Raw genomic sequence first — 288,358 nt, forward strand, 5'->3', positions numbered from 1 at the left:
CCAAGATTATTGCACTAATATAGCGACGTGCATGCACGTGTGTGTGTGTGTGTGTGTGTGTGTGTGTGTGTGTGTGTGGCTGTGTGTGTGCGTGTGTGTGTGTGTGGCTGTGTGTGTGTGTGGCTGTGGCTGCTTGTACTAGTCCGGACTGATGCCGATTTATAGTGCTAGCTCACTGAGATACCATGCCGCAGTTTAACATGGATACTTCACTCAGACATAGTATACTGACTCCAAGCCAATCAGTCCTTTTGTCAAGTTAGTGTCAGTGCCAGGCAGGGTAAAAAGTACAACCTTTTAAAGTCTTCTGGTTTGACGCAACCAGGGGATTGAACCACTGACCTTCCACTCTCTGGGTAGATGCTCTATCCACATGACCACAATTAGGTCTGTGAACCAAGGACGAGGATAAGTTCCAGTACGAGTTTTGAGCCTCACATAGAAGGAATTGCTTAATTGTGAAATCTTTTCTTGTTGACATTACATGATGTCACTGAGGTTTATCCACAAAAACCTGCGTCTGTGGAGCACATGGCTTTGCTATGACAAGTCACTGAAAAAATTAAACAGTTAGTTGACCTTTGGTATAGGGACAAACTGGAGGAAGGTGCAATGAACAAGTACGTAAAGATTCGGGGTAGAATAGGTCTTCAGCTACCCATGCTTGCCGTAAAAGGCGACTATGCTTGTAGTAAGAGGCGACTAATGGGATTGGGTGGTCATGCTCGGTGACTTGGGTTGAAGCATGTCATCGATCCACTAGCGTAGATCGATGTTGATAATATCAATCACTGGATTTTGTGGTCCATCCTCGATTATTTACAGACCGCCGTCAAAAAGCTGGAATATTGCTGAGTGCGGCGTTAAACAACAAATCAAACAACTAACTAGTTCCAGAAAAAAGGGCTTTTGGCCACAATCCCTCCATGAGGATATGAGTACAACACAAGGGAAGGATGCCTGTGCTGCTGTATTGGGCAGCAGAGTTTAACTGTGGCAGGGAACGCTTTGAAGACGACCTCCATCCTGGAAGGCCTGTCACATCATCAATGCCAGAAATGATTCAGAGAATCCATGATAAAATGACGACTGAATGACTCAGTATCATATTCTAATTCAGTAGGTTTTTCCCTGGTGAGAGTACATTTCATTATCACAGAAACTTTGACAATGAAGAAAGTATCTGCTCATTTGGTCCCAAAGCTTCTGACATTTGATAAATAAACGCACCATGTGCAATATGTCTGATATTAATCTAGCTCTGTCTGAAGCTGAGCCAGAAAGGTTCTTGCAGTGGTTTGTGACTATGTGACTATTTCTTCCAAATTCCAAACCAACAATCTTCAAGTACTTGATCACTTCACATTCCTTCTTTGTGAGGCTTAGAACATTTGCCCTTGTAGCATATAGGGGGTGAGTGGGTTTGGGAATCCACGTGGTCCCGGATCTGCCCTTGATGCAACTTTCTGAGCTACGTGACCAGTGAATCAAGCCTTTGTTGTGAACGGTTTGAGAATGAACTTATATGACATGTTGAACTTTCTTTATTCAAGTAAATGGTTTCAATATTAACTAAACAAACAATGTACTGTTAGATACTGTGTGGCAAACACCGTTCGGTCTGGATTAACAAATGGTAAAAACCCTAGTTATGAGGCTGTCGAAAAATAAACCAAACAAAAAGGTCTGGAATAACAGTCAAAAGAAACCGTTTTGGCTTTTAACCATTTGCCCTTTTGACTATTTTACACCTTGGCCGTTTTGACTTGCTCTAATATACATGACTATTTCTGAAAGCAGTCACATCCTCGTTCAGTTGTCATGCATGCTCAGCCGTCTTCATTAGCTGTTGCCCATGTTACACACGTACTATCTCCGTCCACACGTTATAAACCCCCGTGAAGATCCGGGTTAGAATAGGTCTTCAGCAACCCAAGATTGTGGTAAGAGGCGACAAACGGGATCGGTGGTCAGGCTCGTCGACTTGGTTGATGCATGTCATCGTATCCACAGGAACTCGTTATTGGTCAGTAAATAAAAATATATACCCCCTATATGTAAGTAGAAGATTTACATATAGGGGGTATATATTTTTATTTACTGACCAATAACTAGTTCCTGTGATCGTAGCCCAATTGCGTGGATCGATGCTCATGATGTCAATCACTGGATTGTGTGGTCCAGGCTTGACTATATACAGACCGCCGTCATATAGCTGGAATATTGCTGTGTGCGGCATTAAACAACAATCAAATAAACAAACAATGAAAAAAACCCTCAAGAAACTGCTACGACAGTGTGTTTGTCGGTGCAGCGATGGCGTACGGCAAACCACGGATTCTAACCCTATTCATGTGACGTAAGACGCTGCAGTGATTGTGATAAAGAATCAAAACATAACAAGGGTTAGACACTCGATAATACAACTTATGCATATACAGGTGCAATATTATATTTTCCATACCAAAATCGTCCCATTTATATTTGAGAGCTCTTTTCGTCTCGGCTGGTAGCTCCCTGTCTGGGATGAAAATATAGCTGTCGTGTGTCCCTCGATATCTGCCATTATCACAGGATTCCTTCCTCATGACGCAGCGTTTCTCCTTCCGCCCGTGTCTCGAGGGGGAGTAAAACAAACGCTTGTCCCTCATGACGTCATAGTCTAGCTTCTCGAACCCCTCTGCTGGGTAAATATCCCCGTTTGTGATCATCACAAGTTTGTCTTTGAAATGTTGGTGCACAAACTCAAATATACCCACGTAAACCCTGGCATTTGGTATTCTGTCGAATTTCAACTTCGGCTGTGTTCCAAGTCTTGATTGGATGTATTCTGGCATACCGTCTTGGTCGTAAAACAGGTGTACCTCGAACACACACGGGTGTCGAAGGGTGTGAATCAAACTCTCCACGTAATCGGCCATCCGTGATTCAACCCTCTCGGGTGTCGGGTCTCGGAAATATGTCTTCTTGTACTTGGGGTCCGTCATCAGAGGGAATGTTGTGAACACTATCAGGTGACTCTTGTTGTACGGCTTGTCCACACCTCGGGCTGACCATGTAATGGTGAGTGTCGAGATATGTTTGATGACATATAACGCGTAGGTTATTACCAATAACCCGAATGCGACTCGGAAGTATTTGAAAGTCGACATCTTGTATAAGCAATGTTATAACTCCCCACAGACGAAGGCGCTGTTATTGGGTTCGAATCCCACATTCAAACCTTTTTTAATCCCCGGCGTGTCACCTACATCAGAATGAAAGAATATATTTATAAAAACTTAATATGAAAAATCCCAAGTATATATTATTCTCGTTAGTGTGCCGAATATGTTAAACCTTATTATGAAATTTGCAGCTTTTTGAAAACATTAAAATTATGTTAATTGCTGCAGTTTATTGATTGTTTAGGTTATGTAAGAAATATATTTATATTTTAATACAACAAAGTACAAACAGGTACAGACCTGTTCCTGTTCTGCCCGCCGTGATATTGCTGGGATATTGCTAAAAGCGTCGTAAACACTAACTCACTCACTGTACCTGTTTTCCTTGGTTTACCAAGGCGGTAGACGCTGACGAGCTGCGCCCCCGCTCCCCAACTGACACACTGTCATATAACTGAATATTGTTCAAAGAGGCGTAAAAACTCACGACCTCATTTTGTTTGTGACCGTGGATGTGTTGTCCGATGTCCAGCTGGGGGAACTAGAAGGAATTAAACACGTCCAGGGACACATACACCCAGCCGCCATCACAACTCTTCACAACTTCGTCGTCGTCGTGAGGCAAGTGTTGAATGTGATGCTTTGTGCTTCTTGTAAATAAACTCCTTTAGTCTCCTCTTCCTAGACTTGCTCCAAGGCTGTACTGAAAAAAATACATGTACATGGATGTGTAGTAATTCTATCCTCCTAACAGACCAAACGTATGCTTGTACTGCATCTCCGTTTTAAGTCTGACGCATGTTTAACTTCTATCAGTCGGAAACCAAAAAAACTGCAATTAAATTTGACATGAACATGCATTCTACATTGAGAGTATGTATCCAAGGCAACATGTATCTCAAGAGAGAACGTGGTTTGGACCAATTGGCAGTCCTGGGAAGTTTAAAAAACCCAAACCCCATCCTCGATTATCCAGTGCGTTACATTTCCATCATGGTCAATACCCTGGTCCCACTAATCACCATAGCCTCGTTTAGAAAGTGACCTTGTCTCCCTGGTATTTGGTGAAATTGTAGTTAACACACAATTTCAAACAAAGATGGCTTTGAGTGAGTGAGTGAGTGAGTGAGTTGTTTTACGCCGCTTTTAGCAATATTCAAGCAATATTACGGCGGGGGACACCACACATGGGATTCACACGTTGTACCCATGTAGGGAATCGAACCCGGGTCTTCGGCGTGACGAGCGAACGCTTTAACCACTAGGCTACCCAGCCCCCACAGTTCAGTGAAACCCCGTGCGGCGCTAAACAACAAACTCAAAGAACCTTAACCTGAAAACCCCACCTTCGTGGCGACAACTGCCGGGATATTCAAAAGGGCAGGACGCTGTACTACTACTACTACTACTACTACTACTACTACTACTACTACTACTAATACAGTTCTCAGGAAGCAGTAAGATCCATAACCAAAAATAGAAACCAGTTGTAACCATGCTGGTAAATAAACGTTAGGTCTAGTTAGCTCACCTTGCACTCCTCCAACTGATTCTCCCTGGTAATTGTAAGAAAGAACCCAGGAATTATTGTCGAAACAAAATCTTAGGCTATGAATTGCGAGCTTGGGTGATTTCGTTACACCGTTTAGAGCTGTAACGGCCTCTGTGCTGAACTACCGTTTTATTGCGTCTATATATAGACGCGATTTCCTATAGACAACCCATACTTTTACAAAGCCGCCGTTATTGTCCTAGCCAGTCGTAGTGTACAGCGTTGTGAGGCTAGGACATTGTAACGTGTGTATATAGGTTTGCTGAACAAAGTGCTTCTTTCAGTGTTCCAGGGGTAACAGCCAGCGCTGTTATGTTCTGGTAGGAAGGCTCTTTATGTTGTCGCCCATACTTTTGTATTGACTGAAATGACCTCTCCTTTTAGGCATAGTCCACACCACTTAATAGAATCACGAAATATCACGATGATTATTTGAAAGAACATAGCTGCATGTGATCTAATTCTTATAAAAGTTGCATGCAATTCCGGCGACAAGAATTATGACTTAGGTGAACTACTCAAACAACACACTCCAGGCAGATCTACCCGATTTGCAGAACACCTGCTGTATCAACCAAAGGTCAAGACTCAAGGATATGGGCATCGGACTTTTGCCTTTTCTGCAGCTACGACTAAAACAATCTTCCGCTTGACCTCGGCACCTCTACATCCTTCACTTCTTTCAGGACCAATCTGAAAACGCACATGTTTCAGAAGGCATATCTTGTCTGAACTGTTTTATCTGGCCGCTGCTTGGAGATTGGAGTAATACGTAATATAATATGTACTATGAACCCCTGATATAACTGGAATACTGTGCAATGCTGCGTTAAACCCGACTCATTCACTCACCCATCCTGGGTAGATGCGATGTACACCTTTTTAGTCAGGTGAACTTAAACAAGGCAACAAGAAGACATCTTCCCGAGGCAAGAGAGTTACCTGACTATAAAAGTCCAGTTTCCACCCTTGCCGACCTAGGCTGGAATTCCTGGGCTGGACCATAGCGCCATCAGTGACTATTACGAGTTATGTCCCTTCTATGCCTCTCCTATGGACCAATCAGATTCCACCTTTCGTATCACTTGCATTTGCTTTAAACAAAATGGCGGCGCCCAGTCAAGACGATGGGATCGATAATCAAGATCTATATTGTGATAAAACGGATCTTACATCACGAACTGCATCAAATCACGTGAGCACCATGATTAAAAACATGAAAAAAATTGGAAAATATCCGTTGACGCCGAGTTGGCGGTGCACATGCTTTGCAAATCCTGACCGAACTCTGCATAACAGTTTACGAACAGGATTTCAATTTCATTGTGCGAATTTGATTGGACTATACAAGACTCGTTAGTCCAGCCAAAATCTAACTCCATAATACCAGCCTTGCTAACGACAACAATATATAAAGTAAGGCATTATATATATCTATCTATATATATCTATATATATATCTATCTATATATATATATCTATATATATATCTATATATATATATATATATATATATATATATATATATATATATATATATATATATATATATATATATATATATATATATATATATATATAGATCCCATTCCTAAGTATATTGGTAGATTTACGTAAATTATTGTAACTGGAATGTCAATACCATGCCCCGGCCCTGTTTGAGTCACAAGAACTGCAGTCGGATCCATTAGCTGTCGTAGATCTTCCCAAACCAAGAGATGCAGAAACGAAGACCAAAGTAACGCTAGTTCTGAAAGATGGTCAGCTGCTTTAATGTATCTAAACAGAGCGGCAAATAACAATGTTCAATTCCTTTAAGAAAAAGAAAAAATTATCATTCCGAAAACAAATCTTATCAATACGAAATTGAAAAAATCTCACTAGATTTTATGCACCTTACGTGTCTGAAAGAGTGAGTGATTGGGTGAGTGAGTTGGATTTAATCTCGCTTTTAACATTATTCCAGTTATATCACGGCGTATCAGCTTAATGTGGGAGTAAAGCCCGAAGTGATGCAGGTCTAAGACGTTTACCACTTCGGTGAAACCCACGAGCTCGGGTATGGTGCTGACAAACCTAGAAACATAATCGGGCCGAACCGGGATTCGAATCCAAAATCATAGGTTTCTGGAATGTTCAAGGGACGCAACTCTACACAGCCAATTGCGGCGCCTTAGACGACCTGGGCGACGGCGGCCACATAATACAGCCGGTGTCTGTCTCTCTCTTTATCTCCGTCCCCCCCCCCCCCCCCCCCCCCCCCCCCTCTCTCTCTCTCTCTCTTTCTCCCCCCCTCTCTCTCTCTTCTCTCTCTGTGTGTCTGTCTCTCTACGTACGTAGTTAATACAGTACCTCGGTATCATTAGCAAATTGGTCATTCCCGAGCTCTAACTTGTTCAAAGTTTGACAATTCTGTCTCCCTAACACAACTAATCAGTTAAGTGTTCAGTATATTGCAGACGAGGGTTGCCTGCTGACTCCAGCAAACAGATGACGTCGTTCCGCACGTACACGTTCGCTTGGTCGACTTTCAAGGTTAACGTCTTAACGATTGGAGAAAGCACACACGATCAATTCAACATAGCTAATTTAGGTGCTGTTTTTTTCTGAATCTTGAAAACTCAGCAGATAATAGGTAAATTATTCATTGCAATTATTTGAACCTGGAGAGGTCCTTGCATGACACGGCTAAATAACACCGATCCAGATTCTAATTTTCAATTTCACGTCTGAACGCTACCGTTTCTGTTCCCACAATGAAGCCTAAATTTCAACTCATTTGCATATTGAGAGGGCCCAATTGGAACATTAATTTTCACGGTGTCAAGATCATAGTGATCATATATTCATTTCCCTCCTGTATCCGTTGTTGTAGTCCCTATATCTAATTCCAAGGGTGGCACTTGTACACTTATGGTGTACTCTGTATTTTACATTGTTGTACAGAAGGACAGAAGGTGAGACCTTAATAAGTCTCTCTCTCTCTCTGTCTCTGTCTCTCTCTTCGCTTTGTCACTCTCTCTCTCACCCTCTCTCTCTTTCTCTGTCTGTCTCTCTACGTACATAGTTAATACCTCGGTATCATTTGCAAATTGGTCATTCCCGAGCTCTAACTTGTTCAAAGGTTGACAATTCTGTCTCCACAACACAACAACAGTCATGTGTTCAGTGTATTGATGCTGTCCTTTTGTATTGAGAGATGTTCATGGAAGCTTGGAATGTTTTGTGAGATTTTACGTACCCTTCAGATGGACGATATTGGAATTATTCAGATGAGTTAGTGAGTTAGTTTTTTTGGCCAGGCTGGACAGCAGAGTCAGCCTATTTAGTTTGCTGTTTGTAAATATCTACCGCATACGAGCACAGACATGGTACTGACAGACCACGGTTCAGGGCGAAGCTTGGATTCGGACCCACGACCAAGGGGCGTTCCCTATCAACTGGTCTTTATTTATCATCCCGTACGACCACTCTTTGTGGCTGACTTTACCATTCATGGTCTGTACCTGTATTTCATAAACAGTTTCATTTAACTTGAACCTTTTTCGCCAACATAGGGTGTCGGGTGTACGAAAAGTCATGTTAAGTCTATCCCTGCTCATATGTCAGAACATATAATGTTTCTTCACAAGGTCTATATATGTTTTCAGTTGGAAGAGACCTTTGACTGAAGCTTTGCAATGTTCTCTACAGTCTCTCGATTTGCTGGGATCGGGAGTCTACGTGCTAGGAGACAGCAAACTAATTCAATTTCCTGCTTGATGAGTTAGTTTGCTGTCTCCTAGCGCCTGTGGCGGTACGCATCGTCTGTCTCTGTGGTAGACATTGTCCGTCCCTGTGGTAGACATTGACCGTCTTTGGAAGTATACATTGTCCGTCTCTGTGGTAGACATTGTCCGTCTCTGGAGGTATAAATTGTCCATCTCTGGAGGTATACATTGTCCGTCTCTGGAGGTATATATTGTCCGTCTCTGTGGTAGACATTGTCCGTCTCTGGAGGTAGACATTGTCCGTCTCTGGAGGTATACATTGTCCGTCTCTGGAGGTATACATTGTCCATCTCCGTGGTATACATTGTCCGTCTCTGGAGGTATACATTGTCCGTCTCTGGAGGTATTCATTGTCCGTCTCTGGAGGTATACATTGTCCATCTCTGGAGGTATACATTGTCCGTCTCTGGAGGTATATATTGTCCATCTCTGGAGGTATACATTGTCCGTCTCTGGAGGTATACATTGTCCGTCCCTGGAGGTATACATTGTCCGTCCCTGGAGGTATACATTGTCCGTCTCTGGAGGTATACATTGTCCATCTCTGGAGGTATACATTGTCCATCTCTGGAGGTATACATTGTCCATCTCTGGAGGTATACATTGTCCATCTCTGGAGGTATACATTGTCCGTCTGTAGGGGTATACATTGTCCATCTCTGGAGGTAGACATTGTCCCTTTCTGGAGGTATACATTGTCCGTCTCTGTGGTAGACATTGTCCGTCTCTGTGGTAGACATTGTCCGTCTCTGGAGGTATACATTGTCCGTCTCTGTGGTAGACATTGTCTGTCTCTGTGGTAGACATTGTCCGTCTCTGGAGGTATACATTTTCCATCTCTGGAGGTATACATTGTCCGTCTGTAGGGGTATACATTGTCCGTCTATGTGGTAGACATTGTCCCTTTCTGGAGGTATACATTGTCCGTCTCTGGGGGTATACATTGTCCGTCTCTGTGGTAGACATTGTCCGTCTCTGGGGGTATACATTGTCGGTCTCTGTGGTAGACATTGTCCGTCTCTGTGGTAGACTTTGTCCGTCTCTGTGGTAGACATTGTCCGTCTCTGTGGTAGACATTGTCCGTCTCTGTGGTAGACATTGTCCGTCTCTGGAGGTAGACATTGTCCGTCTCTGTGGTAGACATTGTCCGTCTCTGGAGGTATACATTGTCCATCTCTGGAGGTATACATTGTCCGTCTGTAGGGGTATACATTGTCGGTCTCTGTGGTAGACATTGTCCGTCTCTGTGGTAGACATTGTCCGTCTCTGTGGTACACATTGTCCGTCTCTGTGGTAGACTTTGTCCGTCTCTGTGGTAGACATTGTCCGTCTCTGTGGTAGACATTGTCCGTCTCTGGAGGTATACATTGTCCGTCTCTGGGGGTATACATTGTCCGTCTCTGGAGGTATACATTGTCCATCTCTGGAGGTATACATTGTCCGTCTGTAGGGGTATACATTGTCCATCTCTGGAGGTAGACATTGCCCGTCTCTGGAGGTATACATTGTCCGTCTCTTGGGGTATACACTGTCCGTCTCTGTGGTAGACATTGCCCGTCTCTTGGGTAGACATTGTCCATCTCTGGGGGTAAACATTGTCCGTCTCTGAGGTAGACATTGTCCGTCTCTGGGGGTATACATTGTCCGTCTCTGTCGTAGACATTGTCCGTCTCTGGAGGTATACATTGTCCGTCTCTGGAGGTATACATTGTCCGTCTCCGTGGTATGCATTGTCCGTCTCTGGGGGTATACATTGTCCGTCTCTGTGGTAGACATTGCCCATCTCTGGGGGTATACATTGTCCGTCTCTGGGGGTATACATTGTCCGTCTCTGGGGGTATACATTGTCCGTCTCTGTGGTAGACATTGCCCGTCTCTGGAGGTATACATTGTCCGTCTCTTGGGGTATACACTGTCCGTCTCTGTGGTAGACATTGCCCGTCTCTTGGGTAGACATTGTCCATCTCTGGGGGTAAACATTGTCCGTCTCTGTGGTAGACATTGTCCGTCTCTGGGGGTATACATTGTCCGTCTCTGTGGTAGACATTGTCCGTCTCTGTGGTAGACATTGACCGTCTTTGGAAGTATACATTGTCCGTCTCTGTTGTAGACATTGTCCGTCTCTGTGGTAGACATTGACCGTCTTTGGAAGTATACATTGTCCGTCTCTGTTGTAGACATTGTCCGTCTCTGTGGTATACATTGTCCATCTCTGGAGGTATACATTGTCCGTCTCTGTGGTATACATTGTCCGTCTCTGGAGGTATACATTGTCCGTCTCTGGAGGTATACATTGTCCATCTCTGGAGGTATACATTGTCCATCTCTGGAGGTATACATTGTCCGTCTCTGGAGGTATACATTGTCCATCTTTGGAGGTATTCATTGTCCGTCCCTGGAGGTATACATTGTCCGTCTCTGGAGGTATATATTGTCCATCTCTGGAGGTATACATTGTCCGTCTCTGGAGGTATACATTGTCCATCTTTGGAGGTATTCATTGTCCGTCCCTGGAGGTATACATTGTCCATCTCTGGAGGTATACATTGTCCGTCTCTGGAGGTATATATTGTCCATCTCTGGAGGTATACATTGTCCGTCTCTGGAGGTATACATTGTCCATCTCTGGAGGTATACATTGTCCATCTCGTGAGGGATACATTGTCCGTCTGTAGGGGTATACATTGTCCCTCTCTGTGGTAGACATTGTCCATCTCTGGAGGTATACATTGTCCGTCTGTAGGGGTAAACATTGTCCGTCTCTGTGGTAGACATTGTCCGTCTCTGTGGTAGACATTGTCCGTCTCTGGAGGTATACATTGTCCGTCTCTGTGGTAGACATTGTCCGTCTCTGTGGTAGACATTGTCCGTCTCTGGAGGTATACATTGTCCATCTCTGGAGGTATACATTGTCCGTCTGTAGGGGTATACATTGTCCGTCTATGTGGTAGACATTGTCCCTTTCTGGAGGTATACATTGTCCGTCTCTGGGGGTATACATTGTCCGTCTCTGTGGTAGACATTGTCCGTCTCTGGGGGTATACATTGTCGGTCTCTGTGGTAGACATTGTCCGTCTCTGTGGTAGACATTGTCCGTCTCTGTGGTAGACATTGTCCGTCTCTGTGGTACACATTGTCCGTCTCTGTGGTAGACTTTGTCCGTCTCTGTGGTAGACATTGTCCGTCTCTGTGGTAGACATTGTCCGTCTCTGTGGTACACATTGTCCGTCTCTGTGGTAGACTTTGTCCGTCTCTGTGGTAGACATTGTCCGTCTCTGTGGTAGACATTGTCCGTCTCTGGAGGTATACATTGTCCGTCTCTGGGGGTATACATTGTCCGTCTGTAGGGGTATACATTGTCCGTCTCTGTGGTAGACATTGTCCGTCTCTGGAGGTATACATTGTCAATCTCTGGAGGTATACATTGTCCGTCTGTAGGGGTATACATTGTCCGTCTATGTGGTAGACATTGTCCCTCTCTGGAGGTATACATTGTCCGTCTCTGGGGGTATACATTGTCCGTCTCTGTGGTAGACATTGTCCGTCTCTGGGGGTATACATTGTCGGTCTCTGTGGTAGACATTGTCCGTCTCTGTGGTAGACATTGTCCGTCTCTGTGGTAGACATTGTCCGTCTCTGTGGTACACATTGTCCGTCTCTGTGGTAGACTTTGTCCGTCTCTGTGGTAGACATTGTCTGTCTCTGTGGTAAACATTGTCCGTCTCTGAAGGTAAACAATGTCCGTCTCTGAAGGTAAACATTGTCCATCTCTGGAGGTAGACCTTTCTCACCACTGGGATAAACACCGTCCGTCACTGGGATATCCACGTCCAGACCTAAGATGTATGATAAAAAAAAAACTCATTCAAGAACATTTGATTTTAGATATTAATGAGTCAAATTTATTCTTTAAATAACAATATCAGTACATTAACATCACGAAAACATATTTCGAACTGGTTAGTCAAATAAAACGCATTGCCACTATATGGCAGTCCCATTACACCCATTGACTGGGTTTAAAGGTATCATGCACGTGTTCTTTCCCGTTCTTCTGGTGGAGGCAGCAGATTCTCTCACATACATACTATCCTTACAGTTTGGAACGCAGCGCCTGAACGCAACTCTAAATTTAGAGGATAATAACCCATATATGATAGGGTTGCCAGCGCTGTTAACATACATCATGATCCTCGCAAAAGACAGTATATTCTGATAAGTTTCAAAGCCCATGTCCTGTAGGACGTTTGGAGGCACAAATATCACAAGGATGATCACGAGTCGCATCGGCAACAAACATAGAAAAAACAAGGCCATAATGGCGATAAGCATGTTGACGACTTGTTTCCGAGAGTTGATGGTTTTGCTGTTGGTGTAGTCTCCGGGGTAGTTGTCTGCCGTCAGGTGGCAAAGCTTGCAGATGATGCCGGCGTACATGAAGACCAGCATGCACAACGGAAGCGCAAACAGGAACACAAACACGAACAGGATGTACGTTCTCTGCCACACGCCGGACGTCATGGTGCGACACACTTGGACCGTCGAGCCGTCCACGTTGAAGGTCGCGTCCTCGATGAAGGTGATGAAGACGAAGGGCAGGGACATGACGTAGGAGACGAGCCAAATGACGGTGATGACGATGCAGGCGCTCGCCAGGTGGCACCCTCTGTGCTCCTTCAGGGGGTGACAGATGGCGAGGTAGCGTTCGAAGCCGATGGTGAGGAGGGTGAGGCCGGAGGAGTGGAGGGAGGCGTGTTCCAGAAAGGGGACGATCTTGCCTGGAACAGAACAAGAAACATTTACACGTCAGTGTTTGCTTGTTTGTTTTTTAACGCCGCACTCAGCAATATTGCAGCTTTCTGACGGCGGCCTATAAATAATCGAATACAGATCAGACAAAGCAGTGGTTGATGTTTTGAGCAACTACCCACGTCATTACTTGTTTGATAGGCATTACTTAGAAGATGACGGGTGACAAGGTAGACACAATTTTATGGATAACAACTTCTTTAATACTGTAAAAAGCAACGTTTCGGCTTTGATCCTTGTACCGTTGTCAGGACTGTAAGTAATGCCTATGAAACAAGTTATCCGTCGTTTACATGGAGACGTGGCAATCAACACCATCAACAGTCCTGCTTGACAACGGTATTAGGATCCATACCGAAACGTCGCTTGTGTCTACCTTGTAACCCACGTCATTAGTTGAATCACTGAGCCTGACCAAAAGATCCACTTTGTCGCGTCTTACGACCAGCATTGGGTGAGTGAGTGAGTGAGTGGGTGAGTGAGTGAGTGAGTGAGGGAATGAGTGAGTGAGTGTTACACATGAGTCAGCAATATATAAGCTGAAGGCATGACATTTTCATGATAACAACGTCTCTATTGATTTTAAACGTCACTTTCTTGTGACAAGGCGAATACTGAGGAAGGGGCAAGAAGATTCAATGAAACATTACAAAACATTAAAAAGATCTTATCATTAAAATGCGTTTCCTTGGTGTTCATTCGGCAATATTCCCGCAATATCACTGCGGTGGACACCAGAAATGGGCTTCACACATCGTACCCATGTGTGGATCGAACCCGGGCCTTCGTCGTGACGAGCGAACGCTTTAACCACTAGGCCACACCCGAGTTGAATGTAGACGAACCATATGGTTGTCTGGATATCAGCGTCATCCAATGGCGTCTATACTTAGTTTGACAAAATCAACCATTTGTTGGTCTGGTCTTGGTTCGACTATCCCCGGCCGCGTCATACTAAAAGACGTTAAAAGATGGTACTTGTTGTTACCCTGTCTGGCGCTCGACATTAAGGGGCTAAAACAAGGACTGGATGGCTCGGAGTCAGTATACTGTGTCTGAGTGGGGTATTCATGTTAACTGCGGCATTGTATCTCAGTGAGCTAGCACTATAAATCGGCATCAGTCCGGACTAGTACAAGCAGCCACACACACACACGTACATGCACGTCGCTATATAAGTGCAATAATCTTGGACGCAACGTTAAACCACATTTCACCTCACCTCACCTTGGTTCGACTATCTAATATAATTAGTATAACATGACCTTGGGTGAAATCTAAACAATTAATGCAGCGTGGATAATTTTGAACAGTTCAGCAGGTTTACTTTAGGAACTAATTAATTATATTTACATCAGTGATTAGAAAGTATAGACAGATAATTAAAACAAGCATTGTTGGTTAACATCAGATTCCGTGGTCAACCGCATATTGTGTGATCCATAGTTGTTCGTTCCAAGGTAGGAGGTGTAGCCTACTGGTTCAAGTGTTCGCACGTTCGATTCCCCACATGGGATCATGTGTTTACCTTTGTCTCTGCAGTAATATAGTTGTAATATCGCATAAAAACGGCGTAAAACTAAACTCACTCCTAACCAGGTGCCCTCTCATATGCATCTACTCAAATATTCCCATTTTGACCCTAAACATAAATACAATAATTTAAAGCGGAGGCAATATAGAAAAACCCTATTGATAAAAATACGGTAGGAAAACAGAAGCGAGGCTTCCAGTGATAAAATAAGTTACTAGTTTAGATATGAAATTGGCTAACATAATTGGCACCTTCTCTTGATTAAGCAGGTGAAATCAAGAACCACAATAAAACTCGCGATTTAGCCCAAGTCAGTGCTATGATTTAGCCCTGTTGTGTCTTCAAACATAGAACAGATAACCATATAGTCTGTCTCCCCGATCCTAGAGAAAAGAAAAGGAATCCAACTCAAGTCTAGAATGATTTGGCAAGTCAGATCGTGTTAGCCTGAAGTTAAGCATTGTTCTAGTCTCAATTTGAAATCTATTTTGTATTTTGTTGATATTTTATGTTAAATAAGATAGATTTATTTCTGGGACTAAATGTATCAATAACGGAATGATACACTATACTGACGCGTCTCAAATACATTTAAAAAGATTCAGTATTGGTAAAACAACCAAAGAACGTTTTTATTGTTATGAAAACTGTTTAAACGCAATCGTAGTTAAATATGGAAGGGAGATTTTACGAACGATTCGATGCCCGTCAAACTGTCAAACGCGATATGTCATCGCCGTGTTAGTGGGTTGATGCACCTATCAAGACAATTTATGTCTTCTCTGTGTGAAAATAGCACTCGATCAATATCTCAGTCCGACAGCAGACGAAGAATTACGTTTGGTGCCACAGAGGGTGATCGTGTTTCGAAGAGAATGGTGTCAAGATAATGTCAAATCCAACGTGACTCTACAGGGCAATGCAGTTAGCACACGTGCTGCGTTCTTGCAGCACATTCAAATTCTGTATTTGAAACCTGATATTCTTGGATATTTGGGCAATGCTTTAAAACAAAACGTAATTCATAGCATAGATCACAAACCGTTGATTTCCCTTATGGCTTGAAAACTCCTAATTGGAAGTGTGTCAAAACATCAATAACCAATTCTATGCGATAACGCGACAATGTCTCTTCTAGGATTCCATAGAATATATCCTGAAAAATATAATAATGGATCACTAGAATCCCCCGTGTACCTGTGTTCTTGGATGAAGTTTCTACGGCATTTAAAGAATTGATTTTAATCAGTTTTGAGTTTACGGAAGTATAAGCTTAAAAATCGGTGTGCACACGCGTTGCGGAGTGATGCAAAGAGTGTGCACCGGTTTTTCCGTTGATAACTCCATCACGCCAGCACATATTGAAGTCAGTTCTTAAAAATAGATACATCATTGCCTGCTTGATGATAGCGCTTAGTGGAGCTGATTGTTGTATAGCGACTCCTTTAAACAAATCCCTTGTGCGTAATTTCTTTAAAAAAACCGGCTGCTTTGAACTTTCCGTTATGTGAGTATAATGTGGCAGGGAAGCCCGAAGTGACGCAGGTCTTAGACCTTTACCATTTAGATGAAACCCACAAATACGGGTATTGTGCTGACAAACCTACAGACGTAATTAGGGCCAATCTGGGATTCAACCCCACGATCACAAGTCACACTCTACAGGGCGAATTCCCGTGCCTTAAACAATTGGGCCACCCGTGACTTCTCCTCCCATCTTGTTGGAGGAATTCAATGTTTAACAACCATTTCGACAAGTCAAAAGGGCCGCTCATACCCCCATCAAACACGATTAGAGGTGTCAATGTGTAGGATAAAACACGCCAGTATGTTTGAATGAGATTTGAAAGGATGTGGGATTTCAAACCCCGGATGAGGCCTCCGAACTTTCATTTATCAAATCCCAGCGATTATATATATTTTATCCCGGATATATTTTGTAACATCCCCGTATATGAGATTTCACCCATTGGAGAACATTAGGAGGATGTTACTGAAGCTGTGTGCCTTACAATGAATCCGATGTTATACCTGTTTAATCATATGAATTGCGGCAAAGCACAGTATTTACTAACTGTCCGGGATATTAAGCTATCATGATCTAGCATAGGTGAAGTATAGCATGCTGAGGTGACTGGGCTGGTCTAACGGCGCGTGGGGAACTTACACATTGCAACAGAGCCACCCTTGATACAAATCTAGCGCTAACCTTTCCTGTTCATAATTAAGCCGCTCTCTCCCAACAGAATAACTTTCCTGGGGTAATGGAGTATCTGACACGTGAATCGATTAAGGGATATAGTGATGAGGTTGATTATGCTATCAGATTCCTTCGGATGCCAGGATAAACAGGCGATAGACTCGCTACAGGCAACACTCGATATTATCTTTTCTCATTGTGATAAATGAATCTAATCTACTCCATGTACAGGGTAATACCTCGACAGGTTAAATACCCACGGAGTAACTAGAATGATTCATGGCCTCATTGCGTTGTTTCTTGTGTTTGTCACATGGAAGTGGACTAGAATTTGGCATATGAGAGAGAGAGAGAGAGAGAGAGAGAGAGAGAGAGAGAGAGAGACTTGTTAAGGTCTCATGTCTGTACAGCAATGTAAAATACAGAGTACACCTGCACGTACAAGAGCAACCCATGAAGTACACATAGGGACTACAACAACGGAAACACGAGGGAAGTGAATATATGATCACTATGATCTTGAAACCGTGAAAATAAATGGTCCCTTTGTGCCCTCTCAATATGCAAATGAGTTGAAATTTAGGCTTCATTGTGGGTACAGAAACGGTAGCGTTCAGACGTGAAATTGAAAATTAGAATCTGGATCGGTGTTATGTAGCCGTATCATGCGATGACTTATCCAGGTTCAAATAATTGCAATGAATAATTTACCTATTATCTGCTGAGTTTTCAAGATTAAAAAAAACAGCACCTAAATTAACTGTAATGATTCGATCTTGTGTGCTTTCTCCAATCAAAGATGTTAACCTTGAAAGTCGACCAAGAGTAGAGTACGTGCGGAACGACGTCATCTGTTTGCTGAAGTCAGCAGGCAACCCTCGTCTGCCGCATAAGGAGATAAGGGGAAGGGAGTTTCCCAATTTGGGAGCCTGGGTTTCAGGAGAACAACATCGAGTCTTGTTTTTCCAAGGCAGAGATGAAGGAGATGGCACGTGTCCTTCCCGCGAGAGTGTGAGTGGATGTGGGGAGGAAACGTACCACTGCACAACAAGATGCATAGCAGTTCATGGACATTCACAAAGTGGAGACCGCACCGTGGTGTAGTGGACAGATCATCCCGCAGAGAGGAAGATTCGTGGTTCAAACCCCTGACCGCGTCATTCCAAAATACGATCAAACACGTTCATAGATTGCACTTGTTGTTACCCTGCCTGGCGAATAAAGGGAATAACACAGGTACTGGTCGGCTTCGGAGTCAGTATTGTGTATCTTAGTGGCATCCGTATCACCTGCGGCATTGCATCTTAGATAACTGAATGAAAAAAACAATTCCATCTGATCTAGCAGATAATCGAGACTGCATATATTTAAATTGTATACTAATAATTTCAAAATGCCTACCGATGGGATATTTTCCAAGTCCAGTTAGAATCTTGTTTAAAGCAGCTTTTTCATGATTACCTGTAAAAGTCGAGTCTGGGCCAAGAAAACCAGCGACTAAAAGTCTGAACAACGTCCCAAGGCACCTAATCATTGTCCGGTTTTAATAGAATTATATTGATCACATGGTCTTCCCATGATGCATGGTTGCTGTAGATCGGAGTCTCTTGGTGGCATGACCTTCTTTGCTGATGATGGCACAAGTTTAGCAGACTATTGCTTATGTTCTTCAGAATTGTTTGATTGAGAGAATGACTTTCACGTTGATTCGCGCTGTGAATCTGACCACTTGCCTATCGTGTTAAATCACATAAATAATGCAGTACAGTCTATAATTATGTATAAATGGAAAGAGAAAATGAACAACGAATTTATGAAACTGTTGCAATCAGCATATTCAGCGTATAGTTTAGAAGCCTTCAGAGACGACTTATTGTGATTGTGGATACTGCTGTCGACAGGCTAACTTCATGTTTAAATCAGTGTCCCGACAAGTATCAGTGTGGTATGCGGAGAATAGACAGTTTTGACTCTATAAACCAATCAGTGGAACGGGTAGGACGAGCAGTGTTAATACTTTAAACAGCTTAAATATTTCAACTAAGATCGTTTTCGATCTACTGGCCAAATGGTTTTTTTGGACAGAATTCCCACGTTTAAGAATTCTTATCGTCATTTGTGTCGCCTTAAGAAGGAAATGTAGGAAGAAGATATGGTAAATACATTATCGCAGAACTGAAGTAGTTCCAAATCATTCTGGAATCAAATTAAACAGCTCGCTAAACGTAAAACCCTTTGCACAAATTCTATATCAGCTGCAGAATGGGTGTTGTATTTTGAGTCGGTTTTGAATACCGATGATTACGATATTGACGAGCATCACATTGGAGAGGCGGATCAGTATTTACAAGATCATGACGAGGACAATTGCTATGTGTGTATGGACGATGATGTCAATAGTATTATTAACTGTAAATATCTAACATTGAAGAAGCTATTCTGATAATCTGAGAGGGGGAAAACGCCAATACCGATCCAGCCACACCAGAGATAATTAAGTGTTGTACAGCAGGACGTTTTCTCGATGTGTTATTTAATTTAATTCTGAATGGTGGAAATGTTTCTGTGGAATGGGCGAAGGGATTACCTTTGCCATTAAACAAGAAAGGCCAGTGTTTAGAACAAAAGTATCTGGCTAAGAGTAATGGTAGAGTCTATTTATTTTAGAATTCAGAGAAGCATTTGACTCTGGAAATTGAACATTGTTTTGGTATACCATATTGGAGAAAGGCATTCATTGCAAAATATTTCATGTTTTATTGAACATGTATTCTGAGCTAACAAATGATGTAAACCTCTCAAATAATTCATTTCCTCATTACTTTGTTACTCTTAGTGGCGTAAACCAGGGCTCTGTTATTAGTCCTTTATTATTCTCACACTTGTCGTAGAGTTGGAAGCAATGTTACATGAATCTAATGTTATATGGTATTGTTGTAGGTGAAGAATTACTAGATATATTGGTATTGCTATATGCAGATGACATTTGCCTGTTTGATGACACTGTTATTGGTTTACAAAGAAAAGTCAATGTTCTCAAAGGATATAGTATTAAATTGGGATTACATGTTAATTTAGATAAGACAGAAAGTTTTTCGGAATGGCGGTACACGTAGGAGCACTGAAGAAAATATGTATGTAAATGAACATGTAAAAATATCTACGCATTATAATTATTCTGGGCTGCTGTTGTCAAATATGTTGTGTTGGTCTAAAGGAAGAAATATTCATAAATCTAAAACACGTTTAGTTCCTGTTAGACAGTTACTGTACAAGTTCAAGAATATTTCATCATCTGTTATATTTAAAATATTTGATACCCCGATTTAACCAATATTACACTTGTGAGTGAGTGGGTTGGGTTTTAACGCCACTTTTAACAATATTCCAATTATATCGCGGCGTGTCAGCTTAATGTGGGAGGAAAGCCCGAAGTGATGCAGGTCTCAGACGTTTACCACTTCGGTGAAACCCACGAGCACGGGTATGGTGCTAAAAAACCTAGAAACATAATCGGGGCGAACCGGGATTCGAACCCACAATCATAGGTTTCTGGCGTGCCAAAGGAACGCAACTCTGCACAGCGAATCACGGCGCCTTAGACGACTGGGTCACCCGTGCCCCCTATTACACGTGTGAAGTGTGGGGACATTCTAAATTTGAAAATGTCGAGCGTTTCAAAAAACGTTTTTAAGTAACGTTTTTGACAATTACAAGAGACGTACTAGTATTACACATTGGCTGAAATTGTTGCCAATAGCTAACAACTGGCACCCAAAGCAATGTTATCTTTCATGTCGATCTTTAGATCACTGCAATTAGGTAACGTGGGTTTCAAATGTACTAAGATTCCTGTTCACTATTGAAGATATTGTCTTGTATGGACGACACAAGAAGATGTCCTTGTTTTAGCCCCTTAATGCCGAGCGCCAGACAGGGTAACAACAAGTACCATATTTTAACGTATGTTGGTATGACGCGGCCGGGGATCGAACCCTGGACCTTCCGCTCTCCGGGCGGACACTCTACCACTAGACCACGGAGGCGGTCTATGATTTTATAAAGAATATCATTAACTTCTAGCTTTTGTGTAATATATATATATATATACATTCACGGTTCGTTCATATGGACAACTTCTATTTATAAAGGTGAAGGTAAAGTGGGGTTTAACGTCGCGTCCAAGATTATTGCACTTAGATAGCGACGTGCATGCACGTGTGTGTGTGTGTGTGTGTGTGTGTGTGTGAGAGAGAGAGAGAGAGAGTGTGTGTGTGTGTGTGTGTGTGTGTGTGAGAGAGAGAGAGAGAGAGAGAGAGAGAGAGAGAGAGAGAGAGAGAGAGAGTGTGTGTGTGTGTGTGTGTGTGTGTGTGTGTGTGTGTGTGTGTGTGCTTGTACTAGTCCGGACTAATGCCGATTTTATAGTGCTGCGATACCATGCCGCAGTTTAACATGACACATTATACTCAGACACATTATACAGACTCCGAGCCGTCAGTCCTTGTTTCAGCCCCTCGATGCCGAGCGCCAGACAGGGTAACAACAACTACCATCTTTTAACGTCTGTTGGTATGACGCGGCCGGGGATCGTACCCCGGACCTTCCGCTCTCCGGGTGAACGCTCTACCACTTAACCATGGAGGCGGTCTCTATTTATTAAGAATTGGGGAGCTTCCACTAATGATACATGATGGATGACGAGCTGGTGTTGAATCGAATTGTGTATCCTCGGAATATTTAAAGATGAGTACCAGTTTATATTAGTCCGCCATATTTCACTGCCTTAAGATAAAATATATATACCCAAATTATTATTAGAATACCACTAACGTGAGTAAATTCAATAAGTTATTATTTTGTAATAAGAATATTCTATTGAACTGTAGAAACTGTTTAATGACATATTGTGAGAGAAGCTCTTGTATTAAGAAATGTCCGTATGTAAAATCAACATACCCATCTATTACCGAAAAATGAATCTTGCTGAAATTATGTACATCCATGGCTATAGGCTTTTTCCCGAATAAAGATTTATAATGGCGCATATCGCGACGGGGAACATCAAATGAGGACGACATAACGTCCGTCATCACAAGCCTGCATCTCGACTATTGGTTGATGAAGCACGAAATGAAGCGTTTCAATTAACGCCATCTGTGGCATTTATGCAATTATTTGCCTGACAAAACCTTTCTATAGTTGTATAGATATGTGTGATAAAATAAAGTAGCGATGTTCAGATGTAGGCCAATAGCGATGTTCAGGGGTAGGCATATGGTAATGTATAGGTGTAGGCATATAGTGATGTACAGGTGTAGTTGGCCTATAATGATGTACAGGTGTAGGCATATGGTGATGTACAGGTGTAGTAGGCCTATAGTGATGTACAGGTGTAGGCCTAAAGCGATGTACAGATGTAGGCCAATACCGATGTACAGGTGTAGGTCTATAGCGATGTACAGATGTAGGCCAATACCGATGTACAGGTGTAGGCATATAGTGATGTACAGGTGTAGGCCAATACCGATGTACAGGTGTAGGCTAATGCCGATGTACAGGTGTAGGCATATAGTGATGTACAGGTGTAGGCATAGAGTGATGTACAGGTGTAGGATTACAGCGATGTACAGGTGTAGGCATATAGTGATGTACAGGTGTAGGCATAGAGTGATGTACAGGTGTAGGATTACAGCGATGTACAGGTGTAGGCATATAGTGATGTACAGGTGTAGGCCAATACCGATGTACAGGTGTAGGCATATAGTGATGTACAGGTGTAGTCCAATACCGATGTACAGGTGTAGGCCAATACCGATGAACAGGTGTAGGCATATAGTGATGTACAGGTGTAGGCATATAGTGATGTACAGGTGTAGGCCAATACCGATGTACAGGTATAGGCATTTAGTGATGTACAGGTGTAGGCGTATAGTGATGTACAAGTGTAGGCATATAGTGATGTACAGGTGTAGGCATAGAGTGATGTACAGGTGTAGGCCAATACCGATGTACAGGTGTAGGCATATAATGGTGTCCAGGTGTAGGCGTATATTGATGTACAGGTGTAGGCATATAGTGATGTACAGGTGTAGGCATATAGTGATGTACATGTGTAGGCATATAGTGATGTACAGGTGTAGGCATATAGTGATGTACAGGTGTAGGCATATAGTGATGTACAGGTGTAGGCCAATACCGATGTACAGGTGTAGGCATATAGTGATGTACAGGTGTAGGCGTATAGTGGTGTACAGGTGTAGGCATATAGTGATGTACAGGTGTAGGCATATAGTGATGTACAGGTGTAGGCCAATACCGATGTACAGGTGTAGGCATATAGTGATGAACAGGTGTAGGCGTATAGTAATGTACAGGTGTAGGCATATAGTGATGTACAGGTGTAGGCCAATACCGATGTACAGGTGTAGGCCTAAAGCGATGTACAGATGTAGGCATATAGTGATGTACAGGTGTAGGCCAATACCGATGTACAGGTGTAGGCCTAAAGCGATGTACAGATGTAGGCATATAGTGATGTACAGGTGTAGGCATATAATGATGTCCAGGTGTAGGCGTATAGTGATGTACAGGTGTAGGCATATAGTGATGTACAGATGTAGGCGTATGGTGATGTACAGGTGTTGGCCTTTAGCGATGAACAGATGTAGGCATATAGTGACGTACAGGTGTAGGCATATAGTGATGTACAGGTGTTGGCCTTTAGCGATGTACATGTTTCGGCATATAGCAAAGTACAGATGTAGGCTTATGGTGATGTACAGATGTGGACATACAGCAATGTACAGATGTGGACATACAGCAATGTACAGATGTAGACATATAGCAATGTACAGATGTAGACATACAGCAATGTACAGATGTAGACTGATGGTGATGTACAGATGTGCACATACAGCAATGTACAGATGCAGACATATAGCAATGTACAGATGTGGACATACAGCAATGTACAGATGTAGACATATAGCGATGTACAGATGAAGACATATAGCAATGTACAGATGTAGGCTTATGGTGATGTACAGGTGTGCACATACATCAATGTACAGATGTAGACATATAGCGATGTACAGATGAAGACATATAGCGATGTACAGATGAAGACATATAGCAATGTACAGATGCAGACATACAGCAATGTACAGATGTAGACATATAGCGATGTACAGATGAAGACATATAGCAATGTACAGATGTAGGGTTATTGGGATGTACAGATGTAGACATATAGCGATGTACAGATACAGCAATGTACAGATGTAGGGTTGTTGTGATGTACAGATGTAGCAATGTACAGATGTAGGGTTGTTGCGATGTACAGATGTAGGGTTGTTGTGATGTACAGATGTAGCAATGTACAGATGCAGGGTTGTTGTGATGTACAGATGTAGGGTTGTTGTGATGTACAGATGTAGGGTTGTTGTGATGTACAGATGTAGGGTTGTTGTGATGTACAGATGTAGGGTTGTTGTGATGTACAGATGTAGCAATGTACAGATGCAGGGTTGTTGTGATGTACAGATGTAGGGTTGTTGTGATGTACAGATGTAGGGTTGTTGTGATGTACAGATGTAGCAATGTACAGATGCAGGGTTGTTGTGATGTACAGATGTAGCAATGTACAGATGCAGGGTTGTTGTGATGTACAGATGCAGGGTTGTTGTGATGTACAGATGTAGCAATGTACAGATGCAGGGTTGTTGTGATGTACAGATGTAGGGTTGTTGTGATGTACAGATGTAGGGTTGTTGTGATGTACAGATGCAGGGTTGTTGTGATGTACAGATGTAGCAATGTACAGATGCAGGGTTGTTGTGATGTACAGATGTAGGGTTGTTGTGATGTACAGATGTAGGGTTGTTGTGATGTACAAATATAGCAATGTACAGATGCAGGGTTGTTGTGATGTACAGATGTAGCAATGTACAGATGTAGGGTTGTTGTGATGTACAGATGTAGCAATGTACAGATGCAGGGTTGTTGTGATGTACAGATGTAGCAATGTACAGATGCAGGGTTGTTGTGATGTACAGATGTAGGGTTGTTGTGATGTACAGATGTAGGTTTGTTGTGATGTACAAATATAGCAATGTACAGATGCAGGGTTGTTGTGATGTACAGATGTAGCAATGTACAGATGTAGGGTTGTTGTGATGTACAGATGTAGGGTTGTTGTGATGTACAGATGCAGGGTTGTTGTGATGTACAAATATAGCAATGTACAGATGCAGGGTTGTTGTGATGTACAGATGTAGGGTTGTTGTGATGTACAGATGTAGCAATGTACAGATGCAGGGTTGTTGTGATGTACAGATGTAGCAATGTACAGATGCAGGGTTGTTGTGATGTACAGATGCAGGGTTGTTGTGATGTACAGATGCAGGGTTGTTGTGATGTACAGATGTAGCAATGTACAGATGCAGGGTTGTTGTGATGTACAGATGTAGCAATGTACAGATGCAGGGTTGTTGTGATGTACAGATGCAGGGTTGTTGTGATGTACAGATGCAGGGTTGTTGTGATGTACAGATGCAGGGTTGTTGTGATGTACAGATGCAGGGTTGTTGTGATGTACAGATGCAGGGTTGTTGTGATGTACAAATATAGCAATGTACAGATGCAGGGTTGTTGTGATGTACAGATGTAGCAATGTACAGATGCAGGGTTGTTGTGATGTACAGATGTAGCAATGTACAGATGCAGGGTTGTTGTGATGTACAGATGCAGGGTTGTTGTGATGTACAGATGTAGGGTTGTTGTGATGTACAGATGCAGGGTTGTTGTGATGTACAGATGTAGGGTTGTTGTGATGTACAGATGTAGCAATGTACAGATGCAGGGTTGTTGTGATGTACAGATGTAGCAATGTACAGATGCAGGGTTGTTGTGATGTACAGATGTAGGGTTGTTGTGATGTACAGATGCAGGGTTGTTGTGATGTACAGATGCAGGGTTGTTGTGATGTACAGATGTAGCAATGTACAGATGTAGGGTTGTTGTGATGTACAGATGTAGCAATGTACAGATGCAGGGTTGTTGTGATGTACAGATGTAGCAATGTACAGATGCAGGGTTGTTGTGATGTACAGATGTAGCAATGTACAGATGCAGGGTTGTTGTGATGTACAGATGTAGGGTTGTTGTGATGTACAGATGCAGGGTTGTTGTGATGTACAGATGTAGGGTTGTTGTGATGTACAAATATAGCAATGTACAGATGCAGACATATAGCGATGTACAGATGCAGGGTTGTTGTGATGTAGACATATAGCGATGTACAGATGTAGGGTTGTTGTGATGTACAGATATAGCAATGTACAGATGCAGAGTTGTTGGGATGTGTACATGTAACGAGGTACTGTGAGGTGTGGGCTTGAGGTATGATGCAGCCCTGAGGTCAAGTAAGGAATGGTGTTTTCCATCTGAGGTATAGTTTGTGTTTACAGTACTTATTAGGTGCTTGTTTTACAATACATCCATTTCAGAAGCCCTTTGCAGATATATATATATGTATATGGTCTCTACCAACTGTTATACAAACGTTGCTTTCTAAATGCACACGTTGCGGTGCAAAGTTACGTCCCTTACAAAGCGAGGATCCGCTCATCGCATGTTCTGTTCCCAGATTCACCCTGATTATGATCCTCGGCCTGTCATCATATCTTTTCTCGGTGGTGTCACGACAGTGGTCAACGTCTACGACCTGCGTCATGTGGCTTCCTCCAACATTAGGTTGAAGCGCCGTGCTTTAACTAAAAGCTTTCCAAATGGCGTTTAACCCTAATTGACTCGCTCGCCGTCTGAAAGGCTGTATGTGCGTGCCCACTACAAATCGCTTCTGTCTACAAAATTGCCATATTTTGACCACTAATCGCATTGCTGCACGTCGGTTACATTTCTATTTTCAGACAATGCGACAATGTCCCTTTTTGGAGACCATATAAACGTTATCATGAGAAAATGTAAAGCGCGACCTATAGAAAGCGAGGCCATTGTACTGTCACACAAGGCCATACATCACCCTGCTCGTCTATTACCAAACGCCATCTTTCCCAATTATCATTTTCATAACCGGATGTTCTCGAGGTTTACTTTACTGTCTGGTGCTTTCAGTGCTGAATGTACGTCCATTCAGGTCCAGCCTACTCTGACGTTGCCCGGTCTTCCGACTCCGAGTTAATTAACTTATAAGAAGACTGGCACCAGCCTGGGTTAATATCTTTATATTGGACAATGACGAATATTGAGCTTCCGCCCCCTCCTCCCATACGTGATTCTTTCAATAAGGGGACCTGACAGAAATTATATTTGTCCAATTTCTTGACCTCAATTGTCAAACGCTGCCACGATAAGGACAATTGAATAAACCAACACCAAGAAAGGTCCCCGATAGCCAAAGGGTAGATGTAGATGGCTTAACTGTTGCAGAGTTGTGATTGGAAACGCATATATTTGATGGTCTACTTTAGGGATGTCAATTTGGTCTCCGTTATCAAATAACACCCAGCCTTTATGGCCTGTTAGTCTGGTGTAGCGGTTATCTCCCTTGCTGTCGGTTCCGGCCTGAGCTGTGCCAGTAGGAGCTCTCCTCTTGTATAGACAGGTCGAATACAAGGATTATTTTAAAGAACTCCTTATCAAAATATGTTTTATAAATAATTATTTACTGTTTGCAATTGACAACGTTATATAATTTATTAAAAATAACTTGAATTTAGTGTTTTTTCTTCCCACATATATAGACGTGCATTGTTATTAAGCTTAGGTGTGAATCATATGCAAGCACGCCAACAAGAATATTATAGCTATCTTCAATGATATTGAGTCAGTGAAAATCCCGAAGGCACTCTAAAAATGAAAATAGCATTAACAGGGATATTGTAGTCAAACATGTAGAATTTTGAATCACATTTGACATTCCATTAGCAAAGCCATAACATTAAATGTCCAATGTCATCTTTAGCAGACTCATGCTGTCTGAAATACGTCAAAGAATGTGCATTAAGCAATTATAATAAATAACATCCCTTGTCAACCAAACATGTAATCTCGTTTGTTTTTTTTTTTAGGTGTCAGTGAATTCTGTTAAATACAATCTTTGCTTTCGGGCGGAAAATTAAATGGTCGCTCCCTTCTACTAATGCATATCGTACGCCCCGAATGTGCAATATTACATAATTACATAGTATCTTCAACAAAACGTGTTTTTTTTATGAATTTGTAATATGAGATACGCAAGCCGGATTCAAACCATACGCAGCAGTTCAACCAGAAAAGGAGGGTGTGTGCACGGATTTTATCAATATCCCAGTTACCCCCGCAGGAAACACCGACATCGGGCTCAACAAATTGTACCCATATCGAACCATGCACAGGCTTTTACCATCAGAGTGGCCCAGTCGTCTTAGGCGCCGGAATTCGTTGTGCAGAGTTGCGTCCCTTGGGCACGCCAGAAACCTATGTTTGTGGGTTCGAATCCAGGTTCACCCCGATTATGTTTCTAGGTTTGTCAGCACCATACCTGTGGTAAACGTCGCAGACCTGCATCACTCCGGGCTTTCATCCCACATTAAGCTGACACGCCTTGATACGTGGAATACTGTTAAAAGCGGCGTTAAACCCAACTCACTCACGCTCACTTAATCTACAGGGGCACTTACTACAGGGGGCACGTGTGGCCCAGTCGTCTAAAGGCGCCTCGATTCGCTGTGCATTTGCGTCCCTTGGTCACGCCAGGAACCTATGATTATGGGTTTGAATCCAGGTTCGCCCCGATTATGTTTCTAGGTTTGTCAGCACCATACCCGTGCTCGTGGGTTTCACCGAAGTGGAAAACGTCTGAGACCTGCATCACTTCGGGCTTTCCTCCCACATTATGCTGACACGCAGCGATATAACTGGAATACTGTTAAAAGCGGCGTTAAACCCAACTCACTCACTCACTCCATGTACTACAATCGTGCATTTAGTTGTTAGAGTGGTGGGAAATGGGAGGAGGAATTCGGCCTCCCTACCCATATCTGTTTTATTTAAGTGACGAGAAACATAAAATTAATTTCATGTGGCCAAACTGGATTCATATTTTGTTACCCGATAATAATACAGTCCCATTCTGCCATGAACTCTATAATTCACCTGGACTAACAAGTACTATGGACGGTCTTTATTGATTATTTCCAATATGTCTATTGATGCATGATTTACATGTTGAGGTTATTATACCTGTGCTATTGTTGCGGTCTCACTCAAAACACCATTAGTTTGCCTATGGAAATCCATTAGCCCAGAATTTACTCGACTGACTTCGCTGATGTTTCAATAACATGACGCAGTGATTCACCACTCCCTACTGTATTAACCATATCTCGTTTATCTATTTGAGGGAGGTAACGTTTTGGAGACGTATGGAGACAACTACAAATCTATTTGAGATTGATGGACAATAGATCCTCGTTCTGGCCGACTCGACTGTGATGGGGATCACGTGGTTACATTGTGTGAGTTAACTGAGGGTCAGCGACATGTTTGGCTTTGTGAGGGCAAAGGTTACGGCTGGACTTGCTCTAAATAAATGCGAAAAAACACTTTCCATAGTCGTAAAAAACCCTGTACGATTCCGACTATATCAAGACCATGTGGTTATGAATCACTATCAAATAGTGATGATACCAGGTGTTCGCGAAAAGGTGAGCACCCGTCACCCGTCACAAACACATGCGATGACAAGTCAATTGTTCACCTGAAAAAACACGGAAACATGTGGTACAAGTCAAAATAGGGAGTTACATCGGACAGCATGCTAAACACATGGTCATGATATAGCCGGAATCGTACAATCGACTCTGCTGGTGTTGTCGCTTGTATTTATTAAACGTAAACTTAAACTGGCCTCGGCTAGAAGTTTACGCACACACGGTGCTTTATTGGTGTAGAAGCCAGAGCCAAAATTTCAGTTTTCCCGGAACCCAACCCCCCCAACCCTCACACACACAAACCCCGACCCCTCCAAACACACACACACGCGCGCACGCACGCACGCACGCACGCATGCACTGCTGAAATAGTGCTGACTGTGACGTAAAACAAAATTCAGTCACTCACTCACTCAAGATCCGACGGAGAGTATGACAAAACCCTATTCATGTTGAACGAACTGTCCCTGCAATACTTTATGTAAGCAACGCTTGTCCCAAATTTTAGAACACAATCAACCAAATTTGACACAGATAAAACTAAAAGTAACTTACACATAACTTCTCCAAGCATCCATCGGTCCTTGCCGTAGAACTCCAACATGGCGGACGGCTGACACACGAGGAGCACGAGCAGATCCGCCACACTTAGACTCATCAGGAAGTAGTTCATCCGGGTCCTCATGGACTTGAGCCTCACTATGACCTGTATAACCAGGGTGTTCCCTATAATTCCCGTGAGAAACACGACGGTGTTGATTATTGTGAAATACAGGATGAGATACAGAGGCATTTCCATCTTCATGGATTCCAGGTCGGATCCCGATGGAGTAATGTTGTTAAAAACACTCAGGTTGCCGTCTATGATGTTGTACAGAGAAGAAGACGTCGTCATGTTGAGACAGCAATCCGTTTTGTCCACAATGCTGATAACACGGGTTATGTCCCCTTCCTGACCCCCAACACCCTCGATGCGCATGTCCGACGAGGTCATTTTAAAAAGGCGTTTAGGCAAAGCACACTTCAATGAGGTTACAAGTATATCTCTACTCCCATCTGTCCGAAAACTGAAAGAAGAAGAATAGTGAACATCAGTACGGTAAATCCAATAAATATCGACTAAAAAAAGAAAAGTGAAAGTACAAAAATGCCACATACCACGAGAATCACTCAATCCATAAGAAGGGCGCACGTCATTAAACTCCGCAGGGATAGAGAGCTTCCTATCTTGACTGTAGCTGACTCCTCCTGCACCAGACGTCACATGAGTTTGATTTAGCAGCCTTGGAATTGGACAGGGATCCTGGGAGCGCTTGGTCCTATAAACAGGATATATATTCATTAACTGTTGGTGTCGTAGTCACAGATGATAGTCCGCGGTCGCTGGGGACTACGGAAGTAGGGCAACTCTACACAGCTGTGATAGACTGTTCATTATTCTTCATGTATACGATAGTACAGCACAGCGTTAGTAATGTTGATGTCGTGTAAATTAAACATGCTAATTATTCCGAACATTTATGCATGGAATTATAGCCAGTGTGGATATGCAAATTAAACACAATGACCATAATGAAACAAAGTGAAAATGTTAAACTAAGCATCGTCTCGATGGTTGGAGATGTTTTATGATTCTCCTGTCAGCTGTAAATATTCCACAAGCTATACCTGTATCATATACGTCCCGTAATGGAGACATATAACGCCTGGGATGGCGTTCATGTACATTAACCATGTGTGATCAAGGTAAACGCGGCCATGTGTCGGATTTAAGAACGAATACGACAGGCGTGGAGAAATAAAGGCGATCTTGTAACGAAAACAGAATCGGGAATGACGTTAAATGTTCTGAACGATTCCCATTACTGACATTAAGTTGATTCAGTTGAGCATTCGTTAAACACGATCTATCACTTTTGATATCAAGGTTCGAGCCACAGCTATACACTGGAGTATTGCATTTAAAGAACCTCAGAACGTCATGGGATGTGTCACTGCCTCGTGTTTCAGAAACATTAAACTATTGAGAGAGTCAGTTGGGTTTAACGCCGCTTTGAACAGTATTCCAGTTATATCACGGGCTGTAATCTTGATTTGGGAGGAACGCCCGAAGTGATGCAGGTCTCGGACGTTTACCACTTTGTGGTAGCCCACAGCAAAGTGCTGACAAAATTAGAAACCTTATCGGGGTGGATCGGGATATATACGCGATCCGAACCCACAATCATAAATTTCTGGCATGCCAAAGGCGAATGGCGGCGCCTTGAACAGCTAGGCCACCCTAACCCCCTCTTTTTATGAATTGTCAGTTAGTTAAAACAGTAACATCGATTCCGACAAATACTTAATTTGTTGTGGCCTAATTTCTCTCTGGTCTATGGTTATTTCGATCTAACGTGTTCCAAACGTTGATGTACAATAAACTGTTCAAAATGATTTTGGATTTAGGCAGTGGTATGTTCAATTGATTTTAACACGACAAAATAACTGAACGCTATATTTTACAATTCAAATTTTACCTGATCATTAATCATTGATTAAAAAACAACACTGTTTCTGTAAGATGTATGGAGTGGAGTGTCTTTGTACACGGTCTGATTGTGAAGGCCATCTGTTAGCGTATGTTTACAGTTCTCCCCGACAACATGAAACTTTACTCTTTCTGTACTCTTTGAAATTAAAAATCAACATTCAGGGTGCACGAGATGTGAGTACTTAATAGTTCATCTATTATCCTGGAACGTCTTCTTGCTGTATGGAGCTTTAACCATATGCATGTGTTGTGTCGAGCTGTCGCCACAGGCCTCCTTATGCGAATACCTTTATGTGAAAAGATATTGGCGAGTTGTCGGAAGCATTCGATGCCAGGAAATGTACTTTTAACCAGCGATGCGTCTCTGAAAAGACCTTAATCGACAGCGCAAATAAATTTATAAATGCTATCGGCACATTTCCGCAGCACTCACCTAAAGAGGCGCGAGACAGATCCGGGATAGAATAGGTCGTCAGCAACCTATTCTTGCTGTAAAAGGCGACTATGCTTGTCGTAAGGGGCGACTAACGGGATCGGGTGGTCAGGCTCGCTGACTTGGTTGATGCAGGTCATCGTATGTGGATCGATGCTCATGATGTAAATCACTGGATTGTGTGGTCCAGACTGGATTATTTACAGACCGCGTCATATAGCTGGAATATTCCTGAGTGCGGCGTTAAACAACAAACAAACAAACAAAAGTTGTGAGACAGACATTATGACACTCTGAAATTATACAACGTAATAAAACAAAGGATTTCATATGCTTCCATGACAACCGGCCAGTCTCTGTGGTCGAGTGGAAGGAGCATCTTCCGGAGTTCGGAAGGCCGGGAAAAAAACTTTAAAACTTGTAACCCTGCTTGTCGTTCAGGTTTAAGATGATGGCCGGCTCGGAGTCAGTATACTCTGTTCGAGAAGGCAATTCATGTTAAAACTTCGGCATGGGAGATCAGTTGGCCACCGTTATGAAGCCGGCACTAGTCCGGACAAGTGCAAGCAGATATTGCTGTGTACACGAGACGAAGACAAGGCACCCGCTGCACGTGACTTGACCGTAGTATTGGGACTGAACAAGACATCTTGTACACGTGACATAGCCGTGATGCTTACATTAAGAGGCGGATAAGAATTAAGCCAGATTGAGGAACAAGTTCTTGGGAAACAACATTTTGAACTGACTAAGTTTGAATTATCCTGATAAAAATCCACGTATCAAATTTCAAAGATTTGTTCGCTATTTTCAACCACGCGATCGATCTTCCGTTTTTGTAGAATGTAGCCCGCACTCATATACTTCTTTGGAAGTTAGCTGTGCCTCAGTTGTTGAGATGACATCCATTACTAACCACGGAGATGCTAGAGACACGGGTGTGATGTAGGGCCCATTACTGCTGATTAGATGCAATTATCTGTAGTTGCAGAAAGGAAACATTCCTGAATGGTCAGGTGACACTGACGTGTGTCAGTGTTGAGAGCGCCCCCTGGGGAGAGAAGCAGGTCGAGTAATCCTTTTGAAGGGCTTCCGGTACGGCAGTAATGCTACAGCACAAATATAGCAAGGTAGATGAGCATATCCTTTTCAGATGAAACATTTTTAGATTTAAGTTTTGTCTCTGCCATGAAATTCGTTTATCATCAAAGTGTATTGGCTTAATTTGTATCTAAATTCATACCTTAGTTTAGGAAAGTGTTTGAAGCTGATCTTTTAGATAAGTCAAGTCGTATATGCTCGTATATGCATGTAGATGCTGGGAAAGGCTATCAAATGACTAAATCATTGGCTTAGTTTGCGGGCTGCCGGGCAATTGGTACAGATTTGTATCTCCCTGCGAATGCATGGCTTGGTTGATCTAATCCGGAGTTGTAGCGTTCTCCGAGGCTAGGCAAACCCACATGGGATCTCTGTTCACAAACAAAGTACCATATTTCGATTTTATCCGCCATGTGGTATTGAACCTTTCAGAACTTGATTTCATCTGTTAGTACATCACACTTGTCCTTGATCGGCCTCCATATGCATGAGGCGTAAGGCGATGGGCAGGTCAAAGGAACAAAGACCAACAACGCTAAGCTGAGCAATTATTGGTGGTGTGTTGTATGAGTGAGTGGGTGATTGTGTTTGGGGATATGGTGCTCGGGGGATGGCACTGGTGACTGACACAGGCCGATGGTGGCTGCACAATATCTTGCTTACAAATTCATCGCGGCCTTGAGGTGGACATGCTTTGTCAACACCTTCCATGCTCGAATCATTGCTCCTTCATGGAGGTGAAGCTGGATACACAACCCTGCTGATTGGCTCGCTGACAAGATCGTGTGCTCGGAGAGTGGAACGTCGGTGGTCCGTCATGGAGGTGAAGCTGGATACACAACTCTACTGATTGGCTCGCTGACAAGATCGTGTGCTCGGAGAGTGGAACGTCGGTGGTCCGTCATGGAGGTGAAGCTGGATACACAACTCTGCTGATTGGCTCGCTGACAAGATCGTGTGCTGGGAGAGTGGAACGTCGGTGGTCCGTCATGGAGGTGAAGCTGGATACACAACTCTGCTGATTGGCTCGCTGACAAGATCGTGTGCTGGGAGAGTGGAACGTTTGTGGTCCGTCATGGAGGTGAAGCTGGACACACAACTCTGCTGATTGGCTCGCTGACAAGATCGTGTGCTGGGAGAGTGGAACGTCGGTGGTCCGTCATGGAGGTGAAGCTGGACACACAACTCTGCTGATTGGCTCGCTGACAAGATCGTGTGCTGGGAGAGTGGAACGTCGGTGGTCCGTCATGGAGGTGAAGCTGGACACACAACTCTGCTGATTGGCTCGCTGACAAGATCGTGTGCTGGGAGAGTGGAACGTCGGTGGTCCGTCATGGAGGTGAAGCTGGACACACAACTCTGCTGATTGGCTCGCCGACAAGATCGTGTGCTGGGAGAGTGGAACGTCGGTAGACTGCCATACCAAAAGACATTAAAAGGTGGTGCTTGTTTTCACCCTGCCTGGCGCTCGGCATTAAGGGGCTAAAATAAGGACTGATCAGCGGAATACCACGTTTGAAGTATAAAACCGCCATTAGTCTGGACTAGTACAAGAAGACACACACACACACACACACACACACACACACACACACACACACACACACACACACACACACACACACACACACACACACACACACACACACACACACTAACACACACTAACACACACACTAACACACACACACACACTAACACTAACACACTAACACTAACACACTAACACAAACTAACACATATGCGTGCGCAGTATGTTAGTGCAATGATCTTAAACACGACTTTAAACCCAATTTTGTCTCGCTGACCACATGACAATGCTGGTGGTAAAGCTGACTACGTGACAGTGCTGGAGGTATAGCCGTCCACGTGACTCTGAACAAGATAACCACATGAGCACCATGTAGCCGGTCCCATGACTATGATGATTGAATAGCCAATCATAGACGCGTCATCGTGGTATAACTGATCACAGGAACGATATGGAGGTATAGCTTGTTTCTGCTATTTAATATGAGTGAGTACAAAGTGACATTTTCGTATAAATTCAGCTGTATTCCATGACTGACATATATCAAAGACCAACTCCCAAGATAGCTAGATTCCATTAGATGCAAGTATAAAGTATCGGCTGTCGTCTCAAGGACTCTACTCATCTCCACCAGTTTATCATAGTATGATCAAGGTCGACTTTAACTCGGCTATTCTAACGTAATCCTGTCTGTTGTGCCTTGACAAATGTACCTATATCTGAGCCGGTACCTCCCACCTAGATGTTCTCTAGACCCTCGAAGATCCGGATAGGGAATTGGTCTTTAGCAACCAAGTCTTGCTGTAAAAGGCGGCTATGCTTGTCGTAAGAGGCGACTAACGGGATCGGGTGGTCAGGCTCGCTGACTTGGTTGATGCATGTCATCGTATCCCAATTGCGTGGCTCGATGCTCATGATGTGAATCACTGGATTGTCTGGTCCAGACTCGATTATTTACAGACCGCCGTCATATAGCTGAAATATTGCTGAGTGTGGCGTTAACAAAAAAACACCCCAAAACAAACAAACAAACAAACGTTCTGCAGGAGTCGCCGATACATGAAATACACAGCAATACCCCAGCTCCAGGTTCGTAGTGCTCTCAACAACGAAGCTTTCATATCTCCAGCGGGTGTATTCTTCCATAACGCCAGTATGATCTTTACAAAGTCGGTGACCAGGAAATATATCTATGTTAATCCTGCGCGTCATGGAATACCAAAATAACAAGCAAGCTGATTCCATGGACTTTCAGCCTCAACTACCATCGCGGAACATCTCGTTAAGACGGTACCATTATTCGACAGAAGCCACAGGGCTTACTGCAGGCAATCTCTTCCGACCTAGTACCGATGACTCTGGAAGTAGTCTGGGGTCAGTGTATACATTGACCACCTCAAACACGACACATTATGTAGGACCTTGTTCTAGAGAGGACCTGTCGTCCTTGAAGAAGCCTTATCTAAACATAACGGCCAATTCCATCTGTTGACGAGGAGGGTAACAGTGTATTGATAGTCATGCTAAGCGATTTCTCATTAAGCCAAACATGTTTAAGAACTCGGACAAGAGGTTTCTGTCTAATCAGGTGGACGTGCGATGCAGAGAATCTCATCGTGTGTCTTTTGATTTCAAATTTTATCAAAACCGGTCGACAGAGGTTCGAACTCCAAGACTCTACGATAACAAGTTGCAAGGAATCATCTTATCTACATTCTATACAAATGATTCCACCCTGAGTAGGCGGGGTGGGGGGCAGTCGTCTAAGGCGCCGCGTTCCGCTGTGCTGAGTATGATTGTGGGTTCGAATCCCGGTTCGACCCGATTATGTTTCTAGATTTGTAAGCACCATACCCGTGCTTGTGGGTTTCACCGAAGTGGTAAACATCTGAAACCTGCATCACTTCGGGCTTTCCTCCCACATTAAGCTCCCACGGCGCGATATAACTGGAATACTGTTAAAAGCTGCGTTTAACCCAACTCACTCACTCACTCCAGTTTGAGGGACACTCTTTCGTTGTATTTTTAATGTCTCGGAGTGTCTGAAATAGAATAGAACGACTAAATGAAGTGTTTTACAAGTTTCGATTACGTATATCGTTCTTGGGTGCAAAAAAAGACGTCAGTCGTTCGTTTCAAAGAGGCGTAACTCGTAATTCTCGGTCCTTTTTTCCATCTGCGGTTTGTCTGAGATCTGGAAGCTAGCATTATACCGGCGGGAATTAGTTTGGATCGGCAATAGAATGCGATCATAATTACGAAAATATAGCAACAGCGTCTCAAGTTCAAAGTTTTAACTTAATAATCTACACTCATGTATGTAAATGTACATGAGAAGGGAAGGAGTTCGTGCACTTTGAAAGCCTGGAATGATACGATCAATCTTTTCCGGAATTGTACCATTCCAAGCTTCACTATACACCATGCTGACTTCAGCAAGGCTCCTTAATACTGACGAAAACAGAACCGTCCTCATTTACGATGATCGAACTTGACCACCAGAGTCCATAATTTACATACAAAGTTCTATTTTTTCCTTGGCTGGGGAGGCTGAACATTAGTTTGTCAAGGTGATGATCGATCCCGGTATCTAGCACTATGTTTATCGGGGTATATGTAAATGAGTATCTTTACTATAATATGAATACAGTCAGTATTAGGGGTGTAACCATTGATGATAGATGGCAATGGTTAAATAGACCCCAAATCCACCCCAGTTGGAATCTTTCTTTGTCCTTTGTTTGTTGTTTAACGCCGCATTCAGCAATACTCCAGCTGTATGACGGCGGTCTGTAAATTATTCAGTCTAGACCAGACAATCCAGTGATTGACATCATGAGCATCGATCCACGGAATTGGGATATGATGACCTGCATCAACCAAGTCAGTGAACCTGACCACCCGATCCCGTTAGTCGCCAGTTGGAATCTTGTTTTGTGGGCTTGCATTTTGAGATACTTGAAAAAATCACCGTGATAAATCATTCACATATCATATGCATACGTACATGCTATTTAAAAAGTCAGACTTATCCGAAGTTGTCCCTCTTTATAAAACAATGAATAAATGAATGAAATTTACCATTGCCTCAGGTCTTATAACTAAGCTTTAAAGTTTCTTTGTTGTCATGAAACACAGAGGGCTACAATATACTCTTCTCGGCCTTATTCTATTATTTCCAGCCCAGATAAAAATCCAGCTTGTGTTCAATATGAGTGACAACCGCGATCATTTAGCAGAGTCGGTTGTAAGCTTATGTTGATTGTTAGCTTAGCATAGCATAAACTGTTTCCAGTATGTGGGGGAATGGATGGCCCAGGCGTCGAAGGCGGCGCAATTCGCTGTGCAGAATTCCTTCCCTTCGGCGTACAAGGATCTGAAGATCGTTGGTTCGAATAAAATATTCACCTTCATTATGATGCATGGTTTTTCAACCTCAAGACCTTTATTACTTTGGTACAGCGGGCGTCTTAAAACTGAAAAAAGGTGTTCAAAACGGTGTTAAAGCCACAACACGCACTTTGCCGCATCGGGCGACATGTTTGGTTGAGGACGCTGTGAAGTGAGCTTTCATTAATCTCATGATAGTCTGTGCTGTATGGTGGTACTGAATGTAAATATACTATAAATGACATCTGGATATTCTACATGCAACCCTATATTACATATAAGTGGATAAAATATTGCATTAGATAAGTTGATTGAAGATGATCTGTTAATCCGTATAGTATGTGGCTGTTATTGATTGCCTTGTCCTTATCTATGATTCATGCATTAGATAAGTTGATTAAAGATGATCTGTTAATCCGTATAGTATCTGGATGTTATTGATTGCCTTGTGCTTATCTATATCAAACAGAACCCGCCAACGTAAATACATCTGTATTTGAGGATTACTGCCATTCTGGTGCAGACAGGGCGATTACTATAAACGTCTTGTTCTTTAGAATATTATTCTTAAATGTAACAAGCATGAAATACTCATATCCCCCGCCAATATGACATGTCCCGTTGTGTGCAAGGCAAGAGATATTGTACGGTTTTCAAGATCTGCTCGGGAAACGAGCACTGCCGCCATTTTCAGTCTAAGTCGTTGCTGTGGAAACACGAAAAATATTTTTTTCAAAACTCCCAAACTATCCAAAGGCGCCAGTTTACCACTAGATCTATCTATGCGCCAAGTTTGGTTAATATATCTCTCATGGTTTTTGAGTTCTGCTCCGGAAACGAAACGTGAAGAACCGACGGACAGAAGGAAGGACGGACGGACGGACAACACCCATTCCTATATCCCCCTTCCACTTGGTGGCTGGGATAATTAATACACCTCTTGCCGTGTCAGTGTAACGAGGACCTTGAAAGGTTTAATTCTTAAGTACATGCAAAAGCATGCTGGTGAGTGAGTGAGTGAGTTGGGTTTAACGCCGCTTTTAACAGTATTCCAGTCATATCACGGCGTGTCAGCTCAATGTGGGAGGAAAGCCCGAAGTGATGCAGGTCTCAGACGTTTACCACTTCGGTGAAACCCACGAGCACGGGTATTGTGCTGACAAACCTAGAAACATAATCGGGGCGAACCGGGATTCGAACCCACAATCATAGGTTTCTGGCGTGCCTAAGGGACGCAACTCTGCACAGCGAATCGCGGCGCCTTAGACGACTGGGCCACCCGTGCCCCCCACTATGATGATAACAGACAGAGGATGATAATCGGTTAGAATCTGGGATTCGAACCTACGATCACCTACGTTCCTGGAATTACCGAGTGACTCCAAATCGGAGCTCTCTGGTCCCCCTGTTCTGAAGAGTCCATTGCAGTAGGTTTCAATAGTTTCAAGATTCCAAAGGCTCTGAGGCACACAGACACACATGTCGATCGTGGACTACAACACAATTACTCTGTCTATTCATAGCACTGTGGTAATAGGGTAAGCTGCCTGTATCTACAGGGTAATCCTTCGTTAAGGAGACAGACTGACGGATGCCACGACTACCGCTGAATTATTGCTGGTTTGTGACTTCTTAAACGCGAACAATTACACCATGTGGGACTTAATCGTGTCTCGAAACATCAATGCAAGCGAAATGGTCGTGTTCATATTTGTCAGACCTATCAATTTATCTCACACGATTTATTTTCTGATTGGATTTTATTTTATACTGTGCAGTGGAGTGTGGTTTTACGCATATTACAAAGGAGGAATCAAACAAGTTTACTTTGATCACAATCCCCGATTGGATTTTAGGTTAGATTGTGTCCCCGGGGACCTGTGTTCAACAAGCATGTAAAGTTTGTTGTTTCAGATGAGAGACGTGGAATGTTAGATTATTTGCATACGCAGTGGAGACAAAAAGTGTCACAGACTCACAGTTGTGCTGGCTCAGGGGGTATAAATTGAGGTTATTTTGTAATTTCAGAATTGTATATGATGTAGAATGTTACATCCCCAGATGACACAGGAGAGCATCAGCAAGTTTTAGATGTGGTGTAGCCCCTATTCGTGTTGAAACGGGGCGTTATGACGGGACTGATTTAAATGAGAGCCTGTAAAAAATGTTGTTGAGAATGAATATCATATCTTATTTAACTGTCCGTTATTTGCTAGAGAAAGATCTTGGTTGCTCAACATTATCCAACCCCGATGTTTGCCTTCTTACTGCCCAAACCTGCAATTTTATACTTTTAAGGCGAAAATCTTATTTATATAGCCACTAATAACTGTACATTTATATTTAACTGAATGTATATGTTACAAATATCTTAATTGTTTATACTTGTATTAAATAGTCTCTCGTGACTCGATTTGGAAGTAGCTCAAAGTTTGCATTTGTACTGTATACTCAATGTATTTTTATTGAGGTGAGACTATAATACACAGTATGTCTGTCTGTCTGTGTTTGTCGCATGAGGCAACTAAATGGTTCGGGTGGCTGTTTCGGGTGTTGATCATTCCAAGAACCACAAGTGTGTCTGGTCGGAATTCGGTTATGTACAGGCCGCCATGAGGTAGCTTGAATACTGATGAATGGGAGCCGTAATTCAATTTATTTGAATATTCACCGCCTCCCGGATAATCTCAGGGTCCCCCAAGGAGTGTCTAATGGGGGAAGTGTTATGTGGCTTCCTACTCTGCACGAAATACCATTGATGGAGACGTTTGAAGAACCCCCACTCCATCCCCTCAACTCGATTGGGTTTGACCCGCCTAGAGCTGAGCAGGCAGTTATGAGTAGAATAGGCGTAAGCAGAATTAAATGTGCTGTGAAATTAGATAGATTAAGTAACCACTGTTTCTTTTCTTTCCAGCTTATTCTGACCAGTTAAGACAAAAGCCACCTCGCTTCGTCTTCTCATATTTATCTTCAGTGCACTCGGAATATAGTTACGGCACCACAATCAGAACAATTACGAAGAAACTACACCAAACACTCTTAAGTTATGATTTTGCAAGCCCCATAAAGCTTGTTTTTGAAAACAGCGTAAGTCGCTGAGTTTCTTTCCTCATGTTATGAGCATGACAGTTACTGTTAACCCATGCTGCTTGTGTGGGGTAGAGAGCTGATGAATGGTAGTATTGTACTAACTGCGTATTATGCTTCTGCTATTGCGGCTACAAGTTCTGAATGCTGAAGAAGCACCTCCTTCATGGACAGTGGACTACTTACTCCTGTAGGTTAACGGCTACAAGTTCTGAATGCTGAAGAAGCACCTCCTTCATGGACAGTGGACTTCTTACTCCTGTAGGTTAACGGCTACAAGTTCTGATTGATGAAGAAGCACCTCGTTCAAGGACAGTGGACTACTTACTCCTGTAGCTAAACGGCTACAAGATCTGAATGCTGAAGAAGCACCTCCTTCATGGTCAGTGGACTACTTACTCCTGTAGGTTAACGGCTACAAGTCAGCGGTTCCTAATTGTTAAAGAAGCATCTACTCATGCTTTGACAGTGGTCAGCTTAAGTTTTATGTTCGATTTTGTAATGCTGTTGTGTTCGTCTTTTATCAGTGAAAACAAGACGGTGTGAAGGAGAAACTTTCCACCTAATCATGGCCTCCATTGTCTCTGGCTTAAGAGTTCAGAACATTTTCACGTTCCATTCTGAAGCGTCACTATGCAGATGAAGATTTAACATCAGTGAATCATCTACTTGAAACATATTATTCTTTCCTGCAAAAACTACTTTATGGCATACTTTAATTATTATCGTTTGATGTGTCGTTTTTTTCAAACATGTTAGAAAAGGTCGGAAAAACACATGGACAAGTCAACTGAGAACGTTTCATTCGTACATTTTAGTTAAACATTCCGTGAAAACACACAGAGAAAAAACACTAAGTTTCTTGTATGCACTCCTTAGTTTTTTTAATTGATATTTTCACGTAGGCTGTCAACGACATTTAACATTTGGTGAAATAAGAAAATACCAAAACGGAAAACGAATGTTTGTGTACATATATATATATAACACAGTATGTTATTATTCTCATTAGTTTTCATATATATTTTCTTAATTTCAGTCTTCTGATGTTGCGTCAAACGAAAATATTAATTTCAATCAGGTATCTATTTTTAAATTCTAAATATCTGTACTCCATTAATAATCCATACAAAGATAAATAGTAAGATAATAGTCCCGAGGCAGTAATGTTTCTGCCGAAAGGGCGAGTTGATCCATATCCTCAAGCTTGTTTTATTTTATTGGCAAGGTCCTATAATATTACAAAGCATGGATAATTATTCTTGCTTGTAGACAAATATTTCCTTTAAGTATCAATATACTTTATTAAAACTGTTCTCCTAAAGCAATCAACTCTCGTTACACTGGTGAACTTTAGACGTTCTGTTTAAAGCTGAAACTTGAAGTGTTATGCAAACATGAAAATATTTTACAATGGTTGGGTCTTTGAAATAACCTGCTACAGTGTTTTACGTGGGTTAAGAAGCTAACAAGAACGCCTTCGTGTATCCATTTATGCTCCCATAAAGTCAAGAAATAATAACATAATAGACGTGTTAGTACAACTGCAGCAATATTACTTCCATATGTGATTAAATCCTGCAACAAAATGTCAACTAATAATTAAATCCTGTTGCCATAGCAGCGTTGTTGATATGCCTTGCTCTTTAAGCATCGGAATGGTTAAAAAACAGACTTGGCATCAGCACTAAATGTGATAAGACACGTATCCAATATTTTCTATTATGCAAGTCAGATAGCCACCTGTTTACTGCACTTCCAACTTCAGATGAAAAGATATTGCAAATTTGAAAACATTTGTTGAGAAGAACGTGTCATCCCTGCATTCTGGGATTCGAACCTACGATCACCTACGTTCCTGGAATTACCGAGTGACTCCAAATCGGAGCCCACTGGTCCCCCTGTTCTGAAGAGTCCATTGCAGTAGGTTTCAATAGTTTCAAGATTCCAAAGGCTCTGAGGCACACAGACACACATGTCGATCGTGGACTACAACACAATTACTCTGTCTATTCATAGCACTGTGGTAATAGGGTAAGCTGCCTGTATCTACAGGGTAATCCTTCGTTAAGGAGACAGACTGACGGATGCCACGACTACCGCTGAATTATTGCTGGTTTGTGACTTCTTAAACGCGAACAATGACACCATGTGGGACTTAATCGTGTCTCGAAACATCAATGCAAGCGAAATGGTCGTGTTCATATTTGTCAGACCTATCAATTTATCTCACACGATTTATTTTCTGATTGGATTTTATTTTATACTGTGCAGTGGAGTGTGGTTTTACGCATATTACAAAGGAGGAATCAAACAAGTTTACTTTGATCACAATCCCCGATTGGATTTTAGGTTAGATTGTGTCCCCGGGGACCTGTGTTCAACAAGCATGTAAAGTTTGTTGTTTCAGATGAGAGACGTGGAATGTTAGATTATTTGCATACGCAGTGGAGACAAAAAGTGTCACAGACTCACAGTTGTGCTGGCTCAGGGGGTATAAATTGAGGTTATTTTGTAATTTCAGAATTGTATATGATGCAGAATGTTACATCCCCAGGTGACACAGGAGAGCATCAGCAAGTTTTAGATGTGGTGTAGCCCCTATTCGTGTTGAAACGGGGCGTTATGACGGGACTGATTTAAATGAAAGTCTGTAAAAAAATGTTGTTGAGGATGAATATCATATCTTATTTAACTGTCCGTTATTTGCTAGAGAAAGATCTTGGTTGCTCAACATTATCCAACCCCGATGTTTGCCTTCTTACTGCCCAAACCTGCAATTTTATACTTTTAAGGCGAAAATCTTATTTATATAGCCACTAATAACTGTACATTTATATTTAACTGAATGTATATGTTACAAATATCTTAATTGTTTATACTTGTATTTAATAGTCTCTCGTGACTCGATTTGGAAGTAGCTCAAAGTTTGCATTTGTACTGTATACTCAATGTATTTTTATTGAGGTGAGACTATAATACACAGTAAGTCTGTCTGTCTGTGTTTGTCGCATGAGGCAACTAAATGGTTCGGGTGGCTGTTTCGGGTGTTGATCATTCCTAGAACCACAAGTGTGTCTGGTCGGAAGTCGGTTATGTACAGGCCGCCATGAGGTAGCTGGAATACTGATGAATGGGAGCCGTAATTCAATTTATTTGAATATTCACCGCCTCCCGGATAATCTCAGGGTCCCCCAAGGAGTGTCTAATGGGGGAAGTGTTGTGTGGCTTCCTACTCTGCACGAAATACCATTGATGGAGACGTTTGAAGAACCCCCACTCCATCCCCTCAACTCGATTGGGTTTGACCCGCCTAGAGCTGAGCAGGCAGTTATGAGTAGAATAGGCGTAAGCAGAATTAAATGTGCTGTGAAATTAGATAGATTAAGTAACCACTGTTTCTTTTCTTTCCAGCTTATTCTGACCAGTTAAGACAAAAGCCACCTCGCTTCGGCTTCTCATATTTATCTTCAGTGCACTCGGAAATATAGTTACGGCACCGCAATCAGAACAATTACGAAGAAACTACACCAAACACTCTTAAGTTATGATTTTGCAAGCCCCATAAAGCTTGTTTTTGAAAACAGCGTTAGTCGCTGAGTTTCTTTCCTCATGTTATGAGCATGACAGTTACTGTTTACCCATGCTGCTTGTGGGGGGTAGAGAGCTGGTATGGGTTGTGATGAATGGTAGTATTGTACTAACTGCGTATTATGCTTCTGCTATTGCGGCTACAAGTTCTGAATGCTGAAGAAGCACCTCCTTCATGGACAGTGGACTTCTTACTCCTGTAGGTTAACGGCTACAAGTTCTGATTGATGAAGAAGCACCTCGTTCATGGACAGTGGACTTCTTACTCCTGTAGGTTAACGACTACAAGTTCTGAATGCTGAAGAAGCACCTCCTTCATGGACAGTGGACTTCTTACTCCTGTAGGTTAACGGCTACAAGTTCTGAATGCTGAAGAAGCACCTCCTTCATGGACAGTGGACTTCTTACTCCTGTAGATTAACGGTTACAAGTTCTGATTGATGAAGAAGCACCTCCTTCATGGACAGTGGACTCCTTACTCCTGTAGGTCAGTCAGCGGCTCCTAATTGTTAAAGAAGCATCTTCTCATGCATTGACAGTGATCAGTTACGTTTGTTCGATTTAAAATGCTGTTTGTGTTCGTCTTTTATCAGTGAAAATAATACGGCGTGAAGGATAAACTTTCCACCTAATCATGGCCTCCATTGTCTCTGGCTTAAGAGTCCAGAACATTTTCACGTTCCATTCGGAAGCGCCACTATGCAGATGAAGATTTAACATCCATGAATCACCCACTTGAACCATATTATTCTTTCCTGCAAAAACTACTTCATGGCATATTTAAATTATTATCGTTAGATGTGTCGTTTTTTTCAATATATATATGACAGTATGTTATTATTCTCATTAGTTTTCATATATATTTTCTTAATGTCAGTCTTCTGATGTTGCGTCAAACGAAAATATTAATTTCAATCAGGTATCTATTTTTAAATTCTAAATATCTGTACTCCATTAATAATCCATACAAAGATAAATAGTAAGATAATAGTCCCGAGGCAGTAATGTTTCTGCCGAAAGGGCGAGTTGATCCATATCCTCAAGCTTGTTTTTTGTTATTGGCAAGGTCCTATAATATTACAAAGCATGGATAATTATTCTTGCTTGTAGACAAATATTTCCTTTAAGTATCAGTATACTTTATTAAAACTGTTCTCCTAAAGCAATCAACTCTCGTTACACTGGTGAACTTTAGACGTTCTGTTTAAAGCTGAAACTTGAAGTGTTATGCAAACATGAAAATATTTTACAATTATTGGGTCTTTGAAATAACCTGCTACAGTGTTTTACGTGGGTTAAGAAGCTAACAAGAACGCCTTCGTGTATCCATTTATGCTCCCATAAAGTCAAGAAATAATAACATAATAGACGTGTTAGTACAACTGCAGCAATATTATTTCCATATGTGATTAAATCCTGCAACAAAATGTCAACTTATAATTAAATCCTGTTGCCATAGCAGCGTTGTTGATATGCCTTGCTCTTTAAGCATCGGAATGGTTAAAAAACAGATTTGGAATCAGCACTAAATGTGATAAGACACGTATCCAATATTTTCTATTATGCAAGTCAGATAGCCACCTGTTTACTGCACTTCCATCTTCAGATGAAAAGATATTGCAAATTTGAAAACATTTGTTGAGAAGAACGTGTCATCCCTGCATTCGTTTTTTGTTAATGCTCTGTTTATTTACCGGAGTTTTACAATGTTATGGTTTTCTTAATGCCTTGTGATCATTTTCGGCTTATCGTCACAGATTAAGTGCTAGAAGTAGATTTATGATTGCTGAATGCCCATTATCCATAGTATCAATATCACGGGAGACGTCGGCCATCACATCCACACTATCTATACAGATAATGATAAAAATTTGGAAAACTATAAATATTGTTATGAATGATAGATAAAAAGCTTTTTATTGAAACATAAAACCTGTATATAACTTCCATTACCATATCATACGTATTTCCCATGCGCTACTTTGCAACATGAATCCTTTCTTTTGGAAGGGAAATGATATTCAAACAATAACTTTGTGACTTACTGGCTTATCTTTAGTTGCCATTGCAGCTCGAGTGAGTGAGTGAGATGTTTTTTACTCTGATTTGAGCAGTATTTCAGTTATACCACGACGTGCCAGCATAATATAGAACGATAGCCTGACATAGGTTGTGGACGTTCACTGACGTGGGCACAGCCCAGGATCGTTGATGGCATGGCCCTGACAGACCAATGATCAGAATCGGGATAAATCTGTTATTGGAACACACCGGATCAGTTTTTTGTGATGAAGTGAGTGAGTGAGTATGGTTTTACGCAGCTTTTAGCAATATTCCAGCAGTATCACGGCGGAGGACACCAGATATGGGCTTTACACATTGTACCCATGTCGGGAATCGAACCCGGGTTTGCGGTGTGACGAGCGAACGCTTTAACCACTAGGCTACCCAGCTGCCCTTCTTGTGATTGTAGACGGGTCAAACGATGGTCATTCACGTTAATAAAAATCGTCAAAACCAGAGAACAATTAGTCTTGATTATCTGCAGAAGCAGATTCCAAGGCAAAATATTGATGAGTCTTATATGAATGGATCATTGACACAAGTGTTGACGAAAAGGGTAGTAAAGCGACAAAACCCTTTCCATATCAAATGGAAATTTCTGCATAAAGCTGTCGATTGTACAATTCCGACTATTTCATGAGCAAGTATTTCTGAATCACTTTCAACAAGTAATGATACCAGGTGTTCGCGAAAAGGTGAGCGTATCCTGCCCCACGGGTGGCACCCGTCACAAACACATGCAAGGCAAGTCAATTCTTCACCAGAAAAAAAACATTGGAACATATACACAAGTCAAAAATAGGGAATTGCATCGGACATCATTTTTGTCACTGATGTCATGTCTGCCAAAGAAGGTTTTGAAAGCTTTACTGAGGTCTTGAATGTTGTAACCTTGATGAAACAACTTCTGAGCAGGAGTCGTATGACGCTCTTTGAAATCTTGGTAGAAAGAGCATGCTCGGTTGTTTCTATAAAAATGCGAAATGTAAACACCAAAGGCTGGAGCTGCTGGAATATTGCTCCATATAAAGGGAAAGTTGACTATTGGAAAGGTCATCCTCTTGTCATACAGTCTTGTGGAGAGGCGGTCGGGTAGCTTAGTGGTTGAAGCGTTCACTCGTCACGCCGAAGAACCGGGTTCGATTCCCGACATGGGTATATTGTGTGAATCCCATTTCTGGTGTCCCCCGCCATGATATTGCTGGAATATTGCTAAAGGCGGCGTGAAACCACACTCACTCAGTCTTGTAGAGAGTCCTGTAGTAAAAGGTCAGACGCTTAACGCATATGCACTGATGCATGAAGTATATCTTTATAAAAACACACACACAAAAACGAGAATATGTATTTTTACACCTGTTGTCCTTTTAAATACGAAGTGACTCTAATAGAAAAATTGATAAATGCAATTATTCACTCCGACGCGTTGTTAAACAAATTGACTCAACGCTACTGAAACGTCTGTCAGAAACAATTTGCTGCAATTAAATATAGTGATTGACCTAATCTTTTTAGGGGCAGTGTGTCTGGCTCGCTTGCTGCCTTCATTCGGTGTAATATAGTTTAATTCCCTGTAGACAGGAGTCGGGTTGTGTGATTGGAAGGGACAGGGCGGGGACTGTGGTATCATGCCATTTACAGTGGTTGTTACCCTGTCTGAGTAATGTCCTGTCTCTCTACTAAACACACACCCACTGTTACATACAGTAGTTACCTAAATCACTGTATTATAGTAAGATCTGAGAGTGTCGGTAACAGGCAACGTCAGCCTGACACCAGCAGAGTCTCAGTACAGTCACAGAAAACCACACAAAACGACAGAAATAGTCTGATGCTAGTGGACACCCTACAGGGCCCAGGTAATCTTCACATAGAGATATGGCAGAGATCCTGTAGACCCTAGCAGAGGCACAACTGAGGCCCATTTGACATTCTGTAGAGATGAGGTGAAATGGGGTTTAGTGAGTGAGTGAGTACGGTTTTACGCCGCTTTTAGCAATATTCCAGCAATATCACGGCGGGGGACACCAGAAATGGGCTTCACACATTGTACCCATGTCGGGATTCGAACACGGGTCTTCGGCGCGACGAGCAAACGCTTTAACCTCTAGGCTACCTGACCGCCCCGAAACGGGGTTTAACGCCGCGTTCAAGAACATCACATGGACGCAGAGGGCAATTTGAAATATATGCATGCACACATGTACTAGCGGTTACACGAATCGATAACTTGACGTTATAAGTGTAACCATATTTACAATGTGGATTTAAGTGATTGTTCAAAACTTCAAATATTTTAAGTACTCCATGCGTAATGAGAAAATCTCCATATCAAATTTCTATCCATCACTAAATACGAGTTAAAATACCTTGACGTTAAACTTTACGTGTGTAGAAAACACCCACAGACAGGTATCATTGAAAGTTAAAAAGAAAATTCTTTTGCAATAAAATCTGTAACAAATATGACTTTAAAACTTTCATGATAAAAGAAGTTTCAAACTTCAGGATATTCGAAATGTCACAAAGTTGCCACTTATTCTGTTGTCTTCTTGTACAGAGCTAATGGATGTGAGGACATCGAATATTGCATAACATAAGAAAACACTAGTTCAGTGTGTTTTTTGCTCTGTTCGAGCTTATGTGATTACTGTAGCTGAATACGCAAGCCATTATGTTCATGCATATCAGTTTTCTATTTCCCGCGTATGCCCTCTGGGCAGACACTGTCAGCAACACACCTATTAGCAACGTTAACCTCGAGCACATTAGTCAAAAGAACATACGTTCTAATTTATTTCTTAATAGTTCTGAATTTGATAGCAATATCCTGATAAGATCCTAGATTCTTTGACCCCATATGAGCCTATAATTACATACAAAGTTTTACATTTGAAACGCATCCTGCCGTTATAAGCACAGAGCTCGAGGAACCGAAATAATGAACTCGTTAAATAATATTGATCAGAGTGCCGCCAGCTCTCCACATGAGGTATGTATCCCCGCGAGTCCCCAAGCACTGATGACTCCACATACCACAGCAACTGCTCACACAGAGCACATAAATGTGCAGTCATTAGTTTCTCCTTCATGGATTTATATTCCCCTGCAGGACGCAAAACGATAGTTTAGGCAACATCAACAAATTATTTTCGCAACTGTCACTCGGTTTCGACTATGTCCCAGACGTGTATGGACTTGAGAATAGGTAAAAAATAACTCTTCTATCAAACTCGCCTTCTTCGGGGTCGTTTTCGCCCTTTTAATGACGTTTCCTCAAGCACTGCTAATATTCTCACAGGCAAAGAATGATTATTTTCTTTGAGGTTAAATACTCGCTCTTGGAGATGCCGCTTCACTGAAAAGGATGACACCTGGGTATTGCACTGTTCCCAAGGGAATTCACATTCCGAGAGGGGATGCGGGAGACAGAGCGTAAAACTGTTTCTTTTTGTGATTCAATGTTGTTCTGGAGCATATGATTCATTTAACATTCGTAATAGTTGTATTTCTTCAGCAGGGCAAGCTTTGTCTTGGAGCCTGTTGTTGTGGTCACATGACAGAGATGGCGGAAAAGAACTTAGGAGTCTGTAAAGCAATCACCGCTGATAGAGAGACCCATGTGGTCTCTGCCTGATGTCGTCCCTTGCTGACACAATGAGGGACATTAACGTACATTTAGAATGTCTTAGGGCTATGAAACTGCTTTGAATACAATGAATGCATTTTCAATAATCATTTCGTGGTACTTTGAGATTAAGACTAGATTAAGCGAAATGAAACAAAAAAGCAAAACACAAAACCTATCAGCAGCACCTGCCCACCTGTGAATTTTGTACTTCATACAGAGCCTAGTGTTATTAACTAATCACATATTCGATGGCTGGCAAAGGGACCCGTGGGGTCTATACGGTTGATACATTCGAGACTCCCTTAGATTCTGAGTCTTCGGAAATAACGAAGACAGATATTGCAAAATACGGCTATGACTATAATCCCCCAACAGTAGCAGGAATACCGATATTCGGATAAAGCGAACTCGATAGGTTCCTCTGAGTTTGTGATATCCGGTTTGAATCTTATCTCAGTATGGCCACACGACACAAGACATCTGACGAATGTAAGGATCTCATCTACAATATAAGGCGATTCTTATATAATTATCCTGCTAAAATACAACTCATAATACAACTACAAAAATACAACACTTTAACATGGCCGCTTACGTTTATGTGTCCGTATATTTCACAATACAAATTCGCAAAAAGCCTTACATTTTGTTTTTAAAAAGTTAACATGTTTTATACAAATGGGGACAACGCGATAGCTGTAAAAAAGTAATTCGATTTATTTCAAGAGGGAAGTACTAAGTTGTTCATTCCACCTTGAAATCGTAAACTGCGCTCCGTCTAAATGGACGACCATTTCCTTAATGACGCTATATCCAGCCTCTTCTGTTGGCCTTTTTCATCTTGGTAATGTGTCAACGTGATGTATGTAAATTGTCTGCAGCCAAAAAAGTTGCGTGATGAAATGCAGCGTAACAAGACCGACCTGTCAGAGGTGCAGTTGGTTTCAGGGAAATAGATACGTCTGTGAAATATTGGACGCATTAAACATGGCCGAAATCATCCTTTTGACAAATAACCAATAAATCTTAAAATCCATTTTCCGTTCTGTTTGACCATCTTCCTTGAAGTCACGTGTAGCAATGATTCATCAGCAGACGCACGTACATAGTTCTCTGTGTAAAATGATGATGCTATTTTGGACACATTTCAACATTAAAGAAGTATGTTTACGTCCAACACAACACCTGATTGACACCGTATGGATTATCTCCCCTGTAGCGACAGTTATCGTCGTCCTTGGAAAGTTTTCAAGGTGGTAATGGTTGCTGCTAGGTGTCACGTTCAGACGGCTTGAACAACTAAACAGATGAATGACTCTTCTGGGCTGATCGTGTTTGTTCAAGGTCGAAGGAATGTGTGTTTTGTTGCTGTCAATGTTTTTTCAAAGATGGCGGATGTTCTGATGCAATAAGAGCCACGATAATGTGACCAAAAAATCTTTTGATTTATTTTACAATCGTTGAACGATGGTTAAATTTAATTACAATGCTAAATCTCCGGGGCATGAAGTTAATCACAAATCCATATCTTATGAACCCTTACCGTTAAGCAATTACCATAACTACCACTAAGTCTATAAACGTCGTTTATATCAAATCCTCCACTTGTGTAATTTAGATTAAATTTTTAAGTAAGAAATACAAATAAAATTGGTTCATGTGCACAGATTCGGAACCGTAAAGGGCTTTTACAAACGATTATCCCAACAAGTAAGCAATAATTCAAATTTTGTCGAATGACATTTTAAATGAAAAATAGAACATAATTATAAACAGCCACATTTAAAGAAAGAGATTGGGAGAACATTTCCCTGCTGAGTCAAGGTTATCCAGAGTGTTGACTGGAGATGTCGCCCGCCCATCTTCTTTTGGAAGGGCAGTAAAGTTTCTTTTCCTTCATTTCTTCCAAAAAATGCGTTTGTTCCAATTTATACCCCAAAAATATTTCCATATTTGTTTTGTTATAAAATGTGCCTCCTGACACGAACAAGAAAATCGCAATTGCTTTATGACTGACAAACTGAGCAATGGATCTTAAAAGGAACTACTTGCCCTTGAGGGTACATGGAGGAAGGAATTCATCTGTCTCTGTCACAGTACTAGAGTTGATTGTTCCCGAGTAAGCGCGACATATCTCTGGCTGCCAGGACAAGCGTGTTGTAAAACGTTTCTGAATGAGTAATGGCAATGGACAGTCTAACAAAGGCGATATCGGTTTGTCATTGGTTGTAAATGTTTAACAATTAGCAATTTCGAAATATGCAGATGTGTCGGACTCCGTGGTGAGGTCAGCACAGACTTTTCTCGAATAAATCTGATGTTCCACGAGTACAGTCTTGCCCTACCCAGCAGGGAGTATGACGTGATGCTTGGTACAAGTGACATTATTGACATACCGACGTTCCCACTTCCCCTTTTTTATGAATTCAGAATATCTTTGTCACAAACACCCTGCAATTCTATCCAAGTAAAGAACTGCACACACATACCCTCATCTACCCAGACACATAAACACCCTCTACCTCTACCATGGTAAAGAACCACACACACCCTCATCTACCCAAACACATAAACACCCTCTACCTCTACCATGGTAAAGAACCACACACACCCTCATCTGTCCAAACACATAAACACCCTCTACCTCTACCATGGTAAAGAACAACACACACCCTCATCTACCCAAACACATAAACACCCTCTACCTCTACCATGGTAAAGAGCCACACACACCCTCCTCCCTCACCTACCCAAACCCAAACAGACGCACGCGCGCACGCACACATACAAGAACGTGCATATACACTCACACACACACACATTTCCGACTCTCCTTTCAGAGCGAATCAATCGCCTTACTTAGTCTGACACCACTTTCTGAACCATAGTACAAGCCGATGGAACTGATCACAATGTTACACCACGAATACAATGTTAATTGCAGACATTGGTCACGGCCATACACTGAAGCCACGAGAATAGATTAGCATAGATACTGTATGATCTACAGTGATGTCGTAATCAACTCACTTCAACCAAAGTTGCTGGAACTACTAACTGGTATGAGGACACACCCCCTTTTTATAAACATTATATGCTACACACACAATACGAGGTGTCAGGCGCTCTACCGAGATATGTAAACATGTGGGTCCGAATTCATTGGCCTCCATAACCTTGACCTCATACAGTCCGGAAGGGACTGTCACTGAACACAAGCTGGTCATCAAGGACAGGTCAGTTGCCGTACCATCGCCGTATTGACCACAAGCCTTGGACAGCCAACCACTGAAACTGACAGGTAAATGATGTTGCCCACTGTTTTAATCCGTGGTACGCCCGTACAGGTAGCAATGACAGGTTATTCCAGTCCGTCTTGTAGGTAATGGAAAGTGGTGACGAATGTTTGACAGGTGCGATTGACCACCGAATAGTAGACATTTTTCCTTGGTCTTGTCTTGTCTTGTCTTGTCAAATAATGACAAACAATACATTCGGTTCATTAGAAGTTGCTCTGTTCAACCAGAGTGTTTTTATATTGCGTAGTAAGAACAAATTGCCTTCATCACGATGTTAACATAAGATCATGTTTACACATATACAATGGTATATGTACCATTGCAACTTTGTTGTATCTGGGCGTGTGGCTTTGGTAAAGTGAACAATGAAATTGCATTGAAATAACTGACCATCGAATAGCAGACACTTCTCAGCACCGAGACATTGGGTTATATAGTGGAAAGTTTAACTGCTTGAAAATGCCTGCATTCAGTGAGTGAGTGAGTGAGTGAGTGAGTGAGTGAGTTGGGTTTAACGCCGCTTTTAACAGTATTCCAGTTATATCACGGCGTGTCAGCTCAATGTGGGAGGAAAGCCCGAAGTGATGCAGGTCTCAGACGTTTACCACTTCGGTGAAACCCACGAGCACGGGTATGGTGCTGACAAACCTAGAAGCATAATCGGGTCGAACCGGGATTCGAACCCACAATCATAGGATTCTGGCGTGCCCTAGAGACGCAACTCTGCACAGCGAATCGCGGCGCCTTAGACGACTGGGCCACAAATACCTCGACGTACACATGTATGTCGGAGGTTTGAATGTGAGCATGTCTATTGTTCCTTTCTCTGTTGGTTGTTATGGCAGCTCACAGCATTACTCGGTATTCATGTTTTGACGATGGAGATGAGGTGGTCGCTATGCGTGCATCGCCACGCTGGAACCGCTCATTCTTTCAGCCACTGGTTTGCCCGCCTGAGATCATCTACAGATCGATCAAGCTGTACTACAACTGACGGCAAACAATATTCAGCAGCTCATCCAACAACATCAACTCACTCACTAACCGGAGAAAGACATCCACTCACTCACTCATATGAAGAACAACATCCACTCACTCACTCACCAGCTCTACTAACAACATCCACTCACTCACTCATCAACTCTACTAACAACTTCCACTCACTCACTCATCAACTCTACTAACAACATCCACTCACTCACTCATCAACTCTACTAACATCCACTCACTCACTCATCAACTCTACTAACAACATCCACTCACTCACTCATCAACTCTACTAACAACATCCACTCACTCACTCATCAACTCTACTAACAACATCCACTCACTCACTCATCAACTCTACTAACAACATCCACTCACTCACTCATCAACTCTTCTAACAACATCCACTCACTCACTCATCAACTCTACTAACAACATCCACTCACTCACTCATCAACTCTACTAACAACATCCACTCACTCACTCATCAACTCTACTAACAACATCCACTCACTCACTCACCAGCTCTACTAACAACATCCACTCACTCACTCACCAGCTCTACTAACAACATCCACTCACTCACTCATCAACTCTACTAACAACATCCACTCACTCACTCACCAGCTCAACTAACAACATCCACTCACTCACACACCAGCTCTACTACACAACATCCACTCACTCACTCACCAGCTCTACTACACAACATCCACTCACTCACTCATCAACTCTACTAACAACATCCACTCACTCACTCTCTGGCTCGAAGAACAACGTCCACTCACTCACTCATTAGCTCATCTATCCGCGAAAAGGTTAACTGACTATAAAAGTCCAGTTTCCACCCTTGCCGAACTAGGCTGGAATTATGGAGTTACATTTTGGCTTGACTAACGAGTCTATGCAGCCCAGAAGTCCAGCCTAGTTCGGCAAAGGTGGAAACTGGACTTTTACAGTCAGTTGACTCCCTTGCCTCGGGAAGATGTCACCAGCTCGAAGAACAACATTTGCTCGATTCTTTTTGCCCCCGGTGCAATTTTAAAGTACAAATAAAGTTCCTTTCCGTCGATCCTTTGATTATCTGATCTTGATTCATGATCGATTTATCAAATTGTCATGCATGTAATCAAACGTGTTGAAAGTTTGCTTTCCTCAGGTGGCACCTGATCAACCCCCGTAAAAGGGACGTGAGCTGGCATTGACGGATGAATTCATTTAAATTGGGAACGAGCATGAAAGAAATCGAATGACATTAAAGAATATCTGTCTTTTAAATTGAGTTAGTTATACAGTATTTCAAAGCCGATCCTTTTGAAATATGAAAAATGAAAACAATAATCATATCACCGCGATTCGTGGGCGATCTCTCGAATCAAGGGGAAGATGCTTTATCTGTCACTGACAGACATGTCTGATCTTTCATGTCAATCTAGCTGTGTTGAGAGTGTTGATTAGGAATCATTCAAGGAATGGACAATGTTGACCTTCAGTCTAACGTAACAATATCTTATTTTCGTTAACAAACCTGATCTTGTCCTTTTTGATAAATCCAATGAAATCAATTATAGCATTGAATTTTCTGTCCCCTTTGACACTAATGTGATTGACAAGATTGAGGAAAAACATGGCAAATATGCGGACCTCGCTTTTGAAATATCACGCTGGTATCCCAAGTACCAAGTTGTCCGACTCCCCATTGTTCTCGGTGCCTTAGGTTTGGTACCTCCCAATCTGTTGAATGACATTGGGAGAGGAATACAACCCTTCTGACAATCTGGGTAATGCAGAAGGCTGCAGTGTTGGGGAGTCTTCACATTCTCCGAAAAGTTCTGGGTGGGTTTGACTAGGCAGCGTTTCCCTGGAGAAGTCCCATTCGCTGTCTGGGCTGCGTGTGGAGGGGGCAAGGGCCCTGAGCTGATGATGAGCCTAACCAGCCTGACTGTGCCATTATCACCCAAACCCTCTTTGCTGCATTTTTTATTTTAATCTGTAAATATTAATAATAATATAAAAGAGGGAGGATCAGTCAGTTTACTTAGGGAGGAGTTATTGACAATATCGTGGAAGGTCAGGCCTATACGTACTTAGGGGTGCAGATTAGGGACAAACTCCAGAATGCCCATATCAAGGACAAACTTCGTGCAGAGTACAAATGTAGACTTAAGAAAATCTGGTGTTCAGAGCTGAACGCTCGAAACAAAGTCAAAGCCACTAATACTTATGCTGTGCCCTTCCTTTTGTATTCTTTTGGTGCTGTTGATTGGACGAAACAAGAAATTCGGGGTATTGGCACCCTCACACGAAGAATCATGTCAGACAATAGATCCCACCACCCTCGCTCTTCCCTCAATCTCTTATATTTACCAATCATTATGGGAGGGCGTGGTTTGATAAACGTTGGGGCTCTTCATGATAGAAGTCTGTTGTGCACTGTTGCACACATTTATTTGTCTGATGATCCTCTTGTGAAGCATGTCAAGACTCATGATGAAAACAAGGCATTCCACAGTTTACTTTAACGAGCCAAGGGTTTGGGACATGATCTCAATGTCAATGTTAATTTTGTTGATGGTTCTGTACTGCTGGACGGTACAGAAATGAGTGTAAACCAAGCGAAGTGCCATATCAAATCGGCTCCTGTTTCAGGAGAGGCTATCTTAACGATCACTGCATTGCGTTTATTTGCGGTGTGTTGAGAAGATCAAGTCCTTCGCTTGGATAAAGTCGGCTGGCCTGAAAAGTGAAACAGACATCTTCCCTTTGAAAGTCCAGTTTCCACACTTGCCGAACTAGGCTGGAAATCCTGGGCTCGATCGTAGCGCCACCAGTGGCTATTACCAGTTAAGCATCTCCTATGGACCAATCAGATTCCACCTGTCGTATCACTAGCGTTTGTTTCACACAAAATGGTGGTCCCAGTCAGGACGAATTGATCGATAATCAAGATCTATATTGTGATAAAACGGGTCTTACATCGCGAAATGCATTAAATCACGTGAGCACCTTTTATTAAAAAGATTTGGAAAATATCTGCTGACAAGTTGGCGGTGCACATGTTTTGCAAATCCTGCAATCGACCGAAACCTGGGCGACAGTTTACGAACCGGATTTCGATTTCGGTGCGCGATTTTAATTGGACTATGCATAGACCCGTTATTCAAGCCAAAATGTAACTCCATAATACCAGCCTAGTTCGGCAAGGGTGGAAACTGGACTTTTATAGTCAGTGAACTCTCTTGCCTCGGGAAGATGTGAAACAGATGTCTTTCTGTTTGCTGCTCAGGACCAGTAACTTTCGACTCGAAACCGTCAATGTGTGAGTTAACATCCAAATGTAAAACGTAGAATATGCAATGAATTTAATGAGACTACCCAACAGTGGATGCCCAGCTTTGGCACAAATACAGTAACTAAAGCGACATGATGGAGTGGCTCAATCCTTTTATTGCCGTCTTCGCCATGCTTGTGGTTTTGACATAGAGGTCCATCCATGGTTTGACTCAGAATAAGTAGAGGGCGTCATGGAAAATGATAAATACAACATTCTTTGGAATAGGCCCGTATACAGCATCAGATCAATCCAGGCCAACGAACCTGATCTTGTCCTTTTTGATAAATGTAATGAAATCATTTATATCATTGAACTTTCTGCCCCTTTTGGCACTTATGTGATTGACAATATTCAGATTTGGTACCTCCCAATCTGTTGTCTGACTTTGGGAGAGTACCCGGTATGCTACCAGGAATACGGCCCTTCTGACAATCTGAGTAATGAAGAAGGCTGTAGTGTTTGGGAGTCTTCACATTCTCTGAAAAGTTATGGGTGGGTTCGACTAGACGGCGCGTCCTGAGAGAAGTCCCATTCACTGTCTGTCGCTATATAATAATATATCACCTGTAATGATAAGGATAATAAACAATAGATATTTGTAATGCGCAATAGTCCATCCGTTGAGGCATGCTCAAAGTGCCAACACAATTATAGCTCCGGTCAATGGATCAGTATACACCTCATCAAGTACATGGCTTGTCAAACAAACCCATCTAATAATAACATGGTCTAACGGATATGTATTACAAAATACATCGTGGCTTTGGACAGCAAGTGTTGATTGGGACCATCGTTAACGTTTGTATGCGCAGCATGCATAACGCACATCAGCAGACGGTAGCCCAGTCTACCAAAATAATTGCTGTGCGGAGCGGAGAGACAGGCAGAAACAATAGGGCACTTAACACGTTTCAGTTGCTCCAGGAAGAGCCAGGAATAGGTTGCAGATGCAGCACTAAGCAGACCATGACCCACCAGTGGACGGGCCTCGGGACAACATCATGTGTACGTCCGTGTTTACTCCCAAGTGCATCCTTTCACAGTGGTGATACTTAATTACAGTCTAACCCGAAAAATCAAAGGTAATGTGTCCCATGCAACGTGTTAATACTTGGAATGTTTGTTGAATCGATGAAAAGTCAGCAAAGTGACCCAATGGCTCAAGTTCAAAGAGTCTTTGATGTATTGACGAGAAGATTGACTATCTATTTTCATCCTACCTTATGCACTGCGCTGAAAAGAGTTTTGGCCACTTTTTAAGTACTTTATTTAAGGATTGTAGGGCTGGTGATCGAAATTAAAATGATTTCAAAAACATGTCTCTTTAAAAGTGAATTCAGAAAAGAGTTGCTGTCAGTGCTCCCAGGTCACCACTTTCAGGCAGTCTTTCTTCAGTCTAAAACAAATTAGTTTTATTATTTCGTGATATTTTTAGGATAAGCCCTATTATTGTGGAGCAACTGATTTTTATCAAAAGTATCTCATCTCCACTGGTTTCAATAGAAAATTCTGGACCACTTCCTACCTACTAATAATATGTTATTCAAAATGGGATATGTAGACAGCAATATATGTAGCCTTTGTGACACACACATAGAAACGACTGAACATTTGTTTTGGGATTGCATCAAAGTAAAAACGATCTGGACAGCACTTGAACTTTGGCTAAATGCCAGCGCTCATATCAAAACAAAATCACCAAACAACATGTTTTGCTTGGATACCAATTCAGAAGTAATGACCCATTACATCATAGAATTATTCTTTGTAAAAACTTTATTTTTTCACGTAAAGACACAAAGCATATTCCATCGTTCCAGATTTTCCAGAATCAACTGAAGCAGTATTACTTTATGTCCTAATACACAGCACTTATGAGTGGGACAGATTCTATAAATATCGGTCATCATGCCATACAATGTTTTTGTGACAAGAAAGTCATTGTTTTTTGTTTTGCAAAAACAATATGAAATGCAACAAATAAAACATTATTTAAAAAATTGATATCGGCATGGCCACGTTTCAGAAACAGACTGATTGCATCACACACTCTGAGCAAACAATGTTTTTGTAACATGGAAGTCATTGTTATGTTTTGTGAAAACAATATGAAATGTAACAAATAAAAAAAATGTAAAAAACAATTATCCCTAGAGTCCCCATAATATCTCCCAACTCCATGAATAGCAAATTTCCGGTGCCTCAGTTAACGACCGTATTTGCACTTGCCCAGTCCTGTGACATCAGTCATAATCGGACCATGTTGTTTCCAGTTTGTTTGCAGGAGCTTTATTGTGACAGAAACATTAATATATGTCGCTGTAACACTCGGGAATATTTTATTCAGATAACTGAAAATGTCGTTATACCAGCTGTTATAGTAATGGGTAATACGTTTGAGTGGGTAAATATATAAATATGGTAAACAACCTGGATGTACATTACGAGTACCGTGCTCTCATTTCTCACACGAGTGTGATGGAGATTTGAATACAGAGATGTGAACATTTATTTAAGTTAAGCGATATTTCATGGATGCCAGATGGCTTCGACACTAGAACGTAACTGGAAATGCAGAATTGTCATGAAGCCTGTGTTCAGTTCTTTCAGCAGCATCCACTAGGGCAGTCAGGTAGCCCAGTAGTTAGGGCGTACGCTACTCCCGCTGACGACCCAGGTTCGATTCTTGGCATACGTAATCAGTGGCGCCCATTCATTGTTGATACAGATTCCGCGACACGACATCGACAACGGACGGTTATCTGTTTGATAGCTCGAGAAGTTTAATTTCATTTAGAAGTTTTGGATTAAACATGTGAGGTAAGCTGTCATTACATCATGACAGCACCAACAACCATATCGACAACAACGACCACACCGTCCAACATGACGACACACTTAATGTAGTCCCCGCTGTAGTATTCGCCACTGTATCTACCTCGTCATACGATGGGGAACAAAAAGCCGAACAGATTTAGACAGGCAGACAGACAGACAGATATTAGATAAAGTCTCGCCTCAACGTTTGATACATAAAGTTATACACATCCATTCTTAACAGAAAATTGACCCATTCCAAGCGGAATTGCGAGAAACTGTTATCCCCAAAACAAACTTTGAATTTAGGGTATCAGATAAAACCCTAAACAATTACAATAAAATATACATTAAGTGGGAAAATATAAATTGGCAGCACGTTTTTTAAAGATATTATGGCATGTTTTGGCAGTTAAAAAGGGCAGTTCGGGGTTTGACTGTATAAAACTAACCTCATCTTTATCGTTAAAGGACATAAAATCTTCTTCAAATTGGACACATTTGTTAAAAAGGTTACAACGTTCAACAGTGATATGATGAGCATTGCTGTTAAACATGACATTCACCTTCAATAAAATCTTTACAATAGTAACATTTTTTTCAGATAAAGGATATCCATCATATCTGGCAGTTTAGCGGTTACACCAAAGACACTCTACAACTGCAACAACAGCACCAGAAACAACGTGGAAGCGACGTTAGTGAGTTATCCCTTAAATGTGTGGCAAAGGAATAAGACACGAAACAAATTAATAAACTGGCGTCCAATATTGAAGGTGTTTTGTCTCCGACTCTTGACGCATAAACCACTTCCTGGCCAATTAATCGCCCCTTTCAGATTGGGAGATTGAAATTTTGGAATTTATTTTCAGCTAAGTAATTGCATGTGGGACTACAATTCATTCCTTATCTTGCAAATTATGTATACTTGAACCAATCCAACTTCCCCGATGCCATGTGCCCGTCGTTTCAATCATTACTTAATGCATTTTTCAGTAGTCTTTTCCGCATTCTTTTTAATATTGTTGGCAGTGTAGATGCAGACATGCCTAATTAGACAGACTCACTGTATACTGGATTCCAGAATAACAGATTAAACTGAACGAAGACATGCAGATGAAAACACTCAGTATGAAGGAGTCTGGAGACCTGGCCATTTGCGTACAGCTAGTGTCATCCTCGAGAGTGTGTTTCAGAGCACTAAAGGAGTGTGAGTGAGTGAGTGAGTGAGTGGGTGAGTGAGTGAGTATGTAAGTGAGTGAGTGAAAAGATGAGTGAAAGGGTGAGTGAAAGAGTGAGTGAGTGAGTGAAAGGGTGATTGAGTGAGTGAAAGGGTGATTGAGTGAGTGAAAGGGTGATTGAGTGAGTGAAAGGGTGAGTGAAAGGGTGAGTGAAAGGGTGAGTGAGTGAGTGAAAGAAAGGACGAGTGAGTGAAAGGGTGAGTTAGTGAAAGGGTGAGTGAAAGGGTGAGTGAGTGAAAGGGTGAGTGAAAGGGTGAGTGAAAGGGTGAGTGAGTGAGTGAGTGGCATTTTTTAAGAACATGGAATGACTCCTCGAGTTCAAGGGCATAAAAAGACATCGTCGATCAAGCCAGCCAGATGGGCAGTTTATTCCTGTCACACATTGGATGGAATACAAATACAAGAAGGTATAATTTGAGTGTTTCACGATTTGCAAACACCAGGCGCCATCACTAAATGTGTTTTCGGAAAATATAAAATATAAATGGAATCATTTAAAATACCATCTCGTTTCAGCATTGTTTAAATAATAGATCACGCCAACATGCATGTGTGCCAACCTATTGTCTTTAGACTCGTGATAGGAGAGAGAGACGGTCTACAAACAGTACTGATTATCTACACAACCCTGTTATTGCAAATGGTCTGTATAAACATTAATTAGATTTGCATTCGGGCATCAGCACTGAAACAAACTGAGTGAAACTGACAATGTAATCTAGCCGTGACAACTAGGGTACTAGACTTGTGATTATCTCCGTGTTTTTGGACTCTCCTGATTACCGGTCTCTTTTTATCTGGCAGCAATCACAAAACACCGTGTTCGCACCATCACTCGTGGCTGGTTCCCAATGTTCCCGACTACAGATCTATTGCTACGTTGTTAACGGTGTTTATCAGGTTAGAGTAGTCGACGTTGTAATAACAAAGCGTCGTCGCTGCCCACGAACCCACTCATATGTCAGCCATTAGTAGGGGTAGTCAAACAACGATGAGCACCATGCTCATGGAATGTATTGCAGGTATCGGTATACATACGATAGAATCGGTTTCAACAGGGTGTGTCACTGGGAGCTACTGTTTTCTGGAACTGTACAGATAACTTGACACAAGCCTGGTAGAAGTGTAATCAGAAAACCACACCGGTGTTCGGCATGGCGTATACAGTTTCTATTATGTATTTAGTGTGAAAACATTGGATTTATCTGAAAATGTAACATCAATATTTCCCTCGAGTGAAATAACATGTCTGAAGGACTTTCTGTTACTTAAGGAAGAGCATACATGGATGTCAACTTCTATATTTTGAGGAACACAACGTTTCGGAGTATATGCTTCCTCCTTCATCAGATGAATGAACGCCATGAGGCAGAGAGCATATATATCTTCATGTAAGGACAACACAATTAATAAGATAACAAAAGGTGTAAAATAACAAAGGTTAGAAGCTAACAAAGGAAGCCAACACTTAAGTTATCATGGCTAAGTATTAGAAGCCAAGACTTAGGTTATCATGGCTAAGTAATAGAAGCCAACACTTAGGTTATCATGGCTAAGTTATAGAAGCCAACACTTGGGTTATCATGGCTAAGTAATAGAAGCCAACACTTAAGTTATCATGGCTAAGTAATAGAAGCCAACACTTAAGTTATCATGGCTAAGTAATAGAAGCCAACACTTAGGTTATCATGGCTAAGTAATAGAAGCCAACACTTAGGTTATCATGGCTAAGTAATAGAAGCCAACACTTAGGTTATCATGACTAAGTAATAGAAGCCAACACTTAGGTTATCATGGCTAAGTAATAGAAGCCAACACTTAGGTTATCATGGCTAAGTAATAGAAGCCAACACTTAAGTTATCATGGCTAAGTTATAGAAGCCAACACTTAGGTTATCATGGCTAAGTTATAGAAGCCAACACTTAGGTTATCATGGCTAAGAAATAGAAGCCAACACTTAGGTTATCATGGCTAAGTAATAGAAGCCAACACTTAGGTTATCATGGCTAAGTAATAGAAGCCAACACTTAAGTTATCATGGCTAAGTAATAGAAGCCAACACTTAAGTTATCATGGCTAAGTTATAGAAGCCAACACTTAGGTTATCATGGCTAAGTAATAGAAGCCAACACTTAGGTTATCATGGCTAAGTAATAGAAGCCAACTCTTAGGTTATCATGGCTAAGTTATAGAAGCCAACACTTAGGTTATCATGGCTAAGTTATAGAAGCCAACACTTAGGTTATCATGGCTAAGTAATAGAAGCCAACACTTAGGTTATCATGGCTAAGTAATAGAAGCCAACACTTAGGTTATCATGGCTAAGTAATAGAAGCCAACACTTAGGTTATCATGGCTAAGTAATAGAAGCCAACACTTAGGTTATCATGGCTAAGTTATAGACGCCAACACTTAGGTTATCATGGCTAAGTTATAGAAGCCAACACTTAGGTTATCATGGCTAAGTAATAGAAGCCAACACTTAGGTTATCATGGCTAAGTTATAGAAGCCAACACTTAGGTTATCATGGCTAAGTAATAGAAGCCAACACTTAGGTTATCATGGCTAAGTTATAGAAGCCAACACTTAAGTTATCATGGCTAAGTAATATAAGCCAACACTTAGGTTATCATGGCTAAGTTATAGAAGCTACCACTGAGGTTATCATAGCTAAGTAATAGAAGCCAACACTTAGGTTATCATGGCTAAGTAATAGAAGCCAACACTTAGGTTATCATGGCTAAGTAATAGAAGCCAACACTTAGGTTATCATGGCTAAGTTATAGAAGCTACCACTGAGGTTATCATAGCTAAGTAATAGAAGCCAACACTTAGGTTATCATGGCTAAGTAATAGAAGCCAACACTTAAGTTATCACAAATGAAACCCAGTTATTATCTTCAACATTCTAATTTATTTTATAAATCATAACATCGTTTAGAATATCTTGTAGAAGGCTGTCCAGTAACTCTTATCCAGTGAGCTATAACTCAAGAACTGACATTTATCCATCATGGCTAAGTTATAGAAGCCAACACTTAAGTTATCATGGCTAAGTGATAGAAGCCAACATTTAAATTATCATAGCTAAGTTTTTACTTGTTGGGATTTTCTATGTCGTTGTCATTGAGTGGACGGTGAGTCTGTGTGTTTCAATTAAGAACTGACTTTCACTTTGTGTGAGTTCATCGGAGTATGAGCCTTCATAGAGTGCGGGCCAAACTGTATGAACATCGGAGGTTTTTTATATCACTATTTTCACCTCGAAGAAAGTATATAGATCAATACACAATTTTAGTTAGTACGCGTGACTTCATGTTTACACTGACATCCATACAATCCGTGGCCATTACAAGTGTTAGTCGTCATTGGTCAAACGGCCGGTCATTGAAAGGTGACTGTAAAGATGTGTCAAATAGACATTAAGGTAAATTCATAGATTGGTGTACTCTGTCACTGTCAGTCTAGACAAGGACCGAGTAAATACTACCATATTTTGGATGTGCATTTCTTCATTTTATTTACTAGGATGGGTCGTAGCGAAGATATTCTTGAACGATCACGCAAGTCAAACTCTCCGACTTTTCTCAAATGTATACTAAAACGATAAGTTCAAGATTAAAGGGTCTGAATGATGAGAAACAACGCTTCTGTATTTATCCGTGCTTGGGAATTCCCAGGCGTTCCCCCTGTAATGATGAAGTAGTCCGTCAGTGTTTATACAGTCTCGTGAAAAACGTATGAATGTCTAATTGTGGCGTTCATACGCATTTGAAAGTCGGTTTCGTGGTCATGTGACTGACATCTCGTCCAATAGAAAAGCCGTATGTCGTGTAAACTTTACATTGAAACATTATTCCATTTTGAACAGTGTTAAAGTAATATCACATCATGGAACACTCTTAACAATAACCCGGATCTTCGAAGTGACACTTGAAACAATATTAATTGTATTTGTTTAGTTTGTAACCGACAAAAGAAGTTTTGAGCTCACGTTATTCTTCGTCTTCAATCTGAGCTCATTCCCCTGTAATGGACACGCCATATAGGTAATCACATACTACAACTATTCAGGTATTATCTTTTCATGCAGAAATAGTTTTACAAAGGCATGTGAGATCACTAGCTATGCAAGCCTTGCATATTATTAAGCGATGTATTAGAAGATATAAAGGTTTGTCCCTTGATTCAGCATTTAAATTATTTGATGGGAAAATTCTGCCAATCCTATTATATGGTTCGGAGCTCTGGGGTATGAATTTTAATTATTCTACAGAAAAAGTGCATACTAAATTCTGCAAGTTTCTATTAAATATTAGTTACAAGGCATTGAACAAAGTTATATTGGAAAGAATGTGGTCGTTTTCCTCTATGTATAATTGTCCGTTCTAGAGTTATAGCTCACTTGATAAGAGTTACTGGACAGCCTTCTACAAGATATTCTAAACGATGTTATGATTTATAAAAGAAATTAGAATGTTTGAGATAATAACTGGGTTCCATTTGTTCAAACTACCCTATGCCAGTCTGGTTTTGGACATGCCTCAATTTACAAAGATATCGAAAATAAAGATCTATTCATGTGTCTGTTTAAACAGAGATGTAAAGACATTTACCAACAAGAGTGGTACAACGATATCAAAGAGTCGAAATCCTGAACGTATAATTAAAATATTTCACGCTTCAAATCACGCCAGATAGATATCTGGTTACTATAAAGGCATAAAACTTGCGGCGAGTATCAACAAAATTTAGATGTAATTGTCAAGATTTGCATATCAGAGCTGCCAGATTTACCCAAACAGAAAAAACTACATGATTTCCCTGCAACCATGACACAGAAGATGGATATTATGTGTTAATGATTTGCCAGGAATACATTAACATGACAATGAAATATTTACCCAAGTATTTTATAATAAGGGCCTCTTATGAAAAAAATCTGATACTAATACAGACAGATGACATTTAAGCTCTATCTATTTTTGTATGATATATTTCGCAAGTCTGTCTTATTTCCCCGTCAACATACAACATACGGCATTGAAATCACCAATTTATAAGTTCCAGCTCGGCTTTCCAAGCAAAGCACTGTGCAGAGATGCATCCCTTGAGCGTACCACAAACATATGGCAGTGGGTTCGAATCCTGGCTCACACTGAACGTATTTCTGGGTTTGTCAGCACCATACACGAGCTTGTGTGTTTCCACAAAGTGATAAACGTCTGAGATCTTCATATATCAGACTTTCTTCCCACCTAATGCCGACACGCCGGGGTATAATTGAAATACTGTCCAAACTCACTCGCTCTATATCATCCGGCTGTGCCATAGATACATAGTGTCTCCATTAACATGAACTGTTTCTGTTAACGAGCGCCGACTGACAGACCATTTGTAATGAATTATCCGCAGCCTGCGCAGTTCGATGTACAGGGCTTTTTATCTACTCTTTTCCCGTTTGCCTCCAGCATATTCCGGTCCATTATCACCTAGGCAGGTGTTTGTATCGACAAATATGACCATATTAATGCAACTGCGACAAACGTTCATATAAAGTATCGTGGAGTTGATGTATGCATGATTGAGTTATTGATTGCGAAATGACAATAGTTAAACCAAGACATTAAAAGGACGTCTGTGATAAAAATGATTCACGCGAGTATGAAATTTTATGAATATATTTTGTTCAAACCACAGTGGAATCTAAGGTAACTTCTTGTTACTACGGCGCCATGATAAGTGTTGTCGCGTTTCGAATGTATCCCAAGCTCGCTATTACCTGTCGTAAGAGTGAGTGAGTGAGTGAGTGAGTTAAATTTAACGTCAAATCGGCAATATTGCAACCATATCGTGACGAGACGTTATTAAAATAATGTAGTTAGACTAAAAAAAACCTGTTATCGATGGACAGAAAGCAACAGATTCACAGATTCGATTTAAGACTTTAAGAATTTCGTATCAATCAACGAAATAAAGTAAACATGGGCTGTAGATCACCAGCAACTGAAGGTAGATCACCATACTAGGGATCATGGGGACATTCAGTACCTTTGCCACCTGCATGAACCCCAGCAGGATGAACATCATCCTTTCAGTTATTGGCGATGATGGACACATTCAGCCATGCATTATAACAACACACACGATAACAATAACACGATAACAAACGAAATAAACATACTTTGAATGAAGTGGTCTTACACAACCTGTAAGAGACAATCGCGACTAAATGGATTGGGGGTCAGACTGGGTTGTTTGCTTGCCATCGTACCCGGTAACATCAACCACTAGTTAGTCTCAGACTTGATTCATTACAGTCATTACAGTGTATTGATGCCACTTGGGTATACAGTGTCTGAGACCTGCATCACTTCGGGTTTACCTTCTACATTAAGCTGAGACGCCGCCATATAACTAGGATACTGTTCAAAGCAGAGTTAAGCCCAACACGCTGACTTCTGACTTAGCTGACCGCCTCCGTGGTCTTGTGGTAGAGCGTCCGCCCGGAGAGCGGAAGGTCCGGGGTTCGATCCCCGGCCGCGTCATACCAAAAGACGTTAAAAGATGGTACTTGTTATTACCCTGTCTGGCGCTCGGCATTAAGGGGCTAAAACAAGGACTGGTCGGCTCGGAGTCAGTATACTGTATCTGAGTGGGGTATTCATGTTAAACTGCGGCATGGTATCTCAGTGGGCTAGCACTATAAATCGGCATCAGTCCGGACTAGTACAAGCAGCCACACAAACACACACACGTACATGCACGTCGCTATATAAGTGCAATAATCTTGGACGCGACGTTAAACCCCATTTCACCTCACCTCACCTCTGACTTAGCTATACAGCATTTCGAGTGTGGCTGAGTTGTGTTTCATTAAGCAAACGTCAATACCCGAGGATCATTCACATTGGTATCACAAAACTGGTTCAAACTAACGATGCAGCACTAACGAACAATAATGACACCAGATATCTGCCTCTTTCAACCGTTTGAGTTTCATGGCAACTAAATTTCTAACATTTCACTTCTGATGTTGGATGGTCTTTCTTTAGTTTAAATAATTTCTCTTTCAAATACATTGTTTCTACAATATCGCCTTTCAAAAGTCAAAAGGCCGGTAGACTGCGTGATCGCAAATGTTCCCTGTATCCAATATCCAGGATTGAAATGTTCTTATGTGCAATTAATATCAAATGTGTAGGCCAACGTAGACCAATCTAGAGATGATATCTGCCACTGCTGCCGCGGGCTTGCTCACAAGTGAGTCCATCAGTCATAAACGCCGATAACACCAGGTGTTCACGATAGGAGTCGAAACCGCCCGAATCCGGATACTGTCAAGCAGCCTGTGATAAAACGTACATCAGAGCCTTAAGCCGAAGAGTGAGTGAGTGGCATGTGAGTGAGTGAGTGAGTGAGTGAGTTTAACTCTTCTTTGAACAGTATTTCAGTTTTCTCACAACGTGTCGGCTTGTTTCGGGAGTAAATCCAGAAATGGTGACGAAATATAAGACGTGATTTTGGTGAAAACGCCCCAGTATTGTGCTGATACATTAGAAACATGATCGTGGCGAACAGGGATTCGAACACACGATCAGAGGTTTCTGGCGGGCTTAAGAGATGCAACTCTGTACAACGAAATGCTACCTCCATAGCCACAGTAGTACAACAGTACAACACGACACAGTGCACTTTAGTATCAGAGAGTAGACTACAATTCATCACATTTCATACCACGCCCCTTCATCAACAGCATGCCCTGGGATGCCACAGATCGCCCTGCACACGACCACTGTGTTGCTGTGTTTACAATGACCGTAGTAAGCACCCACGGGAATTAAACAAATGCAGATAAAGGATCAGAGAGTTTGTTAGTCAGTCCGATTTAAGGTCTATTGTTCTGTCTCAGATAGATCTGGAACTTGTGTTCAGGGCATGGATGTCAGATTGATGAGCGCCACCACCAGGATGTGATGATCATATTATTATATTGTTACTTGACCCTGAATACATAAACAACCTCTGAAGTGTTTAGATTGCACAAGTCTCTAAGGCAATAATCATTAGCTTAAATCATAATTTCGAGATCATATAAATGATAAGAAAGACTTTCCGCTTTTAGCATAGGATAAGGAACTTGCGGTCTGGTGACAACAGGTCATCCACACTTGGAAACTTAAATCCCTTTGTGCCCGATCTTTTGAAATAACTGCTGTAAAGAAATGGAATGCTCTGAAACACTTCCAATTTCGCTCAGAACAGCCCCATGACTATTTTCAAATCAAGACTTAAAACATTCTTGACTTTAGTGTACATATGTATATATGTCTATTGTAAGCGCTTTGAGCATGTTTTGTTGCGTGGAAGGTTGGGGATTATAAGAAATCTTCTTTTTATAGAATTATGATACACCCATGGACTTATCGTTCAGTACAGCTTGAAGTAAGGCGCGATCGTAGCAAGGGTTCTCATAGAGACAACAAGCAAGAACTAAGCTGAAGCGAACTTCAGTTCATATAATGAGAAAGGTTTTGTTTCACCAATGTTGTACGCTTGATCACATCAGTGATAAATGGTCCAATTATACAAATGAAATTTCATGGCTTTAATAAGGCTCCGATGTACTACAATGTCAACAATTTATAATAATGTGACAATATGGTGAACGTGCAATAATTATATTACTGGGGGTCTTCTCAAAAGGTCGCCGATGCTGAGAATTTGCCACGTAAAAGGTTACACGCCCATCACTTAGAACCTTTAGATATAACTATTTACAAGTGTAGAGATAGACCAGATTACAGGACAACCATTCACGTCTTGTGTTCGCTCCTTATGCCTTCTGGCAATGGAATAAATCAACAACACAGACAGGATGAAGATTGCATTAATTTACAAGTCCAACAAACCGAACAAAACCTAAATACGTTTCAACAGCTTAGTCCCCAAAACTAACTTTTTACATGACCCATTCATTAAAGAACCATGAGGTTTCCTGTCAAATACAAATGTTGCACGTGTCATCCATTACTGATCGGCACCTATACAAGGTGTAACATCAGCAGCAGCATCGACAGCTGCTCCGACTCAACACGACCACACTGACCCACATTGTCAGTTTGAGGTCAAAGTTCAATACCATACGTCCGGGAACAAGGCGTTAAAGTGCAATACAATGTGTAAAGATAAAGTCGTTTTGTGTGCATAAAAAACATGTGTCCCTTCTTCCCGCAACCCCCACACCGCCCCCTAAATCAGCACTACCCCAAGCCCTATACAAACGACACTGAATAAGGCCACATAACGCTTCTTTCATGAAAAAGAACATTTTCTCGATGTAACGAGTGACAATATTAATTTTAACCACGTATACAATTCAAGTTGTTTTTGTATGATTTTCACTTATTAAACGAATTATGTGTACGTAATCCCGCACGCGACCAAACCACTCCCAACTTTAGAAAATAACTTATACATATTTTTTGGTTCCACCAGTAGGAACATATTCATAACGTGTATGAAATACATAAATATATTAAGAAAAATCAATGTAAGTCAGTTGTCAGGGAAAGAATACTTGAACACCATTAAGGTAACTGCCCATTTCAACAGCTGATTGTGCACTTATACCTGTTCAGTGGATGCTATAACTGACCAGAGAACTTAACATACAAGTTGACAGAAAATGTCTGGACGCCACAGGTCAGCCACTCGCCAGTTGTTAAGCGTAAAGTGTTTTTAACGAACGTCAAGGCGTCCTTTCAAGCCATGACGTGGTACGTCTTGCCTTTAGCGATGACGTGTGACTTTCAACCCTATGCCGATATCTGATATGAGCGCCCTCTAGAGTAACGATATCAGTTTTCGAAACACAGCTGAGATGAGGATTTATTATATATTTCAGTGTGAAAGAATGAAATTACTGAAGTTCTCAACTTCAACGTGATATTTTCATTGCAGTGAACATAACTCTTTGACGGAACTATTGTCATACAAGAGCTACCTCCCCGCAGATTGTCTCCCTTTATCGCCCTAAGGGTCCGGGACGTAAACAAATTGCTGACTTCCTTTTTACGTTCGTTTCACATTGACAAGGCAAAATAATGACAGATGGTCATTTATTGAGTAAATATCATTTCTTGCCGTTTGTTAATCTCTTGAAGATGTTTCGTTATAAACTGTAAATTTCTCATTTAACTCATCAATCGAGACTGTTCGTTTCGCAAAGCACGTTTTTTGTTACTTGACCAGCGTGTATATTTTCGCTTGCAACAGCGGTCTTGTAGATTTCAAGCATATGTTTTGAAAGTTGAATTTGTTCATTATCATATCTAAATGCATGATAAAGATTTTTTGTGATTCTAAATATTTGTTGTTCCTTTTGTTTATACTTCGTAAGATTTTGCAAACACGGAGCTACATTTATAGTTGCAAATACAAGGGGTGGTGGACGTCACTGTGTGTTAGGTAGGGAGAATTTACCTTTCAAGATTTTACATTTGTGATGAAATAATTTAATTTTCCGGAAGACAAAGACACAAAAAGTATATAATAAATAGGATATTTCATATGTCGGGTGAAATATCATGTTTCTCTCACCGAGTGACGGGGGAAAGTAGATATTTACACTCGTGTCTACGCCACTCGTGAAAATATCACGTTGCGTTTATGAATGATTTGTATATCTCTGCCTGTACGTACCAATGTACATATCTTATTGACAATCATATGTCTGGATACATTATGTTATCGAAACCGTCGGATAGGATCGGTTTTGGTACCACCACACATATCGTATCGACAACTAAATGATGTGGTACATATCACAAGGGCAACCAAGTATTGTGATTAGTATTGCATCGACCGCAATCAATATCGTTATGCAAATCGGATCTGTAGCCATGTGTCATTATGCAATATCGTATCTGCAACGCCGTATTATGACACATATCGTATCAGCAAACACATCATACACCATGATATATCTTCAACCATATGCTATGACATATCGTATATGCAACACGTACAAAGACACATATCGTATCGACAATAACGGGACTCAACCCAAAAAAGTACTAGAATCTGTACTTTACTCAGAAAGTGTTATCCCAAATATAACATAAGTAATATGAGTAACTCGCCATGTTTTAAACAAATCAAAGGCGGTCGAATTTGTGACGTTTTATGTTATCGTACATTTATGAGAAGCATATACAATATCGGGAAATATTTTGTCGTGGATCTGGTGACGATACACAAACAGTTAACTCAATTCAAGAACATGGGGTTCGTTTGTCAATTGAATCTACGGCCCCGCAAATGATAAGCGTTCACAATCTCGTAAGTTCAAAACGGTAACTTGGACAGTCTGATACGTTGAAGATGCTTCCACACCAGACATATACAAGTATGTCTTGTTTCATACCGCGTACAATGGTAACTATTTGTAAACTAAACGGCTTCTTCAGCTAATTCCACTGTCGAATTGAACAAACATGAGATGTGTTTGCATTTCACTTGGTTTAACAATATTCATAAACACATGCTTTTGATATAGCCAGGATCATACAATGGACTCTACTTTTAGTAGAGGTTTCCCATGATGTCGGAAATAAATTTTTTGTCGCTTTTATTTTGTGAGTGTGGTTTTACGCCGCTGTCAGCAATATTCCAGCAATATCACCGCGCGGGACACCAGAAATGGGCCACACATATGTGGGGAATAGAACCCTTGCCTTCGCCGTGACCAGCGAACGCTTAAACCACTAGGCTACCCTTATATTTAGCTGGTGTAAAAATAAGAGCTGTTTGACCATTCATAGTAATTGATTGATTGACAGCTGTCTACATAGGTTCCGCCTGAAAACTACATTTATAACAAACACGCTTATAACGAACTGACGAATATAACGAACTGTTTTAGCACCGTCCATTTACTGTATATATGCTTGTAACGAACTACAGTTACAACGAACTAAAATACTGGTCCCTTTGAGTTCGTTATAACTGTAGTTTATTGTACTGTAAAAAGGTGATGTATATTCGTGTAGAACAAAGATATTGACTTCGCTTACAAAAAGGTTCATGTTTCTTTCCTATTTATTATGAATGTCCATGCAACTCAAATAACGGTAGCAAGACAATTTAACAAACTTGTAAAAAAATTGTTAAATAAACTAAGCGCTCGGAGTAATATTCTATAACATATAAATCGGTTATTTACTAAATGTATAATTGAAAAGTAAAGGCAACTTACCCTCGGTGTGTACAATGTAAGTGTTAGCCCAGTGACAGCGACATCGCATACTACAGATGCAGCGCTCACTGCCGTGCTGTCAAGTCTGCCACACAACTCCCAGCGCCACCACCAGACTGTTGCAGTGAGTCGCTATGGACAACATCGGCAGAGGGAATCGATTGTCCAATACGGACCAACATCACTGATGGAGTAAACTTTCAATCTAACAGTCCTCTCAGTGAGGGATTGCAGTGACGAATGCATAATCAAGGGAATAATCACAGTGACAATGTTGGTTTCACCTCTTTAGTAACACAAGACCGTGTCATTGAAACTGGCGAATCGGTAGAAAAAGAACCAATTGGGTCAGTGTCGTTAGAATAGCTTTATACTCAAGAGAATGTCCTTCAATTAAAAGTTTTCAAAGGTTTTACAGGCATATCGTGGTATTTGACCGTGCCCGTGAATTCCAAGGAGGATCTGTGGATTATGATTGAGGTGGTGAAGAACCTGGTCCAGGCCCTTCAAGAAGTAGCTCCAGGATTTCTTGCACCAACAGAAAAGTACATGTTTTATCTTAACCACGTTATTCACGCCACATCTACTTAAATCTCAAGTAACAAGGCCTTTGCTGGTTGAATAATGTATAAGGGCCATGATTAATAAAAAAATAACCAAATAACATTTTTACGTGCTTTAGGACGAATATTTTGGTTGAGTGTGCTTCATATGGAATCCATGTCATCATTAGCGTGGCTACAATCAATTGTTTTCTTTCCGTAGAGCCACTCTGACATACAACACACTGTAATCAAGGCACGTAAAAAGCACGGTAAATTTAACAGGCTGCACTTAGTAGTATCCTTTGATTACCTGTTTGCCATTTTAACCATTTCAAGTAAAGTAAAGTAAACGCTAAGCTTTCGTGCATGGAAGCTGAAAAAACTAAAACTAAAATCTGCACTTCAGAACAATAAAAAACAACATGCGTTTTACTGCACTGAACTTTTTGTAGAATTGCATTCTACATATGGCAATGGGTTCATTTGAAGGATGACATTTATATGCAATGGATGTATTGTGTGGACGTGGGATGTACAAACGTGTGTTAGCTGTTGGGATCCAGCGATCGTCGGTTTGACTACAGATTCGACTCCATCACAAGATCCTTGGTTCGTCAGCACAACCACGTGCTTGTGACTTTCAGGAATAAGTGTCTACGACCTGAATCCTTTGTGTATTCCGAATTAAGCTGGCACGTGGTGATGTACTGAAATACTGTTCAAAGCTGCGCTACACTTTACTCATTAAGTAATCTCATTAAAATAAGATCTTTTACCCCGATTTGATACCTCTGCGCGTGCAGATCTGGCCACTCCTTCATTGAAGGTCAAGTGACGTGAACCCTGAGGTGAACTTCGACCGCCCAATCTAAATGAAGGATACGTGGGTTCCCGAGCCACTTATAAACTTTCTTCAACGGTTCGTATTCATTTCTTCACATCCTAGATTCGGAAATTGTGACATTACAAAAACGTAATTCCACTCAGAACGCAATTATTCCTTCGATAGCACTCCATTTTAGGTGTAGCTGCCACGGAGCAGGAGAAGGGGATGGAGTAGAGGGGACACAACAGCATACCTAATATGGCGGCAGAAGGCCCTGGGGAAAGTGTAGAGGGGACACCACAGCATACCTAATATGGCGGAAGAAGGCCCTGGGGATGGTGTAGAGGGGACAAGACGCAATACCTAATATGACGGTAGAAGGCCGCCAATTCCAAGTTAATAGTGTAGAGGGGACATCACGATATACATGATATGACGGCAGTAGGCTCAGGGGATAGTGCAGAGGGGACATCACGATATACATGATATGGCGGCAGTAGGCCCAGTGGGCGTGTAGAAGGGACATCACCATATACATAATATGGCGGCATAAGACCCAGGGGATAGTGTAGAAGGGACATCACGATATACATAATATGATGGCAGTAGACCCAGAGAATAGTGTAGAAGGGACATCACGATATACATAATATGACGGTAGTAGGCCCAGGGGACAGTGCAGAGGGGACATCACGATATACATAATATGGGGGCAGCAGGCCCAGGGGAAAGTGTGGAAGGGACATCACGATATACATAATATGACGGCAGTAGGCACAAGGGAAAGTGTGGAAGGGACATCACGATATACATAATATGGCGGCAGTAGACCCAGTGGGTGTGTAGAGGGGACATCACGATATACATAATATGACGGCAGTAGGCCCAGTGGATAGTGCAGAGGGGACATCACGATATACATAATATGGCGGCAGTAGGCCCAGGGAAAAGTGTGGAAGGGACATCACGATATACATAATATGACGACAGTAGGCACAGGGGAAAGTTTGAAAGGGACATCACGATATACATAAAATGACGGCAGTAGGCCCAGGGGATAGTGCAGAGGGGACATAACGATATATATTAAACATGGCAGTAGACACAGAGGATAGTGTATAGGGACAGGGACATTACGATATACATATTATGGTGGCAGTAGGCCCAGGGAATAGTGTAGAGGGGACATCACGATATACATTACAACATGGCAGTAGACACAATGGAAAGTGTACAGGGACATTACGATATACACAATATGGCGGCAGAAGGCCCAGGGGATAGTGTAGAGGGGACATCACGCTACATATAATGATATGTCAGTAGACACAGAGGAAACTGTATAAGGACATTACGATGCACATAAAATGTCGGCAGTCGACCCAGAGGAAACCGTAGGGAAAGATCCGACTATCTCCGAGGCCTCAGCGACACTGTCTGCACGTACCTACCTCTCACGTAGTATCGTGTTAAGCTAGCTGTAAACGTGACCTTACACCATGAGCTGCCAGATCAAAGAGTTTCAAAATACATACATGTAAATTATTCAGACGTTTCTTTCAGTTGGAAACAAAATGGACTTGACTTGCACCGTCGATGCATGATTATGAATCAGACCTGCTGGTAACCCGGATGATAAAGGCATACGTAAGCGTTGGAGATGTACAAATTTTTTCAACTGGAAGAAATCTTAATTTGCGAATTTTCAAAATGCTTCCCCAGACGAATGAAGAGGACACTCTCATAGAAAAGATGCTTGGCTAAATTCCGCGTGTTTTCGCTTTCCTATTTCCCCAGAGAGCTTCAACGTTTGCATATTTCAAACCATTAAATGTAATTCCTTGTCTTTCGTGGCCAATAAGCATCTCTATGGGCGTCAAAATCAATAGACAAAATAGATATCACTTCGGTAGCATCATATTAGGATTATTTGGCTAGTACTGGACACTGGTTATCCTGCATGAATGTCCGCCCCGTCTGTAACAGGTCATCTCGTCCTACAGACTATCTCGTTATGAAGGCTTGAAAGCTAACCGTTAATATATCTGTCTGGATAATTTGAATAAATGTTCAGTTCACAAAGTTTTCTCTGGACTAATTACTTCAATGGTATCAGGTTTTCCACTAAACTGACATAACTCGTTCAGGACAAATTGGTCTGTTGTAATTTGTAAACTTTGAGTCATGTATGTTGACATTTTACTTCATTTCTACAAACTTCTATCTGCTCTGACTTTTGCTTCTGAAGTAAAAGTAGCTCCGGGAATACTGGTAGTAAATGTATGTTGTGTTTCTCATTATAAACTCAATACATTTCAATGTAACCAGATTTTTCCCAGTGTCAATAATGCGGTAAATAATCGGGCTCAACAAGCAAGTCGTTGACAGCATGAGGATCGGTCCACGCCATCGGGATAAGATGACACGCCACCAACAAGGTCACACATTGAACCACCTGGCCTCGTGTTAGTTGACCACAAGTGTGGGATAGTGGGAACAGTCGTTGGTACTTCTACAATATTGTAATATTGCAACCTAACTGAGATGTAGATATGGAATGTGTGGGGAATTGCTTGCTTACTTAAAAAGCAATCAAATAGACAGTTCCCTTCCACTGATTTACCCACCTGAACAAGAAACAAAGGTAGCCATTGAGATCGCCTAATCTGTGTCATATTTAGATCAATGCATAAAGACAAACGCTCCCACAAGACTGTATGACAAGAGGGATGACTTAAACTTTACAAAAGTCATCTATCCCTTCATTTTGAGCAATATTCCAGTAACTCCAGCCTTTGGTGTTTACAATTCTCAACTTTTGTGACACAATCGGGCATACCCTTTCTGCCACGATTTCAAATAGCGTCATATGACAGTTGCTCAGAAGTTGTTTCATCAAGGTTACAACATTCAAAGCCTTAGTAAAGCATTAAAAAGGTTTGATGGTAGACATGTGGAGGACATTTCCAAATTTGACGCATCAGTGACAAAAATGATGTCCGATGCAATTCTTTACTTTGACGTGTACCTTATGATCCGGTGACTGCCTTTGCATGTGTTTCTGACGGGTGCCACAGCCGGGGCAGGATACGCTCACCTGTTCGCGAACACCTGCTGTCATCACTATTTGATCATGCTCATGATATAGAAATTTCTTTTGGATATGGAAAGCGTTTTGTCGCTTTATTTACAAGTTAGGGCAATAATTCGTACGTGATAACATTTGAAATGATCATTTCCCATTCTATTATAACCGGGGTACGTGTTAAAATAGATACGTTAATAATTTAACCTTCCGGAAGTGATTGGGTAAGTGTTTAAAACTGTTTTATGCCGCTCCAAACAATCTCTCACTTGTATCACGGCGTGGCGGCTTAATGGGCGATTAAAGACAAAGGTGGCGCAGATAGGAGACGTTTAGCACGGATATAGTGCTAACAAAACAATAATCTTAATCTGAAATTCGAAATCACGATCATAGCAGCTTAGCTCACCATTAAGGGACGCAACTCTACACAGTGACTCCCGGCGCCTGATACGAGTTGGCTAAATGTTCCCTTTCCAACTGGAATAGCGTGACTGGTACAGATGCAGATTGCATGAAAAATAGATGCAGTCAGTCTCGTTTGCAATAAAGATTTCAATTCCACCCACGGTTCTACAATAACAGGTTGCAATAACGTACTGCATTGGCCAGATAATAAGAAACAAAACATGTACAAATACCGTGAGAGTTGATTATAGCTATCACCAGCTCCCTCCCTACGTCGCGAGGAGACACAGACGACGGAGTCTCTGAATGAATGGTGCAACCAAAATGGCAACGGAACCACAAGCGGTGAATCTTGGACCCTGCAGTTACCAGCAAGTTATCTATTTGCCTCTTTGATCATATACACGGGGCGTGAGTATTGGCAACGCTCGTCTATGGTCATTTAATGCACAGTAAATTCTGATCAGGTCTTCTGAATGGGGCGCTGTTTGATCTCCCACTGCACTCACGCACGTATATCACCATACGGAGGAGATTTAAACTGGTAACGAGTTTGAAGGAGAATATTATTTCCCTTTCAGTCGAGGACATTTCATGAAAGCGCAATGTCTTGAACACGACATTAGAATAAATAATTGAGTCAATACCAAACAAAGCAGTTATTAATATTATAAGAGATTAAATAACCAGTCTATCATATCGACCGAAACAGAATGATTCAATTTGTCATAAAGGCAAAACTAGCTGAGAACGTTATATGAAAGGACCCCTGAAAATCAGTGATGACACGTCCCTCTCCGTCACGCTAACAGTGGTCGTGTGGAAAGAGAGGTTCCAGATTAATGGAGCTCCGTACTAAAGGGATCGGACGAACGGAGTTTCACTGTCATCGGCTTCTTCGACAACCAACGAAAGAACGCTTTTACCACGAGGATATTCCAGTACCCCCAACGAAACAGATTCCCAATCGACATTAGTGATGAAAGGTAAAATAGCGGTGAAAATTATATGGATTGACAACTGAAAATCAGTGATGAGACCACGTGTTCGCGAAAAGGGTAAGCATATCCTGCCCTATCCCTAGCACCTGCGATTCACACAATATCTGAATAAGAAACTGTGTGTTTGTCACACAGCAGTACACACGGAAAGGCGAGTTATTGAATTTGCCAATATTATTCTCCCAACGAATGAAACAGACTTGCGAATAATACTGAGTGCACATCACTGCTGGGCCTAGTCAAAGGAGGGATTATCATAGCTGAGTGTATTTGGACAATTCTAAATGGGGATAAATATCTCTTGGCTGGCAGATATAATCCACCACTAATCTCAACTGCATCCTCTCAGACAAACACGCGTCAGCAGTGATTCCACTGCGTTGTATTGAGACAATGGATGGTCTCCGTGATGTGTGACTGTACCAGTCTCAATCGACGCTTTGAGCAGTCTTTCGTTATATCACGGCATGTCAGCTTAATGTAAGAGGAGAGGCTGTAATAACGCAGGTCGCAGACGTGTTCCACTTTGGCAAAACAGACGTACACTAGGATGTGGCTGATGGGTATATCTGAACGTTCCCGTCTCAGTCTGACTGGATCATTGTTTGTGAGGCAACTTCGCACACAATAGAGTTGATTTTAATGATATATTTCAATGTTGACTGTCTGGGATAATCACTGCCTTTTATAATATTATTATACACAATGGAAATTATTTAGCATGGAATGGTGTTTCTTTACTTTGGGGAACCCAGCAGACACTGTCGATTTTCTTATTTATAATCTTTACAACAATATTTCTTACGCTGTGCGGCACTTGTACAGGATTAATGTTAAGCTGGCCAATTAAAACCAAATGAATTCTATTATCGAATCTAAAATATTCGTACAATGTTTGTATTACTCTTTGCAGCTGATGCAGTGTAATTGGCCACAGATGCTTATGATCTAAATCATGTGTTAGAGTCATATAATAGCTATTGTATACATTGGATGCTTAATCTTAATACTACCAAAACAAAATATTAATATTTGGTGCATCAAAAACATATTTTAAACATAAATTCAAAATCGGTCATGATGTTTAGGAAAAAGTTCCTATCACTACCTTGGTGTTACCTTTTAACAAATTTCAGAATTCACTTCAACAAAGAAATAATAAGATATAATAATATGAAGAAGAAGAGAACAAACAACGGAAGCTATGTTCTATTTTGTATGCCAAGGACGGAAATTAAATGTATCACTTAAATGTCAGCTGCGGCGTTTCGACAGTATGGTTATACCAGTTCTTCTCTACGGATGCGAAGTGTGGGGATTTGAAAACTCTAGAAGGTGTCAAATTTACGTTTTCTAAAATATCTTTTATCATTAAGAAAAAATACTCCAAATTTCATGGTACATGGGGAACTTGGAAGACACCATCTACCAAACTTCACTAAAATGAGAATGAAATGTTTTGAGCAAAATTACTCTCCGGGAAATCATCAAACTTATCATTTCTTGAATACAAGTTATTATTTAGTGACGACCTACATGTAATTGGAAAATGTAAACATAAATGGATTACAGATATCAAACGAACTTTTGAACTCAGCTCCATCTGATTTTCACAAAGTTTCAAAAATCGTACGTATCTAAAAAAATTAGTCGATGAAAAATTAAATGACATTAATTTACAGTGTCGGACAAGTGTAAGAGATAAGTCTTCAAAAGGTACAATGTATAGTGCCATAAAAAATGATTGCCTACATTTTGAATATTACCGAAACGTACTCCAGGAAAACGATAGGCGAGTCTTACTTAAGTTTAGAACTTGTAACCATAATCTACCTATTGAAATTGGGAAATGGAGAAAAATAACTTTAACCGAAAGAAAATGTCCACTTTGTAAACTATCTGACATAGGTGATGAATTCCATTATTTCTTTATTTGTCCATCTTTAGAAAACGAAAGAAATTTTTTTTACACAGATTTTACTTCATCGAACCCAATATGTATAAAATGTTATTACTGTTCAATAATTCACGTTTAGGAATGCATGATCGGCAAAGATGTTTTTGTGTCTTTTCTGTATTTATTTGTATATTTATTATGTTGTTGAATAGTTTTGTACCTCTGATGCCGCTGATAACGGTCTGAGTTTAAACAAAAGTTCAGTTCAGTGAACACATGTTAAACATCTGACTGAACAAATATTTCACAGCTTGTGTTGAGGCCAAAATGCGTGAAGGGAAAAAAATACCTGATTTGGACGCTGGAGTCCTTTCTGAACCAAGCCGATGTAATAGACGGCACATTGCATATCAGAATGTCAGTAAGAAAAAAACCCTAACTATTTGTTTAATTGTATTGATACTACTCAAAAACCGTTAAGGATCACACAATGCCTTCTTATTACTACAGTTAATCTGTCATAACATGATAAATTAAGAATCGGGTGATCCTTAACCTTTTTTGAGTGGTATATAAGTTACAGTCAGACTGTGAAAACATTTCGTGAAACTCTCAGTCGTTTAATGGAATGACTGAAATATGAACTTCTATATATAGGTGTAAAAGAAGTTAAAGCATGTGGCGATACCTCTATATCATATGGACCTTCAAAGAAACTATGCAAAGATGTTTGAGTATTGTCCTCAGGGATTAATGTAGAAAATATTTATGGTGGAAAACCCGAACTGACGGAATTTGTTTGGTGTTGATAAACCAAGGATCATCGCGGCCAATTCCAAATCACATGACAAAGGGACGCACGTCGACAATGGCGCCTGAATTCAATATACAGACTTGCGTCAAAGTAACTTGTCAGCAATCAATGATTTGTGGGTTCGAATCCCGGATTGGTCCTGATTATGTTTCCGGGTTTGTCAGCATCATACATGTACCTGTGCTCGTTGGTTTTACAATAGTGCTGAACATCTCATCGTGCCTTTGTTTGTACAAAGACGTGACATAGTCAGTTTGGCGTAGATCTGAATAAAAAAGTAAAATGCATTACATGCAAATTGGTCAACGAATACTTTTCTAAATGATGATAATTCAATATTCAGAATTGCAATTCTTGTAGCAGATGGTTATGAGAATGCAAATATAGAAGTGATACAACCTATATCAGATCTCATATCCGATGACCATCAGTACACAAAGTGCACATACCATAGCAATATTCACAGGTCGGTTTTATCAAATAAACAATCGACGTATCAGACCATTTCTATACTGAACCGCAAAAGAAACGTCACCCCAAGTAAAATTGCATTTAAATATCTGGATAATTTTTGTCAAAGTTTCTTAAATTTAATATTACCTTGTTATATTTTAGAAACTTTGACAAAAATAACCAAGATATTTAATTGACAACTTTTCATGCAATGTTATTTCGGGTGACGTTTCTTTTGCGGCTCAGTATATAATAATGCGACATTTATCATTTACATTCGGTGCTGACTGCCTTTAGTTTTTTTTTAGATACAGAAATCAGATATGCTGGCCTGTATGCATCGCTCACTCATGTAGATAATTTAGAAGCTTCGACGCTGGTTGACTGATTAGAATGTTGACGTGACGCTTCCTGAAATGGAGCACTTGTCAGATATTCAAGAAGAAAGGCACCGTATCACACCGGTGTAGCAAAACCTGATTTTAATGAATCACTACGTTTGAAGTAATATATTTGAAATCTTTGTAGACACGTTCCTATATTTACCTCTTTATTTGTTCAAATGTTTATTTGTGCATTAAGTTACAATGACCAACCCAGATTTTGTGCATAATCTACCCTTTGTCTTTGATCGTAGCATGACCAGTCGCCACTCGATTACTGAAGTCACAGAGGTGTACATAATATGACGACAGTAGGTCCGAGGGATAGTGTAGAGGGTATCACGATATACATGATATGACGGCAGTAGACACAGGATATAATGTATAGGGGATATCGCGATATACATAATATGACGGCAGGAGGTCCGAGGGATATTGTAGAGGGGACATCGCGATTACATAATATGACGGCAGTAGAGATAGGGTATAATGTATAGGGGACATCACGATATACATAATATGATGGCAGGAGGTCCGAGGGATATTGTAGAGGGTATCGCGACATACATAATATGACGGCAGTAGACACAGGATATAATGTATAGGGGACATCACGATATACATAATATGATGGCAGTAGGTCCGAGGGATATTGTAGAGGGTATCGCGATATACATAATATGACGGCAGGAGGTCCGAGGGATATTGTAGAGGGTATCAGGATATACATTATATGACGGCAGTAGAGACAGGATATAATGTATAGGGGACATCACGATATACATAATATGATGGCAGGAGGTCCGAGGGATATTGTAGAGGGTATCGCGATATACATAATATGACGGCAGGAGGTCCGAGGAATACTGTAGAGGGTATCGCGTTATACATAATATGACGGCAGGAGGTCCGAGGGATATTGTAGAGGGTATCGCGATATACATAATATGACGGCAGGAGGTCCGAGGGATATTGTAGAGGGTATCACGATATACATAATATGACGGCAGGAGGTCCGAGGGATATTGTAGAGGGTATCGCGTTATACATAATATGATGGCAGGAGGTCCGAGGGATATTGTAGAGGGTATCGCGATATACATTATATGACGGCACCAGACCAAAGGGATAGTGTAGAGGGGACGTTACGATATACATAATATGATGGCAGTGTGCCCAGGGGATAGTGAACAGGGGACATCACGATGTAAATAATATGGCCGCAGTAGAGGAAGGGACGGTGTACAAGGGACGCCACTATGTGCATCATTATGGCAGCAGTAGACACAGAGGATAGTGTATAGCGACATTACGAAGCACATTCAATATCGGCAGTCGACCCAGAAGAAACCGAAGCGAAAGATCTGGATCCCCGACGCCTCAACGACATAGTGGGGGAGCAATGACACCAGCTGTATGGCAATAGGGCATTTTTGTCCAAGTGCCAAAACCACGCTTCATCAGAGTAACCTCATATACCACTGCGGACAGCGTCGGATGACATCACCCCCACGGAGTATCGTGTTACGCTCGCTGTAAACGTGTCCTTACACCATGAGCTGCCAGATGAAAGAGATAAAAATACATACATTTAAGTTATTGAGACGGCTCTTTCAGTTGGAAACAAAATCGACTTGACGTGCACCGCCCATGCATGATTATGAATCAGACTTGCTGGTAACCCGGATGATAACGGCATAGGTACATTGTAAGCGATGGAGAATTGCAAATCTTTCCAACTGATAGAAATCCTAACTGGCGAATTTTCAAAATGAATCCCTAGACAAATGAAGAAGAGACTGTGATAAAAAGGTGTTTGGCTCACTTTCGAGTGTTCTGCTTTCTTATCTCCCAAGAGGGTTTTAACGTTTACGTATTTAAAAACCATTTAGAGTCATTCCTTGGCTTTTGTGGTCAATAATCCTCTGTATCGGCGCCAAAATCAATAGACAAAATAGATATCACTTTGGTAGCATCATATTAGGATTATAAGGATGGTACTGGACACTCGTTATCCTGCGTGAACGGTGCGGCTCGTCTGTCATAGGTGATGTGAGGTGAAACGGGGTTAAACGTTGCTACCATGATTATTGCTCTTATATATCGACGTGCATGCACACGTATGGCTGCTTGTAGTAGTCGGGACTAAACCCGATTTATAGTGCTAGCCCACTTAGATACCATGCCGCAGTTTAACATGAATACCCCACTCAGACACAGTATATTGATTCAGACCTGACCAGACCTTGTTTTAGCCCCTCAATGCCAGACAGGGTAACAACAATTAACATCTTTAACGTCTTTTGGTATGACGCCGCCGGGCATCGAACCCCAAACCTTTAGCTTTCCGGGCGGACGCTCTACCACTAGACCACGGTTTCGTCTGTAATAGTTCATCTGGTTCTACAGACTCTCTCGTTATGAAGGCTTGAACGCTAGATGTTACGATATCCGTCTAGATAATTTGAAAATAAGTTTCATCTGGACTGATTACTTCAATGGTATCAGGTTTTCTACGAAATTGAGATAACTCTTTCTCGAAAAATTGTTTGTAAACTTTGAGTGTTGTATGTTAACATTTAAATGAGCTTCATTTAAAGTTCATTCAAACTGTTATCTGCTCGGCTCAAATTAAATGCTTTTATAGTTACCAGATAATTGGCGTGATTTGAAGCTTGAAATGTTTCAATAGTAAGTGAAGGATTTCGTCTCTTTGATATGGTTGTACAACTCGTGTTGGTAAATGTCTTTACATCTCAGTTAAACAGACACAAGAATAGATCTTAATTACCGACGACTTGGTAAATGTCTTTACATCTCAGTTAAACAGACACAAGAATAGATCTTAATTACCGACCTCTTGGTAAATGTCTTTACATCTCAGTTAAACAGACACAAGAATAGATCTTAATTACCGACCTCTTGGTAAATGTCTTTACATCTCAGTTAAACAGACACAAGAATAGATCTTAATTACCGACCTCTTGGTAAATGTCTTTACATCTCAGTTAAACAGACACAAGAATAGATCTTAATTACCGACCTCTTGGTAAATGTCTTTACATCTCAGTTAAACAGACACAAGAATAGATCTTAATTACCGACCTCTTGGTAAATGTCTTTACATCTCAGTTAAACAGACACAAGAATAGATCTTAATTACCGACCTCTTGGTAAATGTCTTTACATCTCAGTTAAACAGACACAAGAATAGATCTTAATTACCGACCTCTTGGTAAATGTCTTTACATCTCAGTTAAACAGACACAAGAATAGATCTTAATTACCGACCTCTTGGTAAATGTCTTTACATCTCAGTTAAACAGACACAAGAATAGATCTTAATTACCGACCTCTTGGTAAATCGAGACATGTCCAAAACCAGACTGGGTTAGGGTATTTCGCACAAATGAAACCCAGTTAATATCCCCAACACCATCTAATTTCTTTAATAAACCATAACATCTTTTAGATTATATTGTAGAAGGCTGTCTAGTCAGGAGATTATAGCTCTAGGACGGGCATGAATCCAGAGAGGAAAGCGACCACATTCTTCCAAAATATCTTCAATATGTTCAATGCCTTGTAAGTAATGTGTACTATTAACTTGCAGATTTTAGTATGCACTTTTTCTATAGAATAATGAAAATTCATACCCTGGAGCTCTGAACCATATAAGAGGGTTGGCTGAATTTCCCATTAAACAACTTAAAACCTAATCAAGTGTCAATGACACCAGCTGTATGGCAATAGGGCATTTTTGTCCAAGTGTCAAGTGTCTTATACATCGCTTAATAACATACAAGGCATAGCTAGTGTCTCAATGCCCTTGTAAAAAATATTTCTGCTTGAAAAGATAATACCTTAATATTTGTAGTATGAGATTACCTCTATGGCGTTTCCATTAATCATCCTTTCCCAGTTTTTGATATTTTCCCGCCCTTTTTGAATACTACTACTTTCGTCTGACTTACATTAATAGACAAACCCCATTGGAAGCAATATTCACCTAGGACATCAAGTTCCTTCTGTAATAATACAACAGTCAGCAAAGATAGCAGCATCGTCGGCAAACATCAGTAAATCATAAATGATGTCGTCAGTTAAGATTCAATATACAATAGGAACAGGTGACAATATGCAGCCTTTGTCTAACGCCCATTTCTGTTGTAAACATATCCGTCATAACATACATGTTAACTTCTACAGATGCATTAACAGTTTCGTACATGTTATGCTAATAATCGATTAAGTTTCCCGTGAATACCAGATTAAAGCAATAAATACAATAATTTCAGTCTATCCACAGAGTCAAATATATAGTAAAATTTCCCACCTTTTTTTCCTTTTTTACTTATGAGTTAATGAATAAAGAGTAAAGGTCTGGTCAGTAGTAGAATCATTTTCGCTGAATCCTGCTTGACATTCTGACAACAAATTTTGTGTGGATATCCAAGTTTTAACACGATTATCTGATTTCGTAGTGAATATTTTATTTAAAGTGTTCAACAATTACATATCCCTGTAATTATTTGATTGATTCTTATCACCTGATTTGTGCAAGGGAACGATTAATTCAATGTTCAGGAAAATGTCCAGAGTTAAGAGCACGATAAATAGCTTTCTTAGCAGAGGTAGCAATAAGACAAGTGTCTTGGAATGCTTCAACAGGTACTCCGTCTACGCCAGGCAAATTACCTTTTTTCAGTTTGTTTAAAGAGATTTATCAGCATCGGTACATTCATGACACCCAGTAGAGTTGTGTGTGTCAAGGTAATCCTTAACATGGACCCTGAAAGGATTAGTATCTTTATCAACTGTAGGGTTTAAGAGAGATTAAAAATGGTTAAACCAATCGTCAGCAGATATACTTTGAGATGCACTTTCATTAGAATAACACTACTTTTTAACAGATTTCCAGAAAAAAGCGACAAGCTTTCTTCTTTGCAGCATCAACTATTTCTTGAACAACGTTGTGTTCACACTCGCTTTTCTTCGAACGACAAAGTTTTTGGAAATATTTCTTAGACTCCAGGTATTCAAGGCAATAAACAATATTTTTTTCTTCTAAATTTATTTGATAAAAAGTACTTATTTCTTTTTGCACTTTGGCATTTATTATCAAACCATCTCAGCTATTCACGTGTTCCTTACCCTGTGCAGATTTCATAGCACCACGAGCGGTGGTCACCAACCTACTAAAGCAACTGATAAATAGCTCAGTTAGCTTATGAATAGAGAAATTAACTCTAGTGATGTAAGAGAATCGGATGATCCATTTATGAGTAGTACATATGTTACTTTCAGTCATTTCATGGAATGACTGAAATATAAGCTTCTATATATAGGTTTAAACGAAATTTAAGCATGTGGCGATACTTTTATACCATGTCGAGTGTCAAACAAACAATGCAAAGATGTTTGAGTATCGTGCTGAGAGATTAGTGTAGAAAATGCCTATTGTGGTGGAAAGCCCGAACTGACAGAATTTGTTTCGTGTTGACAAACCAAGGATCATCGCAGCCAATTTGGTAATCGAAATTATATGGCTAAGGGACGCACGCCGACAATGGCCCTTCAATTCGCTGTTGAGACTTGCATCATAATAACTTGTGAGCAATCAATGATTGTGGGTTCGAATCCCGGATTCGTCCTCATTATGTTTCTTGGTTTGTCAGCACCATAACTTTGTTCGTGGGTTTCACCAAAGTGGTAAACATCTTAGACCTGCAACATGTCAGTCTCTCCTCCTTTCTCAACCTGACACGTCGGGATATACTTGAAATACTGAATAAAGCAGCGGTAAAGGGCACCCACTCACTAACTCACCCAAACATGAACGCCTGGCCTTGTTTACAAACTATAGTCATCTAGATAAATACATCGTATCTTTGTGAGTACATAAAACGTGATATTGTCAGGTTGAAATAGATCTGAATAAAAATGTAAAATGCATTACATGCAAATTGGTCTTCGAATACTATTCAAAATGATGATAAGTCAATACTGAGAATTGCAATTCTGGTAGCAGATGGTTTTGATATATAATCTATCTATCTATCTATCTATCTATCTATCTATCTATCTATCTATCTATCTATCTGATATAATGCACAAGTCATATAAAATGTTAAAATGTAAAAATATAACAGATAACTCTTTCTCGAAAAATTGGTTGTAAACTTTAAGTGTTGTATGTTAACATTTAACTGAGCTTCATTTAAAGTTCATTCAAACTTTTATCTGCTCGGCTCAAGTTAAATGCTTTTATAGTTACCAGATATTTGGCGTGATTTGAAGCTTGAAATGTTTCAATAGTAAGTTAAGGATTTCGACACTTTCATATGGTTTTACCGCTCTTGTTGGTAAATGTCTTTACATCTCAGTTAAACAGACACAAGAATAGATCTTAATTACCGACCTCTTGGTAAATCGAGACATGTCCAAAACCAGACTGGATTAGAGTGGTTCGCACAAATGAAACCCAGATAATATCCCCAACATCATCTAATTTCTTTAATAAACCATAACATCTTTTAGAATATATTGTAGAAGGCTGTCTAGTCAGGAGACTATAGCTCTAGGACGGGCATGAATCCAGAGAGGAAAGCGACCACATTCTTCCAAAATATCTTCAATATGTTCAATGCCTTGTAAGTAATGTGTAATATTAACTTGCAAATTTTAGTATGCACTTTTTCTATAGAATAATGAAAATTCATACCCTGGAGCTCTGACCCATATAAGAGGGTTGGCTGAATTTCCCATTAAACAACTTAAAACCTAATCAAGTGGCAAGTCTTTATATTTTCTTATACATCGCTTAATAACATACAAGGCTTTCTCCACTTGCATAGCTAGTGTCTCAATGCCCTTGTAAAAAATATTTCTGCTTGAAAAGATAATACCTTAATATTTGTAGTATGAGATTACCTCTATGGCGTTTCCATTAATCATCCTTTTCCCAGTTTTTGATATTTTCCCGCCCTTTTTGAATACTACTACTCTCGTCTGACTTACATTAATAGACAAACCCAATTGGAAGCAATATTCACCTAGGACATCAAGTTCCTTCTGTAATAATACAACATCTGATATAATGCACAAGTCATATTAAATGTTAAAATGTAAAAATATGAAAATGCTACTACCGGTATCATATGTAATATCTGTTGACCATCAGCATACAAAGTGCACATACCATAGAAATATTCACAGGTCGGTTTTATCAAATATACAATCGACGTATCAAACCGTTCTTATTTAATTACATAGTGTGCTGCGACGTTTGCCTCAAAGCAGAATACTTCTTCCGGGCATACGTTTGCATTATACAGAAGACCAACGATACTAATTCTGGGGACACCTAAGTTAATTGATAATTGAATAATAATAAAAAGTTGGAAGAATACAGATTCCGGGGAATCAGCTCTTTAATAGAACACCAAAGGATAACAGAGAGAGAAGTTGGACGAATACTGATTCCGGGGAATCAGCTCTTTAATAGAACACCAAAGGATAACAGAGAGAGAAGTTGGAAGAATACTGATTCCTGGGAATCAGCTCTTTAAAACAACACCAAAGGATAACAGACAGAGAAGTTGGAAGAATACTGATTCCTGGGAATCAGCTCTTTAATACAACATCAAAGGATAACGTAGAGGGAAGTTGGAAGAATACTGATTCCTGGGAATCAGCTCTTTAATACAACATCGAGGGATAACAGAGAGAGGTTGGAAGAATGCTGATTCCTGGGAATCAGCTCTTTAAAACAACACCAAAGGATAACAGACAGAGAAGTTGGAAGAATACTGATTCCTGGGAATCAGCTCTTTAATACAACATCAAAGGATAACGTAGAGGGAAGTTGGAAGAATACTGATTCCTGGGAATCAGCTCTTTAATAGAACATCAGAGGATAACGGAGAGGGAAGTTGGAAGAATACTGATTCCTGGGAATCAGCTCTTTAATAGAACATCAAAGGATAACGGAGAGGGAAGTTGGAAGAATACTGATTCCAACATCAAAGGATAACGTAGAGGGAAGTTGCAAGAATACTGATTCCGGGGAATCAGCTCTTTAATACAACATCGAGGGATAACAGAGAGAGGTTTGAAGAATGCTCATTCCTGGGAATCAGCTCTTTAAAACAACACCAAAGGATAACAGACAGAGAAGTTGGAAGAATACTGATTCCTGGGAATCAGCTCTTTAATACAACATCGATGTAGATGGTAGTGTGTCATCAGGCCCGGACGTTGTCCCTCGCTCATTATTTCACCATGATGGTTATCCGAAGTTTTAGTGAATATCGTTTAATGCCACTGTCAGTTTGTTCCAGCTGGCACAGTGGCCTGTAAATTCTCCTCGTTAGTCGCCCTCACTACAAAAACGGGTATACCGGGGACGGACTCTGTCCTGGGATCCCCACAGGAAAGTACTTAGGGAAGTGAAATGGCAACACATTCAGGCTCAGCGCTACTAAAAATTACATGAGGAAATGAATGGTCTTAACTCTTCCAAATTAGGCGTCGTCCGACGCTATTAACTATACATTTACACGTAGTTATATTAAGAAATATTTCATCTTTGGGAAATGAACACACATATCACAATTGTAATCCTAATCGTTGCTTATTGATTTCTGACATAAATCACTTGGAGTCTTCTTATTCCAAAACCCAGATAAATCATATTTGTCAATCCACAGGAGACGTATATCTAAGAGATTTTAAGCATCCACTTTAATACTTTGACTTCTGACTAAATACAACGACTCAATGCGTGTGGTACACAACAGACAGAAAATCCGTTCTTATTTTGAATTCTGAGAGTTGTTTGAACGAAAACATCTTCTTTAGTACTCATGAGTTTATCCTGCGCTAAATGTTCGTGTGTCTTCAACAATATTCAATAGTAAATAGTTCCTTGTGAATGTATCATCTTTTAACCACGCATTTAGATGTTATGGAGTATAGAAATGCCTACTCATTCAAGACATGTTAATAATAGTGTTGACAACGTGTGCTGTCAAAGGGAATGCATGATTGTCGGCGACTGAGATTTCGGGTGGTCAGGCTCGCTGACTTGGTTGATGCATTTCGTTATATTCAAGTTGCGAAGATCGATGCTCATGTTATCAATCACTAAATCGTCTAAGCTTACTCGATTATTTACTTACCGTCGTCATGTAGCTATAGTATTGCTGAGTGTGGCGTTGTGCAACGTCATAACAAATAAAAATCAAGCGAATGACCAGCCTATTGACTACCCTTCCCCATTTTTACACGCACGTACGCAACCTACCAAACCTTATCACAGACCAACTCGCTGATTTTACAGTACAAATCTCCATGGCCGTTATTTCCAAGACCTCTTCTCCTCTACATAAACACACACACTAAACAACTGCTGCTTCTTAACGTCATCAAAGTGAGACAGGTGTCTGAGGCAAATTGACAGTTGTGTCACATTTCTCCCAAACGTATGATATGTGACGTTCAAGTATTCAAATATCGGTCTGATTGTGCCAGTGGGGTAAACGAACATTTACTTTCATTTTGAAAAGTTGCAGAGGGTCTTTAGAACATGCAATAAACACAAACCGTCGGGACGATTGGTCCCCAAAGAATGCTCTTCGTTCAGTCCATGTAATCAAGCTTCCTCACAATGTTATTTGAATCGTCCGATGTCGATGTCAAACCCAATAATTGTTAATGATTATTCTTGTTGAGTACATAGTACCATGGTGCAGTGGCTGGTTCGACAAGTAATTTAGCCGTTTCATTACCCTCAGTCTTGCTGCTTGCAACTATCGACATATAGTATGTTCTGTTTCACTGTACAAAGATCTTCTCACTGCCTTATTGTGTTCAAGTAAACAAGCCGATCAACCTGAAGTCTATATTAGTTGTATTCCCGAATGAGTGTTACCATAAAGGAACTTAACAACAACTTGTAGCTTGGTTTTCAAAATTCCAAAATAGGTGAGCCTTCGTAGCGCCAAGAGTTATTCTCTTGACTTAGATGTATAGATGATGCAGGTATGATGTCCACAACCTAATGGCAAATCTGGAAGGGACTGAAATGAGAGGAACAAAAAGGTATTCCTTTGTAACTTTGAAAAATTATTCAGTTGCAACCTCTCACCATACTTGTACGGCAGTCCACTTGGACCCCCCGCGACTTTGCCCCCTAAATTAAATACTTTGGCATTAATATACTGTAAGTATTGTTTGGATTTGAACAGCTAAACTATTTTTGTGATTGGTTATACAAAAAGCCATTCAAATGATAGGTTTCTGCGAATAGGATCTCAACCGATGAACACACAACTAACATTTTTCCACTAAAACGCACCAGTTTGTTCAAGGTGTAAAGTAATTTCAAGCAGGTTTTGGTTGTGCTAAATCGTAATGCACCCCAAACATGACTGAGCATGTAAAACTGCTCGTTAATTCATCCTGGCATATTAAGTTGTTGCTGCTTCCCAGGCAGATCCTCCAGGATGGAATTCCCCGAGGTACAGTGTTGATTGTCCTCACACCACACACCATGTCGACACAATGCTCTCACCAGATCCACGTCTGGACAATGATGTATGGATGCCCAGTTCCTTTATGTTCCATATGTCGCCACAAGAGACAACACGCGACGTCAATAAGTGACCTGTAATCTTGACGTTGGTCACGTTATAGCCAGCAGTAACTATGAGCTCAGTGACTTAGACGGTAGCTATGAATAATGCTACACTAATAACGATTGCAGTTCTGAATATGTAACTCTGATTATTCATATAGGAAGCTTAGAATAAGTCATATATCAATCAATATTGTGGTACCTTATAAAACGAAACGATTAGTGTAATATAATAGAAAACGTCAGAGAATAACCAATCTCGGTTTTCGCACAAAACAGGTTCCATTTGGAGTAAAAGTCAATAGAGCGATGAAAAAGGGTAAGCATGTCTTGCCTTACCAATATAAGACATGATGACTGCAGAATATTTTGGTAATAATAACAATGTGAGCTGATGCATTTATATGCTGCTATTATGGTATCAGGAAGGCCCAACTTCAGCACTTCTCCCACTTAAGGGCCTTGTTGACATTTCGATGTTTCCAATGTGATCTTCAATATGCACCTTATGCACTCCAAACATCGCTTTCAAACCGGAAGTGGCGAAGTGTTAAAACAGTCATCATCACTCATTGTCCTGGTGTTATTGGTAAAGTTTCCAGCTACAGAAATAATACAGAGGAGTACATATTTCTACAGTCTAGTGTATATAACAAGCCAGGACGATGACCAATTCCCTGGGAGATAAACAATTTGTCTTTTCAGATTATATTGAACCTTGTAAAGTACAAACGGTATCAGTTATCCACCTCTCTCATCTCTCTCTCTCTCTCTACATCTGTCTCCTCTCTCTGTCTCTCCATCTGTCTCCTCTCTCTGTCTCTCCATCTCCCTCTTTCTTTCCCTCTCTCACCAGTAAATCGATGTTGTTCTGCTAAGTTTTCATCCAACTATACATTACATGTTACGTAATAACATCCGAATAGGCATTCCTTCCTTTCATTCATATGTGCTACAGATCCAGAGGGGGCTAGTGTTAAAGCATCCGCTCGTCACGCCGAAGACCTGGGTTCGATTTTCACATGGGTGCAAAGTGTGAAGCCCCGTTCGGGTGTCCCCGCCGAGATATTGCTAGGGTATCGCTAAAAGCGGCGTAAAACCATACTCACTAACTCATTCACTCACTCACTCACTATAGTTCCAGAGTATGTCGTTATAACATAGGGGAGGCATTGATCAAACCATTCATGTATTGCACACGTGGGGGCGTAATAACAGCTGAGTAGACATTCATTCCCACCATTGCTATATCTTACAGTTCAAGTGGTGCTTGGTTATAATGTGAGTCAGCATTGCTTCAACAATTCCTAAATGTCACTACTCCGGCCTGCGTCGTAAAAACACCAATGTTGGCATTGATTCCAACAGACTCCTATTTCTGACAAAGTCGTCTCTTTGAGGTGTCACATCGTGCTGTTCACCGATGACCTCGAGTCAACTTTGCCGGTCACCCACCCCTCCATCCACTTATCCCCCCTATACACAACATCATCTGATTGTTGATCTTATCTCTGCAACATTGTGCAACATTCCACCAGGGTTCCCATAACACTGCGCAAGATGCTGGACTGAGAAACCAGACTCGTCACATATTAAACATATAACAATACCTGGTGATCTGTGACAATACAATAGTGCGGATCTATAGTTTGCTAACATATCCTGAAATAAAAACAACAACCAAACACGATCGGTGTTAACTTTGAATAAATGTTGTATCAGTGGCACAATTATCCTAAAACACACAGGAAGACTGAGTAAAAATCAAATTATCTGAATCAAAAGTGACTTTCCAAAATTTCAGAGCGTCGAGAGCCACAACTAAGGCGAGAGGGTATTAGATTCCCAGCTGCCAATCTTCCACTTATAGCAAGAAATATCTGCACCTCATATCCGAACGTTTGAAGAATTGGCTTAAGTTGAAAGTCTCTGCCTGTAATTACGTGCTGGAAATCAGGTTGCTGCAGGATGATACAAAGACATTTACGAAACTAACCATGATGAACAACTATCTTCCATTTGAGTCTTAAATTTGCGGCGTATTTCCCTTTAGTGATGCAATTTGATAAACTAAGATTTTTACAGAACGGCAAGGACCATGCCCAAATTAAATCGCTGTCTCTTGCGTTCTCTGATTTGCCGATGTAAGCTGCTCGACCGGATAAAATATGCTTTGGTTCTTTTCATTGTAGTTTTGCGTTCGTTCATTTCAACTTTCTACAAATTGAACAACCTAAACTCTCGTTTTATTATTAAAGACACTTGTTCCCGCTCAGGATGAGCTCTAAAGCTGTAAACAATTTAGCATTGTTCTAGCGTTGTTCTGCACGTACCGTCTGCAAGTTGTCATTTGTGGCATTAATTAGGGAGTAGAAGGCAAACTTCATAGACAGCTTCCTGCAAAACAGGTCGCTATCAGTTAAAATATCAATCAATCAAATATCAATATCAATCTGATCCTCCGTCACTGGGCAATGGCACAAGGCAGCATCATAAGCCCAACCCTGTTTGACATCATGATCAATGATCTTTTTGATCATGTCAACTCTCCTACCCAAACTTCAAAATTAGCTGATGACGGAGCAATGCAAATAAAGCACAGAGATATTTTACAAATTCGGAAAAAACTCCAGTCAGTCCTTGACGGAGTAGATCAATGGTGCAATCACCCTTTCAAGTGATAAAAAAAACTGTGGGAGTTATCTTCAAACGCAGGGGGAAAGATGCTATGATAACCTGTGTCTCCATAAAAGGCAAAACAATCAAATTCGAAAAATCCGCAATATTTCTAGGGGCGATGCAAAACTATCAGACCAAGGGCAACAGTTGGAGCTTTGTTTGATCCCCTCTCAAATAGATATCCATGGAAATGAAAAAGTAGACACACTGGCGACGCAAGCTTAAGACAAAGCGGAGATACAGCCTATTCCCTTTAGTAAACTAGTGATAAAAATCAAAAACAAAGCCCCCATAGCCCAAAGATGGCAAGCCCAGCTGGACGCAAGTAAGATCGTCAGACGGCTTTACAAAATTCAACCCAAGATCCAACAAAAGCCATACTCATACTCAAATGAAAGGAAAGTTGAAATTGCCATCTCCAGCTCAGACTCGGTAACAAAAAGCACTATGACAAGGTTTGTCCATCTTGCAGTCAACCTGAATCCATTACTCACTTGTTACTGGAATGTCAAGACCACGCCCAAGCCCGGGCTAGGTTAAAACAAGAATTGCAGTTAGATCCGCTATCTGTCGTAGATCTCATAAAGTCAAGAGATGCAATAGCGAAAGCCAAACTAACCCTTTTTCTGAGAGATGGACAGCTACTCGAACCTATAAAAACAGAGCAGCCAAAGAAAAAAAATGAAATTATATCAATATACGAAAATAGAAATCATATCAATACAAAAACAGAATACCAAACTCGCAATAGATAAGTGTACCCTTCTCACACACATGAGTCCCAAAGAGGGATAGGTCAGTCGCAATTGCTAAGGCAGAAGGCGACCTTTTAAACACTTAAAGCAACAACAACAATGTAAGAGGAGGGACTGAAATACCGCAGATCGCAGACGTGTTCCACTTTGTTGAAACAGACGCACACAAGGAAGTGTCTGATGGGATTTCTGAACGTGCCACTCGCAGTCTGACTGGATCTTTGTCTGTGAGACAAAACAAACTTTGCATAGAGTTTATTGAGCCCAAAATGTGTGAAGGGAAAAATACCTGATTTGGACAGAAATCCTTGCTGAATCATGCTGATGTACGATTACAATAGACGGCGCATTGTATATCAGAATGTCAGTTATTAAAAATACCTAATTGAATATATACTAGTGACAAAAAAAATATTGAAGACATCACGATTCTTTCAGGTTACTACAGGTAATCTGTCATTGAGCTTTTTTGAGTAGTATATGTTACAGTCAGACCGTGAAAGTCAATTTTCAGTAATTTCGTGAAATGTCCCGTGGGGATAGTTTTTTCATGAAATGACTGAAATATGAGCGTCAATATATAGGGGGAGGAAGTTTAAGCATGTGGCGATATTTCTATATCATACCGACTGTCAAACAACAAAGCAAAGTTGTTTGAGTATTGTGCTGAGAGATTAGTGTTTGAAATGTCTGTAGTGGTGTTAAGCCCTAACTGATGGAATTTGTTTGGTGTTGACAAGCCAAGGAAAGGATCTTTTTGGATTCGAAACCATGCCCAAGGGACGCTACGTCGCACGTCGACAAAAGCGCCTCAATTAGCCGTGCAGACCTGCGTCAAAATATGAAAGCAATCAATGATTGTTAGTTCAAATCCCAGTTTCGTCCTGCTTATGTTTCTAGGTTTGTCAGCACCATAGTCGAGCTCGTTTTACCAAAATGGTAAACGTCTGATCCCTGCATCACATCAGGTCCCCCCGCCCCCCGCATCAAAATTGACACACCAGGATATAACTTGAATACTGTTTTAAAACGGCAGTAAACAAAACTCACTCACCTTACAATGTCCTTGTTTACACTCATTACTGTCATCTATATTAATACATCGTACCATTGTGTGTACATAAAACGTGATATAGTCAGGTTGAAATAGATCTGAACAGAAATGTAAACTGCGTTACGCACAAATTGGTCAACGAATACTTTTCAAATAGATAATAATTTTATATTCAGAATTGCAATTTTCTTAGCAGATGGTGCCTCTTGGTCGTAAAACCAGTCTAGTCACTGTCTAGTGACCGCACCGCTTTCCTCTCCCTTAATAGCCCGGCGGTCGTCATTCTCCGGGGTCTGTACATTCATTGTTAGAGAATTGGTGACCCGTAAATTGTATTCTCTAGCTGTATAATCGCACACTTTTATGATGTATTGATTTTGTATATCTTATCTGATTTATGTTTTATTTACCCTAGTCATGTGTTGAAAATGTTCCAGTAACTTCGAATGTTTCGCAGTAGCGTGATAATCTAGTACTGGTCGATATTTCTCTTGTATTTCTGGTCACCTCTATAATCATACATATCTGGTTAAAAGTCTTTAGTGGTCCCTTTGGGGTAAGCTTATGTTCATCGATTTATTTTGGTATCTATATCTCCCATAATGGTTTGGTAGTTAGTTGGCCATTCGGGTTTCCCCTATGTTTAAAAACATACTTTGTTCAGCTCGCCATTCTATAGCATTACCCAACTGACCCAGAGAGGTTGCTTTCTCCGAGGTCCGCGCGTCTCGCAAAAGACTCTTGGCGAAATTATGTATCTTCATCGCCAGGTATCGCTTGACTGTTTACGGGTCGCCTTGCAACTGGTGTGGTCAATTTCCTTTCCTGAGACTTTCGTCTATAAGACTAGTTTGCTATTCAGGCGTTTTTCGTCTATTTTATTGCCCAAGAGACTTGCTTTGTTTACTTATCCCTATTTACCCCAGCCGAAGTTATTCACTCATTTGTGTTAAGTTAATTAACCCTGTTAGTTAATTTGTCACAGCCGACGAAACTGGCTGTCTATGCATCTTGCCAATTATCTTGCCAAAGTGATGATTTAGCTACTTTCCTTTTTTATCCCTGTTATTTATGACAACCTGGTCACAGGAACACAGCTCCTTGGCAGATGGTTAGGAGAATGCAAATATCGAAGTGCTACAACCAATATCAGATCTCATATCCGATGACCGTCAACACACAAAGTGCACATACCATAGAAATAACCACAGTTCTGTATTATCAAAAATACAATCGACGTATCAAACCGTTTCTAAGTAATTGTATTCGATAGTGAGGTACTTGTTTCTCGTGAACGGTTAGCTACGACGTTTGCCTCAAAGTAGAATACTTTTTCAGGCGAATTTTTGCATTAAACAGAAGACCGACGATACTAATTTCGGTTGAAATCTCAGTTGATCATTGAAAAAATGTGATAATGTAATACATTAAAGATCAAAAACAGTAGTGAATTTGTACTTGTGTTTCAGTCAAAGTCAAATCTCATCATCCTCAATCGGATATTACTGAGGCTGCATAAAAAATGTTTCTCGGGCACATTCACTGAGGAGAGATGTAGGGCTTTTCAATATTGGGTGATAAGGAGTGAGTGAGTGAGTGAGTGAGTGAGTGAGTGAGTATGGTTTTACGCCGCTTTTAGCAATATTCCAGCAATATCACGGCGGGGGACACCAGAAATGGGCTTCACACATTGTACCCATGTCGGGAATCGAACCCGGGTCTTCGGCGTGACGAGCGTACGCTTTAACCGCTAGGCTACCCGACCGCCCCGGGTGATAAGGAAGGAAAACTTTATATATTGTTTTACCAAGAATATACAACTGAGCACACATTGAACTCGACCCTTTAATACAATATCAGTGTTTAAGCATGGCTAAGAGAGAAGGAAAGTTGAAAAAATACAGTTTACGGAGTAGAAAGGAATGGATTAATTATCCTCGTGTGGTCCCTATATTGACTGATTGTGTGTTATCAGGCCCGGACGTTGATTCTTGCTCATTATTTCATCATGATGGTTATCCGATGTTAGAGTGGATACTGTATAATGCTGCAGTCAGTTTATTCCAGCTCTCACGATGGCTTGTAAATACTCGAGTACTCGTTAGTCGCCCTTACTACAAACTCAGGGCATACCGGGGACGGACTCTGTCTAGGGATCCCCGTAGGAACTATGGAGGGAGGTGAAATTGCAGTCTCCTAGGCTTGCCCGAATCTTATGCCCACGGGTTCGAATACCCGATTCGCTTGATCATAATTCTTATTTTGTCATCACATTCGACCTGCATCATTCGGGCTTTCCTTCTACATCAGGACACTAGATACTTATATGCTGATGAAAGCTGCATTACTCCAACCCACTCACCGCTGAATAGTGTACCCGCTAGAGATGCTGTCACGTGTGATCTTTTCGATTTGGGCTTAAATTTGGAAACAACCCGAATCGTCATCGCGACCATTCTCCCTCAGACTGGCGCCGCTTTCTAAAATATAGAATATGTTATTTTTGTGCCAAATGTATTTTGGAGATATACTTGCGCTTTTAGTAAACTGTGAATAGCGAATGTTCAGACAACACAGATGTGGATTCTAGGGTAGAACTGGTCGTAAACTCGTGATAGTCGGTGTACAGTGTCCAGGCTCTGTAACTTTGGCTGATTGCAGCTTATCTGGCACCGATGACTGTCGTGATCAACCTGGAATATTGCTGGCTGCGACGTTTAACAACATTCACTCGACAACAGCAAACCATGAAGGTCAGCTCAACACCTGTGTCTCTTCTACCACTGTTTAGAAATCGCTTTGTTAATTTCTCGGGGGTTGTATACATAATGGTTGAATCCATGTCGGTGATATTACTTTTCAGTTAAACAAGATTCCATACAAACAATACGCTTTTAAATGAATAAGTATACCTTTGTAAGACAGCATCAAATATTCGTGAATCATGCTTGGGCTCCAGTAAAGAATTTCATTACTCTCTGTCCAGGTATTGATGACAGGTTAAACTTTGATGATATATTTGTGAAACATATCTCCTTTCCATCCTAAAAGCGGCAGTCTTGACAATTAGCGCTAGGGTTTCATGAATGCTTTATGTAAGGCATTCTGCAGAACAACCCGCAGCATCTTACCAACTTCCGGCTTGACCAAACAAGCTTGTTTGTTCAGGTAGATCCGGATGTATTGCCATGACGTTCCCATTGATGAAGCACATACAATCATCCCTCTTTGTTAACAGAAAAGATTCAGAACAAAATATGGCTCAGCGTTACTTAAAATAACACGAGGAAATGAATCGTCTTAAGTCTTCCAACTAAGGCAGCGTTCCGACGCTATTAGCTATAGATTTACATGTAGTTAAATTAAGCAATATTTCACTGCCACCATTTGTGAAATACATACACCTGTCACAGTTTTAATCCTTATCGTTGCTTATTGATTTTCGACATAAATTGCTTGGAATGTTCTTATTCTAAAACCCACAGTAAATCATGTTTGTCAATCCACAAGAGATGCATATTTGAGAGATTTTACGCATCCATATTATTACTTTGACTTCACTAAATACCACGACTGAACGAGTGTGGTATACAAGTGACAGAAAATCCGTTCTAATTCTGGATTCTGAAAGTTGTTTGATTAAAACCGAGATGAGTTATTGTGCGCTAAATCAGTGTTATTTATGATATTCAATAGTTCATTCAAGACATACTAATTATAGTTTAGTCAACGTGTGTTTTCAAAAAGAATACATGATTGTCGGCGACTGATAGATCCGGTGGTCCATCTAGATGACCAGGTTAATGCATGTCATCGTATCTCAGCGTAGATCGATGCTCATGATATCAAACAATGAATTGTCTGGCTCAGACTCGATTATTTACAGACCGCCGGAACATAGCTGTAGAATGACTGAGTAAGCAACAAAATAACAAACACAAATCCAAGAGAATGGCCAGCCTATTGACTACCCTTCCCCGATCCTCAAATATACACACGCGTACACAAACTACCAAACCTTATCACAGCCCAACTCGCTGATTTTACAGTACAAATCCCCATGGCCGTTATTTCCAAGACCCTTTCTCCTCTACATAAACACAGGCACGCAACAACTGCTGCTTTTTAACGTCATCAAAGTGAGACAGGTGTCTGAGGCAAATTGACAGTTGTGTCATATTTCTCCCAATACGCATGACATGTGACGTTCAAGTATTCAAATACTGCTGTGGTTGTGCCATTTGGTTAAAAAACATTTACTTTCATTTTGAAAAGATGCAGGAGGTCTTTAGAATATGCAATAAACACAAACCGTCGGGACGATTGGTCCCCAAAGAATGCTCTTCGCTCAGTCCATGTAATCAAGCTTCCTCACAATGTTATTTGAATCGTCCGATGTCGATGTCAAACCCAATAATTGTTAATGATTATTCTTGTTGAGTACATAGTACCATGGTGCAGTGGCTTGTTCGACAAGTAATTTAGCCGTTTCATTGCCCTCAGTCTTGCTGCTTGCAAATATCGACATATAGTATGTTCTGTTTCACTGTACAAAAATAATCTCACTGCTTTATGGTGTTTAAGTAAACAAGCCGATCAACCTGAAGTCTATATTTGTTGTATTCCTGAATGAGTGTTACCATAAAGGAACTTTACAACCACGTTTAAGAAGAAGAAGAGTGTGGGATTTGAGTAGCTAGGTTTTCAAAATTCCCTAATAGGTGTGCCTTCGTGGCGCCAAGAGTCATTCTGTTGACTTAGAGGTATAGATGATGCAGGTATAATGTCCACAACCTAATGGCAAATCTGGAAGGGCCTGAAATGACAGGAACAAAAAGGTAACATTGAAAAATGATTCAGTTGCAACCTCTCACCATGCTTGTTCACTTGGACCTCCCGCGACTTTGCCCCCTAAATTAAATACTTTGGCATTAATATACTGTAAGTATTGTTTGTATTTGAACAGCTAAACTATTTTTGTGATTGGTTTCTACATAAAGCCATTTAGAATCTCAACCTGTGAACACACAACTAACATTCTTCTACTAAAAACGCACCAGTTTGTTCAAGGAGTAAAGTAATTTCAAGCAGGTTTTGGTTGTGCTAAATAGCAATGCACCCTCAACATGGCTGAGCATGTAAAACTGCTCGTTAATTCATCTTGGCATATTAAGTTGTTGCTGCTTCCCAGGCAGATCCTCCAGGATGGAATTCCCCGAGGTACAGTGTTGATTGTCCTCACACCACACACCATGTCGACACAATGCTCTCACCAGATCCACGTCTGGACAATGATGTATGGATGCCCAGTTCATTTATGTTCCATATGTCGCCACAAGAGACCACACGCGACGTCAACAAGTGACTCCATTGGGAGTAAAGTCAATAGAGCGGTGAAAAAGAGTAAGCATGTCCTGCCCTAGTGATATAAGATGTGATGACTGCAGAGTATTTTGGTAATAATACCAAGGTGAGCTGTTGCATAAACAGTAAAATACGTTTATAACGAACACGCTTATAACGAACTGACGGATGTTAAGAACTTAATTTTTGGTCTCGGACATTTGCTGTATAGATGTTGTATATATGCTTATAACGAACTATGGTTATACCGAACTAAAATAAGGGGTCCATTTGAGTTCGTTATAACCGTAGTTTACTGTATATGCTGCCATTTTGTATCAGGAAGGCCCAATTGTCAGCACTTCTACCACTAGAGGGACCATTTCTAAATGTCACAGCCCCGGAGTATGTCGTAAAACACATACTGGGTGGCATTTCCTGTTCATCCTCAAATATAGAGAATACAGGAAATACCTTTTCAAATGCATCATCTGCTCCCTGAGGGGAATCCATTCCAGTGTTGTCCTTTTGAGCACTATAAATTTCGCTTAACCTTACCATTTCATTTTACTATGCCCAATCACTAGCGGAAGCGCAGACTCTGACAAGGCTCTTCACCGATGATATCGAGTCAAGTTTTTCCGGTCACATATCAACATATTCACTGCCACCAGAGATGGTTAACGTCATCTGATTGTTGACCTTATCTCTATGCTATGCACAGGGCAACATTCCATCAGGGTTCCCATGACACTGCACAAGATGTTGGACTGAGGAACCAGACCCGTCACTTATTGAACACATAAACAATCCCTGGTGATCTATAACAATGACATAGTGCTGTTAGACGTGCAACCCAATTCTTGCGGATCTATAGTTTGCTAAAATATCCTGAAATATAAACAACGGCCAAACACGAGCGGTGTTCAATTTGAATAATTGTTATATCAGTGGCATAAACACAAAGGAATACTGAGAAGAAATGAAATTATCTGAATCAATAGTGACTTTTCAAAATCACTGAGCGTCGAGAGCCACTGCCTAGGCGAGAGGGAATTAGTTTCCTGGCTGCCAATCTTCCGCTTATGGCAAGAAATATCTGCACCTCATATCCGAACGTTTGAAGAATTGGCTTAAGTTGAAAGTCTCATCCTGTAATTACGTGCTGAAAATACGTCAAATCAGGTGTGTGAAGTACCAAAGTTGCTGCAGGATGATACAAAGACATTTGCGAAACTAACCATGATGAACAACATCCTCCATTTGAGTCTTAAATTTGCGACACATTTCCTTTTCGAGATGCAATTTGATAAGTTCAGATTTTTACAGAACGACAATCACCATCACCAAATTAAATCGCTCTCTCTTGCGTTCTCTAATTCGCCGATGTGAGCTGGTCGATCGGATAAAATAAGCTTTGGTTCTTTTCATTGCAGTTTTGGTCTCGTTCATTTCAACTTTCTACAAATTGAACAACCTTAACTCTCATTTTATTATTAAAAGACTCTTGTTCCTGCCCAGGACGAGCTTTAAAGCTGCCTACAAATTAGCATTGTTCTAGCATTGTTCTGAACATACCGGTTGCAACTGTTTCTTACCACAGACGTCATGAACATAAAGCTTGTGATCTTCTCACCGATGTAGGAATCATCTAAATTTGTGAATTGTATGGTAAATACATTCAACGGTTATCAAAATGATATGTATTGTGTTCGATATAATAGTTCAATTAAATTGTCATTTGTGCTATTAATTAGGTTTGGCATGACCTTGTTTCGTTACAGAATCGGAGCCATGTCATTCGTACCATTACTAAAGATTCACAGACCTTGTGTCATCACTGCCACCATGTCACTGTTACCATTACTGAGACTGTGTGTCGTCCCTCTGTCACCGTTACTAAGACTTGACATACCGACATTGGGTCGTCACTGTCACCATGTGACTGGTACCATTACTCAGACTTGTTTCATCACACTGCCGCCATGTCACTGGTACAATTATTAAGACTTGACACACCGACATTGTGTCGTCACACTGCCACCATTACCAAGACTTGGCATAGCGACCTTGTGTCGTCACTGTCACCATTACTTAGACTAGACCTACCGACATTGTGTCGTCACACTGCCACCATTACCAAGACTTGGCATAGCGACCTTGTGTCGTCACTGTCACCATTACTTAGACTAGACCTACCGACATTGTGTCGTCACACTGCCACCATTACCAAGACTTGGCATAGCGACCTTGTGTCGTCACTGTCAACATTACTTAGACTAGACATACCGACATTGTGTCGTCACTGTCACCATTACTTAGACTAGACATACCGACTTTGTGTCGTCACACTGCCACGATTACCAAGACTTGGCATACCGACCTTGTGTCGTCACTGTCACCATGTGACTGGTACCATTATTAAGGCAGAACTTGAAACACTATTGCACTGCACTCATGAATATATAGGGGCGGTCGGAAAGCCTAGTGGTTAAAGCGTTCGCTCGTCACGCCGAAGACCCGGGTTCGATTCCCGACATGGGTACAATGTGTGAAGCCCCTTTTTGGGTGTCCCCCGCCGTGATATTGCTGGAATATTGCTAAAAGCGGCGTTCAACCACACTCACTCACTCACTCACTCATGAATATATAATAACAGAGATCAAGATGACAAAAAGGTAACAAATATTAGAAACAACAACCAACACTTTAAAAAAAATATATGGGGTGACAGTGTGCCTATTTGAAATTAGCAATCTCGTGTAGGTGACTCGAAATACATTCAAATAATGTGATTCTGATTATAAATTTATATTTCACAGGATTATCAAGTTAACATACCGACAAAACATCTATGTTTGTAAACGATAGTAAAATCTTTCTTTTTCATGTATATTTACTTTGTACATTTGATCTAAATAGAGAGACTGGTCCGACCAAATATACGTTACTGACGGGGAAATGATATAGTGGCAGATACTGTGCGTCAATAACATCTATCAGATAGCAATATGTTTTTGATATTTCATGTATTTTACCTGGGCGTTTCTGGCATCTCACAAAAGCGTAAGTGACACTCGGGATGTTCTTGGTAAAAGAATTGATGCTAAGATAGTTTGGTTACCTCCGATTATATAGTTGCTGGAATCAGACAACTGGACTAGAAAGGCATATATGTGTGAAGTTGTGTGCTTAGTCGTCACTACAAGATATCCTAAAAAATATTCATGATTCAGTACACATTCACGTTATGTATATAAAGAAACAAAACATTCTGATGACCCATTACTTAACCTTGTTTATCAAGACTTATGATGTGGCGGTTTGATCTGTCACGTTCGTGCTTTAAGAAGATCAAACTCTCACAGGCAGTCGTAGATTATATCACTCACCACAACATGTCATCGTTAGCGCACCGTTAAAGGCTCTTATCCAATGGATGGTTGTCATTTGGGTCACGTGCTTTACAAATACATCCCGATGACATGTTCAAACCAATACATTTTATACAACAGTCCCGCTCGAACTTCATGTACCTCGAGATTGTCACACATTTAGACTATGAAGATCCGGGGTAGAATAGACCTATGCTTGTCGTAAGAGCGACTAACGGAGTCGGGTGGTCAGGCTCGCTGACTTGGTTGATAGATGTCATCGTATCCCAGTGGCGTGGATCGATGATCATGATGTCAATCAGTGTATTGTCTGGATCAGACTCGATTATTTACATACCGCCGTCATACAGCTGGCTTTAAACAACAAACAAACAAACACATTTACACATACGCCAATGAGTGGAAAGATGATAGTAGCAGTTGCATAAACTGATAAAATTATATTAACATAACAGTACTTATCAGGATATAAAGTCACACGGAAAGACTACGGTACGTTCACGCACCTTCATTCATAACACTTAGCTGATCAATGGGCATTAGGGATCGTACAATGTTCTCACCATGATGCCAACATCGTTGTTGATTTCGATGTCCACCCACAGCAGAGTGCTCTACTTTAATCACAGTACAGTTAAGGATCCCATGCCAGCACACAGAAGTACATACCAAGAAACCTTACAGAACCAAGCAACAACCATATGAAAATTAAGTTGCATCCTATCAACCAAACTGTGTGGCACAAATAACCTAATAATGATAACTTAATTGGTATCAACACAAACCCAATTAATAATACCAAAGACAATCATCCATAATCAACTTGTATTATATATTACATATTTTAGGGTGAAATACCGTAACATGACGCCTGGCCTTGATTTGTTTGGAAAAGTTGATACAGCCAATATGTCAGATTTGCTACAGTGTAGCTTTCTGCGGTATGCCTTCATGGTATCCAGTTTACAGGCACACACGCGTACACACATGCATACGCACTCACATACATATTCGTGCGAAGCCCCTTTCCCTTGTCACCATCCGTGGTATTGTTGGAAAAACAATACTGGTGTAAAACCAACACACTCACTCACTCACTCACTCACTCACTCACTCACTCACTCACTCACTCAACCTTCTGTCACCTGAATAAAAAAACCTCGAACGTGATGTATTTATAATGAAAAGTCCCAAAAATAAACCAGACCAGGTTTCTAACTACCAAAAGTACATATTTGACAATTCAGTTTATGTGATAGTTCAATGATTATGGTGACTGACGGCATGAAATGCCAAAACTCGGACCTCCGCCACAATAATTGATTTCAGGAAGATGGGAATTGAAAAAGTCAAACGAAGGTCTTAGAAAACAGACAGAGGCAGCATTCTGCACGATTCTATGTCCAATCTTGACATATTCCGTGTCAAAATTACGCCATGGTTAGATTCTACTCAATCACCTAAAGATGAAAAACGTCTGTTTGTGTTAAGATATTTCACACAACTCAGTTTTTCCAGCATGAACAGTCATCCACATTCACAGCCAAACTGCCATGTCTTTGCAAATTTGGACTCCAGTGATTGACTACTAATTGACGCCGATACTATGGAGTTGTGGCCAATGGGTTTTTTGGTGGAGCACGAGTACCTAACTCTCATGATCGTAAAGGGGTGCTTAACCGGAGAGTGAATCAAAGGGCTATGGAAGGAGTTAGGGTAACCTACACTAACCCTAACTCAAGGGATCAAAGAGGCACATGAGGTCAGTGATGCGAGGGCCACAGCCGGCCGCTATAGCCCATTTGTGCTCGAAAGCTGCGCCCGGTAAACTGCAGTCTTGTCTATATTAGTTATTTGGGGTCAATAATATGCAAGGACTCTACACACTTCGGACACACAAAAGGAATCCTTAACTTGTGATGAGACAAACCGATTCTGACTAAAGGCCATCTCTGTTTACAGGTAAATAGATTAAATACATTCTTCGAATCTTTTACTGATATTTAAAACTGATCAAGTTTCTGAACTTCATAAATTTGACAAATTAAAACCAAAAGCAAGTGAGAAAATTGATATGAAATCCCTTCCCCTTAAAAAAATCCGTGATGACCTGATCGCATCAGCCGTGGATTATGTTGCTGTTGGTGACAGTGCTTTCAGTTAGCAAAGTAACAACTCATACCAGACTTTGCAACAAGAGCAACAGCTCCAGGTTATGGCGTCTACATTTCTGAGATGCCTGAGTACTTAGGTAGCATGACCTCAACTTTCCAATAGTCAACTTTCCCTTCATATCGACCGCCTCTGTGGTCTAGTGGTAGAGCGTCTGCCCGGGGAGCGGAAGGCCAGGGGTTCGGTTCCTGGCCGCGTCATACCTAAAGACGTTAAAATATGGTACTTGTTGTTACCCGGTCTGGCGCTCGGCATTAAGGGGTTAAAACAAGGACTGGTCGGCTCGGAGTCAGTATACTGTGTCTGAGTGGGGTATTCATGTTAAACTGCGGCATGGTATCTCGGTAAGCTAGCACTATAAAATCGGGTTTAGTCCCGACAAGTACAAGCAGCCACACATGTGTGCATTCACGTCGCTATATAAGAGCAATAATCTTGGACGCAACGTTTAACCCGTTTCACCTCACATGACCTATTACAGACGAGGCGCACCGTTCACGCAGGATAACGAGTGTCCAGTACCATCCTTATAATCCTAATATGATGCTACCAAAGTGATATCTATTTTGTCTATTGATTTTGACGCCGATACAGATGATTATTGACCACGAAAGACAAGGAATCGGCATCAGTCCGGACCAGCACAAGCAGCCACACACACACGCGCACACGCGCACGCACACGCACACGCACACGCATGTAGTTAAACCAAATTTCACCTCACCTCACTTTCATGTCGAGTAATACTCCAGCAGGTCCAGCCTTTTTGTGTTTACCTTTTCACAACTTTTGAGACACAATAGAGCATGCTCTTTCGACTCTTGCTTAGAAGTTGTGTGATCACGGTTTCAACATTCAAGGCACCGGTAAAGCTTTCCAAAGGTGGACATGTGGGGGTCATGGAGGAAGACATTCCAGAAATGTCATGGTAGATATTCAGGGGGAAAAAGTCATGATGCTCGACGCTATCCCATACTCAGACCTTTACATGAAGTTTCCTACCTCTTTACACACTCGCACTAATTTATGAAATCGTGGACGTTGTGGATGCCATCGGGAGAGCAGGATATGCTTCCCTTTTTGTCAACACCGAGTGTCATCACTGGTTTTCAGAGAAACATTTATATATGTTGTATCTGTTTCTGCAGGTATTCGAGGCTGATTATTCTCTAGGATTCGCACTTGCAAACCCAAAAGCTCCCTCTTATTATTCATGGATTATAAAACATATGAAGTTATACAACTAAACACAGATACAGTCCCTGTAAATTGTTTTCCATCCAGTTCTGTGTTATTTCAAATAAATTCTCAAGGAGCAAATGTAAGTCCCCTCAAGAAAAAATATTTCATTTCTTTCATTCAAAGTTGTGACGACTGAAAATCCATTTCATCATTGAATACAATATTTTAAATCAAATCAGTCGCAGTTGCAAGTCATAAGTTACTCAGAACCATAGTCTTACGGATGTTAGTTCCTGGGAAACTTTGTCAAGGAGAATTTGTTTCCAGGACATGTCGACAAGGACATCAAATAATAGCCATAGTAAGCATTGTTCCTGGATATTAGTAATTAGGAACCATGGTTCTATGGTAATAGAGATATCGCTTAAACATTAGATACTAGGAACCCTTGTTCATCCAAACAGAAACAACTCTTGAACAAAACATGCCACCCTCAATAACTTCTTATACCTCATATTTTAATATAAACGTATGCTTCCTAGATATACGAATGGATTCTTTTATTCTTATGGACGACCGAAGAAGTTTTTTAAGCAATTATTCAACCGAAGTTTCTTTACTCACAGAGATCCCCTAATCTTACACAAGATCATGACGTCATTGTTTCTGTTTCAAACAAATAACATTGACTTTGCGAGCCACAGCAGTGCGCGGCTGTGACAATTCGTCAGATAACAGTCTGTTTTTTAAGTTGTCATCTGTTTTGGTTCAGATATGGCCTTATGAACCAAATCTTGTTCCAAACGAAAATTGTTTTCGATAGTAGATGACTGGTTGCGATGGGTTCAACAAAACTTTTAAACGTATAAAGAAGTCAAATTATGACGTATAAAATACCTGTTCCAGACAGATTTGAAACAATACCCACCACTCTATGGGGATGTAGTACCCAGTATCTTTGACCAACTGCCCCAGACGCATGTGATAAATTACCTACTGATCTAGACGGATGTGGTTATATACCCACTGCCCTAGACGGGACCCGTGAAGATTCCGGGGTAGAATAGGTCTTCAGCAACCCATGCTTGCCGTAAAAGGTGACTATGCTTGTCGTAAAAGGCGACTAACGGGATCGGGTAACTTGGTTGATGCATGCCATCGATCCAAATTGCGTGGATCGATGCTCATGATATTAATCACTGGATTGTCTGGTCCAGACTCGATTATTTACAGACCGCCGTCATATAGCTGGAATATTGTTGAGTGCGGCGTTAAACAAACAACCAACCAACCAACCAACCAACCCTAGGCGGATACGATACAATACCCACGGCTCCAGACAGATGTTGTTCCAAACCTACTGCTCTAGACGCACGTGGTTCAATACCAGCACTGCATAAAATGTGTTTTATCACGTAAATTCTCCGTCGATGTGAAACAAATCCAATAAATGTATGCCGACTAAGAGATATCAAAGAGATATGTTATTTGTGTAAGGATGACATTTACGTCTCCAGACATATACACGAGACACAGCAAGCAACAAATTACACCACTGATAAATAATGTGATAAATAATATCATATCGGATCAATGTATCTAAATGTCTCGTCGTTACATCGACATATTCCCTCGAATCAATTGTCTGCAGACAGTGACTAATGTAGTTAAATACCGACAGTACAACAAGTTAACACTCGTGCCCGTAAGGATGTTTCCTACCATCATAAAATGTAAATACACGTATATGTTTAAGCATGAATATGTTTTAGTGCCCTCGTTTCTACAAAGACGCTGTACTTTTATTAGAGCGGAGACATCGAAGCTTACTAGACGAAGGTATTTAGGAGATGGTAAGAAACGGATCAGTGGACATCTGGTCAATGTGAACCAAGAACAAAGCATTTCACCTCGATCACAAAATACCCAAACCCCGGGAGCAAATAATATCTATGACAGTCACTTAAGATTTATAAACTCGAAAATGTCTTTTGATTGAGAATGATGACTCGGTACTTGCTGGAGTACATCAAAGACACATTTATCGTGCTGCATTCCCACGAGAGAGGAACACAGACACTGGCTGAATTTACTCGTGCTTCAGGCACACGCCGTGGAGAACTTCTGAGAAGAAAATATTTTAATTTATTTTTTTAATGATCGGCCATCGAAAGATTAACGAGTAAGTTGATGCTGCATTTTTGTATTCACTAACAAATTCAATTTGTGAACAATATCCTGTGACTAAAAGGAGCCGTCTATCCTCGTTTCTATGGGCATATTTTATGTTGGTGTCAATAAATTTTGAGAATGCCGCATTTAGATTAGCTTTAATGCGTCTGTGCGTCACTCACCTAAATACCAGCGGCCGTCACGAGGGGCATGCAGTAACGGAGAGTGAGCGTTCCTGCGATAAATCCTTTGAGCATTTTTTGTAGAATGATAATTATGATAGTTACATGTTTTTTCTATTACAAATATCGTTCGTTTCCGACACAATTTTGAATTAGACACTCCGGATGTCCTTTCATCAATATTACAAGTATTTGACTCTTGTCTCACCTTCAAGATTCCGATTTTAGCTCCCAGCATCTGTGACCACAGCTGTGATAATGTTGAAAGTGTCGTAAAACTATACCCACTTACTTTGTCTACGCATGAGTGAGTGAATATTTCTTTACGTCTCAATCCCTTAATAATCTGGTTAGGCCATGACAGCATAACGTGACAGTAATAAGATATTTTAGTCAGAATTATCCCCAACAGAACCTGTTACACTGTGAAGACTGTGATCCCGACAAGTATGGCGTAAACTGACTGGGTTTCTTGTGCTTCTTCCTCTGGTACCCAGCCAAGTGATCTCAGTCATATTCGTGTATTTCAAACCTTCGGATGGGGTCGTGATAACAGCCGAGTAGGCATTCATTCCTCCCATTTTCCTGTGTGTTACAGTTCCAGAGTGTGTCGTTATAGCAAAGGGGGAGGCATTGACTCCAACCATTCATGTATATTACATGTTCGGAGTGGGACGTAATAACAGCCGATAAGGCATTCATTCCTTCCATTCATATGTGTTAAAGTTCCGAGGGTGCGGACGGGTAGCCTAGTGGTTAAAGCATTCTCCCGTCACACCGAAGAACTGGGTTCAATTCCGAACATGGGTACAATGTGTGAAACCCATATCTGGTGTCCCCGACGTAATATTTTTCTGGAATATTGCTAAAAGCGGCGTTAATCCGTACTCACTCACTTACTGCAGTTCCAGAGTGTGTCGTTATAACATAGGCATTGATTCCAACCATTCATGTATTTCACACCTTCGGAGTGGGGGCGTGAACAGCCGAGTAGACATTCATTCCTACTGTTCATATATCTTACAGTTCAAGTGGTGCTTAGTTATAACGTGTGTCAGCATTGCTTCAACATTTCCTTTATGTCACTGCTCCGGCGTGTGTTGTAAACGCACCATTGTAGGCATTGATTCCAACCATTCCCAAATGTCACAGCTTCAGAGTTTCTTGTGCTTCTTCCTCTGGTACCCAGCCATGTGATCTCAGTCATATTCGTGTATTTCAAACCTTCGGATGGGGTCGTGATAACAGCCGAGTAGGCATTCATTCCTCCCATTTTCCTGTGTGTTACAGTTCCAGAGTGTGTCGTTATAGCAAAGGGGGAGGCATTGACTCCAACCATTTATGTATATTACACGTTCGGAGTGGGACGTAATAACAGCCGAGTAGGCATTCCTTCCTTTCATTCATAGTTCCAGAGGTTCCTGGGTTCAATTCCCAACATGGGAAAAATGTGTGAAGCCCATATCTGGTGTCTGAAGTTATATTTCTTCTTGAACATTGCTAAAAGCGGCATAAAACCGTACTCACTCACTCACTCACTACAGTTCCAGAGTGTGTCGTTATAACATAGGGGGATGCATTGATTCCAACCATTTATGTATTTCACACCTTCGGAGTGGGGCGTATTAACAGCCGAGTAGACATTCATCCCTACCGTTCATATATCTTACAGTTCTAGTGGTGCTTGGTTATAACGTGTGTCAGCATTGTTTCAACAATTCCTTGATGACACTGCTCCGGCCTGCGTCATATAAGCACCATTGTAAGCATTGATTCCAACCATTCCTAGATGTCACAGCTCCAGAGTGTGTCGTAAAACACATAAGTGAGCTTTACTTCCAATCATTCCTAATTGTCACATCCCCGGGCAGTGTCGTAAAACACATAAGTGAGCTTTACTTCCAACCGTTCCTAATTGTCACAGCTCCGGAGTGTGTCGTAAACCACATAAGGGGCGGTATTTCCTGTTCATCTGCAAATATTCTACAATCACTACCGGAAGTGCAGACTCCTATTTCTAACAAAGTCATCTCTTTAAGGTGTCACATCATGCTCTTCGCCGTTAACCCGGACAGAGACCTCGAGCCAAGTTTGCCGGTCACCCATCCACATATTCTCTGCCGCCAGAGATGGTTAACGTCATCTGATTGTTGACCTTATCTCTGCGCTATGCACAGGGCAACAAGCCACCAGGGTGTCCTTGACACTGCGCTAGATGCTGGACCGAGGAACCAGACCCGTCACTTAATGAACACATTAACAATCCCTGGTGATCTGTAACAACGCAATAGTGCTGTTAGACATACAACCCAATTCTTGTGGGTCTATAGTTTGCTAACATATCCTGAAAACAAACAAGAACCAAACACGATCGGTGTTAAATTTGAATAAATGTTGTATCAGTGGCATACTTATCCACAAACTCAAAGGAATACTGAGTAAAAATGACATTATCTTAATCAAAAGTGACTTCTGAAAATCTCAGAGCGTCGAGAGACACTACTTAGGCGAGAGGGAATTAGTTTCCTAGCTGCCAATCTTCGGCTTATCGCAAGAAATATCAAAACCTCATATAAATACGTTAAATCAGGTGTGTGATGTAACTGAGTTGCAGCAGTTTGATACTGAGACATTTACGAAACTAACCAAGATGAACAACATCCTCCATTGAGTCTTAAATTTGCGACGCATTTCCTCTTTGTGGTGCAATTTGATAAGCTTGGATTTTTACAGAACGGCAAGGACCATCACCAAATTAAATCACTGTGTCTTGCGTTCTCTGATTTTCCGATGCGTGCATTGTTGACCGGATACAATAAGCTTTGGTTCTGTTTTAATGCAGTTTTAGGCTCGAATTTTGATGAAAGGGCTGAAGTTCAAAGACTCATCCTGTAATTACCTGCTGAAAATACGTTAAAACAGGTGTGTTAAGTAAAAGAGTATCAGGATGATACCGACACATTTGCGAAACTAACCATGATGAACAACTCCTTCCATTTGAGTCTTAAATTTGCGAAGCTTTTCCTTTTCTTGGTGCAAATTGATAAACTTAGATTTTTACAGAACTAGATTAAATCACTGTGTCTTGCGTTCTCTGATTCGCCGATGTTAGCTGGTCGATCGGATGGAATAAGCTTTGGTTCTTTTCATTGTAGTTTTGCGTTCGTTCATTTCAACTTTCTTCAAATTGAACAACCTTAACCCTCATTTTATTATTAAAAGACTCCTGCTCATGATGAGCTATAAAGCTGCCTACAATTTAGCATTGTTCTAGCGTTGTTCGGAACATGCCTGTTAAAAGTCATGAGAAGCCCATGATCTTCTCATCGATGTCGGAATCGGCTAAAATCTGGTGTTTAGCTTTCACATTGCATGTTATTTATGACTTGTATTGCAAATAATTCAATATCACGTTCAGTTATCAAAAGTTATATATTGTGTTCAATATAATAGTTCAATTAAATTGTCATTTGTACCATTAATGAGGTTTTGCATGACCTTGTCTCGTCACAGCATCACAGCCATGCCATTCGTACCACTACTAAAGCTTAACAGACCTTGTGACATTACGATTCACATTAAAGGTCGGCAGTCGACCCAGAGACTGAAGCGAAAGATCTTGCTATCCCCGACGCCTCAACGACATCATGGAGGAGTTATGACACCAGCTGTATGGCAGCATGCCATTTTTGTCCAACTGCCAAAACCACGCTTCAAGAGTGTAACCTCATATACCACTAAGGGCAGTGTCGGATGTTTTGCCCACCTGGCCTCATGTTAGTTGACCACAAGTACGGGATCGTGGGAACAGTCGTTGGTATTTCTACAATATTGTAATGGTGCAACCTTACTGAGATGTAGATGTGGAACGTGTGGGGAAGTGTTGGCTTACTTCGAATAGCCAATTCCCTTCCACTGATTTACCCACCTGAACTAGAAATAAAGGAAACCAGTGAGATCGACATTTGCTTAGAAGTTGTTTGATCAAGGTTACTTGTATCACCGCTTGGCAGCTTTATGGGTTATTAAAGACAAAGGTGGCGCAGATAGGAGACGTTTAGCACGGATATAGTGCTAACAAAACAATAATCTCAATCTGGAAGTCGAAACCACGATCATAGCAGCTTATCTCACCATTAAGGGACGCAACTCTGCACAGTGACTTCCGGCGAGTGATACGAGTGGGCTAAACGTTCCCCTACCAGCAGAAAGAGCGTGACTGGTACAGATGCAGATTGCGTGAAAAATAGATGCAGTCAGTCTCGTTTTCAATAAAGATTTCTATTCCACCCACGGTTCTACAATAACAGGTTGCAAGGGCAAAATAGCCGCGAAAGTTATATGAATGGACCACTGAAAATCAGTGATGACACGTACTACTCCGTCCAGCTATTAGTGGTCGTCTGGAAAGACAGGTTCCAGATGATTAATGGAGTTCCATACTAAAGGGGTCGGACTGACGGAGTTTCACTGTAATCGGCTTCTACAACAACCAACGAAAGAACGCTTTAACCACGAGGCTATCCCATCACTGATGAAAGGTAAAATAGCTGTGAAAATTATATGAATGGACAACTGAAAATCAGTGTGTTCGCGAAAAGGGTAAACATGTCCTGCCCTATCCATAGCACCTGCGATTCACACAATATCTGAATAAGAAAATGTGTGTTTGTCGCACAGCAGTACAGACGGAAAGGCAAGTTATTGAAAGGCCAATATTATTCTCCCAACGAATTAGACAGACTTGCGAATAATACTGAGTGCACATCACTGCTGGGCCTAGTCAAAGGAGGAATTATCATAGTTGAGTGTATTTGGATAATTCTAAATGGGGATAAATATCTCCTGGCTGGCAGATATAATCCACCCCTTATCTCAACTGCATCCTCTCAGACAAACACGCGTCAGCAGTGATTCCACTGCGTTGTATTGAGACAATGGATGGTCTCTGTGATGTGTGACTGTACCGGTCTCAATCGACGCTTTGAACAGTCTTTCGTTATAGCACGGCATGTCAGCTTAATGTAAGAGGAGAGGCTGAAAGAACGCAGGTTGCAGACGTGTACCACTTTGGCAAAACAGACGCGCACAGGGATGTGGCTGATGGGATGTCTGAACGTTCCCGTCTCAGTCTGACTGGATCATTGTTTGTGAGGCAACTTCGCACACAATAGAGTTGATTTTAATGCCATATTTCAACGTTGACTGTCTGGGATAATCACTGCTATTTATAATATCATTATGCATAAGGGAAACTATTTAGCATGGAATGTTGTTTCTTTACTTTTTAATAATTGACGATTAGGAACATTTAGAAAATTGTCCAAATTCTGTAATCATCCCCCTTATTGAATTGCACATATATTAAGTTCAATGCTACCATTGTGAATCTGTATAAATATGCATGCATGCTCGGCAAAGATATTTTTGTGTCTTTTCTGTATTTATATGTATATGTATTATGTTGTTGAATAATTTTGTACCTCAACAAATGTTTAAAATCTGACAAAACAAATATTTCACAGCTAAAAAGTATGAAGGGAAAAATACCTGATTTGGACGCTGAAATCCTTTCTGAATCAGGCCGATGTAATAGTCGGCACATTCAATATCAAAATGTCAGTTAGTGAAAAACAGCTATTTGTTTATATCAATACTACTCAAATACCATCAAGGATGACACAATTCTTTCTTATTACTACAGTTAATCTGTCATAACATGATAAATTAAGAATCAGGTGATCCATAACCTTTTTTGAGTGGTATATATGTTACAGTCAGACTGTGAAACCATTTCGTGAAATGACTGAAACTTTCAGTAGTTTCATGGAATGACTGAAATACAGGTGTAAAAGAGGTTTAAGCATGTGGCGATATTTCTATATCATATGGACCTTCAAAGAAACTATGCAAAGGTGTTTGAGTGTTGTGATTAGAGATTAGTGGAGAAAATGTCTGTGGTGGAAAGCCCGAACTGGTGTTGATAAACCAAGGATCATCGCGGCCAATTCCAAATCATATGACAAAATCCCGGATTCGTCCTGATTATGTTTCTTGGTTTGTCAGCATCATACCTGTGCTCGTTGGTTTCACAATAGTGCTGAGCATCTCATCGTACCTTTGTGTGTACAAAGACGTGACATAGTCAGTTTGACATAGATCTGAATAAATAAGTAAAATGCTTTACATCCAAATTGGTCAACGAATACTTTTCTAAATGATGATAATTCAATATTCAGAATTGCGATTCTTGTAGCAGATGGTTATGAGAATGCAAATATAGAAGTGATACAACCTATATCAGATCTCATATCCGATGGCAATCAGCATACAAAGTGCACATACCATAGCATTCACAGGTCCGTTTTGGTAATTAAAATATATACTGAACCGCCAAAAAACGTCACCATGGATAGATATATGAGAAACCTTATTTGTCCAAACACTGTAATCATACTTTGAGACATTAAAAAGATGAAACTTGGCAAAACTGATCATCGAGGCTGAAATTAAAGTGCCAAATGTTCTTCAAATGAAACACAACACCAGTCTCTGAGAAAATGGCATCAAAAGTCAATATCTCGCGATCGTGTGTCCGCCATGTGCATAGATGACTGCCGTGCAACGTCGATGCATGGAATGGATGAGGCGGTTGATGAAGGCCATAGGCACTTGAGCCCACACACTGAGGAACGACTGACGCAGTTCAGTTGCAGTTGTCGGCCTTGGTCGGGCGTCATTCAGCCGTCTTTGAATCTCGTCCCACAGGTGCTCAATGGGATTTAAATCGGGACTGGGGACAGGATACTGCATGGTTCAGATGCCATTCTGCTGGGGGAAGTCTCTTGTTGTTCTGGCAGTGTGGGCACGGGCGTTATCGTGCTGAAACTCGTGGTTGCGGCGTCGTGCCAACTGAGGTATGGCGTGTGGTCTCAAGACTTGATCAATGTACCGAGCTGCTGTGACACCATTGCCTCTCCCTGGACCGATGTTCTGGAAGACCACATGGCCGACCCTCTGTGCAAGACCAATTCCATCCCAAAACCAAGCTGCTCGGACCACCCCACGAGTCTCTCTCAACAACACAATCATCCGAATAACGATACGGCGACGCCAGACTCTCTCTCTGCCATCTGCTGTTGAGATTCTGTAACGGCTCTCGTCCGAGAAGAGGACTCTTCTACACTGATGGTGGCGCCAATGCTGGTGCTGTGTTGCCCACTGAAGACGGTCCCGGCGATGACGTGGTGTCAGAATGGGTCCTCGGTGTGGTCTGTGACAGTGGAGGTGTCTGCTCGTCAATCGTCGATTTCCGCAGCAGTAACAAAGCGATCTTGAAGATGATGACGTACAATTTGACGATCCTGACGTCTGGTGGTGACCCTTGGTCTTCCACTACGTGGTCGGTTATCTGTAATGTTGGTGGTCTGGTATCGTTGCTGGAGCCTGTATATTGTCCTTTCGTGGACTTGAACTGTATTGGCTACACGCCGGGCGGTTTGTCCAGCTTGCAACGTTCAGGGGCTTGGTGTCGCTGATTTCTTGTCAATCTTGGCATGTGGTAGCAATTCAATAACGAATGAATGTTATCCGATCTGGGTGGATTTTTATTGGACAAGACATGGGGGAACGCATGTTCATTTCAATTTGCACGGAACTCTCGTGCATCAGGTTACCATGGCTGTTGCCGTGATGCGTTTGGGCGATCGGATTTATCGTCAACTGCTTTGTTTTTTTAGCATCAAATTTCATTTTTCCGGACAAGGTAATGTTAAATTTTAGAAACAAAATCTACCCAGATATTTAAATGACAACTTTTCATGCAATGTAACTTGGGGTGACGTTTCCTTTGCGTTTCAGTATACAATCGACGTATCAAACCATTTTTATTTAATTGCATTCAATAGTGTGCTGCGACGTTTGCCTCAAAGCAGAATACTTCTTTCAGGCGTACGTTTGCATTATACAGAAGGCCCACGATACTAATTCTTGGGAGACCTCAGTTGATCATTGAAAAAATGTGATAATGTAATACATAAAAGTTATAAAACAGAAGTGAATTTGTACTCGTGAGTCACCCAGCCCCTTCACCACATCCTTAATCGGATATTAATGACACGACTGTCATAAGGGTGCATAAAGAAAATGTTTCTCGGAACATTTTTCTTAGGAGTGACTTCATAATATTTTTTATATAGTGAAAACAAAAGTGATGAGGAAGGAATGCTTGATATATTTTTTCCCACCAAGAACATACAGCATACACAGCTGAACTCACATTGAACTCAGCTCTTTAATACAACATCGAGGGATAACAGAGAGGGAAGTTGGAAGAATAAAGATTCCTGGGAATCATCTCTTTAATACAACATCAAGGGTTAACGGCGAGGGAAGTTGGAAGAATAAAGATTCCTGGGAATCAGCTCATCCATACAACATCAAGGGTTAACGGAGAGGGAAGTTGGAAAAATAAAGATTCCGGGGAGGAAAAGAAACACAGGGTATACCGGGGACGGACTCTGTCCTTGGATCCCCATAGGAACATACTGAGGGAAGTGAAATAGCAACACTTTCAGGCTCAGTGCTACTAAAAATTACATGGGGAAATGAATGGTCTTAACTCTTCTAAGTTAGGCGTCGTTCCGACGCTATTAGCAATACATTTACACGTAGTTATAACAAGAAATATTTCATCTTTAGGAAAAACATACATATATCACAATTGAAATCGTAAATGTTGCGTATTGATTTGAGACATACATCACTTGGAGTCTTCTTATTATAAAACCCACAGTAAATCATGCTTGTCAGTCCACAAGAGACGTGTATCTAAGAGATTTTAAGCATCCACATTATTACTTTGACTTGACTAAATACCACGACTTAATGATAGTGGCACACAACAGACAGAAAATCCGTTCATATTCTGAACTCTTGAAATCTTCTTTAATACTTATGTGTCTATTCTGCGATAAATGTTCGTCATCAACAATATTCAATAGTAAATAGTCCCTTGTGAAGGTATCACCTTTTAACCACGCATTTAGATGTCATGGAGTATAGAAATGCCTACTCATTCAAGACATACTAATTATAGTGTTGACAACGTGTGTTGTCAAAGAGAATGCATGATATTGACTAATATGTCGGGTGGTCAGGCTCGCTGACTTGTTTGATGCATTTCATCGTATCCCAATTGCGTAGATTGATGCTCATGATATCAATCACTAAATTGTCTGGACCGTACTCGATTATTTACTCACCGCCGTAGCTGTAGTATTGCTGAGTGCGGCGTTGCACAACAACATAACAAACAAATCAAAGAGAATGACCAGCCTTTTAGCTCCCCACTCCCGAACCACAAATACACACGCAGGTATTACCAAACCTTACCACAGCCCAACTCACTGATTTTACAGTACAAATCTCCATGGCCGTCGTTTCCAAGACCCTTTCTCCTCTACATAAACACACACACTAAACAATTGCTGCTTCCAAACGTCATCAAAGTGAGACAGGTGTCTGAGGCAAGTTGACAGTTGTGTCATATTTCTCCCAATATGCATGACATGTGATATTTAAGTGTTCAGGTTGTACCGTTTGGGTAAAAGAACATTTCTGCTCATTTTGAAAAGCTGCAGGAGACAAGGCGATCGAAGAGGTCTTTAGAACATGCAATAAACACAGACAATCGGGACGATCGGTTCCCAAAAAATGCTCTTTGCTTTGCATGCAATCAAGCTTTCTGACAATGCTATTTGAATCGTCCAATGTCGATGTCAAACGCAATTATTGTTAATGTTTCCTCTTGCTGAGTACATAGTACCATGGTGCAGTGGCTTGTTCGACATGTAATTTAGCCGTTTCATTACCCTCAGTCTTGCTGCTTGCAACTATCGACAAAGTAGTATATTCTGTTTCAGTGTACAAAGATCGTCTCACTGCCTTGTGTATTTTGTTAAAGCAAACAAGCCGATCAACGTGGAGTCTATATTTGTTGCATTCCTGATTACAGGGTAATACCATAAAGGACCTTTACAATCACGACGAGTGTGGGATTTAAGTACCTGAGTTTTCAAAATTCCAAAACAGGTATGCCTTCATGGCACCAAAAGTTATTCTGTTAATTAAGTTACATATATTGATGATGCCTGTGTAATGTCCTAAACCCTTTGGAAAAATGACAGGAGCAAAAAACATATTCCTTTTTAACAGTGAAAAATTATTCAGTTGCAACCTTTCACCATATTTGTATGATAGTCCGATTGGAACCTCCGCGAGTGAGACTGTGCCCCCAACCTCTTCCCTGTTCTGGTTCAACAGCTGATGGTGACGTTAAATTGTTCACACTACTTTTGCATTAATATACTTTAAGGAGTGTTTGTATTTGAACAGCTAAAACAAGTTTTGTGATTGGTAATACAAATTCATATGTCGGGGTCGGGGCGGCAGTTCCTGTTCATCTGCAAATATAGGAAATACAGGATATGCATTTTCAAATGCATACTCAAGTCACTGAGAAGAATATATTCCAGCATTGTCCGTTTGAGCACTATAAAGTTAGCTTTAACCTTACCAATTTCACTCTACTGTGTGCCCAATCACTACCGGAAGTGCAGATCCCTATTTCATACAAAGTCATCTCTTTAAGGTGGCACTGCATGCTCTTCACCATCAACAACGACCGAGACCTCGAGTCAAGTTTGCGAGTCACCCATCCACATATTTTCTGCCGCCAGAGTTGGTTAACGTCATCTGGTTGTTGACCTTATCTCTGCACTATGCACAGGGCAACACGCCACCAGGGTTCCCATGACACTGCGCAAGATGCTGGACTGAGGAACCAGACCTGTCACTTATTGAACACATAAACAATCCCTGGTGATCTGTCGAAACGCAATAGTGCTTTTAGACGTACAATCCAATTCTTGCGGATCTATTGTTTGCTGAAATATCCTGAATAAAAGCAAAAACAGCCAAACACGAGCAGTGTTCAATTTGAATTTACGTTATCTCAGTGGCATAATTATCCACAAACACAAAGGAAATCAGCAGCCAATCTTCCGCTTATAGCAAGAATTACCTGCACCTCATATCCGAACGTTCGAAGAATTGGCTTAAGTTGAAAATCTCATCCTGTTATGACGTGCTGAAAATACATCAAATCAGCTGTGTGAAGTATCAGAGTTGCTGCAGGATGATACAAAGACATTTGCGAAACTAACCATAATGAATAACATCTTCCATTTGAGTCTTAAATTCACGACACATTTCCTTTTCGTGCTGCAATTTGATAAACTTAGATTTTTACAGAATAGCAAGAACCATCACCAAATTAAATCACTCTATCTTGCGGTTTCTGATTCGCCATTGTCCGCTGGTCGACCGGATAAAATAAGCTTTGGTTCTTTTAATTGCAGTTTCAACTTTCCACAAAATGAACAACCTTAACTCTCATTTTGTTATTGAAGACTCTTGTTCCTGCTCAGGCTGAGCTTTAGAGCTGCCTACAATTTAGCATTGTTCTAGCGATGTTCGGAACATGCCTGTTACAACTTTTATTTACCATAGAAGTCATAAGAATAAAGTCCATGATCTTCTTACCGATGTCGGAATCGTCTACAAACTGGTGTTCCGCTTTGACATTGCATGTTATTTGTGAATTGTATTGCAAATACATTCCACATCACGTTCAGTTTTCAAAAAGGTTTATATTGTGTTCGACACAATAGATCAATTACATTGTCATTTGTACCATTAATTAGGTTTGGCATGACCTTGTCTCGTCACAGCATTGCCGCATTGTCAGTCGTACCATTACTAAAGCTTCACAACCTTGTGTCGTCACACTGCCACCATTATTAAGAATTTGCATACCGACCGTGTGTCGTCACACTATCACTATGTCACTGGTACCATTAGTAAGACTTTGCGTCGTCACACGGTCGCAAAGTCACTGCTACCATCACTAAGGCAGAACTTGAAACACTATTGCACTGCACACATGAATATATGATAACAGAGATAAAGATGACATAAAGGTTACATATATTAGGAACAACAACCAACACTTTAACATATTTATTGCGTGACAGTGTGCCTCGGGGAAATTAGCAATCTCGTGTTCGTAAATTGAAATACATTCAAATAAAGTGATTCTGATTTTATATATCACAGTATTTTCAAGTTAACATACCGAGATAACGTTTAGGTTTGTAAACGATAGTAAAAATTTTCTTTTTCATGTATGTTGACGTTGAACATTTATCTAAAAAGAGTCGGTCTAGACAGGTCCGATGAAATAAACATCCCTGACGGGGAAAGCATATATAAATTTATAATGTGTGTAAATCATCCGTCAGATATCAATATGTTTTTAATCAGTCCTGTATTTACCTGGGCGTTTCTGGGATTTTACAAAAGCGTAAGTGACACTGTGATGTTCTTGGTAATAGAATTGATGCTAAGATAGTTTGGTTACCTCCGATTATATAGTTGCTGCAATCAGACAACTGGACTGAAAGTGCATATATGTGTGTAATTCTGTGCTCAGTCGTCACGACAAAGAAATATAACCTCAAAAATATTCATGATTCATTATACATACGCATTATATATTACATTAAGAAAGAAAACATTTTGTGAAATTAAAACTGTTTTGAACCTGTCAGATTTTGCCGATCAATCCAATTAAATATAGAAAGTAGAAAGAAGTGTAGTTTCCATGTATCAGAGGCCAATTTGTGCACACAACCTCGCAAGAGGCAAAATTTCAAAAGCATTTTGTTGAAAAAAATGTATGCTTGCCAATTACTTCTCTTAGCTCAGTATATGTGCTGTTATATTTTTCAGGCGGCATTCTCGGCAAGTATGATTGTGATGTTTAATAAATGTTGTTAAATTGATTGCTGACTAGCTGACAACGTTCACGTGGCTTTTGGCAGTTTAACCTGATTATCCATTACTTAACCTGGTTTATCAAGACTTATGATGTGGTGATTTGATCATTCTATCGCGCTCGTGCTTTAAGAAGATTAACTCTCACAGACTGACGTGGATTATATCACTCACCACAACATGTCATCGTTAACGCACCACTCAAGGCTATTTTCCAATACATGGCTGTCATTTGGGTCACATGCTTTACAAATACATCCCGATAATATGCTCAAACCAATACATTTTATACAACAGTCTCACTCGAACTCCATGTAGCTCGAGATTGTCACACATTTACACCATCCGTGTAAAGATCCGGGATTGAATAGATCTTCAGCAACCACTGCTTGTCATAATAGGCGACTAACGGGATCTGGTGGTCAAACATAAAAGTGCGAAATGGATAAATGCACACACCGTAATAAATCCTGTATTTGAAATATTTTGCATTTATTTAACCAAATTCTCTCTTCCCACAAAGATCACCTAATCCTACACTAGATCATAACGTCATTGTTTCTGTTTCAAATCTGTCTTTGCGGCAGTGCGCGGCGGTGCCAATATAATGGAGCAACTTGTCACCTAAGAGTCTCTGGTTTTTAAATTTTATTCTGATTTGCGTTAGATAATGTCTTCTGAACCAAGTTCTGCCAGATATTCATGATGAATGATTGATTGCGATGGGTTGAACAGAACAGATCAGAACAGAAGTATAAAGAAGTTAAATCACGACGTAGACAATACCTTTGATAGACAGATGTGGAAGAATACTCGCCGTTCTATTGGGATGTAGACATTAGACAGATGTGTTAAAATAACCATTGCCTCAGACGGATTCTGTACAATACCAACTGCCCTAGACGAATTCTGTACAATACCAACTTCCTAGACGGTTTCTGTACAAAACCAACTGTCTGAGACGGATTTTGTACAACACCAACTGTCTGAGACGGATTTTGTACAGTACCAACTTCCTAGAAGGTTTCTGTACAATACCAACTGTCTGAGACGGATTTTGTACAATACCAACTTCCTAGAAGGTTTCTGTACAATACCAACTGTCTGAGACGGGTTTTGTACAATACCAACTTCCTAGAAGGTTTCTGTACAATACCAACTGTCTGAGACGGATTTTGTACAATACCAACTGTCCTAGGCGGATACGATACGATACCCACAGCTCCAGACAGATGTAGTTCAAAACCAACTGCTCTAGACGCACACGGTTCAATACCGTGCATAAAATGTGTTCTATAACGTAAATCCTCCGTCGATGTGAAACAAATCCAATAAATGTATGTCGACTAAGAGATATCAAAGAGATATGTTATTTGTGTAAGGATGACATTTACGTCTCCAGACATATACACGAGACACAGCAAGCAACAAATTACACCACTGATAAATAATGTGATACATAATAACATATCTGATCAATGTATCTAAATGTCTCGTCGTTACAACGACATATTACCTCGAATCAATTGTCTGCAGACAGTGACTAATGTAGTTAAATACCGACAGTACAACAAGTTAACACTCGTGCTCGTAAGGATGATTCCTACCATCATAAAATGTAAATACACGTATATGTGTAGGCATGAATGTGTTTAAGTGCCCTCGTTTCTACAAAGACGCTGAACTTTGATAAGAGCGGAGACATCGAAGCTTACTAGACGAAGGTATTTATGAGATGGTAAGAAACGGATCAGTGGACATCTGGTCAATGTGAACCAAGAACAAAGCATTTCAACTCGATCAATCGATACAAAAACCCCGTGAGCAAATAATAGCTTTGTATTTAAATATGACTAAAATATATAGTCACTTAAGACTTAAAAAAGAAAATAATATTTTCCTGTTGTTAAATGACAATGTTGCATTATTTGAATCAGAAAAGTTGAAGGGGAAAAGTTGGGAAGAATGTTGTTACTCCTAGAAAATATCGAAAATGTGTCATGGAGTACTACAAAGACACATACATTCTGCTGCATTCCCACGAGAGAGGAACACAGACGCTTGCTGAATTTACTCGTGCTTCAGCCACCGCCATGGAGAACTTCTGAGAAGAAAATATTTTAAATTATTTTTTTAATGATCGGCCATCGCAAGATTAACAAGTTAGGTGCTGCTGTATTCACTAACAAATTCAATTTGTGAACATTATCCTGTGACAAAAAGGAGCCGTCTTTCTTAATTTCTATCGGCACATTTTATGTTGGTGTCAATGAATTTTGAGAAATGCCCCATTTTGTTTGAGCTTTAATTTGTCTGTACTTCACTCATCTTGCGGCCGTCACGAGGGGCATGCACTAGCGGAGGGTGAGCGTTGCCGTATGATAATTAACTTCGATAGTTACATTTATTTCTTATTATAAATATCGTTCGTTTCCCACACAATATCGAATTAGTCACTCTGGGTGTCCTTTCATCAATATGACAAGTATTTGACGCTTGTCTCACCTTCAAGATTCCGATTTTAGCTCCAATAATCTGTGACCACAGCTGTGATAATGTTGAAAGTGTCGTAAAACTATACCCACTCACTTTGCATCCAACTGTTAGGGTCATACACTCACATTCATAAGTATGACGTACTAAGTTTGAATGCAACTTCCTACTTCTATGCATGAGTGAGTGAATATTTCTTTACGTCTCAATCCGTTCATAATCCGGTTAGGCAATGAGAGCATGACCAAAAACTACGATGACAGCTAACGTGACGCTTATAAGATATTTTAGTCAGAATTATCCCCAACAGAACCTGTTACTCTGTGAAGACTGTGATCACGACAAGTATGGCATAAACTGACTGGGTTTCTTGTGCTTCTTCCTCAGGTACCCAGCCATGTGATCACATTCGTGTATGGGGTCGTGATAACAGCCGAGTAGGCATTCATTCCTCCAATTCCGGTGTGTTGCAGTTCCAGAGTGTGTCGTTATAGCAAAGCGGGAGGCATTGACTCCAACCATTCATGTATATTACATGTTCGGAGTGGGACGTACTACTAAGAGCCGAGAAGGCATTCCTTCCTTCCATTCATATGTGTTAAAGTTCCGAGGGTGCGGACGGGTAGCCTAGTGGCTAAAGCATTCTCTCGTCACACCGAAGACCTGGGTTCAATTTCCAACATGGGTACAATGTGTGAAGCCAATATCTGGTGTCCCCGACGTAATATTTTTTCTGGAATATTGCTAAAAGCGGCGTAAATCCGTACTCACTCACTCACTACAGTACCAGAGTGTGTCGTTATAACATAGGGGGAGGCATTGATCCAACCTTTCATGCATTTCACACCTTCGGAGTGGGGCGTAATAACAGCCGAGTAGACATTCATTGCTACCGTTCATATATCTTACAGTTCTAGTCATGCTTAGTTATAACGTGTGTCAGCATTGCTTCAACATTTCCTTTATGTCACTGCTCCGGCGTGTGTTGTAAACGCACCATTGTAGGCATTGAATCCAACCATTCCTAAATGTAACAGCTCCAGAGTGTGTCGTAAAACACATAAGTGAGCTTTACTTCCAATCATTCCTAATTGTCACAGCTCCGGAGTATGTCGTAAAACACATACGGGGCGGCATTTCCTGTTCATCCTCAAATATAGGAAATACAGGAAATGCATTTTCAAATGCATACTCAGCTCAACGAGGGGAATATATCCCAGTGTTGCCCTTTTGAGCACTATAAAGTTCGCTTAACCCTACCATTTCATTCTACTATGCCCAATCACTACCGGAAGTGCAGACTCCTATTTCTGACAAAGTCATCTCTTTAAGGTGGCACTGCATGCTCTTCACCGTCAACCAGGACCGAGACCTCGAGTCAAGATTGCCGGTCACCCATCCACATATTTTCTGCCGCCAGAGTTGGTTAACGTCATCTAGTTGTTGACCTTATCTCTGCGTTATGCACAGGGCAACAAGCCACCCGGGCTCCCATGACACTGCGCGAGATGCTGGACTGAGGAACCAGACCCGTCACTTATTGAACACATAAACAATCCCTGGTGATCTGTAACAATGCAATAGTGCTGTTAGACGTGCAACCCAAGTCTTGCCGGTGTATAGTTTGCTAACATATCCTAACATAAAAACAACAGGCAAACACGAGCGGTGTTCAATTTGAATAAATGTTATATCAGTGGCATAATTATCCACAAACACAAAGGATTACTGAGTAAAAAATCAATTATCTAAATTAACAGTGACCTTTCAAAATCTCAGAGCGTCGAGAGCCACTGATTAGGCGAGAGGGAATTAGTTTCTTAGCTGCCAATCTTCCGCTTATAGCAAGAAATATCTGCACTCTATATAAATACGTTAAATCAGGTGTGTGAAGTAACAGAGTTGCTGCAGGATGATACAAAGATATTTACGAAACTAACCAAGATGAACATCCTCCATTTGAGTCTTACATTTACGACGCATTTCCTCTTTGTGGCGCAATTTGATAAACTTAGATTTTTACAGAATGGCAAGGACAATCACCAAATTAAATCACTGTGTCTTGCGTTCTCTGATTCGCCAATGTAAGCATTGTAGACCGGATAAAATAAGCTTTGATTCCTTCTCATTGCAGTTTTGGGTTCGTTTATTTCAACTTTCCACGAATTGAACAACCTTAACTTTCATTTTATTATCAAAAGACTCTTGCTCCTGTTTAGGAAGAGCTTTAAAGCTGCCTACAAATTAGCATTGTTCTGGCCTTGTTCTGAACATGCCGATTGCAACAGTTATTTATCATAGAAGTCATGAGAAGCCCATGATCTTCTCATCGATGTCGGAATCGTCTAAAATCTGGTGTTTCGCTTTGATATTGCATGTTATTTGTGACTTGTATGGCAAATACATTCAACATCACCTTCAGTTATCAAAGGGTATATATTGTGTTCGATATAAGAGTTCAATTAAATTGTCATTTGTACCATTAATGAGGTTTGGCCACAGCATCGCCGCCATGTCATTCGTACCATTACTAAAGCTTCACAGACCTTGTGACATTACGATTCACATTAAAGGTCGGCAGTCGACCCAGAGACTGAAGCGAAAGATCTGGCTATCTTCGACGCCTCAACGTCATCGTGGATGAGCTATGCCACCAGCTGTATGGCAGCATGCCATTTTAGGCCAACTGCCAAAACCACGCTTCAAGAGTGTAGCCTCGTATACCAGTAAGGGCAGGATCGGCAGTATCGTGTTACGCGAGCTGTAAACGTGACCTTACGACAATAGCTGCCAGTTCAAAGAGTTTCAAAATACATATATGTAAATTATTCAGACGGCTCTTTGAGTTGGGAAACGAATCAGACTTGCTGGTAACCTGGATGATAAACATAAGCGATAGAGGACTGCAAATCTCTCAAACTGGAATAAATCTTAACTGGTGAATTTTCAGAAATGACTGATGAATGAAGATAATTCTGTCATAGAAAAGATGTTTTGCTCACTTTCGCTTGAGTTTACTTTCTTATATTCCGAGAGACCTTTAACGTTTTCATATTTCAAACCATTAAATGTAATTCCTTGTCTTTCGTGCCCAATAATCTTCTGTATCGTCGTCAAAATCAACAGACAAAATAGATATGACTTTGGTAGCATCACATTAGGATTATTAGGTTGGTTCTGGACACTGGTTATCCTGCATGAATGTGCGCCCCGTCTGTAACAGGTCATCTCGTCCTACAGACTATCTCGTACTGAAGGCTTGAAAGCTAAACGTTACGACATCTGTCTGGATAATTTGAATAAATGTTCAGTTCACAAAGTTTCGTCTGGACTAATTACTTCAATGGTATCAGGTTTTCCACTTAACTACGATAACTCATTCTCGATAAAATTTACTGTTGTGATTAGTAAACTTTGAGTCCTGTATGTTGACATTTAACTTCATCTCTACAAATTTCTATCTGCTCTGACACGTGCTTCTGAAGTAAAAGTAGCCGCATGAATAATGGTAGTGAATGTATGTTGTGTTTCTCATTTTAAACTCAATACATTTCAATGTAACCAGATGTTTGACAGTGTCAATAATGCGGTTAATAATCGGGCTAAACAAGCAAGTCGTTGACAGCATGAGGATCGGTCCACGTCATCGGGATAAGATGACACGCCCCCAACAAGGTCACACATTGTAACCACCTGGCCTCGTGTTAGTTGATAGTGGAAACAGTCGTTGGTACTTCTACAATATTGTAATGTTGCAACCTTACTGAGATGTAGATGTGGAATGTGTTGGGAATTGGTGGCTTACTTCAAAAACAATCAAATAGCCAGTTCCCTTCCACTGATTTACCCACCTGAACTAGAAATACAGGAGACCGGGGAGGTCGCCTCATCTGTTTCATATTTTGATCTAAGCAAAAAGACAGAACACTCTCCACAAGATTGTATGACAAGAGACTTCAACTTTCCAAAAGTCAACTTACCCTTCATGTCGAGCAATATTCCAGTAACTGGCATTTGGTGTTTGGTTCTCAACTTTTGAGATACAATCGGGCATATTCTTTTTACCACGCTTTTAAAGAGCACCATACGACATTTGCTCAGAAGTTGTTTGATCAAGGTTACAACATCCAATGCCTAAGTAAAGCTTTAAAAAGGTTTGATGGTAGGCATGTGGAGGACATTTCCAAATTTGATGTATCATTGACAAAAGGGGATGGCCGATGCAAATTCTTACTGTGACTTGTACCTTATGGTCCTGTGTTGTTTTTTTTCAGGTGAACATTTGACTTGCCTTTGCATGTGTTTCTGACGGGTGTCACAGGTGGGACAGGGTACGCTCACCTTCGAGAAAACCTGGTATCATCACTATTTGATCATGATTCATAAACACATGTTCATGATAAAGAGATTTCTTTGGGATATGGAAAGCGTTTTATTTACAAGTTACGGCAATAATTCGTACGTAATAACATCTGAAATAATCATTTCCCATTCAATTATGACCGGGATACGTGTTAAAATAGATACGTTAATAATTTGACCTTCCGGAAGTGATTGAGTGAGTGTTTCAAACTGTTTTTCGCCGCTTCAAACAATATGTCACTTGTATAACTGCGTGGCAACTTAATGGTCGATTAAAGACAAAGGTGGCGCAAGTAGGAGACGTTTAGCACGGATATAGTGCTAACAAAACTATAATCTTAATCTGGAATTCGAAACCACGATCATAGCAGCTCAGCTCACCATTAAGGGACGCAACTCTGCACAGTGACTTCCGGCGCCTGATACGAGTGGGCTAAATGTTCCCCTACCAGCAGAAATAGCGTGACTGGTACAGATGCAGATTGCGTGAAAAATAGATGCAGTCAGTCTCGTTTGCAATAAAGATTTCAATTCCACCCACGGTTCTTACAATAACAGGTTGCAATAACTTACTGCATTGACCAGATAATGACAAACAAAACATGTACAAATACCGTGAGAGTTAATTATAGCTATCACCAACTCCCTCTCTTCGTCGCGAGGAGACACAGACGACGGAGTCTCTGAATGGATGGTGCAACCAAAATGGCAACGGAACACCTCGCGATGAATCTTGGACCCTGCAATTACCAGCGAGTTATTTGTTTGCCTCTTTGATCATAAACAGGGAACGTGAATATTGGCAACACCCGTCTATAGTCATTTAATCCACTGTAAAGGCAGATCAGGTCTTGTGAATGGGGCGCTGTTTGATCTCCCACCGCAATCACGCACGTATATCACCATACGGAGGAGATTTAAACTGGTAACGAGTTTGAAGGATAATATTATTTCCCTTTCAGTCAAGGACATTTCATGATAGCGCAATATCTTGAACACGACATTAAAATTAATAATTGAGTCAAGGCAAAACAAAGCAGCTATTGATATCATACTATCATTTGCCAATGCAAGAGAAAAAATACCAAGTCTAGATTATCGACCGAAACAGATTCCATTTGGCGTAAAGGGCAAAATAGCCGCGAAAGTTATATGAATGGACCACTGAAAATCAGTGATGACACGTCCTACTCCGTCCAGGTAACAATGGTCGTCTGGAAAGACAGGTTCAAGATTAATGGAGTTCCGTACTAAAGGAGCCAGACTGACGGAGTTTCACTGTAATCGGCTTCTTCGACAAACAACGAAAAACGCTTTAACCACGAGGCTATCCCAACACCCCGAAAGAAACTGTCATTTATGCTGACAGGTAAAATAGCTGTGAAAATAATATAAATGGACAACTGAAAATCAGTTTTGAAACCAGATGTTCGCGAATAGGGTAAGCATGTCGTGCCCTATCACTGGCACCTGTATTTCACGCAATATATGAAGAAATAACAATGTGTGTTTGTCGCACAGCAGTGTGGAAAGGTAGGTTCTTGAATGGCCAATATTATTCTCCTAACAAATCAGACAGACTTGCGAATAATACGTAAGTGCACATCACTGCTAGGCGCTGTCAAAGGAGGGATTATCATAGTTGACTATATTTGGACAATTCTAAATGGGGATTAATCTCTCTAGGCTGGCAGATATAATCCACCACTAATCTCAACTGCATACTCTCGGACAAACACACGTCAGCAGTGATTCCACTGAGTTGTACAGAGACAATGAATGGTCTCTGTGATGTGTGACTGTACCGGTGCCAATCGACGCTTTGGACAGTCTTTCGGTTACATCGCGGCTTGTCAGCTTAATGTGAGAGGAGAGGCTGAAATAACGCAGGTCGCAGAAGCGTACCACTTTGGTGAAACAGACGCGCACGAGGATGTGGCTGATGGGATGTCTGAACGTCCCGGTCTCGGTCTGACTGGATCATTGTTTGTGAGATAACTTTGCACACAATAGAGTGGATTCTAATGACATATTTCAATGTTGACTGGGATAATCACTGCTTTTTATGATATTATGATACTCAAGGATAATGTCAAGCATAGAATGTTGTTTCTGCAAATTGGAGAACTCAGCAGACACTATCGAATTTCTTATTTTAAATCTTGGCAATATTTCTGTACGCTGTGAACACATGTTCAACATCTGACTGTACAAACATTTAAAGCATTTATTGAGCCCAAAATGTGTGAAGGGAAAAATACCTGATTTGGACAGAAATCCTTGCTGAATCATGCTGATGAAGTAGACGGCACGTTGTATATCAGAATTTCAGTGAGTAAAAACACCTAATTGAATATATACTACTGAAAAAACATGAAGGATGTCACGCTTCTTCCAAGTTACTATAGGTGATCTGTCATGGAACTTTTTTGAGTAGTATATATTACAGTCAGACCGTGAAATGACTCAAACTTTCAGTTATATTGTGCAATGTCTGGTAGAGATAGATATTTCATGAGTTATTTCATGGGATGACTATTTAGTTAGACTATTTAGTCTCCGACTAATAGATCCGGTTGTCAGGCTCGCTGACTAGTTTAATGCACGTCATCGTATCCCAATTGCATAGATCGATGCTCGTGATATCAAACACTGAATTATCTGGTCCGGACATGTAGCTGTGGTATTGCTGAGTGTGGCGCTAAACAACAAAATAACAAACACACATCAAAGGGGAGGACCAGCCTATTGACTCCTCTTCCCCATCCCCAGGTATACACGCACGTACACAACCTACCAAACCAACTCGCTCATTTTACCCTAACAATCTCCATGGCCGTTATTTCCAAGACCCCTTCTCCTCTAAATAAACACACACACACACACTAGACAACTGCTGCATCTTAACGTCATCGAGGTGAGACAAGTGTCTGAGCCAAATTGACAACTGTGTCACATTTCTACCAAAACATATACCATATGATGTTCAGTCATTCAAATATCGCTCTGATTGTGCCGTTTGGTAAAAGAACATTTTCATTTTCAAAAGTTGCAGGATGAAACGATTAGGCAGGAAGAGATCTTTAGAGCATGCAATGAGCACAGACCGTCGTGACGAGTGGTCCCCAAAGAATGCTCTTCGCTCAGTCCATGTAATCAAGCTTACTGGCAATGCTATTTGAATCATCAGATGTCGATTTCAAACGCAATTATTAATAATGATTCCACTTTGTGCAGTGGCTGTTTCGACAAGGTAATTAGTCGCTTCAATACCCTGGGTCAAGCTGCTGGCAACTATCGACACATTGTATTGCTTTCTGTCTTAAAGCAAACAAGCCAATCAACGTCAAGTCTCTCTTTGTTGCATTCTTGATTACAGAGTGTTACAATAAAGGAACTCTTCAATCACGTTTAAGAAGAAGAGTGTGGGATTTAAGTAGCTGTGTTGTTAAAATTCCAAAATACGTGTGCCATCGAGGCGCTTAAAGCTATTCTGTTCATTTAGCTACGGATATTAATGATGTCTGTGTAATGTCTTAAACCTTTTGGAAAATCAGGAAGGGACTAAAATGACAGGAGCAAAAACATATTATTCCTTTTTAACATTGAAAACATGAGTCAGCTGCAACCTCTCACCATACCTGTATGATAGTCCGACTGGAACTCCCTCGAATTGAGACTTTGCCTCAGACCCCTTCCCAATTCTGGATACCCAACTGATGGTTATGTTAATTTTCCATAATATACTTTGGGTTTAATACACTGTAAGGAGTGTTGGCATTTGAACAGCTAAAACTATTTTTGTGATTGGTAATACAAATTCGTATGTGTTACAGCTCCAGAGGGGGCAGTGGGGTAGCCTAGTGGTTAAAGCATTCTCTCGTCACGCCGAAGGCCTAGTATCAATTCCCCACATGGGTTCAATGTGTGAAGCTCATTTCTGGTGTCCCCCGCCGTGATATTGGTGATATATTGCTAAAAGCGGTGTACAGCCATACACACTCACTCACTCACTACAGGTCCAGCGTGTGTCGTCATAACATAGGGGCGAGGCATTGACTCCAGCCATTCATGTTATTCATACCTTCAGGGTGGGGCGTAATGGTAGGCGAGTACCCATTCATTCCTACTGTTCATATATCTTACTGTTCTAGTGGTGCTTGTTTATAACTAGTGTCAGCATTGCTTCAACAATTCCTTGATATCACTGCGTCGTATTAGGACCACTGTAGTCATTGATTCCAAACATTCCTAAATGTCACAGCTCCAGAGTGTGTCGTAAAACACATAAGTGAGCTTTGCTTCCAATCATTCCTAATTGTCACAGCCCTGGGCAGTGTCGTAAAACACATACGGGGCGGCGTTTCCTGTTCATCCTCAAATATAGGAAATACAGGAAATGCATTTTCAAATGCATACTCAGTTCACCGAGAAGAATATATCCTAGTGTTTCCCGTTTGAGCACTATAAAGTTCGCTTTAACCTCACCATTTCATTCTACTTTGCCCAATCACTACCGGAAGTGCAGACTCATATTTCTGACAAGTCGTCTCGTAAAGGTGGCACATCATGGCCTTCACCTTTAACCAGGACCGAGACCTCGAGTCAAGTTTGCCGGTCACCCATCCACATATTCTCTGCCGCCAGAGTTGGTTAACGTCATCTGATTGTTGACCTTATCTCTGCATTATGCACAGGGCAACAAGCCACCAGGGTTCCCATGACACTGCGCGAGATGCTGGACTGAGGAACCAGACCCGTCACTTATTGAACACATAAACAATCCCTGGTGATCTGTAACAATGCAATAGTGCTGTTAGACGTGTAACCCAATTCTTGCGGATCTAAAGTTTGCTACGATATCCTGAAATAAAAACAGCCAAACACGAGCGGTGTTCAATTTAAATAAATGTTATCTCAGTGACATAATTATCCACAAACACAAAACCATACTGAGTAAAAATCAAATTATCTGCATCAACATTGAATGTTCAACATCTCAGAGTGTTGAGAGCCACTACTTAGGCGAGAGGGAATTAGTTTCCTAGCTGCCAATTTTCCGCTGTGATTAAATTTATCGTTCATTTCAACTTTCTACAAATTGAACAACCCAAACTCTCATTTTATTATTAAAAGACTCTTGTTCCTGCCCTGGATGAGGTGTAAAGCTGCCTACTATTTAGAATTGTTCTAGCGTTGTTCTGAACATACCGGTTGCAAACTGCCATTTGTTCCATTAATTGGGTTTGTCATAACCTTGTCTCGTCACAGCATCGCCGCCATGTCATTCGTAACAGTACTAAAGCTTCACAGACCTTGTGTCGTCACACTGCCGCCATTTTACTGGTCCCATTAGTAAGAGTTGACCGTCCTACCTTGTGTCGTCCGATGTCGCTATGTCACTGGTACCATTAGTAAGAATTGACCTACCTACCTTGTGTCGTCATACTGTCACCATTACTAAGACTTGGAAGCCCGACATTGTGTCGCCACACTGCGTCCTTGTCACTCGTACCATAACAAAGACTTTGTAAAAAAACTTTTTAAAAAGTATGTGTAAGATTGTGCCTCGGGGAAATTGGCAATCTCGTGTAGGTGACTCGAAATACATTCAAATGATGTGATACTGAGTATATATTCATATTTCACAGGATTATCAAGGTAGCATGCCGAAAAAAGATCTCGGTTTGTAAACGACGTATAATCTTTCTTCTTCCTGTATATTGACGTTGTACTTTTCATCTAAATAGAGTCGGTCTAGACTGGTCCGATTAAGTACACATCACTGACGGGGAAGCATCTATAGACAGATAATGTGCGTCAATATCATCTGTCAGATATCAATATGTTTATAATCATCACTGTATTCTACCTGGGCGTTTCGGGATCTCACTAAAGCGTAAGTGACACTCGGGGATTTCTGGGTAATAGAATGTATGGTAAGATAGTTTGGTTACCTCCGATTATATTGTGGCTGGAATCAGTTGACGACTGGATCAAATGGCATTTGTATGTGAAATTATGTGCTCAGTCGTCACGACAAAAAAGATATCCTCAAAAATATTCATGATTCAGTATACATGCACGTTACAAAACATTCTGCGGAAATTAAAACTGTTTGAACCTGAGCTATATCCCGTCTATCCTAACAGTACAAGTATATGCCACGAGAACCCCGAGAGCTGCGACACTGTCAGATTTTGCCGATCAATCCAATTAAATATAGAAAGTAGAAGGAAGAGTAGTTTCCATGCATCAGAGGCCAATTTGTGCACACAACCTCGCAAGAGGCAACATTTCAAATGCATTTTGGGGAAAAAATGCATGCTTGTCAATTACTTCTCTAACCTCAGGATATGCCGTGTTAAAATTTTCAGGCGGCATTCTCGGCAAGTATGATTGTGATATTTAATAAATGTTGTTAATTCAATTGCTGACTGGGCCCTGCTGTCAACGTTCACATGGCTGTTGGCAGTTTAACGTGATTATCCATTACTTAACCTGGTTTATCAAGACTTATGTTGTGTTTTGATCTATCATTCTATCGCGTTCGTGCTTCAAGATTAACTCTCACAGACAGTCGTGGATTATATCACTCATCACAACATATGTCATCGTTAGCGCACCGCTCAAGGCTCTAATCCAATGGATGGTTGTCATTTGGGTCACGTGCTTTACAAATACATTCCGATAATATGCTCAAAGCAATACATTTTATACAACAGAGGCGATCGAACGTCATGTACCTCGAGTTTGTCACACATTTACACCACCCGTGAAGATCCGGGGTAGAATAGACCCATGCTTGTTGTGAGAGCGACTAACGGAGTCGGGTGGTCAGGCTCGCTGACTTGCATGTCATAGTATCCAAGTGGCGTGGATCGATGCTCATGATGTCAGCCACTGGATTGTCTGATCCAGAGTCGATTATTTACAGACGTCCGTCATATAGCTGGAATACTGGTGAGTGCGACGTTAAACAACAAACAAACAAACACATTTACACAGACGCCAATGATCGGAAAAGTTAAAAGTAACAGTTGCTTGAACTGTTAACACTATAAACGTGTGTGGTGTCTGTGTCACTCACAGACAGAGGATTCATGACAGTACTTATAAGGATACAAAGCACAGGGAAAGACCACAGTTTGTTCACTCACCTTCATTCATATAAACTTAGCTGGTCAACAGGAATTTGGGAACGTATGGTGTTCTAACCACGATGCCGGCCTCTTTGTTGAGTTCTATGCAAAGGTGACTATGCTTGTCGTAAAAGGCGACTAACGAGATCGGGTGGTCAGGCTCGCTGACTTAGTTGATGCATGTCATCGATCCCATTTGCGTGGATCGATGCTCATGATATCAATCATTGGATTGTCTGGTCCAGACTCGATTATTTACAGACCGCCGTCATATAGCTGGAATATTGCTGAGTGCGGCGTTAAACAACAAACCAACCAACCAACCAACCCATGCACAGCTGTGTGCTCTTCATTAATCATAATGCAGTTAAGGATCCTACATGTACGCCAACACACAGAAGTACATACCAAGAAACTACACAGAACCAAGCAACAACCACATGAAAATTAAGTTGCATATCAACCAAACAGTGTGGCTCAGTGTGGCACAAACGTAATTGGTATTAACACGAACCCAATTTATAATAATAAAGACAATCATCCACAATCTACTTGTATTTTATACTTAATATTTTAGAGTGAAATACCGTAACATGACGCCTGGCCTTAATTTATTTGAAAAAGTTGAAACTGCCAAAATGTCAGAATCACTACTGTGTAGCTTGCTGCGGTATGGCTTCATGGTAATTCTATGTCCAATGTTGACATATTCCGTGTCAAAGGTACGCAATGGCTAGATTCTTCTCAATCACCTGAAGATGAAAAACGTCTGTTTGTGTTTGGACTTGTACTGTAAGATATTTCACACAACTCAGAATTTCCAGCATGAACAGTCATCCACATTCACAGCCAAACTGCCATGTCTTTTCCAAATCGCACTATCCCCGGTGATTGACTACTAATTGATACCGATACTATGAACTTGTGGCCAATGGGTTTTTTGATGGGACACGGGGACCTAACTCACATGATCATAAAGGGGTGCTTAACCGGAGAGTGAATTCAAGGACTATGGGCAGAGTTAGGGTAACCTACCCTAACCCTAACTCTAAGGGTCAAAGAAGCACATGAGGCCAGTGATGCAGTGCGCGGCTGTGCCAATAAAATGGAGGAACTTGTCAAATAACAGTCTCGAAATTGATACGAAATTGATATCGATGGTGAATGATTGATTGGGATGGGTTGAACAGAACAGAACAGAACAGAAGTATAAAGAAGGTCAATCACGACGTAGACAAGACAGAGGTTCTAAAATACCCATTACCCTAGACTCATGTGGCAAAAAAACCTACTGTATTTTATACAATACCTACTGTCCTAGACGTGATTTTATACAATACCTACTGTCCTAGACGGAATTTATACAATACCCACTGCCCGAGACGGATACTCTACAAAACCCACGACTCAAGACAGTTGTTGTTCCAAACCTACTGCTCTAGACGCACGTGGTTCAATACCAGCTGTGCATAAAATGTGTTCTGTAACGTAAATTCTCCGTCGAAGTGAAACAAATCCAAAAAATGTATGCCGACTTAGAGAAATCAAAGAGATATGCTATTTGTGTAAAGATGACATTTACGTCTCCAGACATATACACGAGACACAGCAAGCAACAAATTACACCACTGATAAATAATGTGATAAATAATATCATATCGGATCAATGTATCTAAATGTCTCGTCGTTACATCGACATATTCCCTCGAATCAATTGTCTGCAAACAGTGAATAATGTAGTTAAATACCGACAGTACAACAAGTTAACACTCGTGCCCGTAAGGATGTTTCCTATCGTCATGAAATGTAAATACACGTATATGTGTAAGCATGAATATGTTTTAGTGCCCATGTTTCTACAAAGACGCTGTACTTTGATTAGAGCGGAGACATTGAAGCTTACTAGACGAAGGTATTTATGAGATGGTAAGAAACGGATCAGTGGACATTTGGTCAATGTGAACCAAGAACAAAAGCATTTCACCTCGATCACTCAATACAAAACCCCAGGTAGCAAATAATATCTTTGAATTTAAATATGACAGTCACTTAAGACTTAAAAAATAAAATACATTTTCCTTTTGTTAAATGACATGTTGTGTTATTTGAAACAGAAAAGTTGAAGAGAAAAGTTGGGAAGAATGTTATTCCTAGAAAATATGTCATGGAGTACTGCAAAGACACATAAATTCTGCTGCATTCCCACGAGAGAGGAACACAGACGCTGGCTGAATTTACTCATGCTTCAGGCACACACCGTGGAGCACTTCTGCGAAGAAAATAATTTAAGTTATTTTTTTTAATGATTGGCCATCGCAAGATTAACAAGTTAGATGCTGCTGCATTTTTGTATTCACTAACAAATTCAATCTGTGAACAATTTCCTGTGACAAAAAGGAACCGTCTTTCTTAATTTCTATCGGCCCAACTTTTGTTGGTGTCTGTGAATTTGAGAAATGCTGCATTTTGTTTGAGCTTTAATACGTCTGTACGTCACCCATCTTGCGGCCGTCATGAGGGTGAGCGTTGCAGTGATAAATCTTTTAAGCAATTTTTGCCGTATGATAATAAGCTTCGATAGTTACATGTATTTTGTATTATAAATATCGTTCGTTTCCGACACAATATTGAATTAAACACTCCGGATGTCCTTTCATCAATATTACAAGTATTTGACTCTTGTCTCACCTTCAAGATTCCGATTTTAGCTCCCATAATCTGTGACCACAGCTGTGATAATGTTGAAAGTGTCGTACAAATATATCCACTCACTTTGTATCCAACTGCTAGGGTCATACACTCACATTCATAAGTATGACGTACTAATTATAAGTTTGTATGCATGACCAAAAACCTACGATGACAGGTTATGTGACGGTAAAAAGATATTTTAAAGTCAGAATTATCCCCAACAGAACCTGTTACACTGTGAAGACTGTGATCCCGACAAGTATGGCGCAAACTGACTGTTATATCAGTGGCATAATTATCCACAAACACAAAACAATTAGGAGATAAATATTTCGTCTTGTAAGATTTGCGTGATGTTATGCTGAATGGATCTACTGAAATTTCATTTGAGCACGACGCCGTAAGGCGGAGTGTTCAAATGAAAAATTTTCAGACATCCATTCAGCATAACATCACGCAAATCTTACAAAACGAAATATTTATCGACATTGTAACATGAACGTTAATTAAAATCGATATTTAGGAGGAACTAATTTACTGAGCGCATGACACAACAAAACTGTCGTTAGCAATACGTCTCCTCGTGCTCACCTTCGAAAAGATGCATGATATGGGGTGCCGCGAAACCGATCAATGGTTTCGAGGTACTCCAATAAAGATGGTTCATTTTACGAAAGGGGTGGTCACATGTTCAAGCCTATTTCTCAGAAAATAAACAAACAACAGGAAATATCACAAATTCAATTCTTTATCACAGTTCATCATCTTACTTGTAATTTGTAGTTATGCGTATATATGAAATACAAATAATCAAAATTACAAAAGACGAACATACCTGTTTGGCCCCTATACAAGATCGTGTCAACTCGCCTGAAACTGAGGTGGTGACAAGACAGGTCAAACATGTGCGAGATTTTAGACATGCAGCTTAGCTGGGATGGAAAAAGTTGTTTACTGTTACAGTGGAATTACATATGTGAAAGAGACCATGGGAATTAGCAGAAGAACTAACCTGGAAGTTACTCACGGGAGCAGTGGACAGTGGCAGGATATTTGTATCTTGGACAGGTACCAAATTACGTTCGTTAGCGAGCTGCTGCTCTCCCTGAAGAATGTTCGAATAATGTCGTTTTTGAGCCGAGCTCGAGTCAATGGAATACGACTTCAACGATTCATCGGTTTTGTGGCCGGTAATTTTGCAAATCTCGCGATTTTCAATACCTCCGTTTGACAGCAAAGTGACGGCAGTTGCCCGAAGACAATGGTTTGTATATACCAGCGTTGGTAGAAATTTCTTTCATCATGTTGCAAATGACATTTACACCAACTGGCCTCGAGGTGTACCATTCGGTGTCGTCGACGTGGACTCGTCTCTTGGGAGCCTGGTAAAAAGCACCATTGTTGGGATTGAGGAGAGACATGTATTTTTTCAATGAAAGTACAGGACAGAATTGGTCGGATGTTGCATAAATGCGTTTGTTGGGCCCATTTGAGTGTTTGAGGTCCCCCCTGTGATTTTTAGTGACTTCGGAGTGTGTCATTTCAACAAACTCGAACCCCTGTTCATCAGTGGATACACGAAAGGAAGATGCAGTTAATTCCCTTTGGTTTTCCTTGCCACGACGAGCGAAACCGAGTGTAAGGTCGAACCACACTTTACGAGGCAAGCCGGAAGGAGTTTCCGTATCCAAACTTTAACAAATTTTTTTAGATCATTCTCGGGGATAGCAGAGCATGATGTGTTGTCTGGTCAAGTCCATCGCGCTTAAGTTTTTTTATCATGGACAGAAAAACATTGTTTGCAGTGTGAAATTCCCGGTCTTGGATAATGTTTATGCTGTGCTTAAATGGCCCAACCCAACAAAACTCGATTTTGAGTAAAGATCTCCCTCAGCATTTCTGACTTCGGCTTCAAAGAACCTCAGTCTCTCATTCAGTTGAAAAGCAGGAAGCTCTTCGAACTTTGGTTCAAAACCTCGGAAGCCAAGCCATTCTGGAAGTAGTCCAGTTCCTTATGTGCTTTTGTTGAAAAAAATTGGAGATTAGCAAAACTATACATATTCTGAAAGCTTTCAATGTACAGATGAAGAAAACCAATGTTTCCAAATTTTCCCATCATTCATTTGGCGGCCATCTTGGATTTCAAGATGGCGGCCATTTTTGCCCATAGTTGTCAAGTCTAAGGCTTCTGAGGTGTTTATTTTGTCATTTAATTGTTTATATGTGATATTATTCCTACTCATATGTAATTTAGACATGCTTAAGGTAATGATTTCACATTCTTAACAAAAAAACTACCTCAACTTTTCTAATATCTTAGTTGGATTTTGCAATATTATTAGCAGTGTGGATAGAATCCTATACGTTACAACTGTCTATCACAAAGTAAAATTGTTAAAGAATATATTGTACCTTAATTATCATATGACCCCTTAAAAACTGTCATTTATCCAATAATTACCTATGGTTATAGGTTTCTCCAGCAACTCAGCAACATAAGAGCCATCTGTATCAATGCCTTGGCATTTAAATTTTCAAAATGTCACATAGAATTGTCATAGTCACATTAGACCAAAATAGGTCCCTTGAAGTCTTGAATAATAAAGTCACAATTCTTGATATGTGTCTTGATATCATATTCACAGAGAGTCATCAAACATGTCATTGCTGTCATCACCATCATTAGTTGACATATTTGTGTCATCGTCACACTGAGGTGCAGAGGCAGAGTTCTGTACATGACAAGTTGTTTGATCGACATGTATATCTTTGGGTCAAACAGTCTTTCCTACACTGACACCTCACCATCTCAATAATAGCCTTGGGGGCTGGGAGAACATCCATTGTTGTTGGTTGGATCCGGTTATCTTTATCCTTATGGAATCCATGTTGAAGTGGATCTAATTGGATCTGATGGGCGATATTGGCTTGACCCCACACATAAGCTTGAATATGAACCCTCAGAATGTGCTGCTTTAGAGCACCCAGTGTTGGTGGTAGCTTGTCACTCTCTGCCATATGTTTGCAGAAGAGATACCATCTGAGCTCTGGAATATCTGTCACAGAGAGGCCTTTTGGACAGTAAACACTGCATACAAATCTGGCCAATGTTGAAATTATTTGGTCACAGAGTTCATCACTTGTAGTCAGCACAAGGAAAGCATTAACAATATCATCATCCGTTTTCAAGTATTTCTGAAACCATGTTGCCTTTCCTACTCGGGAAAATCTGCCTGTATTGTCAGCTCCTGTGAAGGCATGGAAGGCTGGCAAAGCTGATGATTTCTTCACACCTAGGGCTGTCCAAAGAGGCTTTATTGGAAGAACATTTGAGGCCATTGAGAGTGTGGTGTTTTCCAGGAGACTGCTGTAATTTGCAATGGTCAAAACAAGGACATCAGTGTCAGGAGAGAAGATTGTCAACTGCGAGTTCCTAGGATTGCGCTGTGAAGCTGAAATAGCAAGATATATCTTGAGTGTGTCAGCTTCTTCATGATTGTTAGCTTCAAACTCCAAGTCTCTGTTGCTCCTGGTACAGCCGGATGCAGATGCAATAAAGGTTTGAGACGAATCAGCATTATACTCCAGTGTCTTTTCTTCCAGGTAGTCTGTCAGATCAGCTTTTGTTTGGTCATGAGACAGAAAACGATTTAACATGATGTGCTTGATTCTGGTGTCATCTCTAATTTGGTACTGAATGGGATCTCTTCCTTGGCGTCTCTTTTCTCTTGTTGCAGATTTGAGGGAATCTTGCTTGTATGTGTCAAAAGCAAGTATGACCTCATCAAACCCTCTTGCCAGGTTCATCACTCTGTCATTGAAGCACTGACTGAGATCTTCAACTGTTTCCACTGTATTTGGTAACTTTGTCATCTTCTGAAGTACAACCATCCCATCTAATACAGCAATTTTTCTTGGGATGTTGTTGAAGGTTTGATTTTGTTCTGTGTCACTGTCATCAACTGTGTTCTCTGGCTGACTTGCTTCATAGTTCATTGCTTCTTCATTTACAAACTTTGTAAGACTGCTGATCAACTTGGACTTGTCAGTGCATGGTAACAGCAATCCACTTGGTGAAAACAGTGACCTTGGAGTCAGTGTGAACTCAAAGTTACCAACTGCCTGTTTCAAGTCAATGTCTCTACTTGATCGGGCAAGAACCATCAGCCTTCCATACAAATCTTTTGTTTCTCTGAGATCCACATTCTTATCTCGGAGACGAACTGTTTGCTTTTGGCATCCTGACATGTACATCTTGTTGTTTTCCCTCTTCACTGGTGCCCAAAGACTCACTGGCCCGTTGATTCGTTGAGACACGTACTCTTCATAGAGCTTCTTTCCTGTTTCATCAATGTGTAGGATCTGAGACACAAACTCTTCAGGGACATAGGCATGCGTCATTAAGTTAAAGATCTTGTCACCTTCAAAAGCAAATGGATTACCATGATCCAGAACAGCAGATTTGATCTTGTCAACTGCAGTGTGATCCCAACAAATGACTCCTGGTGAAAGGTCATGATGTTCTTCCATATCTTTTGCCTCTCAATGAAACTTTTGTACTCACTAGCAAGACGAGAGAGTTCTGGAGAGGCCAAAAAGAAACGCTGCCTGGCATTGGAATTGTTTGAGATACCAATCAAGTCTGAGTGTACTTTCATCAATCTGTTCAGATGTTCACATGCATGATCAGCTCCTATGGATGTAAATGGAATGTCATTCTTTGTAACTGATATGTTTCCAGCTTCAAACTCCTTCCAAGTCTCGGGGAAGTTGATCTTCAGGGCATGCATGTCAGCATATATCGGGGCCACAGTCGTTTGTACTTGAGTCGGTCCATAGCAAAGAATAATCCGCTCAGTTCTTCTCCAGCCTCAAGATGAAGCTTCAGATCTGCATTGCGAGAAGTTGCTATGAAGAACAGAATTGTCTCAACTCGTAGATAGTTCATCAGTGATTTGAACATAGCATTCTTTGATTTCTCAGTCTCCCATTTCAGAAATGATTCCATGACTTCTTCATTCTGAATTTGACCAATCAGATTAGAATGTTCATCTTTGACAATTTCAGTCTTTGATGATTTATCAGTCTTCCTGCATGCTCTTTCAATTTCAGCTGCTGTTTCCACACAAACTTCTTGAAGTTGAGGATATTCCTTGAAGAACTCTTGCAATGCTAATTCATAGAGTGCCATGTAGGTATACATATGAGCCCGCAGACAACGTTTGTATTGCGTACATGTAAGAACCTGTCTTGTTGTTGTGGGGCCAAAGACATCAGCTTCCATCCATGCATCATCAATGCCAGAGTTTTCTATGGACGTGCCTAAAGCTCTCAGCGCAGCCATGACAACATGCAGTTCTCCCAGTCGTGGAACAATGTTTTCTTTCAGTTCAGGCTTAGCATCTAGGAGTTGGATTACCTTCTCATAAAGGGCCATGTCAAATGTGATGACTGTAGGATGTTCATTTCCAACTGCTAGTTCTTTCAACTTCTTAGCTTGCAATATGACAGTGAGCAGGGTAGACCATTCATGTGCTACTTCTGGTAGGAGTGGTAGGGCACCAACTCTAGTTGTTGATTGTCTCTCTGACAACAAAGACATGTAGCCAGCCCATCCAGGAATCATGCTAGCTTCTTTCTCATCATCTGTTCTGGCTATCATGGAAGCAACAACCCAGCCAAAGTGTGTCAAGTGATAGGACTTTCCAATACCTGCTTTGTTGGTTATAAATTCTTTGTCTTTTGAATGTGGATGGTTTCTTGGATTTGGTTTTTCACAGTGAAGCATATTGGTATGGTAGGGAGCCACAGAGAGACTGTTTGCTTCAGTGATCTCAAGGGGTGGTGATATTTGCTGTCCAGTTGCTCCAGTGCTCTGATATACAGCAGTAATAGTCCCATGTGTGGTGCCTTTGCCATCATGAGTGTCCTCATTAAAGTCTGTGTTGTCAACAGCAAAAAAGACAAAGGAACCTTTCCTCAGAAATGGTGGAACATATAACCCTTGGAACTGTCTGGTGTTCTTCACAACTGCATTGGCCAGAGCTGTTTCCAACATTAGAGAACGTCTGTATGGAATGCAATAGTTGTGTGCACTGAGTAGATCCATGATCGTCTTGTTTCTTGTGTCATAGTGGACTGTAAGGCCTAATCCTATTATTTGAGGATTTTCTCTTCCATTGTGAGATCTGAATGTTTCACATTCTCTTTTCTGTGTATATTTAACTTGTCTTCTTGACTTGAAACCGTACATTATGTTCTGGCATACAGTCAGTACTGTTCTGTCAACAACGCTGGCTTTTGCTTCATTCTGAAGGTTTTCAACAGTTCCCACCATCATCCAGCGTATCAGAGTGTACAGCTCGATTGGGACGTCATTAATGTTACTTGTAACAGATAGGGGATTGTTGATTTTGTCATCTCTGTCAAAGGCTTCTATACTCTTTCGTACAAGCTGTGCTGACTTGTATATAACCTTCATGTTGTCCATGCCCTGGTCGTTTTCAATTGCAGCATGCACCATCTCTTTCTCGCAGGCTTCAGGGGAGTAGAGAACAGCCGGTTTTCTTCGGTCTTTTTGCAGAACAGATCTGACGGATGGTAATTCTGTAAGTATCCTAACTTTCAGCCACTGCCTTGAATAAGTAGGTACATGGTCAGACAAGCAGTCTATACCTCCCAGCATGTTGATATATGTTACTTCAATATCTCCCATTGACAGATAGGCCTTGTTGTCTGTCTGTCTACATACCAGATTAATAAGTTCGGTTAAACAGGCACTTTGATGTCCAGATTCAGATCGCTTGTTTTCTTTGTGGGCTTCCTGGCGCAAAACATGAAATACATTTGTAGTCCAGCAGTTTTTGTGGTATCTTACATCAATGGAATGGGCATCACTTGGAGAGATTGATGAATAAAGTCTGGTCTTTAAGGCAGGATTGTTTGAAATTTCAACGGCATATCTTAAATCTTCCCCAGCATTTAAGGTCCTGACATTAAAAAGTGGCTGTCTGTCCTCTTCCTGGCAAAAGAAGCACAAGTCCTTGACCAATGGCATTGTAGACGACCGTGTAAATGGTGCGGATGTTTCCTCATGGAGATCTGTTCCTTTCCTTTTACGGCCTCTATTTTTTGAAGGTATGGAATCATCAAGTATTCCTTTCTGTGTCCTGTCTCGTGCTCGCTGTATTTGATCGCTGTTGGTAGCATTGGAGTAGCAAGTCCGATGCCAGGCAGCACTGTGAGATGATAAAGTCTCTCTGTCACAGCCTTCAAGTCTTCGCCATATACCAGTATATTCACCATCATGGACATTCGCTCGTTCAAACAAAACATGGAGTAAGCGGTCGTAAGAATACAATCTTGGTTGCGATACTAGTATGGATGATCCATGATGGGCATTCTTTTGGCACAGAATACAAAGATTCCAATCTGTAGTGACTGATGTTGATATCTTCTGATTCACTTGCCAAAGCTGTGGTGATGATATCATCATTTAGGTTGAAATTTTCCTGAAACAAACAATACTGATCATAAAGTAAAAATAGAAGAAAATAGAAATAGTATTTTTTGTTTGTTTTTATAATCAAACATACTTTATTAAAAATATATGTCCAGAAATATTTTTAAAAAGTGTTTGTGCTCTTTAGTAAAAAAAATCATTTCAAGTCTTCATACTAGAATTTGCTATTATTCATAGTTGTTAGGAAAACATTACTAAAAATGTTTCATGTATGCTACAATATCTTATGGGTTTTATTTTGCAAGTGAAATTACCAAAATATTTAACGTATCATCTGAGGTCTGCAAGCAAAAGTATTGCGGTAATTAGTTGTCTGGACACAACAATATGTGACATGCAGAGCATTGCAGTGGGGCCCTTTTAAGGATGTATTGAAAATTGTTTTTAATGCACGCATATAAAATTATTACATGTACGTTTAAAAGATAGGCATGCTACGTAAAAGTAAATAGATTATCTATGAAAAATTTAAGAAACAAGAATAATTGCAATATTTTACAAAAATAATTATACTGAATCCCTAAACGGGCCCCAAGGTATCAGACAGCATATAACTTTTATGTAGCATAACTTGAGCTAAATAGGATAATTTACACTAAAATTGAAATTTCCTGAAACTGAATATACGCTAGGAAGCATTTCTAGTTAAGTTTAACATGTAGCAAATGGTTGCAATATACTTTTAATGGAACAGATCAAGCCTATGTTGTCAGTCATGTTATTATGAAGAAATCATTGCCATTCAATTTCTCAATAATTATCAATGAACCAACATAGATAGCACGCGTCATAATATTCTAAAATATTCACTCACCTATTTAGATGAATTTCAGCGGGTCTTGGTTGATGATAAGCCTTCCTTGATGATGGAAAAACTCTTCTTGTCAGAGTGGTCGCAGCCATGTTGACTTGAAAGGTCAATGTCACAAGGGGAGATAACTCATTTTCATAATAAATACCCACAACTGGTCATTATTGCTGTCATTTACACTGGCCTCAAGTGGTCAAGTTTGAGCGTCATTTATTCGCAAACTATGGACCCCAAAAATTGGAAACATTGGTTTTTATGTTGAGTAGGCTCTATAGTATGTAAAAATATATACAGATGCAAATCTCCAAATTTTTTGAACGAAAAATTAAAAACGAACACAATACAATGGACTAAAGTGAAGAAGATTGCCTTGTTCAGGGTACAAATGTGACAGTAAGTGGGAGTAATTTGTTATTATTACGTAAATGAAATTTCCGTACATCCATTTAGCATAACATATCTCAAATCTTCAAAACGAAATATTTAATTTACGTTAATATTTTGGTCAATCGCGTTATATTATTGCCAATTTTTGTGATGACACATTGGTCACGCTTTTACATTGCTATCATGGCAATGGTGTAAGGGAGGTAACTCTCGCTGATGTTGATCGAATCTGCGTAGGAATTTTAAGCATGTGTTTATGTATTCTTTTATGTTTCAATGGCTTACGTCGAAATATTTTAACTCCCCAGGAGGTATTACGTCCAATAGATTTGGGGAGGTTCCCATCCACGATGTCCTGTACTGCTTTTGCATCAAGGGACGCGAAGCGGTCACTGGACGCTTGAACTTTGGGCTCTACAGAAGCGCTGGCTGTATTTCCTAGTTCAGGGGCCATCTCAGAACGGTTTTCAGGTTCAACAGCTGTTGTGAGTAATAATAATAACAAAATTAGGTGGGTGTGAAAGTCATAACTATTATAGAGTTGCAATAAATGTTTTGTACTCTGTTAAAAAATGATTTTCTTTTCTTTTCCCTTTGGCCAAGCCCAAGAAAATTACATCATTTATGATTATGATTGTGTAATTAATGAAAAAAGGTAAATTTCATTTACCTTCAAATTCTTGAATTATCTCAGAAAATGTCTCGTCGTCCCAATCACTCAATATTTCATCGAAATCTCCTATGTGGAAGTCAGGGTAAATTTCCATCTCTTCCTCCATGTTGATGATTTCAAAAATAGTTCCATGAATTAATGTTTACATACACGGTGATGAGACCCCCAAAATTCAGCGATGTTATGCTCATTCGACAACACTTTTTAACCAATCAGATCAGAGAACATACCTACTTTTATGTTACAATACTGAGTAAAAATCAAATTATCTGAATCAACAGTGACCTTTCAAAATCTCAGAGCGTCGAGAGTCACTGATTAGGCGAGAGGGAATTAGTTTCCTAGCTGCCAATCTTCCGCTTATACCAAGAAATATCTGCACCCCATATAAATACGTTAAATCAGGTGTGTGAAGTAACAGAGTTGCTGCAGGATGATACAAAGACATTTACGAGCATCGAGCGCCTCTACCTAGGCGAGAGGGAGTTGGCCTCCCAGCTGCCAATCTTCCGCTTATAGCAAGAATTACCTGCACCTTATATCCGAACGTTCGAAGAATTTGCTTAAGTTGAAAGTCTCATCTTTTTATGACGTGTTGAAAATACGTCAAATCAGGTGTGTGAAGTAACAGAGTTGCTGCAGGATGATACAAAGACATTTACGAAACTAACCAAGATGAGCAACACCCTCCATTTGACGCATTTCCTCCTTGTGGTGCAATTTGATAATCTTAGATTTTTACAGAACGGCAGGGACCATCACTAAATTAAATCACTGTGTCTTGCGTTCTCTGATTCGCCAATGTAAGCATTGTAGACCGGATAGAATAAGCTTTGATTCCTTCTCATTGCAGTTTTGGGTTCGTTTATTCAACTTTCCACGAATTGAACAACCTGAACTCTCATTTTATTATTAAAAGACTCTTGTTTCTGCTCAGGAAGAGCTTTAAAGCTGCCTACAATTTAGCATTGTTCTAGCCTTGTTCTGAACATGCCGATTGCAACTGTTATTTACCATAGAAGTCATGAGAAGCCCATGCTCTTCTCATCGATGTCGGAATCGTCTTAAATCTGGTGTTAAGCTTTCACATTGCATGTTATTTGTGACTTGTATGGCAAATACATTCAACATCACGTTCAGTTATCAAAGGGTATATATTGTGTTTGATATACGAGTTCAATTAAATTGTCATTTGTACCATTAATGAGGTTTGGCCACAGCATCGCCGCCATATCATTCGTACCACTACTAAAGCTTCACAGACCTTGTGCCATTACGATTCACATTAAAGGTCGGCAGTTGACCCAGAGACTGAAGCGAACGATTTGGCTATCTTCGACGCCTCAACGACATAGTGGAGGAGCTATGACACCAGCTGTATGGCAGCATGTTCAAAGAGTTTCAAAATACATACATGTACATTATTCAGACGGCTCTTTGAGTTGGGAAACGAATCAGACTTGCTGGTAACCTGGATGATAAACATAAGCGACAGAGAACTGCAAATCTCTCAAAATGGAATAAATTGTAACTGGCGATTTTTTCAAAATGATTCCCCTGATGAATGAAGATTAGTCTGTCATAGAAAAGATGTTTTGCCCACTTTCGCTTGAGTTTACTTTCTTATATTCCCAGAGAGTTTTAACGTTTGCGTATTTCAAACCATTAAATGGAATTCCTTGTCTTTCTTGGCCAATAAGCTTCTGTATCGTCGTCAAAATCAACAGACAATATAGATATGACTTCAGTAGCATCACATTAGGATTATTAAATTGGTTCTAGACACTGGTTATCCTGCATGAATGTGCGCCCCATCTGTAACAGGTCATCTCGTCCTACAGACTATCTCGTAATGAAGGCTTGAACGCTAAACGTTACAACATCTGTCTGGATAATTTGAATAAATGTTCAGTTCACAAAGTTTAGTCAGGACTGATTACTTCAATGGTATCAGGTTTTCCTCTTAACTAAGATAACTCATTCTCGATAAATTTTACTGTTGTAATCAGTAAACTTTGAGTCTTGTATGTTGACATTTAACTTCATCTCTACAAACTTCTAGCTGCTCTTACACGTGCTTCTGAAGTAAAAGTAGCCGCGCGGATAATGGTAGTAAATGTATGTTGTGTTTATCATTATAAACTCAATACATTTCAATGTAACCAGATGTTTCACAGTGTCCATAATGCGGTAAATAATCGGGCTAAACAATATTGTAATGTTGCAACCTTACTGAGATGTGGAATGTGTGCGGAATTGGTGGCTTACTTCCAAAACAATCAAATAGCCAGTTCCCTTCCACTGATTTACCCACCTGAACTAAAAATAAAGGAGACCGGGGAGGTCGCCTTATCTGTTTCATATTTTGATCTAAGCAAAAAGACAGAACACTCTCCACAAGACTGTATGCCAAGAGAAATGACTTCAACTTTTCCAAAAGTCAACTTACCCTTCATGTCGACGCATTAAGGGACGCAACTCTGCACAGTGACTTCCGGCGCCTGATACGAGTGGGCTACACGTTCCCCTACCAGCAGAAATAGCGTGACTGGTACAGATACAGAATGCGTGAAAAATAGATGCAGTCAGTCTCGTTTGCAATAAAAAATCCAATTCCACTCACAGTTCTACAATAACAGGCTGCAATAACTTACTGCATTGACCAGATAATGACAAACAAAACAAATACCGTGAGAGTTAATTATAGCTATCACCAGCTCCCTCCCTACGTCGCGAGGACACACAGACGACGGAGTCTCTGAATGGATGGTGCAACCAAAATGTCGGAACCACAAGCGGTGAATCTTGGACCCTGCAATTACCACCGAGTTATTTATTTGCCTCTTTGATCATATACACGGGGCGTGAGTATTGGCAACGCCCGTCTATGGTCATTTAATCCACTGTAAATGCTGATCAGGTCTTGTGAATGGGGCGCTGTTTGATATCCCACCGCAATCACGCACGTATATCACCATACGGAGGCGATTTAAACTGGTAACGAGTTTGAACGAGAATATTATTTCCCTTTCAGTCAAGGACATTTCATGATAGCGCAATATCTTGAACACGACATTAAAATAAATAAATTAGGTCAAGGCCAAACAAAGCAGTTATGGATAGTATAATATCATTTATCAGTGCAAGAGAATAAATACAAAGTCTAGATTATCGACCGAAACAGATTCCATTTGGCGTAAAGGGCAAAATAGCTGAGAACGTCATGTGAATGGACCACTGAAAATCAGTGATGACACGTCCTACTCCGTCCAGGTAACAATGGTCGTCTGGAAAGACAGGTTCCAGATTAATGGAGTTCCGTACTAAAGGAGACGGACTGACGGAGTTTCACTGTAATCGGCTTCTTCGACAAGCAAAGAAAGAATGCTTTAACCACGAGGCTACCCAAACGCCCCCAAAGAAACAGATTCCATTTATGCTGACAGGTAAAATAGCTGTGAAAATAATATAAATGGACAACTGAAAATCAGTTTTGAAACCAGATGTTCGCGAATAGGGTAAGCATGTCGCGCCCTATCACTGGCAGCTGTAATTCACGCAATATATGAAGAAAAAACAATGTGTGTTTGTCGCACAGCAGTGTGGAAAGGTAGGTTCTTGAATGGCCAATATTATTCTCCTAACGAATCAGACAGACTTGCGAATAATACGTAAGTGCACATCACTGCTAGGCCCTGTCAAAGGAGGGATTATCATAGTTGACTATATTTGGACAATTCTAAATGGGGATTAATCTCTCTAGGCTGGCAGATTTAATCCACCACTAATCTCAACTGCATACTCTCGGACAAACACACGTCAGCAGTGATTCCACTGCGTTGTACTGAGACAATGGATGGTCTCTGTGATGTGTGACTGTACTGGTGCCAATCGACGCTTTGAACAGTCTTTCGGTTACGTCGCGGCTTGTCAGCTTAATGTGAGAGGAGAGGCTGAAAAAACGCAGGTCGCAGACGTGAACCACTTTGGTGAAACAGACGCGCACGAGGATGTGGCTGATGGGATATCTGAACGTCCCGGTCACAGTCTGACTGGATCTTTGTTTGTGAGATAACTTCGCACACAATAGAGTGGATTCTAATGACATATTTCAATGTTGACTGGGATAATCACTGCTTTTTATGATATTATGATACTCAAGGATAATGTCAAGCATAGAATGTTGTTTCTGCAAATTGGAGAACTCAGCAGACACTATCGAATTTCTTATTTTAAATCTTGGCAATATTTCTGTACGCTGTGAACACATGTTCAACATCTGACTGGACAAACATGTCATAGCGTTTATTGAGCCCAAAATGTGTGAAGGGAAAAATACCTGATTTGGACTGAAATCCTTGTTGAATCAGGCTGATGAAATAGACGGCACGTTGTATATCAGAATGTCAGTGAGTAAAAACACCTAATTGTATATATACTACTGAAAAAACATGAAGGATGTCACGCTTCTTCCAAGTTACTATAGGTAATCTGTCATGGAACTTTTTTGAGTAGTATGTGTTACAGTCAGACCGTGAAATGACTCAAACTTTCAGTTATATTGTGCAATGTCTGGTAGAGATAGATATTTCATGAGTTATTTCATGGGATGACTATTTAGTTAGACTATTTAGTCTCCGACTAATAGATCCGGTGGTCAGGCTCGCTGACTAGTTTAATGCACGTCATCGTATCCCAATTGCATAGATCGATGCTCGTGATATCAAACACTGAATTATCTGGTCCGGACATGTAGCTGTGGTATTGCTGAGCGTGGCGCTAAACAACAAAATAACAAACACACATCAAAAGGGGAGGACCAGCCTATTGACTCCTCTTCCCCATCCCCAGGTATACACGCACGTACACAACCTACCAAACCAACTCGCTCATTTTACCCTAACAATCTCCATGGCCGTTATTTCCAAGACCCCTTCTCCTCTAAATAAACACACACACACTAAACAACTGCTGCATCTTAACGTCATCGAGGTGAGACAGGTGTCTGAGCCAAATTGATAACTGTGTCTCATTTCTACCAAAACATATACCATATGATGTTCAGTCATTCAAATATCGCTTTGATTATGCCGTTTGGGAAAAGAACATTTTCATTTTCAAAAGTTGCAGGATGAAACGATTAGGTAGGAAGAGATCTTTAGAACATGCAGTGAGCACAGACCGTCGTGACGAGTGGTCCCCAAAGAATGCTCTTCGCTCAGTCCATGTAATTAAGCTTTCTGGCAATGCTATTTGAATCATCAGATGTCGATTTCAAACGCAAATATTAATAATGATTCCACTTTGTGCAGTGGCTGTTTCGACAAGGAAATTAGTCGCTTCATTACCCTGGGTCATGCTGCTGGCAACTATCGACACATTGCATCGTGTACTGTGTTAAAGCAAACAAGCCAATCAACGTCAAGTCTCTCTTTGTTGCATTCTTGATTACAGAGTGTTACAATAAAGGAACTCTTCAATCACGTTTAAGAAGAAGAATGTGGGATTTAAGTAGCTGTGTTGTTAAAATTCCAAAATACGTGTGCCATCGAGGCGCTTAAAGCTATTCTGTTCATTTAGTTACGGATATTAATGATGTCTGTGTAATGTCTTAAACCTTTTGGAAAATCAGGAAGGGACTAAAATGACAGGAGCAAAAACATATTATTTCTTTTTAACATTGAAAACATGAGTCAGCTGCAACCTCTCACTATACCTGTATGATAATCCGACTGGAACTCCCTCGAATCGAGACTTTGCCTCGACCCCTTCCCAATTCTGGATACCCAACTGATGGTCATGTTAATTTTCCATAATATACTTTGGGTTGAATACACTGTAAGGAGTGTTGGCATTTGAACAGCTAAAACTATTTTTGTGATTGGTAATACAAATTCGTATGTGTTACAGCTCCAGAGGGGGCAGTGGGGTAGCCTAGTGGTTAAAGCATTCTCTCGTCACGCCGAAGACCTAGTATCAATTCCCCACATGGGTTCAATGTGTGAAGCTCATTTCTGGTGTCCCCCGCTGTGATATTGCTGATATATTGCTAAAAGCGGTGTACAGCCATACACACTCACTCACTCACTACAGGCCCAGCGTGTGTCGTCATAACATAGGGGCGAGGCATTGACTCCAGCCATTCATGTTATTCATACCTTCAGAGTGGGGCGTAATGGTAGGCGAGTACCCATTCATTCCTACTGTTCATATGTCTTACTGTTCTAGTGGTGCTTGTTTATAACTCAGCATTGCTTCAACAATTCCTTGATATCACTGCGTCGTATTAGGACCACTGTAGTCAATTGATTCCAAACATTCCTAAATGTCACAGCTCCAGAGTGTGTCGTAAAACACATAAGTGAGCTTTACTTCCAATCATTCCTAGTTGTCACAGCCCTGGGCAGTGTCGTAAAACACATACGGGGCGGCGTTTCCTGTTCATCCTCAAATATAGGAAATACAGGAAATGCATTTTCAAATGCATACTCAGTTCACTGAGGGGAATATATCCCAGTGTTTCCCGTTTGAGCACTATAAAGTTCGCTTTAACCTCACCATTTCATTCTACTTTGCCCAATCACTACCGGAAGTGCAGACTTATATTTCTGACAAGTCGTCTCTTTAAGGTGTCACATCATGGCCTTCACCGTCAACCAGGACCGAGACCTCGAGTCAAGTTTGCCGGTCACCCATCCAAATATTCTCTGCCGCCAGAGTTGGTTAACGTCATCTGATTGTTGACCTTATCTCTGCGTTATTCACAGGGCAACAAGCCACCAGGGTTCCCATGACACTGCGCTAGATGCTGGACTGAGGAACCAGACCCGTCACTTATTGAACACATAAACAATCCCTGGTGATCTGTAACAACGCAATAGTGCTGTTAGACGTGTAACCCACTAAGATATCCTGAAATAAAAACAGCCAAACACGAGCGGTGTTCAATTTAAATAAATGTTATCTCAGTGGCATAATTATCCACAAACGCAAAACCATACTGAGTAAAAATCAAATTATCTGAATCAACATTGAATATTCAACATCTCAGAGCGTTGAGAGCCACTACTTAGGCGAGAGGGAATTAGTTTCCTAGCTGCCAATTTTCCGCTTATAGCAAAAAATATCTGCACCTCATATCCGAACGTTTGAAGAATGGGCTGAAGCTGAAAGTCTCACCCTGTAATTGCGTGCTGAAAATACGTGAAAACAGGTGAAGTTTAAGAGTTGCTGCAGTATGATACCAATACATTTGCAAAACTAACCATGATGAACAACATCCTCCATTTGAGTCTTAAAGTTTAGATATTTACAGAACGGCAAGGACCATGACCAAATTAAATCGCTGTCTCTTGCGTTCTCTAAGCTGTAAGCTGGTCGATCGGATAAAATAAGCTTTGGTTCCTTTCATTGTAGTTTTGCGATCGAGCATTTCAACTTTCTACAAATTGAACAACCTTAACTCTCATTTCATTATTAAAAGACTCTTGTTCCTGCTCAGGATAAGCTCTAAAGCTGACAACCGACCGTGTGTCGCCACACTGCGTCCTTGATAAACTGGTACCATTACTAAGACTTGTCCAACTGCCCTTGTGTCGTCACGCTGCCACCATTATTGAGACTTTTCATACCGACCGTGTGTCGTCACACTGTCACCATGTCACTGGTACCATTAGTAAGAATTGACCTACCAAATTTTGTCGTCTCACTGTCACCATGTGAATGGTGCCATTGCTAAGACTTTGTGTCGTCACACTGTCGTAAAGTCACTCCTACCATTACTTATTAGGCAGAACTTGAAACACTATAACACTGCACTCATGAATATATAACAACAGAGATCAAGATTGCAGAAAGGTTACATATATAAGAAACAACAACCAACACTTAAAAAAATATATGGTGTGAGAGTGTGCCTCGGGGAAATTGGCAATCTCGTGAAGGTGACTCGAAATACATTCAAATAATGTGATTCTAGTTATAAATTTATCGTTCATTTCAACTTTATACAAATTGAACAACCCAAACTCTCATTTTATCATTAAAAGACTCTTGTTCCTGCTCTGGATGAGGTGTAAAGCTGCCTACTATTTAGAATTGTTCTAGCGTTGTTCTGAACATACCGGTTGCAAACTGCCATTTGTTCCATTAATTGGGTTTGTCATAACCTTGTCTCGGTACAGCATCGCCGCCATGTCATTCGTAACAGTACTAAAGCTTCACAGACCTTGTGTCGTCAGACTGCCGCCATTTTACTGGTACCATTATTAAGAGTTGACCTCCCTACCTTGTGTCGTCACACTGCCTCCATTTTACTGGTACCATTAGTTAGAGTTGACCTTCCTACCTTGTGTCGTCCGATGTCGCAATGTCACTCGTACCATTACAAAGACTTTGTAAAAAACTTCTAAAAAATATTATGGTGTAAGATTGTGCCTCGGGGAAATTGGCAATCTCGTGTAGGTGACTCGAAATACATTCAAATGATGTGTTCTGATTATAAATTTATATTTCACAGGATTATCAAGTTAGATTACCGAGAAAAGATCTAGGTTTGTAAACGACGTATAATCTTTCTTTTTCATGTATATTGACGTTGTAATTTCATCTAAATAGAGTCGGTCTAGACTGGTCCGTTTAAGTACACATCACTGACGGGGAAGCATATATAGGCAGATAATGTGCGTCAATATCATCTGTCAGATATCAATATGTTTATAATCATGACTGTGTTCTACCTGGGCGTTTCTGGGATCTCACTAAAGCGTAAGTGACACTCGGGGATTTCTGGGTAATAGAATGTATGGTAGGATAGTTTGGTTACCTCCGATTATATTGTGGCTGGAATCAGTTGACAACTGGATCAAATGGCATTTGTATGTGAAATTATGTGCTCAGTCGTCACGACAAAAAAGATATCCTCAAAAATATTCATGATTCAGTATACATGCACGTTACAAAACATTCTGCTGAAATTAAAACTGTTTGAACCTGAGCTATATCCCGTCTATCCTAACAGTACTTCTAACAATTATATGCCACGAGAACCCGGAGAGCTCCAACACTGTCAGATTTTGCCGCTCAATCCAATTAAATATAGAAAGTAGAAGGAAGAGTAGTTTCCATGCATCAAAGGCCAATTTGTGCACACAACCTCGCAGAGGCAAAATTTCAAAAGCATTTTATTGAAAAAATGCATGCTTGCCCATTACTTCTCTAACCTCAGGATATGCCGTGTTATATTTTTCAGGCGGCATTCTCGGCAAGTATGATTGTGATATTTAATAAATGTTGTTAATTCAATTGCTGACTGGGCCCTGCTGTCAACGTTCACGTGGCTGTTGGCAGTTTAACCTGATTATCCATTACTTCACCTGGTTTATCAAGACTTATGTGGTGTTTTGATCTATCATTCTATCGCGTTCCTGCTTTAAGAAGATTAACTCTCACAGACAGTCGTGGATTATATCACTCATCACAACATGTGTCATCGTTAGCGCACCGCTCAAGGCTCTAATCCAATGGATGGTTGTCATTTGGGTCACGTGCTTTACAAATACATTCAGATAATATGATCAAACAAATACATTTTATACAACAGAGGCGATCGAACGTCATGTATCTCAAGTTTGTCATACATTTACACCATCCGTGAAGATCCTTGGTAGAATAGACCCCTGCTTGCTGTAAGAGGCGACTAACGGAGTCGGAGTCCCAGTGGCGTGGATCGATGCTCATGATGTCAGCCACTGGATTGTCTGACCCAGACTCGATTATTTACAGACGTAACACATTTACACAGACGCAAATGATCGTAAAAGTTAAAAGTAACAGTTGCTTGAACTGTTAACACTATAAACGTGTGTGGTGTCTGTGTCACTCACAGACAGAGGATTCATGACAGTACTAATAAGGATATAAAGCACAGGGAAAGACCACAGTTCGTTCACTCACCTTCATTCATATATACTTAGCTGGTCAACAGGAATTTGGGAACGTATGGTGTTCTAACCACGATGCCGGCCTCTTTGTTGAGTTTGCTAAGGTGACTATGCTTGTCGTAAAAGGCGACTGACGGGATCGGGTGGTCAGGCTCGCTGACTTGGTTGATGCATGTTATTGATCCCATTTGCGTGGATCGATGCTCATGATATCAATCACTGGATTGTCTTGTCCAGACTCGATTATTTACAGACCGCCTTCATATAGCTGGAAAATTGCTGAGTGCGGCGTTAAACAACAAACCAACCAACCAACCAACCAACCCATGCACAGCTGTGTGCTCTTCATTAATCATAATGCAGTTAAGGATCCTACATGTACGCCAGCACACAGAAGTACATACCAAGAAACTACACAGAACCAAGCAACAACCACATGAAAATTAAGATGCATATCAACCAAACAGTGTGTCTCAGTTTGGCAGAAATGATAATGTAACTGGTATTAACACGAACCCAATTTATAATACCAAAGACAATCATCCACAATCTACTTGTAAATTAAATAATATTTTAGAGTGAAATACCGTAAAATGACGCCTGGCCTTGATTTGTTTGGGAAAGTTGAAACTGTCAATATATCAGAATCACTACTGTGTAGCTTTCTGCGGTATGCCTTCATGGTATCCAGTTCACAGACATACACGCACACGCACTTACATACCTATACGTGGGAAGCCCATTTCTCTTGTCACCCGCCGTGGTATTGGTGGAAACAACAACCTGGTGTAAAACCAACTCACTCACTCACATAAATACACATTCTTTTGTTACCTGTATAAAATACCGTCCAATGGATATAACCTGATGCATTTACAAGCATATATAATGAAAAGTCCCCGCAATAAACCAGAATATTTTTCTAACTACCAACAGTACACATTTGACAATACAGTTTATGTGATAGTTCACTGATTATGGTGACTGGCGGTATGAAATGCCAATACCCGAACCTCCGCCACAATAATTGAATTCAGGAAGATGGGAATTAAAAACACTAAACGAAGGTTAGTAAACCGACAGAGGCTGAATTGCCAATGCCAATTCTATGTCCAATGTTGACATATTCCGTGTCAAAGGTACGCCATGGCTAGATTCTACTCAATAACCTGAAGATGAAAAACGTCTGTTTGTGTTAGGCCTTGTACTATAAGATATTTCACACAACTCAGAATTTCCAGCATGAACAGTCATCCACATTCACAGCCAAACTGCCATGTCTTTGCCAAATCGCACTCTCCCCGGTGACTGACTACTAATTGATACCGATACTATGAACTTGTGACCAATGGGATTTTTGATGGGACACATTGACCTAACTCTCATGATCATAAAGGGGTGCGTAATCGGAAAGTGACTCCAAGGGTTGTGGACGAAGTTAGGGTAACCTTCCCTAACCCTAACTCAAGGGATCAAAGAGGCACATGAGGTCAGTGATGCGAGGGCCACAGCCGACCGCTATAGCCAATTTGTGCTCTAAAGCTGCGCCCGGTAAACTGCAGTCTTGTCCATCATATTAGTTACTTGGGGTCAATAATATGTAAGGCCTCTACACACTACCTATAGGAATCCTGTACCTGCGACGAGACAACCGATACTGATGAAAGGCCATCTCTGTTTACAGGAAAAAAAGATTAAATATATATTTAGAATATTTTTCTGATATATAAAACTAATCAAGTTTCTGAACTTCCATTTTAAAAATGACATTATACAATATTTGACATATTAAAACTAACAGCAAGTGAGAAAATAGACATGAAATCCGCCATATGTAGTTATGGCGTCTACATTTCTGAGGTGCTTGAGTACTCAGGTAGCAATACTTTTGAGATACAATCGAGCATGCTCTTTCTACCAAGATTTCAAAGAGCGTCATACGATCGCGACTCTTTCTCAAGGTGATCAAGGTTACAACATTCAAGCCTCAGCAAAGCTTTAGAATTTTTTTATGGTAGACATGTGGAGGATATTTCGAAATTTGATCAGTGACAAAAATGGTGTCCGATGCAATTCCCTCTTTTGACTTGTACAACATGTTTTCGTATTTATTTCGTGTAAACATTGACACGCCTATGCGTGTGTTTGTGATGGTGCCACCGATGGGGCAAGATACGCTCACCTTTTCGCGAACACCTGGTTTCGTCACAATTTGATAGTGATTCATAAACACATGCTCATGATATACTCGGAATCGTAGTATCGACTCTGCTTTATGCAGAGATTTCTATTGGACATTCAAATATCACGTATTTTGCTAAAACTGATACTGTACAATGAAGGTTTCACCACCAAAGGCCTGATTAAATCATCCCAGAAATGTCATGGTAGTTCTTCAGAGGAAAAAGTCAAGATGACATATAGCTTGTTCCTTACACACTGGCACTAATTGTGGACGTGGTGGGTGCCACCGGTAGACCATGACCGCACCCTTTTCGTCAACACCTGGTATCATCACTGATTTTCAGTGAAACACATATATATATTGTACCTGTTTCTTCGGGTATTCGAGATATGTTATTCTCTACAATTCGCACTTGCAAACACTAGCGCTCCCTCTTTTTATTCATGGATTAGATAACATATGACGTTATACAAATAAATATAGATGCAGTCTCTGTAAATTGATGTCCAGCCAGTTCTGTGTCATCTAAATACATAATCAAGTCGTAAATATAAGTCCCCTAAAAAGTTTTTCATTTTTTTCATTCAAAGTTGTGATAACTGAAAATACATTTCATCATTGAATAAAATATTTTGAATCAAATCAATCGTTGTTGCAAGTCATTATTTTCTGGGAACCATAGTCTGTTGGATGTTAGTTACTATATAAAACTTTGTCAAGGGGTATTCGTTACAAGGACATTAGATAGTAGCCATAGCAACCATTGTTTCAGGATAGTTTTTATTAGGAACCATGGTTCTTTGGTATTCGTAAATAGATATATTTGCGCTAAAACATTAGATACCAGGAACCGTTGTTCATGCAAACTATGGTTATTTTTTCGACAGAAACAACACTTGGACAAAACATGCCACCCCTAATAATTTGTTGTACCTTATATCTTAATATATACGTATGATTCCCATATTCTAAAAGACGACTGTCATAATTTCTTTTCACTACCACGTGATTACATAAACACCATAAAACAGAAAAGTACGAATAGATAATTTGTCCCAAACGCACACGCCGTAATAAATCGTATGTTTGAAATATTTGTCATATCAAGCATTTATTTAACCGAATTCTCTCTTCCAAAAAAGATCCCCTAATCCTACACTAGATCATGACGTCATTGTTTCTGTTTCAAACAAATTCCATTGTCTTTGCGAGCCACGGCAGTGCGTGGCTGTGCCAATAAAATGGAGGAACTTGTCAAATAACAGTCTCGAATTTGATACGAAATTGATATCAATGGTGAATGATTGATTGCGATGGGTTGAACAGAACAGAAGTATAAAGAAGGTCAATCACGACGTAGAAAATACCTTTCCTAGACGGATGTGGAAGAATACCCACCGCCCTATTGGGATGCAGTACTATACTCAGTGTCTTAGACAGATGTGTTAAAGTACCCACTGCCCCCGACGGATTCTGTAAGATAACAACTGCCCAAGACAGAGGTGATAAAATACCCATTACCCTAGACTCTTGTGGCAAAAAAATCCTACTGGTGTCGACGGATGTGGTTAAATACCCACTGCCCTAGACGGATTTTATACAATACCTACTGTCCTAGACGGCTTTTATACAATACCTACTGTCCTAGACGGATTTTATACAATACCCACTGCCCTAGACGGATTTTATTCAATACCCACTGCCCTAGACGGATTTTATTCAATACCCACTGCCCTAGACGGATTTTATACAATACCTACTGTCCTAGACGGATTTTATACAATGCCTACTGTCCTAGACGGATGTTATACAATACCTACTGTCCTAGACGGATGTTATACAATACCTACTGCCCTAGGCGGATGTTATACAATACCTACTGTCCTAGTCGGATTGTATACAATACCTACTGTCCTAGACGGATTTTATACAATACCCATTGCCCTAGACGGATTTTATACAATACCCACTGCCCTGGACGGATTTTATACAATACCTACTGTCCTAGACGGATTTTATACAATACCCACTGCCCTAGTCGGATTTTATTCAATACCCACTGCCCTAGGCGGACGTTATACAATACCTACTGTCCTAGACGGATTTTATACAATACCTACTGTCCTAGACGGATTGTATACAATACCTACTGTCCTAGACGGATTTTATACAATACCTACTACCCTAGACGGATGTTATACAATACCTACTGTCCTAGTCGGATTTTATACAATACCTACTGTCCTAGACGGATTTTATACAATACCTACTGTCCTAGACGGATTTTATACAATACCTACTGTCCTAGACGGAATTTATACAATACCCAGTGCCCGAGACGGATACTATACAAAACCCACGGCTCAAGACAGGTGTTGTTCCAAACCTGCAGCTCTAGACGCACGTGGTTCAATACCAGCTGTGCATAAAATGTGTTCTGTAACGTAAATCCTCCGTCGATGTGAAACAAATCCAATAAATGTATGCCAACTAAGAGATATCAAAGAGATATGTTATTTGTGTAAGGATGACATTTACGTCTCCAGACATATACACGAGACACAGCAAGCAACAAATAATGTGATAAATAATATCATATCTGATCAATATATCTAAATGTCTCGTTGTTACAACGACATATTCCCTCGAATCAATTGTCTGCAGACAGTGAATAATGTAGAAAATACCGACAGTACAACAAGCTAACACTCGTGCTCGTAAGGATGTTTCCTACCATCATAACATGTAAATACACGTATATGTGTAAGCATGAATGTGTTTTAGTGCCCACGTTTCTACAAAGACGCTATACTTTGATTAGAGTGGAGACATTGAAGCTTACTAGACGAAGGTATTTATGAGATGGTAAGAAACGGATCAGTGGACATCTGGTCAATGTGAACCAAGAACAAAGCATTTCACCTCGATCAATCGATACAAAAAACCCGGGAGCAAATAATATCGTCGAATTGAAATATGACAATCACTTAAGACTCAGCAGATAAAATAAAATTTGTTTTTGTTAAATGTCAGGTGGCATTATTTGAAACAGAAAATTGAAGCAGAAAAGTTGAGAAGAATGTTGCTCCTAGAAAATATCGAAAATGTGCTGTTTATTTATTGAGAAGGATGAGTCGGTACTTGCTGAAGTTCAACAAAGATACATCTATACTGCTGCATTCCCACGAGAGAGGATTGCTAGCTGAATTTACTCGTGCTTCAGGGACAAGCCATGGAAAACTTCTGAGAAGAAAATATTTTAAATTAATTTTGTTTTTAATGATAGGCCATCGCAAGATAAACGAATTTAGTCGATGCTGCATTTTTATATTTAGAAACAAATTCAATTTGTGAACAATATCGTGTGACAAAAAGGAGCCGTCTCTCTTCATTTCTATCGGCACATTTTATGTTGGTGTCAGTGAATTTGAGAAATGCCGCATTTAAATTGAGCTTTAATGCGCCTGTACGTCACTCATCTTGCGGCCGTCACGAGGGGCATGCAGCAGCGGAGGGTGAGCGTTGCTGCGATAAATCTTTTGAGTAGTTCTTGTCATATGATGATAATTAACTACGATAGTTACATGTATTTTTTATTTTAATTATCGTTCTCACCCGACACAATATTGATTTAGACACTCCGGATGTCCTTTCATCAATATTACAAATATGTGACTCTTGTCTCACCTTCCTGAAACTGATTTTAGCTCCCAAAATCTGTGAGCACAGCTGTGATAATGTTGAAAGTGTCGTAAAACTTCACCCACTCACTTAGTAGGGTCATGCTAGGGTCATGTGACTAAAACATTCATAAATGTGACGTACAAAGTTTGTATGCAACTTCCTAATACTACGATATACGCAGTAAGTGAATTAATAATTTTTTTACTTCTCAATCTCTTAATAATCTAGTTAGGCCATGGGAGCATTACCAAAACAACACGATGACACATAACAATACAGTAATTAGTTATTTTCAAGTCAGAACCTGTTACGCTGTGCAGACCGCGGTCCCGACAAGTATGACCAAGTATGACGTTTTTTGTGTTTTTTCCTCAAGTACCAAGCCATGTGGACTCTGTCACACGAGTCATTTCACCTGCCTTACAAGAATAATTGAACGGTAAGACGTATTTCCCAGAGGGCTTGCAAAGTACAGCATTGATAGTTCAGTTGCAGGTCTTTTCAGCCTAATCAATGATTGTCAGTAAGAGCCGCACTACAGGGATGGCGTGATAGACCCAATACAGGGATGTTGTAGTAGACCCACTATAGGGATGGTGGAGTAGATCCACTACAGGGATGGTGTAGTAGACCCAATACAGGGATGTTGTAGTAGACCCACTATAGGGATTGTGGAGTAGATCCACTACAGGGATGGTGTAGTAGACCCACTACTGGGATGGTGTAGGAGACCCACTGCAGGGATGGTATAGTAGACCCACTACAGGGATGGTGTAGTAGACCAACTACTGGGATGGTGTAGGAGACCCACTATTGGGATGGTGGAGTAGACCCACTACTGGGGTGGAGGAGTAGACCCACTACAGGGATGGTGGAGTAGACCCACTACAGGGATTGTGTAGGAGACCCACTACAGTGGTGGTGTAGTAGACCCACTACAGGGATGGTGTAGTAGACCCACTACAGGGGTGGTGTAGGAGACCCACTACAGGGATGGTGTCGTAGACCCACTACAGGGGTGGTGTAGTAGACCCACTACAGGGATGGTGTAGTAGACCCACTACAGGGGTGGTGTAGTAGACCCACTACTGGGATGGTGTAGTAGACCCACTACAGGGGTGGTGTAGTAGACCCACTACAGGGGTGGTGTAGTAGACCCACTACTGGGATGGTGTAGTAGATCCACTACAGGGATGGTGTAGTAGACCCACTACAGGGATGGTGGAGTAGACCCACTACAGGGATGGTGTAGTAGACCCACTACAGGGATGGTGTTGTAGACCCACTACAGGGATGGTGTTGTAGACCCACTACTGGGATGGTGTAGGAGACCCACTACTGGGATGGTGGAGTAGACCCACTACAGGGGTGGTGTAGTAGACCCACTACAGGGGTGGTGTAGTAGACCCACTACTGGGATGGTGTAGGAGACCCACTACTGGGATGGTGGAGTAGACCCACTACAGGGGTGGTGTAGTAGACCCACTACAGGGGTGGTGTAGTAGACCCACTACAGGGATGGTGTAGTAGACCCACTACAGGGGTGGTGGAGTAGACCCACTACAGGGGTGGTGTAGTAGACCCACTACAGGGGAGGTGTAGTAGACCCACTACAGGGGTGGTGTCGTAGACCCACTACAGGGGTGGTGTAGTAGACCCACTACAGGGGAGGTGTAGTAGACCCACTACAGGGGAGGTGTAGTAGACCAACTACAGGGGAGGTGTAGTAGACCCACTACAGGGATGGTGTAGTAGACCCACTACAGGGGTGGTGTAGTAGACCCACTACAGGGGTGGTGGAGTAGACCCACTACAGGGGTGGTGTAGTAGACCCACTACAGGGGAGGTGTAGTAGACCCACTACAGGGGAGGTGTAGTAGACCAACTACAGGGGAGGTGTAGTAGACCCACTACAGGGGAGGTGTAGTAGACCCACTACAGGGGTGGTGTAGTAGACCCACTACAGGGGTGGTGGAGTAGACCCACTACAGGGGTGGTGTAGTAGACCCACTACAGGGGAGGTGTAGTAGACCCACTACAGGGGTGGTGTAGTAGACCCAGTATTCCTTTTCCACGACTCCCTTCATTTAGTTTACTGTTACAAGTTCAAAGCTGGTACCAGATTCAATTCGCAGATGGCAGTGTGTGAGAATATTGCCAGATGCTTCTCACGTACACAGTGCTATTTCACAGGGTTTTAATGGTGGTTTTATTTTCATTTAGGGCCAACAGACCCCCACCCCGCACCCCCTCTCTGGATCCGCCTATGCTGTTTGGTATGGTGCTTAACACAACGTGTTCAAGGTCTAAATGTAGGAAGGATCCATTATTATGCTAATATTGTAATAAGTTCGTTGTAAATACAGGCGGTATGTGTGTAACATTAAACATCTTATTCATATTTTACTGAATGCTCAATGATATGCAATTTATACACTTTTAAATTCTAAACATGTTTAGATTATGAGGTTAATTTTAATACACAATAATTAGCTCGTGAATATGTTTAGATCATTGGGATGTTGTGTTTAGGTGATGTTTAAGTTTGTGAGAAGATAGTTCATATGTGAACGTGTTTAGACACCAAATGTGTATTCCCTTCAAGATTTAAACACATTCCTAAAGATGACTTGTATATGTATATACTAGTATTCTAAACACATTACTTGCAGGGAATGTAGCGTAAATCTGTGAATTCGCACGTGATATCAAAATATATAACGTACATGCTGAAGATCGTCCAACGACAACAAATTCAACTGGGCGTTCAAGGTAAAATAGCGGTGAAGATTATATGAATGGATCACTGAAAATCCGTGATGACACACGGTGTTCACGTAAATGGTAAAAATGTCCTACCCTATCGGTAGCCCTCGCCACTCAGACATAAAAAAATAATTGTTTGTTTATTGCCTGACGTCACACATCTCTACTCCTTGTAAACAAACCAGACAATGAAGTGATGGACAAGAAAAAAATCTTGAAAAATTCTACCGAATTTACTGGTTTTGTTAAAACTAAAATCTAAAAACGATAAAAAATCAATAAATTTAATTACATCTCTAAACTTGTGAACAAGTGTGGAGATTCTGCTTTAAGAATAAGAAAAAAAGTAATGAAGCCCTCGTATAACTTACATGTATTTGATACCCCATAACCATGCCGTAATATGTCAGGCAGAGTTTGTATTTGTGTTACTAGCCGCCCCACAAACACGCGTCTCAGCACCCCATGGGTCTCGGGGGCACGGGTGGCCCAGTCGTCTAAGGCGCCGCGATTCGCTGTGCAGAGTTGCGTCCTTGGGCACGCCAGAAACCTATGATTTTGGGTTCGAATCCCGGTTCGCCCCAATTATGTTTCTAGGTTTGTCAGCACCATACCCGTGCTCGTGGGTTTCACCGAAGTGGTAAACGTCTTAGACCTGCATCACTTCGGGCTTTCCTCCTACATTAAGCTGACACGCCGCGATATAACTGGAATACAGTTAAAAGCGGCGTTAAACCAAACTCACACACACACACACACCCATGGGTCTCAATTAGACGTTTGATCACACCAACAAAGGGTTGAGATAGATTAGTGGTCGTGTTTTGTGTTTACGTATCATACTGCAGCACGAATGTGTATAGACACACTGGAATGTTCGTTAACTGATAGCACCATTAACCTGAGCATAAGCAAACAGCAGGGGAATATGGGGGGGGGGGGGGGGGGGGGGGGCATGTGCATGGGGGTGGGGGTTGCTTCCGCTCACTGCTCAGTTGCAGACTGACCATCTATTATCCTTATCTCAATATGTCTGTAAGTTATGTGGAACGCTCACTGGACAGTTCCGGACTGACCATCCATTTTCCCAATCTCAATATGTCTGTAGGTAATGTGGAACATCCGTGTCTGTCACGATGAATCAAGCACTGCAGCAACACCACGGCATGTCGTCAGTGTGGTTGCAGGGACATAGTGATGGAGCATGTCTGTCTTCGTATGCTTAACAGTGCTGCAGTGTACTAGTGTATGTGCGTTGTGCCTGTTGAAAGGCTATTTCCAGCCTAGGTCTAGATATTTTATTATAGCCATGTGTGAAAACTAGATTGGTATACATGATAATGTTTGAATTAGAAGGAAAAATGTGGGTTTTGAAGGAACTCTTCTGGACTCTCAAATATGAGATTGCATATACTCGAATCGTATACCGCGCAACCTGTATGTTACTCGTGTAGACAAAATGCATATCAATATCACAGGTGAAATGAAGTAGGGTTCACGGTCGCGTCCAAGAGTATTCCACTTCTATAGCGAGTTTTTGAGCGAGTTTGATTTTACGCCGCTTTTAGCAATATTCCAGCAATATCACGGCGGGGGACACCAGAAATGGGCTTCACACATTGTACCCATGTCGGGGAATCGAACCCGGGTTTTCGGCGTGACGAGCGAACGCTTTAACCACTAGGCTACCCGACCGCCCCCACTTCTATAGCAACATGCATTCACGTTTGTAGGTGCTTGTACTAGTTCGGACTTATTCAGATTTTACAGTGCAAGCCAACTGAGATACCATGCTGCAGTTTTAACATTGATACCCCTCAAAAACATTATACTCACTCCTACCCCACTAGTCCTTGTTTTATCTTCATGCCAAGCGCCAGGCAAAGTAACAACAAGTACCATCTTTTAACGTATTTGGTGTGTCACGGCCAGGGCATCGAACCACCGACCTTCAGGTCTCCGGGCAGACGCTCCATCCTCTGCACTAAGGTGGACATCAAGACAATGAAGTCGTTTTCTTTAGTGACAAAAATGATGTCCAATGCAATTCGATATTGAGACTTTTTCCGGATTTTTTACAGGTGAACAAATGATTTGCCATTGCATGTGTTTGTGACGGGTGCCATGTGTTGAACAACGTCCTTTCCAGAACTGGGCATCAGACCAGCAGTTTATGTACATCATCATTTCGCTGTTGCCCGTGTCTTCAACAAAGTCTTCTCGGGGACGGGACAGTGCATGTGCAGTCGCTACATGGCTGAAATAATGCCGATGCGACGTGAAATTATATTTCACTCCCAGTCTATGTACATCAGCATCTCGCTGTTAGATCAAGTAATACAGCCTCAGTTGCCCGTGTCGTCACAGGGCTGTAAACGGCTTGGTTTATGGATGTAGTCGGTAGTGAGATTTTATTGGTCGTGACATATTAGTCTCCCCTGTGGCCCGGGGGCGGAGTATTACCAGAGATTCGATTAAAGGCAGACATAAATGGCCGACCTGGCAAGTCAATAATCAGTGACGTGTTTATGACGAACAGCAATGTTTGTCTAAATGCACCGCTTGTCTTGGTGTTTATTGATATCGATATTGCTGATATAAACTACATCAGTCCACGTCGTTGTTCATAGTGCGTACATTGAAATGTGAGGCGAGTCTCTCGTCCGGCGATAATGTGCGCTAAACAAAAACTGAAACCTGCATCAATAAACGAAGCGGCACGGAGTTTAGGTGGGAGGGTGATTGATTGAAAGAGTGATTTGGTTTGACTATTCAAACATGCATTTCGTTTGCTCTACACCCTTCCTTGGCCAGAAACTTCACGACTGCTCTTGGCTCAAATTTGTTGAAATCCATTATGAAGACACCCATGCTTCACATAGCGAACTATTTCTCGTGTAACCCCTACGACTAACTCAGAGCCTTACTCCTTTTACACAAATAAGCGATCATTAAATCGAGTTGTCCCTTCCCCGTTCCCATTAGTTTCAGGTGACGATCGCTTTTCCTGCCCTTGGCTCAAATTTGTTGAAGACACCCATGCTTCACATAGCGAACTATTTCTCGTGTATTATTTGTAGAATAGCTATATGTTTGTTAGCATGTGATCAGCATATGACTGACTACCAAATGCCAGAAAATCTTCCACACTTTCTGTAACATCAAGTATATATCTGATCTAAGAACATGCTGAGAATGGATTAAAGATTACCTTTATGATCAGTTGTGCATCATCCCATGTAAGAATCATACAAACTAATTCTTCACTATTAAATGTTCTCCTGAACCCCTTAATTAACTGTAGTGGACAAGCATATTTTCCTTCATAGGGGTGCAAGATCAAGTGTAGCCATTATTCCACACCTGAATAGTTTTCGCTAGACACAAGTGGATGTAGGCAGAGGGTGACGTAGGCCATAGTGGAAGAAACCATGGGTTAATGGACGCATGCCACATTTACCACAATGCGAACTCGGTACTGTGTTGTCAGACAATTCAGTGGACAATTCATTGATTTGAACCAACAATCAGAGGTCACCGGGTCCTTAAGTAATAAGTTATTTATCCCACCCACCCCGAGGTTCTTTCCAGGGGAGGTAATCGCCTAGGTAGAGGGGACATTATGGCAATGGGTATCATTTCCACAGCACTGGAATATTTTCCCATATATTCATTCTTTCCTCCTGAAACTATTTGACCCGAAAACATTAACTGCTTACACTTGCACTGTTGAGGGAGGACACTTTATCTACGTCACTATTTTACATTGTAACAATGGCACAGCGTGTTATGACCAGGTCGTGAAGATATATGTAGTATAATGAACCTATAGGCTTCTTCCTCTTTCCGTCTTTAAGACTTAGCTTGTTATTGTAATAAGCATAAATAAAATACCTCATCCATTTTCGCACCTACTCTCTTGGCAGACAATTTGCTTAACAAACACCTTTCGAGAATTAATGCAATGGCGATGGAATTTATAACTGACAAATAAAATGCAATATGTTCTGTACCAGATGTGATAAATATGTGATACGACCAACCCAGAGCCTTACTCCCGTTTACACAAATAAGCGATCATTAAATCGAGTTGTCTTGTCCGTTCCCATTAGTTTCAGGTGACGATCGCTTTACCTAACATATGTTTCTGTAAGAAGAATAGAACATTACTCTGAAAACGACGGACATAGACGTCATCAAGCAGTCCGATAATAATACAGATAAAGTATGTCTAATTATAAGTTGAAACAAATATCACCAATTTCATCTAACGAGTGTCTGCCTTCAGTATAATAATTGTCTATCCATCTTTAAATTTAGGTGTAATTTGTTTGATGAGGATAGCAATAGGGAGGGAATTGTAGGCAAGGCGGAAGGGGGATGGAGGGTATTGGAGAGGATGGGGAGGTTGGTGTGCTCTGAAGAAAATATACGTCAACGTAAACAAGTAATTTGATTTATGAAAGGTAGTTGACGGTTAATATTTTGTCACTCTGTAGGGGAAAGTGTTCGCGAAGCTTATTGGAAAAGTTCCGGGGTCATGTCACAAATATGTCAAGATTATAGGGAAGTCATATAAGCAACTAACGACGTGTTTACAAATGGCTAAATTAATGGGAACGATACGTAAACAAGACTCACCCTGTAGGAATCGATTAGACAGCAGCGGAATATCCACAGTGGACAAGGAATCCGGTGGGATTATCCGGGCCGGTGTGCGAGTAAATGCAACAAAAACGTTTGGGGTCGCCCTTGCAGCGTCGGGGGAGGATGCTGCGCGTTATCGCTATAAATAGTCCTTAGTTATGGTGTCCATGCAAGGCGTGTAAGGAGGTGCCAAGGAGGAACTTCTTTATCCTCGTTAACAAGTGTTGCTGACATGTGTGTTGATTGGCAGGGACTGTCAGTTCACAAGTGTGTGAGATGGGGAATTCTTGCGCTGCATTTAACCTATCGTTTGTTGTTCAAGGGCCATGACGCGCTTTTGTTGCTTTTGATAAAATTACGATGTTCACAAAAAGGAGTCCCCTTGGATCATGTCTTGACGATTGGCATGTACGTTAGGACAGAACACCAACAACAGGAATAAAATCTCACAAGCCCGCAGGCGAGTCAGTTCGTCCAACAGGAAAGGTATATGTTTTCACTATTCAGGTTAGTGTATATTTCTTCACACATGATTGGGGGGCACGGGTGGCACAGGCGCCGCGATTCGCTGTGCAGAGTTGCGTCCCTTGGGCACGCCAGAAACATATGATTGTGGGTTCGAATCCCGGTTCGCCCCGATTATGTTTCTAGGTTTGTCAGCACCATACCCTTCATAGAAGTGGTAAACGTCTGAGACCTGCATCACTTCGGGCTTTCCCCCCACATCAAGCTGACACGCCGTGATTTAACTGGCATACTGTTAAAAGCGGCGTTAAACCCAACTCACTCACACATGATTGTTCGAAAGACTCAATTCTACCGGCGTTACTGTAACCTGTATAAACTTTACCGTGCCTACGAGGTTGAACTTATCTTAACTAGTTTTGAACTTTCATTTCATTCAGTATTAAGTAACACATTGACGTTTTGTTCAGTCATGTCGCCTTCCCAATTGCATTTATCTTTCGCCAAATTCACCTTCATCGGAGGTCGCGCCAGACGAACGTTTTTATAAGTTAGTCAGCGTTTAGACTTCTAAAGCTTTCAGGCCAGCATGTCTAATTTCAGTATCTCGCAAACGAACTTAAAACGATCAGTTTCGAATGTAAATAATTAAATTATCTTGTTTTGGGTGTTTTGTAAAACTGTCGTTTCTGAGAGCCATAGCATTTACACCCCAATGGGAGTTACGTGGAAGAATGTGTGTCCTATGTGGGTTTTATCTTGTTAAAGTCGAAACTTCCGAATCGATACAGTGAAGCAATGAAAGCCGAATTATCTTAGAAAGACCAAGAACCCACGCATCCTTCATTTAGATTGGGCGGTCAGTCATGGTTCAACTGAGCTGTCTTTGAATTAAATTGATAATGGTTGGGCTTGCATTTGATATTTTCTTTTCTTAAAACTTCAGTTGAATTCTCTTGTGTCATGAATCTTGGCTCTTTCACTTTGACATGCTGCTCGCTCGATGTATATGCCGCGATCTCTCCTGTTCGATGAATGCAACTTGCACTTTTCTTTTCACAGAAACGAGAAACTTAAATCTGTTGATGTTCGGAAACAATTTATTTTTGGAAGGAAAAGTTAATGTTTTGCATCATTCATTTGTAACAATATTGGGAAAAGAGTCAATTGATAGACTCACCAGCTGCTTATTTCACATGCATTCACGAAGATGTAAGACGCGTTGGCTTACTTGTTTCACATTTGATTACATATTTGGATACATGTGCGGGATGAATAAATACAGTACAACAAATTTTCCCTGTACCCTCGTGGAAATCTAAATATTTCACGCGATTTACCTTTTGGTTTTTATAAACACAAGAGATAAAACAGAAAGGTATTCTCAGTTGACGCCATAGTGCACGTCTATTGTTACGTCATGACACATCATGTATAATGTATTAGTTGTATATCCATATATATATATATATATATATATATATATATATATATATATATATATATATATATATATTATAGGGATATAGTTGGGTTTAACACTGACTGACGGCATTACTGTTACTGTTACTGTGTCAGTTGGATGTGGTAGAAAAGCCTAATGCAACGCAGGCTGTTTACGTTTATCATTCTCATGTTTTTAAGTCATGAGCAACGGTAAAGTATTCACAGACCATGGAACAAAGCAAATCTAAGATTCCGACCATGGCCGAGCAGATCCGGGAGCGCAGCTGTTGTCCACGACGCTACCTAAGCGGAAGGCTGAACTTGCGAAGACACATTGTTTCGGTCAATTGGACAGGGGGAAACATAGCAGGAGGCGACACGCCACCAGGTACTATATCGTAACACCCGACAAAAGTTACCTTCGTGCGAAAGAAACCACCAATGTTGCCAGACATCTACAAGAGATTGGATGCGTCTCCTCAGTCAGCACGCCTAATTTACATTTGACATCGCGGACAGCATGTGTTTACATCACCATCATGTTCCGACTGTTGTGAACATTATATACACTTTTAAAAAGTGTGCCACTGTTCTCTGCAGTTGTTCACGTGGACCATGTTCCATCCGTTGTTGATTTTTCCAATGCATGATACAAAGATCTTTTAAAAGCATGGCGACTCCGATTACAGGAAAGCTAGATCCGTTTTTTTAGTTTTCCTCATTTTTTTTTATCTAATTAATGAACATAATAACATCGCATGGGAAACATTATGTAGCACATCATGCTTTTTGATAATATTTTCTCAAATTTTAAGGATTATACAGATATTTGAAAATAATGCGATTGTTAATTTGACACCGTTCGGTAATGTGTCGTCGAAGTCTAGGTTGACTATTGCACGTCCGTAAATCAACGATGCACTTCGAGCACCTTAGCGACACAAGTTTCCGCAAATCATTCACTTGAGTGTCAAAATAAAAGCAAAACGTTCCGTCAGATAAAAGTGTCCTTCACATGTAATTTAAATGTGGATTTGAGATTATGAATTCATGACAACGAATTGTCCATTCATGGAATTTTTAAATTTGTTTCTTTGTTGTTTAACGCCGCACTCAACAATATTCCAGCTATATGACGGCGGTAGGTAAATAATCGAGTCTGTGCCATACAATCCAGCGATTAACATCATGAGCATTGATCCACGCATTTGGGATACGATGACATGCATCAACCAAAACAGCGAGCCTGACCACCCGATCTCGTTAGTCAACTCTTACGACAAGCATAGTCGCCTGTTACGGCGAGCTTAGGTTGCTGAAGACCTATTCTACCCCGGATCTTCACGGGTCGGGAAATTCGGAATCCCCATGCTTGATAGTTATCGTTGAAAACTGTGTGGCACAATTGGGATCTTCACGGGTTGGGATACTCGGAATCCCCGCGCGTGAAGACTATAGTTGAAAACTGTGTGACACAATTGGGATCTTCACGGGTTGGGATACTCGGAATCCCCGCGAGTGAAGACTATAGTTGATAACTGTGTGACACAATTGGGACCTTCACGGGTTGGGATACTCGGAATCCCCGCGAGTGAAGACTATAGTTGATAACTGTGTGACACAATTGGGACCTTCACGGGTTGGGATACTCGGAATCCCCGCGAGTGAAGACTATAGTTGATAACTGTGTGACACAATTGGGATCTTCACGGGTTGGGATACTCGGAATCCCCCCGCGTGAAGATTATAGTTGAAAACTGTGTGACACAATTACAATGAATATCCTTTTTTCTTCTATTTTACAGACTCATGTGTTATAGGTGACCTCACAATAAATAAACCCTGTTTAATCATGTGGATGGTGGGATGTGAACATTCATTGTATTAATTTGAAACATCAAGTCCACTAACAAATCGGCCGAAACTGATTCCAGGGACAGTGAAAGTCAAAATGGTGATGGAAATTGTATGAATGGATCTCTGAAAATCAGTGATGACACCAGGTGTTCGCGAAAAGGGTACGCATGTCCTGCTCTCGCTGCAGCATCAGCAGCTCACACAATTTCATCAAAATGTGAGTGAAAACCACGTTGGTCACAACACGGTCTGATGGAGGACGTTGGATATATTGTACGTGCGCTTCAATCACTATCCTCCTCCTCGGCCCACTCCGCTCAGCATGCAATATCAACGACATCAGGACACGCGTCTTCAGCATTATATGAGCGTTTCTTGTTGGATAGGAATCGTAACTAGCAAGAACAGGATGCATATGACATATATAGAATCTTATCCAAGTGTCGTTTGATATTTAATCTATCTACACGGGCCGATAAAAAATGAATACTCCGAGACTTGCCGAGGGATAACAAATCTGAAGACACTCTAGTGAGATTCTATTTATCATATAAGGAAAGGAAAATACATTTCTGTTCACCATCCAAAATCATTTTCTTCTAACGCTTCAGTTTGTAAACAGTATTCTTCCATGACATTGAAGAATGCTTGATTCTGATTCCTTTTTGCTACGGAAACCCCCTTTAAATATATCAAGCGTATATCGATACCCTATGTATCGATCCATAAAAGATGGCTGCCCATAACCCATCATTTGATCTCGGATCGCTTATGGATGTTTTCGGTGACGATTTTGACTTGCAAGAGGTTAAACCTGACTGGTTTCACGATGAGATGAAAAGACCCAACGAAGGTATATCGTTTGCATACACAGTTTAACGTTTATAGGATCAGGTTCTGTAACTCTCTCACTGAAAAAATATAACGATAAACTACTCAATAAAAAATAACATTAGCTTGAAAAAAAAGTAAGAAAAACTTCATACAAGAGAAAATATTGTTACCAATTTTCTGTATCTGTAAACTTTACCTACACTGTATTTACTGTCCATTAGGGCCCGGCACTGCTCCGACAGAAGCGACAGAGCCTACACTGGTGAGGTGAAATTGGGTTTAACGTCGCGTCCAAGATTATTGCACTTATATAGCGACGTGCATGCACGTGTATGTGTGTGTGTGGCTGCTTGTACTAGTCCGGACTGATGCCGATTTATAGTGCTAGCTCACTGAGATACCATGCATGCCGCAGTTTAACATGAATACCCCACTCAGACACAGTATACTGACTCCGAGCCGACCAGTCCTTGTTTTAGCCCCTTAATGCCGAGCGCCAGACAGGGTAACAACAAGTACAATCTTTTAACGTCTTTTTGTATGACGCGGCCCGGGATCGAACCCTGGACCTTCCGCTCTCCGGGCGGACGCTCTACCACAAGACCACGGAGGCGGTCTGAGCCTACACTGACTTGCGAAGGAATGACGTCTGCCGCTACTCGTGTCTCTCGCCATTTTGTCACCCTCGATGCTGATGAGATCGAGTCTATTGTAATAAACTCGGAGGTACAAAGCATAAATAAAAACACTAGTTGGGCGATTAAGATATTCAAACGTGAGGAAAAATACATAAAATAATTATATTTATTACTTATGAAAAACCAAAGAAAATATGGAAATGTGACATTGAATGAGTTGGCCTTGCCTAGCCTACCATATGAAATGCACAAGAGTTTTGATATTTAAAATCTCAGCAATCAAATAAGTTGATAATGTAACCATTGGAATTATTACTTACCTTCTTTACAAGTCCACCGGTTACATAACATTAATTTCTATTTCCAGAATGGCTTACTTTGCGAGACAAATCACCAAGTTTTGAGACCCTTTGACCTCAAGAATTAAACAACACATTGAAAGTTTTCTACGCCGAGGTCCGAAATTCCAATGGATAGTGTTATTCGAAGTCCTCCTATGTTGGCATTATATCTGCGATTCATCACCATCTCCGTCAATCACCGTATGAGCGTTCATTTAACATGCTGCAGGATTAAAAGTTTGTCAATGCGACCAATGTCTTAATGGGGATGCTTCGAAAAATCGAATCAGTCGGTAGACGATCCAGTCAGGTCTGGTTTGATCTGACATTAGGATTTGGGAGGAGGGGGGATTGAAATTCAACGTGACCTCACTCGCAACTCTTTCCGTGGCGAGGTCGACGACGTAGGGTGCGTGTTTATCACTAGCACACACAGTGAGTTGACAAAAAAAAGCCCCGAGGCTATCTTCGTGATTCGAACGAACCTAAACCACGCACATGTGCCACTGGTACCCCTCCTGTCCTGTTGCTTCATTTAAACCAATGACCACGAAAACTCACAAACACGTCTCCGACACTCACTGATTCACCGTACGGGCACTTGGCCACCACAGTTTGCCTCTTCTGAAATTGATTTCATCATTTTGGACAAAGTTGAGCAAAACATACACTAATCACTGTGTCGGGGCCACAACGATCACACTACTTTCTCATACTAGTGTGGAATGCCGCGAAAAAATGAAATTGACAGGGCACAGAAACGAACAGTCCCTCATGTCATATAATCACTCTTCTTCGGCTCAAAAAAGGCTGTATTCAGCCATTCTCCAATGTGGTAGCAGCATCACACCAGCAGGGATAGTTAGTCAACATGTTAATGTTGAACAGCATCACACTCACAGTACTGGGTTGTCTTCCGGTTTCCTGCAATTCTTTGGCAGCCATAACGGAGAATGCAGTGTAGAGACAACCGGGACACGTTAGGACAGTTCTCAATTGAGGGTGGGGAGGTATAATTCACATTCACAAAAAGTGAAAGAGTGATATTTAATCAAGTTTGTTGTGAAAAAATAATTGCTCAGCGTTTTTTGTAACTTTTTCTGTAATCCAAGAACATGTAATTTCATCATTGAAACAACCGACAATGAAAATATAATATAACATAATAAAATGTGTTTGAAGACATTTTATTCATGACAACATGTTGTTTACAAACTTTTTTTGTGATCGATATCCATTGCCATCTCCGTCAACCACCACCAATAGAATTTGGCAGGAGGGGATTTGAAAGTCCATAAGAAAACACTACCCTTTGAAAGTCCACGAAAACAACTAAAGTGACAACTTATCAAACTTGATGAAATTCATTTCAGAACAAGTACAATTAAGAAAATCATACACGACCCACTATTTCTGGGCTACAAATGTCTAAGTTCTGTCTTTATCTGGCTTTGGATCCGTGAAATGGACAGGTCACACCATGCAGATTCCTCGTTTCATAATATCCGGCTCGTCTGCAGGCTAAAAGGTGTCTGTTCAGTCAAACAATGTTCCATTGGTAATCATATTGTGGAATCAGGCTCGATCATTCCCAGTAAATCTACAGGTAAATGTTGAACCACATCATAGATCGGGGTTGTCATCTTGCTTCATTTAACTAGCCAATGACAGCTGTGGGGTGTGAGTAACCTGATGTAGTTCATCTTCTGCCACATCCAAGTTCGCGATGGAGAGGCATTTATTTTGATTTTATGATTGTTTACTGGGAGCAATTGCTAACTAACTAATAACACTTACACACGTTCAATATATAATAGAATGTTAATTCCTAAAGTTTGTTGTAGAAATATATTCGTTTAGCATTTTACAACCTCTTTCTATAACCTGTCGTCCTTATAATAGAAATGATGGCATGTTCGATTTCCAAGAAATGACCTCTCTCGCTAAATTTCGAGAAATGAAACAGTGTACAACAAGTTGGTAGAAATTAAAACATCTGTCTTTGGACTACGTTTAATTTGGTGAGTTATTTGTCAACTTCTTTTGAAAAACTATGTGTTTTGAACACTTATTTTGAACTACTCATGACTATGGTGTTTTTAATCTTTAACTTTAGTAATAATTGTTACAAATATAACTACCTGTGACCACCTTTTCGGAATGATCTAAGATTGTCGACCAGTGTACCTGTGTTGTTACCATTTCAAAGAGCACCGTTTTCAAAGCGTTGTTGTCGTCATGGTAGAATGGAGATAACACTACTGTGTTTTGAAATTTGATGTAGTCCTACCGTAGAGTAGGTACCTCTTTTTTATAATTTAAAACATCGCGCTTACCTCTTTATTATAATTTGGAACCTTGCGCTAAAGCGCTCAGTTCAAAATTAAAATAAAGAGGTATCTACTCTACAGTTGGACTACATCAAATTTCAAAACACAGTAGGTTCAGGTCCTGAATAACGAGTGTCTTGGGTGTAAGAAGTGAGATAACCAGCATCAGAGACTAACGATGTCCTTTGATTGTGACGCCATGGTCGCCAAATTTGTTATGTAGGTCTGCAAAGCACTGCGATGAAATTGTTGCGATGTCTCCAATCAGATATCGTTTGATCTCACTCAAGTGATGATATATTCTGTGGAACCTACTGTATGTTTAGATGATCAACGTTTCTAAACTATCTTACAGAGAGAACGGAGGACAAACAGTTTGTCGCGTCAGTTAAAGTGTAGTAGCACAGATCGGGAATGTAGCGGAAACTAGATTTCGCAATGGATATCTAAATATATACGTCAATGCTAGAAAAAAATTAGTTTCGACTTTCCAACGAAACATACCATTGAGCGTAAAATGCAAAATGGCTCTATCGGTAGCAATTTGCATTAAACAGTATAATTATGCTTTTTGCCTGGCACCCCAGAGCAGCACTCCTGCCATGCGACATCCTCTCATTCTAAATCTGTCACTAATCGGAACATCCATGGATGAAGAGTGAACATTGGCGGCGCATTATTTGACCTTTGAAGCTTCATACAGACTGTTTGGCTTCATACCTTCTATTTAGTGTCGTCTACATATTACACAGCCCATCATTGAAAACCAAGCAGTCTTTCTGTCTAAATAGTGCAAATGTATTTAGAAATACAGTGACGCTACTTCGCGTTTAATCAAATTGTGGAGAAAACATATGCTTCTAATAGAATAATTATGTAAAACATATAAAGTATACTGCACAAATCGTATCTTGCACCTTTAAGATAATACATGGTTGACCACACCACGTTACAATATTGAACACACCCGTTGCTGCACGACCGGCAATTAGGTAGACACAAGACATTATCCCATGTGCAGATAACTTGCTTCTGTACCATCATTGAGCAGTTTACTTGATGGAACACGACATGGTAAACTAGAAACAAACGTACTCTGTATAGATCTGTTTTAATATTAAATATAATAAAGGGCAACCAGTGAATATATTCACGATACACACACACACACACACACACACACACACACACACACACACACACACACACACACACACACACACACACACACACACACACACACATTGTTCCGATATTAATTATGGATCTTTCGACATTAAGGTCGTGATTCACAGTTCGCACATTCACGCCTAATATGCTTCTACGTCACCTTGAGCTGCAGAAAAAGGTTCAGAAGAAAAGACTGTGACAGTATACTGTTCGCAGATGAGACCGGGTATCATGTGGACAGCTGTAATTGTTGTGCAAGGCTATCCGTGCTTTCAGAAGAACGATTTAGCTACGTCGTCAGTTGAGGGTGGAAGTGTTAGATATGGGTTGGCATCACAACACATTGGACAGCACAACTCATCTTTGTTAATTGCATTTTGAATGGCGTACGCTAACGGGACGACATCGTTCGAGATCACTTTCTTCCCTCTGTGCAAATGCATGGACGCAACGTCACATCGTAGAAGAATAATGCCCGCCCACAAATTGCACGTGTTGTAACAGCCCTTTTGAGGCAGCATAACATTGCTGTACTGCCATGGCCGGCTGTTCTGTCCAGATGGAACGACGCCTATGACAGGATCAGAACCAGCTCGTAAGGCTTGCTCATTTGGGCCAATCTTTGGCTGACTATTGGAACAATAACCCCAGGCTGTTTTCAATCATCTAGTGTTGTCTATGTGCTGCGTCATTATCAAGTCTTTGATTACTAGGGGCGGTGGGGTAGCATAGTAGTTAAAGGATTCGGTAGTCACTAATACACTCACTCACCCACTAACTGTGATCAACAACAGGGCACGTGACCTATTATTGACCTACATAGTCGCTGAAAATAACATCAGACCCGCTTCTATAAAACGATTGCAAACATACGATTCAATGTAGATTCTTAGATTGTTATCAAGCTGGAGTATAAGAATTTACATCGAAACCTCGCCAATAATTGTAACAAAGAAGTTATTCATCCATATATCTCATCCTTATTTAGTATTTCCTCGAGCCTGACCACCTGATCCCGTTAGGCGACACTTACGTCAAACACTGGTTGCTTAAAATCAATTCTAACCCGGAATTTCACAGGCCCAAAGTAGAGTATGCAAGATGAAACCTTTGTGTCAATTTTTTCCCCATATGGGACTTTCCAAAGTGTATAGGAATCAACAATATATTAACAAAATACCAAGTTCAAATATACAGTTTTATTTCTGCGTTGACTGATGGAAATATTAAACGTCACCGCCAGAGAATAAACAGTCTCGATTATATCCCTGAAACAGATTCCATCCGTAGTAAAAGCTAAAATAACAGTTAAAATTATATGAATAGATCACTGGAAATTTGGGATGACAAGTACGTCCTGCCCCCTGGCTGCACCCGCCACTTACACAACTCGCACACAAAGAACGTGTTTGTTAGTTGCCTGACGCTGCACAGCAGTACCCTGCCACTTACACAACTCGCACACAAAGTACGAGTTTGTTAGTTGCCTGACGCTGCACAGCAGCACCCGCCACTTACACAACTCGCACACAAAGTACGAGTTTGTTAGTTGCCTGACGCTGCACAGCAGCACCCGCCACTTACACAACTCGCACACAAAGTACGTGTTTGTTAGTTGCCTGACGCTGCACAGCAGCACCCGCCACTTACACAACTCGCACACAAAGTACGTGTTTGTTAGTTGCCTGACGCTGCACAGCAGTGCTCTGCCATGCGGCTGCGGCCGGTCAACATATAACTTGTACATGTTTGTCAGTTTTTCAGATAATGGGTATGGCATTAGTCATTGAGGTTATTGGTCTCAACGTACAAACGTATGCTTGCAATTATTTTGAATAAAACGGATTGTCATTTAACGGAAATTGGGAAATATGTAGCAAATTGCTCTATTTGACTTCATTTCAAACTTAAATGCTGTGTGTTGTCGGGGGAATTGCCTGATAAATTGTATGTTGCAGTTTCTCTTCTTGGGGCTAGTTGTTGTAATGCAACATGTCAACATCAAACAACAATTAGTCTTTATAATCTACCGAAACAAACGCCAGCGGAAAATAGCATTGTCAAATAACAAATCCCAAAACATTCTTAAACACCAAAAGTCACCTCTTCCAGAGATATTTAAGTTATCCTCCAGAAACAAACCCTTTCCGTATTTGAGTCCAGTTTGTCGCCATGGAAGTTGAATAAAAGGATACACAATAATGTTACAAAGCAAAGGCACTAGTCCATGGCTGGACTGATGTCTATGCAAAGTTGGCCAAGACATATTAAACAATCTTACCCTACCACGAAGTTTCAAAATAACATTTCACAAACAGCACTAAGGATAAAATGTGTCATTTCACATAACACTCAGTAAAAAGTGTGAATAAATTGATTACGACAGTAAACTTAGTTCACAACAATACCTCAAGTATCCGCGAGTCCAGTGTGTATTCAAAAGGATGGATCAGATACTATATATTTATGATCAATCAACTCAGAAAAGAGAAATGGCAATATGATTTGTTTACTCGAATAAAATTAATATGGTCTAAATGGAGACTAATATCTGTACAAAGAAACCATACATGATAGTTTGGTTCAGTTCTTTTCCTGTCAAATGCATGGATACGTCTAAGGTAACAAATCCAACACCAACTGCCGTAAGAGGGCGCCAGTAGTTTCAGTGCATTCTGTCAAGATTGCTCACTCTTTGGTAAACACACTCGCTAAAGACAAGGATGAAGGCAAGTTCGGCAAAGACTCCCCTGAAGGCAGAAACAAAAATATATTGTCACCAGATAATACCTTGCATTAATGTTGCGATTTGATTCATGTTTAGCAATACTCATAACAACGTCACAGGGTATAAATGTGTGTATTGTGTACGTTTGCATCAACAGTGTGCCAATCGTGTGAGTTTCGTTTGAGGCCGCTCTAAAACTGTCAACTTGATGTTGGAAGAAACCCCGAAAAGATGCAGGTCATTGATGCTTACCACCTTGTTGAAGCACACGATCACGGGAATGGTGCTAAGAACCCTAAAAAGATAAATCGGGCCAATTTGGGATTCGAACCTATGATCATCGATTTCTGGTCTTTAGGTTCACAGTTCTGCACAGTTATTGCGGTGTCACAGAAAACTGGGCCACCTATGACCCTCAGGTGCCATGGGTGGACCTACTCAATAAGTATTCATGGAAGTGAATGTTATGGCTGGCCTGTATGAGGCGACATTTGTCGTCTTCAATCAATCAATGTATATTCAGAATGATAGAACATATTAATGAGTGGCTGAAACGTTCTGCGCCAAACTATGCTTATCGCAATAGGCGACTAACGGCATCGGGTGGTCAGACTCGCTGACTTGGTTGATGCATGTCATCGTTTCTTAATTGTGTATAGATCGATGCTCATGATGTCAATCATGGGGTTGTCTTGTCCGGACTCGATTATTTGCAGACCGCCATCATGTAGCTGGAATATTACCGAGTGTGGCGTTAATTATAAACAACAAACAAAAACCTAGGGTATATGTTTCACGCAGGTGCCAACACAGATCAGCATGTATTGGCTATTAATGGTAGCCAACCAGTCGGATTCATCAACAAAATCAGCTGATCTTCTTCAAAACGACGTAAATTATAAAGCTTTGAATCCAATATTCCATCTATATGACAGCGGTATGTAAATAATAGAGTCTGGAACAGACAATCCAGTGATTGATATCATGAGCATCGTTCCACGCGAATGGGATACGATGACAGACATCAACCAAGTCAGCGGCGTTAAACAGCTCATTTAACATCTGGTGATGGAGCACGGCATTTTTGTCAGAGGTAGATTATTACTTTCTCTGAAATGAGTAGCTGAACAATTCTTTGTTTTCACAGATGTTGTAAACGAATTGTGATACTCACCTGCAGTAAAAGCTCAGTTTGTCATCATCGATAAGGTTCTCATATGTTCGTCCTCGCAGGATCCTGATGATTGGTGCATATACGTTATCACATGAAGTAAAAGGGGAACCAAGAGCTGATTCTGGTCCACTCTCTCTCCTTGTAAGCCACTCAAGACCGCACACTGGGAAATCATCACAAACAAGGATAAACGCTTCAACGAACTATAGCAGGTATGGTCTTTACAAAACTTTGACGATGCATTTATGAATTTTTTTAGATATACTGAGTCAAATTAAAAACTTCACATTTTTAAAAGTAATCCCATATATGATATACAACGGACAAATGTATCAGAGAAGGTATTTTTAATCACAAATGTCCAAAGAAGGATTTTAAATAACGGTGGTAACCATAATTTGTTCCAAGCACCTACGGTATTCGGTAATAACATCAACAGTTTAAATCATAAGTCCCAAGCATGAGAATCTGATGGCACACAAGTTCAGTAGCGTGTATGGCCACCATGTGCGTTGACAACTGCCACACAACGCCTCCGCATGGACCTTGTGATGCTTGTGAACACATGATTGGGAAGACGACGCCATTGTTGCTGCAAAATGGTGCCAAGATCTTGCAAATTATGTGGTTGGTTCTGGAGAGTGCGCAGACTTCTGCCAAGAGCATCCCAGGCGTGTTCGATGAGATTGAGGTCGGGAGACCTTGACGGCCAGTCCATGACGTTGACTCCCGCATTCTGAAGGAAATTCCTTGTCAAAATTGCTGTGTGGGGTCTGGCATTGTCGTGTTGGAAGATCAAACCGGGTCCATGTGCTGCCATAAAAGGCAGAAGTTCTGGTGCTAGTACCTGGTCGCGGTAAGCAGTAGCGTTGAGGTTGCCACGGATGACAAGAAACCTGGAACGTGCATTGCCACAGAAAGCACCCCACACCATGACACTTCCGCCTCGAAATCTATCAACCTCCTGTACACAACATTGGGCGTAACGCTCATGACGGCGCCTCCATACCCTCGCCCTACCATCAGCAAATCGAAGATTAAATTGGGATTCATCACTGAAGACGACTTGATTCCACTTCCTCTGGGTCCATCGTAAGTGTCGCTGTGCCCACAATTGACGTTGACGTCTGTGTAATTGAGTCAGAATCGGCCCGCAGTATGGCCGTCGTGCTTGATTGTGAGCAGTTCTCAGACGGTTTCGAACAGTTTGCGCTTTCAGTCTACCCCTAAACAGTTCATTTCTGGTTGATGTAGCCGTCAGAAATCGGTTACGGAGGTGACGTAAGACAATCTGACGATCCTCCGCATGTGACGTCACACGTGGTCGACCTGGCCGAGGGCGGTCAGTGTTGGTACCCGTTTGCTGTAGACGCGTCTGTAAATCATAAACAGTCCGTCGACTACAACCCATCGTCCTTGCAACTTCAGCTACGGACGTTCACGTTGCACATTTGAAAGGCGTAGCATGACAAATGGCCGTAAAGACTTTTGTTTTCTTGTGTTTTTCATTTTTTGTTAATGACTGCTAACAAGTATGGCTGAAAACACGTGCGGTATTATGGCCACGTGACCAGTCGCACGTGAAAAAACACTTTTGCCACTGTAGTGCTCTGCACATGATTTTGATCGATTCACCTGCACAAAAACGGGTGTTATCTGAAGACAATACTGGCCATTACTGCTTAAATACACAATAAGGGCCCACAATGATAACTGGTCAAAATGTAAAAATTTTAGGATTGTGAAGTTTTTAATTTGGGATTGTGAAGTTTTTAATTTGGTTCAGTATATATGTGAGGTATTATGACCGCAATAGTCTTTACCAATACGTTGATGCTGCATCGTATGTGACATCGTATGTGACATCGTATGTATCTAAAAGGTTTTGTCATAGCAGGATGCCTCAACACGAAGCGGCATGCTGATTGTTGATTGGTTGTTTGTTGTTTAACGCCACACTCTGTAATATTTCAGCTACATGATGGCAGACTAATGTAATGATAAGATACATGGGTAGGTGAACTTACAGTGTGTACCTCTAGATGCCTAATGATAAGATACATGGGCAGGGGAACAGTTGGTTGGGTGGTTTATTGTTTAACGCCGCACTCAGCAATATTACAGCTTTATGACGGTGGTCTGTTAATAATCATGTCTTGACCAGACAACCCAGTAATTTAAATCATGAACATCGATCAACACAATTGGGATAGATGACATGCATCAACTAAGTCAGCGAGTCTGACCATCCGATCCTGTTGGTCGCCTAGCCTCTTACGACACGCATAATTGCCTTTTAGGTCAAGCATGGGTTGCTGAAGACCTATTCTACCCCGTATCTTCTGTTATGTCAAGATTAATTGAGAAGGAGACTTTCACGTAACGTGGAAGACAAAGGATTTACCATTAGGACGAATAGGGGATTCAAAGCAATGACAAATGGGTACTGATATGAGTAAGGTCTGCAACTCTATGCAACGTTTTGTGGCTCGGCAGTCTGGAATATACATGTACATATACAGTGTTCGAAATACCTGCCTGCCCGACCGTCTGAGACGGGTTGATTTCAACTCGGGCTGCTAGATTTTCAAATCCCCCTGCCCGACGGTCGGGTTATATTTCATATGTGACAATATTCTAAATATATCCCGATGATAAGCATTAATTCACATGTAAAGATGAATGATAAAATGTAACCAAAAAGAAACCCCGTTAGCTTATCCCGAGAAACATATGATTATAGTGGGCAGGCAGGTTTTGGTCAGGGCTGGCAAGTATTTCAGCTAGCCAGTCCTGTGGTCTGGCTGACATTTTTGGGAGTTTTATACCCTGACATATAATGTGTGCTACAATATAATGCTTAACAGATGAGAGAACAATCGCAACACATCTGACACAACGATTTACTCGATGTGCAAGATGTCACAGAGCATCCGGTGCTCATATATAAGTAAAGACATTATAATGATGCTTCAATTACAAGAGCAATTATCCACCCACTTCATGCGAAGGTTATCACCAATTGTCTGGCCCTCAATGAGTTAACACCATAAACGCCCAGAATAGTGGAAAGTGTTGTGTCACTCTGAATCTTTACACATAGTCATAAACATTTGTCATGATTACCCATTAGCCCGTTTGTGTATTAGTTTGTTTGACGCCGCACCGAGCAATATTCCAGTTGTATGGCGGATATAATGGAGTCTGGTCCAGCCAATCCAATGATTAACATCATGAGCATCGATCTACGCAGTTAGGACACGGTGGCATGCATTAACCAAATCAGCGATCCCGTGTGTCGCCTCTTACGACAAGCACTGTCGCCTCTTTCGACAAGCTTGGGTTGCTGTAGGCTTTTTCTATACCCCGAATCTTCACGGGTCCATGACTGTTTATAATTAATATGACTTTTTATTATTCATATAATTTTAATTATACGTGCCTCCAGGTCTTTCCAGACATAACATGTTCCAGCTATATGACGGTTGTCTGTAAATAATCGAGTCTGGACCATACAATCCAGTGATTAATATCATGAGCATCCATCCCCGCAATTGGGATACGATGACATGCATCAACCAAGTCAGCGAGCCTGACCACCCGATCCCGTTAGTCGCTTTTTACGACAAACATAGTCACCTTTTACGGCAAGCATGGGTTGCTGAAGACCTATTCTACCCCGGAATCTTCACGGGTCAGATATTAAGGTATTCGTTTTGAAACAGTAGGAGACATTTTAATGTCTCGGCCTAAGCATTTCTTCTGTAGTTGACTCAGCGTAGATACATAATCTAAAGCTTATGGTTAAACTCTTGGACTTCAGTCCACCAAAAGGACATCGAACCAGTTCAAGTAAATACAAATTGGTAATGCAAGAGAATAGCCAGTCTAGATTATTCACCGAAACAGATTCCATTTGGCGCAAAGGGCAAAGTTTAAAGCTGTGAAAGTTATATAAATGGACCTTTGAAAATCAGTGATGACACTAGGTGTTCGCGAAAAGGTTAAGCATGTCCTGCCCTACCGGTAGCTTCTGACATTTACACAGCTGCAACGCCGACCACCAGTACTCCTGCCATGCGACGGCATGGCAAGCAAGATAATCTTTCCGTCTGGTCCCCTTGAGAAACCGGTTTTAGACTGCAGCGTTGACAGCTCGCGTTATCCCTGTACCCTCAGACACAAGGACTACACATCACTTTACAGCAGGACAGTGTACGCCCTCACAACAGACCTCGTTGGACAACATAACATCCCCACGCCCAATTGTGAATTGTTTTTGAGGAAGTGTAAAACATCGTTTATACCGACTCCCAAACTAACTGGTTACGTTTGTTGAGCTTCGACGGGCCTTGGTCCAGATCTGGAATGACACCCCACAAGACTTCCTCACTATCCTCTGCCATCAAGAAGGCGTCGTTGTCAAGCTTGTATTACTTCTAATGGTGGTACACAATACTGACTTGTTAGCTGGCAATTGCCCCATGCCACTTTCAGCCTGAGATTTCAGACATGAAGCAAATCTGAACATTAACACAGGTGCCTACTTTGGCGACTAGCTTTGCATAATTGTTTCCTAAAAGTGCATAATCCGCCCACAGGAATTCCTATGCCGATTGTGCTAACGGAAATATGAGGAATTTCCATGAGTGATTTTGGATCTGGTCGGTTAGATGTTAATGTACACAGACTATTATGTATTTGAGTTAAATGACTGTTAAATATTCGTTCAAATTTTGTTGTAGCGTTCACTCGTCACGCCGATGACCCGGATGCTATTCCTGACATTGGTACAATATGCGAAACCCATTTCTGGTGTCCTCCGCCGTGATATTGCTGGAATATAGCTAAAAGCTGAGTGAAATTATATTCACTCTCTCACGCCCATCAAATTTACTTGTAAACAGTATAAATACAGGAAAATAGGATAACTATAGGCGTTTAGGGTATTAACTCAATGAGGCCCAGATAATTGGTATGGCCTTTCGATGAAGTAACAGGATGATTTCTCTTGGAAATGACACGTAATTTTTTTCTTTTACCAGCATAGGGCCTTTAAACCCACCGGACACTCTGTGACATCAAGCACATAGAGTAAATCGTTGTCAGGATGAAGTTTGTGTCAGGATGTGTTGCGATTGTTCTCCTCTCATCTGGTAAGCATATTGTTGCACATTTTGATATGTACATGTATATTCTAGACTGAAGAGCCGACCCGTGAAGATTCGGGGTAGAATACGTCTTCAGCAACCCATGCTTGCCGTAAAAGGTGACTGTGCTTGTCGTAAGAGGCGACTAACGGAATCGGGTGGTCAGGCTCGCTGACTTGGTTGATGCATGTCATCGTATCCCAATTAGGTGGATCGATGCTCATGATGTCAATCACTGGATTGTCTGGTCCAGACTCGACTATTTACAGACCGCCACCATATAGCTGGAATATTGTTGAGTGTGGCGGTAAACAACAAACAAACAAAAACTGAAGAGCCGCAAAACGTTGCACAGGGTTTCAGACCTTACTCATGTCAGAAACCAATTGGCATTTATTCGAATCCCCTATTCGTCCTTATATTTAATCCCTTTTTTTTAAGGTTACGTGAAAGTCTCTTTCTTGATTAATCTCGAAATAACAGAAATATAACAGAAAACTTATCAAAGCGGCGTTTTTCTCATGCAAAGATTGCATCACAGCGACCACTTTGTTAAAATTGACGCTTGTTGACATTTATATGTCAGATGATCTTATCGTGAAATTTGATGTCTTGTAGTAGGCTTGTATCGAAACGTCTGGCAGCATGTATAATATTTATGAAGACACTGTTATTTGAATCCACTAAACTACAGCTTTGCTGCTCAATTATCCCCTTTTCCTTGATGCTAGGATATGAATCAGCATGCCAACTGCCTTGTGTTTAGGCATCCTGCCATGACCAAACATTTGAGATACATACCATATCACACATTTAAGCGTATCATCAGCGTATTGGTAAAAACTATAACTGACATATTATCTTGTTGAAGAATATATCACATTCATAAATGCATCGTCAAAATTATGTACAGACAATATCTGTCACAGCTCGTTAAAGAGTTTATCCTTGTCTGTGTTGATTTTCCAGTGTACGGTCTTGAGTGGCCTACAAGGAGAGAGAGTGACCCAGATTCAGATTTTGGTTGTCCAAGCACTACATGTGATAACGTGTATGCACCAATCATCATGATCATGGGAGGGCCAACTATGGCGGATCTAATCATAGATGGCAAACTGAGCCTTGACTGCAGGTTAGTATCACAATTCGTTTACAACATCTGTGAAAACAAAGAATTGTTCAGCTACTCAATCCGGTGCTCCAGCACCAGACTGAAGGACTGGACCTTCAGAAAAGGTGACCACAATCCTGGGTAATCTTTAACCTTATTTCATTACCTATCAATGAAATCCTCCCGGAGCCAAGTTTGTTTGTTTGTTTATAGCCGCCGAACTCCAGCAATATGACGGCGGTCTGTAAATACTCAATCTGGACCAGGCAATTCAGTGATTGACATCATGAGTATCGCTGCACGCAATTTTGATATGATGACATGCATCAACCAAGTCTGCGAGCCTGACCACCCGATCTCGTTAGTCGCCTCCAACGACAAGCATAGTCCCCTTTTACTTCAATCATGGGTTGCTGAAGACCTATGCTACCCGGATCTACACAGGTTCCGGGACCAAGTAGATTGCTGGAGAGTTGTTGAGTCACATACCTCACTTCCAACAAGGATATCAGCTTTATTTCAATAATCTATCAACTATCCAAAAGTCTAAAGTGTTATTGATGTCTTCTTTTGAAAGACTTGGAAGTGGACATGAACAGTGGTAATATATTGATAGTTCGATCGTTATGCTTATATAGTAGATGTTTTGTGAGGTGATAAGTCATTTTGTAAATATGACTTCTCATTTTCTAATCATAGCTTTGCTGTGACTGATACAACAGTTAGTAAGAACAGTTTGTGAAGATCCGGGTTAGAATAGGTCTTCAGCAACCCATGCTTGTCGCAAAAGGCGACTAACGGGATCGGGTGGTCAGGCTCGCTGACTTGGTTGATGCATGTCATCGATCCCAATTGCGTGGATCGATGCTCATGAAGTCAATCACTGGATTATCTGGTCCAGACTCGATTATTTATAGACCACCGTCACATAGCTGGAATATTGCTGTGTTCGGCGTAAAACAACAAACAAACAACCTAAATCATCAAGTCGATTAAATTGACATTATGCTACCTTTAAAATAGAAAACACAACATTTGAATATTAGGCAGAAGCACTTGTAATAAATCATGTTCTCTCTGCAGCGATCAGACACTGACCATCGCGGCGGAATGCCAACTCCCTTCAGCGGGCTGTACAGAAATTGATGTAATGCAGAAACTATTCCTTGTGTACACAACCTACTGCGACAACAAAACAGGTATACGCATTTCCAGTTTTCTTTGAGCAGTTTCTTTTAACACTTAGGCCATGTGTCACGACCCGTGAAGATTCCGGGGTAGAATGGGTCTTCAGCAACCCATACTTGCCGTAAAAAGCGACTATGCCTGTCGAAAAAGGCGACTTACGGGATCGGGAGGTCAGGCTCGCTGACTTGGTTGATGCATGTCATCGATCCCAATTGCGTGGATGGATGCTCATGACATTAATCACTGGGTCGTCTTGTCCAGACTCGATTATTTACAGACCGGCGTCATATAGCTGGAATATTGCTGAGTGCGGTGTTAAACAACAAACCAACCAACCAACCAACCCAGCCATGTGTCACCTTGATCATGAGTGACACGTTGATTCCTGAAAATAAATTGACATCGACAGTACTACAGTACTATTAACAAGAATACTTTGATTTACAAATGGTCATAACTCGAGCACACATGTATACATAATTATCAGATGTTATGTCCTTAGTTTTAGTTTATCATTTTTCTCTTTCACAGAAATTGAGGAGGAAGCGTCATGTTGGACCAGCCGTAACTTGCCTGGGGTTCTTAATTCATGTCGATATGAACACAGGTAGGGTGACTGTACAAGTGTCCATTCAAATCAACTGAATAAGAAAACTTTCGCGGTGAACTATACCTTGTGTACATCTGGATGTTTTAAGATAAGACATATAGAATGGTAAATCATAAAATACGTCCATCTAGAGGCCTGTTGATATGAGGGATTTAACATTGCGTTTAGAATGATTTCGCTTATAGAGAGCTCTTAAGATGAAAGAATGGTGGAAATTAACATAACATTCCAATACTGACAATCAAATTTCCTTCCTCACAAAATGGCGACCGTTCAACTTTGAATAGTGACAAACAATGCGTTTCCCGTTTTCCCGTATATGCGATCGTTAACAAACATTAATACATGTATGGGCATAGTAACGTTTGTAAGTCTAGGTAAAGAATAATCGCAGAAGTAGAATTCACTGATTCAAAGTGCGTTTCAGTGCCAGCCGTAATTACCGGAAGTTCAGACGATAAATAATTCACTGATTCAAAGTGACATTTCAGTGCCAGTCGTAATTACCGGAAGTTCAGACGATAAATATTCGTAACGTTTGACTTCACCCCCTCATCCATCACAACGTTAAATATCTGATTCGTTCTTGTTGGTATGTGACCTTTCAGGACATAGAAGGCAACCGATATATGATATCTGTACCTGGGAGAAATTTTTAGCACTTTCATAAAACTTCTTTCATGAATTAAAAGTGAATCTCTGCAAGAAACAAATCTGGTGTCAGTCATGGGTGTCAGTGCGCGTGCGGTAACGCAGAATTATGCGATTCTAAATTAATCATTCGATAAATATTTGAGTGATTGTCTAAACGTTGCCTTTTCAAACAGAACAGATCCGAAATGCCTCTAAAGAAAGGTCTAGAGGCCTAACCTAATGATAAGATACATGGGTAGGTGAACAGTAAAGTGTCTACCTCTGGAGGCCTTGTGATAAGATACATGGGAAGGTGAACTGTAAAGTGTTTACCTCTGGAGACCTTATGATAAGATACATGGGTAGGTGAACTATAAAGTGTCTACCTCTGGAGGCCTTATGAAAAGATACAAGGGTAGGTGAACTGTAAAGTGTCTACCTCTGGAGGCCTTATAATAACATACATGGGTGGGTGAACTGTAAAGTGTCCACCTCTGTAGGCCTTATAACAAGATACAAGGGTAGGTGAACTGTAAAGTGTCTACCTCTGAAGGACTTATGATAAGATACATGTATATGGGTAGGTGAACTGTAAAATGTCTACCTCTGGAGGCCTTATGACAAGATACAAGGGAAGGTGAACTGTAAAGTGTCTACCTCTGGAGGCCTAATGATAACATACATGGGTAGGTGAACTGTATAGTGTCTACCTCTGGAGGCCTTATAATAAGATACAAGGGTAGGTGAACTGTAAAGTGTCTACCTCTGGAGGCCTTATAATAAGATACATGGGTAGGTCAGTTGTAAAGTGTCTACAATTTGAGGCTTTATGATAAGATACATGGGTAGGTGAACTGTATAGTGTCTACCTCTGGAGGTCTTATGATAAGATACATGGGTAGGTGAACTGTAAAGTGTCTACCTCTGGAGGTCTAATGATAAGATACAACGGTAGGTGAACTATAAAGTGGCTACCTCTGGAGGCCTAATGATACGATACAAAGGTAGGTGAACTGTAAAGTGTCTACCTCTGGAGGCCTAATGATAAGATACATGGGTAGGTGAACTGTAAATTGTCTACCTCTGGAGGCCTTATGATAAGATACATAGGTAGGTCAGTTGTAAAGTGTCTACCACTTGAGGCTTTATGATAAGATACATGGGTAGGTGAACTGTAAAGTGTCTACCTCTGGAGACCTTATGATAAGATACATGGGTAGGTGAACTATAAAGTGTCTACCTCTGGAGGCCTTATGAAAAGATACAAGGGTAGGTGAACTGTAAAGTGTCTACCTCTGGAGGCCTAATGATAAGATACATGGGTAGGTGAACTGTAAATTGTCTACCTCTGGAGGCCTTATGATAAGATACATGGGTAGGTCAGTTGTAAAGTGTCTACCACTTGAGGCTTTATGATAAGATACATGGGTAGGTGAACTGTATAGTGTCTACCTCTGGAGACCTTATGATAAGATACATGGGTAGGTGAACTATAAAGTGTCTACCTCTGGAGGCCTTATGAAAAGATACAAGGGTAGGTGAACTGTAAAGTGTCTACCTCTCGATGCCTTATAATAAGATACATTGGTGGGTGAACTGTAAAGTGTCCACCTCTGTAGGCCTTATAACAAATTACAAGGGTAGGTGAACTGTAAAGTGTCTACCTCTGGAGGCCTTATGATAAGATACATGTACATGGGTAGGTGAACTGTAAAGTGTCTACCTCTGGAGGCCTAATGATAAGATACATGGGTAGGTGAACTGTAAAGTGTCTACCTCTGGAGGCTTTATGATAAGATACATGGGAAGGTGAACTGTAAAGTGTCTACCTCTGGAGGCCTTATAATAAGATACAAGGGTAGGTGAACTGTAAAGTTTCTACCTCTTGAGGCCTTATGATAAGATACATGGGTAGGTGAACTATAAAGTGGCTACCTCTGGAGGCCTAATGATAAGATACAAAGGTAGGTGAACCGTAAAGTGTCTACCTCTGGAGGCCTAATGATAAGATACATGGGTAGGTGAACTGTAAAGTGTCTACCTCTGGAGGCCTTATGATAAGATACATAGGTAGGTCAGTTGTAAAGTGTCTACCACTTGAGGCTTTATGATAAGATACATGGGTAGGTGAACTGTATAGTGTCTACCTCTGGAGACCTTATGATAAGATACATGGGTAGGTGAACTTTAAAGTGTCTACCTCTGGAGGCCTTATGAAAAGATACGTGGGTAGGTGAACTGTAAAGTGTCTACCTCTGGAGGCCTTATAATAAGATACATGGGTGGGTGAACTGTAAAGTGTCCACCTCTGTAGGCCTTATAACAAGATACAAGGGTAGGTGAACTGTAAAGTGTCTACCTCTGGAGGCCTTATAATAAGATACATGTACATGGGTAGGTGAACTGTAAAGTGTCTACCTCTGGAGGCGTAATGATAAGATACATGGGTAGGTGAACTGTAAAGTGTCTACCTCTGGAGGCTTTATGATAAGATACATGGGAAGGTGAACTGTAAAGTGTCTACCTCTGGAGGCCTTATAATAAGATACAAGGGTAGGTGAACTGTAAAGTGTCTACCTCTTGAGGCTTTATGATAAGATACATGGGTAGGTGAACTGTAAAGTGTCTACCTCTGGAGGCCTAATGATAAGATACATGGGTAGGTGAACTGTAAATTGTCTACCTCTGGAGGCCTTATGGTAAGATACATGGGTAGGTAACTGTAAAGTGTCTACCTCTGGAGGCCTCATGATAAGATACATGGGTAGGTGAACTGTAAAGTGTCTACCTCTTGAGGCTTTATGATAAGATACATGGGTAGGTGAACTGTAAAGTGTCTACCTCTGGAGGTCTAATGATAAGATACATGGGTAGGTGAACTGTATAGTGTCTACCACTGGAGGCCTTATTATAAGATATATGGGTAGTGGAACTGTAAAGTGTCCACCTCTGGAGGCCTTATGATCAGATACAAGGGTAGATGAACTGTAAAGTGTCTACCTCTGGAGGCCTTATGAAAAGATACAAGTGTAGGTGAACTGTAAAGTGTCACCTCTGGAGGCCTTATAATAAGATACATGGGTAGGTGAACTGTAAAGTGTCTACCTCTGTAGGCCTTATGATAAGATACATGGGTAGGTGAACTGTATAGTGTCTACCTATGGAGGCCTTATAATAAGATACAAGGGTAGGTGAACTGTAAAGTATCTACCTCTTGAGGCTTTATGATAAGATACATGGGTAGGTGAACTGTAAAGTGTCTACCTCTGGAGGTCTAATGATAAGATACATGGGTAGGTGAACTGTATAGTGTCTACCTCTGCAGGCCTTATTATAAGATATATGGGTAGGTGAACTGTAAAGTGTCCACCTCTGGAGGCCTTATGATCAGATACAAGGGTAGATGAACTGTAAAGTGTTCACCTCTGAAGGCCTTATAACAAGATACAAGGGTAGGTGAACTGTAAAGTGTCTACCTCTGGAGGCCTTATGATAAGATACATGTACATGGGTAGGTGAACTGTAAAGTGTCTACCTCTGGAGGCCTTATGATAAGATACAAGGGAAGGTGAACTGTAAAGTGTCTACCTCTGGAGGCCTAATGATAACATACATGGGTAGGTGAACTGTATAGTGTCTACCTCTGGAGGCCTTATAATAAGATACAAGGGTAGGTGAACTGTAAAGTGTCTACCTCTGGAGGCCTTATGATAAGATACATGGGTAGGTCAGTTGTAAAGTGTCTACCTCTTGAGGCTTTATGATAAGATACATGGGTAGGTGAACTGTATAGTGTCTACCTCTGGAGGCCTTATAATAAGATACAAGGGTAGGTGAACTGTAAAGTGTCTACCTCTGGAGGCCTTATTATAAGATATATGGGTAGGGGAACTGTAAATTGTCTACCTCTGGAGGCTTTATGATAAGATACATGGGTAGGTGAACTGTAAAGTGTCTACCTCTGGAGGCCTTATGATAAGATACATGGGTAGGTCAGTTGTAAAGTGTCTACCTCTTGAGGCTTTATGATAAGATACATGGGTAGGTGAACTGTATAGTGTCTACCTCTGGAGGCCTTATAATAAGATACAAGGGTAGGTGAACTGTAAAGTGTCTACCTCTGGAGGTCTTATGATAAGATACATGGGTAGGTCAGTTGTAAAGTGTCTACCTCTTGAGGCTTTATGATAAGATACATGGGTAGGTGAACTGTATAGTGTCTACCTCAGGAGGTCTAATGATAAGATACAAGGGTAGGTGAACTATAAAGTGTCTACCTCTGGAGGCCTAATGATAAGATACAAAGGTAGGTGAACTGTAAAGTGTCTACCTCTGGAGGCCTAATGATAAGATACATGGGTAGGTGAACTGTAAATTGTCTATCTCTGGAGGCCTTATGGTAAGATACATTGGTAGGTGAACTGTAAAGTGCCTACCTCTGGAGGCCTCATGATAAGATACATGGGTAGGTGAACTGTAAATTGTCTACCTCTGGAGGCCTTTTGGTAAGATACATGGGTAGGTGAACTGTAAAGTGTCTACCTCTGGAGGCCTCATGATAAGATACATGGGTAGGTGAACTATAAAGTGTCTACCTCTGGAGGCCTTATGGTAAGATACATGGGTAGGTGAACTGTAAAGTGTCTACCTCTGGAGGCCTCATGATAAGATACATGGATAGGTGAACTGTAAAGTGTCTACCTCTGGAGGCCTCATGATAAGATACATGGGTAGGTGAACTGTAAAGTGTCTACCTCTGGAGGGCTTATGATAAGATACGTGGCTAGGTGAACTGTAAAGTGTGTACTGTTGGGGCCTTATGATAAGATACATGGGTAGGTGAACTGTAAAGTGTCCACCTCTGGAGGCCTTATGATAAGATACAAGGGAAGGTGAACTGTAAAGTGTCTACCTCTGGAGGCCTAATGATAACATACATGGGTAGGTGAACTGTATAGTGTCTACCTCTGGAGGCCTTATAATAAGATACAAGGGTAGGTGAACTGTAAAGTGTCTACCTCTGGAGGCCTTATGATAAGATACATGGGTAGGTCAGTTGTAAAGTGTCTACCTCTTGAGGCTTTATGATAAGATACATGGGTAGGTGAACTGTATAGTGTCTACCTCTGGAGGCCTTATAATAAGATACAAGGGTAGGTGAACTGTAAAGTGTCTACCTCTGGAGGCCTTATTATAAGATATATGGGTAGGGGAACTGTAAATTGTCTACCTCTGGAGGCTTTATGATAAGATACATGGGTAGGTGAACTGTAAAGTGTCTACCTCTGGAGGCCTTATGATAAGATACATGGGTAGGTCAGTTGTAAAGTGTCTACCTCTTGAGGCTTTATGATAAGATACATGGGTAGGTGAACTGTATAGTGTCTACCTCTGGAGGCCTTATAATAAGATACAAGGGAAGGTGAACTGTAAAGTGTCTACCTCTGGAGGTCTTATGATAAGATACATGGGTAGGTCAGTTGTAAAGTGTCTACCTCTTGAGGCTTTATGATAAGATACATGGGTAGGTGAACTGTATAGTGTCTACCTCAGGAGGTCTAATGATAAGATACAAGGGTAGGTGAACTATAAAGTGTCTACCTCTGGAGGCCTAATGATAAGATACAAAGGTAGGTGAACTGTAAAGTGTCTACCTCTGGAGGCCTAATGATAAGATACATGGGTAGGTGAACTGTAAATTGTCTATCTCTGGAGGCCTTATGGTAAGATACATTGGTAGGTGAACTGTAAAGTGCCTACCTCTGGAGGCCTCATGATAAGATACATGGGTAGGTGAACTGTAAAGTGTCTACCTCTGGAGGGCTTATGATAAGATACGTGGCTAGGTGAACTGTAAAGTGTGTACTGTTGGGGCCTTATGATAAGATACATGGGTAGGTGAACTGTAAAGTGTCCACCTCTGGAGGCCTTATGATCAGATACAAGGGTAGGTGAACTGTAAAGTGTTTACCCCTGGAGGCCTAATGATAAGATACGTGGGTAGGTGAACTGTAAAGTGACTACCTCTGGAGGCCTTACGATCAGATACATGGGTAGGTGAACTATAAAGTGTCTACCTCTGGAGGCCTTATTATAAGATATATGGGTAGGGGAACTGTAAATTGTGTACCTCTGGAGGCTTTATAATAAGATACATGGGTAGGTGAACTGTAAAGTGTCTACCTCTGGAGGCCTTATGATAAGATACATGGGTAGGTGAACTGTATAGTGTCTACCTCTGGATTCCTAATGATAAGATACATGGGAAGGTGAACTGTAAAGTGTCTACCTCTAGAGGCCTTATAATAAGATACATGGGTAGGTGAACTGTAAAGTGTCTACCTCTGGAGGCCTTATAACAAGATACAAGGGTAGGTGAACTGTAAAGTGTCTACCTCTGGAAGCCTAATGATAAGATACAAGGGTAGGTGAACTGTAAAGTGTCTACCTCTGGAGGCCTTATACCAAGATACAAGGGTAGGTGAACTGTAAAGTGTCTACCTCTGGAGGCCTTATAACAAGATACATGGGTAGGTGAACTGTAAAGTGTCCACCTCTGGAGGCCTTATAATAAGATACAAGGGTAGGTGAACTGTAAAGTGTTTACCCCTAGAGGCCTAATGATAAGATACATGGGTAGGTGAACTGTAAAGTGTCTACCTCTGGAGGCCTTACGATAAGATACATGGGTAGGTGAACTGTAAAGTGTCTACCTCTGGAGGCCTTATTATAAGATATATGGGTAGGTGAACTGTAAAGTGTCTACCTCTGGAGGCCTTATAATAAGATACATGGGTAGGTGAACTGTAAAGTGTCTACCTCTGGAGGCCTTATGATAAGATACATGGGTAGGTGAACTGTATAGTGTCTACCTCTGGAGGCCTTATAATAAGATACATGGGTAGGTGAACTGTATAGTGTCTACCTCTGGAGGCCTTATAATAAGATACATGGGTAGGTGAACTGTAAAGTGTCTACCTCTGGAGGCCTTATAATAAGATACATGGGTAGGTGAACTGTAAAGTGTCTACCTCTGGAGGCTTTATAATAAGATACGTGGGTAGGTGAACTGTAAAGTGTCTACCTCTGGAGGCCTTATGATAAGATACATGGGTAGGTGAACTGTATAGTGTCTACCTCTGGAGGCCTTATAATAAGATACATGGGTAGGTGAACTGTAAAGTGTCTATTTCTGTAGGCCTTATGATAAGATACATGGGTAGGTGAACTGTATAGTGTCTACCTCTGGAGGCCTTATAATAAGATACAAGGGAAGGTGAACTGTAAAGTGTCTACCTCTGGAGGCCTTACGATAAGATACATGGGTAGGTGAACTGTAAAGTGTCTACCTCTTGAGGCCTTATTATAAGATATATGGGTAGGGGAACTGTAAATTGTCTACCTCTGGAGGCTTTATAATAAGATACATGGGTAGGTGAACTGTAAAGTGTCTACCTCTGGAGGCCTTATGATAAGATACATGGGTAGGTGAACTGTATAATGTCTACCTCTGGATTCCTAATGATAAGATACATGGGAAGGTGAACTGTAAAGTGTCTACCTCTGGAGGCCTTATGATAAGATACGTGGCTAAGTGAACTGTAAAGTGTGTACTGTTGGGGCCTTATGATAAGATACATGGGTAGGTGAACTGTAAAGTGTCCACCTCTGGAGGCCTTATAATAAGATACAAGGGTAGGTGAACTGTAAAGTGTTTACCCCTGGAGGCCTAATGATAAGATACATGGGTAGGTGAACTGTAAAGTGTCTACCTCTGGAGGCCTTACGATAAGATACATGGGTAGGTGAACTGTAAAGTGTCTACCTCTGGAGGCCTTATTATAAGATATATGGGTAGGTGAACTGTAAAGTGTCTACCTCTGGAGGCCTTATAATAAGATACATGGGTAGGTGAACTGTAAAGTGTCTACCTCTGGAGGCCTTATGATAAGATACATGGGTAGGTGAACTGTATAGTGTCTACCTCTGGAGGCCTTATAATAAGATACATGGGTAGGTGAACTGTATAGTGTCTACCTCTGGAGGCCTTATAATAAGATACATGGGTAGGTGAACTGTAAAGTGTCTACCTCTGGAGGATTTATAATAAGATACATGGGTAGGTGAACTGTAAAGTGTCTACCTCTGGAGGCTTTATAATAAGATACGTGGGTACGTGAACTGTAAAGTGTCTACCTCTGGAGGCCTTATGATAAGATACATGGGTAGGTGAACTGTATAGTGTCTACCTCTGGAGGCCTTATAATAAGATACATGGGTAGGTGAACTGTAAAGTGTCTACTTCTGTAGGCCTTATGATAAGATACATGGGTAGGTGAACTGTATAGTGTCTACCTCTGGAGGCCTTATAATAAGATACAAGGGAAGGTGAACTGTAAAGTGTCTACCTCTGGAGGCCGTACGATAAGATACATGGGTAGGTGAACTGTAAAGTGTCTACCTCTGGAGGCCTTATTATAAGATATATGGGTAGGGGAACTGTAAATTGTCTACCTCTGGAGGCTTTATAATAAGATACATGGGTAGGTGAACTGTAAAGTGTCTACCTCTGGAGGCCTTATGATAAGATACATGGGTAGGTGAACTGTATAGTGTCTACCTCTGGATTCCTAATGATAAGATACATGGGAAGGTGAACTGTAAAGTGTCTACCTCTGGAGGCCTTATGATAAGATACGTGGCTAAGTGAACTGTAAAGTGTGTACTGTTGGGGCCTTATGATAAGATACATGGGTAGGTGAACTGTAAAGTGTCCACCTCTGGAGGCCTTATAATAAGATACAAGGGTAGGTGAACTGTAAAGTGTTTACCCCTGGAGGCCTAATGATAAGATACATGGGTAGGTGAACTGTAAAGTGTCTACCTCTGGAGGTCTTACGATAAGATACATGGGTAGGTGAACTTTAAAATGTCTACCTCTGGAGGCCTTATGGTAAGATATATGGGTAGGTGAACTGTAAAGTGTCTACCTCTGGAGGCCTTATAATAAGATACATGGGTAGGTGAACTGTAAAGTGTCTACCTCTGGAGGCCTTATGATAAGATACATGGGTACGTGAACTGTATAGTGTCTACCTCTGGAGGCCTTATAATAAGATACATGGGTAGGTGAACTGTATAGTGTCTACCTCTGGAGGCCTTATAATAAGATACATGGGTAGGTGAACTGTAAAGTGTCTACCTCTGGAGGCCTTATAATAAGATACATGGGTAGGTGAACTGTAAAGTGTCTACCTCTGGAGGCCTTATAATAAGATACGTGGGTAGGTGAACTGTAAAGTGTCTACCTCTGGAGGCCTTATGATAAGATACATGGGTAGGTGAACTGTATAGTGTCTACCTCTGGAGGCCTTATAATAAGATACATGGGTAGGTGAACTGTAAAGTGTCTACTTCTGGAGGCCTTATGATAAGATACATGGGTAGGTGAACTGTATAGTGTCTACCTCTGGAGGCCTTATAATAAGATACAAGGGTAGGTGAACTGTAAAGTGTCTACCTGTTGAGGCTTTATGATAAGATACATGGGAAGGTGAACTGTAAAGTGTCTACCTCTGGAGGCCTTATAATAAGATACAAGGGTAGGTGAACTGTAAAGTGTCTACCTCTTGAGGCTTTATGATAAGATACATGGGAAGGTGAACTGTAAAGTGTTTACCTCTGGAGGCCTTATGAAAAGATACAAGGGTAGGTGAACTGTAAAGTGTCTACCTCTGGAGGCCTTATAATAAGATACATGGGTAGGTGAACTGTAAAGTGTCTACCTCTGGAGGCCTTATAACAAGATACAAGGGTAGGTGAACTGTAAAGTGTCTACCTCTGGAGGCCTTATGATAAGATACAAGGGAAGGTGAACTGTAAAGTGTCTACCTCTGGAGGCCTTATGATAAGATACATGGGTAGGTGAACTGTAAAGTGTGTACTGTTGGGGCCTTATGAAAAGATACATGGGTAGGTGAACTGTAAAGTGTCTACCTCTGCAGGCCTTTAAAAAGATACAAGGGTAGATGAACTGTAAAGTGTTTACCTCTGGAGGCCTTATGATAAGATACATGGGTAGGTGAACTGTAAAGTGTCTACCTCTGGAGGTCTAATGGTAAGATACAACGGTAGGTGAATTATAAAGTGTCTACCTCTGGAGGCCTAATGATAAGATACAAAGGTAGGTGAACTGTAAAGTGTCTACCTCTTGAGGCCTAATGATAAGATACATAGGTAGGTGAACTGTAAATTGTCTACCTCTGGAGGCCTTATAACAAGATACAAGGGTAGGTGAACTGTAAATTGTCTACCTCTGGAGGCCTTATGGTAAGATACATGGGTAGGTCAACTGCAAAGTGTCTACCTCTGGAGGCCTCATGATAAGATACATGGGTAGGTGAACTGTAAAGTGTCTACCTCTGGAGGCCTAATGATAAGATACATGGGTAGGTGAACTATAAATTGTCTACCTCTGGAGGCCTTATGGTAAGATACATGGGTAGGTGAACTGTAAAATGTCTACCTCTGGAGGCCTCATGATAAGATACATGGGTAGGTGAACTGTAAAGTGTCTACCTCTGGAGGCCTTATGATAAGATACGTGGCTAGGTGAACTGTAAAGTGTGTACTGTTGGGGCCTTATGATAAGATATATGGGTAGGTGAACTGTAAAGTGTCCACCTCTGGAGGCCTTATAATAAGATACAAGGGTAGGTGAACTGTAAAGTGTTTACCCCTGGAGGCCTAATGATAAGATACATGGGTAGTTGAACTGTAAAGTGTCTACCTCTGGAGGCCTTACGATAGGATACATGGGTAGGTGAACTGTAAAGTGTCTACCTCTGGACGCCTTATTATAAGATATATGGGTAGGTGAACTGTAAAGTGTCCACCTCTGGAGGCCTTATGATCAGATACAAGGGTAGATGAACTGTAAAGTGTCTACCTCTGGAGGCCTTATGATAAGATACATGGGTAGGTGAACTGTAAAGTGTCTACCTCTGGAGGTCTAATGGTAAGATACAACGGTAGGTGAATTATAAAGTGTCTACCTCTGGAGGCCTAATGATAAGATACAAAGGTAGGTGAACTGTAAAGTGTCTACCTCTTGAGGCCTAATGATAAGATACATAGGTAGGTGAACTGTAAATTGTCTACCTCTGGAGGCCTTATAACAAGATAGAAGGGTAGGTGAACTGTAAATTGTCTACCTCTGGAGGCCTTATGGTAAGATACATGGGTAGGTCAACTGCAAAGTGTCTATCTCTGGAGGCCTCATGATAAGATACATGGGTAGGTGAACTGTAAAGTGTCTACCTCTGGAGGCCTAATGATAAGATACATGGGTAGGTGAACTATAAATTGTCTACCTCTGGAGGCCTTATGGTAAGATACATGGGTAGGTGAACTGTAAAATGTCTACCTCTGGAGGCCTCATGATAAGATACATGGGTAGGTGAACTGTAAAGTGTCTACCTCTGGAGGCCTTATGATAAGATACGTGGCTAGGTGAACTGTAAAGTGTGTACTGTTGGGGCCTGATGATAAGATATATGGGTAGGTGAACTGTAAAGTGTCCACCTCTGGAGGCCTTATAATAAGATACAAGGGTAGGTGAACTGTAAAGTGTTTACCCCTGGAGGCCTAATGATAAGATACGTGGGTAGTTGAACTGTAAAGTGTCTACCTCTGGAGGCCTTACGATAGGATACATGGGTAGGTGAACTGTAAAGTGTCTACCTCTGGACGCCTTATTATAAGATATATGGGTAGGTGAACTGTAAAGTGTCCACCTCTGGAGGCCTTATGATCAGATACAAGGGTAGATGAACTGTAAAGTGTCTACCTCTGGAGGCCTTATGATAAGATACATGGGTAGGTGAACTGTAAAGTGTGTACTGTTGGGGCCTTATGAAAAGATAGATGGGTAGGTGAACTGTAAAGTGTCTACCTCTGCAGGCCTTTAAAAAGATACAAGGGTAGATGAACTGTAAAGTGTTTACCTCTGGAGGCCTTATGATAAGATACATGGGTAGGTGAACTGTAAAGTGTCTACCTCTGGAGGTCTAATGGTAAGATACAACTGTAGGTGAATTATAAAGTGTCTACCTCTGGAGGCCTAATGATAAGATACAAAGGTAGGTGAACTGTAAAGTGTCTACCTCTTGAGGCCTAATGATAAGATACATAGGTAGGTGAACTGTAAATTGTCTACCTCTGGAGGCCTTATAACAAGATACAAGGGTAGGTGAACTGTAAATTGTCTACCTCTGGAGGCCTTATGGTAAGATACATGGGTAGGTGAACTGCAAAGTGTCTACCTCTGGAGGCCTCATGATAAGATACATGGGTAGGTGAACTGTAAAGTGTCTACCTCTGGAGGCCTAATGATAAGATACATGGGTAGGTGAACTATAAATTGTCTACCTCTGGAGGCCTTATGGTAAGATACATGGGTAGGTGAACTGTAAAATGTCTACCTCTGGAGGCCTCATGATAAGATACATGGGTAGGTGAACTGTAAAGTGTCTACCTCTGGAGGCCTTATGATAAGATACGTGGCTAGGTGAACTGTAAAGTGTGTACTGTTGGGGCCTTATGATAAGATATATGGGTAGGTGAACTGTAAAGTGTCCACCTCTGGAGGCCTTATAATAAGATACAAGGGTAGGTGAACTGTAAAGTGTTTACCCCTGGAGGCCTAATGATAAGATACATGGGTAGGTGAACTGTAAAGTGTCTACCTCTGGAGGCCTTATAATAAGATACGTGGGTAGGTGAACTGTAAAGTGTCTACCTCTGGAGGCCTTATGATAAGATACATGGGTAGGTGAACTGTATAGTGTCTACCTCTGGAGGCCTTATAATAAGATACAAGGGTAGGTGAACTGTAAAGTGTCTACCTCTTGAGGCTTTATGATAAGATACATGGGAAGGTGAACTGTAAAGTGTCTACCTCTGGAGGCCTTATAATAACATACAAGGGTAGGTGAACTGTAAAGTGTCTACCTCTTGAGGCTTTATGATAAGATACATGGGAAGGTGAACTGTAAAGTGTCTACCTCTGGAGGCCTTATGAAAAGATACAAGGGTAGGTGAACCGTAAAGTGTCTACCTCTGGAGGCCTTATAATAAGATACATGGGTAGGTGAACTGTAAAGTGTCTACCTCTGGAGGCCTTATAACAAGATACAAGGGTAGGTGAACTGTAAAGTGTCTACCTCTGGAGGCCTTATGATAAGATACATGTACATGGGTAGGTGAACTGTAAAGTGTCTACCTCTGGAGGCCTTATGATAAGATACAAGGGTAGGTGAACTGTAAAGTGTCTACCTCTGGAGGCCTTATGATAAGATACGTGGGTAGGTGAACTGTAAAGTGTGTACTGTTGGGGCCTTATGAAAAGATAGATGGGTAGGTGAACTGTAAAGTGTCTACCTCTGCAGGCCTTTAAAAAGATACAAGGGTAGATGAACTGTAAAGTGTTTACCTCTGGAGGCCTTATGATAAGATACATGGGTAGGTGAACTGTAAAGTGTCTACCGCTGGAGGTCTAATGGTAAGATACAACTGTAGGTGAATTATAAAGTGTCTACCTCTGGAGGCCTAATGATAAGATACAAAGGTAGGTGAACTGTAAAGTGTCTACCTCTTGAGGCCTAATGATAAGATACATAGGTAGGTGAACTGTAAATTGTCTACCTCTGGAGGCCTTATAACAAGATACAAGGGTAGGTGAACTGTAAATTGTCTACCTCTGGAGGCCTTATGGTAAGATACATGGGTAGGTGAACTGCAAAGTGTCTACCTCTGGAGGCCTCATGATAAGATACATGGGTAGGTGAACTGTAAAGTGTCTACCTCTGGAGGCCTAATGATAAGATACATGGGTAGGTGAACTATAAATTGTCTACCTCTGGAGGCCTTATGGTAAGATACATGGGTAGGTGAACTGTAAAATGTCTACCTCTGGAGGCCTCATGATAAGATACATGGGTAGGTGAACTGTAAAGTGTCTACCTCTGGAGGCCTTATGATAAGATACGTGGCTAGGTGAACTGTAAAGTGTGTACTGTTGGGGCCTTATGATAAGATATATGGGTAGGTGAACTGTAAAGTGTCCACCTCTGGAGGCCTTATAATAAGATACAAGGGTAGGTGAACTGTAAAGTGTTAACCCCTGGAGGCCTAATGATAAGATACGTGGGTAGTTGAACTGTAAAGTGTCTACCTCTGGAGGCCTTACGATAGGATACATGGGTAGGTGAACTGTAAAGTGTCTACCTCTGGACGCCTTATTATAAGATATATGGGTAGGTGAACTGTAAAGTGTCCACCTCTGGAGGCCTTATGATCAGATACAAGGGTAGATGAACTGTAAAGTGTCTACCTCTGGAGGCCTTATGATAAGATACATGGGTAGGTGAACTGTAAAGTGTCTACCTCTGGAGGTCTAATGGTAAGATACAACGGTAGGTGAACTATAAAGTGTCTACCTCTGGAGGCCTAATGATAAGATACAAAGGTAGGTGAACTGTAAAGTGTCTACCTCTGGAGGCCTAATGATAAGATACATAGGTAGGTGAACTGTAAATTGTCTACCTCTGGAGGCCTTATAACAAGATACAAGGGTAGGTGAACTGTAAATTGTCTACCTCTGGAGGCCTTATGGTAAGATACATGGGTAGGTGAACTGCAAAGTGTCTACCTCTGGAGGCCTCATGATAAGATACATGGGTAGGTGAACTCTAAAGTGTCTACCTCTGGAGGCCTAATGATAAGATACATGGGTAGGTGAACTATAAATTGTCTACCTCTGGAGGCCTTATGGTAAGATACATGGGTAGGTGAACTGTAAAATGTCTACCTCTGGAGGCCTCATGATAAGATACATGGGTAGGTGAACTGTAAAGTGTCTACCTCTGGAGGCCTTATGATAAGATACGTGGCTAGGTGAACTGTAAAGTGTGTACTGTTGGGGCCTTATGATAAGATATATGGGTTGGTGAACTGTAAAGTGTCCACCTCTGGAGGCCTTATAATAAGATACAAGGGTAGGTGAACTGTAAAGTGTTTACCCCTGGAGGCCTAATGATAAGATACGTGGGTAGTTGAACTGTAAAGTGTCTACCTCTGGAGGCCTTACGATAGGATACATGGGTAGGTGAACTGTAAAGTGTCTACCTCTGGACGCCTTATTATAAGATATATGGGTAGGTGAACTGTAAAGTGTCCACCTCTGGAGGCCTTATGATCAGATACAAGGGTAGATGAACTGTAAAGTGTCTACCTCTGGAGGCCTTATGATAAGATACATGGGTAGGTGAACTGTAAAGTGTCTACCTCTGGAGGCCTTATAATAAGATACATAGGTAGGTGAACTGTAAAGTGTCTACCTCTGGAGGCCTTATGATAAGATACATGGGTAGGTGAACTGTATAGTGTCTACCTCTGGAGGCCTTATAATAAGATACAAAGGTAGGTGAACTGTAAAGTGTCTACCTCTTGAGGCTTTATGATAAGATACATGGGAAGGTGAACTGTAAAGTGTCTACCTCTGGAGGTCTTATAATAAGATACAAGGGTAGGTGAACTGTAAAGTGTCTACCTCTTGAGGCTTTATGATAAGATACATGGGAAGGTGAACTGTAAAGTGTCTACCTCTGGAGGCCTCATGATAAGATACATGGGTAGGTGAACTGTAAAGTGTCTACCTCTGGAGGCCTAATGATAAGATACATGGGTATGTGAACTGTAAATTGTCTACCTCTGGAGGCCTTATGGTAAGATACATGGGTAGGTGAACTGTAAAGTGTCTACCTCTGGAGGCCTCATGATAAGATACATGGGTAGGTGAACTGTAAAGTGTCTACCTCTGGAGGCCTTATGATAAGATACGTGGCTAGGTGAACTGTAAAGTGTGTACTGTTGGGGCCTTATGATAAGATATATGGGTAGGTGAACTGTAAAGTGTCCACCTCTGGAGGCCTTATAATAAGATACAAGGGTAGGTGAACTGTAAAGTGTTTACCCCTGGAGGTCTAATGATAAGATACGTGGGTAGGTGAACTGTAAAGTGTCTACCTCTGGAGGCCTTACGATAAGATACATGGGTAGGTGAACTGTAAAGTGTCTACCTCTGGAGGCGCTATTATAAGATATATGGGTAGGTGAACTGTAAAGTGTCCACCTCTGGAGGCCTTATGATCAGATACAAGGGTAGATGAACTGTTAAGTGTCTACCTCTGGAGGCCTTATGATAAGATACATGGGTAGGTGAACTGTTAAGTGTCTACCTCTGGAGGCCTTATGAAAAGATACAAGGATAGGTGAACTGTAAAGTGTCTACCTCTGGAGGCCTTATAATAAGATACATGGGTAGGTGAACTGTAAAGTGTCCACCTCTGGAGGCCTTATAACAAGTTACAAGGGTAGGTGAACTGTAAAGTGTCTACCTCTGGACGCCTTATGATAAGATACATGTACATGGGTAGGTGAACTGTAAAGTGTCTACCTCTGGAGGCCTTATGGTAAGATACATGGGTAGGTGAACTGTAAAGTGTCTACCTCTGGAGGCCTAATGATAAGATACATGGGTAGGTGAACTGTAAAGTGTCTACCTCTGGAGGCCTTATGATAAGATACGTGGGTAGGTGAACTGTAAAGTGTCTACCTCTGGAGGCCTAATGATAAGATACGTGGGTAGGTGAACTGTAAAGTGTGTACTGTTGGGGCCTTATGAAAAGATACATGGGCAGGTGACTGTAAAGTGTCTACCTCTGGAGGCCTTAAAAAAGATACAAGGGTAGGTGAACTGTAAAGTGTCTACCTCTTGAGGCTTTATGATAAGATACATGGGAAGGTGAACTGTAAAGTGTCCACCTCTGGAGGCCTTATGATCAGATACAAGGGTAGATGAACTGTAAAGTGTCTACCTCTGGAGGCCTTATGATAAGATACATGGGTAGGTGAACTGTAAAGTGTCTACCTCTGGAGGCCTTATAATAAGATACATAGGTAGGTGAACTGTAAAGTGTCTACCTCTGGAGGCCTTATGATAAGATACATGGGTAGGTGAACTGTATAGTGTCTACCTCTGGAGGCCTTATAATAAGATACAAAGGTAGGTGAACTGTAAAGTGTCTACCTCTTGAGGCTTTATGATAAGATACATGGGAAGGTGAACTGTAAAGTGTCTACCTCTGGAGGCCTTATAATAAGATACAAGGGTAGGTGAACTGTAAAGTGTCTACCTCTTGAGGCTTTATGATAAGATACATGGGAAGGTGAACTGTAAAGTGTCTACCTCTGGAGGCCTCATGATAAGATACATGGGTAGGTGAACTGTAAAGTGTCTACCTCTGGAGGCCTAATGATAAGATACATGGGTATGTGAACTGTAAATTGTCTACCTCTGGAGGCCTTATGGTAAGATACATGGGTAGGTGAACTGTAAAGTGTCTACCTCTGGAGGCCTCATGATAAGATACATGGGTAGGTGAACTGTAAAGTGTCTACCTCTGGAGGCCTTATGATAAGATACGTGGCTAGGTGAACTGTAAAGTGTGTACTGTTGGGGCCTTATGATAAGATATATGGGTAGGTGAACTGTAAAGTGTCCACCTCTGGAGGCCTTATAATAAGATACAAGGGTAGGTGAACTGTAAAGTGTTTACCCCTGGAGGTCTAATGATAAGATACGTGGGTAGGTGAACTGTAAAGTGTCTACCTCTGGAGGCCTTACGATAAGATACATGGGTAGGTGAACTGTAAAGTGTCTACCTCTGGAGGCGTTATTATAAGATATATGGGTAGGTGAACTGTAAAGTGTCCACCTCTGGAGGCCTTATGATCAGATACAAGGGTAGATGAACTGTTAAGTGTCTACCTCTGGAGGCCTTATGATAAGATACATGGGAAGGTGAACTGTAAAGTGTCTACCTCTGGAGGCCTCATGATAAGATACATGGGTAGGTGAACTGTAAAGTGTCTACCTCTGGAGGCCTAATGATAAGATACATGGGTATGTGAACTGTAAATTGTCTACCTCTGGAGGCCTTATGGTAAGATACATGGGTAGGTGAACTGTAAAGTGTCTACCTCTGGAGGCCTCATGATAAGATACATGGGTAGGTGAACTGTAAAGTGTCTACCTCTGGAGGCCTTATGATAAGATACGTGGCTAGGTGAACTGTAAAGTGTGTACTGTTGGGGCCTTATGATAAGATATATGGGTAGGTGAACTGTAAAGTGTCCACCTCTGGAGGCCTTATAATAAGATACAAGGGAAGGTGAACTGTAAAGTGTTTACCCCTGGAGGTCTAATGATAAGATACGTGGGTAGGTGAACTGTAAAGTGTCTACCTCTGGAGGCCTTACGATAAGATACATGGGTAGGTGAACTGTAAAGTGTCTACCTCTGGAGGCGTTATTATAAGATATATGGGTAGGTGAACTGTAAAGTGTCCACCTCTGGAGGCCTTATGATCAGATACAAGGGTAGATGAACTGTTAAGTGTCTACCTCTGGAGGCCTTATGATAAGATACATGGGTAGGTGAACTGTTAAGTGTCTACCTCTGGAGGCCTTATGAAAAGATACAAGGATAGGTGAACTGTAAAGTGTCTACCTCTGGAGGCCTTATAATAAGATACATGGGTAGGTGAACTGTAAAGTGTCCACCTCTGGAGGCCTTATAACAGGATACAAGGGTAGGTGAACTGTAAAGTGTCTACCTCTGGAGGCCTTGTGATAAGATACATGTACATGGGTAGGTGAACTGTAAAGTGTCTACCTCTGGAGGCCTTATGGTAAGATACATGGGTAGGTGAACTGTAAAGTGTCTACCTCTGGAGGCCTAATGATAACATACATGGGTAGGTGAACTGTAAAGTGTCTACCTCTGGAGGCCTTATGATAAGATACGTGGGTAGGTGAACTGTAAAGTGTCTACCTCTGGAGGCCTAATGATAAGATACGTGGGTAGGTGAACTGTAAAGTGTGTACTGTTGGGGCCTTATGAAAAGATACATGGGCAGGTGAACTGTAAAGTGTCTACCTCTGGAGGCCTTAAAAAAGATACAAGGGTAGGTGAACTGTAAAGTGTTTACCTCTGGAGGCCTTATGATAAGATACATGGGTAGGTGAACTGTAAAGTGTCCACCTCTGGAGGCCTTATAACAAGATACAAGGGTAGGTGAACTGTAAAGTGTCTACCTCTGGAGGCCTTATGATAAGATACATGTACATGGGTAGGTGAACTGTAAAGCGTCTACCTCTGGAGGTCTAATGATAAGATACAACGGTAGGTGAACTATAAAGTGTCTACCTCTGGAGGCCTAATGATAAGATACAAAGGTAGGTGAACTGTAAAGTGTCTACCTCTGGAGGCCTAATGATAAGATACGTGGGTAGGTGAACTGTAAATTGTCTACCTCTGGAGGCCTTATGAAAAGATACAAGGGTAGGTGAACTGTAAAGTGTCTACCTCTGGAGGCCTTATAATAAGATACATGGGTAGGTGAACTGTAAAGTGTCCACCTCTTGAGGCCTTATAACAAGATACAAGGGTAGGTGAACTGTAAAGTGTCTACCTCTGGAGGCCTTATGATAAGATACATGTACATGGGTAGGTGAACTGTAAAGTGTCTACCTCTGGAGGCCTGATGGTAAGATACATGGGTAGGTGAACTGTAAAGTGTCTACCCCTGGAGGCCTAATGATAACATACATGGGTAGGTGAACTGTAAAGTGTCTACCTCTGGAGGCCTTATGATAAGATACGTGGGTAGTTGAACTGTAAAGTGTGTACTGTTGGGGCCTTATGAAAAGATACATGGGTAGGTGAACTGTAAAGTGTCCACCTCTGGAGGCCTTATAACAAGATACAAGGGTAGGTGAACTGTAAAGTGTCTACCTCTGGAGGCCTTATAATAAGATACATGTACATGGGTAGGTGAACTGTAAAGCGTCTACCTCTAGAGGTCTAATGATAAGATACAACGGTAGGTGAACTATAAAGTATCTACCTCTGGAGGCCTAATGATAAGATACAAAGGTAGGTGAACTGTAAAGTGTCTACCTCTGGAGGCCTAATGATAAGATACGTGGGTAGGTGAACTGTAAATTGTCTACCTCTGGAGGCCTTATGAAAAGATACAAGGGTAGGTGAACTGTAAAGTGTCTACCTCTGGAGGCCTTATAATAAGATACATGGGTAGGTGAACTGTAAAGTGTCCACCTCTTGAGGCCTTATAACAAGATACAAGGGTAGGTGAACTGGAAAGTGTCTACCTCTGGAGGCATTATGATAAGATACATGGGTAGGTGAACTGTAAAGTGTCCACCTCTGGAGGCCTTATAACAAGATACAAGGGTAGGTGAACTGTAAAGTGTCTACCTCTGGAGGCCTTATAATAAGATACATGTACATGGGTAGGTGAACTGTAAAGCGTCTACCTCTAGAGGTCTAATGATAAGATACAACGGTAGGTGAACTATAAAGTATCTACCTCTGGAGGCCTAATGATAAGATACAAAGGTAGGTGAACTGTAAAGTGTCTACCTCTGGAGGCCTAATGATAAGATACATGGGTAGGTGAACTGTAATTTGTCTACCTCTGGAGGCCTTATGGTAAGATACATGGGTAGGTGAACTGTAAATTGTCTACCTCTGGAGGCCTTATGGTAAGATACAAGGGTAGGTGAACTGTAAAGTGTCTACCTCTGGAGGCCTTATGATAAGATACATGTACATGGGTAGGTGAACTGTAAAGCGTCTACCTCTGGAGGTCTAATGATAAGATACAACGGTAGGTGAACTATAAGGTGTCTACCTCTGGAGGCCTAATGATAAGATTCAAAGGTAGGTGAACTGTAAAGTGTCTACCTCTGGAGGCCTAATGATAAGATACATGGGTAGGTGAACTGTAAATTGTCTACCTCTGGAGGCCTTATGGTAAGATACATGGGTAGGTGAACTGTAAATTGTCTACCTCTGGAGGCCTTATGGTAAGATACATGGGTAGGTGAACTGTAAAGTGTCTACCTCTGGAGGCCTCATGATAAGATACATGGGTAGGTGAACTGTAAAGTGTCTACCTCTGGAGGCCTTATGATAAGATACGTGGCTAGGTGAACTGTAAAGTGTGTACTGTTGGGGCCTTATGATAAGATACATGGGTAGGGGATCTGTAAAGTGTCTACAATTGTGTGATTCCTTGTATACCGACATCCGGAAAAGATAGAACACAATTAAACACTGATGCCTTATTTCATTGCTAAACTGAAATAAAAATATTAAGCTTACTAGTCGCTTATTAAGATAAGCATAGTTAGACTCAGAACGTTTCAAAACCCGAGAAGATCCGGGGTAGAATAGGTCTTCAGCAACCAATGCTTGCCGTAAAAGGCGACTATGCTTTTCGTAAGAGGCCACTTACAGTGTCGGTTGGTCAGGCTCGCTGACTTGGTTGATGCACGTCATCGTATCCCAATTGCGTGGATCGATGATCCTGATGTCAATCACCGCCGCCATAAAGCTGGAATATTGCTGACTGCGGCGTTAAACAACAAACAAACAGAACCTTTCAGCCACTTATTGTATTGTTCGTAATGTGTTCTATCATTCTGAATTAAAATTGATTGACTGAAGACAACAAATGTCGTGTTATACAGCTCAGCCATAACATTTACATACATGAATACTTATTGAGTAGGTCCACCCATGGCACCTGGGTATTATAGGTAGCCCAGTTGTCTGTGACACCGCAATTCACTCTGCAGAAATGTGGACCTTAGGACTACCAGAAATCGATGATCGTGGGTTCGAATCCCAAATTGGTCCGAATAATGTTTTTAGGGTTGTCATCGTCATTCCCGTGATCGTGTGTTTCAACAAGGTGGTAAACATCTAAGACCTGCATCTCTTTGGGGTTTCTTCCTAGATCAAGTTGAAAGTTTCAAACGAATCTCACGATTGTCACACCGTTGATGCAAACGTACACAATACACATACTTATACCTTGTTCCCTGGTTATGAAAATCAAATTTGAACATTAATGCAGGGTCTTATTTGGTGAAAATATAGTTTTGTTTCTACCTTCAGGAGAGTGTTTGTCAATCCTGCCTTAAGGGGTGTCTATGGCGATTGTGTTGAGCAACGAGTGGGCAGTCTGACGGAGTGCACTGAAACTAGTGGCGCCATCTTGCGGCAGTTGGCTTTGGCTACGTTACCTTAGACATACCCATGCATTTGCCAGTAAAAGAACTGAACCAGACTATCGTGTTTGTTTTCTTTGTACAGAGACTAGTCTCCATTTAGCCAATAGTTTCTTTCGTGTAAAAAACTGATATTGACATTTTCTCTTTGTTGAGGTTTATCCACGACAGTGACAATTGATCTATGGGGCATTGTATCTGATCCATCCTTTGAATATACACTGGACTCGCGGATACTTGAGGTACTGTTGTGAACTAAGTTCACTGTCGTAATCAGTTCATTCACACTTCTTCTTGAGTGTTATGTGAAATGGCACATTTTATCTTAAGTGCTGTTTTTGAAATGTTATTTCGAAATTTCCTGGTAATAAATGTGTATATCAATGATATAGCGTCGAATGATTAAACTTTCGACATACGAGTGTACTTTATCTTTCCTTCTATGAACATCCCGACAGATTTTCTTTTACAACTATACACTAGCGCGTATCCTGGCCAATGAAAAAGGAATACGTATGGACTGAACAAACGAAATTAAACTGGGTGAGCAGATGCATATTTGAATATAGTGGACGTGCTAATTACATGCGCTTGTGTGGGGCACGACCGAAGACCTAGAAACCCTCCAGGATAAAGCGGACACACACAGTCACCAATCCAACAAATCTCCGTGACAGACGCGTCGTAAATTCACCTGAAGTGTGACCTGTGTGCTGTACAATTCACTCTTGAAGTGAGCCGACTCAATTTCACCCAGACCGGAATACACATAATTATACGTAATTTGTCAATGAAAGATAATAAACAGCTTTGATGATCTACCGAAGATCCATTTGGCGTAAAGGGCAAATAGCTGTGAAAATAAAATGAATGAACCGCTGAAAATCGCAAGCATGTCCTGACGGGGGCAGTCCCTCCCCAAACTTTACCCCAGTAGTTTACTCAGCAGCGATTAATGCTACTGCGTTTTTGATGAAACTTGGTGACTTCAGTCCAACAGAAACATCGACCAGGTTCAAATAAATATAAATTGTAACCAGTCTAGATTATCTGCCGAAACAGATTCCATTTTGCATAAAGGGCAACATTGTTGTCAAAATTATACTAATGGACCAAAGAAAAGCAGTGATGACACCAGGGTGTCGCGAAACACTATTTGGGGGGAACCCACAATCTATAGCACATATTATAGGTGTTAAAACCAGTCCAGATAGGAGCAATTTAAATAGGGCAACTTTTGATTTTGATAGAATGTCATTAGATCCGACAATAAACAAATCAGCAACTGGAGGGTACCGTTGCGGAAATGCGATCAAAGAGGATGGGCTACAAAAAAGCATGGACAGAGTTTGGTGTCCCGAAAACCACCATAGTAGACCACGTTTGTTGACGGTAAAGAGCGGATCCTCTAGTTTTGCTCCATAAAATTGAGCTGACGTTCTTTAGAAAGTTGTTGGCATAGCTAAAAACAGCCCTGACCTAAGGTTTCTCATAAATGTTCGAAGCTCAAAATTCCGGGAGACGACTGGTTGCAAGGTTGATAGAACCCCATGATAGTCCATTATTTCAGAAATTCTTTTCCAACCATGGCCACCCTTTAGAAGCATAAGGCATATCAGATAAGCTCAGTCACATCAGGAATTTGGCTGAGACTCAGTGTTCGAAATAGACATCGGCCGTAGGTGCGAGGCCGACAGATTTGTTCTCGGGCGGATTTCGGCAGGCCCTTATGGATGTGAATGCATCATGACACTGAGATTGCTTTGTGAAACAGCTTCCAGCTTCAACGTACTCCACTCCTTCAACTCTTTCAACACGTCAGGCCCCTGCCGGTGTACGGGCCACACCGTAGCCACGTCAAAATAATATATAGTTTCAAAAACAAACCTGTCATATCGTTCATATTAAAATCTATCACTTTTCACAAAGTCAGAAATACGTATTTCATTTCAGTTTATGGTATTTTATAAATATATTTAAAATTATGAACTATTTCCTGTATTGTCATTGAAAAAGAAATAATCTGGGACGCATGCTTCGTTGGTTGGTTGGTTCGTTGTTTAACGCCGCACTAAGCAATATTACAGCTATATGACGGCGGTCTGTAAATAATCGAGACTGGACCAGACAATCCAGTGATTAATATCATCAGCTTCGATCAACGCAATTGGGATCGATGACATGCATCAGCCAAGTCAGCGAGCCTGACCACCCGATCCTGTTAGTCGCCTCTTACGACAAGCATAGTCACCATTTACGGCAAGCATTGGTTGCTGAAGACCTATTCTACCCAGGAATCTAAAAAAATCACTCAAAAAACGCTTACACGAGTCTGATGATTCGTTCTCTTCTGGGGATGAAGATTCTCCACAACCTCCCATCAATCCTGATGCTTGGTCTCGTTTTCTCGTTATGTCTGCGCCAAATGGTGAATCCATTTGCTATATCAAAGGATATTGAAGGTTTAGTTGATGAAGTCAAGGAAATACGATCTGGTAAAAAATACAATCTGGTTCTCTACTGATCCAATGGAAAAAAACAAATCCAGTCCCAAATTCTTCTTTCAACAAAATCACTAGCTGCTGTTCCTGTTGAGGTCACCCCTCACAGGACACAAAATTGTAGGAAAGGCATTGTTCGTGATATCGGACGATGCCTTTCTGATATGACTGAAATAGAAATTGTGACAGAGTTACACTCCCAAGGAGTAACTGCTGTCAAACGTTTCGAGGCAACAAGAAATAATGAAGTTATAAAAACCAACAATTATCTGTTTACATTCTGTCTCCCACTGCTCCCAGAATTCCTCAAAGCAGGTTACTGCAATTTTTATCCCTAATCCTTTGAGGTGTTACTCGTGGCAAAAGTATGGACATGGCTCAAAGTCCAGCTGCATGTCACAGATGTGCTGGAACATGCGAAGACAGTGTCCTCTGTAACAAACCTCCTCACGGTGTCAACTGCGCTGGCAACACTCCGTCTTCATCCAAGGAATGTCCTACTTGGGAACTTAAATCCCAAAATTTCAAGGGTAAAATGTGAACAGAACATTTCCTTTTTCGAAGCAAGGAAGGTTGTTCTTGCTCAGGAACAACCAGGACCATCTTCTACTTCTGCTGTTCCTGCTTCTCTGCAGGTTCTAAGACCCAACATGTTACCTGTCATTCCACAGGGTGCCAGACCGATTATATGTGGGCTAAAATCTCTGGTCCTACTTTATTATCTGCAGCAGCCCAGGTGAGACATCGACAAGAGAATTCCAGCTCTCAAACACAACAAGTACTGACTCAATCCATGGCATCTCGTGATGAAGTTGCAGCTTCATCTTGGGACCAGTCATCAACTGAAGAATCCGAACAATCTCAATCAAATATCCGTCAAACAACTTGCAAAGAACAAATCTAGACCAAAAACAGAACCTCTTGAAAAATATCAAAGTGGCAGAGCCTCAAAGGGGGCAAATAACAAGATCCAACTTTTTCATAAGTTTGGATCCCTTGAGGACATGGATGTGTCCGATATCAGCCATCACAGGGCACATAGCTTGTGGGTGAGGGGTAGGTCCCCAGTCAATCCCCCGAAAAGATAGTTTCTTCAACAAATTTTGTACAATGGAATTGTAGAGGAATTAAGACATTTCATCTATTAGTCCAGGATCTTAATCCATCAGCAGTCTGCTTACAAGAGACATATTTAAAGCAGACAGACCATTTTAATTTACTTCAGTTCAGTGCGTATCATTCGTTTTCTCTTCCAGGGAATAGGGCCACTGGAGGATCTTCAATAATTCTGCGACAGAATGTTATCCACAGTCCTGTCATACCTAATACTAATCTGCAAGCTGTTGCAGTGCGACTTACTTTACATGTTGCATTTACAAGGCAAACTGGTCTTTATTTCAAACAATGTGCTTAAATCAAATAAAACCCGAATGTTTCACTGATGTTACCAATGCTGTTCAGGATTTTTCTGACATTTTAAATGGAATTGCTGACCAATGTATACCTAAATCCTCTACAATTCCACATATACGTAAACCATGGTTTAACAACGAATGTAAACAAGCTAGAACAGCGAGGAAAAAGGCAGAGAAATATTTTCGACGCCATCCAACTGTCCACAATTTAATTAAATTTAAAATGTTAAATGCTAAAGCTCGTCGAGTATTTAAACAAAATAAACGCCAATCATGGCAAAGTTATGTCTCTAAGATAAATTTCCGTACTCCAATATCTAAGGTTTGGAATATGGTGCAAAGGATAAAGGGTAAAGGATCAAAAACTAGTGTTCACCTTCTTAAGGACGGTGACACTCTATTAACCAATATATGTGACATAGCAAACAAATTAGGAGAAACTTTAGCTAAACACTCTTCCTCATCTAATTATACACCAAAATTTCAAAAATTTAAAGTCCAACAAGAAAAGAAGACAATTAATTTTAATTCTGATAATGGTGAGGATTATAACGAAATTTTCTCCATCCATGAGCTGCATACCGCCATAGGGCAAGCTCATGACACTGCCATGGGTGCTGATAATATTCATTAACAGTTACTCAAACATTTACCTGAGTCATGCTTAGAAACATTATTGACTATTTTCGATCATATCTGGACAACGGGGAATTTCCCTTCATCTTGGCGAAATGCCGTTGTTATTCCAATCCCAAAACCTGGCCGGGATCATACTGATCCTTCTAATTATAGGCCGATATCGCTCACTAGCTGTGTATGTAAGACCATGGAAAGAATTGTAAATAACAGACCTATATGGTATTTAGAAACTCATAACCTTTTAACAAATATTTAATGTGTTTTTTGAAAAAATAGAAGTACAGTTGACCATTTGGTTAGACTGGAATCATTTGTGAAAAATGCTTTCATAAATAAACAACATGCGGTATCAATATTTTTCGATTTAGAAAAAGCATATGAGACCACCTGGAAACATGGAATTTTATGAGATCTTTATGACATGGGTTTGAGAGGGCGTTTGCCACATTTTGTAGATCAGTTTTTAACAGACAGAAATTTCCAGGTTCGTGTGGGATCCACCTTGTCTGACTTATACGATCAAGATCAAGGTGTCCCACAAGGTAGCATATTATCAGTAACGTTGTTTAGCATAAAAATTAACAGTTTGGCTAAGGTTTTAAATGACTTTCTTGACGGGTCTTTGTTTGTTGACGATTTTAATGTGTCATGTCGAGGTAAAAATATGCACACGATCACGAGACAATTGCAACTTTGTCTGAATAAAATCAATGTTTGGCCAGAGCAGAACGGATTCAAGTTTTCTAAATCTAAAACTAATTGTATTCATTTCTGTCGAAAATATAAACCGCATAAGGACCCAGATTTACATCTAGCTGGAACTCCAATTAAAGTTGTAAAAGAAGCTAAATTTTTAGGAATAATTTTTGATCATCACCTTTCTTTCTTACCACATATTAAATATTTGAAAGCTAAATGTCTGAAGGCACTAGATTTATTGAAGGTCATTTCTAATTCCAAGTGGGGAGGAGATCAAACGACCCTCCTTCACTTATATAGATCACTTGTCCGTTCTAAGCTCGATTATGGCTCCATCATTTAAGGTGGAGCCTGTAAAAGCAACCTTAAACTACTCGATCCCATACACCACCAGGGTCTGAGGCTTTGCCTTGGATCTTTCAGAACTTCTCCGATTGACAGTCTATATGTTGAGGCCGATGAGCCATCCCTGAAACAACGCCGTATCTCTCCAGTACATCATAAAATTATATTCTAATCAGTCTAACCCTGCATATAATTGTGTATTTAATCCTCTTTATGAGGATCTGTACAGTAAGAAGTCCTCTCTTATTCCGCCTCTCGGATTAAGAATAAAACCTTTATTTCTGCTGCCGATATTAAACTTGAAATTATATCTCCTTTCCGCCTGCTTTCGCCTCCTCCTTGGCAATTGGTAAAGCCACAGGTGGATATTACCTTATCTAAACTAAAGAAATCTGACACTTATCAATTACAATATCAACAAGAATACAATCAGTTAAGGTGTGAATATGATACTTATAAATCTATTTTTACTGATGGATCCAAGGACGGTGATGCTGTTGCCAGCGCTACCGTCATTGGATCCATAACTATATCAACTAGATTACCAGATGAATCTTCAATTTTTACAGCTGAATCAAAAGCCATATTAACTGCTTTAGAATATATAAATATACAATCTAAACAAAGAATTCATTATATTTTCAGACTCCTTATCCTGTCTTCAGGCTATTAGAAATAATTCGTGACAGCATCCAATTTTACTCGACATCATAGAACTACATAATACCCTTGCGACTGGCCAATATGACATCGTCTTTTGTTGGTTACCCAGCCATGTTGGAATTGTTGGTAATACAATGGCTGATGCTGCAGCTAAAGCAGCACTCAACAAATCTGTGACACCACTTCTTATACCATACAGTGATTAGATGTTTCATCAGAGATCTAATGCAGAAGAAGTGGGACACCCAAGTGGGTATAAATAAATTACATGCAATAAAAGCAAATATCGGTTATACTTACTTGGGCTGTCAGTCCAGATTTGAAGAGGTCATTTTAAGACGATGTTGTATTGGCCATTCACGGTATACTCATGAATATATTTTTAAGGTGAGGATCCTCCAATTTGTATCCCTTGTGATGAAAGAATCACGGTCAAGCATGTCCTGCTTGACTGTGTTGATTTTTCCATCACAAGGGATAAGTATTTCAAAGTTTCAACTATGAAGGACCTTTTTACACAGGTAAGTACTCATTTTATTCTTGATTTTTTAAAGGAAATTGAATTAATTCATAAATTTTGATTGTTATGTATTGTAAATAAATACATTCATTTTATAATTGGTTAAATAAATCAATAACTGAGATTGTTAGTGGCTTTATCCTCAAAGGGGGTTAAAGTAGCGTAAAATTAATGTCCCCCTGAGAGGATATGTAAGACTACGTCTTTCAAAGAATATTTATTTCAGCCACGTTTTTATTCGTAGTATATATGTTCGTTTAACTTTGGCAAAACTTGGTTGCACCTTCATATTCCTCTGGTGTTTTACTGGGTTTCTCCAATTTTTGCTTGTTTCTGCTGTGGCACACAAAATCAAAGTGATTGGATCGACTGTATAAGCATTCAAGTATGACAATAGGCTGGGCATTCTTTCTTCCTGATTTTGGGGGCTGCAGACTTTCCGTGCCCCTTCTTGCCACAGTAGTGTCATACTTTAGATTTATCAATTGTTTTAGTTTCACTGTGCGCTGCATTCCTGATGTGTCTGTAAGTGCTGCCGACTGCTTCAGCACCTTGGGAGTCAAGAAGTCGTGATGTGGAATGTTTACCAGGTTCTTTGGCTTCTACAAACTGGAAGGCCTGCTCAAGAGTCATGTCTTGGTTTTTGTCACCAAGGAGGTCTAACTGGATTCCGGGGTCATTCAGGCCACGTGTGAGCACATCCCGCAAAATAGCCTCAGTGTTGTTTACCTCATCGTGACAGCCTGGGCATGGAATGACAAACTTGTACACTCCAGCTTGACCCCGAATCCTAGCACCAAAGGAACGAACAGTTTCATCGCAGTCCTGGGTCATACTGTGAAAAGTAACTTGGCCACCATGGTGTTCTCCTCTCTTACGTCAAGGACTCGAATGGCTTCCAATACTGCTGCTTCGGGACCCACCTGCAGAACGTGTCAGATCTCTGCGTATTGTCTCATCACCACATTCCAGTAGCTGCACAATGAGATCCTTCCCTGTGACCTTGGCAGCCTCCACATAGTCTTTCCACCTGGAGATGAAGTATGACAAGTCCTATCTTGAGCCGGCGGAGGATAAAGTTGGTTGCTTTACTGTCTCGACTGAGCTACTAGCATGTGTGGTCGTGGTGTGGACCGTTGCATGTGCATTCAGGAGTGTGGCAATCACCACAGAGTCAAGGTCTTCTGTTATGAGGTCACATGATGGGACCGGACACTGTACTGTTGGCATCTTGTTGAGTTAATTGATCTCCATCATAAATAAGTAGGCATTATACTGTTTTGAGATATCTTTATTCAACATCACAAATGATGGAGATCTGGAACACAGAACAGGAAACATAACTTAATGCAATACATGATTGTATACATAATGTTAATGTACATAATCCTCTATGGACAACACAGCTTCTTTCCTTTGGTCAATATGCGTATGTTGAGAACAGGTAGCGGATGCTTTTTGCAACAAATGATGGTCTAAGAGGCGACTCAACAGGTCGGTGTTCAGGCACTGGTTGATGGCATCTGCCCAAGTATAATGTTTGATTTTAACTTTGTTCTATTTTGAGATATACATGCACCAAGAACACAGTTGTTAAACTGCTCATTCCTCAATAACCGGTTTGGATTGAGGCTTGTACTACTTCTTATGGTCGTACACAATACTGACTTGTTAGCTGGCAATTGCCCCATGCCACTTTTAGCCTGAGATTTCAGACATGAAGCAAATCTGAACATTAACACAGGTGCCTACTTCAGCGACTAACTTTGCATAATTGTTTCCTAAAAGTGCATATTCCGCCCACACGAATTCCTATGCCGATTGTGCTAATGGAAGTTTGAGGAATTTCCATGAGTGATTTTGGATCTGGTCGGTTAGATGTTAATGTACACAGACTATTATGTATTTGAGTTAAATGACTGTTAAATATTCCATCAAATTTTGTTGAAGCGTTCACTCGTCACGCCGAAGACCCGGATGCTATTCCCAACATGGGTACAATATGCGAAACCCATTTCTGGTGTCCTCCGCCGTGATATTGCCGGAATATTGCTAAAAGCTGAGTGAACCATATTCACTCTCTCACGCCCATCAAATTTACTTGTAAACCATATATATACAGGAAAATAGGATAATTATCGGCGTTTAGGGTATTAACTCAATGAGGCCCAGATAATTGGTATGGCCTTTGGATGAAGTAACAGGATGATTTCTCTTGGAAATGACACATAATTATAATTATTTTACCAGCATAAGACCTATAAGACCACCGGACACTCTGTGACATCAAGCACATAGAGTAAATCGTTGTCAGGATGAAGTTTGTGTCAGGGTGTGTTGCGATTGTTCTCCTCTCATCTGGTAAGCATATTGTTGCACATTTTGATATGTACATGTATTTTCTAGACTGAAGAGCCGATCCGTGAAGATCCGGGGTATATAGGTCTTCAGCAACCCATGCTTGCCGTAAAAGGTGAATGTGCTTGTCGTAAGAGGCGACTAACGGGATCGGGTGGTCAGGCTCGCTGACTTGGTTGATGCATGTCATCGTATCCCAATTGGGTGGATCGATGCTTATGATGTCAGTCACTGGATTGTCTGGTCCAGACTCGATTATTTACAGACCACCGTCTTATAGATCTAGCTGGAATATTGCTGAGTGCGGCGTTAAACAATAAACAAATGCTGAAGATACGCATCACGTTGCACAGAGTTTCAGACCTTTCTCATGTCAGTAACCAATTGTCATTCATTCGAATTCCCTATTCGCCCTTATATGTAATATTAACGTTACGTGAAAGTCTTTCTTAATTAATCTAGAAATAACAGAAATACAACAGAAAACTTATCAAAGCGGCGTTTTGCTCATGCAAAGATTGCATCACAGCGACCACTTTGTTAAAATTGACGCTCGTTGACATTTATATGTCAGATGATCTTATCGTGAAATTTGATGTCTAGTAGTAGACTTGTGTCGTCTGACATCATGTATACATCTTCCCGAGGCAAGTGAGTTAACTGACTATAAAAGTCCAATTTCCACCCTTGCCGAACAAGGCTGGTATTATGGAGTTACATTTTGGCTGGACTAACGAGTCTATGCATAGTCCAATCAAAATCGCGCTCCGCAATCGAAATCCGGCTCGTAAACTGTCATGCTGATTTCGGTCGTTTGCAAGATTTCTCATGTATAATATTTATGAAGACACTGTTATTTGAATCCACTAAACTACAGCTTTGCTGCACAATTATCACTTTCTCAATTATCACTTTCTCCTTGATGCTAGGATATGAATCAGCATGCCAACTGCCTTGTGTTTAGGCATCCTGCCAAGACCAAACATTTGAGATACATACGATATCACACATTTAAGCGTATCGCCAGCATATTGGTAAAGACTATAACTGCCATATTACCTTGTTGAAATATATATCGCATTTATAAATGCATCGATAACATTTTGTAAAGACCATATCTGTTATAGCTCGTTGAAGAGTTCATCCTTTTCTGTGTTGATTTCCCAGTGTGCGGTCTTGAGTGGCTTACAAGGAGAGAGAGTGAACCAGAATCAGATTTGGGTTGTCCAAGCACTACATGTGATAACGTGTATGCACCAATCATCAAGATCACGGAAGGGCCTTTTGCGGATCTAATCAAAGATGGCAAACTGAGCCTTGACTGCAGGTTAGTATCACAATTACAACATCTGTTGAGTCACATACCTCACTTCCAACAAGGATATCAGCATTATTTCAATAATTACGTATATCGTAACTATCCAAAAGTCTAAAGTGTTATTGATGTCATCTTTTGAAAGACTTGGACGTGGACATGAACAATGGTAATATATTGATAGTTCGATCGTTATGCTTATATAGTAGATGTTTTGTGAGGTGATAAGCCATTTTGTAAATATGACTTCTCATTTTCTAATCATAGCTTTGCTGTGACTGATAAAACAGTTAGTATCTGGACGGGACCATCGCAACATTGATAATAAAGAAGTTGGCACTCAAACAAAGTAATGTAGACGCAATAAGATGCAAACGACCTTCATCAAGTCGAACCTGTGAAGATCCGGGTTAGAATAGGTCTTCAGCAACCCATGCTTGTCGTTAATGGCGACTAACTGGATCGGGTGGTCAGGCTCGCTGACTTGGTTGATGCATGTCATCGATCCAAATTGCGTGGATCGATGCACATGATGTCAATCACTGGATTATCTGGTCCAAACTCGATTATTTACAGACCGCCGTCATGTAGCTGGAATATTGCTGAGTGCGGCGTAAAACAACAAACAAACAAACAAAATCATCAAGTCGATTAAATTGACATTATGCTACCTTTAAAATAGAAAACACAACATTTGAATATTAGGCAGAAGCACTTGTAATAAATCATGTTCTCTCTGCAGCGATCAGACACTGACCAGCGTGGCGGAATGCCAACTCCCTTCAGCGGGCTGTACAGAAATTGATGTAATGCAGAAACTATTCCTTATCTACGCAACCTTCTGCCGCAACCAAACAGGTATACGCATGTCCAGTTTTCTTTGAGCAGTTTCTTTTAACACTTAGGCCATGTGTCACGACCCGTGAAGACTCCGGGATAGAATAGGTCTTCAGCAACCCATACTTGCCGTAAAAAGCGACTATGCCTGTCGAAAAGGCGACTATGCCTGTCGAAAAGGCGACTTACGGGATCGGGAGGTCATGCATGTCATCGATCCCAATTGCGTGGATGGATGCTCATGATATTAATCACTGGATTGTCTGGTCCAGACTCGATTTTTACAGACCGCCATCAAATAGCTGGAATAATGCTGAGTGTGGCGTTAAACAACAAACCAACCAACCAAGCCGTTGATTCCTGAAAATAAATCGACGGTACTACAGTACTATTAACAAGAATACTTTGATTTACAAATGGTCATAACTCGAGCACACATGCATACATAATTATCAGATGTTATGTCCTTAGTTTTAGGTTATCGTTTTTCTCTTTCACAGAAATCGAGGAGGAAGCGTCATGTTGGACCAGCGATAACTTGCCTGGGGCTCTTGATTCATGTCCATATGGACACAGGTAGGGTGACTGTACAAGTGTCCATTCAAATCAACTGAATAAGATAACTTTCGCGGTGAACTATACCTTGTGTACATCTGGATGTTTTAAGATAAGACATATAGAATGGTGAATCATAAAATACGTCCATCGGATTTAACGTTGCGTTTAGAATGATTTCGCATATAGAGAGCTCTTAAGATGAAAGAATGGTGGAAATTAACATAACATTCCAATACTGACAATCAAATTTCCTTCCTCACAAAATGGCGACCGTTCAACTTTGAATAGTGACAAACAATGCGTTTTCCCGTATATGCGATCGTTTTCAAACATAAGTACCTGTATGGGCATAGTATCGTTTGTAAGACTAGGTAAAGAATAATCGCACAATTAGAATTCACTGATTCAAAGTGCGTTTCAGTGCCAGCCGTAATTATCTGAAGTTCAGACGATAAATAATTCACTGATTCAAAGTGACATTTCAGTGCCAGCCGTAATTACCGGAAGTTCAGGCGATAAATATTTGTAACGTTTGACTTCACCCCCTCATCCATCCAAACATTAAATTTCTGAATCGTTCTTGTTGGTATGTGACCTTTCAGGACATAGAAAGCAACCGATATATGATATCTGTACTGGTATCTGGGAGAAGTTTTTAGTACTTTCATAAAACTACTTTCATGAATTAAAAGTGAATCTCTGCAAGAAACAAATCTGGTGTCAGTCATGGTTGTCAGTGCGCGTGCGGTAACGCAGAATTATGCGATTCTAAATTGATCATTTGATAAATATTTGAGCGATTGTCTAAACGTTGCCTTTTCAAACAGAACAGATCCGAAATGCCTCTAAAGAAACGGAACTCAATGGTACACTTGTCGTAAGAGGCGACTAAAGGGATCAGGTGGTTAGGCTCGCTGACTGCGGCGTTAGACAACAAACAAACAAACATCGTAAACACGTTGTGTAGATCTAGAGACCTGACGATAAGATACATGGGTAGATAACTGTAGAGTGTATCATAGGGGCCTTATGATAAGATACATGGGTAGGTGAACTGTACAGTGTATACATCTGGAGGCCTTATGATAAGATACACGGGTAGTGAACTTTCCAGTATGCCTCTCTAAAGACCTAAAGATGAGATACATGGGAAGTGAACTTTACAGTGTGCACGTCTAGGGGCCTAATGATAAGATACATGGGTAGGTGAAGTGTAGTGTCTACCTCTGGAAGCCTTATGATAAGATACAAGGGTGGTAGGTGAACTAGAAAGTGTCTACCTCTGGAGGCCTTACGATAAGATATATGGGTAGGTGAACTGTAAAGTGTCTACTTCTGGAGGCCTCATGATAAGATACATGGGTAGGTGAACTGTAAAGTGTCTACCTCTGGAGGCCTTATGACAAGTTACATGGGTAGGTGAACTGTAAAGTGTCTACTTCTGGAGGCCTTATGATACGATACAAGGGTAGGTGAACTGTAAAGTGTCTACCTCTGGAGGCCTCATGATAAGATACAAGGGTAGGTGAACTGTAAAGTGTCTACCTCTGGAGGCCTTATGATACGATACAAGGGTAGGTGAACCGTAAAGTGTCTACCTCTGGAGGCCTTATGATACGATACAAGGGTAGGTGAACTGTAAAGTGTCTACCTCTGGAGGCCTTATGATAAGATACATGGGTAGGTGAACTGTTAAGTGTCTACCTCTGGAGGCCTCATGATAAGATACAAGGGAAGGTGAACTGTAAAGTGTCTACCTCTGGAGGCCTTATAATAAGAAACATGGGTAGGTGAACTGTAAAGTGTCTACCTCTGGAGGCCTTATAACAAGATACAAGGGTAGGTGAACTGTAAAGTGTCTACCTCTGGAGGCCTTATAACAAGATACAAGGGTAGGTGAACTGTAAAGTGTCTACCTCTGGAAGCCTAATGATAAGATACAAGGGTAGGTGAACTGTATAGTGTCTACCTCTGGAGGCCTTATAACAAGATACAAGGGTAGGTGAACTGTAAAGTGTCTACCTCTGGAGGCCTTATGATAAGATACATGGGTAGGTGAACTGTAAAGTGTCTACCTCTGGAAGCCTAATGATAAGATACATGGGTAGGTGAACTGTAAAGTGTCTACCTCTGGAGGCCTTTTGATAAGATACATGGGTAGGTGAATAGTACAGTGTGTATATGAAGAGACCGAACTGGAAGATACACTGTACATTTTGAACATCGAGAGGTCTAATAATACCATACGTGGGAAGATGAACGGAGTGCTGGTATAAGATAAATAAAAACAGTTCAATGAAAACGTATATGTCTGTAATAGTATGATTGATGGGGGAACGCTTGGCCTTTTTAAAAAAATGTCCATCCAAAAAACTACCAAATTCTTTTTAAGAAAACCTGGACATAGCAATTGGTACAGATGAAATTTATATGCGGATAAATTCAATGAAAAAACCCAAAAGTCAAGGTATTAAGACATTTTCTTCAGATTTTTAAAGCCTTTCGGGAGGAAAATTGGTTTTGAGATTAATCAAAGGATCTTTTGTAAATATTAAATTAAATCAAACAATAAACAATTGTGTGATTCCTTGTATACCGAAATCCGGAAACAGAACACAATTAAACACTGGTGCTAAACTGAAATAAAAATATTAAGCCTATTAGTCGCTTATTACGATCCGCATAGTTAGACTCAGAACGTTTCAAAACCCGAGAAGATCCGGGATAGAATAGGTCTTCAGCAACCAATGCTTGCCGTGAAAGGCGACTAAGCTTGTCGTAAAAGGCGACTAACGGGATTGGGTGGTCAGGCTCGCTGACTTGGTTGATGCACGTCATCGTATCCCAATTGCGTGGATCGATGGTCTTGATGTCAATCACCGCCGTCATATAGCTGGAATATTGCTGAGTGCGGCGTTAAATAACAAACAAACAGAACCTTTCAGCCACTCGTTGTATTGTTCGTTATGTGTTCTATCATTCTGAATTAAAATTGATTGACTGAAGACAACAAATGTTGTTTTTTACAGCTCAGCCATAACATTCACATATGTGAATATTTCTTGAGTAAGTCCACCCATGGCACCTGGGTATTATTGGTAGCCCAGTTGTCTGTGACACCGCAATCTACTGCGCAGAACTGTGGACCTTAGGACTGCCAGAAATCGATGATCGTTGGTTCGAATCCCAAATTGTTCCGATTAATGTTTTTAGGGTTGTCATCAGCATTCCCGTGATCGCGTGTTTCAACAAGGTGGTAAATATCTAAGGCCATCTCTTTGGGGCTTCTTCCCACATCAAGTTGACAGTTTCAAACGAAACTCACGATTGTCACACTGTTGATGCAAACGTACACAATACACATACTTGCACCTTGTGACGTGGCTATGAGAATTGCTAAACGCGAATCAAATTTGAACATCAATGCAGGGTCATTATTTGGTGAAAATATATTTTTGTTTCTACCTTCAGGAGAGTCCTTGCCGAACCTGCCGTAAGGGTTGCCTTTGGCCAGTGTATTTACCAAAGCGTGAGCAGTCTGACGGAGTGCACTGAAACTAGTGGCGCCATCTTCCGGCAGTTGGTGTTGGATACGTTACCTTAGACATACCCATGCATTTGACAGTAAAAGAACTGAACCAAACTATCATGTATGGTTTCTTTGTACAGAGACTAGTCTCCATTTAGCCAATAGTTTCTTTCGTGTAAAAAACTGATATTGACATTTTCTCTTTGTTGAGGTTTATCCACGACAGTGACAATTGATCTATGGGGCATTTTATCTGATCCATCCTTTGAATATATACTGGACTCGCGGATACTTGAGGTATTGTTGTGAACTAAGTTCACTGTCGTAATCAATTCTTCTTGAGTGTTATGTGAAATGGCACATGTTATCCTTAGTGCCGTTTTTTAAATGTTATTTCGAAATTTCCTGGTAATAAATGTCAATATCAGTGATATATCGTCGAATGATTAAACTTTCGACATACGATTGTACTTTATCTTTCCTTCTATGAAGATCCTGACAGATTTTCTTTTACAACTATACACTAGCGCGTATCCTGGCCAATGAAAAAGGAATACGTATGGACTGAACAAACGAAATTAAACTGGGTGAGCAGATGCATATTTGAACACAGTGGATGTGTTAGTAACATGCGCTTGTGGTCGGCACGACCGAAGACCTAGAAACCCTCCAGGATAAAGCGGACATACACAGTCACCAATCTAACAAAACTCCGTGACAGACGCGTCGTAAATTCATCGGTTACCTGTGTGTTGTACAATTCACTCTTGAAGTGAGCCTACTCCATTTCACCCAGACCGGAATCCTCCCGCATCAATGAAAGATAATAATCAGCTTTGATGTACTCTACAGAAGATCCATTTGGCGTAAAGGGCAAATAGCTGTGAAAATCATATGAATGAACCGCTGAAAATCGCAAGCATGTCCTGACGGGGGCAGTCCCTCCCCAAACTTTACCCCAGTAGTTTACTCAGCAGCGGTTAATGCTACTGCGTTTTGGATGAAACTTGGTGACTTCAGTCCAACAGAAACATCGACCAGGTTCAAATAAATATAAACTATAACCAGTCTAGATTATATGCCGAAACAGATTCCAATTTGCGTAAAGGGCAAAATTGTTGTCAAAATTATATCAATGGACCAAAGAAAAGCAGTGATGGCACCAGGGTATCGCGAAACACTATTTTTGGGGAACCCACAATCTATATCACATATTATAGGGAACCTACTCTCTAACCACCAACTTTTAACACCGTGATATAAATGGTATACTGTTCAAAGAGGTGTTAAAACCAGTCCAGATAGGAGCAATTTAAATAGGGCAACTTTTGATTTTGATAGAATGTCAGTAGATCCGACAATAAACAAATAAGCAACTGGAGGGTACCGTTGCGGAAATGCGATCAAAGATGATGGGCTACAAAAAAGCATGGACAGATTTTGGTGTCCCGAAAACAACAATAGTAGACCACGTTTGTTGACGGTAAAGAGCGGATCCTCTAGTTTTGTTCCATAAAATTGAGTTGACGCTCGTTAAGAAAGTTGTTGAGGCAGCCGACAAGGACTTCGGCATAACTAAAAACAGCTCTGACTTAAGATTTCTCATATGTGTTCGAAGCTTAAAATTCCGGGAGACGACTGGTTGCAAGGTTTATAGAACCCCATGATAGTCCTGTCCTTTAGAAATTATTTCCCAACCATGGCCACCCTTTAGAAGCATAAGGCATATCAGATAAGCTCAGTCTCATCAGGAATTTGGCTGAGACTCAGTGTTCGAAATAGACATCGACCCGGAGGTTCGAGGCCGACAGATTTGTTCTCGAGCGGATTTCGACAGGCCCTTGTGGATGTGAATGAATCATAACACTGACATTGCTTGGTGAAACAGGCTCCAGCTTCAAAGTACTCCACTCCTTAACTCTTTCAACACGGCAGGCCCCTGCAGGTGTAAGGGCCACACCGTAGCCACGTCAAAATGATATATAGTGTCAAGAACCAACCTGTCATATCATTCATTTATCAAATCTATCACTTTTCACAAAGTCAGAAAATACGTATTTCATTTCAGTTTATGGTATTTTATAAATTTATTTAAAATTATGAACTATTTCCTGTATTGTCATTGAAAAAGAAATAATCTGGGACGCATGCTTCGTTGGTTGGTTGGTTTGTTGTTTAACGCCGCACTCAGCAATATTACAGCGATATGACGCCGGTCTGTACATAATCGAGTCTGAACCAGACGATTCAGTGATTATTATAATGAGCATCGATCGACGCAATTGGGATCCATGACATGCATCAACCAAGTCAGCGAGCCTGACCACCCGATCCCGTTAGTCGCCTTTTACGACAAGCATAGTCAACTTTTACGGCAAGCATTGGTTGCTGAAGACCTATTCTACCCCGGAATCTTCACGGGTCTGGACGCATGCTTCGACAACGGGTCCATATTGAACATGTAAAAGAGCAGTTAACATACAGACGTTTCAATCTAATCGTAAATGAAGTCAGTAAAGTAATACATAAAATCAAACATATTTTTAAAAAATGTCAAACTTTCATCTAAGTTAATATTTCGTGTAATGTATGTCGAATGTCATCTCGGCATTTGTCGCCCCAATTTATTTTAGGCTCCGACAGGATGCTGAATGCCCAAATATATGTATTAGACATTTTTGTCACAGGTCGTACAGCTAGCAAAACGTTCCATATTCTAAACATAGGTCGCGAGTTCCTAATTAAAACGTTCAAATTAACACGATTTCGGGTGGTCGGGCTCGCTGATTTTGGTTGATAGATGTCATCGATCCCAATTGCGTCGATCGATGCTCATGATGTTAATCACTAGATTGCCTGGTCCAGACGCGATTATTTACAGACCTCCGTCATATAGCTGGAATATATCGGAGTTCGGCGTTAAACAACAAACAAACAAACTTATATTAGATTACGGCAAAAGCGTCATTAGAAACTAATTTCTAACCAATAAAATCGAGTGTTACAAATGCGAATATACCCCTAGCGAGTATAACAAGCGAACATTATTGATTTCTACAATACCGAAAATCAAACGAATTTTCTCACGTGTTAGTCATACAGAGCTTCGAAAAGGGAGGTATTTTCCGATATTTTCACATTGAGCGGAAACCCACTATTATCGGAAATATGTGATAGATCGTACTTAAAATTCTTTTTTTCATCATTTTCCGATTACTCTAACAATGAAAATTAAAAATGAAATAAGTTTGTGGATAGCTCTATGAACAATAAAAAAAAATGCCGAAAATCGCCATAATATTCGCTTCCTTGGTGCTTATTCTGGACCCTAAGAATATGTTCGCTGCATTGCTTAAGTAATGTGATAAACATAACTTTCACATTTATAAACAGTAGGATAAGACCTTTTAAATTGTGTATGGGATGTAGTAGCAAACTTTTAAAAATATTTTTCAAGATGATAATGTCCTTGATATATGTAGGTTTCATCTATCACCTCAGAGTCGGAATGATGGCGGTAAAAGTTTCGAGTTGACTGGTTGTGTTTTGTAAGTTATATTGCAAGAGTATGTCTCTCTGCTTCAGTTAGAATGTTTGGGCCTGCATTCTTTTGACTGGGCCTGCAGTTTTTAAAAAAAAATATGCTGGCCCTTGGTGCTCTCAGTTTACTCTGCTGAGTTCCAGACACTGGTGGCAACGCCAAAATACAAATGCCTTCTTTGGAAGCGCTTCCAAGAAGCCTCAGCAGCTCATGGGAACTAGTTGAAGAGTTTATCCTTGTCTGTGTGGACATTCCAGTGTCCGGTCTTAAGTTGCTTACAAGGAGAGACATCAAGGACCAGAACTTGTTTCCGCTTACTCTAGAAGTGAGAACATATATGCACCAATTATCAGGATCACGTAAAGACCAAAGAAGGCAACCTGAGCATTGAATGTAGGTTGGTATCGTGAATAAAATCTTAAAACAAACCATTTTCGGCTACTCATTGAAGGGTAATATTCTACTTCTGACAAATATTCCATGCTCCACCCCCAAATATTGAAGGACAGGACGTTTAGAAAATGTACCTACAATGCCTTTTATTTCTACATGAAGTCATTTTCTGTCAATGAAATAATTACCATGTCCAGTAGATTGCTTGATTTTGTTTGTTGTTTAACGCCGCACTCAGCAATACACCAGCTATCTGTAAATAATCGAGCCTGGACGAGACAAAACAGTGATAGACATCATGAGCATCGATCCACGCAAGGGGGGTCGATGGCACACCGAGTGCGGCGGTAAACAACAAACAAACATCAACTGGATAGTTTTAGAGCGGCCTCAATCCAAACTCACACGATTGTCACTGTTGATGCAAAAGCATAAAAAACAAATATTTACCTAATATTTATACCTTGGGACGTGGTTACGACAATTGCTAAACACGGATATGTATACTGAACCAAATCAAAAACTTCACAATCCTAAAATTTTAACATTTTGACCAGTTGTCATTGTGGGCCCTTATTGTGTATTTAAACAGTAATGGCCACGTATTGTCTTCAGATAACACCCGTTTTTGTGAATCGATCAAAATCATGTGCACAGCACTATAGTGGCAAAAGTGGTTTTTCACGTGCAACTGGTCACGTGGCCATAATACCGCACATGTTTTCAGCCAAACTTGTTAGCAGTCATAAACAAAAGAAAGAAAAACACAAGAAAACAAAAGATTTTACGGCCATTTGTCATGCCACGCCTTTCAAATGTGCAACGTGAACGTGCCATCGGCATGCTGCAGACGGGAACGTCCGTAGTTGAAGTCGCAAGGAAGATGGGTTGTAGTGAGTGAGTGAGTGAGTGAGTTCGGTTTAACGCCGCTTTTAACAGTATTCCAGTTATATCACGGCGTGTCAGCTTAATGTGGGAGGAAAGCCTGAAGTGATGCAGGTTTAAGACGTTTACCACTTCGGTGAAACCAACGAGCACGGGTATTGTGCTGACAAACCTAGAAACATAATCGGGGCGAACCGGGATTCGAACCCACAATCATAGGTTTCTGGCGTGCCCAAGGGACGCAACTCTGCACAGCGAATCTTGGCGCCTTAGACGACTGGGCCACCCGTGACCCCCCGATGGGTTTTAGTCGACGGACTGTTTATGATTTACAGACGCGTCTACAGCAAACGGGTACCACCGCTGATCGCCCTTGGCCAGGTCGACCACGTGTGACGTCACATGCAGAGGAATGTCAGATTGTCTTACGTCACCTCCGTAACCGATTTTTGACGGCTACATCAACCAGAAATAGCTGTTTAGGGGTAGACTGAGTGCGCAAACTGTTCGAAACCGTTTGAGAACTGCTCACCTTCAAGCACGACGGCCATACTGCGGGCCGATTCTGACTCAATTACACAGACGTCAACGTCAATTGTGGGCACAGCGACACTTACGATGGACTCAGAGGAATTGGAATCAAGTCGTCTTCAGTGATGAGTCCCGATTTAATCTTCGATTTGCTGATGGTAGGGCGAGGGTGTGGAGGCGCCGTCATGAACATTAAGCCCAGTGTTGTGTACAGGAAATTGACAGATTTCGAGGCGGAAGTGTCATGGTGTGGGGTGCTTTCTGTGGCGATGCACGTTCCAGGCTTCTTGTCATCCGTGGCAACCTCAACGCTGCTGCTTACCGCGACCAGGTACTGGCATCAGAACTTCTGACTTTTATGGCATAACATGGACCCGGTTTGATCTTCCAACACGACAATGCCAGACCCCACACAGCAATTTTGTCAAAGAATTTCCTTCAGAATGCGGGAGTCAACGTCATGGACTGGCCGTCAAGGTCTCCCGACCTCAATCCCATCGAACACGTCTGGGATGCTCTTGGCAGAAGTCTGCGCACTCTCCAGAACCAACCACAGAATTTGCAAGATCTTGGCACCATTTTGCAGCAACAATGGCGTCGTCTTCCCAATCATGTGTTCACAAGCATTACAAGGTCCATGCGGAGGCGTTGTGTGGCAGTTGTCAACGCACATGGTGGCCATACACGCTACTGAACTTGTGTGCCATCAGATTCTCGTGCTTGGGACTTAAGATTTAAACTGTTGATGTTATTACCGAATACCGTAGGTGCTTGGAACAAATTATGGTTACCACCGTTAATCAGAATCCTTCTTTGGACATTTATGATTAAAAATTACCTTCTCTGATACATTTGTCCGTTGTATATCATATATGGGATCACTTTTAAAAATGTGAAGTTTTTAATTTGACTCAGTATATTACATTTGTATCTCGATAGTATGCATATGCGTGCCACGGCATAATCTTTTTTCAATCATCCACAAAAAGGGATCCACCAATTGAATCATTTAAAACCTTTGACAGACTATCAATCTTTACATTTGACGGTGTGACATACAAAAATGCTGCCTTGGACATATTGATCCTGTTTTATGCTTAGACAGTGCTGACCCCACGCAAACCTGAAATTTTCGAGAGAAGTTCAAAGGGTATTATAAATATTTAAAAGATACCCCGTCATTTGAAAACTTTTCCTCCAATCTAGACATAAATGTATATATTATCCTATTCTAAAATATTGAACTTGTAACATTAATATGCCTGTCGGAAGATGGCCTCTGGCTTGGTATAGATAGAGATTTTGGGACGTGTGAACTGCATCAGTCGCCAACTACAGACAAGATTCAACGAACAGTCATTGACAGTGCGAGCTCGAGCCACCCATGTCATCGGGGTATGAAGACATACAATCAACAATGTCACCGAGCCTGAACACTAGATCCATTAAGTTACCTCGTACGACAAACAAAGCTTAATGGAGCCCAATTCTAACTCTCAATCCCCAATGTGTTTGAATATTACGTCGGTCAAGCGAGTTTGTATATATTTAGACATCCTTCTAAATATGTAGGAAATTCATAGTGAAAATTACGTATTGTCAGTTCTTTTCATCTAATTTTATAATCTTAATGTGCAATCTGTACCTTAACATGAATAAATGAGTTGAACTGCATGCTTATGAACTTTTTTTTAAAAAATGTATGATTTTGTTCTCCGCTTAGTAATTATCGTTCTTGTCTGAAGCAACACTGGTGTTTATGCCAATGTGCTTTCCTTCGAAGCGACACCAGTCTATTTGGCTTGTGTCGGAATAGCACGAGTTTGTCAGGAATGAGTCATATAGCATTTATCATCGAATAATTTTTTAATTTGACGTTTACACGATATGCGACTTTTACATTGGACGAGAGGTCGGTCACATGACCGCGAAATTGACGTTCATAAGTGTATGAACGACACAATTTGACGTTCATACGTTTTTCACGATACCGTGTTCTTGAAATGACTTAAACACTGACGGACTACTTCCACATTCCTGGGGAAAACCCTAGGAATTCGCTAGCACGAAAACATACATAAACATTTATTCTGATCATTTAGAACCTTTAATCTTGGTCTCAGCATTTCAGTATACATTGAGAAACGTAAGAGAGCTTGACTGCATGATTGTTCACGAATTTCCTCTCTACGGCCTATCCTAATGAACAAACGAAAAAATGCACATCCAAACTATCGTCAATATCGACTCGATCCGTGTCAACCTTGGTGTCTGTTTGACGCATCTTTGATCACCTTTCAACAATTGGTCAGTTGATCAATGATGACTAACACATGTAACCGCCACAGGTTCATTAACAACATCGGAAATCCTCGCGTCACGTTTATCGTGTCGGGCATTTTGACGTCTTGTACTTGATGTAAATGTATTACGACGCGCTGTCATTGTGACAGACTTACTGAGGTAGTTCATTACAGAGCTTTCTCATGTAATGGGGATATTATATGAACACATGTGTTGCGTAAGATGTTTCTGAAGAGCAAGTTCTGCATCCATACGCTCATGTCACCTCTCTTTTTGAGAAACTATTTTATTCCGCGATATAGCTTGTTGTTGTTTGGCTGTCAGTGTGAACATGAAGTCACACGTACTAAATAATATAATTGTGTTTAGATCTTGGCCTTCATCCTTTGAGGTAAGAAATTGTGACGTTCCTACAGTTTGGCCCTCATTCTATGAAGGTTCATACTCCAATGAACTCACACAAAGTGAAGGTCAATTCTTAAGTGTCTCTGCCTTTAGCGTTAACTGTCACATATCGTTGATGTTTTGTTCAAAAATCTAATTTTTTATTCGCATTTCTTTTGTCGTTCAGCATTTCAGAGCCGGTTGTCTACTGCTGATTTTTGGAGGCATGTAATTTGTCACACTGAGCTTAACATTTGCTGAAAACCACTCCATTGTAGTCAGGTACCCCCATTCGGACTTCCAGGCTATTTTGAACAGTATGGCAGTATTGCAGCACAACGTGTCAACTTCATGTGGGAGGAAATCTAGAAAGTGTAGGTCCTACAAGCACTGGTAAAACTAGTCAGCACGGGCGTGGTGCTTACAAACAGGAATCTGGAATTCAAACCTTAATCAGCAGATCCAGGCACAACAAAGGGACGTGACACGCACACTGCGGCGACACCAGGTGACATGATATAGCCAATTCTAAAACTTTATTCAAAAACTAATTTACAAATGTTATGATAGGGAAGAACACATAGTAATCACATATTTACACAACCAGACGTTTGTTTCACACCACACTCAGCAATAAATAATAAGTCTAAATAATCATGCCTGGACCAGACAATCCATGAACTGATATCAAGGGCATCGACCTACGCAAATGGGATACATTGACGTGCATCAACCAAGTCAGAGGGCGTGACCACCCGATCCCGTTAGTCGTCTTACGATAAGTATTGGTTGGTGAAGACATATTTCAAAATGGGTTATACAATCACGTGCTCTTACACAAACCTGATGGTAACATATTGTAGGATAACATACACTCATGCAGAGACAATGAAGGTAACAGGATACATGCATAGAACATGTTGATCACAGGTTTGTGGATTTTGAAGCTTTCGGCAGTATTCAGGAAGATTAGATCAGCAGAAAACATTGTGACCACATGAGGAATCGAGCCCAAGCCAGCAAAACACTTTGAACGTGCTACCTGAGGTGACAGTCTAGCAGTGGTTATAGTAATTAATAGCATTGGATAATGCAATGACCACAGCAAATGGTGACCCAGACCTGTTGAATATTATCGCCTTCACTTGTCTATAGTTGACTTGGGTTTGATACCTCTATTTGTACTCTTTGACCGATCCCTAGATTTATTTAGACACCATGAAATGAATACATCCAGAGCAGCATGGCTCAACCACATCTGTATATATTCATTCTGGAAGCCCGATAAAGTATCAAAATTAATATAAAACCAGGGCGGAAATGTGCACACCAACATCTCTGAACACTTAACATTTTGGAGCTTGGAATTCCAATACCATGGCAAAATATGAAAGTTTGTTTTTATTGAATGCTAGTCAAATGTATATATCCAGGGTAGCATGGCTCAACTACGTCTGTATATATCCATCCTCCTGGGACCAAAATAAGTTGTAATACAATATAGCTAACGCATTTTCCTAAGCAGAGTTGGTCACATGCTGTGGAGTGATGGTGGTACGAAACCATAAGGTTGGTGTCCCTTTAAACCCACCCATGCACTGACGTTAGAAGTACTTGTACTAAAAAAACAGGTGACATTGAAGACAATATTAACTGATCAAGGAGGAGGAAGTTGAATTAATGAAAGACTTTGTTACCAAGGGTTCTGACAATATGATACAGTTACAACTACAGGGTGGTGAATATGATTATACGGATTGTCGTATTGTAGTCTTTCGTTTGACAATCACAGGTGGGAGGAGCATGGCTATTGGGCCACTCCAGCCCTTGGGAGTTCATACATCTGGGAGAGTCCAAACTAGTCCATCGGTATTGGGACGAAATGCCTGTTGGAGAAAGATGCATTTGTTTTATACGAAACAAGATGGTTGATGGTTATCATGCATGTATAGATTCATATCTCTATTATCCTCAGCGAAACATTTAACAGATCATTGCAGGACTGACGGATTACCTGTCCTGAGTGAATTAATTTGTCCCGATAGGAGTTCAGCATTTGACATTGGACTTATTATCCTGCCTTCTGTGTAGCGAGTAGGCTATTCTATTTATTATGATAGTCATAACTGAAAAATCGTGTTTCTTCATCACTCGTGGGGACATCAACTCAGTTGATCTATTTTTGAAACTACGTCACATAAAACAGACTGGCGTCTTAAAAATGATTACGCCATCAGTAAGTATAAACACACAATGTGTTGATATGGACGTGACGTTGCTGTTGTACCCTTTGAAAACGATGGAATAATGTGATGACGTAGGGAATAAAAAATGTCATGCTCAGTGAAAATGAAGATATTAGCAAAAATGTCCTTGCCCTAATGGATGATATTCTATATTACTATCTTGATATTATTCGCCTACTGATATATGACAGGGTCTAGATGTCTATTGTCTTCATTGTGTATTCAGTTAAATCCAGCGAGCAGAAACTCACCCAGACAAGAGCTGAGACAGGCGTGGTAGACGGGTGTAGTGGGTAGATGCGCCAGGGGTACCTGAATATGTACAGACTGATCAGATGTCATGTCACACACACATGAATAATTATTTAGAATTGAGGAGTGTTACTTATTAAGAAAGTTGTTTGAAACAGCCTGTCTGTAAGCTAGTTTAATACTTTTAGCCATCGTATAGGTGCAGTTTGAAACTCACCTTGGCATTGTTTTCTGTCCAGCACACATCAATCTTTCTGGTAGACAGATGTGTCTACATCCCCTGGACAGACAGCTCCCCAGGCCAACCTCACAGTTGAGCAAAGCGGTAGCCCTCAATGCCATTATGATATAACACCGCACATGATAAGGAATATCCGTCTTTAACTCATAGTATGAAGAATGGTAACTGAAATACTTTGTTGAGTTGAGTCTTCAACCAAAGTCAATTTGATATTTCTACTGACATAGCAGTGATATCTGACACGCTCATTTCAACGAGTAAGAACTTCCTGTTTGAAAAACATTCAAAACATCTACTGACTTAAGACGTTCACCAAATACAAGTACTAGAGAAGATGCTGGTGAATAGAACAGTGATCGTCCAACTAGAAGGTGTTAGCAGGTGTTTCAGGTAGGAATACGAGCCATGAAACATGAAACAACCCTCAACACCTCAAAGCTGCCGAGTCATCTGGAGGTACACATGGACACCATCACTGACTTGTTGGTGGACGATCGTGCCAGAATTACACACAAAACAGATCCTGATAAGACCAACATGTTAAGTTGTAACCTTTGGATTATGTAGATTTCCGATTTCCGAAATACTTTGTCTACTTTCACGATACATTATCTGGTCCAAGTTAACAAGACAACATAAAAGTGTTGCTGTCAACAATTATACAGATCAATTGATCACGGACATGGCGAGTATATCAGAGGGTGTCAATTCCTGCACATGAAGTGGTGTAATTGGCAGAGGTTTTGGAGAAGGTAGCTTGTCATCAAACCTGAAGAAGAAACGGTATTTAGTTATCTTCAGAATTCTTCAGTGACTTTTCATAAACAAATGTGACGAAATATAGGGCAGAAATGAAATTTCTATTCATAAAGAATTAATTCCTTTTGTATAAATGATTCGTTTGTGACTTCAGTCTTACTTACAGCGTCTGGAAAGGCAACACCAGGTTGATGTGGTTGCTGACGGTGAAGGTGCAACTGAGGCTGGTGGTAACCGAAACTGGATGGCAACTGTGGCTGACGGCAACTGAGAATGGATTGCGATAGAGGATTGCCATGGGGAAGGTGATCTTTCCGCGCTGCTTGTTCCGAATAAATTCGTCCTGGTACTTGGTAATGACACCTGAAGTGGAAATGATTTGTGTTAACATGTGGAGAAACATCCAACACAAGCGCCATAGCCAGGATACGAACATGTGTAACTTGTCGGACGTCTTAGTTTCCCCTTTTGTAACACATATATATTTCTGCAAGTATTTTTGAAAAATGAATTCTTAATTGAAAGAAAATAAACTTAGAACAACTGATTGACTACTGACTTATTTCAACACATATAGAACAAACACATTCTTTAAAAAAATTCCCTCATCGCACTTGACATTTTTTTAGTCATCTATTTGATACTCTTTTATACTCTGCATAAATTCACGGAATGATAGTCCTCGGTCGTCAAATTATGTTATTGTGATTGGACAATTTCTAAATTGAAAATAATATACTCATGCTCATAATTATAGTCACCCCTTCACTAAAACACATATCGAGGAGTGACAATAACATGTGTATGCATCAGAACAGTTCCTCTTGGACGAGATTTCATGGGGTGGTTCACATACAATCTACAAACTTTAATCCATTTATAAATTGTTCGAGGGATTTTCCTAGCGAGCAGAGAACAGTTTGTTTTGGGAGGAACCCTGGAAATTACAAATATTAGACGTTTAACACTTTGGTGAAACCAACAGCATGTGTATGGTGCTGTCAAACCCAGAAACATGATCAGGGCAACCAGGATATTTTACTGCAAGCCACGTGAAATGTGGGCAATATCAAGGCTTACGAAACACAATGTCTGTTCCAAATACGAGATATTATGCCATCCCAAAACACTCGCGTGATAACATATATATTACAATGTTGATATTATTTGTCTACTGATGTCTAAGGCTGTTTGGGCAATATAGGGGCGTAGCTAAATGTTTCCAGCGACAGCGGTACCTGTACATGTACAGATTGTGATCAGATGTCCGTTAATACACAGAGGAACAATAACATAGAACTGAATTGACCGAAGGTATGTTCTGTAAATGTTAAGACAGATAGGCGGACTTCCACTCCTTAAGTAAGGAAGGAAGGCTGTAGGTCCTGAATGTCTTGAGGAAGTTGTTTAGAACAGTGTCTATAATTGAGTCCTGTATTATAACCATCAATTGGGTGCAGTTTGAAACTCACCTGTCACTTTCTCTTTCAAAATCCATCTTATTGGTAGACTGATACTGCCAACATCCTACCACAGCATCGCACATGTTCAGGAAGAGACGTCTTCAACTCATAGTATCAAGGAAATGATACGTATTATCTGAGAGATGATTTAACCAATATGTCTTTTTCAGAGAAAGATTTGACACGCCCATTTCAGCGTGAGTACAAACGTATCCAAATACAAGTTCCAGAAAAGATGCTTGTGAATACAACCGAGTCGTCGTTCAACTGGAAGGTGTTAGCGGGTGTTTCAGGTAGGAATATGAGCCATGAAACATGAAACAACCCTCAACACCTCAGAGCTGCCGAGTCATCTGGAGGTAAACATGGACATCATCAAGGAGTTGTAAGATGACGATCGTGACAAAAGCAGGACGCTGTACCAATGTCCATAAACAAAAACAGTTTCCGATAGCTCCAACATGCTGAGTTGTCATTTGGATTATGCTTGATACATGGATATAAAGTATTTGGGAAACCTACACGTATCCTATCGCTGAAGTATACAGAGTATATGAGAGGGTGTCAATTCCTGCACATGAAGCGGTGTTATAAGCAGAGGTGTTGAACTAGCCGTGACCGCCACCTGAAGAAGAAAGTTTTTTTTGTTAATTTCAGAATTATTTAGCAACGTTTATAAACATACATGACGATCTATTCGCGTGTGCATGGTCCTTATCGAAGTTGTTGAAAATGGAAGTACGAGTATGGGAATGCATGTACTGACAAAGCTGTTACAGTGGAATATGAAGTAGAAGTTAAATCTTGATTCCATATGATGGTTACAATGTTTGCAGGAAAGAATTAATTTCTATGACATAAATTATTGGTTTATGACTTCAGTTTACTTACTGCATCTGGAGAAGTAACACCAGGTTGACGTGGTCGCTGTCGTTGAAGCAGGAATAGATTGCTGTATGGTTGATGGAGAGACCAGTGGTTGCTGGATGGTGATGCTGAGGCTTGTGCAACTGCGCTTGGATGGCATCTAGTTACAGGGTCTATCGTCGCCTTTTTCTCATAAACATTTGCTGTTCCCTTGTAACCACGCCTGAAGCGATACGGAGAGAGCTCGGTAACATGTGTTGAAACAACCAATGAAAACACCAGCTTTGAAACATCCGTTACTTGTTCAATGTAAAGACTTATCTACATCTTCAAGTATCTACCAACACCGCCTTAAGAAACAATAACTTTGCAAATCAAAATGTCAATTTAAAGAAATATTTGAAACGACTGCTTGACAAATGTGAATATATTTCAGCACATGTCAAACAAGCTAATAAAAGTGTCACCGTATTATATTCAGCATGCATTCAGAGTTTACTATTTGATTCGCTTTTCGTGTATTGTTTGAAAGTATGTATAATGAAAAAGTTCCTCTTCACACACCAATGTCATATAAAATCAAATTCATGTTAACACATGGCGCGGTAGTTTCTCAGTGGACAGACCAGTTTGATGTTGGAGGAAAGTGAGCAGTAATGCAGGTTTCAAACTTTACTACTTTGGTATGATACCGATAAGCCTAGAAAGATTATCAGGGCGTATCAGGAATCGAACACACGATTATAGGCATCTGAGATGTGTAAGTGAGGCAGAATTACCATTGCATGTAGACTGGCGTTCTGCATCAGTCACTCCCTCATATTTCAGCAATATGTCAGCAAATATTTAACTGCCATTGAAACAGTGGTCGGTGGGATGGTAAAATGATCAACGCGGGCACAATCACACTTTGTAACTGGCCCTGAATGTATTCGACAGCAAGCATAATTTAGGTACTGGGTTACCTCGTCTACCCTAGGTCAGTCATCCGAGAGTGTGTAGAAGAAGCAGTAGTTGTAGCGGTATTAGTAATATAGGGAGAACTCCGTGAAATGTATGTTTGTCTGTTTAACGCCACACTCAGCAATGCTCCAGCTATGCGGCTGTCTGTAAATAATTGGGTCTGGACCAGATAATCCAGTGTCTCATGATGCGCATCGATCTCTACAATTGGAATACGATGACATTCATCAACCAAGTTAACGATCCTCACCACTTGATCATGCTAGTCGCATCTTCACTGGGGGAAGTGTGGGTGAGTGAGTTGGGCATTGTGCTTGTATAGCATTATTCGACTGATATCAGGGCAGAGGACGAGAATGAGCTCAACACATGGAATAGCATTACAAGTTCTGTGTGACAACCCAGCGGTTTTAACACCAGGGTGACCCACGTAGAATTGGGGGATGTGTTGTTTAACTCCATTTGTATGTTAAAAATAGGACACGGTGACATGAAAACACACTGTGGTCAACTTACTCATCATTCCTCCTCCTAGCGTCATTTGCACCGTTCCTGCCGGTGTCACGAAATATATTCGCCCCCAGAATAAAGTCTCCCCCTGGCGAATTTATACCGGTACAGTTCCGCCCCTCTCGAAATAAACTCTCCCCCACCCTACGAAATAAAGTCTCCCCCCAGAATATTTCCTCCCCCGGTCGTTTTATAAATACTTGCCATGCAGTTCAATAGTTGATGTTATTTTGGGTTAGGTAATGTTGTAATCTATTTTTAGCCATTGATTCCATTACTTTGCATAAGTTTGAAGTTGAGATTTTGGTCGATATGAGTTAGCTTGATTAGCTGGTTTATTAGGTTTAGGGATTGGTATGACTAGGGCCTGTTTCCAGGGAGTAGGATATAGTTTTAGGTTGTTTTTTTTAATTATTTGTTCAGAAGTTACGTGAGGTGAGGTTATACTGTATCATTTTTACTATTTTGATGGTTGTGGTCATCAGTTATGCAAATCAGTTTCGGTGTGTCTTTTTAACAAGGTGTTCTTCATTAAGATTCACGGCCAGTCCGATTGTAACAATTACATGTACACTTTGCTTTGACGATGCCGGTTGATGTTATTCAATACAGGCTGGGGTGGGTTTTTTTAAAAATCTATTCTAAATGCTTATCATTTCGGGAAGATGATACACATTTCTCTATATTTTGGGTTACTTTGCTTATCTAATTTCCGATTATCATTCTTAGTTTTACTTTTTCTCTTCGGCTGCGGTGATATCCATCCGAATCCAGGACCTTTGCATAGTCCAGATTTAAAGATTATATATCTAAACGTACGCAGTCTTAAAGACAAAGTAGATTTTATCAGTGCTGAATTAGATAGTTATGATGTTGTATGTTTAACAGAAACCTGCTTGCACCATGATATTCTAGCCACTGATATTACACTGATACCATTTTCAAATCGTAGCCTGTATTAAGGAATATATTTTAGATCTTAAATCAGAGTATAACGGACAGCCTGAGCTGGAGGCGCGCGTGGATATGTTGACAGTTTTTACGTAGTTAGTGGTAAAACCGAATGTTTGCGAGGATTAATAAGATTTCTGAATTCTGTTACAACAGTAACCGTACATGTATTTGTTACATTAAGTCATTTCATTCAAATTTGTTTGGTATGATTATGTCTTATAATTATTTTAGGATGGAAGGTACAGTTACCAAATAAAATATGCTGAAATATCAATTCATTATGACCATATTTCATAATCTATTTATTAAAGTAACCCTCCTTACATTAAAGATAACTATTTAAAGAATATAGTACTTAAAGACATTGCAACAAACCGAATAATCAGGGGGGAGACTTTATACTGAGGGGGGCGCGAAACATATCCGCCCGGGGGAGATTTTATTTCAGAACAGATTCGCCGGGGGAGAATCTGTACCGGTATAAACTCTCCGGGGGGAGAATTTGTACGGGGGAGAGTTTATACCAGGACACCGGCTTGCGCACACGGCCTCTTCTCTGCAATGAAAGAAAACAATACTTACACCTTTACTCTAGGCAAGGGTTCAACAGTCCCACTTACCACGAATAATATGGTGAGGAAAGCTCAGTGATAGACGATGCACGCTTACCACTTTGCTGAAACCCTCGAGCACAGGGTATGGTGCTGACAAACCTAGTTTCTGGCGTGTCTAAGGAATATGGCTAGTCGGAACTTGACAAAGCAGTGGTTCTACAATGCTTGATTACGGAAGTCAGTTTTATTGTGAAAATCCCAATTTATGATAATAGATGAAATAAAATCTTACCGAAGTCCTCTGTGCCTCGTCCAAAACGCGCAACAGATCCTGGTAGGGCTGCTGTTGTTGCTGCTGCTGTTGCTGTTGTTGTCTTTCCCTCGCAAGTCGCTGCTGTCTCTCTCTTTGTTCCTGTTGTCTCTGTTGGTGCTGTTGCTGCTGTCTTTGCCGCTGTTGGTTGAGAGTTCTATGTCTGTGCCGTTGGTCTCGGATATTATTTTGTGCCTGCGTCTGGGAGAAAAAATACCCATTGAGAAACACGTATATCATCATAAGATACCTTTAAACTTTTTACACTTTGAGTGAGTGGATTGGCTGTTGTGGAAGTGTACGTGTTTCACAGACAATGACTTCTAAACGAATATTTGAGTCTTAGTTACATTTTCTGGTGTAGTGAGTATCCTGACATTTCAAAAAGAATCAGTTTACTTTATTAAGGCAAACCGCATTTTCAAGGAAAACATCTTCAGATTCAAATTCATTTATTTACTCAAAACCACACTCGTAGTACAAGATTACAAATACAATTAACATTAGTTAAATATTCATAGAACAATTTTTGAAATTGTATACATACTTTAAATGTTTGTTATGTAACGCCGTATCCAGCGATTGGGAATCCTACTGGGAATCAATGATTACAACTTCTAAATTTTGATAGAGGGAAAGATGAGTTTTGGTTAAGTAAGAGGTATTTCTCAAAGGAGAGCTATGCTGTTTTATGAGCTTCATACACGCTATGCTTGTCAACTTTAATGAAATGTGTTTCGGATGTCAATGGATAAACCATTTCAGAAATAAACTATAGATTAATATGAAACTTGTAAATTTGCTTTGAGTTATTTTTTGATTAAGTAATTTTCAACGGGGTGCGCAATACAAAAAAAATGAAAATATAATATTGTGATTATCAAGATTTAGTGAGCTATGTTAAGATACATATTTCATGAATAGTGACATACACTGTTAAATATCAAGTGTTATAGACGCATAGTGTTTACATGTAGGTTTATCTTTTAACACTGCACAGAGAACAGCGACCAGAAACGTGGGTGTACGAATCGTTTAGCGTTATTTAATCCAACTTGTCGAGCGGTTACATGTAGCAGAAGGCGTTTGGATGCTTCCTTTGTGAAGGCGTGCGTCCCGCGGGCACACCAGAAACCTATGATTGTGGGTTCGAATCCCGGTTCGCACCAATCAGGTTCCTAGGTTTGTCAGCATTATACCATATGCTGGTGGTAGACACCAAAGTGACAAACGTCTGAGTGTGAGTGAGTTGGGTTTAACGCCGCTTTTAACATTATTCCAGTTATATCACGGCGTGTCAGCTTAATGTGGGAGGAAAGCCCGAAGTGATGCAGGTCTCAGACGTTTACCACTTCGGTGAAACCCACGAGCACGGGTATGGTGCTGACAAACCTTGAAACATAATTGGGGCGAAACGGGATTCGAACCCACACTCATAGGTTTATGGTGTGCCCGCGGGACGCACGCCTTCACAAAGGAAGCATCCAAACGCCTTCTGCTACATGTAACCGCCCGACAAGTTGGATTAAATAACGCTAAACGATTCGTACTTACACTACAACAATATGAACCCCTGCTTCAACTGCTACAACTTAAACGCTACAACTTCAACTGCTGCTACTACTACTACTACTTCTAGTACTACTACTACAAGTAATGCCACTACTACTACCGGGGGTAGAATAGGTCTTCAGCTACTGCTGCTAATACAACTACTACTGCTACTACTACCACTACTCATACTACTACTGTGGGTTTCACCGAAGTGGTAAACGTCTAAGACCTGAATCACTTGGGGCGTTCCTCCAACATCCCACCCGCCGTGATATGACTGGAATACTGTAAAAAGCGGTGTTAAACACAACTCACTCACTCAACCTATATGATATAATTTACCTATGTGGTATTACTCCTATACGCGACAAAGCTGATGACATTTACAAAACATCTTTAAAACTATTCTCTGCTTTCTCTTTTATTTGGTATAGTTTAACATGCCGCTAGTTTCAAGACTTCGTTGTGACTTATCCATACATATCAACTTTATTCTACTATTTTTTTGTTTCAGGTATCGGCTATTATTGAGTTATTATCACCTGCAGTGTGATGCTGGCTATTTATGTACATTCTCAAACCAATGGAATTGGTTCAATAAAATCTTGTTATATTTATTTACGCCTTGAAATTTGTTTGAGAATCTTAAAGCTGAATTGAATGTTACAGTGGAAGAGTGATCTATGTTTCTCCATATTGTAAACTCTGGACATAGTACGTGTTGTCGACCAATATCCAAGCACTTAAATGATATTGCGTTTTACTTCAAGCTAAGATATCAACTACTGAAATGTGTATTAAGTTCCTGAGGAAACCGGACATGATGATAAGAGGAGGGATTATATGCTTGCTATATCTCCCACAAAGTGTCACTTACCCGAGTTCATGTTTCACGCTTTGTATAAATAATATCTGAGCTGGTGCAATGAAACAACGATAGACATGGTGATGTAGAGCACCAAAACAGATGTAAGATTCTTACTGCTTATGAGGGGCGGTCGGGTAGCCTAGTGGTTGAAGCGTTCGCTCGTCACGCCGAAGTCCCGGGTTCGATTCCCGACATGGGTACAATGTGTGAAGCCCATTTCTGGTGTCCCCCGCCGTGATATTGCTGTAATATTGCTAAAAGCGGCGTAAAACCATACTCACTAACTTACTGCTTATGTTAGAAGGGAATGCATACAGTTGGAATTTCCATGACATTAACATATGTTTGCAGTTTATTAATCAGACAAACAAAACGATTGAAATCAAAAGTAACTATTAAATACGCTTGTCCGGGTGTAGCTTATCAAAGTACGAATAATGTTGTGATCTTATATTCATTTCTAACAAGAATATATTATAGGGAACCTACTCTACATACATTCATATGGGTGCCATTTCCAAGAAATATGCGTTATAATCTATTCTCCATACACCCAGAAAGGCCTTTTGCCCATTCTGACAAGCATGTATTTTAGGGAGTCTTTCCTCTACACCCCAAGATGTTAGCCACTATGGAATGGCACTGACCCGGGAACATCGACGTCGAAGACTGCAATGCGCGAGGACATTAGGACGTTGACATGTCTGTGATTGGCAGAGACTGCTTATTCTCTGATGAAAGCAGGTTTCAGCTGTGATGGCAGAGCTCGAGTATACTGTCGCAGGGGGGAACGTTTGGTGCCAGGTTGCATTAAAGAAGTTCATCCCTATGGTGGAGGGGGTGTGATGGTTTGGGGTTGAATTTGTCGCAACCAACGGACGAGACTTGTCAGCATCCGTGGCAACCTCAACAGCCACCGATACAGAGATGATGTTCTTCACGGGTGCTTCCATACGGGTTCCTCCAACAGCAACAGGGAACATTCCTGCAGCATGACAACGCTAGACCAAACACTGCAAGGCTGGTCTAGGACTTCTATAATACGAACAACGTCAACGTTCTTCCGTGGCCAGCACTCTCACCTGACTTGGATCCATTTGAACATTTGTGGGATCATCTGAAGCGTCTAATCCGATGACACCCAACAGCAAACAAGCAACAGCTTACCGACGCTGTAAGAATTGAATGGAATCGCATTCCCGATTACGTCATCAGGCGGCTGACAACATCAATGGGGCGGCGAGTCTGAGCGTGCATTGGTGCTCACGGTGGTCATACTCGTTACTGAGCCTACCTTTTATCCGTTGTAGACAACAAACGTACGGGTATCAAGACACTACATGGTTGACTCCGATCATTCCTGTGAACTGTAATCTGCCTGCCTATTGTTCATGTAAGCGTCTCGTACACGTCACCTGTTTTGAGTTTCGCACTTAAATTGTGCAGGGACTGGTATTTTGTACAGGACATATGGTATATCTTTCCTAAAGGGCTCAGGTGGGGCTATAGCACTTGACAGTTGTCAACAGTTGCATGGAAAGCATTTTGTCCTAATAGGACTGTTCACTGACACTGACTATGGAATGACTTAGGTTTATGTGCGTTTATAATACTAGGTATATAAATGAAACTTACTTAAACTATTTAAAAGGGGAATTATTACATGTATTCGAAACAAAACAAAGACAGAAGGCTGCTGAAAAACTGGCGACCGATTTCTCTTCTAAATACTTTATATAAAATTTTAAACTCTTTTGTACAAACAGAATTAAGAAAACATTAGATACCCTAATACATAGTGACCAAACTGGTTTTGAGAACCATGTATGATATCATGTATGAGCTGAAAGAGCAAAATCGGGCAGGACTTTTATTACTTATTGATTTTGAAAAGGCTTTTGACAGTTTCCAAAACATTTATTGAATTGGTTCTGAATATATATAATCAAATGGGTTAATATCTTACTAAGAATGCATCATCTTGTGTTACAGAAAATGAACATCTCTCCAATTTTTTTCGGAACCAGGGAGGATGCCGGTGTCCCGGTATAAACTCTCCCCGTACAAATTCTCCCCCCGGAGATTTTATACCGGTACAGATTCTCCCCCGGCGAATCTGTTCTGAAATAAAATCTCCCCCGGGCGGATATATTTCGCGCCCCCCTCAGTATAAAGTCTCCCCCCTGATTATTCGGTTTGTTGCAATGTCTTTAAGTACTATATTCTTTAAATAGTTATCTTTAATGTAAGGAGGATTACTTTAAAAAATAGATTATGAAATATGGTCATAATGAATTGATATTTCAGAATATTTTATTTGGTAACTGTACCTTCCATCCTAAAATAATTATAAGACATAATCATACCAAACAAAGGATGGGAGACAAGAGTCTCTACAGAACTTGTTGTTTCTAATACAGTTGTTGTTGTCTGTATACATTTTTTTAATATACCAGTTTGAGTCTACATGTGAACACAATCGATGGTTGAAATGTTAGTCTAAGAACAAAACATGAACTAATTCTAAAGAACTCTGATGTATAAAGTTACCTTCATCTTTGATTGACTGATGTATTTTCAATCTTTATTCAGCACTGAAGAGGCCACAGGCCTATAGTACGAAGCATTAAGTTTATGAATAAACTGTTATAAAGTATTCATAAAGAATCAGGGGTCATTTCAACTTACAAAATGATTGACATGGTCCTTTATAGAGCGAGGATTGGGCTGTTTTCCCATCCGATTGACTGATATTACAACATTCACATGGTTTAGAATGGTACAATGAATAAAGCATGCAGATTACACTAATACGCGATATTTCATAAGAAAATATCATATCTCCGTTGAAACATAAAACCAATATTTATGAGTCTACATATTGATATAAGACTTTATCACTGTATCCAATTCCAACATTTTAGATATAAACTTTCGGACAGTTCAGTTCAAAATTCTTCAACCTTTAATACATCACAGGGATTTGTAGCGAGACGACGGGAATCTACAGTCTTGACTGTGTGTGTGTTTTTTTATGAGAATGTTTCTCACCGACCTTAGCGTGTAGGGGTGTGATGTCCTGGGCAGGAAATGACAGTGTTTTGACTACTCGTCTTTCATTAATTAACGTTATGGGCATCCCTAATTAACATTTACTAATTCATGTTAAACCAACACAGGATATTTTCTGGAAGTGGACAATCGCGAATGTAATAGGGCTGACACGACATGTGTTAATAACTGTCCTAGAACTTCTTAAGTTACTAAACATTCTTTATATCTAACGACTAATATTATATCCACCTATATACCACTTTATTGTCTCATATTGCGGTAGTAAAGAAAACACAGTGCTCAAATGAAGCCCTTTTCACTCCACATTCTCAACATCGTCTCTAGCAGAAGTGTTTGGCAACTATTGAACTGCATGGCAAGTATTTATAAAACGACCGGGGGACGAAATATTCTGGGGGGAGATTTTATTTCGTAGGTTGGGGGAGAATTTATTTCGAGAGGGGCGGAACTGTACCGGTATAAATGACACCGGCCGCATGGAACTCTGGGTTGGAGAGTGTAGTTGTCGCAGCGCGCATTGATCCGGGAACCAGACCGGAAGTGACAGTTTGGACCGTCGCTTATATCATTTCAAAAGGAGAGTTATTTCCCTTTGGAACAAAAAGATTGCCCAATAGTCAGTGTTGATAAGTCAATAATGATCGGTTAATCATCACACGAACAGTGATGATGGCGTTGAAATATGAGCACATACAGTCGTGCTGTGACTCGTTTGATTGAATTTGTTCACTAACTTGTTATTTATTGTCAAAAAAGAAAGACGATATTTGCAATTGCAATAAGCTCCCAATTTATGCATCACACAATATGTTATTGCAAATTTCCATTTCATCTACCCTGAGCCTTTTTCCAATATTAAATGTTCAGCTCTTACCAGGAACGTCACAGAAAGTAGTATAGGTAATGGTGATTCTGCCGCAACCCCACTGGAGCCAGATTTATATACCTATACTGCTACTACAGGGGGAATTTTTTATGTGTAAACGCTGATGCGATTCAACGATCGTCATGAGATTAAGTTAAATTGACTCTAGCTCACCACTATCTTGAGTCAATCAATGATACCATAGAGGGAATTTTTAGCACAAAAACGATGATGAGACTAAACTAAATTGTAATGAAAATATTCTCTATTATTTTTACTCATACGCATACCATAATTTTTTAACAAAGTGATATTCAACATTTTTACTAAGTTCTTCGTTCATTTTACTAGGAGACCAGACTATATACTCTTCTTGGTAATTGGAAAGAAACAATTGATGACCGTATTTGGTTGGTCTGACATCATTGATATAATATATACCTTGTGGTAATTCTCTCCATTTGATAATTGATCCACTTTCACCCTACCTATATTCGCTTGTAGCTGAGATACTAGGAATAAAGATTAGGAATAATAAAAGCATAAAAGGAATAACAATAAATGATAGTATGGAGTAAACACGTCCCATTTTAATTCTGGAAACCCAAAAGTCCAGAAACTCTACGGTCTTTGCCCAGTCTCGGTTAAAGGTATTTACAAAATTAAACATGCCGTTTTCATGGGAACATACCAAGGAAGAAAAAATGAAAAAAAAATTGTCTAAAAACTCAATATTTAGACTATGTCGCCCATGGGCCTGCCCATGGGCGAAGTCTGGCCCATGGGTAGGCCCATGGGCGAGAATATGTTCCTTTACTTAAAACTCATGTTTTTGTTTCGCAAATACATTTAATGTATTCATTCAAGTATCATGACACAAAATTTAACTCATTTTAACTTAATTCAACGATTTTATAGCGATATTGAAATATTTCGCCCATGGGCGAGAAAACGGTTTGGCCCATGGGCGAGAATATGTTCCTTTACTTAAAACTCATGATTTTGTTTCGCAAATACATTTAATGTATTCATTCAAGTATCATAACACAAAATTTAACTCATTTTAACTTAATTCAACTATTTTATAGCGATATTGAAATATTTCGCCCATGGGCGAGAAAAAGGTTTGGCCCATGGGTAGGCCCATGGGCAGGCCCATGGGCGAGAATATGTTCCTTTACTTAAAACTCATGTTTTTGTTTCGCAAATACATTAAATGTATTTATTCAAGTATCATGACAAAAAATTTAACTAATATTTACTTAATTCAACTATTTAACGGCGTTATTAAAATATTTCGCCCATGTTTTCGTCAGTCCCTTTCAAGCATCAACTAAATGTTTGCAAAGTATATTGTATCATGTGAAATATACTTTATATTATATCATTACATTACTATTTAAAAAGGGCATTTGGTTGGATGTTTCCTTTAGTTCTACAAATTTCACCTGTTTTACATATTGTAGCGATCTTTAATGAACCCGGCCTTACCTCTCAAAACGTTTTGACAGTTTATCATACGAATTCATGTGCGTGTACTCCAATTCATTGGAGTTATTTTCCACAACATTAAATTTTAGTTAGTTTCTATTTCATTTCCCATTTAATGTCCCGTTGATACATCGCACTGGGCAATTACGTGACACTAGGTATGCAATATACAGGTACGCGTGCGCGTATTTTAATGAAAAAAACTATTCGTCTTTTATTGCATAACGTTTGGCTGAATATCTTACATTCGAACGAAATCTCGAAATAATTATTTAATTACATGCGGTTTCGAACTGACCAGTGGGAATTATGTTTCTATGCGATTGAGGAAAACGGGAGTGAATATTGTGACACTAAAGCAACTTTTAACTGCATTGTCACTTTTGGTATGAAAATGGTAACAGTTAAGAAAAAACAACAGCCTTCTTATGATAATTCTCATTAGTACGTTGTATCTAATTACAGTGTCGGCCTTATTTACAGGTGATTCTACAATACCTGCTCTCGGTCAATTACGATCTACCACACCACGCGTGAATAAACAGTTATGCAGGTGTTGCTGTGGGCAAATACCTAGCCTGAAAATGTTTATTTTTTTTAGGATACATGTTATACAAATGTTCGTTGATATGTGGATATATTAAGCACAAAGACAAAAAAATGTTTATGAAAGATGAATTAGTGCCTTGATATATTCATCGAGATGTGTATCGTCGTTTAATGGGGTCATTCAATAAACGTATGTTTGGAGGAGATATCAAAGGAGCCGCCCAATATACACAGTGTCGTCCGGTGAACTACCACCCCACCCTGTCCATTAGAGTTATGTAATCGGTACACAAATATATTTGATGCGGTGTCAGTGCGGAAGGAGTTTGAATTACGTCCGCCAGTTGCCACAGAAATCCTCAAAGTATAGAAACAATAAACAAGGTCAATCCGTACTAATTACCTAGTGACGCACGTAACAACGACTGTCAATAGGGAAAATGGTGAAAACAAATTGAAATAGATTTTAATAAAACATTATTGTACTAAATAACTCGCAAAAGCGGTGCCTAAAATTGTTTGACCGTGTTATGTGTGTTGTAAACTGACGAATAGCAAGTAATTGTCATGCTGTACGCATGGTTCCATATACAAATTCAGTTATACAACCGGTATGAAACTGAGAACTGAGATACCAAGTACAACCTGCATTCACACACGGAAGCAATATACTTGTGTGTATGCCCTCTCCTCTAAAAAATGTATCACTAAAGTATTTGCATTGTAATAAATATAGTAATGATAAAACTTGGTAATTTGGTAGGTCTCCGACAGATATGATTTTCAGTTTTTTTACACCTTTGATTGATACGGATTACGTACCTGTAGTCTAGTCACTGTCTCTAATGTATCTGCTTGTTAGAAATTTCAAATGTCTTGTTATAGCACTGTTCCTCAAATACGGCAGTTTCTTTTATCGGGTATAAATAGTTGATTCGTCTTGTCACGCAGTCATTTTTACTTGATCGAATGATTTCCACAAAAAATTACGGCAGAGAGTTTTGTATTTTATTATATTTTTAGAAGATTTTAGAAGATGCTTACATCACTGTATCTCAGAACGTAAAACTGATAACATTCAAACATGTAATTAGTACACAGTTAATTGTTACATATAATTTCCTGCATATTCCTTTTTGAACAAAAAGCCTACATGTATACTGATATCGGTGTCCACTGTTAAAAGGGTATTAGTGCAGTCAGCCATGGTAAATGGAGAGACAATAATAAGGTGATTAATTATAGTCTGTTGCAGAATATGCGTTATAAGTGTAGTCATTGATACATATACACAATACACATATACAGATGAAATACACGATATGATGCAGTGCAAGAACAAATTAAGATAAGGTTTCTATTAAAAATAATTATACGATTTTGGATTTAATTAGCATGTTTAAATTTTCAGGCCAACACGGCTGAGATACAGCATCGGCATACTCAACTGGAGTTGTTTTCTGCCGGTCGTAAGTTCATTGTTTGACTGAGCACACTCGTGTCGGGGTTGCGATATTTTCTTCTCTTTGTTGGCAGCCTGCCACCGGTCTGAATTTTGAGAAAGGTCTCAGCATGGGACTGTTAATTACTTCTTAATGATGTCTAGAAGCTTACAAACTTGTAGATGTTGGGTGCGGTTAGGACCAAACTTTTTCAGCTCAGAGTGTTAGTGGTACTGGAACCCATAGTGTCAAACAGGTTCTGCACAAAACGTCCATCAGATTCTACTGTTCAGCAACATTGTCACTGAATTTCAGAATTCTGGCATGATATAATAATCAACGATTTCGAAGGTGAACGAGGGGAAAGGCAGACGCACGTGGATTTACCCTCAGGTTATTATTGTCTGGAGTTCACATTTTGGGGCATTTCATATACTAATTGAACAGAGTTCACCTGCACATGTCCACTTTAGTGATACAGACTGTAACCAAAAATGCAATGAGCCGTAGCTCTTAATCCCTTATAACAACGGTAACAACAACCAGAGTGAGGACACAGTAAGGTTAAACCGTGTCCAACAGACAATCTGAGGTGGCTATCTCCCATCAAGTCAGCTCTGTTTTTAAGCGCATAGTTATGTTTTTACATATTGAAATAAAAGGAATTTAAAAAATTAAATTTAACAAACCTACACATTACCAAATACAAAACTTTATAACCCTCTCTAGACTTCGTTCCAATTAACCTAGATCATTCAACTCGCTCGCGAAGGTCGTATGCGACTTTAAAGTGAATACGTCTACAGTGTACAAGTAACTTTTAACTGTATCATATATACTCATGATAAGCAATTATTTTCGTTCCTAATTCGAATGAGCACATTCTGATGCTAAATCTGCAAAAGGACAGATAAAATATTTCTTTGTACAATGCAAACGATACAAACGTAGCGGCTGATAATAGAGACAATGATTTAATAATCTGCAATATATCAAGTGTTCTCGTTCAATCTATTGTACATATTGAAGTGATTGTAAAGTTTCAAGGAGTACTAAAATGTTGTGGTATTATGAATGTATTTAGAATATGAATAGCGAAAAACAGTCACCATATCGGATGTACATGTATAACTTGTCTTCCAACACCACGCTTGTGCCGAGGCCCATGGTCATAAAACTAATCGGTCCCATAAAAGGAGCAAATAGTTTCGCAGATACTTCTTGCTATGGTTCACTCACAATTGTCAGACGACCTAATCATCAGTCAGACCAGTCAAGTGTGACCAGCGTACCTGCCTGGTTTTGGCTCCTAATTACTGAACTGCCCAATACTGTCATACTGTGGGCAGAGTAAGCGGCCTCGTTGAGTGATACAGACTAACCAGATTATGATTGTGTTTGTAAGTTGCGTTTAATCTGTGTCGGGTTGCAGTTGTTTTATTAGTCAAGACTAGGGGTAGTTTTTTCAATGAAACCTTTTAGCCGTTGAGTTTGTTTTGCATTCATTTCATTAAATACATTGTTAGGTAGAATAATAACACGTTATATGGATTAAACATCTCCCTAATCTGAGTATAATCTCACATGTACTCTAAGTACCGTACTATATTACTTTGCGGAGACACTGAGTATATTTTTTTAGTTGGCATTGTATGCTGTCTGATGACTTTACACAAATCCCTGCATTCAATAAACCCGTGAAGATCTTCAACAAACCATTCTTGACGTAAAAGGGCGACAGCGCTTGTCGTAAGAAGCGACTACCGGGATCGGGTGGTCAGGCTCGCTGACTTGGTTGATGCATGTCATCGTATCCCAATTGCGTGGATCGATGCGCATGATGTCAATCACTGGATTGTCTGGTCCAGACTCGATTATTTACAGACCGCCGTCATACAGCTGAAATATTGCTAAGTGTGGCGTTATACAACTAACAAACAAACAAAACACAATAAGAGAAAGTGTATGAGTACTAAAACTTGCAATAGATATGCGTACCCTACGTACACACATGAGTCCCATTCGACAGTCTACAACACACGAATAACTTTCAAACAAGTTTGGGTACCCCTTCTGTTCAGGCAAGTAATTTAGTTCGATAATTTTGTATTAAAATCCTTTTCAATTTGTTTTCATCCTTTTTCCCTATTCCACGCATGTTTATGTTGCTACATCTTATTGCTCATGTTTCCAAGTATTGTAAAACACTCTAATGTTTCTCCTTCTTAATCTAACGTTATAACATTTCCGGTCATTGCCATCATCTAATACACAAGAGATTATACCAAGACATATTTTATTCGGTTTTATGGTCTATGCGGTCTTACAATTGATTTTATTAGTCTTTAAATCTTATGTCTAGTAAATATTTTCACAAACAGGGCTGTTAACTGATATAAGGAATGTGACATCCAGTTGAGGACTGAATACGACGTACGTTAGTCTGGTAACGACATTTCTACAATAATTTTTTGAATAAACCGTTAATACGCCAGTTGTGACAGGGATGATGGTATGGTAGATGTAGCAGACATATTGACAGCCGTTGTTACGCGAGTCACTAGGTTATTAGTACGCATTGGCCTTGTTGATTGGTACTATACTTTCTGTGGCCACTGGCGGACGTAATTCAAACTCCTTCCAAACTGACATCGCACCAAATATATTTGTGTATCGATTACATAACTCTTACTGACAGGGTAGGGTGGTAGTTCACGCGAAACGGACGACACTGTGTATATTGAGCGGCTCCTTAGATATCGCCTCACAACATACTTTAAATGAATGACCAATTAAACGATGATACACATCAGGATCGCGGAGAAAATACAAGCCTTGTTCGCGTTGAATATATATATCAAGGCACAAATTCATCTTTCATGAACTTTTTGTGACTTGGTGCTTAATATATCCACATATCAACGAAAATGTGTAATACATGTATCCACAAAAATATACATGTACAGGCTAGGTATTTGCCCACAGCAACACCTGCATAACTGTTTATTCACGCGTGGTGTGGCAGATTGTAATTGACCGACAACAAGTATTGTAGAATCACCTGTAAATAAGGCCGACACTGTAATTAGACACAACGTACTAATGAGAATATGAGAATTATCATAAGAAGGCTGTTACGTTTTTCTTAACTATTACCATTTTCAAACCAAAAGTGACAATGCAGTTAAAAGTTGCTTTAGTGTCACAATATTCACTCCCGTTTTCCTCAACCGCATTGAAACATAATTCCTACTGGTCAGTTCGACACTGCTTGTAATTAAATAATTATTTCGAGATTTCATTCGAATGTAAGATATTCAGCCAAACGTTATGCAATAAAAGACGAATAGTTTCTTTCCATTAAAATACGCCGGGCGTACCTGTCACGTAATTGCACAGTGGGATGTATCAACGGTTCATAAAATGGGAAATGAAATAGAAACTAACTAAAATTTAATGTTGTACACGCACATGAATTCGTATGATAAACTGCCAAAACGTTTTGAGAGATAAGGCCGGGTTCATTAAAGATGTTGGGTGCGGTTAGGACCAAACTTTTTCAGCTCACAGTGTTAGTGGTCCTGGAACCCATAGTGTCAAACAGGTTCTGCACAATACGTCCATCAGATTCTACTGTTCAGCAACATTGTCACTGAATTTCAGAACTCTGGCATGATAGAATAATCAAGGATTTCGAAGGCAAAACCTTTTCTCGCCCATGGGCGAAATATTTCAATAAATCTGTAAATGAGTTAAGTTTTGTGTCATGATACTTAAATAAATACATTTAATGTATTTGCGAAACTAAAACATGAGTTTTGAGTAAAGGAACATATTCTCGCCCATGGGCCTGCCCATGGGCCTACCCATGGGCCAAACCTTTTTCTCGCCCATGGGCAAAATATTTCAATATCGCTATAAAATAGTTGAATTAAGTTAAAATGAGTTAAATTTTGTGTCATGATACTTCAATAAATACATTTAATGTATTTGCGAAACAAAATCATGAGTTTTAAGTAAAGGAACATATTCTCGCCCATGGGCCAAACCGTTTTCTCGCCCATGGGCGAAATATTTCAATATCGCTATAAAATCGTTGAATTAAGTTAAAATGAGTTAAATTTTGTGTCATGATACTTGAATGAATACATTAAATGTATTTGCGAAACAAAAGCATGAGTTTTAAGTAAAGGAACATATTCTCGCCCATGGGCCTGCCCATGGGCCTACCCATGGGCCAGACTTCGCCCATGGGCAGGCCCATGGGCGACATAGTCTAAATATTGAGTTTTTAGACAATTTTTTTTTCATTTTTTCTTCCTTGGTATGTTCCCATGAAAACGGCATGTTTAATTTTGTAAATACCTTTAACCGAGACTGGGCAAAGACCGTAGAGTTTCTGGACTTTTGGGTTTCCAGAATTAAAATGGGACGTGTTAGTATAAATTAAGTCAATATGCAGATGATACATAGTTATTTTTAGATGGATCTGAAGAGTGCCTTAGAACTGCAATTGATACTTTAAATATATTTTATAGAATATCTGGTCTTAAGGTAAATATTGACAAAACTAAAGCTATATGGAAAGGTTCAATGACAGGAAGCAGCATCAAAGTCTGTGAAGACATAATACTAGACTGGCTTAATTCCGGATTACATGATCTATGGGTAATAAATACAAGAAATAGACTCGTACATATTCATAGATTATTGGAAAGCTGGAAAAAACCCATCTAACATTGATAGGGGGACACTCACTATGGCGCCTCCTTTGTCGGCTTCTTCTGGCACGCCAGAAACCTATGATTGTGGGTTCGAATCCCGGTTCGCCACAATAATGTTTCTAGATTTGTCAGCACAATACCTGTGCTCGTGGGTTTCACCGAAGTGGTAAACAGCTGAGACCTGCATCACTTCGGGCTTTCCTCCCACATTAAGCTGACACGCCGTGATATAACTGAAATACTGTTAAAAGGCAGCGTAAACCCAGCTCACTCACTCACAACTCTTGCTTGCCGCATCTCATAAGCTTCGATCGACGCTCATGATATCAATCACTGGATTGTCTGGTCCAGACTTTTTTCAGATCGCCGTCACATGGATTATTGCTTCATGCAGGGTTTAAACAAACACATAACAATAACAAACAAAGGAACAAAAAAAACAAGCGAGGAACGCCGTCCAAAGTTTATTTGAGACGGCAATTGCTTATGTTGGCTTTCATAACAACGATAAATGTGGTCAGTGGTTAGTCCTAGTCAGCTGGGTTTTCATGCCGCTTTGTACTGTACTTCATTTAAATGACCCTCCTGATTATTCCATCATATTTAGTCGGAACAGTGTATGGCTGACCTATTCTGAAATGTAAACTGATGTAGTTAACTGCACGAGGGGCGGATGACGCTTGTTAACCTTTGCATGAAGTGACAGGATAACATGTATGGGAGGTTCTGTTACATCTAGCACATCGACTGCATTCTGTCAGGATGAAGTTTGCGATATATGTTGTGTCTGTCCTCCTCTCATCTGGTAGGTAACCATTATATTGTAGCATATGTTCATATGTATACATTGTAGTTAGAACAAAACAACGCACAAAGTTGCAGAACTTAATTATGCCATTATGATTTGAATTCCATATTTGTCCGAATTATAATCCTTACCACGTTACGTGAAGATTTATAACAGAAAACTGTTCAAAGCGGCGTTTTACCTCAGTCACATGCAGTGATTGCGGCGCTACGTCAGCTGTAAGAAAATTGACGCTTGTTGGCATATGTCTGGGGATCGGGTTTAATAATTTACAGACCGCCGTCATATAGCTGTAATATTGCTGAGTGCGGCGTTAAACAACAAACAAACAATCTTTTGTGCGGCGCAAGGCTAAATTTTCTTACCATTTAATGAAAATCATGTGAATGGCGAACACATGGTGCCATCACTAGTTTTCAGTGGTTCGTTTATAAAATTTGTCCTTTGTTTTCTTGCATTGATGTTTTATAAAAAAAGGTACCATGAGCAAATGATTTAGTTACGTACGATATCATTGTTTTAACTATATCGTCAAAGCATTGTTGAAGACCACTGCTGCTATAATTACCTCGTTGAAGAATATATCCTTGTCTGTGTGGCCATTCCAGTGACTGGCCTTGCGTGGCTTACAAGAAGAGAGAGTGACCCAGGACCAGACCTTAGTTGCCTTAGCACTACGTGTGAGAACGTATATGCACCTGTCTTCAGGATCATGAGCAGACCAACGTTTAGCTATCTTATCGAAGATGGCAGACTGAGTCTTGACTGCAGGTTAGTATCACCATTCGTTAACCAAATCTTTGAAGACAAGTTTGTTTTTTTTGTTTGCTGTTTAACGCCGCACTCAGCAATATTCCAGCTATATGACGGCGGTATTTAAATAATCGAGTCTGGAGCATCCATTGCTTAACGTCATGAGCATCGATCCACGCAATCGGGATCGATGACATGCATCAACAAAGTCAGCGAGCCTGACCAACCGATCTCGTTAGTCGCCTCTTACGAAAAGACCTATTCTACCCCGGATCTTCAGCGGTCCTATGCGCTCAGGTCACATCTCCTCACTCTTCGATAAAACTCAGTGGATCGATGCACATGATGTCAATCACTGGACTGCCTGGTCCAGACTCGATTATTTTTATAGAGCGCCGTCATATAGCTGGAATATTGCTGAGTCCGGCGTTAAACAACAAACAAACAATTCAACCAGGGGACAATGTCAGCAGCATCCTTTGTCAACGTCAGAAATGTCAACGTCCACCACAGCACCATTTGCGGCCTTTGTGGCCGATACACACAGTTCAATTCCACTGCAGACCGTCCGAGAACCGGCCGACCAAGAGCTACCACCCCTGCACAGGATCGCTACATTCGACTGTTCCACCTACGTCATCACAGGGATACAGCTACAGAGACTGCAGTACGCATCCCTGGTTTGAGGAGGATATCGGACCAGACTGTCAGAAACCATCTTCGCGAAGACGGAATCCTACCCAGAAGACCAGTTATCGTCCCTGTTTTGCAACAGATCCATCAACAGCGACGCCTGCGTTGGTGCCATGCCTTACAGCCTTGGAAATTGAGAAACTGGAGACGAGTGTGGTTTTGCGATAAGTCACAATTACTTCTTCACCGGCGAGATGGAAGATGTTTATCGTCGTCGAAATGAGCGTTTTGCCCCACATTGTGTAGGTGAATTCAACAAATTCAGTGGCGGTTGTGTCATGGTGTGGGCCATATCCTACACTACGATCTCAACCCAATCGAACACCTCTTGGATGAACTTGATCGACGTGTACGTCAACGTCAGAACACGCCGCAGACACTCCCACAACTGGTCAAGGCGTTACAAGCAGAATGGCGTAGAATTCCGCAGGACAGAACTTGTACAATTATCCAGTCACTGCCGAAAAGATGCAGAACCCCGATTGCTGCCCGGGGTGGTCAGCACAACCTTGTGGCTTTATGTGACATGACAATGAACAGTTTTCAATGCCCTTGTGCAACAATATGTGACTATCGAGTCCCAGAATTTTATATTTGTATCTGTGATATTAAATTAAATATATCGACTTTATTAGGTACAATAATTTTACTAAAAATTTACCTGTGCGTTTTGGTTTTTTTGAAGAGCGTACATCTTAACTATCTCCTGTCAAATATTGGGGCGGTCGGGTAGCCTAGTGGTTAAAGCGTTCGCTCATCACGAAGAAGACCCGGGTTCGATTCCCGACATGGGTACAATGTGTGAAGCCCATTTCTGGTGTCCCCCGCCGTGATATTGCTAGAATATTGCAAAAAGCGGCGTAAAACCATACTCACTCACTCACTCCTGTCAACTATTGGTATTTGAACTTGTCACCTTTGTACTGCCACAGGGACAATATAAATGCATTGACAAATCGTTCAATAGTTACACTCATAATTGTAAGCACACAACCCCATCCGACCCGTGAATAGGGTTAGGATAGGTCTTCAGCAACCTACGCTTGTCGTAAGAGGCGACTAACGGTATCGGGTGTTCACACTCGCTGACTTGGTTCATGCATGTGATCGTATGCAAAATGAGTGGATCGATGCTCATGAAGTCAATGACTGGGTTGTCTGGTCCAGACTCGATTATTTACAGACCGACGTCATATAGCTGGAATATTGCTGAGTGCGGCGTTAAACAACAAATAAGCAAATTTACAACCCCATCCGTATTTACTTATATTAACTATGCGTGATTGATACAGCAGTTAGTATCTGCACCAAACCATTGCATCATTAATAATAAAGAAGGTGGCATACAAACAAATTAAATGAGATACCAACAAAATGCCAACGGCTGCTATCAAGTTGATCAAATTTACATATACTGAATATTAGGCACACCGTTTGAATATGAGGCAAAAAAACTTGTAAGGTGTAATATATGTTCTCTTTGCAGCCAACAGACAAGGACTATCGCAGATGAATGTCAAAGCTCTTCAGTGGACTGTTTCGCGAGTATTTTGCTGCCGGACCTAGCCATTGCCCTCAATCTGTTCTGTCTCCACCAAACAGGTATTCCAAATCCATCTTTTTTGGAGCAGTTTCATTTGAACTCTTGGGTCATATGCCACCTTGAGTGACGTGTTTATTCCTAAAATATATACCCCTTCGGACCCAGGGTAGATACGAATATATCCTCAACACCCCAACGCTGGTCGTAAAAGGCGACATGATTGGGCAACCTGTTGGGCTGCGTCCCTGTGTCGGCAGAGAAAGAGATTCTGGTGGTTGGGTGCACCGGGGCCGGCAATAGAGCTCCTTAGTCAACCACACCACATCGACCCTAACTTTGCCTCGACGGGCGGTAGAATGGGCCCGTTTCTATCAATAGGCTGATCATGTCACGCCCTGTGCATAAACTATTTCGTAAAGTCGTTTGGTATTTCAAAATAAATTTATTCAAAATGTCCATTACATATGTCTCAACTTATAAAACCTGCTTAGAGCCCTATGCCCACAAGGAGGTGGTTCCTGGGCCAATCTGATGTTCAAGTATGTTTGTGAATAAATATTTGCTTGTTTTTAGTTTTGGTGTGAAACTATTATCAACTGACATTATTGAAGGTTCATCCAGGAGGTTAAAGTAACGTAAAATAGCTTTCCTCCTGTGTGACTCGTTATTCCTATCATAATCGATGTAACTATCATCAACCAGTGTTTTTAAGCCGACTCATTGTTGCCAACTCGATATTGTGCGCAACCACCAGTAACTAAAGTGATGACGTTAATCCTGCTGGGATGTCGTGCAGGAAGCTGAGGTACCGTTAGTCCCCACGGTCCCCAGGGAGATGGCCCAAGTTTGGTTATTGATGGCCTATAGCCCATGTTTTAAACTGTATGATTAATTTCGTCATGCCCAAATGTGTTTGATAATATCGTTTATAGATATGACTTTGCACAAATAACTCCCTTTTTATATAAACTTGGTCTCGTCGCTATATGGCTGAAATAATGCCGATGGGACATTATTTTTTACTCAGTCACTCATTCACCCCTAAGATATATGAAATTGACAGAGATATCTACGATTTACTTTGGCAAATGTTTATAACAAAACCACACATTCATAAATAACTATCAGATGTTATGTGTTTCTTTCACAGAAATCGAGGAAGAGGCGTCATGTTGGACCAGTGATAACTTGCCAGGGGCTGTTGTTTCATGTCGATATGAAAACAGGTAGGGTGACGGTACAAGTTTCCATTCACATCTACTGAATAGAGGTTTGTTTGTTTAACACAATGACCCAAGTACATGACGGCGGTCTGTAAATATTGACAAATTACGACAAACATGGGTTGCTGAAGACCAGCTCTGACCCAGATCTTCACAGGTCCTGAATAAAGGCCTCAAGATAATTTACACGGGTAGGTGAATCAAAACTTGTGTAGAGGCCTGTATAGATCCGGGGTAGAATAGGTCTTCAGCAACCCATGCTAGCCGTAACAGGCGACTATGCTTGTCGTAAAAGGCGACTCACGGGACCGGGTGGTCAGACTCGCTGACTTGGTTGATGCATGTCATCGATCCCAATTGCGTAGATTGATGCTCATAATATTATGGTCCAGACTAGATTATTTACAGACCGCCGTCATATAGCTGGAACATTGCCGAAAGCGGCGTTAAACAACGAATAAACAAACAAACAAAAACTTGTGTAGATCTCGATTTCTGTAGACAAACCATATGGATAGATATGCAATGTATTCTTCAAAAGGCCCAATGATAAGAGGAGAGATCAGGTTTAACTTTGCCTGAGAATGATTTCACTTACAGCAAGCTCTTACGGTAAAAGGATGGTGGAAATTGACATTACATTCCCGTACTGACAATCAGATTTTCACTCCTTTCATAGCGACAAAAATAAAATAAGTACATGTCTGTGCACAATATCGTCAGATGAGGAATACAGGTAGAGGAAGAATTCACAGATTCAAAGTGACATTTCAATGCCAGCTCAATCTCTTTAAAATCTTATCTCAGTTTTCGCTACCGCTTAGCAAAGATCTGAGGACACCCCATAACGGGTCACGTCAGAACGACCTCTAGCGAACTTTGACCGATCAATGAAATGACTTACAAGAAATTGACATTAGCCAATCAGAAGGCACATTCTATCGACATTAGCCAATCAGAAGGCACATTCTATCGACATTAGCCAATCAGAAGGCACATTCTATCGACATTAGCCAATCAGAAGGCACATTCTCGAGCTTCACAACACTAGTTTCAAATTGGCGACTACGCTTCGAAACATATTTTGACGTATTCTCGGTTAAACAGTTTAAAACCGATACAAGGAACATTCTGGAATGGCTTACAGATGGCCTAGATTGTATGGATATTATCATAAAACCCGTAACTGTCGTTCGGAATACCCTCTGTTGAATTTTTCGTGGTTGCATCATCAGAAAACACATTCCATCTGTCACTTTCATGATCTGGTAAGCGATGCTCTGCTTGGTTGGATGAAAGGTCGTTCTGACGTGACCCGTAATGGGATGTCCTCAGATATTTGTTCAGCGATAGCGAGAACTAAGATCTGGTTTTAATGAGATTGGTGCCAGCTGTATTGACCGGAGGTACCGGAAATGTAGAAGAAAATTATTCTGTGTGACTTTACCTCGAAGTTCATCACAACGTAACATTCCAATTCATTCTGATTGGTATGTGACCAGCGTCGATAAACTGCCCAAAGAAGGCAACATTATACCTATATGTGATACATATATTGACATATAGCCTCTGGAGTTATTCAGTATTATTCATAAAATGTCATACATGGATTACAAACAATCATTTGTAAACGGAATATACTCTGCTTTCACAACTGATGCACGTAAAATCACTGTCTCAGGAAACACGTCTGGTGTCGATTACAAGTTTCAGTGCCCGTGTGATAACGCGTAAATCTGAATTGTCCCTCCAATGTTCGGAATTAGAGAATAAAACATTCAACAGCTGGGGTATTGCTTAGTGAAACAATTATAATTACATAAATAAATAGGCCCGTGAAGATCCGGGGTAGAATAGGTCTTCAGGAACCCATGCTTGTTGTAAAAGGCAACTATGCTTGTTGTAAAAGGCGACTAACGGCATCGGGTGGTCAGGCTCGCTGATTTGGTTGATGGATGTCATCGATCCCAATTGCGTGGATCGATGCTCATGATATTAATCACTGAATTGTCTGGTCCCAACTCGATTATTTACAGACCGCCGTCATATAGCTGGAATATTGTGGCATTAAACAACCAATAAAACAAAACAATAAAAAAATAAAAAAATAAAAACGTTTACTAAATATCTATTTTTGCTTTCAGAGTTGCCTTTGTCGAGTGTGTTTACCACAGAGTAAGCAGTCTCACCGAGTGCACTGAAACTACTGGCGCCATCTTCAGACAGTTGCTGTTGGCTTTTGGACCTTAGACGTATCCATGCATACAGAAACATGAACAAAACTGGACAAAAACAACATGTCATGTTTGCCAATAAACTGGTTTGCATTAAGACGATCGTTTCTTTTGTTTCGAAAAGGATGATGTTGCCATGGTTTCCGGGTTGATTTTTATCAATGAGAGAGAAGATGTGACATGGGTGCATAGTATGAAATATATCCTCTAATGCTTGAGGGATCATGATTACTCGAACAAAGTACAGCAAGTTGAAATATCAAAAATAAACCCTTTGTCACGAGATAAATCTTGAAATTATTGCGTCAACAAATTGATGTTTATGTAGTCTCCTTGTCTCAGTGCGTCATGAAATATCTATTTGATGCCCTAATCCTCAAATTCAGAAAAACCCTCCTTCAACAAGTGACAAATTAATGACGTCACTCTCAGAAAAAAGGGTCCATTCTTTTAACGTTTCGTAATACCTTTCATCCGACATATATCGCACCATGAAAGTTTGAAATACGTTTTTGATTACTGTAAATCGTGAAATTAATGCGTCTCCAAAAGAATGCGACCACTGGACCCTAGCCAAAAATGCGGCTTAATTTAATTCACGCTCGCGATAATTTCAAGATTTATAGTATTGTTTTTTCTACATGTTACCACAGGAAGATACCGGCGGCGCAATGACCTTTTTGCAAACACCTGGTGTCAACACAGATTTTCAATGGTTTGGGATGTAAAGGCAAAATAATGATGAAACATATGAATGGATCACTGACTGGTGTTTGGAGTGAAAGACTTGAGGGGCTCGGCCTTTATTTGATCTATAATTATGCCTAATGTGTCACCTGCATTCGATCACTGAATTTTATTAAATTGGCTAAAAATAGTCATGGAAAATTAATTATCATGAACCGTTTACTGAGAATCAGCGATGACACCGGGTGTTTGCAAAAAGTGGATTGCTTTGAAAAGTGTTCTGTCGCTTCTATTTAACCTGTGCCAGTCGTTACAGTGAGTGAGTGAGTTGGGTTTAACGCCGCTTTTAACAGTATTCCAGTTATATCGCGGCGCGTCAGCTTAATGTGGGAGGAAAGCCCGAAGTGATGCAGGTCTTAGACGTTTAACACTTCGGTGAAACCCACGAGCACGGGTATGGTGCTGACAAACCTAGAAACATTATTGTGGCGAACCGGGATTCGAACCCACAATCATAGGTTTCTGGCGTGCCAAAAGGACGTAACTCTGCACGGCGAATTTCGGCGCCTTAGACGACTGGGCCACCCGTGGCCCCCTGTTACATCAACTAGTGACTTATTATTGGGTTTGACACTGTCAGGTAACCTTTTGGTTTAAAGCGTTGCTCGTCACGCCGAAGACCCGGGATGAAACCCGACATGGGTACAATGTGTAAAGCCCATTTCTGGTGTCCCCCGCCGTGATAATGCTTGAATAGTGTTAAATGTGACGTAAAACCAAACTCACTCACTTAAGTATTATATAAAGGTGATGCTTTCCAAATTGAAATTTGGACGACTGGGCCCCCCGGGCCCCCTAAGTGAGTGATGGAAATGAGATGATCAACCATAACCAGATGAGACAAAAAGGGGAAAACGTTAACATTGTCAACACACAACATATGTATGTATTATATTTCTAAATTAAATGCAATAAAACTAACTATCGGTTACACCTACTTGGGGTGTCAGTCCAGATTTAAAAAGGTCATTATGCGACGATGTCGTATTGGACATTCTCTTTATACACATAAATATTTACTGAAAGGTGAAGATCCTCCATTCTGTGTCCCTTGTGATGAAAGAATCACGGTCAAGCATGTCATATTTGACTATTGATTTTTCCATCACGAGGAATAATTATTTCCAGGTTTCTCCCATAAAGGATCTTTTTCCTGTAAGTTCTGGTTAATTCTTGGGTTTTTAAAAAAAAATACAGTTAATTGATAAATTTTAATTATATTTCTTGTAAAAAAGGTGTGATTTTAATTTGATAGAATGAAATAATAACTGAGATTGTCAGTGGCTGTACCTTCAAAGTGATTGAAGTAACGTAAAATAATTGACCCCTGTCCCCGTAAGTCCAATTTCTTTCAAAATATTTAAAAGGTTTTAATCGTATAATAAATGCAGGTTTTAAATGTTTTTGGCTTACACTTTCTAACAATCACCAGTGGCCAGAGATGGTGTAAATTCTGCTAGGGTACCACGCAGGAAGCAGATGTACCGTAAGTCCCCATGGTCCCTTATAAGGTGGTCTGACTTTGGTTTCTGGTGATCCATAGCCCACTTTCACAATGTATCGTTATTAATAGTCATATTTGTATGGTTTACATACTTGTTTTAAATCTATGCCTGTGATACTCTAGTGCTTTTACTGTCTTTTGTCGACAGATTTTATAGTCTATAATTATGTATTATTACTGTACAACTTGATTTAGTCACGATATGGCTGAAATATTGCTGATGTGACTATAAATCTTAACTCACTCACTCTATATATATCATATTTTTCCGATGCAGTCACAAAGCCTACTAATATTGCCCAGTGAACTGAATTAAAAGTGTAATCACAAGAAATGATCTGTCTTTCTCAAGTTCTGCACTTCTTAAATTCAGTCTGATATAATCGTGGCCTGGACATTCCATTAAATAATGTTTCACGGTCGATCTCGGTAGTATTTTCATTACAGTGAGTACGTGCGGGGGGGGGGGGGGGGGGGGGGGGGCTCATTATCAATGACACTGCTGTAAGAATTTAATCCACAGTGCCCAAGGCGAAGTCTAGTAATTATGACCCTCTCACGTTTCTTTCGTCCACAAATTGTCCTATGTGTTTTTATTTTCCAGGACAAACTGTGTTCATGTGTGGGCCAGTAGTCCCAGCATCCCACAACTTGTCAGCTTGCGGTGAAAGATTTCGCTAAAATGGAGTCGAAATCATTTGGTTGGGTTCTGAATTCAGATATTTTTATGTCAGGATTTTGCAAGTCAGATTTCGCAAGTTTGTCTGCTATCTCATTTCCATGCAGTCCAACATGAGCTGGAATCCACACACTATCACATGTAATACAGTGTGAGTTGAAAAATGTATCCAGCTTAAATATTTCATAAACAATTTCACTTCGTGAACCATTGACACCAGATTCAATTGTGTCAATAGCTGCCATGGGCTTAGTTAATAAATATGCCGCATGGTCATATTTATTACCCCACCTTAGACTTGAGAAATAGTTATACGTGCAGCAGCAAATACTGAGAGATGGTCATTGTGCCTGAACATACTTGAGATGTTATCAATATGCCTCAGCATTTCGATACCATGGCCGAACTGTTTGGGGCATCCTTCAAGATGTGGCTGAAATTGTCATCATATTCAGTTAGAAAGGCCTAGAAACATTTCCACGCATTCAGCCTGAACTGAACTGAAACAGGGATAGCTGCAAGGGCCATCCTTCAAATTCGCAAAACCTCTTGACTGTATTCGGTCAAATTTGGAAAGATGACATTATTAGGCAGACATCATTACCTGGCAGTCATATTCAAGCCTTTATTTATATTATTGCTTTATTTTTTGTTTGCGTTTAATGCCGCACTCAACAATATTCCAGCTATATGACGGCGGTCTGTAAATAATCGAGTCTGGACCAGACAATCCAGTGATTGAAATCATGAGCATCGAACCACGCATCGATCCACAAGCCTGACCACCCGATCTCGTTAGTCGCCTTTTAAAGACATTGAATAACATTGAGGACTTATCAGCACCCACTACGTTTGGCAGTGTACTTCAATAGATTTATAAGTTTATTATATTTGTTAACAACATGAGATATGTGAGAACTCCATTGTAGTCTCTGATCAAAATAAACTCCAAGACATTTCAACTCTTGACAATGTCTATGTTGTGGTCACTAAGGGCAAGCTCCATATTTGTAGGAACTTTTGTTCTGCTTGTCTTCATTTGGACAGAGAAACACCCTACTTAGAACACCACACACCAATATGTCTAATAGTAAGCATTTCTGAATCGATTCGTTTACAAGCTTGATATAAGTATAATGACCTTTAATTGACCTATAATCATATCCATGTGGACGACAACCTACTGTAGTAAATATTGTCGTGCTTGTAAACTGACGATCAAAAACAAGTTTACAAATTATTTTATTTATTCATGAATATAAACAATTTACCCCAAGTATTGTTCAACTATACATAACGCATTAATAACCATCGCTAATTACTCTTCTGTGTCCATGGCTGCCGAGTAAGTTTGCTTGCTTGTTTGTCGTTTTACGCCGCACTCAGCATTATTCCAGGTTTATGACGGCGGTCAGTAAATAATCGAGTCTGGACCAGACAATCCAGTGATTAATATCATGAGCATCGATCCAGGCAATTGGGATTCGATGACACGCAGCTAGCCTGACCACCCGATCCCGTTAGTCGCCTCTTACGACAAGCATGGGTTGCTGAAGACCTATTCTACCCCGGATCTTCACGGGACGTCAGAGTAAGCCAGCGTAAATGTTTACAGTGACAGCGTTATTTGGAAACACAGAGAACAATCCCGAACTGTACATGTAGTTATGTTCAACACTAAGCTGGTGACTTACTGGTGTAAATGATCCTACTGGCACAACAATTACCAACTAAAACACCGTAACGTGTGGTGTACAACGCCAATTTTGGGGACGCAGTGTTTAGTTCATGTTCTACTTAATTGTACGTGACAAAGCACTTGTGCAGTGTGCCAATCTGATAATAATCCGATATTGAACATATTCAATTCTTATGGATCATCGAAAACCTTGGTTATATGCATCAATGTGTAAGCTATCGATAGATCGATGTTTTAATAAGTTTGTGTGTGTAAAGGGATCCGAATGGAACTAGGGGCGTGATTTTTAATCTTGTTTTGATCAATAAGATTCAAACATTCTTCAAAGTCATGGCAGAATGTACGATTTCGAAAACATCATAACCATGTGTTTATGAATCGCTGTCAAATAGTGATGCCCTGCCCTACTGGTGACACCCATCACAAACACATGCAAAGGAAAGTCAATCGTTCATCTGAAAAAAACATGGGAACATATGGTACAAGTCCAAATAGGGAATTGCATCTTACATTATTATTCTCACCGAGGTGCTTAATTTATAAATATTCTCTACATTAAACTATTCCAAGATTTACTGAGGCCTTGAAAGTTGCAACTTTGATCAACCAACTTTTGAGCAAGAGTCATGTGACGCTCTTTTGTACCTCAAATCTGTGAAATGTAGATACCAAAGCAGTGGTTATGGCTACGATTGCTACAATGCTTTGATGTATATCATGGTTGGTTGGTTGGTTTGTTGTTTAACGCCTCACTCAGCAATATTCCAGCTATATGACGGTGGTCTGTAATTAATCGTGCCTGGACCAAACAATCCAGTGATTGACATCATGAGCATCGATCCACGCAGTTTGGATCGATGACATGCATCAACCAAGTCAGCGAGCCTGACCACCCGATCCCGTTAGTCGCCTTTTACGACAAGCATAGTCACCTTTTACGGCAAGCATGGGTTGCTGAAGACCTATTCTACCCCGGAATCTTCACGGGTCGTATATGATGGACTTGCTGATTAATACAGAAGGTATATGATGGACCTTCTGATTAATTCATTCAATTAATCGCATTTCCACGGCCTATTCACACCAGTGGGGTTGAATAATTAACAGTACAAAACGTCGTTAGCGGCAGGTGAGCTACAAAGCTAATGCCGTACGAGACAAGGCTGTACACAAAAATAAATTCTTACAGGAAAAGAGAATAAGTGGGGACGTTTAAACTGAATGATGCTTGGCTGCCTCTGTCCAAGTTATGCTAATCGAGGAAGTGCATTATACCAGGTGACAAACTTTACACTGACCTTTGCAGGAAGTGGCAGGATGATGTACTCATGTAATGGAAGCAAATGGGATAATTAGTTATTATTTCTGTATTCCATTAAAACATTGGATGTTCTGTGACATCTAGCACATCGACTGCCTGTTGTCAGGATGAAGTTTGTGATATGTGTTGCGGCTGTTCTCCTCTCATCTGGTAGGTAACCATTATACTGCAGCACATTTTCATTTACCATCACTGCGTATTACTGTCTTCAAACAGCAAAAGTTTTAAAGAAGAATGTTGATTAATAAATAGAGATTCTCACCTGAGGGTCGATGAAAACCTCGGTTTTAAAATGTTATCGACTCGTGTAGATATAGTTCATATCAAATGACACTCGGTGTTTGTATTGCTGTTAAACTAAAGACCGTTAGCATACCAGCACACAGTGATGGATAATCCCAGAATCCCAGATTCGTCCTTATGATAACCCCTACCACGTTACGTTACGTCTCCTTCCACGTTACGTCTCCTTCCAAATTAACCGACCGCCTCCGTGGTCTTGTGGTAGAGCGTCCGCCCGGAGAGCGGAAGGTCCAGGGTTCGATCCCGGGCCGCGTCATACAAAAAGACGTTAAAAGATTGTACTCGTTGTTACCCTGTCTGGCGCTCGGCATTAAGGGGCTAAAACAAGGACTGGTCGGCTCGAAGTATACTGTGTCTGAGTGGGGTATTCATGTTAAACTGCGGCATGGTATCTCAGTGAGCTACCACTATAAATCGGCATCAGTCCGGACTAGTACAAGCAGCCACACACACACACATACACGTGCATGCACGTCGCTATATAAGTGCAATAATCTTGGACGCGACGTTAAACCCAACTTCACCTCACCTCACCAAATTAACCCGTGAAGATTCCGGGGTAGAATAGGTCTTCAGCAACCCATGCTTGCCGTAAAAGGCGACTATGCTTGTCGTAAGAGGCGAATAACGGGATCGGGTGGTCAGGCTCGCTGACTTGGTTGATACATGTCATCGATCCAAATTGCGTGGATCGATGCTCATGATATCAATCACTGGGTTGTCTGGTCCAGACTCGATTATTTACAGACCGCCGTCATATAGCTAGAATATAGTGAACGTTTGTGTCTAAAGTATGTATGTGTAGGGCATGTAATGAATTGTAAAACATTATTTTCCGATAGTAAGTAAACTGTTATTTGAACTGACTCAAATACAGCTTTGCTGCTCTTTTATCATTTTCCCTTTGATGCGAGGATACGGCCTTCAGCATTACAAGTGCCTTCTGTTAAAGTATCCTGCCATGGCCAATTGCAATAGATACATACGATGTCAAATGTGTAAGTGCATCGTCAACGTATTGGAAAAGACCATTGCTGCTGTATTACCTCTTTGAAGAACATATCCTTGTCTGTGTGGACATTCCAGTGACTGGTCGAACGTGGCATGCCAAGAGAGAGACTGACCCAGGACCAGCACTTACATGCTATAGCGGGACATGTGAGAACGTAGTTGCACCAGTTCGAAGGATCCTGCAAGGACCAACGTTTAGGTATCTCATCAGAGAGGGCCTTGACTGCAGGTTAGAATCACAATTCGTTAATAAAATCTTCTGAAACAAGTACTTGCTCGGCTACTCATTTTAAAGAAGTAACAGTCTATCTGTGACTGAATATACCCCCCCCCCCCCAACACACACACACACACATACCCCAATATTGAATGACTGAACCCTTTGAAAATGTACCTATGATATTAATGGACATCTATCATTTCCTATCAAGAATATCATTCCGGGGTCTAGTTTTGGTTTGTTTGATTGTTATTTAACGCCGCACTCAGCAGTATTCCAGCCGTGTGACGGCGGTCTGTAAAAATTCGAGTCTGAAGCAGACAATCATTAGCTTCGATCAACGCCTCACCACCCGATCCCGTTAGTTGCATCTTATGACAAGCTTCGGTTGCTGAAGGCCAGTTCGTACCCGGATCTCCACGGGTTCCTAGGTCTAGTCCAGTAGATTCCTGTGAAGATGTTGAGTCACACACCTCGCTTCCAACATGGATATCAGTATTATTTCAGTAATTATGGATATCGTAACTATCCGATAGTCTGGAGTGCTATTGATGTCAACTATTGATATTAGACTTGTCACCTTCGTATAACCATGGGGACTTGAGCAATAGGACCCGTGGAGATTCCGGGTTAGAATAGGTCTTCAGCAACCCATGCTTGCCGTAAAAGGCGACTATGCTTGTCGTAAAAGGCGACTAACGGGATCGCTGACTTGGTTGATGCATGTCATTGATCGCAATTGCGTGGGTCGATGCTCATGATAATAATCACTGGATTGTCTGGTCCAGACTCGGTTATTTACAGACCGCCGTCATATAGCTGGAATATTGCTGAGTGCGGCGTTAAACAACGAGTAACTCGATCACTCGATGAGAACGCTTTAACCACTTGGCTGAGCATGAGCAATAGTAATGGAGTGAAAGTTCGATAAGTTGTTACACTATTAACTTTGGAAACGTACAACCCAGTCCGTATTTGATATTATTTCCATGGTATGATTGATAAAGTAGGATTTGCACCGAACCATCGCAACATTGATGATAACGAAGTTGGCACGCAAAACAAATTAATTTAAATACCAAACAAAATTGCCAACGATTTTTAACAAGTTGATTAAATAGAATAAAAGGCTATACTTGATTATTAATCAGAAGCACTAAATTTAAACTTGTAATGAATTTTATTGTCCCTGCAGCCAACAGACATTGACCATCGCTGGTGAATGCCAAACCTCTTCAGCAGACTGTCGAGTGCGTCACCAAAACCCGGACCTACCCAGTGCCCTCATTACCTTCTGTCGCTACAAAACAGGTATGCACATGTCCATCTTTCTTTGAGCAGGTTCATCAGAACTCTTAGGCCATGTGCCACCTTGGGTGACATGTTGATTCCTAAAAAATACACACCAATGAATATCTATTGAAAGGTGAGGATCCTCCGTTTTGCATCCCTTGTGATGAGAGAATCACGGTCAAGCATGTCCTGCTTGACTGTGTTGATTTTTCCATCACAAGGGATAACTATTTCAAGGTTAAATCTATGAAGGATCTTTTTAACACTATTAGTTCTCATTTAATCCTTGGCTTTTTAAAAGAAATCGAGTTGTTCAAGAAATTTAGTTAATTTGCTTTGTTTATACTAAATGAATTTTAGAATTAGTGGAATAAATAAATATCTGTGATTGATCGTGGCTGTATCCTCAAAGGGGGTTAAAGTAGTTTAAAATTATTGTCCCCCTGAGAGGGTATCGTAAGTCCATATCATCGAAAGTATGTTTTTTCCAACTACAGTTTTAATCGTAGAATATGTGTTCTTTTAATTTGGCTAAATTTGTCAATAATCGCCAACACCTGAAGGGATGATGTAAATCCGGCTGGGGTCCATGCAGGTAGCAAAAGTACTGTAAGTCCCCATGGACCCTAGCATGGTGATCTCCCTTCAGTTGCTGGCGATCTATAGCCCGTTTTTATAATGTAATGTAATGTAATGTATAGTGCTATTGATTTTTTTTATTACATACTAGTTTTAATTTTATTTCTGTGATAAGTCTAGTTATTTTACTGTCCCTCGTTGGCAGGTTTTAATATAAGTTTCAATATATGTATTATATTTAACCATTGATAGTCACGATATGGCTGAAATATTGCCGATGTGACTTAAATTTTTTTAACTCACTCACTCACTCCTAAAAATACATTGACATTGACTGTACTACCAACGATTACTGCGATTTTCTTGGGCAAATATCTTCATAAATATCTATCAGATATTATGTGTTTAGTTTCCAAACTTTCTTGAACAGAAATCGAGGACGAGGCGTCATGTTGGACAAGTGATAACTTGCCGTGGGCTCTTCTTTCATGTGCAGATGAAGACAGGTAGGGTCCATTAGCATCTATTGGATGGAGGCCTTTTGTACATCTAGAGACCTGATGATAAAAGATGGAATTGGGTATAGCAATGAGTTCAGAATTATTTCAGAGCTTTTTTGGCAGAAGGATGGTGAAAATTAACATTACATTCCCATAAAAACAATCAGATTCCCTTTGTCACCTAAAGGCGACCATTCAACATTTCATTGTGACAAGACCCGTGAAGATCCGGTCTTCAGCAACCCATGCTTGCTGTAAAAGGCGACTTTGCTTGCCGTAAGAGGCAACCAAAGCAACGGGTGGTCATGCTTGCTGAGTTGGTTGATGCATGTCATCGATCCCAATTGCGTAGATCGATGCTCATGATGTCAATCACTGGATTGTCTGGTCCAGACTAGATTATTTACAGACCGCCGTCATATAGCTGGAATATTGCTGAGTGCGGCGTTAAACAACAAACAACTGTACAGTGTGTACTTCAAGAATCCTTATGATAAGATTCATCGGTAGGTGGTAGGCAGATGGCCATTCGCGCTTATTTGTAAAAGATGATTAGCAGCCTTGACCTAACGGTCGTGGATGCCAGCGGCTTGCGGCAATGTTCGTTCTGTCAAATACTGATGTTTTGTCCAGACATGACGAAGCCGACATCGGGAGAGACCACTGTGCAATTCCGACGATATCATTAGCTTGTGTTTATGAATTACTATCGGGTAGTGATGATACTAGATGTTCGAAGAAAGGTAACCTGACCCACCCATCACAAACACATGACAACTTAGGGTAACATGTGGTACAAGTCAAAATATCGAATGTGTCAAATATGGAAATATCCACCACGCGTCTACCATAAATCGTGACAAGCTCTACTAAGGCCTTGGATGCTGTAACTGTGATCAAACAACTGATCTTACAGATACTGTTTGCCATTCTGCATCTTTATGCATGCAATGCCTTCTTAATGCATGTAATGCCTTCTTTATGCATGCAATGCCTTCTTTATGCATGTAATGCCTTCTTTATGCATGCAATGCCTTCTTTATGCATGTAATGCCTTTTTTATGCATGTATTGCCTTCTTTATGCATGCAATGCCTTCTTTATGCATGTAATGCCTTCTTTATGCATGCAATGCCTTCTTTATGCATGTAATGCCTTTTTTATGCATGTAATGCCTTTATGCATGCAATGCCTTCTTTATGCATGTAATGCCTTCTTTATGCATGCAATGCCTTCTTTATGCATGTAATGCCTATCTATACCTCTCTAGGATCACTTCATTTGCAAGAGGTTGTTTCACCTGCAAACGATTGTGACGTTCTTTAAACATGAACGAATTATTGAATTAAGTTCTAAGATATTATCGATCTCCTTTTTTGAGCGAATTGATAAGATCGTATCTCATTGCTGTGGGATGTTCTTAGAACCTTGTGATTTTGTTCTTAAAAATACGTGTGACGTTTTTATTGTATATCAATACTGTCTGGACACTGAGACCTATTACTCGTTAACATAACAATGAGGACGGTCATCCAATGTTACCTTACTCTATACCACGTTGGTCACGCATGTGCATATATCAAAGCAGCGCAGTAGATCTAAACTCCTTGGGACTAATGATACCGTTACATTTATGTTACATCAAATTCTACATTAAATGGATAATGCCGAGCAATGACGGAAGAACATAACATACCAGAACCACTTGACCGCCTCCGTGGTCTAGAGGAGAGTGGAAGGTCCGGGGTTCGATCCCCGGCCGCGTCATACCAAAAGATGTAAACCGATGGTACTTGTTGTTATCCTGCCTGGCGCTCGGCATTAAGGGGCTAAAACAAGGACTGGTCGGCTCGGAGTCAGTATACTGTGTCTGAGTGGGGTATTCATGTTCAACTGCGTCATGGTATCTCAGTGGGGATCACTATAAATCGGCATCAGAAGTGGTGTAGAGCTTAGTACAACTTATACCATCATCTATACTTAATGTTACAAGTCCTATCGTAAAAATACTGTTATGATGGAACAGCATCTTTATTACAGTATGAGTTGGAAATGGAAATGTTTTATCCTCTATTATTGATTAGGAAGATGGCAAACCATAATCTTGCTTTTCCTCGTCTATTGTTTTGTATATGATTGGTATTCTATTATATTTCACTCAAAAAATCATCTCAGTGGGCGTAGTGAGTGAGTGAGTATGGTTTTACGCCGCTTTTAGCAATATTCCAGCAATATCACGGCGGGGGACACCAGAAATGGGCTTCACACATTGTACTCATGTCGGGAATCGAACTCGGGTCTTCGGCGTGACGAGCCAACGCTTTAACCACTAGGCTACCCGACCGCCCCCCTCAGTGGGCGTAAGCTACACATGATCACCAAATGTAATTTCAGCTATACTCAGCACATCTCTGATAACAAGATCAAAATTATTTCCACAAATTGTAAAGGCTTAGCTGACAAGAATACAAGAACATATTTGCCCCTATATCATACCTTGTGACGTGGTTATTAGAATTTCAAAATATAAACCTAATTTAAACATAAACCCCGGGGGCGCTTTAGGTGACAAGTTATGCGTAATCGTTTACTAAATATGTATATTTCTGCCTTCAGGAGTGCCTTTGCCGAGTGTGCTGAAAAAAGAGTGAGCAGTCTCACAGAGTGCTCTGAAACTAGTGGCGCCATCTTCCGAGAGATGCTGTCGGGTTTACTTCCTTAGATGTATCCATGCATACAGAAGAACTTGACCAAATCATCATGTAATGTTTGTTTGTCAATAAATTAGTCTTAATTACGGCCATCGTTTCTTTCGTTCTGAGAAACGTGAAGTTAAACGTCACACGTTAAACGTCAAACGTTAAACGTCAAACTATATTTAGCAAGCTACAAAGAACTGTGTTGATTCCCAAATTGAAACGCGAAGGTTAATTAAATTGTGAGTGAATAACCACGCAAGATCAAAGAATAATTAACAAATTATCATAAAATTTACAGGATACAAAAGCATGTACATTCATGTGCAGTAACGTGATTCAGAAAAGTGGATACTATTGGGCGTGAGAGGTAATGGGTTTCAACAAAAAAAAAGTATGTGAACAGAATAATTCGAACCACGCCTCAACATTGAAAACATTCGTGCGAACGCCCGATTATGTTTCTAGGTTTGTCAGCACCATACCCGTGCTCGTGGGTTTCACCAAAGTGGTAAACGTATGAGACCTGCATCACTTTGTGCTTTCCTCCCACATTAAGCTGACACACCGTGATATAACTGGAATACTGTTAAAAGCGGCGTTGAACCCAACTTACTCACTCAGTCATATGTTAGAGTGAAGTATTCCGGTGTGAACAAACTGCCTGAGCATATACATTTTGTTTACAGACTGTTGTCGGTGAATCTGTAATTCAAAGACAACCCACTCAAAACACTGGACTCAACCAACGCCGCTTCACTCAGTATATTTGCTAACACCAAAGAGTTCGTGTTTTATTTAGTCGTGGTAGAATGGAGATAAACATACTGTGTTTTCAATGTAGAGCAAGGTTACTTGTAGATTTAGCATTTAACTTTTGAAACTTCGTCCTGCGGGTTCGGTTCCAGATTCAATTTTGCGTGGTTAAACCTACAGGTAACCCAGCTAGCTCTACATTGAAAACGCAGTATGTTTATCTCTTTAATGAAAAGACAGCCTCTGTGGTCTAGTGGTAGAGCGTTCGCCCGGAGAGCGGAAGGTCCGGGGTTTGATCCCGGGCCGCGTCATACCAAAAGACGTTAAAAGATGTTACTTGTTGTTACCCTGTCTGGTGCTCGACATTAAGGGGCTAAAACAAGGACTGGTCGGCTCGGAGTCACTCTGTGTCTGAGTGGGATATTCATGTTAAACTGCGGCATGGTATATCAATGAGCTAGCATTATAAATCGGCAGCCACACAAACACACACGTACATTCACGTCGCTATATAAGTGCAATAATCTTGGACGCGACGTTAAACCCTATTTCACCTCACCTCA

The 288,358-nt window shown here is 40.7% G+C and overlaps 5 protein-coding genes across 11 annotated transcripts; 3 read left to right on the forward strand and 2 right to left on the reverse strand.

Annotated features, from left to right (window-relative positions):
- Window positions 1-2,184: 2,184 nt before the first annotated feature.
- Window positions 2,185-4,820, reverse strand: LOC124138085. Of its 2 annotated transcripts, none has more exons than XM_048393790.1 (3): window positions 4,699-4,820; window positions 3,544-3,865; window positions 2,185-3,247 (listed from the first exon to the last, which is right to left on the reverse strand). In XM_048393790.1, exon 3 carries the CDS (start codon window positions 3,150-3,152, stop codon window positions 2,289-2,291), a length of 864 nt encoding a protein of 287 aa, XP_048249747.1. In that variant the 5' UTR covers window positions 3,153-3,247; window positions 3,544-3,865; window positions 4,699-4,820; the 3' UTR covers window positions 2,185-2,288. The 2 variants fall into 2 exon arrangements, with proteins under 2 accessions (XP_048249747.1, XP_048249746.1); XM_048393789.1 differs by having other exon boundaries at window positions 3,544-3,870.
- A 7,549-nt stretch (window positions 4,821-12,369) lies between these two features.
- LOC124138083 (QRFP-like peptide receptor) lies at window positions 12,370-176,338 on the reverse strand. 3 transcript variants are annotated; one of them, XM_046504603.2, is made up of 4 exons: window positions 176,229-176,338; window positions 30,904-31,064; window positions 30,301-30,812; window positions 12,370-13,267 (listed from the first exon to the last, which is right to left on the reverse strand). In XM_046504603.2, exons 3-4 carry the CDS (start codon window positions 30,737-30,739, stop codon window positions 12,474-12,476), a joined length of 1,233 nt encoding a protein of 410 aa, XP_046360559.1. In that variant the 5' UTR covers window positions 30,740-30,812; window positions 30,904-31,064; window positions 176,229-176,338; the 3' UTR covers window positions 12,370-12,473. The 3 variants fall into 3 exon arrangements, with proteins under 3 accessions (XP_046360559.1, XP_046360558.1, XP_046360560.1); XM_046504602.2 differs by lacking the exon at window positions 176,229-176,338 and adding an exon at window positions 75,049-75,226; XM_046504604.2 differs by lacking the exon at window positions 176,229-176,338 and adding an exon at window positions 32,712-32,763.
- A 16,921-nt stretch (window positions 176,339-193,259) lies between these two features.
- Window positions 193,260-235,972, forward strand: LOC124138082. Of its 4 annotated transcripts, XM_046504601.2 has the most exons (6): window positions 193,260-193,756; window positions 194,263-194,373; window positions 195,337-195,499; window positions 196,562-196,677; window positions 197,198-197,273; window positions 220,018-220,189. In XM_046504601.2, exons 2-6 carry the CDS (start codon window positions 194,328-194,330, stop codon window positions 220,148-220,150), a joined length of 534 nt encoding a protein of 177 aa, XP_046360557.1. In that variant the 5' UTR covers window positions 193,260-193,756; window positions 194,263-194,327; the 3' UTR covers window positions 220,151-220,189. The 4 variants fall into 4 exon arrangements, with proteins under 4 accessions (XP_046360557.1, XP_048249238.1, XP_048249237.1 ...); XM_048393281.1 differs by lacking the exons at window positions 193,260-193,756; window positions 195,337-195,499; window positions 196,562-196,677; window positions 197,198-197,273; window positions 220,018-220,189 and adding exons at window positions 230,438-230,597; window positions 231,328-231,443; window positions 231,923-231,998; window positions 235,452-235,972 and having other exon boundaries at window positions 194,270-194,373; XM_048393280.1 differs by lacking the exons at window positions 193,260-193,756; window positions 195,337-195,499; window positions 196,562-196,677; window positions 197,198-197,273; window positions 220,018-220,189 and adding exons at window positions 230,429-230,597; window positions 231,328-231,443; window positions 231,923-231,998; window positions 235,452-235,972 and having other exon boundaries at window positions 194,276-194,373.
- A 31,911-nt stretch (window positions 235,973-267,883) lies between these two features.
- On the forward strand, window positions 267,884-274,585 carry LOC124138079. Its single transcript, XM_046504598.2, has 5 exons — window positions 267,884-268,039; window positions 268,651-268,813; window positions 270,975-271,090; window positions 272,182-272,257; window positions 274,399-274,585. Exons 1-5 carry the CDS (start codon window positions 267,997-267,999, stop codon window positions 274,502-274,504), a joined length of 504 nt encoding a protein of 167 aa, XP_046360554.1. The 5' UTR covers window positions 267,884-267,996; the 3' UTR covers window positions 274,505-274,585.
- A 5,907-nt stretch (window positions 274,586-280,492) lies between these two features.
- LOC124138141 lies at window positions 280,493-287,142 on the forward strand. Its single transcript, XM_048393791.1, has 5 exons — window positions 280,493-280,588; window positions 281,828-281,981; window positions 283,168-283,283; window positions 284,275-284,350; window positions 286,960-287,142. Exons 1-5 carry the CDS (start codon window positions 280,546-280,548, stop codon window positions 287,063-287,065), a joined length of 495 nt encoding a protein of 164 aa, XP_048249748.1. The 5' UTR covers window positions 280,493-280,545; the 3' UTR covers window positions 287,066-287,142.
- The last annotated feature ends 1,216 nt before the right edge of the window (window positions 287,143-288,358 follow it).

This window comes from Haliotis rufescens, unplaced genomic scaffold (assembly GCF_023055435.1).
Source record: "Haliotis rufescens isolate VD_foot unplaced genomic scaffold, xgHalRufe1.0.p SCAF_12, whole genome shotgun sequence".
NCBI lineage: Eukaryota > Metazoa > Mollusca > Gastropoda > Lepetellida > Haliotidae > Haliotis > Haliotis rufescens.

What these genes read in the sequence shown, in the direction of transcription:
- LOC124138085 (XM_048393790.1), bottom strand. Translation starts at nt 3,152, where the DNA reads ATGTCGACTTTCAAATACTTCCGAGTCGCATTCGGGTTATTGGTAATA.
- LOC124138083 (XM_046504603.2), bottom strand. Translation starts at nt 30,739, where the DNA reads ATGACCTCGTCGGACATGCGCATCGAGGGTGTTGGGGGTCAGGAAGGG. An exon ending in GATGCTTGGAGAAGTTATGT is followed by an intron (nt 13,268 to 30,300) that starts GTAAGTTACTTT and finishes GTTCTGTTCCAG; the next exon opens with GCAAGATCGTCCCCTTTCTG.
- LOC124138082 (XM_048393280.1), top strand. Translation starts at nt 194,328, where the DNA reads ATGAAGTTTGTGTCAGGATGTGTTGCGATTGTTCTCCTCTCATCTG. An exon ending in GATTGTTCTCCTCTCATCTG is followed by an intron (nt 194,374 to 230,428) that starts GTAAGCATATTG and finishes TTTTCTGTGTTG; the next exon opens with ATTTCCCAGTGTGCGGTCTT. An exon ending in AAACTGAGCCTTGACTGCAG is followed by an intron (nt 230,598 to 231,327) that starts GTTAGTATCACA and finishes TTCTCTCTGCAG; the next exon opens with CGATCAGACACTGACCAGCG.
- LOC124138079 (XM_046504598.2), top strand. Translation starts at nt 267,997, where the DNA reads ATGAAGTTTGCGATATATGTTGTGTCTGTCCTCCTCTCATCTG. An exon ending in GTCTGTCCTCCTCTCATCTG is followed by an intron (nt 268,040 to 268,650) that starts GTAGGTAACCAT and finishes TGGCCATTCCAG; the next exon opens with TGACTGGCCTTGCGTGGCTT. An exon ending in AGACTGAGTCTTGACTGCAG is followed by an intron (nt 268,814 to 270,974) that starts GTTAGTATCACC and finishes TTCTCTTTGCAG; the next exon opens with CCAACAGACAAGGACTATCG.
- LOC124138141 (XM_048393791.1), top strand. Translation starts at nt 280,546, where the DNA reads ATGAAGTTTGTGATATGTGTTGCGGCTGTTCTCCTCTCATCTG. An exon ending in CTTCTGTCGCTACAAAACAG is followed by an intron (nt 283,284 to 284,274) that starts GTATGCACATGT and finishes TTTCTTGAACAG; the next exon opens with AAATCGAGGACGAGGCGTCA. An exon ending in TCATGTGCAGATGAAGACAG is followed by an intron (nt 284,351 to 286,959) that starts GTAGGGTCCATT and finishes TTCTGCCTTCAG; the next exon opens with GAGTGCCTTTGCCGAGTGTG.